Consider the following 288,358-nt stretch of genomic DNA (forward strand, 5'->3'; position numbering starts at 1 on the left):
GTATTTGTTAACTTGGTCCTAGACAGGCTAAAAAAGAAAGACGTAATCCTTAAAAGAAGTTTCAAATATCTGCATCATGTAAAAAGAGAGGAAAAACCAACCAGATAAGTTATAAAATTGATGTTAAGAAATTAGGAATATGTTTACAACTTAAGACTGAACTCAGAGGCTTGGCATTTCTTTTTCTAATGGAAAACATCACTTCTAGTGAGGAGTAAACTCCTGGATGTGTTTGTTTTAATGAGAACCTGATGGAATTGGCATAATCAGACTTCACAGAGAACATTTTAAGCTTTTCGTGAGCACAGAGAGAAAGCAGCTGGAATGCTGGCTATAAAATAACTCGAGTAATAAAGAAAACAGAGATATTCCCTTTCTGTCAGAGGTATATACCTTAACAAGTGCAAGAAGGCTATATACAAACACTAGAAATACATGTAAAAGGCTAAATGAAGCAGAGTTAAGCCTTTTTTGCTTTCCTATTTTTTTGTTTTCTTTCCCCTCCCTTTTGTTTTGATTGCACGTAACAACCACTGTGAAGATTATAAACTACCTCTACATGAGGAGGAACAGTGTATATTGGGGAGTGACATAGTTCATTCCCATGTGACCCTGTGCTAATGAATCTCAAAGTTTCCCTTTTATCAGTCACAAAAATATAATTTAGAAAAACATGTGTTTGATCGTTTTCACAAATTTCCTTTTAATTTTTTCTTTTTTTTAAAAAACTGAGCTATGCTCACTTATGTCTTCCAACAAGCAGAAATCAAGTAGAAGAGAGAGCCTCTCAGATGTTCGCAGGGGGCTTTTCTGTGGCTGTAGTGAAGTGGTGAAAGGTACTTAAGTACCCTTACAGTTCTGAATGGAAGATTCTTAAAGAATAAATTACGATTGAGAGACTAATTAGCCAAATAAAAGACAGGGTGCAGTAAAATGAGAATGATGGAGTTGTGTAAAAGCAAGAAATATATTTCTATCCTCTGAAAAGTATATCTAAAGTATTTTCATGAAGACAGACAAATTAATACCGATGATATGACAAGAAGTGTTGAATCATGAAAAGGAAAACCAGCCCTAGTAAGATACAAATGATATGGGATATCTCTGAGAAGAGCAAGTCTCTGTTAAGCTGCAGTGTGTTAGACCTTTAAGAAATTAAAATCCTAGTTTAAGTAACAAGGCCGCATACACAACCTCTTGCCAAATTCATCCCATTAATACACTCTATAGCTTGTGTACTTTGATACAGATAAATGTGTTTGCCCACAGGTCCATAATAAAAAAGTCTGATCTAAAAACACATGCAGGGAGTCCGTCATTCCAGCAATTGGAAATGGTGAAACACTGAACAGGGATCACTGCTAACGCTGTCCCTAGATATGGTATGGTGGTGTGTTGGATCACCAGCATAAATTTCCCTAATGATCAGCCTGCAAAGAAAGTACAGCTGAACCAAGAACATCCTCTTTGTGAATAAACCTTCTGCTGTCCTGTCGTTCTGTTTACCCTGTCTGAAAAAATACTGTGTATCCAGTCCAATTACATAAATGATTTAATTTGGAAAGATCCAGACACCACTGTTCTTCAGTGAATCACTCATTGGACTGAAAAATCCCTGTAATGCGAAAATTTTGTTTAACAGAACTCTGTAAATTTACATCAGGGGAGAATGTTGGCTTGTGGTTTTGAAGCTGGGATCTTCTGCTTGTACTGTACTTTTCTCAGTACTTAAGTACCCTTACAGTTCTGAATGGAAGATTCTTAAAGAATAAATTATGATTGAGAGACTAATTAGCCAAATAAAAGGCAGGGTGCAGTAAAATGAGAATGATGGAGTTGTGTAAAAGCAAGAAATATATTTCTATCCTCTGAAAAGATATTATAAAATGAACGGAGATGGGAATAGGATTCAGATGACAGATAAAGCGTCATAGTAATATCTCTAAAAGAAATGTAGTTTAGGAAGGTAAGTGGCAGATACAACCCAGAAAGATACCTATCAATAGAGTGATATCTGTGTCAGGGAATTCTGCAAGCTGCTTAATTCTTTGCAGACTTTGCCATTGTCTACTACAAGATATAGGACTTTTCTAGAAACACTGAATCTTGATTTTTTTTGTTTCATAGGCCAAGATATTTTTTTAAAATCAGTATATAAAGCATTTGTACAAGAGAGGGAATCAACACTCTAGCCAGCCACATAAATATAGTGAAAACTGACAACAATCGTGAAGTCTTGCTGTGAAGAAAGTTACATTAAAATTGAGGCAGGATTGTGCCTAGTACAATCTATCTTGGAAGTCTATGAGAGCAGAACCAAGACCAGACAAGTCCAAGATGGTATAGGTCTGGGAAATGCACATGCAAACACTCCCTGGGAGCTTAGAAAGAAATGTGATCTTAAGGGAAACAAATTAAAAGCTGTTCCATAATGAGAGTTTTTCTTAAACTGGGAGCAACTACATTGGAGGTTCCAAAAGGATTGTATGAGGCAGGTTTCACATGAGCAATCAGTTGAGACTAGACCCCAGCAAAATAATGCCACTCTGAAATGTCTCCTACAGAAATGTCTGGAATTGTTTATGATAACAGTAGCTTATACATGCTTGTCACCATCACTCTGCAGGAGGCAACCACCCTAGAGTCAACCAGCAGAATGGATCATGAGAGAGGATTTGTGCAAATGTCACCCACTTCGGTGAAGTAACTCCATTTTAATTATATCATCCCCAGGTTAAGCAAACCTGTGTAATTTCACTTTGGAGGGAATGAGGCATGCTCCTGCAGCCCGTTCCACCCACTCTTCTGTAACATGCAGCTGTGGGACAAACACATTTTGAATAGCTGCACCCATTTCACTAACGAGCGTCTAATGAAGGACTTCACTAACATGTTTGATTTCAGCAGTGAGGTCAGTGGTCCTTCTACCCACCCTAATTGTATTAGCAAATCCAGCCCCTGTACAGCATGAAACCACCCAGCTGCTCATACCCTATTGGTTGATGTAGGGCTTATCCATTTCCATTGCTCCAGTAGTCTCAAAGTGGGAGTCTAACAACCTTGCAGATGGTTTGATCTGCTTCCTCAGTTCCTTGCAATCACAACCTTGCAGGTTTATTTTTCCAGGGCTTTGGTTCTGCATTTTTAAGCTTCCGTGTAGAACCAGGTTTTGTGTAAATCTTATCATGCATACTGAGGGGAGTAAATGCAAGTGATGACTTGCATGCATTTTTGACAGATAGTAGCAGACTAGCACATTATATTTTCTTACTTTTTTATTTTGAATTTTTTACAATATGTTTCCTCTTTTTTCATTGTATTTTTTTTCTGATTAATTCTTTAGGACCCTAGTGTGCAGACCACTAATCAGCTTCCTAAAGGGGACCCTAAGTGTTCAGGGTGATCTACTCTGAGACCACTACTGCAGAGCCATTTCCCATCTTTTTTTAGGGAGTGCTTGAAACAAAGAAGAATACCCCAGTGTGATGGACAGGCACGCAGAATGACAGACCCAGGTGCACTTAGTATCATTTCCAAGAGCACCATAAGTACAGCACATTAGTCCTCACTTCTAAGCAAGATGTAGATTTACATATTTTTAGATTAATTTTGAAACACTGTTTAGTGTTTCAGGGTTTGCACTCTTCGGATTATGGACTGAATATGTGAGTAATAGCAGGCAGTGGGAACATGCAGATTCACTCATAGTGGACAAAGATTGTTAATCATCCTTTTATCTTTATGTCCCATGAATTAGCAGTCTAGTCAACCAGAGTATATTTATGATGCGGCTATTTCCATATATGAGTTCTTCCAATGACACAAGAAAAAATCCCTTTGGATTGACAGCAACCATAAAATCCTGCTAATCAAGGTATGAAGGTCATCTCATCCCATTCATGTCATCCCGAAACAACAGCTTCATAAAGCAGCATAGTCAGCAAACCTAGGTTTGCTTTTGTTGTGCAAATGTGGGGTTGTAAGTGCATAGTTAAAGATCCCATTGCCAAAGATAATATGCCTCCTTCTGTCTTCTGCAGCTCGAGCACCTTGATTACAGTGTTGTCAAAACGAGCAGAACATCTGCTTGTACATCAGAAGATTTTCTTCAGTTTAATTTTTTTTTTTCAACTGTCACACAAACAAGAGTTAGGGGAACAGGGACAAACAGCGTAATCATTCTGGAGATCTAGGTTCATTAAAAAAAATGTAATCTCACCAATATTAAACACCTTCCAATCTGTGCATTAAATATCCCTAAAATTTCCTTCATTCCAGAGCTACTTTATGATGTCAACATGAAGACGAGGCCTAGCTGCCCAGCCAGTAGAAAGCTATTCTACACTGTTCAAACCTGAAAATCCTCCAGAAACATTTAATTAAATATGTAGCTTTTCAAGCCTTATTCTGCAGGTTTTTTGTTAGATTTTGTTAGTACTTCCACATTACTGACCCTCCTGCTGCTTTCTGAATCAGTTACACAAACGCGTGCCTGGAGGCAAGGCCATCGGAGCAACCAGGAGCAACCACACCTTCCTCGCCCTGCAGCCCTGTCCTCTCCATCCAAGGTGTCTCCTCAGATGGTACCTCCTGACCACTGCATTTTGCAAACTGGTTACTGAGCAAAAGATTTCCAGCTTCATCTTGTGGGGTGCAAACCATTGCAATTGGTTTTACAGAAGAGACATGAAGCTTTTCCCTGCTTTTAAGAGGGTAACAACCTTCAAATGGACCCAAAGGCTCTCTGGGCCAAAGCAGCCACAGGACAGCTGTCAGGGCTGCCCAGGTAGGGGCACTCGGGTCAGCCTCCCACCAGTAGGAGAAAGGTAAGAAGTGTATGCAAAAGGCATACAAAAAGGGACTACACTATGCCTGTGCATCACCGTTACCATGAGTAACCACTTATACTTTCTTCCATAAAGCTCAATCTGAGGGAATGCAAGAGATAGGGTCTTGATTCAACCTGCTTTGTGAATTGGGCAGCGATTATTTTAAGAAATGTGCCTTTCAGGAGAGCATGAATACTCTTGGGAGCAGCCAGCTCTGTTGAAAATGAGCCCCCGAGCTCATTAGGGGAGAAACATGCAGTGATAACATGAGACATAATGGGGAGGCATATTTCACTTCTAGCTTGTCCTTGTACTTAGCCCTACCTCCATTTTTTGAGGTCCTTCACTACTGCAGGGTACAAGCCCTTCTTATAAAGCCTCCAGCAACCATCTGGCAAGGATAGTCCGTCCTTATGATCCTCATTTTTTGTTACAAGTTTACAACATCTTTAAAGCAAAGTTGTCTATCAAACCTTCAGTTTTTCCTCCTAGCACTGGAGAAACAAGACTTCTTCCCTCCAGACCCCCTGAGTGCCCTGCTCCACCATGCTGCTCCCACTGATGGATCTCCCTCACTGGGTGGGTGAGCTCACGTGGCTTCCATGCCGATGGAGGCACTTGAACCCATTCCTGGCCTGGCCAGAACCCACCTCCTCACAATGTCTTTGTCTCCTGCTAACCTTTGGGTTTTAAGTTTCTTGAATAAATGCCCTGTTAGGGTATACATTTTGTTGTTACGGAGCTCTCCTTTGTGAGAGAAGGAGTAGCATCACTCCCCTCAAGTGCCATCAGACTGTCTTCACTAGCAATCTTTTTTCTCTTTTTCTCTCTCTTCCTCTTGCCTGTTTTTTTATTCTTCCCTCTAGGCAGATGCAACTGACACATCATCTCTTCAGGTGGGAAGCAGTAGGTGACCATGTTAGTCAGACTATAAGATCAAATGAAAATATAGAGCAAAACTGCATGCTGCCCTAACTGTGCACGTTAAGGTTCTCTGTGCAAGAAACTAATAGGAGCTTTCTATTTATGATGGAGGTGATTGCACTCTCCACCTTTAAATCAAAGGTTTTATTCTCTTGTCTTCAGCCGTCTCAAGGATGCTGTTTTTAAAATGGTAAATTTTAAAACCATAATCCACAGGAAGGTTTAACTGACTTTTAGAACTGACTTTCACCTTACCACAAACCAATTGTAACACATATGAGAGTAAAGAGAACTTTACTTCCCTGTCTTTAAACAGGCAGCAGATTGTGTCTGACAGCCAGAACAATGGCTACCCCATCCACCAGCGATGACAATATCAACCTGAACTGTGTGCCCATAGGCAAAGCATACACACAGAACTTACAGAACCATGTAGTCCACTGCACAGCTGAAATGGAAAATGGGTTTAGCTGTCAGTTGAGGTTGCTGCCTAATGCTTATGCTTTCAGCCCATTAACTGAGGAAGGGATGTACCCCAAAACAGGTGCCACTAGACCTTTCAACTTTGAACGCCTGACCAACTGCCAGTTGGCTATTAACAGTAGAAGATAAAACAAGGTTTCTGACAGACAAATTTCCTTTGCTGTCTCTTCCTCCTTCCATGGTTGAGCAGACTCTGATCTGAAAATGCTCCTATTCTGGTGCCTGACTAGACAGCACTACCCTGGCAACATGCAAACCTGACCCAGTTTGACTTGGCTGCTCAATTTTGGATGGCACACAGCCAACTTGCTACCAGTTAGGTTATTCATGCTGCAATAGGAAGCAATCTTCCTGACATGCAGACTTCCTTCTTATTTTGCCTGAGCAGCAGTGCAGGCAGTCAAAGATGCTGAGCTAGATAAAGAACAATTTGACCCTGTAAAGATATGGGTCTTGACCCAAGGCTGTACTTCAGCTTCATTGTGCTAGCCAGCAGCAAAAATTACCATTACTAACGGCAAATCCTGAAAAGACAGAAAAGAGTTCTTGTAATAGAGAATTGCCGTTACAGCTCCTATAGCAGCACTTACTCCATATTCAGATGCCAATGTGTGCCCTGGAAATCCTAGGTAAATAAAATGGGCTACGGGAGGTAATCTAAACTGGAATTCAAGGTGCCACTGCAGAGTTTGATTACATTCATCTTGCTATCAAGAATGCTAACTTATTAGAAAGGGCTTCATCATCTGCAGGTTAAACTGCTCATAAGAGATCACTTCCTCTCCCTTTTTGTCCTCATGGAAACTCTAAATCGTATTTTTTAAAAAATCTACATGAACCTGCGATGTGTTTCATTAGTCTGGCCACTTGAGCTGATGTATAATATTATTCCTGGAGGACAGCAAGTTAGAATAACTGTCTATCTGACCTAAGAACACCAAAGCACCAATACAAGCTTTGTGTTTATATAAGGCTCTCCTTAGCATGTTATCTGAAGGGGAAGGAGAGGCTTGGAACAGCAAAAGGAAAGCAATGGGGAGCCTATATTTTTTAGTTTCCAACTGAAGCAAAGATGTTCTGTTAGCACTCATACCCTTAAACTCTCAATTTTTACTCATTCTCACTGTTTGTTACACAATTGTATCATGGGTGTAGCTGTGGGACTGGTTTATATTCCAAAACTGAAAGCAAGGTGGTAAGCACTGCAAATCTACCACACTGTTCAGCTGAGTAACTGGAAATTAAAGTCAGTGATAAGAAAGTGTACGGAGATTAAAATCATTGGAAGTTCATCAATAACTAACAGCAACTTAAATTTGGAGAGCTTGAGATTTGGGGGTGTGTGTGGTGTTGCTCTCTATTTACAAAGAAAGTACACAGAATTCTCTCTCTTTGAATACAGTAGGGACAAACAACAGGAGGCAGTTTCTTTGTTCAGAAAATCAAACCTGTTTCAAGCCAGCATTCTGTCCAAAATTAGAACTTTCTCTCCCACTCTGGATTTCTTCCAGGCCCATGCTGCTGGTAGTTCCTTGGCTGCTCCTTGCTCTTTTTTGACTGCATTTTTGTTAGGTTCACTTCACACACATATGCACCTTTATGATCTAGCTTGAACCCATCATCCGTGCTTCCAGAATGTCCCAGAGAAAACTTTTTGATTGGTACAGTCCAGGCTTTCCTTAGCACCTCAGTGGTCTGTGACTTGACAGTTTCTACTGTTTCATTTGTTGCTAAGCAAAAGGGTATATAATTATTTTCTCAGTGACATTATGTGAGAGTCTACTAGCCAGCTATACTGATGTCTAAGATCACCGATATGTCAAAATTATGAACTCCTGACAATTGCCAGCATCTTCCAGCCTAGAAATGTTGTATTCATGGAAAGAAAGTAAGTTAGAATATGCAGGAATGCAACCGGCAGGTTGACAACACGATCAGAATTGAGGAGGTGAATCAGAATTATTTAAAGGTGTGCATTTCAAGTGGAGTATTCTTACAGCTTTAAATTGTTAGGTGCTAAGGTAGTGGAAATTGATTTGATTAAATACCCTTTGAATCTGAATTAAGCTATATAAAAATTTAATTCTTAAAAGTAGTATAAAAAAGAATTAAACACAGTTTACCTAATCTACTTTACAATTAATTTAGTTTCATATTCCTGAGGATCACCTTCTATGTCTAAAATATAAATATTACCTCCCTGATTTATTTCATGACATCCATGAAAATGAAATATGGCTGGTCAGTGTAATATTAATATATACTGACATGCTTGAAGCGATATGTAATAGGCATTCAGCATTGTTCTAAAAAATAACTCCAGTTGATGATATACAAAACAGAAGGGTATAACAATGCAATTCCTCTGCCAAATTTGCTCTTAGCAGCAGCAGTTGTTAGATGTGACTCACAAACACTGTGATTTAGTAAATGCTTTGCTGCTTGGGAGTGTGGCATATACCTAGCTGGTCTAGTTTAGGGATCAAATGGGAGCGTTAACTTAATTCGTCAGTGGGAAAGGGGCAGAGCAAGCTGCTTGGCTGGTCCTAAAGCTGGCTGGAACCCACTTTAATGAGAGTGGCAGTTTGATGCTTTATTGCTGGTGTCACTGAAGAGTAATTTCACACATTGCCTTAGAAAAATACATTCTGAGCTCAAGCTTTTGTAGGACTCCCTTTAAGCAAATGAAGGGCAATAACTGTTTCAGCGTCCAGATCTCGTGAATCACCATCACAGAAAATAAAGACACATCTCTTTCCTTGCTGGCTGTGCAAGGAGGCTGGCTTACTAGTGAACAGCCAACATACTTGGATAAAGGTAGGTAGCATATATACTAACTTCTCCCCAAAACGTTTCATTATAAACCAAATCTAAGTCCTATGTTACACTAGATAAATTAAGATCTAGTGATGGCAAGAAACATAAGCTAGCAGGTGCCCAGAAACATTTACAAGCACAATTACGTAGTATAATCTAATGACATCAAATAACAATAATATTTTCCAAATAGATTCCAAAATGCAATCTGAATCTTTTCTGAAACAAAATCCTTTCTGACTGCAAAAATCTTCACCGAAATCAATACAGCTTTGCAGGAGAGAAATACGTTGATTTGAAACAGTTTTTTCTGACAGAAGTTACTCAGAAAGGGTTTCTCAACTGTAGCCACTCCTGACCTTATAAAAACTTCAACAAGTTCTCTTAAACTTGAAAGCTGTGATGGTTACATGTGCAGTACTGTGTTCCTTTGACTTTTCCCCTTCCTTTAAAATGTAAACCCATGACAGATCCATCTATTTGTTTATCTTTCACAGTACAGAGCCATGCACATTTCTTGTCCTATACAAATGATTAATAATGTCATGACTTTTTAGCCACTGATTATGAAGAAACACTTTACTTCTTACCCTCTGCTTCATAATTTGAAGTCTCCCACCCCCATCCATGACACACAGGCTTGTCATTCTCTTTCACTGTCATTTCCTTCTATTTTATCTAAGTGTTTCAGAGTTTTCCCCAGGAAATTCTTTTCTATTCATTTTTAGTGCTTTTAAAGGAGCAAACAAGATGAAAGCTTAAGGAAAAAAATGTTGTCTTTCTTGACATTGTAAATATAGCTGATGTTTCCCTTTTTGTAGCTATGTGGGACGCAATCTGAAAACTATTAAGGTAAATAGCAGTTAGTGAAGCCTTCATTTTACAGCACAGCAGACACTGCTGAAATTGAGTATCTTTCTAAATCAGTTAGAAAGCAACACAAAGTCAGAATAATGGAATAAAGTACTTCAGTAGATATATAAAGCCTAATTGATCCTCTACACAGCAAGACATGTTAAATATTTAACTATTTGTTGGTTAAACCCAGGAATATAACTTGATTGCCTTCTTATGGTGAACTTGATTGCCTTCTTATGGTGTAAACCAGGAATAACTCATTTGAAGTTGCATTGTTCTCATGTGGGAGGTTGCTAACCAGACTTTGGTAAAGCAGATGAGAGCAGTTTCCTTTTCTCTAGCTATTTTTGTGCAAAAAACAACATGCAGAACATGAAATGTCTCTCCACATTTTTTACTGACACCAACAGCCACTGTGCAGAGAATTTGCTGAATGTTGTCTTCTAAAATCCCTACCTGATAAGTAACCCTGAAGTACAGCACGGTGAGAAAAAAAGATAATCCTATAGTAACAGGAATTCCTCCACCTTCAGTTAGGTCTTCTTAAGATATGGTAGTTAATCTAACAAGTAGGAAAACTGGAGAAAGAGGAATTCCCCTTGTTAGTATGGAAATTATAACTTGTCTGATTGACAAAGGAAAATAGATTTGTTGTATTAGTAACTTCAGCAGCTGAAGAGGACACAATATTTATAGATTTGGAGAATCACAGGACAACTGAGGTTGGAAGGGACCTCTGAATGCCATCTAGTCCAACTTCTTGTTCAAAATGGGTCCAACTAGATCAGATGGCTCAGGACATTAATCAATTGAGTTTTGAGTATCTCCCAAGGATGAAGGCCCTACAGTCATTCAGGGAAACCTGTTCAAGTGCAATGGAAATTTTCCAGTGATAAATGGTTTCTTATTCCCAAGTTCTGATTTGTGCTTGTTGCCTCCACAGTCCTGTCAATGTGCACTTCCAGGAAGAGTCTGTCTCTGTCTTCTCTGTACCTTCTCATGAGGCAGTTGCAGATAGCACTTCAATATTCTCTGCAAAGTTAATTTCCAGCCACTTTCTGTAGTGTTGCAGGAGGTTATTCTCTACCAGGGCTTTGCACTTGTCCTTGTTAAACTTTCCGAGACTCCTGCCACCCTATTTCTCCCCACTGTTCGGAATTTCCGGCTCCTCTCAGCATGCCCTCCAGCATATCTACCATCCCCTGGCTTAGTATTATTGGCAGTGTTGTTGAGGGCGAACTTCCTATCATCCAGGTAATTAACAGAGATGTTAAACAGTATGGGTCTCAGTGTCTGTCCCTGAGGGACATAGTGATTAACCAGCCAAGAGCTGGACTTCATACTCATGGACCCACAAACGTCTGAGCCCAGCAATCCTGCCATTTTCCCACCTGCTCGACTATTTATGTATCTAATCCATAGCTCACCAATTTGGGTACTAGGATACTATGGAAGACCATGTCAAAAGCCTTGCAAAGTGTGGTGCAGTCATCATAGCATCTATTCATAGGAGTCAGTCAGTTTAGTGGAGTGACCTTTGAGCTGCTAAAGATTCGTATAGTTTTATTGATTTTTGCCTGTTTCTTTTCATCAGTAGTTTTGACCCTTCTATTTATACTCAGTTAAAGCTTCTGGTTTCTGTTGTCCAGTTGACTTAGCACTATTTAAAAACTCAAAGATCATGTCAAGTGAGTGAAAGGAGACCATGAAAGAAGACCAGCACTGTCTTATGGCTTCTGCTAGGTGGTGCAACACAGTTACATTAGAAACAGATTTTTCAGTCAGAATGCTGTTTTTCTTTACTGGCCAGGATCCATAGCTGGCTGAAGCCTCTGGGAAGGCACTTCGTGCTCTCCTCCTTGGAAAAGAAGGGAAATAATGTATTATGCTTGCAGAACCAAGATGTACGACAGAAGATGTGTTTTATTCATTGCTGATAGACAACACTTTGCAAGACACCATCAGAAAACGTCTTTAATTTCAGATGAAATATAATAAACTTCAACCTCAAAGCAAACATTTACTGATTTCAAGGAACTCCATTATTTGGCAAAAAAATGTGTTTATCCTTCTACATGGAAGACAAAAAATCTTTGGGGGGAAATTTCATCAAAACATTAGTTTTCTGCTGAAGAGCAGTTTAGCTAGAAAATATTTCTAATCTGTCAGCTAAAGCTAGGTGTGGTGAGTCACTGTAACCTAGATGAAAATTAAGTCCCGTCATTTACAAGTGAAGATAGAACTAATGGCACTTACCTACAGTTTCTAAAATGCCTCAAATCCCTCTAATAAAATGTCTGCTTGCAGGCTGCTATTAAAACTTCAGGCAAAATTGTTCAAATTAACATTTCCAGTATATCTTTGAATAAAGTGTTGTTATTACTACAACACACATGGAACAGTGTGGTTAGTCCATATGTTTCCTTACAAATTCCTGTAATGGAGGAGAGCCACACAAATTTACAAATGTTAGCAATAACTGGGTGATGTTAGGGGGAGCATGTAAAATAATTGCCCCAAATCTCTGATTCATCAGACCTCAGAGCTGTTTGCCCTGTGACCTCATAAATGCCTGATGTGCTCTAACAATTCTCCACTGCATTCTTTCTCAGGATATTGTAGTTACTTCCTTGTACCTTGCAGTAAAAATATTAGAATAGTAGCTCGTGTATTATTACCCTTTCATGACATCAGTTCTTGCAAATACCTTCTTAGCACATATCTAAGTGGTTCCCATTTGAATTTGTGTAAACATTTTGTGCTATTGAACTAGAAGTCACTTAATTTTGCACCTGTCTCTTCCTCAGTTTAAATAATACACACATATTTCTCCTTCCTGCTATTGTTCTCCCATATAGGAAAAGTATGAAGATCCAGAATGTAAAACTTGTAAAGGAAATTACATTAATGTATATTGGAAAAGCACATTAATAATAAATGTGTTAGCAAGTGTCCAAGTTTGCTAGAGAAAAAAATCCAGTCCTCATTATCAAAGGCATTTTTTCATAAATTGCAGGTATCTGTTCTTCTTTGCATGTAGTCTACATCTAGTTACTATTTCACTCAATGGCAATGTGCTTGTTTTCTTTCTACAGCACCGATGAAATCTGTGAAGAAAAAGAGGGCATATGAATTATACATTCTATTTATTTAAAGTCCCCGTGTACGTCATTAATCATGAGGAATTACGTACCACATCGATGAGAGAAGCTTTAAATCAGTAGTGGTGGAGCCGTGGGGGATTCAAACAAGAGGACCTCCACATGCAGAGAAACATCTTGAGCGACATAATTGAAATGTGGCACTAACCAAAGGTAAGTGTCTGACGCAATGAATCGCAGAGTATCAATGAAGGGAGATCTTGATAAATTTAAGGGCTGGGCCAACAGCTGGCTTGTAAGTTTCAATAAAGACAAGTGGAAGACCCCATGCACTGGTATGTCTGGGAATGGACTGGCTAAGAGCACTCTTGTTGCACATTAGGCAAACCTGGTTAATATGCTGGGCTGCTTCAGGAGGGTTATAGGCAGCAGGTCAAGGAGATTTATAATCGCACGGTGTTCTGTGCTGGTGAGGCTGGCTTGGAAATATTGCATCCAGTTTTATTCATCTGCTTTCAAGAAGGATGTGGACAAAATAGAAAGGTTCCAGTGGAGGGTTACCAACAGGACCAGGGGCCTACAGCATATATCTGTGAAAAAAGGCTGAAGGATTTACTTAATCTGGGGAAGAGAAAGCTAAGGGGTGATATAACGGCTACCCGTCACTTCTTAGAGTTGCAAAGATGACAGACCAATTCTTGGTAGTGCTAGATGATACAACAGACAGTGACCAGAAACTGTGGCTTGGGAGGTTCAGGTTGTACATTAGGGGCATTAGAAAGCATGGTTTTGCTAGCAAAAACTAGTACAGCACGGGAACAGGTTGTCCAGAGTTGCTTCTTAGTCCATTGAGGTTTTCAAGATCGGCTAGAAAAAGCTGTGGCTGATGTGACTTAGTCTGAGAAACAGCCTCACTTCAAGCAGCAAATGGGACTGCATGACCACCAGTGGCCCTTCCAGCCTATATTTCTCACCTTCTGTGAACTAAACTGATCTGAAAGCTGTCCACTGTAATGCCAACAATAATCCAAGACCTGGAAAAAATATTACAAATTGTTATTGTAATTGTTGTTATTGGTGAGCTACAAAAAGAACTGAAATAATTCATCATGATCTTCACTAAATGCAATAGATAAACAGCTAACAGCATGCTTGGAAGCTAGAAAAAATGAGAAAAGGCAAAATTTGGGCACATAATCAAGGATACTTAAAGTTTTTTTCATGGTCTAATGACAAATTTCAAGATTTGCTGTTGTGGAGGCAAGTAGAAATAGTCCAAGTGTCTGGGTGTCTATTGCCTCTTAATTGGAAAAGTATGACTATTTTTCATAGCTGCTTATCTTCAGGAAAACCACCTCCACGCCCACCCCCACCCCACTCCGCTCCCCAGTCACATACTCCAGAGGAATAATTTTGAAATTACAAGTTGCAAAAATTTTATTTTCAAAGTATTGGTAGAAAGTGATTGGAACGGTTAAGCTTTCTGATGTGGAGTCTAAAACATCTCTAGTTGTCACTGTAGAAAATGCATGGGAGGACACCAGTACCTGTCTAGACAAGCTGCACACTTCACACAATACCACTTTTCATGGCTGAGCATCTTAAATATATTTGAAAAATGCTTTCATATGATGATGTAAGATCTCAGAAAGAGCATAAGGACTATCATTCCTTCAGTGATGAAACTTTCATAACTACAGTAACATATGAAGATCTATTTTCTGTCCTGCTGCAGCGAAAAGGTGCAAGAACACGTAACTGACTTTCTGATTTTGCATTTAGTGAAGTTCAGTTTCAGTTGTGTTGACTGTAATGTGTTCATGTAGCATGTGGGAATTTTCCCGACATTTCAGGAGTTTTCCTAAATACAGTGTCGTTGAGGTAATACCGGACTTCTGGCTACTGAGAGCTGTGGGTACCAGACTTGGGGTACCAATGCAAAACAGTTTAACATGTATTCAGAATAGAAAAGTCCATCATGTTTAATAAGTATGATGGGATATTTGGTTTTTTATTTAGCAATTTGGTAATGTGCCTACTGTGAGTCAAGAGTAGAAAGTATCTTTAACAACGAATTTTCTTCTAATTATTCTTTTATGTGTAGAGGTGGATGGATGAAGGTCACTATGACCTCCAGGGATTTTTTTAAAACAATACATAAATAACTTCAACATTATCCTGTATTTCCATTACTCTTTGAAGCTATTCCAAAGATGCAATCACTTTGATAGGGTAATAGTTTGCGAAGTTCTTGAGGGTTAGCATCTTATGCTGAAAATGATAGAAGGCATACTTTTATTGTATCAGTGTCACAGTAAGACAAATTTTAATTCTGTGAATATAACCTTTTACACAACAAGGTGTTTCCTCAGTGTTATCTCTTCTGATAGCTGAAAGGTCATAGTCAAATGAAGTAGCAAAACCCGTAGCGGAGTTGAAGCAGAGCATCTTTTAAGTCCATGCAAGTTCAGTGTATCCAGTAGATGCCTGCTGTACACTGGAGTACCAACAAGTGCAGTACAGAATTCAGTAGGTATGCAACATGAATCAAAAGTTGTATTTACTTGCAAAGAATATCCATAAGAGAAATTCTGTCTTACAGATGTTGAACACAGAACAGAACTATGTTGAAAATATCTAAAATATATCAAGTAGTTGGACTTAGGTAAACAGTGCTTATGGGGTCAGTGAAAAACTTGCAGTTGTCCTCCTAATGCATCAGAAATATATAGCTATATACTTCATTACATCCACAGTATGTAAGGAATTTTATTTTTGCATCATACACCATAGACTTGGTAAATTTTGAGTAATTATAGCCTAGGTGAAACTTATTCTCCTATTAATAAATTACTTTTTCTGGAGTATATTAATAGATTTTGTTTTGTAGAATAGCCAGCATAACTAGTGCTTTCTATCTAGACCCTCAGAATTTTCTCCAGTGTACATAGAGTTTGCTTGAACTTGTCGCTCCATATTTAACAAACAGGATTTTGAGATACAGTCCTTTTTGCAAATGCTTGAACAGTTATTACTTTGTCTTGCCTTCTGCTGTTGCTGATTCAGCATGATGATATCTGTATTACCACATTCGATTCCAGCTGTAAATGCTTTGTAATACTGTGAGCTGATCTCATGTGATTTCATCTACCATGCTTCAAAGTGCATGTGCAACTCTCTGCTCCCATGAAACAGCAAAATACTGTTCTGTGTATTTGCCCAGTTCCTGTTCATGCTGCTGAAATTTATAGCCTACAACTACATTATGTAGTTTACACACAAAAAAAAATTGTTCTATGCCAGAAAAGCAGTATCACATTTATCATGAGCTAGAGGAAGTGCAAAAAGCACCAGCTGCCTTTCAGTAGAGTATGCAAGAATATTTTCTCTTCTCAGAAAACCCTTCGGACTTACTAGTTTTCAAATATTGGAGTCCTTCAGTAAAAATACTCACAGCCTTGCTCTAGCTTCAAAAACATGACAGAGATGGACCCAGATTTAGCAAGACACCTTCACCACCAGTTTGCTGTAGAAATGGTGAATTCAGAGTCTCACTTTATTCCATAACTGCAAAGGAATGAAAAACAATCAAAAATGGCTGCAGCTACAGGCAGTAGTAGCAATCATGAGAGGCACAAATAAAGACCACCTCTAACAAAGGTTAAGGTCCCTGCCTCCTGCCTTACCTGGCAGAAGATGAGGTGCGTGGTCAATGGTAATACTGCCGCACCAGCAGAAGAGAAAATTATGTTCATAGAGAAAGACCAATACAAGGAGAATGGCTTCCTTGCTGGTCAGGGCATACCGAAATAACCTTGCCAATGAAAAGGCATGAATGTTACAAAAAATGTGGGGTTTATTCACTTGTACAAAGAAGAAAATAAGTTAAATTAGACAAAGTCTCTATGAGCTTTGTGCAATAAATTGCAAATCTGCTATGGGTTTCTCTGTGCTTCTGGATGGAATTTGTCTCTATTACTCAAAAAGGCACTTTACAAAACATGTCTGACATTCTCAGTTTTATACCTTCATTTTTTCCCTTAGGGTCATTTAGGGAAACAGGAAGCATTCTCATTCATTATGTTTCTGCTTATTGTTTAAACAATGGCATTCCCTGAGCTGCCCTTTTAGCCACACTTACAAAGTCTACAGACTGGGTGCTTGGTGTTGAAACCCAATGGAAAATTCTCTAACAGCAGAAGCAATCAATGCTGAGCTGAAGCAAAGTGACACACAACAATTTATACCAGTGGAGTCTGGCTTCTGTATTTTCTTGAGTTTCTAGAGAAGTCCTGGAGCTTCACATATCTGAATGAAGCCTATTGGGATGTTTTAACACAAAAGTAACTCTGTTCCAAGATGAGGCATGTTTTATGGAAACATTCAAACACCCTGGGTTTTGTGAAGTTTTCAGGTTAATTGTGCTGGAATTAGAAAACTGCCAAGATCTTAGGATTTTTGGATTTGTGAGGCATGTAGGAAAATTACAAGATCACATCGCTTCTCATCATCCTCCTACACTTCTATTTCTGGCATGAGGAACGGCTTTGGAAGTAAAACAGCTTGGTTAAGAACATTTACAGTGGGTATGTGACTTGATTGCCAGGAGCTATTAATTAATTTCACAGCTGGAAGTCACTGAGATACTGTATAGCTACCAACCAAAACTGTCAACAGCACTTTTACAAAAGGCATCCAGTCTGAGATGCCTCATTTCTGGGACACTCTACCTTGTACCTGACTTTCTGTGCTGCCAAACAGCAAGAAAATCCATGTGAAACAGCATCTGAAAATCTGTCCCTAAATTTCCAGAGATAGCCTCTCCAAAACTGAGGCAAATTATCAGAAGTTTGGCTATAAGTACATATTTGTCTATAAAATACATGGAATAGCCCCATCACATAGATTTTATTTCTTAGCCCTTCAGTCTTTCTGGCTAGCAGCTTGGGAATCAAGTTGGCTAAATTACCTTAGGTGTTTCTAAGGAACAGGCTTCAGTTCTCACATGAGCTATTGATTAAGGTCGCTGCAGCATACAGAGGGTGTAACGCTGCTTATGCTCAGAACAGAGATGGCAGTCCCTCATGTCATTCACAGGAAATGTTCTGAGTTATTTCATTACGTAGTGGAACTGATTCAATTATTCAGTACTACGGTAATTTTCTATGTGCTTTCTTTTTAAAGAATATATTAATCAGAAGCATACTGGGCTATTTAATAGGATACCACACGTGTTGAAACAGCTGGGAAAAATTCTTGGAATACCTACGAACCAGCAGATTTGTTACTGCCCTTCCATGTTTCTCCGATTTGCCCTAATTCACTTCAGGAATTGTGACTGCATCCAGGATAAGAAAACCGGTCTGATGAAGTAAACACACACGGATGTCGCTTTCTTCTGATATGGAGAAGCAGTTCTCACTTCTTCTTTCCCACTACTCTGTTCTCATGGTCTCCTTTCTGAATGTGCAAGTTTAAGGAAAGAAATATTAAGAAACCAAACAGAAAACCAGCACAGTATGACTCTAACTTGCAGCTTCCAGGCTGTCTGCATAAATGTCCAGACTGATTAAATGAGCAGTCTTGCTGAAAACACACACTAATGGCCTGACTCACTGTTTATAAGATTGACCTTGAATATTTATAAGACAAAAACCACATGTGTAAATTATTCCGTGCAGTTAACAGGAAGACTGAGCATTTATGCAAGCAAAATATTATAATAACATGCATGATACTCTCATTGGCAAACTGAGCACAGTGTTACACCTCTCACTAAATGACAGGGAAGGAACAGGACAAAGCAGAACACAATGCAGGGGAAAAAATCACACCTGGCTTTTTATGTGAGCACAAGGGATAAGAAACACACCAACATGTCACCTTGGGACCACTGAAAATGTCTGAATGCTCAAGGTCACTTTGCGTAGAAAACCGTTTGCTTTTTGGACATCCAAATCTGAGCAAGGGAGAAGAGACAGCACAGCAAGTCCTACATTGCTTATACGTCTTATACATAGCATACATCTTACACTTCTGAATAATCAGAACCATACTGGGATATTGCTGCTTATTGCTGCTATTTTGGCAGTATGCAAACTCTTTCTGTGATCTGGACATTCCTAGGTATCTCATCAGGATTTGGCAAGAGGTCTTTAGACAAATATCCTTGGGAAAGATATCACTACGACCCCCATCCCTAGGACTTATGAGGAAATCAAAAGTGGATAATCACATAAGTACTCCATTAAATAACTGACATAGGAAGTCCTGACTTGGTTCAGGAAGCTGTACATCCACTCTGACCCTAAAAGAACAGTGTAAATATGAAAAGAATGTTAATGAAATAAATGGGACTTCAAATTGTATGCTAGTTGATAGGAAAGAATCGCCTGAGGGTGACTGGTTATATGACTCTGTAGATAAGAAATAGACTGTGGACAGAATAAAATGATGTTATGGAAGTGAGATACTTAAAATCATCTATCGATGGAAGAACATTTCTTTGCTCCAGTCTTTGGAGGTCAGAGGATATTTTTAGGCACCTCTGCTTAGGAAGAAAACAGTAAAAGCTAGTTACTAGCACAGACCCTGATTCAGAGAGGTTCTTGGCCCATGCTTAAAGCATTCAACATTAAGTCTGGAGCATAGTCATTTTAGGAGTGGGCAGGAACAAGAGCTAACTTATCCAAGTATGAAGTAATACAATTAACTGAAAATATACGACTTAAAATTAATAAAAAGTGAAAGAACAAGCTTGGTTTCAATGGGAGAAAAGGGAGCTACATATGGCTACATTTGCACAGGCAAGGATTTGAATTTCTTTTCTCTGACCTAACATTTCAGTGCTATTCTCTGCTGATATCTAACGGGGGTGCAACAAGGTGACCTCCAGAGATCTCTTCCAATGTAAGCTATTCCACAGTTCTATGGTTGGTTTGCAAGAAAAAAAACAAAACTCAAGACATAGGTGTCGCTAAGATAAGAACAAATATTATGTAAAATAAACAAAAAACCTAAAACTGGCTTTGGTAATACAAGTATGACAAGATATCACATTTTTTCCATTACATTCTTCAAGGCAGCAAACTGCTCCATCTGGATACCCACCACAGAGAAAGATACACAGCAACCCAAGGGAGAAACAACTTGCAGCCTGACCAGTTCTGCCCATGCGTACAAAGGTGCACACTTCGTAAAATTTCAGGCCTGAAATTCTTCATGCTGACATTTTCATCTGTGTGGCTGGCCATAGAGTTGCATTAGGGCAACAGCCAAGACAGGCTTTTCTCTAAAATGAAGGATACACTTTTTCTGGCATTTTGTGTGTCATCTTTCAAAGCTTTCATTTGCCAGTGCTTACAAATCTTAAGCCCTTCCAAAGGGTAGTAAAAGTGCAGCAGAGCAGATTCTGTGGTCTGAATTTCCCCTGAAAGTACTTAACCACTAGGGCAATTTTGTAGATGTATCATCCTTTCTCCATCACAGTTCTCTTTTTCTGTCATTCTGATGTGAGAACTGATAAAGCTTCTAACATAAAGAAGAAGTTCTCAACAATGCCTCTGCCTTTTATTTCTCCTTTCTTTTTTCCTTCTTTCCCTTTACCCCTCCCCAAGTGATAGTATTATAGAGAAGGAGGATGAGAAGTTTCTCAAACTGTTTTCCTACTGTTTAACCATACACTTAGGGCTTTTTTGATTTGGTAAAGCAAATCTGTAAACTAATTCCCTTCCTGTTCTAACAAGTTATGCTGGACTCCCTAGCTCCAGTTCTGCAGCACTTGGTGCCTGAAAGGAGTTCAGGAGTACTCTTTATAATGGTTAAGCCAGCAACAAAAAAAATAGTCATTAAAAACCTGCCAGGCAGAGCAAGGTCCATTTACTGCCATAAAGCTAAAAGAAGTGTTACAGCACTTGTAAGTTGTTATAGATGAAGTGATTGCCAGGGAGCTGTTGCCTTGGAATTCACACTGCATCCTCTCTGCTGTTCCAAACGTTATAAGTTTATTTTTCCATTATTCTTCTCTAAAATTTTCCATCAAGGTTGGGGCTGCTGAGTCTCCTGCTACAAGACATTTCCTTTTCCTAAAGTAAATGTGGTAATTTCTTGCATGGTAGTTAGCACAGATGAGACTGGAGGTAGGTGATTTTCTATTTTATTTTGATGTTGCAGTTTCTGCTGGATGTGGCCAAGGTCCTAATCTCTCTTCAAGCATCTCACAAAGGTCAATGGGACTGAGACCCCACAAACTTCCCCTAACTGCATAGAAACTGAAAGCAAGGACTAGCTCAGGACTTAGGAAAGTGGACATGAAAAACACATCTTACAATCTACTTTGAGTACAAAACCCTGAAAAAAAATAATACTTTAACATGAACCAGAAGGACAATCACTTCTTTGCAATAGGAGTCGGAGTGGATGCCGGGGCAGGTCACTGCAAGCACCCATGCCCTTGGGACTCCAGGAACAAAATGCCCCAGATATTTCAGACAAACAGTCACGTTGCCTCTCCAAGGACACCATCAGTCCAAGCAGCTAAGTCAAAGCTTTGTGTTTGACAGAAGTGAATGCACTTTTTTACTTCTGCCTTGTTCCTGAAGCAGGCAGTGGGTATGGCATAGAGCTGTGGCTATTTGATAAGAAAATGAGAGCAGACTGCTGGAAACATGGTGTTAGTCTACATCATTTTCTGCTTGGTTATTATATGTGAAAAGAAGACATCTTAAATTACTCCAAAGATGGTAAGAAACGTTAAGACTATTGCTCTAATGGCCTGTCCTTACTGATACGGTAAAGCAAAGTTCATTTGAGATGTGTATTTTCTTTTATCTTGGCAAGTTTCAGAAGCCAGATAAAGGCTGATATATGAAATTAAAAGACTACACACATAAGCTCTCTGTGAAAACTTTCTACCAGCATCTCGAGCCGAAATACCAGGAAGTGCATCATATTCAAACAAACCAGAGAAGCAGTAATAATTCTGGGTCTCGATGGAGAATCTACTGATTGAGTATTTGAATTAGAGGCTGAGGACACCAGTTCTGTCCAGAACAATCCAGGCAGCAACACTATGTTGATCTTACCCCTTTCAGTCTTAGATTTTACAGTATGAATCAGAACAGGATTAAAATGTGCTACAGTTCCACCATAGATGAAAGTATCTGACAGTTTTCTTGAACTCATTTTAAATCTCTCCTCAAAGACTTTTTGACATTTGATTTTAGAGGTGTTTGCCACCAAAAAAAGAGTAATGTTTGACCACATAACACAAGTTCTATAAGGAACTGGTGAAACAACTACTCATGCCCATTCAGGATGTCTACCAGATCATTGCTGACTATTGGCTCCCAAGGCCACCTGGTTATTATACCACACCCAGCTAAATCTGTCGATTCCCAGTCTGAAGCGTGGGATTAGCCAGACTAGCTGTCATCTTGCCTATTTGTACAGCTCGAGCCTGTCGTATGATTTGGAAATTTGCACTCCTATGCTCTGGGTAGCAAAGAGAGAGCAGACACGCCAGTTTTGAGTCCAGAACTTTCATTGTAACTCACAATCCTGGCACTCCAAGTGAGTATGGGGACCAGGCAACCTTGCAGCTGGGTGATCACTGTCATCAGTCTGGAAGAGACTAAAAAGAGAGCCTTGTCTACACAAATGTGTAGAAGCCAACTACTAAGGCAGCTACATGGTGGCATGCCAGGAGTTTGAAATCTTCACATGCATTTGTTTCTTATAGGACAGTTGGGGAATGCAAGCCAAGGTGGTTAGTAGCTCACTCAGGTGTATAACAGAACTATTCAGTTTGGAATGAACCTCCAAAGGTCAAATAGTCCAAATCCCAGCTCAGAGGGGGTCTAATCAGGTAAGGTTGCTTAGGGCCATGTCCAGTTGAGTCTTGAAGACCTCCGAGAGTAGAGATTTTGCAACCTCTCTGGGAAACCTGTTGCACAGTTTGCTCACTCTTATGACAACTTTTTAAATCTTAACACCTAATCTGAATGTCCCATGTTGTAATTTGTGCCCATTGCCCCATGTCCTATCATCACACATCTCTGAAAAGGGTCTAGCTTCACCTTCTCTTTGTCTTCTGTTTAGGTTGCTGTGGACAGGAATAAGGTTTTTCCTGAGCCTTCTCTTCTTAAGGTTGAGCAAACTGATTTCTCTCAGCTTGTCTTCCCCGGTCAGCTTGGTGGCAAAAGGGCAGAGGACCTCAGTCTTTTCTCTGTCACTTGTCACTAGTTCCCCTGCCCCACTGACCAGTAGGCCCACATTCTCCTTAACCTTTCTTTTGCTGCCAATATTCCTAGAAAAACCTTTCTTATCATCCTTCACCTCCCTTGCCAGTTCAACTAAAGCTAAGTTTTGGCTTTCCTGACTCCATCTCTAGATGCATGAGCAATGCCTTTGCATTCCTCCCGGGTAGTCTATCCCTGCTTCCACCTTGTGTGCGAATATTTTTTATGTTTGAGCGCAGCCAGGAGCTCTGTGTTTATCCATGCTGGCCTTTTGCCAGCTTGCTTGCCTTTCTGCACGTTGAGACAGATAATTCCTGTGCTCTGAGGAGGCTGTCTTTGAAGATCAACCAGGTTTCCCAGCCCCTTTCCTTCCAGGAAAGTTTCCTACAAGATCCTGCAAGCAGGTCCCTGAACAAGCCAAAACTGATTCTTCTGAAGCTTACTTCTTTCAGGATCTTAAACTCCACAAGTCTCATTGTTGCTGCAGCAAAGTTTGCCCTTGCCCTTTACGTTACCCACCAGTTGTTGCTCACTTGTGAGTCACAGGTCCAACAAAGCACCTTCCCTCACCGGTTCATCAGTCATGTACATCAAGAAATGCACTTCAATATGCTCTAGAAGTCTCCTGGATCAATTGTGTCCAGCCACATTGCCCTTTCAGCAGAGTGGTTAAAGGCACTGATGAGCGGCAGGGTCTGTGACTGAGACTTTCTCCAGCTGTCTAAAGAATGCTTCAACTGCCCTCTCTCGTTTTTCAGATAGGATGTAGCAGATACCCATTGCAGCATCACCTGTGCTGGTCTGTCCTATCCACAAGGTTGCAACTGGCTCATCATCTGTCCCAAGACAAAGTTCCATGCACACAACTTCTTTGTACAGAGCTCAACCTCTCTGCCATCCCCACACATGTCTGTCTTTCCTGCATCCCTCCATTGCAGCATTTCAGTCATGGGAGCTACTCCATCACATCACCACGATCCTAATGCTGTCTTAGCTCTGCTACTGTGCATAGACTGTCCTCCTGCTGGTTTCTCATGCTGCACAGATTTGTGTACAAGCATTTGAGATGGGTCCCAAGTTGTGCTGCTTTTACAGGGGAAGTGGGAGAGCCTTCCCTGTCATGCTGTTTCCCAAATGCATCTGCTACGCCTCTTATGCCCTCAGTTCTCTCCAGGTTATGGTAACCCTCCCCGGCATACCTCATGTAAAGCCAGCCTCATTAAGTTAGGAAGCCTCTTTGCAAAAACACTCCTGCCATGTTTTGTCAAGCATACCCTATCCCAGCTCTGTAGCCCTTGCTGTGATTGCGGTCATAGAATCCGAAGCCCTGCCTGTGACAGCAGCCATGCAGGCAAGCTGTGACACCCTGGATGAGTCCACTTCTACTTAGGGCTTTCCCTCTGTCACTGACAGGACTGAGGAGACACCATGTGCCATTCTTGCCCTTCACCCTCACACCCAGTGCTCTGTAGCCATCCTTAATGCACTCCAGGTTACTCCCAGCAGCATCACCAGTGCCCCCATGGAAGATCAGTAAGGGGTAGTAGCCCAAAGGATGAACAAGCCTGGGCAGCACCTCCACAACTTCCAGATGGCTTGTCAGATTGCTGCCTTCATCTCCACAGGACAGAGTCTTCTATAACCGTCACACCTTTTTTACCCTTCATGTGGACACCATGTTCAGGTTCAGCTGACTCTGATCCCATACATCTGATTTGTCCCTAGTTAGTCCCTAACTCATCTTTCCTCCGTTGTCAGTGCTCCTGCATTTATTTTGAGTTGCTGCTTGGCATAGGGACTTGGGAGCTGACCTTACCTGGCAGTATACAAAAGGGTTTGTAGTTAGAGCATCAGTACTTGGAAAAACCAGTATTTGTGCTTGGGGAGTTAAAGTCAGGTTATCTTTGTTTTCACTGTACATGCTGGAATTATTAGGTTGTCCGGACAACTGCACTGAGCAAAGACAAAACAAAAGCTCCTGAAGGTCTTCAGCCAACTGTCTTCAAAACAACAAGCAAAGATTGATATGAAAACAGCATCATATTTCACATTACAAAACCTGGGGCCAGTACCAGTAGTAGTTTTAAGCCTTTCTAGTCCCTCTCTCTGCTTAAATTTATCAGATGAAAATAAGGTGACTTAAAAAGTAGCCTGGAAGGGGAGCAGATGATCAGACATTCGCTGAGTTCAAAATGCTGTCCATAAGCAGCAGAAGAAAAGAAGCAGAGAAGGAAGAGGGTGTATGAGCAGCATTTACTTTTAATAAACTTGTGAAGGAGTATGTGGCAGCATAAAGGCATGTAAGCAGCCACAACAGACGTAGCTTTAAAACAAACAAGCCTCTGCTTTTTCTTCAGTAAAATTTTTAGAAGGATGTGATCTGAAACAACCCTGAGAAAAAATCCAAACAAACCCAAAGCTGAATAGCTCTTGACCTATACACTATAGGTCAACTACTTCCCATAGTACTATAAAGTTATGCCAAGTCTATGTTTCAAAAGTTATTTAAACTTGTGTAGAAGGTGCGTGAAATATGTCAACATTCTTCTTGAGGACTGCAAGCATTCCTGAGATCCCCTGCAATGACTAAGCCTGTCATCTTTTTTTTTTTTTTTTTTTTAAGCAGAAAATTAACTTGGGAGAAGCACAGAGGAAGTGAGCCTTCTTTACCAAGACTCAAGATGCTTGTGGAAAGAAATATGAAAGAGGTATTAACTCATGGAGAAAAGCAGAAGCAACTACAGCAGAGGAACATCAGTTCCTTGAAGACTGCACACTGTCCAGATCCCATGTGAATGTAAAAATGAATGCTTACACCATTCAAGCTGGAAGAGCTGCCCGACTTTCTCTTAAATGTATAGCAAAGTAAGCCTTTATAATTGCCACTGGTGTCCCAGAACTAACATCCACAGCTTGTCTCCCAGGGCATCCATCAGTATTTCCACAGAATACTGTAAGAACTGCATTGTGATCACCGGCAAGGGCGAGCTGTTGCAATACACGCGCTCGGTTTCAAATCCAACGCCGCAGACCTCCGGGCGTGCGGCCCGTGCCCGCCGCGCCCTGCCCCGCCGGGGGAGGCCGGGCCGCCGGAGGCCGCCCCTGCAAATGGCGTCGGTGGGAAAGCGCGAGCTCGGGCGCCCCCTGCCGCCCGCGGAGCGCTGCTGCGGGCAGCGCCGCGCCAACCTCCTTTTTGCTGCGGGGAGAGTATTTGAGTCGGGTGAACAGCAGCCCCTTCCCCCATCACGGTGCCCGAAAGAGCCCTCAGGTCCTCATCGGAGCCACCTACTACGTAAAGCGTTCAGCAGCTTTTCCTACATGAGTCTACTGCAGCGAAACCTTGGGGGAAAAAAAAATGCAGGGATTCACCCTGAAATGCAAAGGCCTTCTTTTTTTCCCAGATTGTTCAGAAACAAAGACACAAAAAAAAATGGAACAGCGTTGGCTTCACTTTAATTTCCAGGCTCATCCTTGAGCATAAAACTCTGCATAAACAAAGTAAAATTGTTCTACTGACTGCACATCCTATTCTCTGAGGCTGCCTCCAAGAAATGATTACTGGTAACTCAGCTCTTGACATTCCAGTCACTCTGACCCAGCAAAATCCCTAAGTATTTGCTTAATTTTAGACAAGTCTGGTTTCCTGATCTTGGGCACTGGGAAACTAAAAGCCAACCACACCTAAATACAGTAAACTAAGCACATGGCTGAAGACTAAAAGGCTGTGTGATCACAACCTTGACACACCAAAAAGTGGATTTATAAACACACATTCAAATTCAAGTTTTCCCGATTAACAAGCCTCTGTGTGACTTACATGAAACAAATCAGACTTCGTTTGAAATCAGCTGCATAAATATTAGAACTTGCTCTTTTCTCCTACCTTTTTTCCTAAGGAAGGATGATGATACCAGTTTTCTACACCACCTACAGAGCAACCTTCAATATTCTAATGTTTAATTGTCTGAATTTTCTTTCTTTTACTGAAGTATTCCTAGTTAAAGGGCATTCCCTTTTTCTCTCAAGGCCAAGAAATGGTGTTTCTTTAAAACAAATTATCAACTTAGTAAGCTTGAGTAAATCGGCTTCACGAAAATAAGCAATCGAGGAACAAAGAATGGAAAAAAGCAGCTATATTGACAATTGTAACAGAAGTTATTACTTCAGCTGCAGGTGGGTAGAGCTTCAGTCAGGAACCTAACCAATTCAGATAAAAACAAACATGCGCATCTCATCATCACACTTTTACTTGGAGCTATGCAAGCACTCATAACTGTGCATACTGGCACTTCACAAAAATGTGACACACTTCAAAATTATTGTTCACTTAACATGAATTACAGCGTTAACAGCCTCAGAAGGAAACCTCTGACCTGCTCTAGCCACATTTGCTTTGAAGACTAAAGATGTGTATCTGCATGAATGGATTCTTGTTTCTTCACAGTGACCCAGTGGCTTCAACAAAGTTTCACATTGCATGCACAGATTAATTCCAGAAAGAATCCTTTGAGTTCCGACAGTCACTTCATGTGCTGGGGTGTGGGGGTGTGGAGACAATATAAAAAAATAAAAAGAACAGAAGCCAAAGGAAAGATAAGGTGGCCTAACCTGGAGAGTACCAAGCTGGCCTCCACCTTGTCTTGTACTCGCTCACAAGACTGCCAAGTTCTGTGTCAACAAGGTCATATTTCGTATGCAGAAATAAACCAAAAGTACCTGAGTGCCAGCCAAGGTATAGCTGCTTCCAGTTCCTTTTATTCTGGATGGTGAATGAGAAGGATTTTTTGGGTATACAGGACCCATAGTTACATTATACCCATTATTACCAGAACCAAGCGCATTTGGCCTGGAGTCATTAAAGCCTGGTCAATGTGAAGCTTCTTTGTACTGTTTTCATGATCACTTGCTCTACATGTGAGTGAATTATGCAGCTGATACGTAATTCTACTCCAAAAAAGTGATCGTACTTGCTCTAAGAAACTTGTTAGGAATTGGTTGCATTATGTCAAGATCTGCTTGTCCTGGGAGGCCTAATATCAGAAAATTTCAAGGAAGCAATATGTAGGGCCACTCTAAGACTCCGACTGTTGTTCAGGAATCTCCTTCAAGTGCGTAGATCAGCTGGTTACCATGCTACCTCCCATAGCATGTCCATGATCCCATTTGACATGAAAAAACATACTAATATATTGCTTCTAAAGGAAAAGATAGTAAAGGGATTAAAAGATGCTTGCTCTCTAGTTCTCTTGAGATGTACAGAATTTAAATCGACAGCTAAAGCACTTCCATACTCTTTTTATCTGGGCTCAGTGCTGCATCTATCCTTTCAGTCACAACATTACATCTGATGAAGACTGAATTTTCTTTTCATGAACCACAGATGTCAGGTCAGATATGCATACTATTTTGCTCACTTCCATCAGGACATTTAGCATAGGAAAATCCTGCTTTATGTGCCTGAGGAAAAACTTCAAATCGTTCTATCACTCCATTTCTGAACAACACACAAACGCCCACCGTCATGTTTTTTTTATTAGCGTCAAAATTGAAACATGGAAGCTACATGATCTGATTTAAAATGTGGTTTCACACAAACAACTTCAACAATTGCTTATTGTGGAGGAGGTGAGAAGACATTTTATTTGAACCTGGCTTCTAAGAGATGCTAACAGCAGTTCAGTTTGCCATCAAATATTGCACTATTCTAACAATAGATTTGACCGAAGTGGTTTAACAGCCTGATAGCCCTGTTGCTTCTGATTTAAAAATTTTGCAAGGGTCTTCTTTGAACTTGGAATCTGGAAAAGCATGTCCTCCAGCGTGCACATGGTTATCTGTCCTGAAGCTTGTAGTTTCACGTAAGTATCTCCTAATTTGGCAGAAAGGTCAGGGGTTTCTTCCATCTTTTCTCTAACCATAGCCAGCTAAGGAGGAGAAAATGACACTGTTACAGTTAGCAAAGGAAAATTTCATTCGACCACCATACTGAAGACCAGCAATCATTCAAACAACAAAAAAAAGTACACTAAGATACGTGGTTAATGCAATGACTCATAAGAAGAGGATTTGATGCAGCACACATTATATATCACCAGACAATGGTGGAAATACACTTGATACCTATTAGAGTTTATTAGATTTAAAACTTCCTCAAAGTTGCATAGTCCTATTTTCAGTGCTAGTACAGACTAAGACAATTATTTTCTATTTAAATCCAGGAAACTTAATTGCTTCCTGGAATCTACTTTCCAGATCAGCACAATTCTAATTATTATTATGTACCACACTGTATGTACAAGAAGTCAGACTATGTAACACTGAGAAGTTCTGTATGCCATACACAAGAGCACAAGCTCAAGTATAAGTAAATTCCTTAAAAACTTTATTGATCAATAACATTTTGTGGAATGAACGGGTTAGCGCTAATGCTTAGTCTTCTTAGGAACGGTCACAAATTTGCCAAAAAAAATCAAAACACAACACTGACACAAGCAACATTTCTCGCAATAAATTTACAAAATTAAATGCTGATTAAAATTTTTTCTTTTCAACATAGCAGTTAATATACATGGGCTACATTTTGAAAGATACACCCTCCTTCTATGGTGTTTGTTATTTTACATATCAGTTATTCATTTTGTTTAATAGGCAGCAGTGAAAGGCTAAGTATTTAATTATTAACACAGTCTTAAAATATCATGTTCTGTAGACAAGTTCAAGACTAATATACCAGTAAGTTTCAGGAAAAGCCACAGCAATGCTGCCAAGCTGAAACTACATATAGCACGTATGTGCTCTGAAGGAAGCCTTCTTGGTGATCAATACTGTCAAAACTATTTTTTTACAGTAAAATATAGTAAAATAGAAAAGCTATGATTTCCCATATCACACTTCCCTCTATAGCATAACAGGTTTTTGCAAATATTAGCAACCTCACAATACTGCTGTGATCAGAATTTTAATCTCATCTTTACATCAAATGACAATAGCATAGAAGGCAAGGGATTATTTAATGCCACTAGGGAACGCTTCATCTACATTCAGATGAAATTTGAGCTTATAAAAGCAATATCCACAATAAAAAAAAGAAAGTGGACAGCTAAGTGCTTTGTCCAACAGTGCAGAAAGCCAGCCAGCTGCTTTGGCATCTGAATGCATCAGAACCCAAACAACTTTAGTAGGGTGAACTCAGGCACCTGAAGTTCTGTAGCTGAACCACCATCATCACGGCTCAGCCGAGCACTGTGGACCTCCTCTTATTATGGTATACTTACCACCTGCTCAGAAAACTTGATCTTTTTCACAAAGGGAGGAGTATCTTCTTCCACTGCTGCTTCTAATGTCTTTATTACTTCTTCTAGCAAACCAGATCTGAGCTGGACAAGAACCTTAAAAATAAAACAAACCATACCACACAAATAGCACTTCTCAACAGAATGCATTTTTTTTAAAAAAAGAAGTGTTTGAGGAAGACGTGAAGCAAAGCAGGACAAAATACATTTCTAGATGCTGTGCTGATGAAAATCCACTAATCACAAATAAAGGAGAAGGAATGATCAGTTTCCACAGAGGTTTGGGGTTTTGTCACAGATGGGACCTGCAAAGGAAGGGTAAGCCTGGAGGCAGAGCTCCTCTGATGGAGCTGCATTAGCTGTTCTTAAATAAAGTGGGTTTTCCTATAGCTTAGAGAAGTCACTTACAGGGCACATGCAGTGTTTTCTGCAGGTTTCACTTTTTCTCAGGTTGTAGGCCATGCAATTAAAGAAAAAAATTGTTGTATGTACATATGTGGTTAAGGTTCGTAGGGCTGAAGGAGGTCTGAAGTGGGCAGGGCACACCTAAGCAAGGCATTTACTTGGAGCTGTGTTTTTTGAAATCTCTTACAGTGAGAAAGCAAAAAGCTACAATGACATAATCAAAAAATGTTCATAGGCCTATACTCAAAGAGGTAGGACTGGTCTACTGTCCATTCCCATCTATGGTAAGAAGTGATCTTAAATAATGGGGGGAGCATGTTAACAATTCAGAATGTAACTCATGCAACTGACAGAAATTGTGAGTTGGCTCAAAAAACAAGCTCGGGAACAGTACTGATACATGCCTGTGCTACTTAGAAGCTGGCCTTCTCTTACTTTGCACATGGGAGTTTTTTGTCCAGCATAGCATACTTCTTTGCAAGATTCTACTACAAAGTAAGCATACTTACTTTAAGATTACTGTATAGTTTGCTCTCTGTTTTCATTATCTGGGAACAATACAATTTGGCCTGCACTACATCATTCTAGAAAGGAATTATAAATAATAAAAAAATATGGTTACACATGTGACACGCTTCCACAATACAAGTTCAAGAAAAACAATAGTCATTCACGATTTTTCAAGGAATCATAAACTAGCATCTAGAACCCCTTCAACAAGACCCATAAACTCCAAACAGCATCCAGCCTGTCAAAGGAATAGCCCACACTGGAGTTCCCATATCATCCAGCTCCTTAGCACATCAGGCAGTGCTCCCTGCCTCAGATCAGCAGGGAAAGGAAGCATGTAACCAACACCGAACAAGAGAAAAGATGTACACGCATGCTCGGTTTGGCACGTATCAGAGTACTTGAATGAAGTGCAGCATATGCTAATGTGGGTATTTGTCTGCCCAGCACTTTTAACATTTTGGGCATACACATTCACAGTACTGTATCTATGCCATCAACTGATTTGTATACACAGTAAATGTTACAGTGACATTTACTAGACCAAGCACTGTTACTTGGGATCAAGAAACATCTCACCGCAAGATGTACTGTCAAAGAACATGCAGCTTAACGAACAGTAAAGTGTAATGTGGGGCATTATTCTGTTTGCAAAACAAGAATTTTAACTGATTTTTGCATAAAACAACAGCATCAAGGATATTTCAAGTTGTTTCAGACACAGAGATTTTGTTTTTTAACCTCAACGCCAATGAGAAGCCCTGTCATGCCATCATGCACACGAATAAATTAATTTCAACGATGCTATTGTTCAGTGCCTCTGTTCAAAGAGACAGTGCAAAAAAAACCAGAACGCATAAGAAAATTTTAGCAATTCTACTTCATTCATTCAAATACTTGAACAACATCAAAATGTTAGCTCTTACAGTGCCTCTGACCTCTCTTCAGACATGAAACAGAGAAGGTTCAGAATTTCCTCAAGCTGTATACACACAGATTAACAACAGAGGAAATACTAGACTTTAGAACTTCCCAACTTATTCGCCTGCTCAGTCTTTCACCCTGTACTGCCTCAGAGCCTCTTCATATCAGTGCTTAGGTACATGAGGTATATGAACACCTTCCCCTGAAGAAACATGTGGAGAATGACAGGCCATCTCCCAGGCAGTAGGGCAATACCCATCATAGCCTTTGAGTTTGCCTCCCAAGATAAACATTTTAATGAGATGATTGTGCAAATACTTTAAACTGTCATTTTAATTATTTTTGAAGGAAAGCATCACTAAAAAGCAGTATCTGCAGGACTTGGCCCATGGTTACATCTAACCTGCTGGCCCAACTCTTACTTTCTAAAAATATTCTACATGGCATTGTCACTAGCACAAAATGCCTGTGCATTAGACTCAAGACATATGTTTAGATTTAAGAACTTCCACATTCACTTCCACATGTAGGATTTGTCTATAATCCTACTCTTTTGAGGGTCTACAAGTTCTAGTACTTGAAGTTATTACATAGATCAGTTATGCTTCCTCTGTGTTAGCTTCCTTTCATGGAGTACCTTACTACAATAAAACTCTAAGAGATGCAGGCACAAACCAAACAAAAGGTACCGTACCCGCTTCAGAGCAGTTGCCACAGCAAAGCAGAACACTCGTGGTGGTAATGTTTCACCTTTTAGCTGTGCTTCTTCAAGCAGTTTCTCACAGATTTTGCAAGAATCCAGGTTGTCCTGCACAGAAATTTCAAATCTAAGTTGCACTTGTTATTCTTGTTACCTGAAAGGACTGTAGGCAATTGCAATCACATTAAGAAGGCATTAAGAAGTCAACATACCCTAAGATAACCAAAGTAATCCATACCTGAACCCAACCAAGCAGATTCTGTGTAGTACTTCTTGAAAAACACATCAAAATAAGATATTCAAAGCCAGAGAGTTCAAAAGGGAGTAAAAATAACTTACATTATTTTAGCAACGACACCTTACCCTAACTGTTTTGGCTTCTACAAGAGATAAAACAACCCTAGCAGCATGCTAAAACCAGAAGACACTTGCCTTTGCACTTTGCAATGACTCCCAAATCAGGAAGAAAGCTGACTTTTTGTCCTTACTTTATTCTAAAAGCTACATTTGATAGTTAATAAAAATCAATGGTTTCGAAACACTGAATTACTCAGCACCATTACACTACAGAAATCTGTGTATATGCAAATTTGAATGTTCAGCAATTTTTAGCCTCTCTTGCAGATTAAATCTTGCAAGACATTTCCAAATTATATATTCTAATATGATAGCTTAGACATTTGCCAGAAATGCACACAGCTTCCATTATTGCTGGCACTATTTTCAATAGAAGTCTATCATAAAAGCCAATGACCTGCGTGTTTTCTCACATATCACCAACTCTCAAAAGCAATGCTCCTCACACTGGAAATTATGATTTGAGCTGACTGGACCCCAAACAAAAATACGTGTCAAACTTAAAAGCTGGCAGCAAGAAGGTTTTGTAACAACTGGTACCACCAATATGGATAAGAGTCTCCATATTCCTTCCTGCTAATTGGTGTTGATTTCAGTTCCTACTGTTCAAAGTGTCATTCCTGCAAAATACTTGCCATGATTTAAGGGACAGGGTCATCCTTTGGGTGTTCAAGGAATGCTTTTCCATGCCACTGCTGCATGGTCTGCACAGCTTGTAAAAATACCTTTTAAACCACACAAAAAACCTGTGACTTAAAACATGTTCTTTGACAATTCAGAAACATTCTGACCACCAGAAGATTGATTATTACATAAATATTTTGTTGTCAACAAAAGGCCTATATCCTTTTCCTGCACTAAAAGAAGGACCATTTGTTACCTTAGAGGACAGCAGTGCCTTACAAAGATTTAAAACATTCCAGAAGAATTTTAGAGCTGACCTCTAAAACACTTCTGTACAAAGATGAAACATTTAATTCCTTTGTTTCTGCACTAAAAATAATATAAGCTTTAAGCCTTGTGTACATTCTTCTGCACCGGTCTCCAGCACAGCTATTCAAAAGCAACCAAGAATTAACCTAGTAAAAATCCAGCACTGCTCTTAATGATACCAGCACCATTATTTCCAGTATTTAGGTAGTGCACCTTGAAGATATTTCCATTCAAGGTTTTTTTTTTCCTGAAGTTTCTTGTGTTGCATCATGAGTAAATACACCTTTGAGCTTCATGGTTTCTCCTTCTACCACTAACAACTGAATCAACAAAGTAAGCTTTTGAAAGAGCTCCACCTAATCTTCTCCAGTGCTTAAAGAGTTACTACAGCTTATTCCCTGATGGACAGTATTTCATTTTAATAAGAAAAAAAACCCCACAAATTTATTGTGGCTGTTAAAACAACAGGGTGACAGTTTAGAATCATTCCGCCTCTATTTTTATCGATTTGCTAAAAATGTAATGATGGGCCATATTCTCTATTGAAAACACGGGTAGGGTGAGAAGCAGTAGAAAACAGAAGTCTCAAGGACCTCTTCCCATTGCACATGCCATAGATCGAAGACTTCTGACAGTAGGCCATGGAAATAAGCTGAGAGACCGTAACCATCAATCTCTAGCTGTTTTTACTGGCAGACAATTTCCACAGCTTGCTCTCAGCTCTGTCTACTACCCCACTTTCAAACACCAAAGCCACACGGCTGTTTCTATTTCCCCTGACCTAAAGGCAGCCCTGACTCATTAGAACTGAGAATTTCAGAAGCACCACACCAACTACTGCTGAGTTACCATTTTAGGCCAACTCATTCTTATCATGTATGTACTCGATTTCATTGTATGGTCAACTGAGAAGTCTGAGGAAGTTCAGAGGTGTATTTTTTCTCAGGCAGTGTCTGGCTTTCTAAAAACAGGGAAATTGAAGAAGAGTTTCCTTCTAAGGTTTGGAAGGGCCTATGTTAGTATTTCAAATCACAGAATTGATTCACATCTGGAGAGGAAGATCAAAATAAAAAAGTTTGTAGGTCTCACTTCCAAGGAAACACTCGTAGAACACATGTAGCCTAGTTTCTTACTGTGTCTATACTCTTTTTTCACTAAGCTAAAAACACAGTTAAACTTGAGGGGCTGCCTGTTTCTCACTGAAAGCATTAGTTTAGGTTTCTTTTATCTACTCAGCTGCCCATTTTCATTAGGCATGTAGGAACAGCCTACTTCTAAGAATTCTAATCCTTGTCAAATTTTAGTGCAATAACAGAAAGGGCTCAAGGTTATTTGGAGGGCGAGGGGAGAAATGGATGGGAGATGTTTGACAAACAGAATATATATATATGCCTTGCCTCTTAAGGAAGTCAGGCTATAAAACCAATATTGAGGCTGAAGCACAGAGTATAGTCTGAAGAGATGCAAAGATCCCAGAGAAAGAACACTATCAGCTAATCAAAGGCTGTATCAAATTGTCCCTTCGTGCTTATGTCCATGTAATTTTTTTGAGATTTGCTTTGCAACATTAGTTTGTATGGGAGGCTATATTATGTGCACTGTATCATGCAAAATGAAGCAAGTATGTCTAAAATGTTTGCAGTAGGTAAGAAATCATGACTGGGAACATACATAAATTTTAAAATCCAAAAAGAAGGAAGACACAGAGAAGGCATTTCAAGTAGTTTTTCATAATGTAATATGAAAATACTTACCAGCTTGTAGCATATTGCAAATGCAAGTAGGTAGGTTTCTTTGTTGAATGGTATACCTTGTTTTTTCATTTCTACCAGAATTTCCAAGGCACCTATCAAAAATATATTAGTGTTACTCTCTTCACAAATTTAAGGCTGTACATTTAGTAACTGAAAAAAAAAAAAAATTTCAACATAGTATGAGCTCAGTAATTCTATTTTAAAGTAAGAATGTAAACTGAAATCTGTTTATTGTTTAGGAAGTTAATACATTTTTAGAAGTTTAATTTAGGGTCAGTTGGACATAAATATTTCTTCCCAGCCTGGAGATTTTCTATCTACATTTGCGTCTGGCTTGTTCTATAATTTTCATACAAATCTAAAAATCAGATACTTGACAAAGCCACTGCCATTCTTCCTAGCTGCTCAGGAAGCAAGCTTGATCAAAGCTTCCACCATTTTAGGTAAACTAACAGCTCCTCAGTACACACACCGTACCACAACACTGCCTTTAGGCTCTGATCTAATTATTTTTACAGTAGATCAGTCTCAACTTTTAGGACAACTATTGGACTTAAATTTGCCACACGTCAAGAGACAAAGAGCTGCGTGTTCAACAAAATTCAAATTAAGGGATTTGCTTGAAAAGCTTACTCCATACTCAATTTAAGATTCTCTCATGAAAAGTCTTTTGAGTCAGGTTATATAATTCACCCTTACCCTCACAAAGGGCCAAACTGATGTGAAGCATTTGACCTAAATATTGCAGTAGCTACTCTGTGTGGGCACACTAGTAAGACAGATCAAGAACATCTGGTTTTGTTATCAAATGAAAAGGGGTATGCTTCCCTGCTTTGACACAAATGCAGAACTGCCAAGAAACCTGTTGAAGAACTTACTGTTCTAAAGTCCACGTAAACCAAACTTTGAATAAAGAAAATAAAAAGCTATAGGAAATTACAAACCAAAGAGAAGTTAAGCCTTCAGAGAAGACGGTTTAGGAAACAAGCCTCCCTGGACAATCACAACTCTGTGCAACTAAGAATGGTAAGAATAGCATTGGAAGTATAAAACAAATACAGCCCTCTGTTTTTATTACACACTACAGTACAGCTCATTTACATCTACACTGATTTACATGATGTTTGGCCTTCTAAACCCATAAACCCATCAGCAATGTTCATGAAAAATATATATATTTATATACACACAGACTTACAGTGAGAAGCATCCTTCTCAAAATGCATTTGCCTTAGCAAACACAATACTTACTTTCAAAATCGCCCTTTTTAAACAACATAGTCATCAAAATATGGAATGATGTACTTTCTGAGAAAAAACCACGCAAATTCTGGAGAAGAAACATACAAACAGAGGAAGTGTAAAGAAAGCTAGGACAGTGAGCATTTTTCCCATGCACAGCGTCTAGCAGGTCTTCCTGCTGGAATAAGCCCCATCTTCACAAGTTCAACATTTAATTCCATGGGTTCCCTGACTGTCACTCTGTCAAGTGACTTCTCAAATACCAGTGACTCAATATGGTCAAAAGCTTACTAAAATGAAACAGAAATTTCCCAGAGATTCCCACTATGATTTTTTTTTAATGACAGATTGTGACCTCTACGTTAAAGAAAGCAGAAGTCAACTAATGGCAACTCCAAAAGCTCAGCAGAAATACAGCTTGCAGCTGATGAACAGTATCTTTGGGGTAAAATACCACCATCATGAAACTGAAAGCATTTTTTTGCTAATCACAGTATCAAATGATGAACAGATCAACACAAGGAATGGAGTGATGACAAACAGAGTAGGAGAAGAAAGTGCAAGTATATTTTACATTCCATTCCAATCACACTGTGTGTTGGAAACAGCCAAATAAAATGCCAGAGGCATTAAGTGTAGATTTCTACAGTGGAGTCTGAAGAAGCGGTACTGTACTTACTATTCATCAGTTACTAAGTCCTGCAAGTACTGCAGGACCTGTCTTAATGACATAAACATCAATCAAAAAAACCCCCAACAAAATCCAAACCAAAACAAAAACCACACATACTCTTACACGTGCCTAATTTAAGAATAGTAGCCCAAGTACTCCCATTTCTGGCTAAGCATATCTTGTGCCTTAAAGAATTAACATCATAGAGATGACTTTGCACTGTCTGACAGAGATTTTCGAAGACATAACTTTTTGCACAGAATTTTTTTATTATACACTAAGCACGATTAGTGTCTTGTCATAATAGCACACACAACATTTTACAGATGTTCAAAAACCAGTCCTTAAGTTTCTTCAGCACTAAAATGGCCAAGTTCCTGAGCTGATGAATATTATACAGGGTTCAGAGGGAGTTTCAGTACAGAGTAACGTGCTAAATCTGTTGGTGCAAATAACCCAAGGGATTTCTGAGGACTACTACATAAAATCTCAGAAGTATTCATTTCCAAGAATGATCTAATGCAACACAGGATGCAGGAAAACATGCATCACCTGTGTTCATTCAAGGACTTATTTTTTAATCAGTACTTTTTATTCAAATTATGCAAATATACATAAATACAATAATAAAGTTATCAGTCAAACTAGCATTTAATTTTAATTACTTTTTGCTATTTTTAAAACACAAACCATGCAATCTGTATACTAACATTAATGTCATAGACATCCTTACTACTGCAACATGCGTATTTCTAGTCTGCAAGCTCATACAAGGCTCATGTGTAGCATACCAATTAGTCATACTGGACTAATAATAATGACAATAGTATCTTCAAAATACATTGGGGAATTACCTGATCTTTAATAAGTTCTACTGCAGGCCTTTCAAGGTCCAGCTCATAACATAGCCTCATAAAGAGGGGCCCAAATTTAAAATTATGTAAGGCTGTGATTCCATTCTGTTCGTGGTACCTATTGGAAAGATTAGAAAAAGTTAATCACACAAGGGCATGAAATCTGTCAAGAGAAAAAAGCTTTAAACAGACAGAAAGATCTGTATGGGCAATGACAGTTCTCCATCTCCACCAGCCAATGACATTTAGATAACAAAAGGTTAATTTTATTGAAAAAATATTGTTTTGATTAAAAGAATAAATTAACTAGCAATATGCAATATCGTCTATTTCCAATGAAGTAACCTGCATTGGATTAGTAATAGAATGGGATCTCTGCCATGAAAATTCCCAGCTACTTTACCTTCTGTACACACAGTAATAGCACAAGAAGTTGCAACAGTCTATATTAGCAGCAGTACCTGCTAAAATACCTCGCTTTTTCTCTCCTACACTAAAAAATAAATAAAAAGATAAAAATATGGATAAAAATTTCATTTCTTTCTCTGTAGCTCCTACACTGTAATTGCTAGGAAGGCTTTCATTCACAAAAACCTCCTGACCTGCCACTGCTGGGTCCAGACCAGTTTATAACCAGGCGTGTCTCAGCTGGAAAATGCCACTGAAGACACTACTCTCTCAGCTGCGAGATGACATTTCTATGTGGCTCCCCATTCATCTGCATACAATAGGACACCACTTTGCTCCTGCAGCTTGACTCTCCTTTGATCTGAGTCTTTGAAGGTATGGAAGATCCCAAGTAAATGAAAATACAGCCATAATTTAAGGGATTAACTATGTATATAGCAACTGAATTAGGGCAAGCTCTCAACTGCAGACATCACCTGATAATCTACCAAAAGCAAAAAAATAAAGACAGAAAAGAGTTTTACCTGGATTGTTAAAAATACCTGTAAATAACTTTTCTGGCTAGTTCCACATCAGATGAAGTCTGACATAAATGCAGTAAATTTTTTAATTCATTTTTGAGAATCATTCCATTTTGCTTTAGTTTTTCTTTAATACTTTTAAAATATGGATCTGAAAATAAAAAACATTATAGCAGCAGTCTATAGACAATTCCATTACCCGTGTTGCATACCTGGTACCTGAAACATGGAGATTCAATGAAGCAGAAAGCTTGGTTTTCTCACCAAGAAAAGTGCATAAAGCTTCTCACAGACAAGCATGCCTAGGTGTCCCCATGAAGTCATCTCAGACTTGGAAAACCAAGCAGTTGCTTACTGTGACTTATTTAATTGTGTATGTTATGGAACACATCAGGTAATTAAAAAATTTTAAAGAGGAAGGAAGTTTTGTTAAGTGACATTTTCTGCCTTAGGTTCTTACTGTAAAAAGCAAGCAAGCAAGCAGAACTCACTCAGCATTCAAATTACCGTAAGAACTTCTACTCAACACTAGTCTTACAGAAGATTTAAGATCACAACTGATGCAAACACAAAGAGTCTCCTACATAACCTTTTATTTCTACACGTAGCCATAAACTTAAGAGTTGCTTCCCTTCCCATGCAAAAAAGAGGTTTCTCTCTCCAGCAGATTTTCCTAAGACAAAACAAGCACAAAGATAAGTCCTTCATTTGGCGATCTCAAGCCTCTGATTCAGACATACACAAGATTAAAATCACGTCTATCATGTCTTGGCCTGGGAAGTGAACTTTTTTGTAGCAGTTGCTGAGTCACCACTGTTTGCAAGCTAGTAACCTACACAACAGGTGCCACGTAAGCACCCCAGCGAACAATATATTCAGCTACTGGATGCGTATCTGTTGCTACATGCAAATACAGGTCCTTACTTAAGACTTGAGATGCAGTGCTGACTCCTGTGAAGTCAGAAGCATGGACATACATAAGTATACCTATGTAATAGTTGGGATGTGTTCAAAGGTGTGCAGAAATTTAAAAAACATCTAGGATCTGAACTGTATTTGTATTACTGTAGGTAACTAACTGCTGTAGTTAACAGTATAACTGTTACAGTTAATAGTTGCATTATAACTATAACAAATAGTAGCCATTACATATTCTGGGTAAGTTACTGCTTTTTCCACTTCTAAACGATGTTTATTACTAGCCCTAATTACTTATTTTCATCTTTCAACTGTAGGTAACTGTTTCACTGCTGTAGTTATAACTATTACAGTTAATAGTTGCATTGTAACTATACTAAATAATAGCTATTATATATTCTGTGTAAGTTATTATTGCTTTTTCAATTTCTAAACCAAGTTTATTATTAACCCTAATTACTTACTCTCATTTTTCAATTATTAGACTAAACACTGAGTACAGAAACCATGCACACATACACACAAATAGGTGCTTAGCACATTTTCATCAGTTCTCAGAGGCTACCATTTGTACAAAACAAAACCTGTGATCTGTAAAGCCAAGTTATTTGGCTTTTACACACCCGTTTTAGCAAGAGTGATTGACTCATAGCAATAAATTCAATGCATCTCAAGTACAGGATGAATAAGCCCCAATATAAGTACCACATCATCACAGCAAAATGTAATAATTTTATCACTTTACCACTGCCCAAATTAAATTCTACTTTTACTTAATATCAAAGAACTGTCACGTTGACTTTATCTCCCTCTCTGTTTCAGAAGACTGGTTTATATGAAACTAAATTTGATTATTTGTCTCTCCCTTGCAACACACAAAAAATTAAAATTAACTACAGCCTTTGGAATGATTGCCAATTTGTATCACTAGAATGGCTGCACATAATTAAACAGGTGCAGGAAATGGAGTTTTACCTAACCTTTCTTATTACATATTAAGGGCAGATTTATGTTTATATTTATATATTATTTTCCTTAAATAAAAGAATATGTATATATTTAAAACAGCATGACAAAGCCTCCATAAGAAAAAAAAATCCATGGATCTTGCTCATTCATTAGTTTGGAAAACCTGATTTTTTTTGTTTTTCATATTCTGAATAAGCATATGTCATCTGGAATTGAATGTACAACTGAAAATTTAGGTTAGGTAAAAGGAAAAAAATCCAAAAAAATAAACTAAGTAATTTTACAGAGCAGATTAAGAGAGTTACTGGCATAGGACTTCCCTGGATAGTTATGTAGCTACTAAGCTTTGTATTATCTTTCTCTGCTGATGATGTATTTGAAGCAACATTTATAGACTGAAACAGTATTTTCTATTAGACTATCTGACAAAATTGGAAAAGCAAGGACACAAAGATTTCAGGTCTTATGTAAACACCCTGCGTACTTGAAAGTTTTTTTCCAACACAGCATAACCAATATTGTTTCATTCCACAAAGTCTTAGATCTTCCAATTTTAACAACAAAAAATTTGCAAGAATAGGGCAAAAGCTCTTGCTTTAAATGGGGTCAATTGGTGTCATGTTATAATGACTCTGTCTTGCTTCCAAGGACTCTTGCTAAAATTGAGAGTGCTGATTATGAAGTAAGTACTAATACCTTTATTGCCGTGAACTTCATTTCTAATTGCCACTTTCATCTGCTGAAATTCTTGTAACTTTATATCATCTGCTGTTAGCAGGTATCGCTTCCCTACCATAAGAAAGAAAAAGGAAGGTTGAGTTTTATGTCACACTGTTTTAATACAACTGAACTTTGCATTTACGAATTACGCTGTTAATCACTGTGTGATGCTGGACCACGGGCAGCATCACACTAAAAAAAAAAAGACTGCCAATATTGCAGTTGTTCATGTAGTTGACAAAAGAACCCAAGCACTATGTCACAGCTTTCCAGAGTTAAAAAGATGAAGTATATGTTTATTGGATGTGCATAAGAAAAAAAATAGAAACACCATTCCTCTCCACCTAGCCCAGGTACAAAAGGATTCTGTACAAGAATAAGGTCTTTCTCCAGGTCTTTCTCCCCTTTCGTGCTTTTATAGTGATTTATCTTGTCATCTCTTTATTCACCACATTCATTAGTTGCACAGTTTCCTTTCCTCACATGTGATGTCCTCATTATTGCAGAATGCATCATTCTGGAAGCTCCAAACACAGCAGGAAGACAAAAGGAAAAAACCACAAAGCTTATTATTTCAAATGTAGCAACAGTCAAGAGACCTAGTAAAGTTCTGATGCAGTACAGGTATCAGAGGTGAGACAGTCATTGAATCTAGAATCTAAAAATTAACTTTGGGTGCTGACCTCAACTGTACTGTGTTGTAAGCTCCTTTAACAAAAGTGTCACGCAAATGCTATTTGTGAAGTTTCTACTGTTGTAAACCCAGTTCTCCAGCAGATTTTTATTTGCAACCAGTGCTTTTCTAACAGTGTCACAGTAATAGTTTACATTGTCACTATCTAATCTTCTAATTTTTTGGCTTCTTAAGACTGATTCTAATCATGACAGGAAAAGAGCAAGTACTGACCTGAGTTAGGTTATTTATTGTCCTTCTGCACCTCCCTAGCAAAACGTAACAGGCCGTGCAAACAAAAACACTTGCTTTCTATGCAAGTGAAGCATGCTAATGACACACTTCATAAAATCTGAAGAAAAAAATCCATTAAATAGTACCTTTAGCCATTAAATCTTACAGAAACAGTTCCAATGGTGAAACAAATACACTCCATCCAGCATAAAACTGGCCTGGATTACTCTGTCATTTACTTCCATGAAAATTCTCAGCTGATCTAAGACCGCAAGACCATCCCTGTCCCAAGCCTCTCCAGAGCTGATGTGGGAATTGTGCTGGTGCCTGGGGTTGGACAGGTACACCACGCCGCATGGACGTGCAACAGTCACTGGCAGCATCAGCAGAGAGCCTGGGGCAGCAGAATTTCATCCATTGTGAATTCAATTTGCTGAAATCTATTGCTGCCTTAAATTCATACCTTAGTGTGTTACAGAAACAAATGAGTGTAAAACCAAGTAAGAGAGCCCCCAAGGAAGAAGAAGGGAGATGGATATGATGGCTGGAGTGTGCAAGCGGTGCAGGTCATCCTGGAGAACTTAGCCCATCCAACCTGCTTTACCTCAGATGGGGTGCAGCCCTCTGAAAGGAAGGTCAGTGAAGAGTGCTGGGCAGAGCACCATGCAGGGGGCACCTTCATGTGTCCAAGTGGTCTAACAGCATGTAGCCCAGCCAAACTTCACTGGCGTTGGCACAGAAGGCCATGAGCCTAGACGAGACTACAGTGGGGACCCCTCTACCATGCACCTTTCCATGCACCCCTGGGCAAGGCGGCGCCTTCGAAAGGCCCCTGAAGCCCCGGCTCGGTGCTGGTGACAACCAGCAGGTGCAGCCCAGGGTCTGGATAACGTTGTCGTCCTCTCAAGAGTAAATATGCATTCACAAAGCGGTGTCTGTGCGGTTCTTTTAACGCCTGGTATCCAGCCAGCTGCAAGTCACGGGATACACCGCATACCGCTGCTGCCAGCCCTCCCCGCGGGTCAATCCTGCCGCACCAGCTCGGCCTGCACCCCGCAGCACACACGGGCCCGCTCCGCACCCGCCGGCAGCCCCCGCCGCACCCCGCGCCCAGAGGGGCGCCCCCGCAGGCACTGTAGCTCCCGTCAAGCACAAGGCCGGCGGCGCTTGCCAGGCCTGCCGGGAGTTGTAGTGCTCCGGTCGGGCGCCCAGCCGGAGGCGGCCCGGGCCCCACCGCGCCGCCCGCTCCCGCCGCGCAGCCCGCGGTACCTCCAGACGCGCAGCCCCAGCAGCCCGCGGCGGGCGGGAGAACGGCCGAGCGCCACACCGCCCCCCGCACCATGCGCGGGCCGCGGCCGCCAAGCACCGCCGCCATCTTGTGCTCGGGCCCGCCGGAGGCGGCGGAGGGCGGAGCGCTCGCAGGCCTGACTCGGCCCGCCGCTCGCGTCGTCTCTCGGCGCCATGGCCGCCCCCGTGCTGCGGCGAGGCGTGCTCTGGAGCCGGAGGGCCCTAGGCGCTGCGGCAGGTCGGTGGTCCTTGACGGGCGGCAGCCGGGCTCGCTGCGGCGGCGAGGCGGGGGTGGCGGGGCGCGCTGAGGGACGGCTCGGGGCGGCGGGGGACAGCCCTGGCGGGACGCGCCCACGAGGGGCCCTGGCTTCGGTGGCCGGCGCCGTGGGGAGCGTGAGCAGGGACGGGGTGCTGCGGGGGGACTTTTCCTTCGCCTTTGTACGGAGATAGAAAACCGGAGACGGCTCGGAGCGGGAGACTTTTCCTAGTTAAATTCTACCGTGTCGATTTCATAGCTTGGTACCTTCCCTTTTGGGCCATGGGACGGCACGCGGAGCTGTGTGGAGGCCGCCAAACCCGCGGCACTAAGCGTTCAGCAGAAACCTGGTAACGCAGGTGACACAAGTGCCACAAGACTGATGGTTTTCAAAAGCCGCCTTTCCAAAAAACCCGACCTTTGGGAGGAACTGAACGCCGTAATGTTTACTTGAAGTGTGGTGGTGATGGGTAACTTCATTGTGCATTTTCAGCATCCCCATGCAGAAATTTACCTCAGCGCTGCTTCCTGGTGGCTAAATGCCCGTGTCTCGGAACCGCCGCCCTGTCCTCTGGCACTGGAGCCGCTCGGCACTGACCCGGTGTGAAGAGCTCAGACTGACCTCAGTTGTCTGTGCTATAGAAAATAGTTCTTTAAAGCCTCGTGCTTGCTAGTGGTATCCTTAGCTGTCAACAAGCTTCCAGAAGTTTATCCAAAAAAAACCCCAGCCCAGATCTTTAGGGTGCCTCTTTTGTCGACATAGTGAAAAATAGCTTTGAACAACCAAACAAAAATATCTCTTTTTCTTATTTTCCAACTCTTTGGTGAAGCATTGTATGTATTTTCATATTCTGACTGTGAAATTCTTTTTGACAAATATGTGCAAAGATGTATAGAGCTGGACATGTGTGTCTAATGCCATGTCAGAAGGATGATAAGGAGAAAAACTGTTCCACCCCCATGAAAAACTTTAAGTGGTCGCAGATTTTCAGATAAAGGCTTTAAGGTAGCTGCTAAGAATTCCAAGTAGCATAGTAATGTCTGTTTTTAAAATATTTCATATTTCTTAACATTGATTTCTACAACCTTCTGCATGTATTTCTGTATGCTCTTTCAACAAATTTTATGCAGATGTTCCTCATGCTTCTTCAAGGCTTCATCGTCTGAGAGTGATGCGCAACATGGCCTGTTCTTCCAGCTGAAACATCTTCCATTTTGTTTCAAAAGATAGAACAGTGTCTTGAGCAGAATTCAAAGGTGGTACAAAGAGTATTTAGAAAAAACTTTCAAAAACACTGGAGTGCGGTTCACAGCGTATGCAGAAAAAGGAGATGGTCAAAAATGGGGTATTTCCGGATAAGCATCTACGTTTCATTTCCAGTGAGACGGATCTGTACAGGTGCAAAGAATAACCATACAACAACAACCAAAAAGCCTGTTTGTGTGTATTCATATTTTTTGCTTACGCTTTTATGCCCACATTTACTTAATTGCTAGCATTTATGAAAAACGTCTGTGTGCACAAAGAAGCTCTCCTTTATTGTTTGGGGGTTTTCCTACCTTTACAAATTTATTATTTGCTTAAATACAGTATTCAGGTTTGGGAAGATTTGTTTCATGCTGAAAAAAAACTTAGGGAAAAGATACTCTTTTTTAAAAATGACAAGGTAATGGCTCATCCACATACAAGGAATCTGAACTGTTAAGTAGCTGCTGGTGACAGCTGTGTCATAAAGACAGTGTAATGCATCATTTCAGTAAACATGACAGGAAACGGTGAGATCTAATTAAATGTTAATTTATTTAAAAATACATAGGCAACCTGACTTATGTAGTGATTTCTTTCTGCATTAGGTAGAAGATCTCTTCTTTCTGCAGCCTATGTGGACAGCTCAAAATGGGAAGAGAGACAAAAAGAGGAGCATAGCCTGGGTGAGAAAAGTTCTGGTTTTCTCTGCTTTGACTATTTGCAACCTGAACTCATTTTAGACTAGCTTATCATCTGTAAATACTGCAAAATAAAAAGATACTTGTGGCAATATGCTTCCGAGGTTCTATGTCAAAATCTGCTCAACATGTGAAAAATGTCATATATATTCAAAGCTGTGATGCAGAAAAAAGTTAAATTTGCCAGTTTAATTAATGTTTGGTTTCTACAAGCTGATTTTTTTCTTTCAGAAAATCCAAAACTTTTATGAATGTCATAGTTTTGTGTCTGACAGTTAAGACTCTCCAAGGGTTCTCTTCATTGACATTATTTAAATTGTAATGCAGTGTGAAAGAAGACTTATTCTGTAAGTATTACAGGGCATTCCTGTTTAAAAACATTTTTTAGAAGAACATTTTCCTTAAGAGTTTTGCAAGAGGGGAAGCTGCATTTCTTTTTGAAATTGTAGATATTTTCTTTTGAGGAAAAATTAAACTGAATATTTTATTTCCAAGAAGTTGTACGTTAAACTGTATCTGCATATGGTACTGAGTTCTCTTGTGCAAATTTCATAGTTAAATTCTTCGACTAGAATACATTTGAAATTATATACAACCATCTTTTTGGTGGCTTATGTTAAATGGAAAGCATCAAGCAAAACATTTTTCCGTCCTAAAGGTACATAAGCATTGTTTTATACCACAAGTGTTTTGGAGATGCCTTAATGCATAGTCTTTGTCTTACATTTTGCATTCCTGGGCCCCTGAACTGTGCTTGTTAATTGTAACACGGATTATCAGGCTGAAAGAATTGTGTGAAATTCAAGGGCTTTTGTCAGGCAGGAAGAGAGACCAAATGATCACATAAGTGATGGGTTTTTTTATGCACTAATTTGTTTCTGTTGCTTGTGTCTACACAGCTAAGTTTGTCAATGTGTTTTACTGCAGATGGGCCAGAAGCAGCCAGTGGGTGCTCATTACTATAGCTTGAGTCCTGCAAAGACTGTTAATACCTTGTAACCCTTTACTACCAATAGGACTCCTCATACAGTGCAGTGGTTTTTTGGGCTGGAGCCATAGGCTAGTGCCCTAGGATGCATTTGAACCAGTCATCTCCAGATGAAAAAAGGTTCTTACTTTAACAAACATAGACAGCAGAAATTCACCATAGAAGAAAACATTTTTGTACAAGTGCTGGTACAGTCCATGTTTGGTTTTCCCCAGCCTGTCAAGACCTGTTGTGATGGTTTGGCAGGCACAGTTCTTGCTGCTGCTCTGGTGATGATCTTGATCCAAAGCAGATGTCTGTTCTATGCTTTTCAAAGAACTGCTTTGCATGTTCATTTTGTGTTCACAGAAAAAAAAAGAGTTAACATGGTGTCAGCTGTATTAGCATTTTCAAAGAGACAGCCCTGCAGACTTCCTCCCTGTATGTCAGTTATATGGTTGCACATATTATCTTGTGCGTAGTAACTGGTGGTTGTAGCTAGAGTGAATTCCTTGTGTTGAGGAGATGCTTTTTTATTTATTTCAAACACTGTTTCAGAACTGTTACTCTGCAAAACTACGTTGTGAGAATGCATTTAAAGGGAAAAGAAGTATTTTTTATTTAAAGTCAGTTCTATTTCTGTGCTGCAGTGATGTGGTGCCATTCCAGACTCAAACTCATTTACTGTGTCTGTATAAGATAGGCTTTATTCTCCTCTCTGTAGTCTCACTTTAGCATTCCAACTGTGAATGAGTTTAGCAAAATTCAGTACTGAAAAAAGTGTGGGAAAGAATGAAACTGTATTTAGCATACAGAAGCACATTTTTTCAAATAGGTAGGAATTGAAAATGTGTTAATTTGGAATTTACAAACCGCTTGCTGGTAGGAAGATACCTGAGTAGCAGTAATTTGTACTCCACTTACTGAAGAAATGGAAGGCATGCCTGGATTTAGATTCTCCAGTGTTTCAGTTGGCTCATTCAATAGCAAGGGTAAAACTAAGTGACAGTAAGCATCTTGATGGAAGAACAGCAATTGCCAGAATCCCAGGAATGACAGAATCCAAGTGAGATAGGGAGTATCTTTTTGTTAGAAAAACTCACGGTACCCAAAATGGCTCATCCACAACACCAGGTGGCAGTGCTGCCCTTGCGGACGGGAATAATTTCCATTCAAATCCTTCTTGGGTATATATAGCTGTGGTTCTTCCCAGAAGCTGCTTGGGATGTGGAAATACTGAGAAATGTGAAACATAAAAAGAAAAGAAGTACTTTCCTCAGCTTTCCTTTATAATTTAATTGAGCCTTTAAAATAAATTAAGGCTTTCTTTATATGGAAAGTGGAATGTTGGCCTGTAAGTTAAGGCATTAGTGCTGCTTTCCAGGACAGGTAAGCTTCGCGTCACAGTTGTATCCACTTTCCTGTTGCTGCCTGGATTTCAACCCTGTCCTGGATGGACCACTTCTAAGAATAAGAGGGTAGTGACCTTACATGGTTACCACATGTGCCACTTGATGTGGCTGCTCGCTGTGGATAGATACACTGTGAATCAAATTGAAACTGTGTGGATTTCTTAGGCCACCAAACTGCTATTATATGTCATAACCACTGACTTAGCAGGTCAATATTTTACCAGTCATTGTCCTGAATCACCCTGCTGCGGGCAGCAAGACATTGAGTTTCTATGAACAAATGACAATAAAAGTGAATGTGAAATCTTAGATACCAGTATTGTAGAGACAACTTTGAAGTGCTGTCTAGAAGTTAAATGACCTCAGCTCAGACTTACGGTTTGTTTTGTTAATTTGTTATAATCCATGAGATTCTGCAATATGCAGAAATATATTTTTAGATAAATGGAAGTTTTGTAAAAGTTCATCTTGTAGAAATATGTATGAGAGATTACACCCACTAGTGTCATCTTTGGTAATGACTATTAGATGAAAGCACTAATAACATGTGTCTGTTAGAATGTACATCTAATTTTGCTTTGGCCATTAAAACACTTGGTTTATAAACCAGTGTTAGTGCTCAGATTTTACTATCAACAGTGCTAGGAGACTTGGGCATTCATGTTCCTGCATTCTAGTACTTCTATCAGGATGTTTTTAACTAAGAAGAAGCTTTAGTCTTGATTATTGAATAGCAACTTACAGAGCGAAAATTTGGTTTACAAAAGGTAGCTGAATTATTTTAAATCATAAACATGAGAAATATAGTCTGGTTTTAGGTGCTCTTCAGAGAAAAAAAAATAGGGAGGAATTACTGCAAATGATTCCTATCTAGAAACAGCAACAGACATGGCAATTTGTCTGGAAACAAAGCTAGATTTCCTATTAATTTGATTTGTCTTCTATTCTTTAAGGTTTGATCAGCCTTCATTTTGTTGTGACTCCTGAACTGGAGCTGATGGCTAAGTGCTTCATGTTGCTTTCCATGCTGAAGTTCTGATGGAAAGTTCCAGCTTTGTAGACAGCATAAAATGTCAGTCATTAAAATTGTATGTGTGAACTCTCCCAAAGGAGGCTTGTGTGTAAATGTGTAAATAGCTACGAGTCTTGGGATCTTCCACTCATAGTGTTGTATTCATTTGATTTATATTCTACTTAAAGTACTCAGTGTTTCCTGAAATGGATGTTTCATTTTCATGAGCACCTAAAGTGCCAAGCACAGGCATTGAGTACAGCCCAAAATGGTATCACCTTAGTTTTCAGAGGATAATGCATAACAAACCCAGTTCTGGAATAGATAGAAAAGTGAATTCCCAGCCCATGCAGTCAGTTGTCTGTTTCAGGTCGATGTTACTATGTCCTCAAACATAGCAGATGTCATAATGAATACTTTTTTCCAGCTGTCTCAAAATGCAGATGGAGAATGTCAGATGACAGTTAGCCTAGTATGTTTAGGCAAGGATCTAGCCAGTTGTTGATTCCTGACAAGTGGACTTTGCCAAAGCATCCATTCTGTCTAACTTCTAGTGCTACTGGGAGTACCCCAAAGTCTTTACCTACATGCTCCATCATGACCTCTGTGAGTGCTGGAGAGACAGGGAATATACATTCAAATACATACACTTGTAAGGATATTCCTGCAGAGATTTCTTTACCATTAAAAAAAGGTTATTTGCTGTTTTAGTGGTTATCTGGTATAGCACAGCCTTGGTGGCCTGCATCAGCTCAGCATTCTGGAGCTGGTCATAGGAGCTGGTAATTGCCTCAGTAACTTCATCCCAGATTTCCCTTTGCTTTCATGGTGATGAAACGCTTGCCTTCCCTCAGCCAGAGATAAATGCTCTTTTTGTGTTTTGAAGAACACCTTGAAGTGCCTGAAGAAGGAAGATATTACGTAAACATGAAATGCTGCTGTGTGGCTGACAGCAGCATTGTACAGACTAAGAGTCAACCATTTTATTCCAAATCAAGACTCTGTCATTTTACTGTAAAGATCTTTGCATATGTGTTGAAATTCGACAGTATTAAGATCAGAGTAGCTCTGAATGCCATTCATACTGTTAGAAATGTATACTACCTGTAGACTTCCACTGGCTATGCAGATGTGCTTTTAAAATGAAGAATAGTGATGTCATGTGTTTTGCGGACAGACCATACATGAACTGCATCCCTCAGAGATGCAGCATGTTGCTAGTGCTGCATCTTGCCCCTGACAGCTTGGCAGGAGTAGAAGTTTAGTCAATTCTGATGTGCTGCTGCAAGCTGTACACACCTCACATCTCATTGACAGGTATGGAGGCCAGGTGACCTTTTTGGAAAATGAGTTGGAGAGGCCAGTTGACTTGTAGTCTTGGGGTGCAAAGGATGAAGTAAGGTGTTAATGATGCAGAGAGAATATTTTGAAGCCCTGGTCCTGCAAGGTGCAGGAGAATAGAAAAAGAAAATGCTTGAAGTCTGAATTTTATAGATTGAATATCATCAGTTCATGTCTCAGCTAAGAATCAAACAGCTGACAGTAAGCATACAATAAACAGCTTACTTTTCCTGAGTCATCATTATTTTCCAGGAAAAGTACAAAACTAAAATTCAAAACTAAATTAATTTAACTTCCAATTAAATTCATTAAATGCAGTGGTTGGCTACCTGTTCAACAGTCAGAAGCTTAAAGTTCCTGTATGGTCAAATTTACATTGTTACACGGCTGCTGGAGCAGGATGCTATAAAATTAGGTACTGGCACAGTGTCCAGTCTGAGTAACAGGATTTCTTTGGACTGCTGTTTGTGAATGTGTCTTGCTTCTGTGTCTCATTGTTTTACCATAAAATAAAGGACAAACCCATGCCAAAAGAACAGTCCAGCATGTGCTAAGATTGAAAGCAAGTGTGAATTTTAAAGACATCTGCTCAGTCTTTTTTGGATGAGTTATATTTGTTACACTAATTTCATCCAACGCATTATAGGGTAGTTTGCTTTTCCTCCCATTCTTTCTAATAAGTTAAAATCATTGTGTTAAGAACCTTTCCATGTTAAAGTATTTTAACAATAATTGGAAGTACTGTTTTCATACACCTTCAAAATAAGATGTTAATAAGGAGCCAGTATTTTATTTCATGGGCAGAGGTTCTATTCTAGGTTATACGATAGCTCTGCAGATTTTCATGTAATGCCAGTTGATTAAACACACTCTTTTTTCTTTTTTCTCCAGCTGACTTAGCCCACTTAATGGACAGAACCTATGAAAGAAAGCTGCCTGTCAGCTCTTTGACAGTAGCCCGGGTAAGGAAATAAATCCCAATCATGAAGTAATGGAAATGACAGTGAAATGTTTATGAAATCAAGTGAGTTAAGAGAGGATGAATGGTATCACCTCTGCTGGGAGCTCTGGGATCATGTATGTCTTGTTATGCTGTTAAATTGCTGTGTAAAGCTGTTTTATTGTTACTTTGTACTCATTAGTTAGTACCTGGACTGTGGGGTCTTCAAAACAGAATTTATTTATTTTTCTCTCAGTAAAATCAGGCCTCTCTGTTACTGAGCAATGTATTTCCCTAATATATGTTCCCTGCCTTCGTGTGGTTTCTGTCTTGGTGAGAGCTTAATGCCTCCTCAGGCATTTCATAAGAACCCAGGCTGCTAAGGGAACACAGTGAGTTATTACACTGCCCGTCTGTGTGCATCTTCCTCCACTTCCAGGCTCCTTCCAGAGTGAGGCAGAGGTGGATAGGGATACATTTTGCCTTTACAGTGGTTTTTTTCCTTGGCTTAGCAGACCAAGGCAGGACAAATGCTGGCCATGGGATAAGCAAACCCATTATTTTTACTGGATTTAGTGACCGGTTCTGTCCTCTGGATGTGTTAATGTAGGGAATGGGAATGAAGGCAGGGATGTGAGATGTGGTTTGAAGTTCCCTGTGTGTTTGTACTGAAGAAAGAGAATAAATGTCACTTGTTTTTTTTAAAACAAACCCACAAGTTAATTTCAATCTCCAAGATTATCCAAAAAAGTTAAGTCACCACCCTGATTCCTCAGTAACACCACTAATCAGGATCATTGATACCGTTAACTGGGGAGTCACAGAAATTTTGGACAGTTACAAGATAAAGCATTTATACAGATCAGGGATTCTTGATCATTGCTTCTGAGACAGTGTCTGTGGGGGAAATGGGTTCCTCTGCCTTTTATTGCTTAACCAGCTTTATTCCCTTTGTTCATGTTCCTGCTTTGGGCTGACCTTTTCCCTGGAGAAGTGGCATTTCTAGACTGTCAAAAAGTCCCACTTTCAGATACCTGGAGGGCACATCAGAGTCTTGTTTTCTAAAACGTAAATTAAGTGCACAGGCATGCTAATGCCACACTCAGATGATGAGACCTACATGTATACAGTGTGCAAGGAGAATTAAGAAACTGGAGAGCAAGTACTAGTCAGCTGAAACTTATTTTTAGCTTATGCTTAGGATAAAGATAAAGAAGTACTGACCTTGAGAACACGTTTATGTATTCTGAGCTAAAGGTGTTATGTTAGGAAGACTTGAGTGTTCCAGCATCTTTATGTTAATAAAACCTACAGGAAAACAGGATTTAGTATTACCATAAGACGAAGTCTGATTGAAAACTTGGCCTTTATTTAAGTAATTGATAGCACTGTGAATTTGGAAGATTGCCTGGAGTAGACAAGGTTTTAAATGAGAGCTTTTTAAACTTTACAGCATGGGACGTGATTTTATTTTCTTACCGTTAGTTGTATGTGTGGTGAAATAAAAAATGCTGTTGCCCCTGTCCTCGAGAATTTTTAGTATGAATAGGCATAACAGGCAAACTTTAGGGAAAAGAATACTTTTTAGAAAAAGAAGTTAAGGCATGTCTAAAGTCATTCAGAATTGGGGGGAAAAAGTAAGGAACTGAATGTATTCTCAAAGGTTGTGATTAAAGAGCAAAAGAATTCAGAGAGCAGTAGCAAAAATATGGGGTACTGAGCTATATGGATATAATTATATTATAGTCTCCATGTTTTCAAGGTTTGTAACATTTCTTAGAGGTGAGGAGTGGAGTTGTCTCAGTTTAAAAATATTGGACTTGTAGAAGTCTAGACCAAACCTGAGTAGGAGCAAGCAAAGACTTGAAGACTTCCAGTACTGTCAGGCACCTAAATATGCCAAACAAATGTATTTTGTTTACTGAGGTGGCATTTTCTTATAATATATTTTGCAAATGCTCCCTTTGAAGCTTTTATTTCTTATTTTTTAAACAGTTTGTTGACAACATTTCTTCACGAGAAGAAGTGGATCAAGCCGAATACTACCTTTACAAGTAAGCATCTTTTCCCCACAACAGGAACTTGGGAGACATACAAGTAAATACCACAAAGTATTGCCCTTCTAAGACTGATGCTTTCAAGCTTACTGCCTTTGATTTCTCTTTTGCAAAATATGTTCAGCTGTTTGTGTTATTACTTGCAGCTAAGGGCCTTCTTGTTAACTTCTCCTTTGTTATGGCTACCTTCCTGGATGTTTGGCATTGGACTCCTGTCCAGAATGTTAGTCTGAGCCACTGAGTGGCTAATAAAATCTCCAGCTATGATTTACATTAGAGATGCTGAAATTATATGGAATTATGTTTGTTTACAGTTTTTTCCCTTCTGATACTTTGTTGTTCTCTTAAGTCATAATTTAACTAAGTTGGCTGTATGCATATTTGCATGTGTAAGTGTAGGACTCAGGGAAGCTTGTTCCCTTAGAAAGAACAGAAATGAGAACAGGCATGCTGTGGTAATGATGAAGTCAGCAAGGCTAAACAGAATCATAGAATTGTTTAGGTTGGAAAAAGTCTTTAAGATCATCGAGTGCCTTTAAGATCATCAAGTACTGCCATTAACCAAGCACTGCCAAGTGCACAACTAAACCATGCCCTGAAATGCTACATCTACAAGTCTTTAGATACCTGCAGGGATGATGGCTCAACCACTTCTCTGCACAGCCAGTTACAGTGAAGAAACTTTGTGTAGTTTTGGGTTTTATCGCCTTAATACTTTATATTCCCAGGTAAGCTATGTAGTTCACTTTATGCATGGGTTGTTAGGGTTTGCTGCAACTCTTTTTATGTTAGTGTATTGGGAACCTTTTCTGCTAGTGTCAGGGTGAGTGTTTGCTTGCTTCAAGTCAATACATCTCAATATTGACTTTAAGAGGGCAGTAATTCTTGCTGATCACTAAAATAAATTAGTTCTTTTACAGATGGTTGCACACACATTTTGAGACCCAGGTTTTGTGGTGGAGAAGGTAACAGCCTGTCAAAAGTGCATGAGAGAGCACCTTTAAAAATAATGTCAGGTTGTTTTTTGTAAATAATAATGGTTGTTATTGTAATGAAGATGTTTACTGCATAGCTTTTTTAAGTATATGCATAGTTGTAAGTGCATGACTGCATTAGGCTTCAGATCTCTGTGATTGTCTGGTACTGCTGGGACAGTATCTGAACCTCAGAGCTTCAAGATGGAAATACGAGAAAAACAATTTGCTAATACTAGCAATATGCTGCAATGAAAAAAATAAAAGGAGGAAGAAGAATCTCTTACACAGAGGAGATTAGTGGAGCTTTCATTCCTCTGATCAAGATTTCATTAGTCCGGTAAGAATCTGGGGTCAGAAATCAGTCTTGCAACATGTGAGATGAAAACAAGAGAAAGTAAAGGCAGTTTAAGGCAAGCCTTTTTTTTTTTTTTTCTTTTTTTCAGATGTGCTATTAGTACATTTTGCTATTAATTGTGAAGATTGTAATGTACATTGTGCCACACAGACTTTAAGTTCTCTTTGACAGAGTTGGGCCCTGTACAGTAAGGGATGTGACAAGACCTTTGAATGCCCTGACACCAAGAGGAAAGTTTGGTAGTTTAATTGCAGAGTCTCAAAATGGTACAGAAAAAAACCGAGATAGTCAGATTGAGGTGTTCATGTGTACTGTGTCTTACAGGTTGGTTCTTCTTGAAAAAAGAGGTTCAGAGAGAATGACAAAAAATTAGAGGCATAAAGTATGTTCTGTAGTAAGAGTGAGAGAATAGAATAGGAATCTCTAACACGTAAATATCCTCCCTACTCTTCATTTGTGCCTGAATGGTACATCAGTTTAAAATACAGGGGGTTATCCTTAAAAACACATTCTAAAGGAGAAATTTGCAGTTCAAGAGTAATTACAGTCATTTGCTTGTTTCTCTAAGAAATAATTCTCCTGCAGCTGGTGAGAGTATAGTTATGTGCACATCAAGTATGACCATTTGTAAGTGATACAGATTTTAGTAGTCTGTGGAGAGAATAGGGAGGTACTGATGGGTTGCATGGCTTGTCAGACATGCTTTGATAGGAATTTTTTTGTGTGTGTCCCTGTAATTCTGCTTTGTTTTGGTGCTGCAAAATGCGTAGTCTTTTAGTGATGTTAGCATCAGTTTTCCAGAAGACTGCATTTCAGTGTGACCCATGAAACTGTTTTCAAAATGCATTTATATGCAGGTAGTGAAACAGTATACAAAGGTCTGTAATTCATGTGAAAATGAAAAAATCCCAATTATAACATCGGTTTCCCTTTTCAAATGAAAATAAGTGTGCTGGCTTCCGGAAATAGGAGATGTGGTTGGTACCAGCGAGGCCCCTTTTATTGTTCTTTACATTTTGTACTTAGGCTGGAATTCAAATGGAGGACATGCTTATAAAAATACCTCTTTGCAGCTAGGAGGATGTTTAACACAGAGAAAGTCCTACAAAAGTGGCCACACCATGAGACATAAAGGAGGTGTAGAGAGGGAGAATTAAAAAAGAGAAACTTTGACAAGAAATATCTTTTTCTGGCTTAATGAAAAACAATGTAAAGCACAATTTGTATACTTATTTAAGGTGAGTAAGCTTTGGAAAAAAGAGAAACTATCAGCAAAAAGCTTTTTTATATCTTCCAGGGTATCCATTGCATGTACATGGCCTGGTAAGTTGGCTGTATGTGGATTTGTCGGAACGTAAATAAGCAGAATGCTCCCAGAGTCCAGTGTTTTTCCCCTTAACTGCTTGTAGAGTATAGGGGGGAGATTTTGATGTCTCTCCCCACTGGTGGGTGCCTCTGGCAATCTGAGGTGAAGGGTGGTCAGTTCCAAGGCCGCTTACAAGGTTGGAAGGTGTTCCTGGTACAAAAGGGTAAACTGTGCCTGTGGGAAGAATCGGGGGAAGTAAATGGCCTGTCCATGCTTGCTGTGTGGGGTTTTCTTGAAAATGAGAGTGTAATGTAGGCTTTGTAGACTGGAGACTTTCTTTATGTGTCAGGTAGAACATAGTGTCAAAAAGTAGTATCCTGGAGCATTCCCATAATGCACTTAGGGTCCTTAAATGCAAAATGCAAAACTTAGACCTGTTTCAACTTTTCATCCTTTTAAAGCAGTGGATCTCCAGCCATATGGTCTCCACAGAGGATCTTGAGCTCTCAAGAATAGCTGTGTGGAAACTTCTGTGCTACATTGTGGAACATGTCAGTAAGATGGTAAAGGCCGTTTTGAGGCATGACATCATCTGCTTTCAGTGCTCCTCTTTTTGTTCTCTTCTGAATACCTCCCCCCCTCCATTAACTGTCATACTTTAAAAAATCCTTTCATCTCCTAGGATCCCAGCAGAAATGCTAATCAGAATGCAGAGCACTTTCAGCCAGATCAAAGACCTGCAGTTCTCCTTACTTTGTCCTGTCTCACCGAGATGTCACTATTTCTCAAGTCAGGGTGGTTTTTGTATCATAGAAAAGTTAGCATAATGGAGAGAGGTTTTGTGGTGAGGTAACTACTGTTTCTGTATGTAGGTTTTATGTTAACAAAGATCTTCAATGTGTTTGAAAGTAATTGGGGAAGTTTATGTTGAGATTCCTCAGGAGGATTTTTAATTGCATTAAACTCATGACCCCCTATGTAGAAAAAAGTATACATACTGTCTGTAAAATGTTAATGTTTGTGCATGCATGTGCTCTGCAAATTTCTTGCACAATCTACCTAGATTTTTTCATTGCCTTTCCTTGATTGATAATTGCTTTTTTGGAAATGGAGGTTTTTTTCCAGATTTCAGGATTTGTTACCTGGGCTCAGTACTTTATTATAACCGCAAAATGGGGTAATAGCAGACTTTTAGAAGTTACTCTTGGATATGCTGTTATATCTTTCATGGTAGCAAGTTACAGTTGTTAGGCCAAATTTCATCCATTGAATCATTTTGGGACTGTAGTGTTCTCCATATATATCTGAAATTGTGCTTATTCCTTATCATGCCAGTGTATTAGTAGTTAGTCCAACATCATGTATAGGTTTCACCTGCACTATCAGTATCTGCATGTCTGTTCTGTGGGTGCAGGGGTTGCAGTTTTTGATACTTTCATGCCTATCATGCAGTTTAGCATCTGAAAATGTTCAGTTACTCTGAAGTATTGCTTGTAATAAATGATCACAATGGAAAAAAAATACTAACTCCTGAAATATACTTTGCATGGCATTCATTCCCACTAATATGGTATTTTCTTCTTGTATGTAAATCTACAGAATGTAATGAATACCATTAACCTGTTCCAGCAGAAACAGAAAAAGGAGAAGAGATGTAGAGACAATACTACAACGTATTGTTTCTGATGTTTTCATTGTGCTAAGGCTGTAGCTGATATAGACTTCATGAGTCCATCAGGTCTTGGCTTTTGCTACCTCCAGAGATATACATAGGTGAAAAAACCCTGTAAGATATATTAAAAAAATTAGTCATAATTTTCTGCCTGTTATTCAAGTTATATAGCAATTGTGTTGTGAAATGATACTGAGAAGTGGTGGAAGCGTGTGAGAGAAAAATACACTTTGTAGCCAGAATGGCATGTTTCACCAGTTTGGACACCTGCCTCAGCTGAGCAATCCAAAATAACTTCATTTGCAATGTTATATATAACCTCATTATAATGTTCCAGTAATTTGCATGTGAATGACAGAAATACCTGTGTTTAATGTTGTTCCATAATGGTGGCCAGTGTGTGATGCTGCTGCATGGGAAGAACTGTTGGTCACTGTCCAAGCTAGTGCTGTCAGATTTAAGTGTTCTGGTCTTACTGACTCCACTGTCTTCTGGCTACAGCATTCACTCGTTTCTGCACAGAAGGGCGCATGTGCTTACTCTCCCTGTCATCTTTCACGGTTTCTTTGTTGTCATTGTCTGTCCACGGTTTCTCAGAGTTTGAGCTGTAGGAATCTTTGGAGAAAATAACTAGCAACTACATTTCAGAACCCAGAGCCAAGTTTCAGCCAGCCTAATCCTGTAACCACAACTCATTCAGGTAGGTGTGCTCAGTCAGTGTAACTGTGCTGTAAAGGGGGAGAACCTTCGGTAAAGTTGCAACACTGAAAAGCATTCAGAAAGGTTTCTTCCTTTAACACAGGCCTGTTCAGCCATCTGCTTTTCATAGTTTCTCTCTCCTTTTGTCTGCGCTTTCCTTTAAGCTTGGTAGAAAGTGGACAAGAATTTTCTAGTCACTGCATATTAAAGCAGAAAATGTTGGAAGACTTCCCTTCAACACTGATCTTTTAGTTTTTTCATGTTACAATGCTAAAGGGATAAGCATTTGGCTTTTATATTTAAAACAAGAGGAAAAGAAGGAGCCTTCTACAAACAGACTGTATGTTTGCACATGTATGGGCAAACACACCCACCTCCCCTCCCCCCAATATTTCTGGAGTAGATACAAAGCTAAAACCAGTCAGATTCAGAAATGGAAAGAACTGACTCAGTCCACATCCCATGTAGACAGACTTTTCGTTTAGTATTGGGAGAAGGGCTTTCATTACTATTCTTGCAAGAAAAGAATATTAGCAGAATTTTTGTATATAATATTAGCAGAATTTTCGTATCTTTCAACCAGCATCTTTCTTGCCAACAGCTCAGAGCATTCCATCTAGTAGATAGTATTGGAAATAGACTGAAGTACAATGTAAGCAGTAAGTATTTAGGAACAGATCTTTAATGTTATGCTTAGTATATTTTGAAGGAGGAAAGGCAATTTTGTCTCAGAGTTTGACTCATGCTCACCTTAAAGGTCAATTTCACTATATCCAATGGCATTGTAAAGGTGGTTTTGTAAATTGCTGCACCAACAAAAAGCCTATCTGGAGGCAGATCTTGCATTATGTTTTAGAAATACTGAAAGTCTAGACAGAGGTTGAATTGCAGAAAAAATGTAGAGTGAGCCGTTCATATGAATACAAATGACCAAGACAGAATAAAGCCTTTTATAAGCTTCAGAATTTAAAACACAAGCACAAACAGGCATTTATTCCTTTTCTAGCTTTGATGACTAATAATTGTAAAGATACACTTGAGAATTATCACCATCCGGCTTCCCCTGAAAGGAACTTCAGGTTCCATTACAGCCTCTGAGCAATAATAGCAGCCAGAGCCAGCAGCAGCTCCAAATCCACGTAAATAGAAGAAAAAAGCATATAAAGCTATTGTTTCTGTTGAGTTCCCTTTCTTACAGCTTCCCCAAGTTGTGTGAAGCAGTACAGTAATCTTTTCCCTTTAAGTGATGTTAAAGATAACAACTACTAGGATAAAAAACTGACTTTATTAGGCTTACAACCCTACCCAGAGCTGCCACGATCCTTTCTTTGGGAACTACTAACTTTGTGGTTATTCTAGCAGTCAACCTAATTAATTCTTTTACGGTGCAAGTATTTATTCCTTTTTAAATCAAAATAAATAAGCAGGAAAAATAATAATGAACTACAATGTTGGAATAATCTTGACATGCTGTAGACCAGAGCTGATTTTTAACAGATAAATTGATTAGAATTAGAATTATCTTAGCTCTGTTTAAATCAGCAAGCAAGAAACTTTAATTCAAATAAAAGACTTTAAAGATGTTTCATGATTATAATTTTATTTATCTTTCTAAACAAAGCCTTATTGTTGCTTTTTGGTAACCCTTTAAACTATTCTGATTTTCTTTGGAACGATTGTACCAAATTTGGAACTGTGTTTTTACTGGGCGAAGAGACAATCTTGTATAAGTACTTACTAGGTTAACGGGTGCTTATATACACATTTCATTTGTATATTTGATTATCTTTTAAAAGAAAAGCATTTAGCAGACTGCTCTTTTTCATTGATGTGAGCAACTCTTGAGAAAGAAACTTGAATGAAAATACTACTTTTTTGCAAATGTAGACATTTTAGTGATTATGTAAACATTAATTATATTAGATGTGGAAAGCATTTATCAGAACATGTTTTGCATTTAAAAGTTATCAACTGCAGGAAATCTTGGTTTTATTTGGTGAAATTAAACAGATTCTGAAGATGTCAGGATTTTAGTATTTGTGGGTGCCAGTTTTCATTCCTTTTTTATTTAGAAGAGGCAAGCACACATGCATTCCTGCAGTTTTCAGTCACAAATTACTCATTATTGAGCTGAACTAAACATAACATAGGAGAATAAAGAATATATTACAATTGCAGCTGTAGAAGGCACAACAGTCATTAAAAATTCTGGTTTCAGTTGCTTAGCTAGTAACTTTGTCTAGTCTGTGGTAGCCTGCTGGTAAAATTAGCTGTAAAATACATGTTTCTTGAGGAAAAAAGATACTTAATGCAAATTTTTGAATTACGGTAGGTGGGTGGTGGTTTGGGGTTTTTTTTTTGTCAGCAGTTTCTTTCAAATAGAAATTCTGTTAAGTGTTTCTTAGCTTTAACTTAACTGAGTCACACTGCTGAGTAGTACTAGATTGTGGTGTGAGCAAAAGTGGGGGTAGCCATTCATATGAAAATGTTAGGCAATTTTAACTTCATCTATCTTTACACATCATATATAAAATAACAAAATAGGCTAAAGATGGGAGAGCATTTATCCTGTACTTTGGGAACTACGGGTTTTTGTGCTACTGGAACCAGCATGTACTCAAAATGCTGAACAGTTTAAATGTCACAAGACAGAGCAGTAAGTACAGCATTGAAAGGCTTCCAGATGAGGCAGGAAAATTCTTAGGAATGCCAGTGGTTGTGATTATTTTACAATTATCTTAATTTACATATGATCTCAATTTTAAACATAATTATGTATAAGCTTGGTGTGTTCCACAGGACATGTAAGATGAACACAGGCCGATCAAGTACGTAAAAAAGGTTTACACCATCTTATTGGACTTCCTAGTAGTCAAGAAAAGTGTTCTGTGTTTTGTTGGTAACAGAGAGGATGTTCAACTTAGTAATCCAGTGATCCAGTAAAGTATCTGTTTTGTGGTGCACTGAGAGTATCTGTGGTTTTGATGCATGTTGCTGCATGGTATGTAGTAACAGGTGGCAGATTTGATGCAGGTTCCAGAAAGTGAAAACCTTTGGAAATGGAAAAAACACTTAAGATGACCATGACAAGGGCTGAAATAATGCATCACAGGTACAGATCTGCTCTTCCTTGGTTCTGTTACATGCAGTTACAGACAGAATGGTTGTAGCAAACTCAAAGTTGCTGTGAAAGGGAGGGAGACCTATTTCAGCATAGATCTTTCTTGGGCTTAAAAATTATTTGGAATGTTAATTTTCAAATAGCTGGCTGTTTTTATTTATGGGAATGGATTTTTATGCTTTTGTAGGACTGAAAATGTTTGGTCAACAATCAGTTACTGAACATTCAGAAAATTACCTGATTATATGCATCAGGCCGTAGATGTCTTTTTGGGCCCAGTCTGTCAGCTTATGTTGCTTGATTCCAGTAGTTCATTTTTTCTAAATAACTTGCATCTTCTTCAGAAATCTCCAAAAGTGTTAAAGTGCAGAACAAAAATGAAAATGTGTAGGTACATTTGCTCAACTTTTATGGCTGCTTATGCATAGATATATTTCATGCCTGTGAAAAAGTGTTCTAGTCCCTAAGGGGAGAAACAGCTTGTATTGCAAACAGACCCACAAAACAATGCTTTGCTGTAATTGAATAGAGGTACTGATAAGCAAAGCTCATAAAGTTTAACATTTTCCCCGGGTGATATTGAAGGTTATTACACCCTCTGGTTTCCAGAAATGGGAAATCAAGGTGCAGATTTTTGAATGTAAGATGCTCAGTAACTAAGTGAAAAATAAAATGGTTATTCAGAGGGCCTATTTTGGGGGGGTGGGGTGGGGTCGGTGGGGCTTTTTTGGTTGTTTAAATGCTGTTTTAATAGTGAGCTATTTTTAAAGCTGCGTGCTCCAGATACGTATCTATACTGACTGCTGAAATGAGGCCAGTTGCATTTTCAGTGCTTCTCTGTACCAAACGCTCCAGTCGCTCTGCTCAGCTACATGTGACTGTTCCTTTTGGCAGAGTCCCTGTTACCTCTTTTCTGTTTCTGTCCTTTACTTGCTAAATCTTTGGTTCCTAGGCAGAATAATGCATTCCTTAGTCTTATTTTGGCGGGGGGGTGGGGTGGGGGGTGGGGAGTAGGACAGGAAGGAATGGGGAAAGCTTAGACAGAAGCCTAAGCCCATCCTATGAGATGATGATATCCTCTTTACCTATTTCCTAAAATCCTGGTGTGTCCCTTGTCCCTGAAGGAGAGTGTCCTAGAGGCTTTTCAGCTACCTCCCAGTCTCCCCTTTGCTACCTCAGTTTGAAAGCCTGAGGGGAGCTGTTAAATGTGGAGTTGGTGATTTCAGCAGTAATGCTGCGGCAGCTCACAGCATTTGGTTTCCATCTTCTCTGCCCTGACAGTTTTTGTGGGACACTGAGCTGCACATCCTTGAAAGGTGCTAGAGTTGTCCTTGCCTCCTAGTTTTATTGTATAGTTTTTTTGTATTTATTGTATAGTTTATTTTATAGTTTATTGATCCATGTGCACGTGGGGTGCATGGCCACCTGCATGTGTGCCAGGTCCTCAGCAGATTGAGGCAGGTTCCTGGTAGCTGAGGGAACCATGTACTGTCTCTTTGGACCCACAGGTGAGGATTTGATCCAGGACGTAGTTCGGGGAGCATTTGAACAGCCAACAAAGAATGCTTTCCTGGGTGTGGTGTTAAGATTGGAAGGTGTGTACAGGAGAGCAGCTGGTAGAAACCCATTTTCTCAGCTGTAAATGTAGACACAGTATGTTGGAAGAAGGGTTCGCCGGAGTCAAGAAGACGCTCAATATGAGTTATGCATCTTGCTCAACTTTATTAGTTTCTAACACTGCTTACATAGAACCGATACACATGCATATTCGTAAAGCAGAGATATAATTGGTTAGTAGTCTCTAAACGCGCGCAGTTCTCACACCCCTAATTATCATGACTAAAATGAGCATTCTATCCATGTAGCTAATTGTGTTGCTGTGCTTCAGCCTTGTAGTTTGTTACTCCCTATATTGCCAGACAGGTCCCCATCTTTCTTGGCCCTGCACCTGCTTTGCCAGCAGCTGTAGCTTGTTACAGCCACGGCCTGTTGGCACAACACAATTACTTGGTCTCAGGACTCAAGAACAGCTCAAGGCCACCTTTCTTGTTATCTTCAGCACAGCAACTTCAGCACAATTCTGATTACAGGCCTATCCTAATACCAGGCCTGGATTGTGCAGATCTTCAGAGATTCTAAGGCCACGCTTCTGCAGTCATTCTTCTACAACAGTAAGCATTCTTTCTTTTGTTGAAAAATGAATGGGGATTTTTGTTTTATTTTGTTTGCACCCTTCACTGTAGAGCATGTCAAGACAAAAGTGTGCAGATGTGGATAACTGGCTTTGCAAGCAGCTTTGCACTTCTATGAGTAATATCTTTTCCCAAGAATTGGTGCGATATAAAGCTGGGTTTAATCTCTGAAGTCAACTTTATGATTATCCTCTTCAGATTGTCTCTTATTTAATCCTGATCTCTCCTCTTTCACTACTGTTTCCATGTAACAAAGGGAAAAAATACTCCTTTCTTCAGTCTAATCAGCCACTCTCTAACTTTGCTTTATTGGAGAGTGAGCAGAGCAGCTCTAAATCCAGCCAGAAGCAAAGTAGGTGGCCTCTGGCAGCAGACAGCTGGAAGTAAAATGGACACCCCTCCCCGTTCCCTTGCCTACACTGCCTGTGCCAGAGCTCTGACAAACCAGACTGGCTGCTGGAGCATGTAACTGGGAGTGGACAAGGTATAGCGGCTACGGTGAGAGCATGACAGGAGCATTTGCAGCAGAAGTGGTACACTGCTTTCTCTGCAAAGAGGTTTCTATTTTTGTCTTCCATTGAAGTTACTATCCTGCAGTGATCACTCCTTTTCACGGTTTTCCTTGTCGAGGTTAAATCAAAGCAGCAATTTCATCTCATGTGAGATAACTGTTGTGTTTCGGAAATCATGATTCTTTGGAGGGATATCATAAAAAAAAGCCAGACTGAAACACATCTAGTACATAACTGCCCATAGTTGCAGTCTTTTCCTCCCCTTGTCTTCTCTGTTACCTTGCGCAGCGGGTGACACGACATGTATAAGCCTCCTGCATTCTGTGTGCCTTAGAGAACTGAATGCTTGTAGGTGTCAGTTCAGACCCTGAATACAGGGTCTGAGTAGGCCACTGCAACAAGGCGGAGTGGCGGAGCATCCTGGCCTTGAATCATGTGCTGGTTCTCAGCAGAAGCAAAACCAGTTGTGGTTTATATTTATAACTAACAGTCTCGGCTGCATTCCTATCTCAAAAGGGGACAAACCAAAAAAATACCCCCTTGCATTTTGAAACGCTCTGCCTTTTTTGAACAGCACAACCTCATTTTCTTGTGCAGTTTGTATCTACCTACAGAAGGGAGCATTTGTACTGCAGGACATGCAGTATGTAAAGTGAGGTACCTACTGTCTCTCTCTTCAAATAACAGATCTGATGGTACAATATTTCTCTGAAAAGAAAAAGAATGAAACAGTCAGCTGGTAAGAGCCCACAAACTTCAGACTGCCTGACAGAATGCTTGAGCCAGTTTTGCCATGTTTATCCTTGATTTGCTTACTGGTCCATGTGCTTGATGTCATACACAGTGGAATAAAGGACACTTCTGTCCCACCAGCCTTGGAAGAAGTTAGATACACTAAGAGATATGCTCATTATAAGTTAGCCTCTGAATTACTGAGGAGATTGGGTAACTTACTGTGGTTAGGGAACGGTTAAAAGTGTATCAGGAAGGACTGGGGATTTTTTGTTTTCATTGTTAAAAATATTTTTCTCAGGAAGATGCATGGTTGGAAGAACAAAAAAATACCAATAAGCTGTTGATCTTTCAGACATGACATTAAATAAAAACCCATTCATGGTGGGCTACCCAGTAGCCAGGATCTGGCTATGTACTCATGGTTTACTTTTTGGAAGTGGTTGCCTTTTTGACAGTGGCTGTGGCTGTAACTAGAATTGAGCATCAGGTGTTTTGTCCCCTCTGTTGCAGGTGTTTATGCTTAATATTAATTGTTTACTTGAACAGCTTATCATGTAGCTCTGTCTCCCCTTTGGGCATGGGGTTGTAGAAAGACAGCAATGCGCAAGGAGATCAGACTCCTCCAGTGAAGAACGAAAACGGCACAGGTAGCAGGTTAAAATTAGGTTAACTTGAACTATGGGACTGTGGCAGCAAATCTGAAAAGATGAAACCTGGACTGTGCAAATCCAGTTTTTAGTGTTTAGCAGAAAATGTAAGGTTTGGCTCTTCCCTTCCTTAAGGTGGCTACTAAGATCCATTCAGTATTTGTGTTCCTGCAGCACTTTTGCCTGCACTGCCTTTTTGCTTATGTTACATGTGGTATGAAACTGAACAACTTTGCAGAAGAAACGGTTTGGCTCATATGCTTCTGTATTGCAGCCTTTGATACTCAAGCCAGGAGAATACATTGCTTGTAATCGGTGCAAGGTGAACTGTGATCAAGCAGAAAAGTGTCAAGGGTTGTGTTAGTGGGTGTAACGTTAGAGTAGTTGGAAGCTAGTGTGTGATATATTTCTGGGAGATATTTTGTGAAGCATAAAGAATTTGTGTAGGATAAATGAAAAATACAACACCGTTACAATGTGGACTCCAGCTATCAGTGAAGTAGATCTCTGACAAAATTACGTTAATTTTGTCTCAGGTTAAATTTAGGCTGCATATTAGGCACCATTAAAAAGTTGCTGTTTGCAAATACAGTAATAGCAGTGTCTAGTTACAGGTTGGATGTTTTTCCTGCTCTTAAAATAAGTCATTATTGGCTTTCGTTGACAGCAGTTTTTATCCATACCCATAAAGTATTCCTTTTTAATATAATGTGAAAGTTCTATTGAAGCTTACTGTTAGAAGGCAGAAACTCCTGAACAGTGGTGCTAACTGATTCAGTTCCCTCTGACACTGAATTAACTATTAAAAAACTTGGAGTTGCTGTCTTGTCAGCTTGAAAAGCCTTTGGTGCTACATCTCTGGCTGGCTTGGTTAATGGTTACTGGAATGCAGGCTTCACTATGACATCCCTGCAATAGTTGATGGCTAAGAGATGGAGATTTTTCTAAACATCTGCAGTCATTTATTTATTCTTAAAAATCAAACATCTAACAAGCTTTGAAGCAGTTTATTCCCTGAAGTAACATAATCTTACAGATATCTCTAGTTGAAGAAAGCCCCGGAAGGTTTTAAACTTACTTCCAACACACAGATCTAGCTTTCTGCTGGGAACAGACTTTCTGGCAGGCTTTAGCAGGGGACCTTGTACTGCAAAGTGAACGAGGTGCAAAGGTGATTTCAGCAATTACGAATTACAAATGGGCTTTTGCAAACATTTTTCATTTTGAAAAATGAATCTAGTCAGTAACTTGTGTACTAGCTTTCAGGCAAGTGGAGAATTAATTGAAGTGATGATGGGCATTGCTGGGCTAGTAAAGTGGCAACACTCAAATCAGTTCTTTACTTACATATGCCATTTTTAACAGCCTTTGTGTTAATTGGGTTTTGGAGACATGAGAGAAGATTTCCAGCAGAATTAACCCTTTGTTGAGCTTTAATACAGCAAGTTTTAACCTGATACACTTAGAAATTGCTGAGATGCAAGAATCTCCCCAGAGCAAGAAATGTAGTGTGTTGTACAGTTCTTAATTTCTCTATGTATGTTTTTGTATGCCAGGATACCAGGAAAAGATAAAATTCAAGGAAGAACCGGGTTTAAATCAGACACTTGTGGTTGCATGGGACAAGGAAAGGCACTAGAGAGTATCCTACCAGACTCACTATAGCAACAGCTCATCTCATCATTCCCTGTGTTTTCATCAACCTATGATAGTCGCTGTTCAATTAAAAAAAAACAACTGAATTATTAATGGCATTTATATTCAAACCCAGTAATTTCAACTGTAAGCCCAGAAGTATTTTTAACAGATAAGTCCTAGGTGCTGTGTTCTTTACAGGCAGTAATTTGGGGAAATTTTGGGCTTTTTGTTATTGTTACTATTAGGGCAAGATAATAAGAACAATTTTTCTTGTTAACTCTTGCTCTTTGAGTGGATTTCGGCTTTATGGTGAAATTAGTGTGGCTTCTTTTGTGTGTGTGAGAAGAAAATTTGATTTTCCTGCCTGTCTTTTCCAAAAGGAGTAGGAGAGGTGAAGGGTGTTGAGTAACAAGATACTCTGCTATCCAAGGAGGAGGACAAAAATAGAAATATGATTTTAAAGTGTCTGTTTATTGGGTTTCTTTCACTGGGCATCTATCTATAAGCAACAAGAAGTGAAGTAAATCTCCCATGCTCTTCACCTTATCTTTCTGTCTTGACCATAAAGGAGTAAATCTTCATAGAGAAAAGTTTCATAGTTCACTTTTGAAGTAAAACTTCTGAATGTTGTTAAAATTACCTGGTTTTATTTTCTGCATGAATCTAAACTGGGCATCACCACCTATTCTTGGAAGCAATATTTGAACCATGAAAATGGTCTTTTCTCTACCAGTCATTCTGGGGATCACCAGAAGGCCAGTTTTAGCTTTAGTGAGTTAGCTAGTGGCCTTCCCTTTTACCTGTCTTGTTTGAATATTATGCTTAGACCAAAGAACCATGTTGATACTGGGTTTCTAAGTGTTAAGACCTTTAGTTTCTAGCTAGACAAGGCTTGTGACTGATGTTTTATTATGTCAGGTTGAGGCATGCCAAACAGAAGATCCTGACTTGTGTTCTTCTGAGAAGTGAACTTTTCTTGGTGTCCTGCCAGGATGTGCATAGTTATGGAGTATTTTGAAGCTACGTGGCTGGAGGAGCTTTTCATGAAACACATTTAACAGCCTGGAGGAGTTTTCCCAGGGACAAGGACTGTACTGAGAAGCAGTATGTTGTTTGAGCCTGGGCTTCACTTTGTCACTCTGGTTATGAACTAATGAGTATAAAGGTTACAGACATTCAAGGCAAGCCTATGGGATACTTGTGGATTGAGTTGGCTGAAGGATTCTTCCTCGCTGTGTTTTGCTAATGATTCTAGAGAGATTCAAGGCTGCCTGGTGTAACCTGATGGCAGAGGGTTGGAAAAGCTGCTCCGCTCCAGTTCTGTTCACTGTTCACTGCCTGTGGATGGAAGGACAGATAAGTAATTTAGGTACTTTTCAGAGCCAGGAGTCCTGATAAATTGCTTCTAACTTTGTTGTTCTAGCTTTCTGTGCAGCAATGCAATAGCTACTCTGAAGTGAATTCTGTCCTTTCAGTTGTTAGGAGAGGGTGGTTGCCAGGGTGATATCCTGAGACTTTTCCTAAATGACTGCGTAGTATGTAGTTCTACTCAAAATACCTCCTCTCCCAGATCTGGTCCTTTTAGCAAGCATAAGGGTTAAGGAACACAAGCAAGCATAAGGGTTAAGGAACAGGTAAACCTGTAACATCAGTGTTGACAGAAATAAAAGCTGAATTTGCTATAACTGGAAAACAAGACCTGATACTAAAAGTATTCCTTAAGTCTCCTGTTCAGCCTTGATGTTTGCCTGTGCTTCTGTACTGTAGTTTCTCTGTATCTAAAACCTGATCATTTAGGCCTGTTTGGAGGCTGCATTTGTCAGTGGTGTTAGAGCTCTGTGTAACTTCTGAACAAAAGAAACTGCAAGGAATACACATTCATGTGGAGGTGGAGCTAGCCTAGTTTAGCAGACTTAATTTATGGTCAAAGTGATCAAGAACTAAACTAGTTCAAAATCAAAGATGGGGGAAGGTCAGCAAAGATTAAAACAGAGTAAGGGCCAAATGTGTGCTTTCTCCATCATGTCTGCAGACCATTTCTCTTCTTGTGTAGGAGCACAATTCTGCCTCAGCTTTACACTGTCCTCTGTTACAGTTGACTCATCTAATATTTTAAACCTGTTCTGTTTCTGCTTTTGATATTTCATTTCTTATACTATGTATGCGAGTTGGGTTTTTTATTTCAACATAAAAGGAGAGTGTTCTCTCTGGTTTTGCTCGAGTATAGGCAGTTAATGCATGACACATTTTGTATAGGCCTGATACGTTTTTATGTGAAATATTTGAAAGGATATATACAAAGAAAGGTGTAGGCTAAGATGCAGGCAAAGAAGAGAGAAAAATGAAAGTTTTGTTCCTATTTAAAAGGAAATTTCAATCAACACAGATTTTTTTCAGGGTTGTTGCCTCTGATGCTGACACGTGAGCAATGCCTCTGGGTCAATTTAAAATGCAGATGATTTTTCCCAGGGCCTGTGACTTGAAATGACAGAGGGAGAGTTTTGGGTGATGTTTCCTTAGCCTCCCAGTTTCCAAGCTAAGCCTACCTGGAATCAATGTAGCTTAAAAAGTGTGCCTGGGAAGAAAAATACATGGCGTGCCAAGGAACTTCACAGCCCTGTATGACTTGTGTAAAATGTGGAGTGGCTTTGGATTCATTCCATTGAGAGAGCTTCTTCCTGGCTTCCCACAATATTTGTTCATATTGTCTCCTTACATTTGCTTCAGGACTCTAGAATTTTAAGTGGATGAGAAGAAACCTGGCACTCTCACCTCCTGATTAAAGCAAATGAACACAAACCCATATTTCTCTCTAGTTCTAGAAGAAGGAAGATCTGAAGTATAGGTGGAATAAATTTGTTACAGCAACTACCATTAAATAACTGCCTTCCTTTCCTGAACCAGTTCCTACAAGGGGACTAGCAACGTACGAAACAAACTTTTCTGGTTTTAACATTGAGGAAAGCACAGTAACACATCTAAATTATGTATGTTAAAAATAATGAAAGAATGGAGATTGCTCAGTGTCCTGTTGTTAATCAGTGCATTTAATGTAGCAGAAGATTGTACAGGAATCTCTAAAGCATAAGAACATTACAGTACAAAAGGTTTTATTTAGGGAGTTGGTTTTATGTATCATGAAGCAAAATGCAGGTGAAATTTAGAAAGTCTAGAAGAAATCTGAAGGCCTAAGAGACACAGTTCTGCGCAATGGATGTTTAGATCATTGCAAAATACTTTCTCATTAGGTCAAAGTTGGAGAAAGGAAGGGGACTACTTGTTGTGTCTCATGGATGGGGGAAAAAGAAAAAACAATGTATTGCATGTGGATGGGTAGCCTCTGGCAGTACCAGGAATTGGATCGACCCTTAAGAAGGCCACAGAGTACAAAATGGCAGCTTCTGATCAGCTTACTAAAGAATTAGAACAGATCTGCTGAGCTGGCTTTCCCTCTGTACAACAGAGCTGTTCTGGTAGTGTATTACTTCTGCAGCACTTGTTCTTCTGTAATCCAGCGAATTTGCCTTTACTGTCTTCCTTATTTGTGACTGTCCTCAAAGCAGTCAACTGCCCTGTACCAAACCTAGGCAAAAGAATACAGTCCACCTTGGTGCTTCTGTTTGCTCTCAGGGTTGCTATATGACTTCCCTTGGGAGTACAAGGTATGTGACAGCAACACTAGACTGCATCACCGCTTGATGGCACCAAACAAATTTGAAAGACCACTTAAAAGGGAAGCAACTCGGCTTTTCTGTGGTGTGGGAGTGCACCTATAGGAGGAAGGCATGCCTGATGTATTAGTAGAGGACTCCATAAAGCACCCTTAGTATCTGATAAACTTGTCCATTGTTAGTTTCTTCAGCACAGCATGAGTACTTGGGCACTGCTGTAAATAATGAGCCATAGGGCCTTGTACAGGAAATTACTAAACTAAAAATGTGTTCTTAGCCCAGTGTGCTGGTCAGTTTGCTGGGGACGTTCAGTTCTTAGCCCAGTGTGCTGGTCAGTGAGCAAGGGAAAGTGTGCACTTGCTTGGCTAAAAATGCTCTGGTTGCCTTGTGTGGAGGCTGTGTGTACACTGTATCTCTTCCAAGTTATAATGATTTTGCAAATACAGAGCAGTGGTTTAATGAAAATAATGTTTATGGACTGCATAATTTGAAAAATTTTCCAAAATAAAGGGAATTCTAGTACCATTGCACCGTGTACTGTTAGTGTCACAGTGACCTTCCTATTGCAGGAACTACTTGTCTTACAGATTTTCCTGTTCTTGTTCCCTGTGGGGACAGATGTTCTCAGTTCAGTGACTGGAAGGATGACCATATTGATCCTTCAGCCATTAAGATTAAAGTGTACCAACAGGGAGTTCCCCTAATAGTATTATGGATGCTTTTCCTTGTCTTTTCAGAACACATTAGAAGAGCCTTGTGCTTCTCAGGTTTTTATTAGTTCTGAGTTTCAGCAGCAGGTATCAGCAAGGTAACTTCCAGGTCTTTCCATTAAACAAACAGCAATTGCTAGAGGCCTCCTTTATTTAATTTACTCTGAATCCTCTGCTTTATGTAGTTGTAGCTTCCTTCTGTTTTTTCATCTGTCCCTGAACACATTGCCTTGCTTAATTATATCCTGTTTTGTGTCTTGTGGAGAAGGAGGAGGGGGAAGATGCTGACGCTTGTCAGAATGGCCAGCAATCTCCTCTTCTCCCCAGTTCCTTTTCAAATAAAAATGTCTGCCACAACATTTGATTAGTTTGTCTAGGCTAGCTGTAAAAACGGATACTCTGTTGGCTTCTCTTCTCAGCTAGTAGAATAGAGACAGAGTTCATCCCAGAATTATATAGATCAGAAACAATTAAAAGATTGCAGCGTAGCTGTTTCCCTTTCACTTGCCCATTCTCCTACCATATCGTGGATTAATGGAAGTGTGTAGTGTCGAGGGGTTGTGTACATGGATATGTATTGCATTCTTGTTGACATGGAAACAGAAGAATTTTGGCACCAGTCCCCTCTCTTCACTCCCAGGCAACTGTTTTGTAATTAATTATTAGAATAAACTAGCAAATTCTCTGGCTGAGAAGTTTTTTGCTCTTTATTTGCATAGTACCTAGCATAGTGGAGACCTAGTCCAAGCATTAAGGTCTTAATAGTAACGAACAGTGATTATACTGATAGATCCTGTGGTTGTCCACTTACACACACTCTCTAATCAGTCCCAGCAATACAAAGCTCATGCAAAGTTGGTTTTTTTTATAAAAGAGTTTTTTATAACATGCCTCTGAATTATTGATTCCAGAAACTTACGTTGACTGAGGATCAGTTTCATCCTGTTTCTAGACTGCAGTACATCCCTGTTAGACTTTTTACTGTCCAAGTGCAATTTGACTTTGAAACTGAGAAACATTTCACCGTTACAGTAGACTGTAGCATTCCCAAGGTGCAGGAGGTATTGGAGCACTCTCAGGCACTGTCATGTACTCAAGTGAATAAATACAGCTCTGCAAAAAGATGACTATTCAAACCCATTAAAACCTATGGGTTGGTGGGTTTTGCCTTTTTTTTGTTTTGTTTTGTTAGTATTTGCTTCCCTGCTGTGTAACAGATTAGTAGGAAGAATGCCAAAGATTGTATCAAAACAAGGCCTAAGTCTTTGAGACCATTAGTATTATGTTTTTTTTAAGAAAGTCTGTTGTTGTCCACTTGTAAAACAAAACTAACCATTTAATGAAGCAACTTTAAAAAATGCTGGCATCTTTAATGCTGGATGCTGGTGTTGCACTCTGACCTGTCTTAAATGGCTGGTGAAACAGTCTGTAGCAATTAGATAATTGTTTCATCAAGTTATGATTAAGTCCAAATGCCTGTAATTGATGCTTCCTGTAAGCATTATTGAAACAGGACTTTAATGAAAGCAAATAGACATTCTTGCTGTTCCCAATATTTGAACTCCAGAGGGAAGAAAATGGAAAGCAATTAGAGCAGCAAAATGTATGTTTGTAATTTAATTTTCAGAGCATGCTTTTCTTTTTGTGTTAAATTCTAATTTAATGGGGAGATTTCATGTGCCACTTAGAAAACTGCGTATTTAGACTTTGTGTAGTTGTTTAGCTCTACTTTTGGCACGGATGTCTTCTGCATTCTGAAGGCTCTCTAGGCTGCTGTACTTTTCCAGGCTTGGTCATGTGTGTAGCCCTCTGCTGTGGGATGCAATACGTGGAGATTCAGTGAGCGGGCAGGAGAGTTGGTGGCCATGTTAATCTGTTAAATGTTCTGGAAAGTATGCTCACTCAGATGGAAGAGCCAGCCCTGCCACTACATTCTGCTGCAGCTTGGCTTGAGGCTGCAGGCATCTGCACGAGGTCCCAGCTCGGTCATCAGCATTTTCTGCAGGAGGTGGCAGTCACTTCTGTGCTGGGGACTGGACCCATTTTTCATGTGTACAATTTGAATTGAGAAAGGTTGTGTGCATCTCTTCACACTGGGGTGTGAAACTCAGCCCAGGACCGAGCCGGCAGCTCCTAACACAGGACTCTTTAATTGGTTTTTGGGTCTTTGCCAAAGGTAAAGCTCCATAAGCTTTTTGTCACCACTTCTCCAAATACAGAGAAAAGTGTGTATGTCTGAATGAGGATGACATAAAAGAGGCTGAACTTAAAACTGTTTAATTTTACAAATTGGTTGAGCACTGGAGTGGGTTGGCTGAGAAGACTGCTGAAGCTGTGACATGAGAACAGGTTAAAGAAACATGCTCTGGGAAGGAAGCAAGCCGGTGCAGGGGGGCAGGGGAGGGCTCTCCAGCAGTTTCCGCTTGCTTGAGGCTGCCTCTCTTGTGAAGCATTTCTAAAGCAAATGGAGCATGCCTGTCCTGCAGCACAATGAATTCTTCAGCAGCTGAAGTGAGGAGTGAGTTAGACAGGGTGGGAGACACCAGATTACACAAGTTCCAAAGGTTCAGACCCAGCTGTATTTTTATGTCATTCTGATACTTGTTGATGTCATCAGTCATGGAGCAGCATGGCTCTTTGGCAAGACCAGCAAGAACGCAGTGTTACATCATCAGAAGGACAAGGTTAAGAAGTACTGCAGTGTTTGTAGCAATCTCAGTTGGCCTTCCTAAATACGACATGCTGTTATTTTACAGTATTGATCTTTTCAAGGGAAAAAAACTAGGCTTTCTGGGAAGTGAGAATTCTAAAATAAGTGTTTGTGAGCATATTGTGCATCAGATTCCCCTTTCATATACACACTATTAAAGTGTATCACACTTTTGTTTCCTTCACTTGAAAGAACTAGCTGGAGCTCTTTGGAGAACAGTGGTTGACTGCAAAGTCAAATACAGACAGATTTACATTTGAGATCATGAAAGGCAGGTTTTCTGAAGTTTGTGGATTACAGAATTTGTTTCCGTGATAACAGAGAGTCATATTGTCACATGAACTGTTTATCATCCTTTAGGTTTCGGCATAGTCCAAATTGCTGGTACTTGAGAGACTGGACCATCCACAGCTGGATCAGACAATGCTTAAAATATGGTGCACAAGACAAAGCCTTATACACATTAAAAAACAAGGTAAGTTTTTAGAAGGAAAAGCCATGAATATATTCAATCAGCTTTTTGAGACAGGTGTGGCTTACCTGGAATTCCTATTGCAGCCAGGCCTTGTAGACTGTGGTTTTAAGTTCAGATATTTCTTTGTTAAAATAACAATTAATGTTGCAGTTGAATTCTAGCTAAAGCTTTTTACAGCTTTTATTTCCTCTTCTTTCCCAAGAACCTTTTTGGTTTTAAACAGTGTTGGTGTCCAAAACCAGCTAGATGCAGGAGAGGCATGAAAACCTGATAGGCAATGCCTAATCAGTTAAAATGCCTGAAACAAATCCAGTACATTGAAACTTTAGAAGGTCTACATAAAGGAGCAGTGCTTATCTCCTTGTGTTGCTTGACTAGCTGTCACATGGCAGCAGTGTATAATGCCATGGTTCTGATTTTTTGATACCTGCAGTCCTATGCTTGAGAGATTTGAACAGCAGATTTTCACACTGATTTTTTCCCCCCCTACTTCTCTTCAGGTGCAGTATGGAGTTTTCCCAGATAATTTTACATTCAATATTTTGTTGGATTGTTTCATAAAGCAGAAGAAATACGAAGGTAAGAAAATATGTACCAATTCTGCATTCTTAGTTCTGTGCTCTTATATCAGCAGAGCCGTTTTTGAATTAAAAACTTTCAGCCATATTTTCTCTGAATTCACCTTAAAAACACACCTTCTCCTTCCTTGCAACTACTCTTCTGCATGTTTATATCTCACTTCTGTTGATTTAATTCATTATATAATTTCAAACCACATCTAATTCATGGTTTCTGCTGTGATCTATCCCATTCCAAATGTAAACCAATTTCTCCAGTATTTACAAGTCTCACATACTAACACCATCATAGGAGTTATTAGTGACAATTAGAGTGTTATAAAAATTTAAATGCATGTTGGTAGAGTTCATCTTAATTGCATGTAGCTACTCAGAAAGCTACATGTCTGAACTGTTTAGAGACTCTTGTCTGTCACTGCGGAGAGCCAGCTGTGCTGAATTACCATGTTGAGGTGCCTGGGTGCCTGTCTTTCACTACTGACTGTTTAAGTGTTTGTCATGTTTGATGACAGGTATTTATGATTTTCATTTCACTGCAGGTTTTCACTGCAGGTTTTCTGGTACTGTAGGCTTGCAGTGAGCTATTCTTTGCATAAGCCCCTTGTAAAAAAAGTAACTGAAGGGTCAATAGAATTGCAGTACTTTTCTGTCGCTTTTATCATGAATGTTTTGCTAAATGGTGATGTAATACATACGTTTTATTTTTAGAGCCCACTTAATCTGTGAATTCCCCCTTATTCCATCTGTATTTCTTTTCTGTGACAAGCTGAAGGCCTTTTGTTTAACAAACTCTGCTTCCTGACAGGGAGTGTCACTGGAACTCCTTGTAGAGCTCCTCCAGAGCACTGTTTGCTGAACACAGTGAGTGCTGTGGGTGATCTATGGCAATATTTCTGCCTCATTAAACTCTCCTGATACCTTAAGAGCAGTCATCTCTTGTTTCTAATCTAAACAGAAGATCAGAGAAGTAGTTTTTAGATATTTTTTAAAAAATGTTAATGTTTGAAAGGCTGAGCGAAGAAGAGCCAATTGAAGAGTGTGGCACTAAGATGAGTTTGGAAAGCTTCTTTGCTGTGGTCTCATGCTAGTCAACCCATTCTTCCTTCTTGCAGTGTGTTTGAGTGACCCAAGCAAGTAAGACTAATTCTGTGTACTACCAGTCGTAAAAATATTTTAACTTTTTCCCTAACTACTTCAAAACGTACTACAGCAATAAATTATCAGTGAACGTGAATGAATGCAAAAGGGAGCTGTGTAAATTTGTACTTGCTGATTATGTTTTTGTTTTCCTCCATAGATGCTATGTCAGTGGTAACGGAGATCATGTTGCAAGAAAGTTTTGATGAATTATCAACACAGCTTCTCTCTCTCTATGTTTTATACCAGTACCTGGCAATGAAGTCTGAACATACGGTAAGCTGACCAACTCAATGATACACAAAGCCTCCATTTCTAAGTGTTGTGGTGCAGTCAGTTGGGCATTCAGTCTTGAATGTATTTTATTTCCCCTAAGTTTACTTGGAAAAAATAAATACTCAATTTTAAAATTTTTTTTCACAACTGCAGAAGAAAGAAAAAAAAGAAACAACAAAATATGAAAGCCATCGAATAACTTGATACCCCTTTTGCTCCTTTCTCTGGAAGGGAAGGTATGTTGGGGTTTTCAGATGTAGTGTGGTCCATTGGAAAGTAATGAAATGACATTTCAGTTCAGTTCAAAGAAGGCTTTTAGCACAAAAGACCTGTCTCACCTATTTTACAGGATCCTGCTGAGTATTGCTTACCATTAGAGTTTGGTAATGGTGAAGTTGCAGAATTACAAAGCATTTTCACTAAGATTTTTACTATCCCCTTTGGCTTTAGGTGTGTTGTTTCTAGTAGGTATTTGTTTTAAAACTGAATTCGTTACATACTTCCTGTATCCAAGGCTTAGGGGTTTCTTATTCACATCTTGCTTGCTTAGGCCAATATGACAGTTCAGGCTCTTGGAAGTGGCTTTATTCTACCTTTGCAGGAGGAGCTCAGTTAGGTATCAGCAAAGGGTTCTGCCATGCCCATCACTTTAGGCAGCTACTTTTCATGTAGTTTGCCACAAGCCTTCAGTAGCAAAAGTACTTCATGTGTCCATTTGTCTTACATGAAGCATCTTCCAAAATGTGTAATACAAATGCCTTAAGGTTTTGCTCAATTGGGTGATAATTTCAGTTTTCGCTATAGAAAGCAGATGTGCATTTGCCCTCTTCAGTATTAGCTTTCATTCCCCAGAATTCAAGTATGCTCAATCACTACTTATCTATGAAAAGCAGAGGGACCAAAATCTCATTTTCCCATTGTGTTTGTCCATTTTTGTGTATCCTCACTACAAAGACAAGCACTTGTTAATAGTGTGTAGCATTTCATGAAAGCTGAATGTGGACATCATGAAAGGGTTGTGTGGACATATGACACATTTGAGGCAAGCATATTTATATCGCTGTGACTTACTTAATACGCATTTTGAAATAACCCCATCCAACAGCAATCAGTCATGTTTTTATACGTATACACCATCCTGAGTACTATTCAGCACCCCATAATGATCAGTACCAATTTTCTGTGTTTGATTTAAGAAGTGGATTTAAGAGTTATGAGATATGCTCAACTACTCCTGAAAATCCCATTCCCTTTTCCAAAGGTGTGAGACAGGTCAGCCAGTGTCCCGTTGCAGAGAGGCCTTTGGCCATAGCTTAGGGTTCAGCAGCCTGATGAAATGTTTTTTACTTTTAAGAGCTGAGTCTTGGGCAATGTTACTGTGTTAGTCCTTTGTGTGTATAGCAGTGGTGGTAGAGAGCTTCCGTTTTTCTGCTGTTGTAAACACCACTGAAAGCCTGACTGGTCTTGGCTCTCCCCAGAAAGTTTCCTCCTTGACTGCTGCAAACAAGCAGGATGATTGCTACCTTCCACTGCAAAGGTGTTAAACATTAAATTCTTGCAGTTCTTCCAGCTCTTGGAGCCAAATGGGCTAGCTCCCAAATGAACCTAAACCGCTAAAAGCACTTTTTCCAGTTGCATCTGGTTTTTCTGTAACATTCAGCTAGAGTGCTGAATTCAGCACAAAACAGCCCTATCTCCTTGTATCCTTTTTCTGGCTCAAGGAAATACCTTGCCTGGCTGTCAGGTGATGGTATTTTGTGTCAGATGATAACATGCAAATTTTTGTAGCACCCGAATGGAGACACAAAAAAAATGCCATACCTTGAAAAGACATCTCTGAATAATGCATTAAACCAGAAGGTCGAACCTTTGTGCTTTTTAAGACTCAGTGTACCTCAGGGAATTTTTCAGAAAGCTTCTTCCTTTCTCCACGGGTATTTGTTTCAGGTTATAAGGTAATAAACAAGACACTGAAGTACCCTGCCACAAAACCCATGTGTTAGAGAATCAGGCTTCCTCCAATCTATTTCCTTTTATAGCTTCTTTTTCCTCATTTTCTTAGCAATGGGAATTGTTCAGCTCCTTTTATGTGCTGTAGAGACATTTATCCTTGATGTTTGTGCTTTTCTGGTGTTGAAAGAGGTGCTGTACTATCCTATAGCAAAACAAAATTTACATTACTCTTGTGGTTTTAATGTACATTCTGATTGGGTGCCCTTCTTTAGCTATCACTGGTCATCTGGCTCAGATGGCTGGTACCCCCCTGTAGCTGGAAAGACAGCTGTATTTTTAATCCTGGGGTGTGCAGTGGTCTTGGTGAATTGCGTATGTTCTTTTCACAGTGCGCATTTTGGACTCAAGAGCAGCAGCCATTGGCAGCATATTCTTCTCTCAGCATTCTCCTGTTCTGTTCCTGTCAGGGATAGGGAATATATCTTCCCACATACTTAAAAGAAAAGGCTGCTCTAGTACAGAAGCCGTGTAATTTTTTTCTTCAGTGTTGTTAGCCTGAAGCAAGTGGTAGGACATACAGGACAGAGAGAGCTTGGCCAATGTTAAATGAACGTAACCCTCTGTCCTGAAGGAGATGCATGATTGACTTCCATGCAAAACGTCAACTGCTCACATTTACTGTCTTTTGGAAAGAGAGGTGTTCCTCACTATAATGTGTACTATTCCTCAGGATACATATACTGTAACTGAACACTAGATGTGTTTAATGATTCTTTACTTTATTGCAAAGACATCTGATTAAAGCTACCTGTGTTGTCTTTGGCTGCTGCCATTTTGTGTTTGTGATTGTCAAGGAACACTTACTTAGTTTACATTGTTTGCAGTGGGAAGAGGAGAGAAATCTTGGAGCATCGCTAATGCTTACGGGTCTAAAGCAAACAAACACTGTGGGTTTTAGCTCCCAGCTGTATGGCTATGCATTCCTTGGTAAGTTTTATGTCCCTCAGAGTCGTCTTTTCCCTCTTGTCTTCAGTGGCTGAATTAAACTGGCATCTTTGCTTTATTGAAATTAATCAATGAGAAAGCTGAGGGAAAAAAAGGCAGAAATAGTGCAAGGAACAATTTCAGAGTTAATACTGAATCTGTTTTGTAAGCCTTGAGGGTAGTACTGGTTTGAATGGTATGCCCTTTGTCAGACAGCTTCAAAACCTCCTTTAGGGCTCCCTGCAGGTTTGGATTGGCAGTTGAAAGAAAGAAGACCTTCTTAAAGAAATCTAGGATTGGTTGGTTTGTGGACCGACAAATTTTCAAAACAACCAAAAGTGCAGAGTTCCCTAACACAAACGTAAGTTTATGAACAATAGACTCTTTTCTTAGCGGGTTTCTCAAAATAATCTTTAAACCTCAAGAACTTCAGAGAGCACAGCCTGAAAAGCACTATGTTTAGAACATTTGCTGGTCACTGTAAAGTTAATGTTTCTGTTGTGAACAGCAGATAGCAGTGCTAAATGTTAGGGACTGTGTCTTCTAGGGAGTCTTCACTCCTAATGATATACTTTGTTATTCAAGAGCAATTAGAGTATATCCAGAATTGGAGGGAAGGGGAATGGGGTAAATAATCCTTGAATATCCTCTAACCTTTAGTGAAATACAGTGCATACAGGTTTTGTCCTTCTCTACAAGATAATTATTTACTTGAAATTAATTAATTTGAAACTTATTTACTTCATTGTATTTTATGCTTTAATTTATTGAGGGTAGTAAAAAGTGGACTTATTTTTAAAATGTGGCCTCAAAATACAGTGTGTTATGGCAGAGTTAGGATGCTGATAAAGATTTATCATGACTGTAGGACAACAAGGTCATTTTCAGTCAAAAAGGGGGGAAGATGAGAAAATCAGTTTGAAAGCAGGATGTTCCATAGAACTGTAGTTTCTTATCCAGTGGAGATACTGATACAAACAGGGTCTTTGCTGTACAGTTGGCATGCATTTTGGAGTGGTTTTTATGTCATATAGATCGGTTGAGTATTTTAAAAATGCACTTTACTGTTGTCTGTGAGCAGTAGTACTTGTTCCATGACATTGACATTCAGTAGATCAAAAGCTATTTACTGTTATGTCACATATTCCACAGTCTTGCCAACGCTGATGGAACCGACCTCTGAGAGAGTGAAAGATGTTTATGAGTACAGAGTGGCCTCAAGCACCTCAGCTATTTTAATTTAGCCACAGCCCATAAGCCTTGTGCACTTACTCCTTTTCCTAAAGCATTCTCTTCCATGTAAAGAAGAGTAAGGGGTGTTCCATGCTTTTCTGTCATTATAGCCAGAGTGCAAATTAGATTAAGAGCTTGGATACAATTCATGTAAGCTACACTGAAGTGGTATTATTCGTAACATTGACAATGACAAAATCAAAACCTTAGAGTAGCAATCATTGTAAATTAGTACTCACCAACTGCAACATGGTGTCCATTTCCTCTGTTATGTAGGAGTTTCATGTTCTCTAGTAATTACCATCAGAGGAAAAAACATATTATTGGCGCTGAGTGACACAGGTCCTGCTAAAGTCAGTAAAGACCTTGTTGCACAGAATGTCCTAAATCAAGAACAAAAATTTCATTTTGGCAGGTCTCCCGTATTTCCTCTTAGGAAGCTCTAGCAGAAATAGGTATACTAAGCCCTATAGTTAGCCAGAGCGTGTATTGTAAATACTGTACAGTCTGTCCACGATACATGTGTGAGTAGGCCCTAAAAGCCACAGAGATGAATCCAGAGTCTCACATTTAGTGTACACTTTCTACACAATCAGTCCCTGAAGGCAAAGGAGACAGTTGTCTAAGGTCTTCAGGTGTCTTGCTCAGAGCTGCTGTTACAACTTCCAGACAACCAGAAAACCTGACCACCTTTCCTCTTTTCTATCTGGACAAGATTTGTAGGTAAAGGTGTAGGGGAAATGGGGAGGAATCAGAAACAAACATGTAATAGCTGTGAAGTTTGGGAAAAAGAAGGCACCTTAATAAAATAAGGTAATAGCTGTTCTGTCACAGCAGCTTTGTAGAAGAGCATGTTGTTTTTACCACAGAAGTGAAGACACTTCTGAAAAACAGGGCCAACCCATATGCATTTCATTAAGTCTCAAGTGTTGAAGTACTACTGCTAAAGTGTTGTGGTTGTTTTTTTTTATCACAGGGAAAGTGGAGTTGAATAAAGGGCTGAGAGCTGTGTACAATCTAATGCCCCTGATGTGGACACCTGGATACTTGAATAGAGCCTTGCAAGTGATGGAGAATGTTGCTTCATTGTCAGGGGACAGCAAAATCTGCAAGGAAGCTGTAAGTATGAAAGTTATAACCCACTGAACAGAGGAAATTTCATACAAGCGAAACTCTGTTAAAACCTGTGAGTTCTGCGCCTTGCTATTGAGAAAAGGCCCAGCCATATTTCAGAGGTCTTTGGAAGACAGGGGAAGTAATGTTTAGAATAGAACCACTGCTTCAGTTGATGAACCAGAGATGATGTCTACTGGCATGTCCTTGGGAATGAGTGTTTGTTATTGCCACAGAGGATTTAAGTATGTTTTCTAAGTCTTCCCCTCCCTATAGAGACACATCGTTCTGTGTCATACGAAGCATGTCTGCGGGGATGGGAAGACACCTTTGTTTCCCAAGCATTTGAAGTCACTTGGAGGCACACTTCTTAGCAGTGAGGATGAAATACCACATCTTGTTCCTCTCCCAACTAATTTCATGTACTCTGTGCCCTCTGAGATCACGTCCTGAGTCACGCTGGTCCAAAACCAGATTGATTTCTGGACGGGTTGTAGTGCCCTCAGCTGGGGAGGATGGATAGATTGGTCCATTTGTGAGGTCAGCACTAATTAAGGGAGTTGGGGTTTGGGAGTGCTATGGGGCGTCAGGCTGATCCGGGAATCGGACAGCTTAGGACGATTAACTTAGGAAACCAGCACCACATGAGCTGGAACATAGAAACAGCACTGAGGTCTCACCTTTGCTTCTTGGTACTCTTTCATGAAGGTGTCTGTGGTCATGGAAGTCTCCCTTTTGCTAGCATCACTACTAGGCTTGCATTCTCTGCATTTCCCTTGACAAAGGCCAGGGCGCTGCTCAGCAGATTCTCCTATTCATTGCTCCATGCACAGAAGCAGCTCTGTGTAATACTGGTCAGTGCAGGGAAGGAAGCATCACATCTGCAGCTTCCACTATTTTGAGTTACCTCTTCAGGTGTGTGATTTTGCAGTTTCTTTCTTACTCCAAGTGTGAAGAACTCAGCTTAATAACCATGTGATTTTTTTTTTCTGCTTACAAACCCTAGACAAAAAACTTCTCAGCTTGCTCTGGGTTGTAAATGAACATTTCTAGTGTTGAAACAAGGCTCCATCTGTCTGTGGTACAACAGGTCCATAGAAGATCCCATCCTTCTGTGAACTAATACTGTAAAAATAGTAAACACCAGTAATCTCTAGCAATGCTTTCTTCACAGACACTCTTTACTTTGTTTAGTGAAAAACTAAGAACTTATAAACTGAGGTTATTACTGATTGCTCGATAATGATGCAGGTACCTCTGTACAAATCCAGTAGTAGATCCCCAAAACCAATGAGAACAATGACAGAGAGCGCCACACTGAAACTTCCCTGAAGAGATACTTGGCCTCATTTGGATTTTAGGTAGCAGTAAATAAACAGTAGTGCAAGTCATAGGTTTTACCAAGCTAAGTACCAAGAGCAGGCCTGGATGGTCTGTTACTATCAGAGTAATTTTTCTCTAATGTTTTTTTGTGACCCTGATGCAGAAACAAGCAAAATATGTTGGTCCATATCCTTATCTGGTGTGAAGTAATTACAGTGTATTGATTTCCACGATCTGGCCTTTTCTACCTAAATACTCATTATGATTTTACTGCTACAATCCACAGAAGATATTTTTAATTACTATTTCCCACTAAAATGCAGTATTCCTAAGGGTGAAGTACTAAGAGCACTGACAAGGTCAATACTGAGGTCAGTTAACTTCTACTGAATTCAGCAGCATATATGATGGAGACAACCTCAAGTGCCATAAACCTTTTTCTCCTGCAGTATCCTGAGCCTCTTTTGGGCAGGACTGGGTTGACCCCTTTATGCCATGCTCGTAAATCTATATCACTGATAAATATGGGCCGTGTTGTAAGTCATTGTTGCATGCGTGCACCATCACACAGTTACTTGAGAGAGACACAGCCCTCGTTTTGTGAACTTGGTTCTTTTCCAAAATGTAGTACTATTTTATGGCTGAATAAATTTCCTTATCGAAAAGGGAAGCTTTCAAATTAACTTATTTAATGTGCAGGTTTGGTGTAAACATTTTCAAGAGATTTGCCCAATCCTTTTAAGTCATTTTTCTTTCAGGCTTTAAGCTTCCATTCATTTCTGACTAGGAAGGTGTCTTTTTTTCTCTCTGCTGCTACTATATTAACAACACAGTAGAAATTCTGTTTAGTATTGTGCTGTATTGTTTAACTGTGAACAAGGAAGACAACTTCTGTTTTTTTTTCACTTGTCTGAGAAAGTCTCTAAATAAACATATGCATTTCCAAGCACATAGTTATTATTTCATTCCTTATTTCATCTTGTTTCTGTACTGCTAGTTTAAAGATTGTATTTCAGTGTCAAGAATGTTGTTTCAAATAAGCCTAATTTTTATTCCTTTAGCATTATATACTTATGCTAGGAAAGTGAAATCCTAAGTATCAAGATCCCTTTTTCTTGGAGAAAGTATTATAGATTTAAAGGTTATACAGATACAGAGTTATTTCATCCTACTGATAAACATGCAGAATTAGGATTCATGGAAGGATAACAGCTCTTTGCATTTGCATTTAAAATGCAGGCAACCTGCGTCCAGTAATTCCAGTTATTGAGATTATGTTATTCCCAAAACAGCAGCATCATCGATATAGCATTTCAATTTTCTTTATCAATAATACATACAGAAATAATTTACCAAGTCCCTTAGTGAAACTAATGCATCTTTTGATAGAACTGTAATTAGATGAGAGGATTGTTCTCTTACTACCTTGAAAGACAAAAGCATGAAGAGAGCAGTGGTGTCACATTAAAAATACATGTATACCAATGTATCATATGCCTACATTTCCATTTTTCCTGTTAAATTACAGAACTAATGATAGGAATGAATGTTTTTGTTGCTGAACAGGCTATTTCTCAGCTTCTTTGAACTTGTCTTGACATGATCTGTGGCATTGTTCAAACATTCCATAGTAATATCTTAGATGTATCTGTGACTGTATGTCATGCTAATACTGTTACCAATGTGACTACCATTTAGCATTAGTATTTATGGCCAGATATCAGACCAAGAGGACACATGAGCCTAATGCCTGATGTATCTGCAAATATGAGTCAGCATCTGAGTCATGGAGAGTTTTACTGTTGAGAGGTGGTGGTGGAGTTGTTCTCTTGCAGGCATATGATGTCCAGCCTCAAAGTTCCCCAGTACAGTACAAAATTCTTCCAAGAGTAAGTCCTATTTCGTTTTAGAATTTGGTTTCCTTTTTATCATACACAGAAGTCATCTCAAAATACATGGTAAGTCATGAAATTGTTTGTAAACATGACAGTTTGTAACAGTAACAGCTGTTACTCAGATTGTGTGTCCAAATGGTTTATGCCAATAGTGACAAATGTCATTGTTCAGATTGATGCTCTGGAGACCATTTTGCAATCTGTTCTTGAAGCAAAACCTGGTCCAGAATCAGCTGAAGAAGTCAAGGAATTAGAGCAGAAGTCACTGAGTGCAGAATCAGAAGAAACAGAGCCGTCTAAAGCACCCGAGTACTACAGCCGATTCAAGGTAAGAGGGTTTCATTTATCTAAATATTCCAAGATCTGGTAGATCTCCATAATGTGTACTGGAAAATATATATGCTGGCTTATTACGGGTAGTAGACTGATACGGCTTCAGTGTATTAAGAGTCCTACCTGGCCTGTTTGAAACTGGTGTCACCTTACATTTTCACTTCTTCAAACAAGAAGCTGCAGTCTACAAAAGACATAAATGCTCAAGGCCACTTGTCTTTTGTTTGTCTGCTGGGATTTTATCTTCACTTTTCATACATCAAAATGATAAATGCAGTCCTGTTCACAAAAGTGGTATGTCATTAGAGATCCATTATCTGACCTTGTGTGGGTTCTTGTTCATTAAAATGAATTATAATAGGCATGAGACCATCATGAATTTATTGTCCATTTGTGTATGTTATGTTTAAGTAGGAACGTTGTATCCTATACTTTCAGTCTGGGGAATTAAGTAAAGGCTGTATCACCTGCCTTTTTATCTTAAGGTCATTATGCTGATGGTAACAATGTGAAACACAGAAACAGTTGTTCGTTAGGGCATAGCTATATAATGAGTGCATTTTATTTGATCATCTCACAGCTATATAATAAGCTTATGTTATTTTATCATCTGTGGTAAAAATCAAATATCCCATGTTGAAACTGATCTGGCTTATAGTTCCAGTAGTAGTACACTTTCCATAGCCCATCAGTTTCCATTGTTGCTGTCACAACCTTGGACAGTTGTTCTGGATACAGACCATTGTTCTTCCAAAGAAATTTCAGAAGTTAAAAAACTAGTAATCTATGGTTTCACCTCACATACACACGCTTTTCCTTTCTTTCATTTTTATTTACATGAATTGTTTGCCATTACTCTTTAGATATTAAACTTGCTTTGTAGGCACTTAGAACTGTTTAATTAAAGTGTTTGGGAATTGGTGGGTGCTCAGCATGTGGTAATTAATGCTTGAATGAATTACAGTGAATTAGGTAAACATAAGTGCCCTTTGAAGGAGGGAGTGAGACATTTTTATGAGTCTGTCATTGTCTATCCATTGTCTAGTCTTGAAGAAAATAATGCAGAGTGCTCAAAACAAGGCCTAAATGTCAAACTGGGGACAGACTAGTGCCAAGAGGGTCGTTTTCTTCTCACCTCAACCTTTCCACAAGTTCTATAATTATCTCCAGTTCAGGCATTCCTTGGTGTGCAGGGACTTTGAGCCAACAAATTATAGTCCCAATGCTTAGCTCTAAGCTCTCACCAGAACAGTCTGAATATAAGAAAGAGATAGCACTCATGTGAGGTGCCTCATGCCATGTGAAGTCTGGGCATCCAGCAGTAATGTGTATGTAAATAAGCCACGATTTCTGGTTGTCTGCATGAGAAAAGTAGCTCTCAATTCAAAATACCATTTCAGCTATGCCAGAAGGAGTTATCAGACCCCTCTCAAATCCCTTAGGCCAGCACCAGCCAGTCTTCCCAGTTGAACCCCTGGACACCTATGGGTGTAGTTCACAGGGCAGAGAAGTTCACAAGAAATCTATACAAGTCTGAGGGAAGGTGGCAGTTCTGGAGCACTCTGGTGATGTTGACATTCACAACTGCTGTCCCAAGCACAGATCACGTGCCCCTCATGTGCTGTAACCCCAACACAAGATTTGTACTTCTGCTGATGGAAACACTTTGGTTGCACTTATGTCCAGCCCTGTATTAGCCAACATGTCCCAGTCTCTCTCACAGAGCTCAAAACCAGTTGCTTCTGTCTCCTGTTTCCCAATTCTTTCAAAAGTCATACACCTGGGTATGTGAGGGAAAGCATGTGCATTTGCTGTAGGCATACAGTTCCTGTCTGGAACTGTAGCCTGTTGTGCATGGCTTTTATACACATACTTGGACTCCATGTCTTATACCAGCCTTCAGAACAGCAGTTGGAGGAAGTCCCTGAAAAAGCCATGGTGGCCTAACAGATGCCATGTGCGAGAGGCAGCCTGTCCTTCACTTCTGCTAAACAGGACTTGAGGGCATTTGGCTCCAGATAAAGCCTTTAGAGCTGTAATCTAGGCCCTCTGTTTTACATTGTCATTCAAGTTGTAATTACCTGTTTTCAGATTCCTTACTCTGAGGCTTACAACTCAGTACAGTGTTCCTCAGGCAATTCCTTCCATCACTTAAATGCTGGGAACACCTTCCCTAAAAGCAGTGCTCCTTTAACTGTCTGCATGCAGAGCCCTGGAGATTGCTTATAAAAATCAATCGTTCAGCCACTTAAGAATGTGCCCTTTTGGTACCTGCAGGACATAAATCCTGGTGCTTTCCTAAATTAATTTCACTAATGTATCAACCAAGGAAGAATCCAGGAGTTCAGTGGTACTAGTGATGGCTTAGAAGTCCTGCTAGTTTCCAGTTTGTTCCCTTTCTGTAGTTCAGTTTCACACTGCTTAGGTTCAGTGCATAAACCTTTTCAGCACATCCTTGGTGGTAGTTTGTAGGGAGAGTCTGAAGGATCTAAACCAGTTCTGTTTAAACTGAATATCTAATCTGTAAACATGAGTATAGTTGTCAGGTTACTTCCTCAGATGCAAGCTGTACGGTCTCTTCATATTTCTCACTGATGCATTGTATACTTTCTGACATCTTAAACAAAATAGAGACTAATACACCTACATATTGCCGAGTTTGGTTTTAGCCTGTTAGCTTCAAAGCCATTGCTTTTGTTTTCATTCTTTATCATAAAACCAAAAAACAGACAGAGCCAACTACCCAAGCCCTTCAGACCTGCATGCCTAGCTTAAAGAGTCTTTTAATCTGCTGTCTGTCCAGCACAAACCTTCAAGGGTCTGGCAAAACACAACAAAGCCTGCAGTTGTGTTGCCTAAGACACAAGTGGAGAGGCCTCAGAAGGGGACATCGTAGTTTCCTGCTTAAGAACAAAGCGGAGCCTCAGGACAGCAGCTGAAGAACAGTGCCTTTGCAGAATATTGCCAACATGGACTAGGGTAAGAGGGTCAGCAGCACAGCACATAAGCTTCCGCTGATAACTGGAAGTCTGGATATCTGCATGGCTCCAGAGTTTTTGTTTGGACGTGAATGATCCCCACATCTTCTTTCTATCATCCTGCAGTCCAAAACAATAGGCTTTGTTCAAAGGGTCCAGTAAAGGAGCATGTACTTACTTCAAATATTTTGGCAAGTGCTGGGCTAGGTAAACGTTTTATTTAAAAGAACAATCAGGAAAACGCATTGCTATCTAATGGGTGAGCAAGGGGTAAAGAATTTCCCAGTGCCTTGTCATCTTTCTCCCCCAGGAGACTCCTCCTTGGTTGTGTATCTGCACTTTCAAGGCAATCAATCAGACTGTCAGTGAGCCATCAGGCTAAAGGTTCCAGAAAGCCAGAAACAGTGTCACTGGATGATTCATCTTCTTAAGTGAATTAACATTTTTATGCTGCGTGAAATCTAGATAAGTAAAGCCTGAGAAAGAAACACTGTACAGTTTCTTAGTGAAGCTCTGCTCTTAGTTTCAGTAGAATATCCCTGAAAAAACATCCCTTGCTTTAGCAGTATTGTATAGTCTGTGTAAGCATAGTCAAGCCTCAGGTCACAGTAACTGCTGGGAAGGAAAATCATGGGAATTACTTGGTATGCCATTAGCAAGAGAGCATTTAAAGTGATGCACATCTGTTGAGACAGATGCTGATACAGGCAGCATGAAGCAAATAATTCAGTCAGTTTTGAGGTGAGACACAAACCCGAGGTGTCCAGCTTATATTTATTGTAGTTGACTGGTCAGTTGATCTTTGTTAATAACAGATAATTGAACTTGGAAAAATACATAGACTTTCAATGGTTAATGAAAATTAAACTTAATTGGTTTAGTTTCACAGCTCAAAAAAATTGTTGTAGATGTTAGCATTCCAAAAAATAGTACCAGCTACCAAAGTTGAAACACTTTGCTGGGGTGAAATAGTTACCTGGCCTGCTTAGCTCAGCTAATAGATTGAAACAGTGATGTGTTGGTTGTTAACAGGGAATTATTTTGTGGCTGATTATTTTGTGACCGACTGGTTCTCTCCTTCTCACTCTCTGCCAAATCCCTTTTTATGACAGGAGCTGTACTCTAAGCTGCATTCACTTGGCAAGGTTGAATCTGAAAGCCTGTTAACCCTGACCACCCAGCTTGTCAACGAAAAACTGCCAGCATGTGAAGTGGAAGACATTGCAAAATATGAGCAGAAGCTAAAGGAATGGGAGCAAGAACAAGCACTTCTCATTCAGAGAGAGAGAGAGTTCAGAGAAAAGGCAAAGCAGGAAATGGAAGCTAGGAAGCTAGCTAAAGCGTCTGCTTAGTCCTGGAACTCAGAGACTACCGCAGTGGGATGCATTCCTCTGTCACTGAAGTGCTTACCATTATTAATATTTCACTTCAATCCTGCTGCAAGTATGAATGTGACTGCTGTATGCAAATTAAACTTTTCCCATTTTCCTGTTTCCTGAAGTAAAGCACGTGTGATTTATAGAAATCCTCATCCTGTATGTGAGCCATTTTCCTCCTACCATCAGCCAGGCAGGGGGTGGGATGGAGACAACACAAAGAAACAAAGGCCTAAGAAGTAGCTTGCCTGTGATGAAAGGTGTAGAGGGTGGAAGGAACAAAAGAAGAGGGAAGCATTTCAAACATAAGTTGTTTCAGTAGGGGTTTCTCACAGGAAAGAATGCCTTAGCTACTGTGAACTTCAGACACTAAGAGGATTAACATATATTGATTGCCGGGGTTTTTTTTCCCCAACCCATTTTGGAAAATTTGGACTACTACTATACATGGGAGCCTAACTATACTATACTTGGAAGCCTAACTTCTGACTGTTTCTAAAACTGCTTCTAAGAAGTTTTAGCCCAGTGAGTTAGCACTTGCACAGGCATTCAGATGTAAGGAAGGTAGAAATTTCTGACTTTACTAATGCTGTTCTGCTCCATTTTTAAGATCAGTAGAGAGACACTCACAATCACCTCGGCACACACTGAGAAGCTTCATACTGCAGTGCAGTTTTCTTTTTTAGTCTCGGTGCTGTTTCATGGGGGTGGTTGACCTAAATCCCTTCCTGTCTCAGCTGTGTACCTGGTCCCATGCCCCATTCTTCAGAGTGGTAAAACAATGTAGCTATTCATGCAGCACAAGGAAAGGGCAAGGGAGGAAAGGATCATGGTGCATTGGTTGTGGGATGCATCAGCATCCATTCCTGCTTATGTTCCCTGTCACCACTCTCATCAGCTGCAGCCAGTGACTATGGAGTTCATGGTAGGGCAGGTTCCTTGAAAACAGGGAGACAGTAGCAACAGCCCTGCTGTATTGCAGCTTATGGCAACAACAGTGTTGTCCCACTGAGCTTCGCCACACGGTCTGATAAGCATTTCCAGTTTTATCACGTACCTGTCTAGTCTTACAGATAGACTGATGAAACTCAGATCACAAACTCACTGTAAATCCGGTGAGAACATGTTGCAGATCTGTGAACTTGTTATAAATGTAGGAAAGCATCTTATCCACATACACTAAATACTTTTAATCCCAGCAAATGCACTCAAGAGTCTGATGGCTCTTCCACATCCAAGCACTTGGCAGTAAGGTCTTTTCCTGCATCTTGCCAGCAAGTCCCACAGTTTCTGCCATACTGCAGTAAGAGAATGCTGTTTCCAGGTAAGCGGATGATTTTGTTCCTTGGCCTAACTAAAAGAGCAGTGGACTTTCCTGGGCAACTTTTCCCAAGATTCCTGAAGTTTTTTCTTTTTCGTGGTCTTAATGCTTTCTCATTACTAGGAGAAGTTAGGGAGTCTTAAGGGGGGTAGTAGGTCAAATACACTCCTAAGAACAATTTCCTTAAAGCTGGTGGCTTTAAAGAGGTCATCAGTCCTAGTCCAGCCACAGGAGAATGAAGTGTCCCTTCCCTCACAACATATTTCAATTCTTCAGTATCAGAACATGGGTTGTGCCTCCAAGGGTTTACAGTCACTCCTGCATGCTGATTCCTTTCTCAGCTTCCCTCTACAGATGCCAACTCTCCATCCTGGGATCTTCTGTGCACCACCACAGTTTTAAGCCCCTCCTTGCTGACACGTGGCCTCTAACTACTGCAGCTCCTGATCCTGTTGCTTATGAAGCACCATTTGGCTAGGCCACAATGGGCACTGCTAAATTTCTCCTTGTTTCTTGCTGGCATCTGTGTCTTGGCAGCACAAGGACCCTGTTTGTGGCCCCACCTCCACCCTCCCTCACCCTGCTATGCTGGGCTGCTAGTGCTAGTTGAGCTCCAGCAAGCTGCCAGCTGTTGTGCCCCCTGCTCTTTCACAGAGCACACTTAACTTCCCCCACAACTAATCCCCCTTTCCATTTATTTAGACCTGATAATTACAGCAACAAAATCCTCCTGGAAGCTCTGAGCAGCCTGTTAATGAGTGTTATAGGTTGCCTCATTGCTTTATTCCAGGCACTGTGGGTTTGAATGCTCTGAGCCCTGTCCAAAGCCTAAATTTAAAACAGCGTAGATACAGCCTTTCACCGCCTTTGCTGCTTGCAGGCAGCAAAGCACATTCCTGGGACCAGATGAAGGACACCAAACACATTGCAGCAGAGGGCCCATACCATTTGTGGCTTAAGGAGCCAGAAGTTTTGCCAAGGCCTCGTTGATCTGTCTGCTGGGTATCTCCCTAGCAGGAAGCCACTTCTGACACTTCCACTAGCTGGGCTGGCTGCACAGCAGGGCCCTTTTCCCTTCCCATGCCCCAGCCAAGTATTTTTCTGTGGTTCAGTAGCCTCCATCTTGCTTCTCCCGACCTCAGGTCTTACCACCATCTCAGTATCAGCCAGCTTCTGCCAAACCAGTGTTTTCTCACCTTGCAAATACATTTCCCACAAGCCTACCTGCACAACCTCGAATTCTCCAGCAATCTTAATTGCTGCTTCCCCTCTGACCTCACCCTTGATCCTCTTCAAGTTCCTCCCATATATCATCTCATTTATTTGTTCCCCTTCCTCAAGGAGGCTGGACATGTCTCCCTGCCCTACACTCCCATCTGAAACAGCAATGTGCCCCCAGCTCTGCAGACAGCAAGCAGCTTGGGGTACTAAGCGGTCAGCACCCTGAGCTTTGAGGACCTTGGACACTGCTCAGCCTCCAGAGGTTGGAAACATGACTTAGCAGCTGAAGCTTGAGGGAGGGGAGGGGAGGAAAGTACTCTGCTCTTTAGCTCTCTCCTACCTGTTTGCTTTGAGCGAGGTCAGCAGTGAAACGAATTGTGAGCCAGGGTAATTCACAGACCAGGGTGGTTTCAGGCATGGGTTTGGCTTCCTAAGGGAGATGTGGACGGTAGCTGTGCACCACAAACGCAGCAGCATGAAAAAGCAACATAATAACAACTAACTCAGCTTAACTTCCCTGTTTTTCCGTTTCCCACTCCAGGGAAAGTAAGATGGACCTGTTTGCCCTATTACATAAATTATGTTGCACCCACAACCTGTTTTTCAGCTGCTTGCTGGATTACTTTGAAAAAGAAGTTTGAGAAGAAGTTTGAGGGACACTTGTAGCAACACCTAGGAGTGAAACTGAGCCCCAGGTAGTCAAAAGCCCTTCTGTATGGATGCCGGTGGCTTTGTGTGCACTCCTTGATAGCCATCCATCACCTGCTGTGATGCAGCTGGCCGCATTTATAAGGGGGGGGGGGGGGGGGGGGGGGGAGGTGGGAAGCAAAGTCATACAGCAGCTTTTACTTTGTAGCTTGAATATCAGCTCTGATGCTAAGGGAAGAATGTGGATATGTGTATATATGCATATAAAATAACCAACTTTTGTGATCTACAAATACAAAAAGCTTCCGAGTTTGTCCAGCCCTGTGTCCTGGTACTGGCTCGATGCAAGCTCACAACCCAGTGAGCACTCCCTCACGAGGACACTCAAGCTTTTTGAAAGGCTGCTCCTTGCTGCATTGTTTCAGACAGCTGCCTAGGCCTTTCTGTATGTGGATGGGACTGACAAAATATTTGCTGGAGAGGACAGACCGAAATCTTTCTTGGTAGTAACACTAACGCCTTTTTTTGGATCACCTCTTCTAGAAATGTTGCTTCACATCCCGTTTTCATTTGTGACTACGGCTGTGATTTAGATTAAAGCTATTGCAATGTCTCCCTTGTCCGTATATTTCTTTGTGACAGATTTTGAATAATTTCCCTACTCATTATCCTGGTGGCTGTACAGCTAAAGGCAGGGTAAGATCTCCCAGTGCTAGAAGCTATACACTTGCATGCACAGTCACTGAGTTGTGCGAGCAAACAAGGTGATGAGCAGCCTGTGATAACCACCTGTGATAATACCTGCCTGTGATAACGCTTCTGGTACAGCACTGCCAGACTTGCACATGCTAGGCAGTGTTAACAGCTCTGCAGTTCCCCAGGTATGGGAGAGACCCTTTTCTCAACAACACTAGCCAAAAGAAACAGAAACCAGTAGACATGCAAAGCCTGTTTGGTGTGTTGGCATGAATTCAGCTGCTCTTAGGAGAAAAAACCAGCACTTTGGAGTCTTTTAACTGAAAGCTCTTAATTTCAGTTAAAAAAGAAGCTTCCCAATTGAAATCCATGGCAGATACCAAATGTGCTGCTGATTAGGTAAGCAAATAGGCAGTTCTTCCTCCCACAAGTGTCACTGGCAGAACACTTCCAGCGAGGCAGTGAAGGCCCTTATCCATTATTCACAAGAAGAAAATTACATGTTTATTCCCCTGCAGCTCAAAGAAATGTTGCCTGAAGCGTTGCACAGGTGGGCCCTATTTATGGTAACACCTGACCTTGCCAAGGTAAGGTTACGGGATGCTCTCAGATACTGTGTCCAACACACAGCGCTGGTATTGAGCCCCTTCTCACAGCTTCAAGCACCTGGTCCCTCCTTTAGTGGCCTGTCCAAGCTGCTGGCTGGTCTGTCCCAGGGCACTGTGGTCACCCTAAAACTGTGGGACCAGAAGGATGACCTACCCCAGCTGCAAATGAATTGGCTGGTGCAAGGGGCTTTCTGACCTAAGCAGCTGTTGCTGCCACTGAGACAGGCAGAAGACAGCCTGCGGCACAGGCTGGCAAGTGTGCTGTCTTCCCCCACCTCCTCAGGAAGCTGGAGTCATAGTTACAGAAGGGAACTGCACCCTTGACTTTGCAAGATGCAGGATGTGGCCCACCTAACAGCATCTGATTCTGCAAGCACTGCTGCTGGTTTTGCTGGGAGTGCTTATGTGGAAACTGCAATGGAACCTTGCAAAATTTATTTCTAGTGAGTATTTGAACACATTTGTGGAAAGTAAAGTTAAATTTACATTCCCATAAATTTAGTGATAGGAAATGTTGAGATAAGAACAAAGCTGTTTGATTGTAGAAGAGAAACTGCTGCTGACATAAATGACAAACAACTTGAACTTGGGATATTGACTCTTTCAAAATAAAACTGGAGAATGAAGTGTAGGTCAAGAATTAGTGACAAAACTATTCAAGAGTAACTGGAGATACTAAAAGTGATAGAAAATGGGGCCATCTACTCTGGGTCAATCTCCCCATGGAAATATATATATATATATATGTGTGTGTGTGTGTGTGTGTGTCTTTTAGTAATCACAGAGTTGTCACCAAACTCAGCTAGCAGTTGCATAGTACTAACGCTGTTGCTGCTCTTAACCTTTTCTGATAAACTGAAGTCCACTCAACCCGTTCTAAATTGCAGATGCCCCAGGCACAGAAATAGCATTAGAGCCCCATTGACAAGCACATTAGATTACCAGGAAAAAATTCAGCCTTCAATATATCTTGTTTATTGCAAATCCTGACAGTTCCTTCCTTAAATGAATTGGGAAAGAAACGTTCAAGCCTGTTCTGGTCCTTACACATGGTAACTGCTGCTATAATTACATCTTTGGATACCATAAACTGTTCCTGGAAACACTGACTTGCACTCCAGGGGGTTCATATGAAGTATTTAAGTGACTCTGTGGCTCAGTTTACCTTTAACTCTTTAAGCTAAGAAAGTAACACAGCTGGGCTGAGGTAACATAAAGTTTGTAAAAGCTCAGTCAGAATTAATTTCTGGACTGTAAGACATGTACAGGGTAAAACCTCAGTGTATCTAGATATTGATATGTATATTTAGCTTTGTTTGTATTAGGACATAATTTCCATCCATTTCATTTATCTCCTTTGTATAATTCACAAGCACAGGTGATGGCCCGAGCTGCAATATGATGGGTAAGTCACGGCATGTAATTATTTTGGCAGTGAAGCTAGCAGCAGATGCACAGTCAGCCTCCACCACTGCCTCGCTAGCTATTCACACTGGGGCCAGCAGTGCTGGAGTTGTTGAACTGCAGAGAAGCAGCGACATTGAGTGGTAAGGATCTGTGAGAACCCGCGTACAGAGCTTGTGCAGACTGCAGTGCCTGCTGATTTAGTTCTTTAGTTCTCCTCAGTATTTCATTTCTGGTGGAAATGATGCCGAGCATGCAGTTGAAAACCAGCAAATACCTTGGTAAACAGAGGGCGCTCAGCATCTGGTGGTTTGGGGCTGAATCTGAAGAAAGCACACAGAACACAACAGAGGACAATGTCCTGGGGGCTTCATGGTAGTGTAGACTGGTCATATCTTGGGAGATGAAAGTAGGGACCACAAGTAGCCAAAAAACGTTAGCTCAGTGAAGGACATGGGCAGTGCTCATGTAGCAGAAGTACTGCATGTCCAGAGACACCCTCTAGGAAGCCAAGGAGCTTTGCTGCAGTGCTTGGGAATGAGTCAGCTGTGTGAGAGGTTACCATAGCTATTACTCAAGGGACCTCTGGACACATCTTTTCACCCCATCCTAGGAACCACAAAAAGCTACAATTTCCTCCCAACCACAGGACACTGGAAATCAGTATCAAACAGTCTCCGGGTCTAGGACACCACAAGAAAGATCCCTTGTAGATAGACCAAAAAGGTCTGAGGGACTATCATTTTCTCATGCCATCTGAAGTACTTCACAAGCCGATTGAATTTGTTCATTAACAACACTAGTGTAAATAAAATTTCTCCTCCTCAGCAGCTGTGTTGAAGAAAGGAGCTTCCATTTGGCATCTGGGAGCAGCAAGCCAAACACTGCAGACCAGGCTGCCCTGCCCCTACCCACAGGCAGCGTGGGTGGTCCCACCAGTGCAAATCCAGAACTTCACCTTGCGACTGCAGGTGAACGATTGGGGTTGAAGCCTGACCTGGGCAATCATTGTAATATATTTTAAGTAGCATCAGGCTACTCTACCACAAGAGCTCAAAACCCCTTGACACACACATACGCAGGATTATAATAAGATTTGCAGCAGCTGACTGTCCTCATCTGGTCTTCATTTGCCTCTATTTTGCCACGCTTAGCCCAATTCAAGCCAAGCATGGTATTTCTTATTGTCATTAGAAATTACAAATGAAAACTTAGATGTTGGAGATGGGTAATGGCCCACAAAAAAAGACTGCTGCCTGAGAGTGAAGGAAATCCTGCAGGGCCACTGCTTCTGGGAACAAGCACCCCTCGCTCCCTGCTGTCCCAGCCTCTACCTGCTTTCATGTCTTTACCGTCTCCCGATAAAAACTAAAGCTAAAAAACATCAGTATTGGCTGCTGCACCTCACCACAGCAGGCGTCACAGTGGCAAGCAAAACTACACAGCCAGAAAGCCTGATCTTACAACATCCCTTTAACGGCACTGGGATTACTGGGCGGCGGCAGTCAGGAAGGGTCCATGTCCACTGGAGACAAGCTGTGCACTCTTGTAAAACTGCAACAGCTTTGGAAATGACCTCTTTTCCAAGCCAGGGTGGGCTCAGTTTGATGTAACTTCATTGGGTATCATCTCTGACACAGCCTGTTGAACATGTACTTGCTGAAAATGAAGTGTTTTCTCATGGGGCTGAGGGATACAGAAATGAGAACAACAAAAAGAAGCCACGTCATGGTACATCATGGTAATGTTTTACACCACAGGGTATAAAAGTAATCTTTCGCATTTACTTTCCAGTTTCTAAGCAGAGATTGATTCTTGTCTAGCATTAAATAGTCATTGTGTTTTTGAGAAAAAAACCATGTAGTAGGTAACTATGACTGAAGGGAAAACTTAAAAATACATACATACACAAAGACAAGAAACATATCAACACCACTTTACCACTTTTGTATTTTATTGTGGAACTGAGTTTGTTTCCTTTACATCAAATATCCTCAATGGAAGAGGGGATATTGCACACAAATATCATAAAAGCACTACATATTACTTTCACTGGAAACTAATTTTCTACATTAGATATGACTGGATAGAATAGAAGTGATGCAGGATTATAAGACATAATACCATACACAGCTGCAGACTGACACAAACACCATTCAGAACAAGAGAGAGGAGGTGTGTGAGGTGCTTCTCAGCCAGCAACAAGACTTTCTTTCCATAGTTTGGAAGATAATGGCTGCATGCAAATGCGTGAAAGCATATTTCAGATTTCCTTTTTTTACAGTCGTGATCACAGCCCAGTCTTGAAGAGGTAGCTCCTGCCATCTGAGGAGCTCCTTGCTAGTCTAGTGCGGAGAAGCTGCTTTTGAAATTTTTTTTCTATATTTTTATGTCATTTTTTTATTTAGTTACTTAATTTTTTTAGATTTTTTGTAGAGTCACAACAAACAGACTTTTTTTCTTTTAAATACCAAACATTTTTAAATCAGGTGAATAATATAATTGCATCCTAAGAAATGCTTACCCCTAGTTGCTTCTAGTGTTTTGTTCAATTAGTAAGTGAAAAGATGAAAGCTTACAGTTTCTTTCAAGTGTAAACATTTTTCCTTTTCTAGTAAATCCAGTCCAACAAAATTACTATTTCTCTCAAAACATCATTACTGAGCAAAAACCTCTGGCGACAGATGAACAAAGAGAAGCATATGATAGAAATGTCCCAAATGCACAGTAAGTGCTCTTTGGAGCTGACTTGCTAGTGGTGGGAGGGATTGAAAATTCAATTAGCAAATTGATTAAATCTTAGTAAATGAGTACCAGAATTCCTAAAATGCATAAGCTATCATAGACAATTAAAAAACCCCAATGTTCATATACACAGTTATCTCCATTCACCACAGTATGTAAAGTAAGTAAAAAAAAAAAAAAGTAAAAAAAAAAATCAGAAGTGATTTCTCTGAAAGATGGGGTGAAAATAGAGGTCAATGAAGTCAGGCCCACCACAGGACTTTGAAAAGGCATGCAAGAGAGGCCCTGCCCGAGTTCAGGAGTGTGGTGGGATCTCCAAAGTTAATTCTTCATTGAATTATATGAAGCAGTATAGTAATATCATAAAGATCATGACTGGGGATGCTGTTATGAATAATACCATCATGTAAATGGAGTGTCCTTTACACTCAGATATTGAGTCTTTGTAATTAATCAATAACAAACCATGCTCCTAGAAATCTATGCTGATCAACAGCACTCATCATTAATGTACACGGTACATTTTGATGACTGTTACACTAAACTAATTGTGTAGCACTGGGACTAGCACAGTTAGATTAGTTCCACAGGCAGGAAAGACATTAAGGGCAAGAGGAGCTAATGGAGGAGTTCATCGCTGCGTTGCACCCAGGCACCATTGCCATTTGAAAGGGAATGGATGGAACAGGCATTACAATACCTCAGAAATAGCCAGACTGGGGTTTTAATATTCTTGTAGCAGCAAAAAACTGAACGTACATTTTAAGATCAGCTGTAGCTATCTAATTATTAATATTATTTTAGTAATTATAATTATTATTATTATTAAAATTAAAATAAATGCTTGAGCCATCACAGACTTGCTTGGGGAGACATAAGGCTTGATTCCAATTTCACGTACAATAGGATCAAATGACTGTAACTTCCCTGACTGTAGTAAAATTCCTCTGATTCACAGGAGGAAGAGGTGTAAGTGAGATTAGTCGCAGGACCAATGCACAACAGATTTTCTACCGAAGCACAGATACAAACCATTTCAGATATTGTCAGAAAATCTGTACCCCTCCACTCAAAAAAGTTTGAAATCTGACCGATATAAGAAAGTAGACAAAGCGGAAGAATTGTAAAAATAGTACAACTATTCTGCCAGACATTTTGCCTGTAACTTTGGAGACCATGTATTACAAAAGCAATTTTAAGTAAATGCTTATAAGCCCAGAAAACATGCTTGTTTTCACAATACATTTCCACATGCCTTTTATGCCATAGTCATTCTGAGTTATTCTTACCAACTTAAAAGGCATAGCAATAAATAAAACAGCATTGCTAGAAACACCTAAAAAGAGGAGACATTAAAAATAAATCAAAACTCACAACAACTGACAATCATTCACAGCATTAAATGGGCCTCAGGAGCCCACATTTAAAGGACCCTAAGGCAGTATTAAAAAAAAACCCTCATAAAAATTAGGAGTGCAACATATACCTATTAAACAAAAATATCCTAACAATGTAAAACTGAAATAAATTATAAGTAAAGAAAGTAAAATGAGGTCACTGAGTCATTGTGAAACTTCACACCAGCCATAGTGGTGAATCATACAGACCAGCACATATCCCCATTCTGGAGGCCTTTACGCCTTCTTTAAATACAGATTTGCAAACCTTCTACAATATCAGAAGATGTTTTTAATAGGGGTAAAACTTCTAAGGCTAAAAAACCCAAACCAACTTAAATCACAGAACAGTGATGCTGTTCCTCTGCAAGCAGTCTAAAGAAAGAAACTGAGGGGGAGAGGAAGTAGGAAAGGAAAGGAAGAGCAAAAGAAGAGTCAAGGAAAGGAAAAGGGAAGGAAAAGAAAAAGACAAAGAAACAAGAGGGGAAAGGGAAAGGGAAGGAAAGGAAAGGGAAAGGGAGAGAGAAAGGGAGAGAGAAAGGGAAAGAGAAAGAAAGGGAAAGGGAAAGGAAAAGGAAGGGACTTATTTTAGCTTATTGCTTATTCTATGTTTTTTCAGGATCTTCTCAGGGTTGAGAACGTAGGTTACACTCTTGTAAGTATCAGGCTATCAACTTTTCAAATCCCATTTCCTGTCATCATCAATAGATTCATTTTAGTACCAGGGTTCCCTTTCACCCTCCCACCCCCCCACCCCCCACCCCCCCCCAAGGTATTGGCAGTTGACTATTTTCAATAAATTTTACCACAATATCCATTCTCACTAGAATCTTAAACAACATTATTCATTTATCTTACAAAACTACTAAAAAAATTGCCTTCACCTGAAAATTTTTGTTCGCATTTTCCTGTAAATGAAAACATTTGTTAAAAATTTGTCTATTAAAAGTTCACGCAGCACTAAAAAAAAGGTTTCTGTACATTTGTTCCCATATTTGTTCTTAAATTAAACAAATAAAACAAGACAAACAAAGGCTGAATACTGTACAGGCTCACAGGTGACCTTTTTCATCATTCTGAACGTTTCGCTAAGTTTTGTAACTCTGATACTGGACACCACATCAATCTTGTTTCCACAGTACAAAATAAGCTTTCAGAAAAATGCTCATCTTGCCTAGTTGAGTTATCCAAGTACATCAATGAAGAGTTCACATAACTAACATACATAATTCATAGCACCAAGCTGTTTGACCAGTCAGGTAGGTTTCTCATACCACACATGCACACTCACACTTCTTTACTGGTGTAACTATGATCCTACACAGATGTTTTATAAATTTGCTGTCTCAACATTAAAAAATAAGTGCATCAAGTTTCTTTGTACATTCAAGTCACTTTCTAAGGCAAATTGTCTACTGTATGTACTCCTGACTGCTTTGGTATTTTGCTTCAGTTAATCGACAGTGGACATGGGTGTTCAAGCATGTGGACTGGTCAGTTCTGGCTGGAGTGAGTGGACTTTCACTGGGAGCATGTCTTAGACCAACAATTCTACATGTTGAAAGAAAGATTTTAGACTTCTGGATGGGGTGCAGACTGTGTGCATATTTGGTCTATGATTGTTATGGTATGTCAGTGTGTGGAGTTCAAATTAAAGTGGAAAACTGCTGATGAGTGTTTAGGTTGTACATCCCTTCCTAGCCACGTTCCGTTTCTTTTTATTTTCCAGCTAACTTAATTCCGTAAAAAAAGAATCCCCCTTGCAATAGCTCAGATTGATACAAATGTAGATCTTTATTTTCATGTAAAAGCATAAGCAGACTGCAGTAAGCGATACATCTATTGCCGTAAGACTAATGCAGATCTAATTATTTATTACTTTCTCCTCCTACCCCTCTCTCTCTTTCTCTCTCTTTGTGTTTCTTTAGAGGGCAAATGCCTCTACCTGGCAGAAGTCAGTTGGGGTTGCTAGTGCATGGTTTCCAAATGTTCAGCGGAGAGGAAACTGGATCTGTATTTTTGCAGTAATTTGAACCCTACTACAGGAATACTGTTATTTCCCTCAGCAATCAGCAAAGACTGAAAAATATTAGTGACTTGCATCACTGTGACACAGTATAGCATTTGGCAGGTATATAGTTCAGCAGTTGAAATACATGGGTTGAATTTTTAGAAAAGGTGTTTTCAAACCAAAGAATTTCCGGAAACAAAGTTTAATCTTGTGGTGTGTGGTCTCGTTCTTACAGTTCAATCTTGCATGCGGGAAAAGATTCGTCTTGCATAACAACAGTGCTGCTGCTTGCCAAAACCATGATGTTGAGATCCTGCTGTTTCTCGTGGGTCTCTTGGTACCATTCCCTCATCACTTCTGAGTCATGGGTTGGGATTAAGGTCACCTGCAACACAAAACAGGAGAAGTCCTAAGGAATGGACAACAGAAAGAGCTAATAAGAAAAATACCTTTGTGAGAAGCCCCAGCCAACAAGTATGTTTCTCTTTTGGAGAGAGTGGGTCTTTATGCAATAAATACTTGAATAAATGGATAGATAAAAGGAAATAAATAAATATGCAGGTAAGGTAAAATGACTGCGAAGAATCAGTGTAATAAAATAAAACCTTGGTTTTGTCAGGTGCTGAGATGCAGCTTTCCAGAGAAGTAGCAGGCTGTAGTTTGCACTGGTAGCTCTTCAGATTATGCCCAAATACTTTGTTTACTTATTGATCATGATGGAAAAGCACATGACGTTTCCAAGCATATGCGATTACCATATAAACCACGAAACATTCACTTTTCTTTCCAACTTACAAACTGCAGTCTTTCCAAACTTGGATCGCGTATGGTATAGTAACGAAGATGAAACAGCTAAATGGCTCTATAAACCAGCTCTCAGTTTTATTCACCAGGAACAGGTCAGAAGGGCCAGAAATGGGGGAGTGGCTGAATCTGGTGCATTTTTGTGCTTTTCTCAAGTGCCCTCTCACATCACCAATGAAACAAGGTGCCCAGCCTGGGGACCCCATTCCCTGGCAGCTGCTACCCACTCCAGAGGCACTCTGACTTCTCCTAGTTGGCTTCCCAGAGTAGGTTAAATTTGCAGGTAGAGATACTAGTGAAGAGCCTACCTGCATGTTAGTCTCCCACTGTGCCTTGCCCTCCAGCAGGGAGTCCAGAACAGCCCTGCTTGGCTCCTCAGCTGCAGAATCGTTCCCGCTCACCACGTAGTAGGATGACCGCACCCTCTTGAAAAACTCAACGTCAACGTTCTTGCTATTGCTGTGGTTGGGAATGTACACCAGATCCAAATACACCGGGGGTCCTGGAGGCACTGCTGTGGATTTTGCCACCTTAGTATTCCCAGGTCCTTCGGAAATCAAACAACAAAAGACTGTTATCACAGGCTGATTAAAAACATGCATTTATTAATTACTGTTATAACCGCTGAGATGAGGTGTGTCCTATTATGGCATTACACTCCCACATCTAATGACATGCTTTGTTGTCTAATGACATCTAATTGTTGTGTCTCAATTATGATTGTTAATGTTGTGTCTCAATTATTCCTCCTCAATTATGGGAGGAAAAACCTGAACAACTGTAACTACATAATACAAAAAACCCTCACTACCACATAACAAAAGACTGACTGAACCTTTCCCAGTAATCTACTATTACACAACAATTACTATGCAGGTCTGTGATTACAGAATTGCCATTCAGTAAATGGTGGTATTATTTTCCAGTTTTATTTTAAGAAGTACAGCTTTTTGAAAGTCTTGGGTACACAAATTATAAAACCTGGGGTTTGCACAGGGAGCCATGGAGATTTGAAGCAGTCCTGAGATTTGGGGTATCAGCACATAGCATGACACGGTAGCTCAGACTGTCTTATAGGTGCATCAGGAAGCTACTACACGTAAAACACAAAGAGAGTCAAAGAGGAACCTGGGAGGACAGAGAAACCTGTAAAGCAATTGCTTGAGGGAACTGAGAACAAGTGTTTGTTTGCCTGCTGGATCCTTATTTGCATATGCAAATCAGCCACTTATCACAAAAAGTAGGGGGGAGTGTGTTTTTGCCGCTGTACATAGTGTAGTACTTGTTCTAAGAAGAGCTTCAGTCAAAAGAAAGTTCAAAGTTTAAACACTCACATGAAATACACTATCCCCCCCCAAAAGCAGCCTTTGCTATGCACTGAATCACAGTGTGAACTGAAAATCAGGATTTGACCAGTTATTTTATCCAGATGATGATCATTTATGTTCTATTAGCCTTCTCATGTTGTTACAGAGGAAAAAGCTTAGTAAACAGTTATCAGAGCAATGCACTCCATTTAGGGTCACATACTGTAAGGCCAGCAAAGTCCATTACAGTTGTCTAGCATGTCCTGCTGTTCATCATAGGGTAATATGCCAAATAAGCATTGTGATACGATACGATTTCCTGAATTACAGAGTTTTTACTATTGGTTGTGTTACAAAATCTTTTATCATCTATCATCATAAAATCTCTGTGACATGCCTTTCTGAATCGTGGATACCAACACTGGATAAAATATCACACATTGCCTTTTGTACTTTGATGTCATTATCAAATAGATCCTTGTCTTCTGCCCTGCCTGAGAGTTATGCTTTAAGGACAAAGAATCTTATCTAGAGCTAAAGTGCTGGAGAAATGTACAGCATGAGGAACTATACTGCTGCTTTGAAAGGCAGCCACTAACAGATATATGTAAATGACGGTGTAGGAAAGGAACAGTGGACCACTTAAAATGGGGAAGCTAGAGACAGTTGAATGCTGCTTTGTTTGTACTGAATCCTAGACCTTGCAAAAAGCTCTCAACAGAACATCAGTCCTGACAACAGCAAAATCAAAGTATCACCCAGACACTCTCTATACAAGATCTGCTAGAAACAAGAGATTAACACAATGGCTCCTTCGGTAATCTAATTCATATTTTATTACTACTTAGAATACACAACAGTCATTCAAAATGGCATTAACTTTCTGTACGTTTAGTCATTGCTGACGGTTTTAAGACTTTAACTGGATTATGTGATGTACATACTTAGTTCACTTGAAGCGGTCTTATTACTGCTATACTTTATTAAAATACTCCTTTTAAAATGAATCCAGCAAATAGGAGCACCCAGTGGCTGACAATACCTTTACATCCCACATGATGTTAAGGGCATTGTGCCTACTTGTTTCTTAGAGAGAATAAAGCAGTATACTTTGCTACTGATTTCACTTCACCTGCAAAAGTGGTACTTTTAATTCTATTTTTTAATTAACAGCCTAGATAGCTAGTATTAAGTTATTTATATTTTATGTACTATCTGAGCAAACTGACACATCAAGTTTCTCAGATTAAAAAAGTTAAATTTGTGGGTTTCATGCATTTAAATTGGCCTTTACATGCTGGATTTATATTTAAAACCTGGACTTTGGGGTTTTGCTACAAACCACATTCTCAGCTGATAAAAAGGCAAACTAACTTCACTGCAACAACTAAGAAAATCTCAACACTAGGGAAGTGCTATCTGTTTTTACCTGTAGTTGCTGTCTTTGCTGACTTGGATGTTGTGTTTGCCGCATTCTTGGTGTCCTTATCTTTCTCTTCTGCTCGAGACTTTACTTCTGGACTAGAGATATTTTTGGTTGCCTTCTCCACAGACTCCTTCTTTTTTGGAGAAGCTGTTTTGGAAATTTTGTCTAAAGATTCTTTTATAGCTGGCTTTGGTGAAGCCACTTGTTTTGATTTACCATCACTCTTTTTAACAGGTGAAGATGACTTGGTCTTGGTACCCTGCTTCTTTGTCTTTGTCTTTTCTTTGAGGTCCTTCTTCAAAGCTTTACCTAAATTCTGATCAACCGGCAGAGCCTCTGGATCAACCATGGAAACATCAGGGTGCCTAGGGGAAGGGCTGCGATCTTGTATTGGGACAGGTGGTGGGTCAATGTGTTTGTAGGTAATTGTCTTGTCTGTCGGAATGGTTTCTGACTCATCTTCCGAGTCAATGTTAGCATCTGCAGTGATGGAAGGACATTCCTCGGTCTCCGGGGGAACATCCGAATCTGTCTGAGATGGGGCAGACTCGCTCACAGACGTGGGAGGGGTTTCATCACACTGCCGCCCTTGCTGCTTTCCCCCCGAGGGTGGCTGAGCTCCCCCGGACTGAGTTAATGGTTTCTCTGGATCTTGAGACTGTTCTTCAGTTGCAAACCACTCGAGGGGGTTTGGGTTGATAAATGAGGGTGAAAGTTCAGTTTTGGGATGTTTATATTCACAAGAGGACACAAGGCATAAGTCAACATCTTGATGGGATTCTGCTAACGATTTTCCTGGAGTGAAATGTGTGCTTGCTTCATAGGAATATCTAGCAGCTTCAGGTGACCTGGTGGCTCTCCCAGTTGTCTCAAATGAGTAATCTGTGGCTTCAGGCGAGCTGGAGGCCTTCCCAGTTGTCTCACAGGAATAAACCATGGCCTCTGGTGACATGGTGGCTCTCCCATTTGTCTCATAGCAGTAGCTAATGGCTTCTGGTGACTTAGTCGTTTTCCCTGTGGTCTCATAGGAGTAATCCATGGTATCGGGTGACCTGGTAGCTTTCCCAATTCTCTCATAGGAATAACCTGTGGCCTCGGGTGATTTGGTGGTTTTCCCTGTTGTCTCGCAGGAGTAATCTGTGGCCTCAGGTGATTTGGTGGTTTTCCCTGTTGTCTCATAGGAATAATCTGTGGCCCCTGGTGACCTGGTGGTTTTCCCAGTCATCTCATAAGAATAATCCATGGCCCCTGGTGACCTGGCGGTTTTTCCTGTCACCTCATAAGAATAATCTGTGGCCTCAGATGACCTCATATTTTTTGCAATTATGTCATAGGAATAATCAGTGGCCTCAGGTGACCTAGTAGTTTTCCTGGTTGTCTCATAGGAGTAAGCCATAGCCTGAGGTGACCTAGTAGATTTTCCAGCTGCCTCATAGGAGTAGCTAATATCCTCTGGTGACCTAGTGGTTTTCTCTGTAGCCTCATAAGAATAACTAAGTTCTTCTGGTGACCTGCTGCTTTTCTCTGAATCTTCTTTTTCTGGGCTGAGTAAAGCTTCTGGACTGTACTTTGTTACGGGTTCCTGGTAACCAAACGCTTTGACAGAGGACACTTGTAGTGACCACAAAGGTGTTTGACTAGCTGATACCACTTCTGAGATTGCAGGAGATGAATCCGGAAAACTAGGATAGTTCAGAGGAGTAGATTCCCTTGGAGTAAATGGAGATTGGTCAGACTTTGGTGACAGCTTTTCTCCTAGGCTCTGCACCTTTTCTGAGGTAAAAGAAGAATGTAACGACATATCTCTGGGTGGAACAGCACCTGAAAACGTTTCCTCTGGCAGTGGTGAACTCACCTGGGAAGGTGTATGAGCTGATGAAGTTGAGGATGAAGCTTCAATTTGAGATACTGAAATAATTTCTGAAATATCTTTCTCCTGAGAGTAAGAAGACTGCTCCACAGGGGAAATCTTCTGCACAAAAGTAGGCTCCTGTATATCTGAAGGGCTATAATCTACTTCTGTTGGGCCATTTTCAGATATATGGTGCATACTAGTGCCTACAGTAGGATATTCTGGAGATTGCCTACTAAAGTCCATTGCTAAAGACTGCTCAGGGGACTCCTGACCAAATTCTCCGGACATAGTTGACTGCTCAGGAGATCTGTGATCATGCACCGGTGTTCTTGATTTTGCGGTTTTAGGTGAGAAATCTGGTGGAGAAATTGACATGGGCCTTGGGCATTCTTCCTTAGATGGAGACATTTCTGTTTCCTGAAAAGTTGTTGGTGTCTGTACAACGGACACAGAAAGGGAATCATCAACTTCAGTAGAGTGGGGAGATCCAACCTCAGCATGCAAAGAAGGAGATACATCATCAGTAGTTGGTTCTGGAAATGAACTAGTAGCAACAGATGCTGTAGAGACAGAAGCTACTCCTTCTATATGGGAATAGGTGTCCTCCGCTACAACCTCATCAACAGGAGTTGCAGACTTATCAGAAACAGTGCCTTCAGAAATTGACATTTTGGCATCCTCTTTTAAAGAGCCAAATTGACTGATATCTATTTGAGTAGGTGAGAGATCACCTGCTAACTTCCGCTCATCCAAGACCAGTGAAGACTGGGAGCTGCTGGGTTCTGTATCTTCCATTTTCCTCTCTAGGCTGCAGCTATCCTTAATTACCATAAACTCCACGCTTTTTTCATCTTGTTTTTCTTGGAAAATGCCCCCAGAGCTAGCTTCAGAAGCTGGGCTCATCTGAACAGGTGATTTTTCTTTTTCGGGTTTCCCTTGAGAAGAACTTCCATAATCTCTGGTGGGAGACTTCAAATCAGCAGTCAAAAATGTATCATAAGCGGTGTCTGAACCTATCAGTGGTGGACTCCGTAGAGGTGAGAGAACCTTTTCAATAGGAGATTCTGAATCTGGCACAGGCTCATCCATAGGGCTTATTCTGGGTTTTGCAGACTTATCTTTGACTTCACTGAATTCAAAGCTAACAGGAGCGTCTGTTGACTTTTCACTGGTTTCAGAGGGAAGCTGGCTGGACTTTTCATCAGTGGGAGACTGATAATAAGGTGTGTGGCCAGCACTTCCAGCAGCAGACTGTGAGGGAGATGCTACTTCTAACGTTTTATCTTCAGGGCTTGCACAGTGCTCTTCAGCAACTTCTTGATGTACAACAGGCAACGCAGCAACAGGGACAGGCTCAGGCAAGACCTTGATCTCATTGGGAGTGAGTGAAAAGTTCACACTGCGTTCACTCAGTGGTGTTCTGGCAACAGGTGATGGAGGAGACAAACTGTCAGCTGGACTCTTGGTTGGACTACGTTTTCCAGCAACATCTTCTTGATAGGATTCTTTGATTTCTAATTTGGCAGTGCCTTGGACTTCACTTTCTTTTTGCCGGTATACATCGTGGAATACAGATTTGCAGAATTTGTCTTCCTCTAGTGAAGAGGGTGGTGAGATGGTGGAAGCTGAGGCATTGTAGTCTTTACCTTCTGTGGCCTCTGTTTTGGATCCTTCAGATAATCCATTAAAAGCATCTGGAAGTGGAGAAAGTTTAGGCCTGCCAAACTCTTGAGAGTACAGTGATGTCTCGTACTTGGTAACGTTCACATACTCTTGAGAGGGTGACTCACTTTCCTCATTGTTAGTTTCATCACTCATGACATCCCGGGGTGTTGACATTTCATCCATTGGAGTTGGTTCACTGGATATTTCAATGGTAGACTGTGTGTAACCTGAAGTAGCAGTGAATTCCTCAGGCTGATCCTCTCTATTTTCTTCATCAGAAACAGTGGCTTCACTTTCTGAACCACCAGGTAGTGTCTCATCATGGATAGAAGAGGCTGGTTCAATTGCTGGAGACTGAGGCTCTGAGCATTTTGTTGGTGTAATTATAAGTAGGCCATATTTATCTTCAACTTCACCAGCTTCACCAGCTTTGTCTACCACAGCCATCACATAATCTTCTTCAGCTTCTATTTTTTCAGTTTCCTCTTCATCTCTGATGTCTTCTGCTTTGTCTTCCTCATCTTCTTCAGTCTCTTCCATTTCTGCCTTTTCTATTGCTTCTTCCCTGTCTTCCTCAGCCCGTTCATCTGATGCCTCATAATCTGCCTTTTCACCATACTTTTCACCTTTGATGTTAACATCTGCTTCAGCCATTATTTCTTCTGAGCTCTCTTCAGTTTTTCTTGGTTCCTCCATGTAAGGTTTTGTGATGTCCAGTGGTGTCTTTTCTTCATTTTCACCTCGTTCTTCAGCTTCTTCCGTCTCTGCCTTTTCCTCATAATCTCCTGCTTCAGACGATTCTTCCAAGCCAGTTCCCTCATCTTCAAATTTTTCATTGTCATCAACCCTGTGCTTTTCCACAGGTTCCAATTCTTCAGGTGACTGTTCACATTCACCCTCAGCCTCTGTGGTAGTTATGCCTTCATCAGAGGACTCAGCAGGTCCTTCATCTAATTTTTCTCTTTGTACTTCAAGGGCCTCTTTTTGCACCGTGCCAGTGAGTTTCAGTTCATCCTCTATAAGTGCAACCTGAGGTTTTGTTTCTTCTGTTGTTTCTACTTCTTCAGCTTTTAATTCCTCAAAATCCTTTGTTAAATCCTCTGGTGAAGACATAAGGGATCTCTCTGCTTCAAGTTCGCTCCCATGGGCTGCAATTTCTGCAGCTGCTACAGCTGCTACAGTTGTGGCAGCAACTCCAACTGCTGCAAGGGCAGCTTGTGCTCCACTGACTTTGATCTCCTTCTTCACAGTCTTAACTTTTCCTTTTTCCTTTGGCTTTCCAGCAGGTACTGCTTCTTTTTTAGCAGATTCCTCTTTCTTTTGTGGTTTAGGCTTTGCTGCTGGCTTTTTGGCTTCAGTGGAAAGAGCAGGTGTCTTCTTTGTTTCTTTAGGAACCTTTTTGATGTCCTTTTTGGCTTCTTTTTCTTCCTTCTTAATTTCCTTTGTCTCTTCTTTTTTAGCTTCCTTTTTAGCTTCCTTTGGTGGAGTTTCTTTCTTTACTTCCTTCTTAGTCTCCTTCTTCTCTTCCTTTTTCACCTCTTTTTTAACTTCTTTCTTGATCTCTTCTTTTTTGGGTTTTTCCTCTTTTTTGATGGCTGTTTTTTCCTCTTTTTTAGAAATATCTTTCTTTGGTTTTTCTCTTTCCTCCTTCTTTTCTTCATGTTTTGCTTTGCTTTCCTTTTTCACTGACTTATCTTTTGATCCTTTTGGTTTTACATCTGTAGCTTGTTTTTCAGGAATTTCATATTTTAATAATTGTTCTTCTTTACTTGTTATATCTTTTTCCACCACTGTAGGTTTAGTCTCCACTTTTGCTGGTTTCTCTTTTTTAACTGTAACTTTTTCTTTGCTTTCCAGCTTCTGAGGCTTTTCTGGCGCCGGACTGGGCTTTGCAGGCTCTGGTGTTTCTTCTTTAGATTCTTTTCTGACAGGCTTGCTTGGTGGTGTCTTTGCAGCAGGCTTGAGACTCTCCTTGCTATCTGCTCGCTGTTTCAGCTTCGCTTGTTTCACAGCTGGACTAGCGATGTTGCCGGTTAGGTCTTTTTGTGTAACCATCGGCTGTTTAAGGAAGTCTAAGTGTTTGAGTTTTTCTAGTCCTTCTAGAATATTATACTGGGTGCTGTTTCCAGGAAACAGAACTCGGATTATTTTTTCTGCAGGATTAGCTGGATGCCACACAATCAGGCATGAGACAGAGGTGAAGTAGGATAATGGAATGTCTAGTTCTTGGCCATTTGGCAGCAGGAATTCAGCTTTATCTTTGTTAGTACCACTCCACTGCTGCATAAAATATTGCATCTCTTTGCTGCTTTTGACAGGATTAAGCACATACATCTCAAGTTTGCCAACACCCATTTTCTCAAATAAAACAATGGGGTCAATGGTATTTCCCACATTTCTGAAAAGAGGTTCTGGTTTCATAGACAATTTATTTAAATACTGGAGAGTTAAACAAGCTTCTTCTACACTCCTTTTCACTCTAAAGTTAGGATCCAGGTTCTTCAGGTTCTCAGGTACATTAAGGAATACAACTCCCAAATCAGGTGAGATCAGATTCTTCATCCAGTCACTGTTGGTGGTAGACCCTTGAGACTGTTCCTCTTCTAGTTCAGCTATCTTTCGCTGAAGCATGCTATTGACTCCTGGCAGGTTGTCATCTCCAATGTGAGTGAGCAGAATGGAATCTACCCTGTCCAAGTGCCGGATAAGCTTCCAAAAGCAGGATTTTCTTTCCGATCCTCCATTAATAAGCATGTTGAATCCATTCACGGCAAACAATGCAGAGTCCCCTCTTCCCCCTGGGAAAATGTAACAGCAGGGTTTGGAGAGCTTCAAGAAGCCTCCTGAGATTGGAGGTTCCAAAATGTCAAAAGGTGATGGCACTTCCACTGATTCTGACAGATACTCTGTGAATTCAGAGAGTCCTTCCATTTCAGGCAATATGGAAGCTGAGTTAAGTTTAATGTTAATAAAGTCTTGAAGGTTGTGTCTGTCAAGGTTGGAATTTTTCCAGTCCCCTTCCTCCGGACAGAAGAGGGTTAGGCTGGCTTTGTTGGCAGGGTGTGTGGTGCTCAATAATTCACCAATCTAGGGTTGTAAAACAAAAACACAAGAAGATGCATGTAAATTCATTTTTTAATGATGATTTAGGTCAGACCATAATATTTACTGATTACAGATAAAACATTTTCATTTGCTTCTGCACTGGTGACTGCCTGTCCTAGAAGCTACAGGAATCTGTTACCACAATCAGTTTACTACTGTACTTTTTTAAAAGAAGGACATTTTCCCAGTTCTATTGCGACAGTACCCAGAGGTTCCCCCTTCTCTCCTCCACCCTTTCTAGATGGATGGTACAAGCTTTTATAATTAGAGGGTATGAGGACTATGAAGCTAATGCTGCCACTATCTCTACCATTGGCTCATGAGTCTCCCTGCTGCCACAGTCCATCCAGAAGAGCCAGTCAAATATCTAAGGGACAAAGCACATCCTCCTAACAGGCAGAGAGTAACTGCAACTCAAAGGAGGCCAGCACGCTCTCACGGGCAGCCACCTTCCTCACCCCTTCTCTCACGGGATGTATTCCACCACACCATTATTACTGCAGTCCTTCCTGAAGGCTGGCTCCTGAAAAGCCAGCAGTGCTCCCTCATCAGCACGACTGACTGCAGGAGAGTTTTCCAGAACACTAAGAAACGAGTTATTGTTTTAGAAATGCAAACAGCGACAAGTTTTGTATTTCTGAGATTATGGGCTGAAGAAAGAAAGTGTTAGGGTTAAAAATGATCTTGTCATTATTTTGACTTTAAACTCATGGACCACAGAAGTTGAAATCTAGAACAACTCCATTAATTTTAACAGTATTTTATAACATGCTTGTACCAAAACCAACTGCTAAAATAAAGGCCCAGAAAATAAGTTCTATGCCATCATATGAAGAGCTGTTGCTCTGTTCCAGTCTGAACTGAAAAACAGTATTTGATGGTCCCAGATCAGTAGAAAAACAAACATGAAAAGTTATGACATATTTTAAAACTTGGGCAGTTCCATAGATACTTTGACATTTTGTTTTACTGACAATTAGGTTAAATGTACTCCCTTCCTGCTCTATTTGTTCTTAACAACAAGACCACGAAATTATGTAAACTACTTCCTTGAAGAAGTAATTAAGACATAAAACACCAGTGCAAAATATGCCAGCTCATCATCATGCAAAATACCACAACTTTCCTTGCAAAGACTCAATTGTCAGTTCAAGATGTAAGAATAGTTTCCATAAAGATGATACAGATTATGCTACAGCTGAATAATTGGGAAGTCTTGGACTACAAGCTGAATCAGCAGAAGAAATTAGTATATAAAAAAATTAATGATGTTTGATCACATTAGATCTCTTTGGGCCTCCATGTGTGTATGTCTAACTTCCTTTCTTGGTGTTAATTTATTTTCAGCATTTACCAAAAATAAAACTCAACAAAGATGCAGTGGCTGTTATCCAAAGAAAAATAATCCAAGCAATACCTAAATAAAGCAGAAAATAAATACTTTCTATCTTCCTTTGTCAGCCTTACTTCGAATCCAAACCATTTGACAGGACTATAAATAAATCTCACCCATTTGTCAGACACGGCTTTGTTTGAAAAGGAGCAAAGGGAAAAACAAGGCAAGACAAAACAAAAGGAGAAAAGGATGAAAAGAATGAAAGATGAGAACAGGAGACATGTTCCTGCTGTTTATTGCAGAAATAAGAGAAGAGGGCAGCAGAGACCACAGCTCTGAAATGAATTTAGGACTCCTTACGCTATGTCTCTGATCAGGGTTGAAAACACATTATTAGGGAGAGACAAAAATTGTAAAAGATTACTTCCTCTGGATGAATAAATCCAAGTCTGTTGCACACGTAAGGAGATAACTTGAGTACAGACTGTTTCTAATATAGGCCCAATTTTCTGGCTAGATAAAAAACATCATATGGTAATACACTGGGCTAGTGAATATACCGGGTCAAGGTTTGGGGTTGGTCCTCTCCAGTTTATATTGCAACTATTTGGATTTCTGCTTCGTATTCCTAAGTTCTAACATTCTTTTCCCCTAAAAGTGGGCACACACAATGCAGACAGTTTAAGCCACTGGTAATGCAGGCCAATGAAAAGTTGGAGAAAAATTATACCAGACACAGATCATATCTATTAGGAGTAGCAAGTTCAGGAATGCCCCAGAAAAGGTCTCAACAGATTTGCTTTTCAAATGATGACACCAAGGGTATCAACGGGTCTGCTGCTTATGCTCTTTGATAAGGCAAGAGATGTAACCACTCCTTCTTTTCCCTGGATTCAAAGTCAGTCTGGGAGCAAAGACATGTATCTGTGAGCCTGATCGTCTTTTCAAGCACAGAGAGACATCTGTTGAGGAATCCTCGTTTTAAAGGTGTCGCAGCTCATGAAGGTCAACAGCAAATTGGCTGCTCAGAGAAAACACAAGACTGTTTCCTACCCTGGACCACAAAAGTAAAAAGAAAGGTTTTTCTATGCTAGCTGCTGTTGCAGAGGCAGTGGAATGGGACATCTTCATTCTTCTGACATGGGAGGAGTAGAGAACACCACTTCTAGGCATTGCCTGCAGGAGGTTCTGCATGCCAGAGATGGATTTCTGAATCAGACTTCATAAGACCATCCCCCAAAGGGTATTTACTTATTTGTAAGCATAATCCTTGACCTCATTTGAGGTTTGGTCCAGTGAAGTATAAATGGGCAGAGGCCAGAAACACCAACTCTACACAGCGCTCATCAAACCTTACATGCTTATAGAATCGTAGATTCATTTAGGTTGGAAAAGACCCTTAAGATCATGGAGTCCAACTGTAAAACTTACACTGCCAAGACCACCAGGGTCAGGACAGCACAGAAATTCTTCTGATCTCTACTTAGAAAATGACTAACCACATTTTTCTAGCCCTTTCTTCTAACATTTTGTAGACCACCTAAAAATTTCCTGGTAATGGGACCCTTTAAAAAATGATGTTGCATATGCAGACTGCAGTGTGGCAGGCAAATGCAATCGTTCCTTGTTTCTGTGAAATCTTGTAGAAGCCATGAGAGTCCATGGCTTCAGAAATAATAAGCTGGAAGCCAACACCTTCTATGAGCCATGCCGGCTGGCCGGTAAGCCTGCTGCCAGCTGCAAAGGTGAGCCAAGTGAGCCTTACTCAGCCCACGGCAGTATGCCCTGCACCCTCCACTGCGGCAAACCCTCCACAGCTGTAACCTACGGCCAACCAACAGCCCTCTGCTTTCCAGCCAACAATTTCACTTCCTAACACTAATGGCAGGATTTGCCCTTAGTTTTGCATGTAGTCATAAAGTAATTATGTGTCACTAATTAGCCACAGACGCAAGGAGCTTGGGTTTGCAATTTCATAGAAAAGTAACTCTGCAAACTGCCAGTGAGTTTTAGGTGTTGTGCGTGTTTCAGAGAGCAGGAATCCAGCTCTTTCCCCATCCTACAACCATATGCTGAACAAAAAGGCTTTGAGAATAGGATCAAATGGATACAATAAGATAGCACTGGAGCTCTGGCAAACTTTGCTTTTTCAGCACTGAACTTTCAAATCTCACTCCACTGACATGCTCCTAATTAATTTTGGAAACTAAATTCCTAGGGATGCAGCCATACATTTATTTATTTTTTATTTAAATATTTATTTAAATATATACTTTACACAGCAGCCAAATTAATTATGACAGCTTGTTTACTATGGGTTCCTGCCCTATGGGAACTTTCAGACACAGTACATTAAGCAAGAAAGCAAAATAACAAGTCATGAAACAAAATGGCATTAAATACTGGTATACTTCATACTTATCTTACTGGTATGTAAAAATCACAAGATTTACAGATTTCACTGGCCAAATTTTAAACATTACTACAAAGAAGCCAAGCAGGCAAGTGGTGCAAAAAACTACAGTTATTCCAACAGACAGCCTCTGTTTTATTTAATGTCACCTATTACTTTGGTGCCACCGACCAAGAATCTGGTGTCAAGTTCAATTTGACTGCTTTGTATGTGCACCTTAGATAAACATGTATCTTTTAAACACAGCACTATCTCCTTCCATTGTCAAAAGGTTCCTTGATTTTCCGTTTCTGGAAATTACAATTTAATTCCCCACATTTAAAATTAATTCTGTTATTAAGCAATTTACATCAAATCTGAAGTATATTAGAGAAACGTTTTGAAAGAAAGACTATAACGAAGAGTAAAGAGCATCAGCATTAGGCTGTCGATGCTAACTCTGACAACACATTGGGCCACTCTTGGTCTTCTAGAAACCTCTGCCATCACATGACAATATATGGAAGACGCTTTTCTGAACATACCTCTTGATCTGTGAAGATCTCAATGAAATTCTGGAAGGAGAAGGACCCTGACTGAAGAATGAGTTCTCCTGTGTTTTCAAAGCACTGTCCAGTTAGTACAAGGAGCTTGTGTCTTGCAGCATCTGTGATCATTAAGCGCACCTAGAGTGAAGGAGAGAAATACATCAATAATGGGAGTTACCATGTGTTTCTATATTCCTCTGAGAATGTGCAATTTATGTCTCCTAATTTAAAACATATTTTGCACCAGAGTCTCCCAGGACTGTTGAAAAATTACCAAATTACAGTGCTGTTTACAAAAGACAATGAGAAAGGTGCAAAAGAGAAAAAAGAAGGGACAAGAAGCAATTAGTGAGAACGTCTGATGAATAAACTAAGCTAATAACAAGTCATAATAAGAGCAAGGAGCAGAACAGAACAAAATCTGAATGAAAAAATAGTATTTTCAATGAACAAATATATTCCCTGTGTAACTCTTGGTGAATTTTAATAGCATTGGTAGCCTTGGTAGACTGTGTCCCACATAAATGAAGGACAACTGCATGTGTTAGACTCAGGTTTTGGGAGGCTGCTTTTCTTTTCCCAGGGTACAGTTGAGAAAAGTCATTGAAAAGTAACAGCCACAAATCACACATAAAAGTGTCATATTTAGTCTGTCATTCTGCTGTAACCTGAATCATCTAGAAAGTCAAGGGAAAATTCTGCTTCACCATAATGATAAACTTGAGCTTCAAGCACTCAGGTACAGTCACACACACTATTGATATCTCATTATGTCACTATGGACATTAAGTTTTTAAAATGTGCCAATGCAAGACCTATTTCAATATACAGTAGTAAATTAAGTAGATGCCTGATGGCAGAAATGAGCTTGCTACGGAAAAATAACCTTCTGCATTTTTAAATAACTCTTAACTATTTTCAAGTAGATGCTCCTTACTTTACTTGATCCTTACTACATTACTAATAATTCCTGTTTCCCCGCCTAGGGGAAGATTTATTTGCATACTAAGAAAAATCCACGTATTCAGTATAATCCTGTTGGCTGAATTAAACTTAAGAACAAAACTAAACAAAACCTGTGTAAGATTCTGTACAGTTGAGTAAATTTTTCACAAATACTTCAAAAGTCTTGTCCAACACTGAAAACTCAATTCATCAGCCTATGGTAAGGTATGAATTTCAAGTGCACTAATTCCTCTGTTTAAGGAGGAATTCAGTTAAATCAGAATAGTGATTCCAGAACAAGGCTATCCACGTATCAAACTAACTGAGCAGAGTCCATCTGGAACAACTCCACATGATACTGCATCCAAGCTCCATCTCCATGGAGATGACATAATCAGCTCTCCTAGCAAGCTATTCTTTCAAATTTTTATATTGATTGTTAAGCAATCAGTCACTCTAAGTAATTCCCACACACATCAGGGAGGCTGAGCAGGAGGACTTGACCTGAATCTCTAGTGAATAACTCGCATTTTCAGTACAAGTAGAAAAGAGGCATTGAAAAGTATGTACCTGAAAGAAGATCCCAACTCTACATTTTCATTGTTATTTTATTAAATAAGTGACCCTGATACTAAGCAGCCGAAAGTTCCTTTAATTAAACACAGGAGTAATGCTCGCTGGTCACTAATTGTACTAAATAATTCTAAATTCAGCAATGTCCTTGCTGGATGAAGTGTATCTATTTCTGCTTCAGACAAAAATACAGATAAATGCAGCCGACTGTCCTGATGTGTGGTGTTCAAATCTTGTCTGTTCTAGCTGTACTAAAACCATAAAAGAACTGGCTTCCTCATGTATATTTTTTTCTTGTTGCTGGCAGCAGTACTGGGCAGTCTGCCAAATTATGTGTAAACTCACCAGGTTTTCCAACAGCAGAATTATTCCCTGACTTGTGAATCACTGATACGTGACTATTAATTGATGATGAAATATGTTCTGCAGAGCTAGCAAACTATGGCAAGCAAAGAAGTAAACAAACGCTTGCAGACTACAGCATGTAATTTATGCTATACACAGAAGACCAAGAGACACATAAATTCTGTGTCTGGGTATAACAAAGGCTTCCTGAAGGACGACCAGAAATTTGTCTCCTGACTTCAAGACCACACCACTTCAGAACAAATACTGCAAGGTGGTGATTGTGTTCCAGTTTACCCTTGTCTGATGTTCCAAACTGTCTGAAGGAAGTGAACAGCAAAATGCAGCCTCAGTCAAAACAGAGCGTGAATGGAGACAGAAGCATCAGCAGATCAGCAGTTTCTCAGACTTAAAGTACAGCTGCAGGAGATGGGAGCAACGGAGTGGGGTCTTCTTAAGAAGGCAGTAACTGTTCATGGGGGTTTCAGAAACTTGTTTTCTTTGGGAAACTACAGTCTCACTCCCTTTAGGCCTCTCTCTTTTGGGAGGTGTTTTGGCATTTGACAGAACAAGACAGGAGCTTTGGGCAGAACCATGCTGCTCTGTGGCTACTACCAGCCGCATTACCAGGAATTTCTTAAAGCATCATTTTTCTTTGTTTTTCCTGAACAGAGAGATTCAAGTTCCTCTACTGGTGAAGTCAGAGCTCCATGGTATATATATCATGGTCTCCCCAGATGCAACGTGAAGATCTCCTGATACATGAAGAGAAGTATTCTATTTGCCATAATGGGTAAATCACATATATTCCAACATCCAGTTTAATTCTCCAGCCTCATTCTTACTGTCTTTTTCTGGCTTCTGTTCAGTCAGTCTTGCTTAGCCAGCCAAGGTAAATCTCAGCTTGTAACCTCTGGCTGTGACCAGCTTGGCAAGACGAAAGCGAAGAAAAGATTGCGTCCCACATCCAGCAAGAAGAAATTAACAATAACCTAGTCAAACATCTTCCGGAGCCAAAGGAGTAAAGCCAGGGTTCAGAAGTCATCGATGGGCCCCAGACCGTGTTCTTCCATGTGGTCATCCACCAAAGGTATGGCAAGCAACAGCGACAGAAACGGCATTTCCACACTCTTGGCAGTTCCTTCAGCTCTTCCTCCCCTCCACACTCACACACATTACAGCTTTTTGCTCTGAATGCCTGAGCCTATTAAGAGCTGTTACCCAGCTGTCCCTTTTCCTTACCAAGTAACTCCAAGGCCTTGCGAGAGATTTTCACACATTTTTTTTAGTGAATGAGCTGTTGTTAACTAAAGTGACTGACTTATTTAAACTGCTACAACTTCAGAAATGTCACTTGTTTCAGAGTCCTTCCTCCTGTTTGTGTTTAATGTCACTCAAGGCTGGCAACAAAACAGATGTTTCACTATGTACTGCAAGCACAGCCACTTCACTTCCCAGTACCAGAATATTTATTCTGAATATATTATTCAGACTATATATTCAGAAAATATATTCAGAATATAATAAAATACACTTCACTTCCCATAGTACCAGAAATGGTACTATGTCAGTGCTTCTCAGCACAGGCTAGTAATGCAATTATCCCTATTTTTTAAACCTTCAGTCTTACTAGCTAAATTTGGCAATTTTGTGTTTGAGCTACTTGCTCAGTTCTATGATGCTGCTCCAGCAAGTCCATGAGGAATTGGTAGTCCTCTGCTGGGACACTCTCCAGAGCCCATTGATCATGTCACATGCCTTTTGAAGGCCAGATAGATCAACCTAGAGTCACCACCACAAGCTGACAATTCCTCTCAAAGAGATAAATTTGTCTCAGGGCACCTTCAGGCACTTTCTTCATGTGTAAAATAGGCATCCAGAGCTACCAAACAATGGTGGAGCAGAAGAAAAGCAGATGCAGTTTAAGCACAATTGCCTCGATTTCATCAAGAAGGAACCTGGAGCATTACGAGGAAAGGAGTGATGGCATCAGAGGTGTGTTTCTGTCCCATGCCTCTGATGTTTTACCAGGGTTCTGGGAAACCGGGGAGAAAATCAAGGTATGCCTGATGTTTTTAACAATATTTGCTCCTAACATGTCTTTTCACCCTTAGTTAGGACCTGCTTTTAGTCTGCCGAGACTGTGAAAGATAGTGTTGGCGTTTGTCAATCACTAAGCTCAAAGGCAGTAACTGACGTTCAGCTATCACCTCAACTACATCTGCTTCACTGCTCTCATCCTCTCCGCTTAATGAAGCTTTTATGACACATTCATTGCTGATTTACCTCAGTACTAACTGCTTCATCTGAGGGATTGATCAGGACTACAGTCTCCAAGACATCACTTCTGTGGTGGAGAATCTTCTGACCTGCAAGCACAGAGAGAAAAAGAAAAAAAAAAAGAAAGAAATTAAATTAGATCAGTATGGTTTAAACCCACAGTTTCCATGAGCTTGTTGCACGTCCTACCGTGCAACAGCTCTGTGGTCACCCAGCGCAGTGCACATCTGCCACAGCAACTGCTACGCTGCTCATCTCTTCAGAAGCACCCATAGCATGCGGTCCTGTGGGCCAGAAACACTGCTCTGGAAAATTCAAGGTAATGAAACAAACGGGTAACAGCACCAGGTCCTGTTCCTTCCCCTTTGCCAGAGGAGTCCGTGTAACTCCCCTTGGTCTCACAGAGCTGGTGTGAATCAGGGACTGGATTAACGATCACCAGCTGAACATCTGGGCCTGTATTTTCATGGATGTATCTACACCAGATACAGCTGAGATTACACACTTCTATAACATGCCCAGGTAGTTTTAAATTAATAGTTCCTCTTCCAAGAACTATTAGCAGCTTAGCTGCAGCAGCAGGAAAGTCAACACAGGCTGCAAACTTTCCCTGCAAGAAAAAAGTGAATACTTGTACTGTATGCTGGTGGCTAGCAAACATGATTAGTGAGACAAGCAAAGGAGCTCAGGGGTGTCCCTCTTGCCTACCACCACCAGCACTGTCCCACCATGTATGGCACGTCATGTACCATGGGAGTGCTCCACGATGGGCTGCACGCCATGCACACACTGGGTCCCTGGCAGCACCAGACAAACCAGCCAGGTCTCCGGCCCCACCAGATGAATCGAGTGAAAGCTGGGACCCACCCTGCCAAAACTCCCCTTTCAGCCTTCTGCTAATATTGATTAATGTCACACATGACACTGTGAGAAACTCCCTGTGGGGATGGTCGGACACACGCGCACGTGCACTGCCCTGCTTCATCTTCCTCCTGCTTACAAAAGCCGTGGCTAGCAACTTTGGGCAACCAGAGTGAATGGGCATACAAATACCAGCCAGATCCTGAAAGAACGTCTGGGCAAGTCTGGAGCAGCCTCGCAGACCACTGGCCTTCACGCTTAGTGAGCCAGTACCTGTATTCAATAGTGATTTTCATCTGACTGGGAGTGGATGCCAGGGAAACACAACAGGACTCTTGACGTATTTTTTTTGTTATGTTAATTAGCAAGTTCTTATCAAGGTCTCTTTCTGTAAGAACTTGCAGTGAGCTTAATTTGCAGCCGTACTGTCATTCAGAAATCCAGTCTGGTAATTAGTTCCAAAAAAACCACCAACCAAACCAGAAGACCAGTCCCTTCCAAGCAAACCCCTCCGTGTAATATTAATCCATTAAAATAATTAATTGCGCTTAAAAGGGTGTACGAGGGACTCAGGACAAGTCACCTGTTTGCCTGCTCAGGAAAACTACCCTGTAAAGAGAAGCAAAAAACCGAGCTGGGACACGCCGAAGGGAGCCCGGCTGCGGCGGGCAGCCTGGGAGGGCGGCCAGCCTTGGGGGGTGGGCAGCGTGGGGGGGGGGGTGGGCAGCGTGGGGGGAGGGTGGGCAGCCTGGGGGGGCGATGGGCAGCCTGGGGGAGGGGCGGGCAGCTTCCCCCTCCGCCCCCCCTGCGCCAGCGGTGCCGCCCTCCTCCTGCTCCTGCTCCTGCTCGCCCTGCCTGCCCGCCTCTGCCCGCCCACCGAGCTTCCAACGTGCTGTCCTCCGCTGTTGCTCGGGGGAAGCTCTGCATTTATAAGCCTGAGAGCTTACAATCAAATGACATAGTGAAGAAGGAAAAAACTTCAGTGTTCTCATGTAAAATGTGAGACGGGGGTGTAGTTTACTCTCTGTGCATGACAGTGCCTAGAGACTTGTGGATACTGATCTGGTTTGTTTGAAGAAACCTAGTTTTCTTAACATACGTCTTTTTTTGCTATGTTTCCTTGAAAGGAGGAGACAGACTGTGTATTACGAAAAGAGAGGAGGGCAAGTCTCTCTGCAGCATCGTTCTGGTAATACGCTTTGTAGTTCAATTTATTTTTATAGCTCTACTTGCCTAACAGGAATGCATATATAAAGCTATATTCAATTCAACGTCCAGATGGCTGCGTTACTACAGACACCTTCAGAAGGTGCTCAGTGATCTGATACTTAAGTTATTCTGCAGAGTTCCTTCAAATTAAAGATTAGGCACAGTTTATTGAATCTTGTCTTTACTGTTGTTAAGTAAACAAACTGCCACCCTTTAGTTGCCACAGAAATTTGTCACTTAATAGTTGGTGATACAGAGCACACACTTTGTTCAGGCCAGAATTTTAAGTATTTATAAGCCTTACAAATGATTAGGCATTAACATATTTAAACACAGGTAGAAAAGAAATACATTTAGCCACATGCAAAGTTAGACAATGATGCATAGTGTCCACCTGAGTCAAAGCACCCGCTTTGGACTTCACTGAAGCTACTCCGAGTCAAGCATCTGTGTAGCTGGGAGGGATTTGGCATGAGGAGTCACAGCTCCTATGACCAGCAGTGACAACGGTGGTTACTTACATCCTGCGCTCCCATGGGCCAGACACCACAGGTCCCAGTGGTTGCATGGTGTCATGCAGCTTTTTGAGACTGATTTCCAGAGGCAAGCGTAGAGGTCTGCACCATGTACACCATGGTGCCTGTTCAGAGCTGCATGCGTGACTGCCTCATCCTTCCAACTCCTCAGCATCAACATGTGTTACTGCTTATCATACAGGGTGGGGACCCAGCACTGGCAGGGTGTGAGTCACCACGAGGGCTCCCATCCCACTGTAAAATGTGGGAAGGTTGTGTCTGCTTGCTGATATCAGTAAGAAGGACCTGTGACGCTGCTTGAAAAATAAAAAATTATGTCCTCTAAAAAACTATTTACAGTTTTGTAAGAGAAACACAGGCTTACTGGCCAGATTGATACCTTGAGATGCTCAGCTAGAGTGAAGGCAAGTCTCCCACAGGAACAGTTTTATCAAACAGAAATGAATTAACACAGTGTGGGAACAGAAAAGCAGCAACAGCGTTTCACAAACTAGCAAGAGACTGCCACTTACTAAGCTGCTGATGAAGTGGGAGAACCTGAGACTCACTGAATCGGAGAAGATCTCAGATTGCTTTAAATTAACTCTACTGGATTTTTGCAGTCCTACTCTACACATTTGACAGAACATTTCTGTGATGTGTCAGAGGAAGAAAGGAAGAAACTTCCAGGTTGCACAGAAGTGGTTGAGTGGATAGATTTTACCTGCTTATAGTTTCTGGAAAGCAAGTGGAAGTCCTATCTAAAGGCTTTAAAAAATAAATATTCATTGTGTTTGGAATAAATATATATTTTTTTTAATTTATTGACTCATCCTTGATTTCATTAAGTAAAGCTTCAAATTAAAACCAGACACGAATAGAGTCTTGGCAGCTGTTTGATTCAGAACCAGAACAGAAAGGAGAAGTCAACAGCATGCGACATTTGCTTAAAGGGCAATTTCCACACACAGCATCCCAGTTCCTATTGCCATAGGATCCCATTGCTCCCTTACACAGCCAAATACCAATGACATTTATAGTACGATTAATGAGATGGAGATGGTGTCAATAACATTTCCTAGAAGTGACTGAACAGATTTCCTAATTTACACAGTTCACCTCTTCAGACCAATCAAGCAGCTCGATCATAAGGCCCACTTTTAACAGTCATTACATTAAATTTGTGCAAACACAAAATGTATATGAAGGGCATGGGAAAGGAAGGAAGCCAGGAAGCCCTTCTTCAAGTGTTGTTTAACCAGGGATCACTACCGATACACTTCTCACTTGGCATGCCTGTGCAGCACCACCCCCATGAGTGTGCACGCTGTAGGCAACATGGTACTCAAAAGAGGGGTTCCCATCAGCCCTCCCCACCACCCCAGATGGACACCATTGCTCACTTGCTCCCCGTCAATGCCATTCCTGCAGAAAATAAACACAGCAGAAGCAGGCAAATCTTTTCCTGTGATGATTCTTGGCAGAAAGGGTAAAGGGAGAAAATGGTTTCCCTGAAGATGATGTTTGACACCTGAGCTGGCATTCAAACACAGCTCTTTGGCTACTTAGAACATGTGGGTTTTTTCATTGTACAGAACTTTAAATTATCATTTCACTGTCAGAAGACATGACTGCTGTGTTACGCTAGTCACTGTGCTGGGTGGCATTAGCGATGGCACAGGTTTCAAGGCTTGCTAACAAAATTTCCCACAAGCTATGACTAGACAGTGAACTCTCTGCAGCTGGAAACATTCACTGCTCTGCACTTGCCAGCCAATGCCCATGACCCCCCAGTTGCCCCTGTCTTCCGGAGGAAATGGACAGTGAGGGGAGAAAAATCCTCCAAAATGAACCATAAAATGTCCATTCCTAGATTTCATTCTTCAGCTCTAAGAAAATGTCTTTAACAGACAAATACAATCACTGAAGAAAAGGCATTTTCCCAACAGGACAACACTGTGTTTGAGGAGCAGCAACATGCAACCTTTTTTCTTTGACATTTCTGGGACTAGGTGGCAGGAAAGGCTTGGTGTATTTTAGCTTTTACTCAGGACAATGCCCCGTTTATTGATATCCACACAGGGTAACATCTTAATAGCTTTAAGTCCTTGTTGCCTTTACACCCATATAAGCAAGAGCTAGTTGACTGAAAAATATTGCTAGCAAGTATTTCATATATGTGAGTATATGGGGGCGTGAAGGCCAGGTGGGGGAGGAGAGGAGGGGGTTTACACTCCTTTGCTATGCATCCAAGCACTAAAGGTCAATGCATGGGCACATCAGACACTCTTTTACATTTAAGTAATTTGGTATAAGAAAATATGTCTTTAGCAAAACCAGAAGTAATAAATAACCTGAGGAACATAACGAAGGTGTTCACCACTGAACAAGAGGTCCGACAAAGCATGGTCTTTGAGCTGCTAAGACTCTGAAAGACAGTACTGGGGCTTGTCGGTTACTATGCTGGACAGCAGTTACTCATGTTCAAGAATCATCCCAATTACATCTTTTTCAGATTTGCCATGTCTGATGAAGGTTATTGGAAGGTTATCATATCCTTTGCACATGACATATTTAAAGCAATAAATTCCTTTGGAAAAAAAAGAACTTTTTGCCTAGACAGCAGTAACCCATACTTTTAAAATAACTTCAAATGGCTCATTGTTTCATCTTCTTTTTCTAGTGGGGACCTTCAAATTTGTCCTCCAAAAATGATATGTTAACTTTGTGTTCAGCGTGGTTGTTCTATGTTATCAACAGAGTATTCAGAGTTCTCATCATCTGACAGTTGCTATTCCTTACACTAATTGAATAAATCTGGGTTTTTTTCTTGTTTTCAGCACAGCAATCAATGGGTATAAAGTGTCAAATAATGCTATAATTGTGGCCAGCCCCCAAACCTCCCTGCTGTCAACCTGGAGGCACTACATTGCAACCAGTATCTGATTCCAGACCAAGGAGAAAGGATCAAGATCTCCTTTTACAGCAGATTATCAATTATCTGAAGAAATCTTGCATAATGGTATGGAGCACTTCATCCCTTTTACTTTGTCTGTTGAGACTGGGCCACCAGAGCACATTAAGTTTTCTGCTGACCTAAACTGCAAGCTGAGAAATAGGTAAGTCTACAGCATTAAGTTGCCAAAGCAAACTCTGATGTTGTAAAAATCTGGAGTTCTGGTATCTGTAAGTAAGAAGAAAATGATTTGCAGACTTGATGGAGAAATGTCTGTGTAATGTCTAAGTATCAGACTGTGAGAGCTGACTTCAGAAAGCCCCTTCCAGGCACGCTCTGAAAGCCCTACAGGTGATGCCAGGGGATGCAGAGGCTTATCAGTCACTCTTGTAACTAGCTGACCCAATGGGGAGTGCATAACATAGGCACAACTCCATTTACGTCACAGAAGATAAATTCACCAACTCCGCTGACTTCTTAAGTTTAAGCTGGGTACGAGGAATCTATAGAAACTTTTTCTAGCAAGAACTCTTTCGTATGTATGAATATTGGAGTACTTTACACATTTCTAGGTGAAAATGAATTCCATATACCTGCTAGGATGCTGAGTTGGTGCGACAACTGTGAACAAAAAGTCAGCTCTACTAACACTGCTGAGCCCTCTGATGATGACAAAATTTTGGAAGAGTGACAGTGATGACAAATTGTGACTGTTTTCCTTGTAATTATTTAAACCTGCCCGCTCTGACGGCAATGGATAGTTCATATTCATATCCATATCTAACGTTACATGCTTTTTAAAGCAGATTATGTGTTGTCTCCACAGTTAGGTTAATCTTTCTTGCATCTGATCTGCTGGAATACAAAACTGTTGTGACTCCAAAGGAAGCACAAATCTCATTTTATCCTCTCTCTCCCTGCATAAATGGAATTCATATGCAAGTTTCATATGGTTCAGCTGCAGCCTGGTGATAGTTAAACATTTTTCCTACTTGTACCTGACTTGCAACAATTCATTAATTACAAGTCCTGAGAAGCAATGTTGTGCAGTGTATTGTATTTTAGGATTTTTTAGCTCACGTTTATTTAATGAATAAAGCTAGTTGCATATAATTTCACTTTAGTTCTTGGGTAAGTCCTTATCTGTCAGATCTCATTTGGGTTTATACTTCCAGGTAATAATAGAGCCTTGAAAGTGGAAGGCTAGACGAAGATGATGATGCAGCCTGAACAGTAACTGCAAGATTTAGCCTCCAGTTACTGTATACAAAACCAGTCCACCAATCCTTGCTCAGGAATCTTGAACAGCAGTGAGGGAAAGAAAGCCAACCTCTTTGTGCTAATATTTGTAGCTGGATTCATACTTTCTGCCTCAAACTTGAATCTCTAATACTTGCAGACTTGTAAACTGAGCTGTGCTAGGAGCTGCTGCAAGAACTACCAGAGGTTGCAGGGGACTTCACTGCTGTGTGACCCATTCCCACTGAAATCTCCTAAAGTAAATTCAAGACATTAAATCATGTTTCCACACACCCTGTTGATCAACAGGCTAATTGCATCAACTTCTCACACTAAATACTGATTTCTTACACTGTTTGCCAACTTCATGTAACATCTGATTTGCTCTCAAAATACAGCCCTTTCTCAAGTGGAACCAAACTGCTGGCCTTGTGTTCCCATCTGTTACTGTCAGGGGGAAATTATTATCCTAAAGTGTCATTCTTCACCTTCAGAAACAGTATTTTTCATATAAGTTTTGATGTTTTGCAATTTCAGGGCTCTATGAAGGACTGCTAAAGCATTAAAAATCTCTTCTGAACAAAGTAGTACTACAAAAAGTAGTCTGAAGAAAAAGTTGAAGCAAATTGGTCTAAAGAATAATAACAATAAAAGTTTATATCTTGCATTTTTAATGCCTATTAAAATAGGTTTATCTCCCCAAAAGGGGATATGCCACAAAAAATGAACCAAATACCCCAGGGATTTCATTATCGATTTCACCAAGACTCTGGACAGGAGTGAAATTTAAGATTGCTGAAGACCTCAATAAAATCAGAGTCAAGGACAAGAATACACCTGCTGCTTATATACTGAAGTTGCAACAGTAGTGGAATACAATGCTCCTGATAAATGGGTTCACCCCTGACTTTGCTTAAGAAAAAATAAATCCAGCAGTCAGTCAGCAGCACCAATCTGTTCAGTATGTTCAGTTGCAAGTTATTGCTATCGAGCATAAAAATTCGCTAGCGACAGGAAAAAGCTAAGCCTCTTGAAGTGTGTTACTGTCTTTAATGATTGGTATACTTCTTTGACTAGGAATCCAAACATTCCTTAACCATCCTGTGATAACGAATCATTCCCAATACCTAAGATTTCCTATTTGTGGGAGAACTACCCAATATCTTGAACCAGCTGCAAAGATAATGGGCCCCTGACAGCAGTCTTTACTATCTCATTTGATGCCTAATTGTTGCTGTGGTCAGGCACTGACTGTCTCTGAACTCTGCCATTTCTGTTCTTTTGTTGACCTGTGTCATTGACAAGCCACATGGTGAATAAAGCTCAAATCCCAGAAGCCTTGTCCACAACTATTTGGCAGCACTGCAATTTCACTGAGAGGATGGCAAGTGAATGACAGAAATCTGAACTGGCACAGCTGGAATTATGCTTTGCAGACAGGTGAGTGCAGCTTGATGACCCTACTCCAAGAAAAGATCTGTAATTATGGAAAGAAAAAAAAGAAAAGTGTTTAGAAAGCAGAGCAGTTTAACATCTCGGCAGAAAGATGGAAGAGTGAGGGCTTTTTACCAGGGGGGCATGCAATGTCCCTAGTCATAAGAACTGCCTTGTTCAATGTCATGGCTGTAGTCAGTGTGGCTTTGAGAAGCTCATCCCATCCCAGGTGTCTGACACAGGTTTTTACCAACAATTTGTTCACCTGAAGTCACCACCTCCATCAGGAATCACCCCTCCAACCTTGAAAGGAGAGGTTTCAGCTAGAAGACTACTGCACCCATCAACACGGACATCTTCTTATGCACCTTTTTCTTATTCTTTGTTTTGCCCTTAAAGACTTTTAAGATAATTTTTTTAGTCTTTTCCATTATTTAAGGCAATGTGCAGCACTTATTAATGCTCCATATAAACAAAACTTAGGCTCTATCCTCCAAAATATTCACAGTTCAAGTGGCTTCCTGCAATGCCTATTTTAATATTCTTTAGGAATATTTCCACATAGTGGTTTTGTAGATTAAAACTCTAGAGACACTGTGATCTCTGAACTATTTTCACAATGAATTTTATCTTTAGAACACATCTGAGAGGATTTTAACCCCATAAAGTAGAGATAAGGAAACAATTTCCAAGGTCATACAGAAACAAAAACCTGAAGTCAACCAGAATGCTGCAGCTACAAAATCCTTTTGGTTCTCCAAGGTACATCACTGTGTTGTGCATCAGAAAATACTGAACACCTAAAAAGCTATGCATAATCAACTGGCTTTTTAGATGGACCCCTAAGTCACTTCTAACTACTTCCCAGAGCTGAAACTCTTCCATAAACCACTTGCCTGATTATTAAGAGATCTATATTATTTAAAAAAATAATGTTATCACTGTAGACCTTGAAACTAGCTACAAATGGCAACAGAAAACACCCACTGCAATTCATGAAAAAATTGTGCAGGACTATCTAGGCAAAAGCAAAACAGTTTCATCTTTTCCTCTCTCAATTTCTGTATTTTATAAACTTGAGGCAAGCAGGTAGGCAAATGTGAGCTTTTCTGTCTGCAGTTGTCTTGAGTTACACATCTTCATTACAAGTAATAATCTTAAAAAGCTGTTAACAGCAAGTTATTAAATTAATGGCATGTATAGTATGGTCAGTCCCATATATTTTTAGGCTGTAATCACTTCATTGTCTCACATTAATGTCTCCTACACTTAAATCTTAAATGTATAGATAATGGCAAGGACAGCTCTACGATACACTGCAGAACTGATCCATGGATCTGGAGCTTTAGTTTTCAGCTGCATAGCACATTGCCCCCATTCTGTGTAGAAACTGGCAGCCAGCATGCACCACGACTGGGAGACTGCAGTGATGATGCAGAGCTGACTCATCAGTCCTGAAGGTCAATGAAAGTCCTCATCTGAGCCTGCATCTTGGAGTATTACTAACCAGGGAAGAGAACGAGAACTGCAGAACATCAGACCACTTCCAGAAACAACATTCTCTGTCTACAATGAAGGAAATTTCTTCTATTAGCACTGGAAAACATTTTGAACCCAGAAACTAAAATAATCCTGAGCAGAGCAGACCACTTCCCACTATAATTTATTTGCAGTAGTCCCCACAATGTGATACTTTTACAATGTGATACTTTCACAATGTTAAACTTTTAACTTTGCTCAGTTATTCAGAAAAGGAGTCTCTCCTTCACATCCCAGCTTGGTGTTAACCGTCAAATAGCCAAACAAAATCTTATTTGGAAAAAATACTACTTCTTTCTTAATACCTCTGTGGCTCACTACCTCACACTCCACTGTTTATTGAACAGCACATGTATCATAATTCACAGGACTGGTCAGAGGCTTAAGTGTTCTTTTGTTATATGAACTGCCCAGTATATTCACATTGCAAACAAAACTATTTACTAGGCTGTTAAACATGCTAAGCAAATGTGTGTATCAAAGGAAAAGTACTTGGGACTTTTTCCATGGGCTGCTTTTTATGGAAAACAAACATCAGATTATACAAAATATGATTGTGCCGATCTGCATTAAATAACACAGTGTCTAACTCAAAGCCAAGTGCACACCACAGGAAAATTGCTACAGAGCCAATGAGGAATAGTAGAGGTTCTCTGATTATAAATGTCTGCTGTTGAAAATAAGATAGGGAACATCAGCACTGTGTTTCTCCTTCATAGATTTTAAGCCAGTAGCCAAGATCCTTCCTGTATTTGAAAAACCCAAAAAAACTCTGTAAATGTACTTTACTTCCTTTCAGATGTTGCTGTTGCTATAACCTCCTTTTTACATCCTTCTGTGTTACCTTCCTGTGCTGCAGTGCCTGGCTGTACCATTTTGCCCTCACCATCCTTACTGGTCGGTAAGGGAAGTTTGCTCAGTTTTTTCCTTTTCTCTGCAGTACACCGTGCAGACGCTTTCTTTTACTTCACTGTAACTCCCACCTTGATACGGAAAATGGAGCGCAGCAGCATCAGGGAAAAGCTGATGACAATGCAAAATGTGCAGCAAAGGGATAAACACTGAAATGAATATTTCAGAAAAAAATAATTTCAGAAGTCTGCCATTCCTCTTTGTAGACATCTCTACGTGAATACAGTTTTAGTCTTTTATTCCCTCTCTTCAGGGAGAAGTCCCTGAATTTTGATCATTTCAGAAGGTCTCTGTTAATGTTTCCAAATTGCCACAGCCTACTTACTAGTGGGTTTTCATCACTATGGCAGCTGAAGTCAAACCCAAAGCTCCAGTCAAAATCCTCTGAGTGATATTTCTGGTCTTGGGGTCATTACTGCATATGCAACTTAGTTTTAAGTTCGTCTGCCGTATCTGTCAGACAAGTCAATACAACCTATAGGGATTTCACACATGGGGAATCCATTCTTTCCCTCAAGCACATTTTCTTTGACATGTGTTTATTAAAGTTTCTCAGCTTAAATATAATTTCTGTCCTTCCTCTTAGTTCAAATCAAAGAAGGATTTCATTGCCTTGGCAGCCCATGAATAATGAATGACAGATCTGTTTGCAAGCGTTAAGGGCTGTTGCAGGGAGCCTTGCACTCCAGATTAGACACTTAACTTTGTTAACAGTAGCAGTATAGAAAATTATTTACGGTTGAGTCTTGCTACAGTCTGGCAATCGTAAGTTTTCTTAGGAAGAAACCCACAGTTTATAACCTGCCCTTGATACTTGTACTGCAATGTTTATTATGTACAAGAAAAATCTGAGGTTGTTTGCCAAAATACCTCCTTAGACATAATTCACCTAGTGATGCTCTTTAAAGAACTGTGAAGTTCTTCTTTCACAGTTAACACCACAGCTTTATTGCTGTTTCCTGAATGAATCACACAATCATAATAACTGTATTACAGTGGAAAAGTTATATTTTTTAATACTTGGGTTTACTTTTGTGTACTTTAGAAACTTGTCCTTCTGTTAAATGATTTTAAATGACAAATAAAAAAAGTTACTATCAACTAATCTACCAGCTGTGGAATATCCTCAAGCCTTTGCAACTACTAACAAGATGCTCTGTTTGTGAGACCTTAATGAGAACCAGGTTTAAGCTTTTTCCCGGGCAACCATCTGGCTTCCCAGCTCCACAGGACTATTTGCCCAAAGCTTTTATTTTGCTTTATGTATAGTCAGTGAAAAAAGCCATGATGATAAGCAGTGTTGCTGATCAACTTCTGGATGTGAATTCACTGCTTTATTCTAGCAGCAACGGCTTTCCTGGTCTGAAAAAGCAGGGCAACTGTTCTACCCAAAGGCAGAGGTCTTGCTCTGCCAAGAGAGAGAGAGTCACTTGAAAGCCTCAAAACAGTTCCATCCTCCAGTTCTCTACTGGATGGGTCCAATTCTCCACCGTGAATAGCAATAGGTTTTATACAAATAGCAAACGTAATATGAAATTTATTGTCTCTGTGTACCATACAGGCAAGTGCTATTAACTAATCTCAGGTATACAGGCAAGTACTATTAACTAATTCCAGGTTTTACAAAGAAGAAAATGAGAAGGCATGCCTGCCAACTAGTATTTCAGCACAAAGGGAACGTTCTTCTAGCTTTCATTTCTGGAATTAAAACAAGCCATAAGGTAGTCCCTCCAGTGTTTGGTCTTAACTTTTCTGATGGTGTGCTTAAGTACAACCAATTGGACTACATTCTAAGAATGAAAAAATCAATGCTATCCTGTAATTAGAACATCAAAAACAGGGAGCGAGGAAAAAACCAACAAGTATCTTCAGGAAACAGAAAACCTTATTCCACATATTATCTTGAAAAGTCAAGGTCTTCTAACACCTAAACTCTAAAATTTAACAAAGCTATTACCCTAACCAGTGGTGGAAACAGAAATATCAAAAAGCAATGTATGAACAACAAATAGTGATAGATCATATCCATCAACAGATACAAGTGAAAAATACCCACTAAAAGAAGGCAAAGGTCTTAGAAATCGGAAATCAGTGACCCAGCAAGTGTGAAACCAAAAGCTGGCCCTCTAAAGGATGAAGTGGGCAGGCTCCAGAGGCCAGTCAAGAGTCTAGCTGGGATTATTGGTTTTTTCCTTACTGGTCCTGTACACGGTCCCTGCAGCAACTTCTGTACGGAAAAATAAGTGAGGAACAGATCTAGTTCTGAAAACACCTGTTTTAATCTTCAAGTCTTTGAGTTACCATTTCTGATACCCTTTTGTACTCCCAGTCTTCTTCATAGGAAGAAGCAGGTGCCCCTAGAAATAGTTCAGGTGGCCTCTAAGCTGAGGCAACAGAGGACTTCTGTTCCTGACCATAATGGGAGGATCCTTTCTGCTTACACAGCTACAGCAAGCTTTTACAGGAGGGCACAGAGTCTGCGCCTAGCGAAACAGCTTCCTCCTGCATACGCGAGAACTGCCGCGGAGAACTGTGCCATCTCTAGATAAACATCCACCAGACTCCCAGGAGGTCTACTGCAACATCAGTACAACAACATCAGTACTGCAACATCAGTAGTGTGCAAACATCACAGCTAGTTACTTTAAAATGAAAGAAAGCAAAAGCTCCCTCTGTCATAGAAAGGAAAGCGATTAAGTAAGACTTCTGTATCAGGTTTTATATCTTGCATCTAAGTCTTCTTACCTTTTCCTAAATCTCCATGGTTGTTTTGGAACCTCTAATCAGGCTTTAGGCCTCAACAATACAAGTCTCTGAAAATACTTAACGTCACCCAGTGGGAAGTCATACAATTTTGGCCTGGTCCTTTGTGAAATAGTTGGAAACCTTTAGCATACCACAATTACTTAAACTTTTAGGTCTATTTCTCCCTTTAGGTGCATACTTAATCACTATTAATGCCGATATGAGTTGTGTGCATACAACAAGGAAAGATTAAACTCTTCATTGTTTAAGAGGTGGTGATCAGCCCTGTGCTGCTTTAGGGAAAAACCTTAAGGATACTGCAAGTACTACGGGGAGTTGATCTCATTACACGCTACTAATAGCATTTATGGCAGTGTTTGCTTCTTCAGTTAACCATAGGTGACCACCTGGTGCCCTGTAACTAGAAAGCTGTTTCCACAACACATGCACAGACCAGTCTCTTCTTAGGAGATTAATCTGTAAGCTGTTACAAATCTATTCTCCTGACACTTTCTCCCCCACTGAGAACAACATGTGTTTTTATTTTCAGTTTGATTATTTGTAACTAAACAATAGAGCATTTTTCATTAATTTTTAACTACACAAATCCTTAAATATTTTTTTTTAAGATTCACAGATTCAGATACAAAGGTGTTTAGTTAGGAATTAATATACTGTGATGCTTTTCAGTGCAAACTTCACACAGGCTTGTCTTCTTGAGCTAGCATACAATCGACCACCTAGTACTTGCCAAAACTAAAATCTCTGCAGGGCTGTTTTTAAGTACTCCACAAGACAGCAATCAGAGAAAATAAAGACATCTGTCAAAGAGAAATTAGTACACTGAAAACCCTATGAAATGTCTCTTTTAATGGTCAGCAGTCTTGAATATAGAAGCTATCCATACTATTCTTAAATATACAGAGGTATTTTTATCTGGATTGACTTAGTGCATACCAATTAAATCAGCAGAGTCATGCTGACTTAAAACAGCCAGTGACCTAGCCCACAAATTAGTTTTACTGCAGATTTGAACAGAAAGGCCACCAATCACTAAGCAACTGTTTGCAGGCACACTAAGCAACTGTTTGCAGGCACCAACCGAATAATTAAAGCTGGTTTCATCATGCTGTTAAAAAAAAAAATTACCATTGGCAACCCCTGTTTCTGTATCTGAAATCTAGAAATTTACAAAAATCAAACTAAAAAAAAAGACTCATTCACACTAGCCTTGGCATTAGGATTAATTCCTCTGGCTTGCATCCAGTTGTGATGCTTTAGGGTACAAGCAGGAAGAATGGTAATCATCAACTTTTTAAACAAATTTCATCTTTCTAATTACTTCTGGCAATTGACACCAAGTAGCTCCAGCAATGGATTGCCAAGATGACACTTTTCTCAATTAGAGAAGATGCACTTACAAATGTGTCAAAACTGAAATCTAGAGGTGTGCTGGCAGAATATTATTAATAGAGCTGATGTGTTGATATGGACATAGAGAAATGAGGGCTGCAATTAAAATGGAAACACTGAGGAAAGAAATGTACATTGATTTATTTCATGTATTTTAAAAGATGTGTTGTATCCATATACCATTTGTGGATTTCATAATGATTGATAATTTATTGAAGTGGTAGCTCTTGAGAAATACTGGGTGGATCCTAGAGATGTAAAGGTTCTGTTTAAATCAGGGGTTCTAAAACAGTTCAGATATTTAAAGAGTCATCCCACTTTCTCATTTATAAAGATGGGCTCCAAGTCTCGGGCTCCAAGTCTCTGGCCCCTCTTCCCAGCAGGCTCCAGGCTTTGCTTTTATCTCTGTGCACTGATTGCCCTGGAAACATGTTCCAGGAGTCCTCAAGCCTGGAAGCTCTTCCCTGTAGCCCCAAGGATCACAGGGTTGAAATTGTCTTCATGCTGTGTTTACCCAGATAAAACAGCTGGGGAGCACAAAAGCCAGAAATAAGACAGGTCTTGGTAGTGACTTAAAAGAAGATGATACACCGAAAATCCAGCTAACAGGGGAAAAATTTCTCAGCTCTCACGTAGATGAGAATGAGGGAGTGTGGTAAACGCGGTAGATAGAGGATGGCATTGTTGGCATTTTATACGTATAAGTTATTTATCAATAACTAACACCTTCATTTTGATCTAGCTTGTCTCAAAAATTCCTGTCGGGTTTTCCCCCCAAAATTCTGCAGAATCTAGAGCAGCTAAAGTGGGAATTTTATAGCATTAGTCAAGCCTCCCTGAGGATATTCATAAGTTTTAATACCGTGCCCTTGGACAGGCATGCACAAGAGGAGGCCCATTCCAAGGTATTTTGAAGACCTCTGAAAAATCAAGAGAAAAACATTTTCCTGATTTGGGTATGATGGTGTTATGTTGTATGTTGTCTAAGAACAGATGTGTACAGTGTAAATGAAGAGAGTCCAGTCCAAAAGTAGCTTTAGGACAGTCAAGTGCTTTAAAAATTCAGACTGAATGTGCCTCAAGCCACATCTGTCTTACGGTGAACAGTTTGCACTAGGTCTGCGCATATGACAGAAAGCAAGGCAGCATCACCTTTGCACAATGGGCAAGATTTCCCTGTGTTCTCCTAAGAAAAAGAATATTCTATATTGCCTGCATTGCTTAACTTAAAAGTAGTTTCTGGAGACCTCCTCTTCGAAGAACAGTCAGTGCATAGGGTTTTTTTTTTGGTTTTTTTTTTTTTTAAGTTTTTAGCTGATACATAAAATGGCTCTCTTATTCAACTTGTAGCCCACATGGTGCTGCAGGATGTTCTCCGTATCCCACACCCCCCATTACTACACAGTCCTACCTAGACCAAGGAACACCTCACCCAGTCCTGACAAGCGTGTACCTTCCTCATTTGAAACAGAACTGACATAACACAACACTGAAATAGCTGGTTTTTAAGCACCTGGGGAAAAAAACCAAAACCCAGTGAATATAAAAGGGCTGCTAGTTACAGTGGCTTTCTCCACATAAGTTTAGCAGTGTGGGTGAAATCCCATTTGCTGCTACTCAATTTTTAATACCTCATTGGACAAAATTTTGTTCATTTTCTGTGAATGCTTAAGGAAAAACTGCCTGTGACTGCTAGTAGTCATAGGGAAAGTGATGTGATTGTATCTTTATACAGAGGTTATTTATTCTTTGCATATAGCTAAGAAAGATAAAAAGAAAAACCCTTACATGGAGACTGCACTGCTGGGAACATTCAGCAGTTATCCTAAAGCTGCTTGTATACACCCAGTTAAAGGAGAGAACCAGAAGACCCATTTACTGATCTGCAAGGTGTGGGGATTTTAGAAACAAACCAAGGTCACCCTCAAGGAGAGCATGTAGCACCCAGATGTTAGAGAGCCCTGTCACAGCCTCAGGACAGTTCACACCAGGAATCCATGGGAGATTGCATCCCAGTTTCAGGACCCATCCTCTGTGATGATAGGCACTGGGCTTGGCTGTGATGAGAAAGATCTCCTGAGGTAGGTAAATTTGCTTCCCTGTCGGGTCAGAGCCACACTTTCCAGTGCTTTAAGTAATCACCAACAGGGTGGGAATAAGTTAGGTTTACATTTCTAAACAATGCTTCTGGCCTCCTCCCTAGCACCCCCTACTTCCAAGCCTGAAGGTCTCAGCAAATTCCCAGATTTCTAACAGGTCTTCCTTGCCCTGTTTTCCCCAAATATTGTGAGACAGTACATATGCTTTTGTTTTTTAATTCAGAAGACAAAGAAGCATGGGCTAGAGTACAATCAAATTCTAAGCACAGATATTGTCTACTATGAATATTAGGCCCTGACACTAATATTTCATATGTTCATCAATAAAACCCTCATAATGATCGTTACAACCAAGGGAAATATTTTCTCTGTCATGTGCCAAAATACAACAACAACAACAACAAAATTAAAGAATCCCAATAAAACTGGCACATTTATTTACAGACTGTCCTTGGCTTGGTTCCTATTAAACAAAACCACAAGTTCTTTGGCACAGATTTCATTGTGTATAGATTTAATCTACTTGCTGTTATTGAATATTAGATCTTGATATGCAACTATAAGCACATATCTGCTTTTAACCACAGGTCAAAACATGTGGACTTATACTTTATAGATATATCATCAAGCTACAGCATGTTGCTGTTATTTCCACCTATGTATAAAATGTCCCATGCCACTGTTCTTTGAATGCTGTAAATCACCTTCATGATCAGCTTTGGGATGCTGAGAATTCAGCTGGCATTGTAATATTTCATTTAATGCATGAAACTCTCAGAAATGCTTTTTAACATTCAAATAGGGCAGGCCAGACAGTTCTTAAAAGTGTTAAGGGCTCATTTATATCTTCAGAGTACGTGACAGTTTTCAAGCCACATGAGTTTTGTATGCAGACGATGTCTGGGGGAAGGATATGTTCATGATCACAAAAACAATTAGTAGGTCTGACGTGAAGTTTTAATTACATTGATACAGTTTGGTCCATCCTATATCAGAAGTTGTTTTCCTCCATTTGACTTTTATGTATTAACATTCCTATATATTAACATACCTATGAGATGGTGCTTCATTCTCATTTGTCTGAAAGTTGATCTGTGCCTACATTTTCCCCATCCACTCCAAATATGTAAGCACTTATCACCCCACCACTGGCAGACTTACTATATATCCTATTCTGCATCCATGTACATATTCACAGTTCCTGTAGCACCATCCCTTCTGTCATTGTAATCTCCAAGAAAAATATTCACTGCCCATCTTGGCATCAGATGATATAGGTTCATTTCAATTATGGATTGCAGTACATCTTCACACTTTGTATGGCAGTAAATACTAGACCTTTCTGAATCATGAAAGATCTTCTGGCTCTAAAAAAATTAATTCCAGCATTTGCCTCTTTCCTGTTTGCAAACCCAAGGTCTGAACCTCCCTAGTCAGAGGAATTGCCACCATTCAGATACAGCCTGGTGGTTTGCAAGGATCACTGCCCCAAACGCAGTGCTGGGCACCTGCAGCTCCTGGTGACTTGGAAGCAAACAGGGAAGTGGTAAGAAACCAGATCCCCTGGGAAGGTATGGCTCTCTTATCTTACAATGAGGCTGAGGTGCCCACCCCACACCCCCACCCCCACCCCTCAGAATTTCCTTTCCTTTGCACCACCAGCAGTGCAGAACATTGAACACATTTGTGCTAGTAAATTACAAAACTTTCAACCTTTCTCCACTTGTCCTTTATCTCCTTTCTGTCTTAATTGTAATTTCCAGGGGCAAAAACCCTTGTGAGAAGTATGTGAACTGACACAAATGTGCAATATAAACAAGTAACACCAGAGCAGCACATGCTGGCCATAAGCCTAGCATGTATTAGGTGCGTTGAGGCCATGTAGATGTCCAGGACATCCTCTGGCTGCAGGTCCCCCAGGGGAGTAGGCGTGGGCAGTATTAGCAGATCAGGCCACAGTTGTTGCTACTACTTTATGACCTGAGTAAATGCCCATGCCTCAGCTGTGCAGACCTTCTTCCTTCATCCCACTCCCTGAACAGACTGGGAGAAAGAAAGCCTTGGTACAAATGTCCCTGATAATGACAGTCTTACACTGTATAGAAAACAATACTTTTCTGGTAATATTTTTGAAATGGAACTGAATTTTTACACCATGTTCAATAGGGGCAGCAAAAGGAAAATAAGATTTGACACATTTTGCTTATATCTGAAAAATCATTCATCTAAGGAAAAATAAAGAAATTTTAGCAGAATGTGGATTTTATTTAAAGGGTATCTTCAATTAAGATACACTTAGCTAAAAACTTTGACCAGCTTTGCAATCTTAATTTTTAGTGACAGAGGTCAAAACTCTACTTTTGGGTTGCCTTCCAGCGCTCCTCCCAGCTTACTCCTCTAGTTCCTGGGAGCACTTGCTTGCTTTATTCTTGACAAAACCCCTCCAGGCCACGGGGACGGGGCAGGGTGGGGGTGTTAGGCCCTGTGTGCCGCATTTATATTTGGAAGGAGTGCCACATTTCACAGCTGCAGTGTTAGCCGACCATTTCTGCCATTATTTGCATTTCAAACAGAATCAATGGAAGCAATGAACTACAAAATGAATTGAAGCTCTGCATAGAGAACAAATTACTTTTATTAATCTGACTCAGCTGCTGAAGTACTGAAACATGGAAAACTTGGCAAAATTGCACAGTCCCTAATGCCAAGTACCACTTCAGGTGAGATCAACAGTATTTATGTGTCAAAAACTGTAATTTAAAAAGGAAACTTTTTGTACAGACCGTCATAACCTGGTTTTCAATAGGTAATCACTTTTGTTGCCCAGCTTAAACACATTAAATATGATTCTAAAACCAGTGCAACAGAAAAGAAATTGAAGCTTAATATCTCTTCCTCTTTTCTTCCCCCAATGTTTCATATGCTATAAAGTCTGCATTTCCTAGTTGGAAGTTTGATTTGTAATTCACAGATTCATACCTAGCTCAGCCCTATACCCATGTCCTTTAGACTATTTCTCACATACACTGATCCATAATTGGAAACTTACTTTGGAACTTTGAATGCTAGTGTCAGATACAACAGAGCAACTGCAGGCAGTGTTATAAATCAAGATTCTTGAAGGGAATAAAAAAGGCAGCAGAGTCAGAGAGAAGCTGTGACATCCCTGTGCAAACTTCATGAATGTTGACTGTAACGATGATTAAACTCAGCCCCAGTTTATATGCTTCATTGTGGCATGGCAGCACTTCTGCAAGGTGTTCCTACTGTGCTAGCATGTCTACAAGTGGGCACAACTTCTGCAGGGAGCAGAATGAAGATACTCTCCCATCCTTACCAAAACTAACCACTCCAGCCACTCTTGCTGTAAAGGCAGCATTTGGTCCTACTCCTCATAACAGTCTTGAGTGTCACTTAACCCCTTTTGTTCCCCACTGCTTTCGAACAGCACTGTCATCCATGCCCTGCTGTACCTCCAAATGATATACATCATTGCCTCCAAATACCAAAGAACATTTCTGGCAAAAAAAACCCTATTCCCTGGGGAGTGGGACAGTGGGGGAGCACCAGGATTTGAAATTACCATACTGAGCTTGTGGCTATGACACCCAACCTCTTAAGCTGATGGCTGGGACACTAATAGCAAGAGTGCTTTTTTCCTTAATGGACCTCTGGGTTTCTCAGTGTGAACAGTTACGCATTAGTCCTTCCCTAGACTCTCTTTCCCTTTTTTTTTAACTCTTCAAGAGTTGAGGTAGGCCTAGACAAATCATCTTTGCAAAACAGTCGCAGAATCAAGGTTACTAGACTGCCTTCCAGTCCGTGATGGGAAATGTTCAAAGGATAGCTAGATCCTTCAGGGACTCATCTCTTCACTGATATCAGGATCCACTATGGCTGTGGTGACTCAGCTAGATACAAAACCAAAGCCCTGTCCACAAAGCACCTCTTGGCATCTGGCATGATAGTTTGTGTCTCACAAATGAATTTGTACCCAGTAGTTTGTTTTCTACCTGCTTAGTATCTCCCTGGACAACATATTTGCTAGTTTTTGTGATTAATTTTCTGGGTACTGTTAATGAAGTCATCACCCATTTTGCTTCACAGCTTCATTTCAAATAAGGCAACATCTGTTTACTGTTTGCATTTCTGTTTGTAAAGTTGTTTAATGATCGTTTTGGAAGTACTTGTATTTTATAACCTGCTGTGCACAATGGCTTTGTTCCAGCTATGGCTATTGTGCATGATTTGTAAAAAAAACCATAATAGAAGTATTACCAAATATGAGATACTGTTCTTCTGTACAGAGATTATTCAGCCGTGTATATTTCTCATGCACCATCTATCAGATGCTGCAAACAGAAGAAACATCCTAAAGTTATGCAGAGCAAGGGCTGATCCTTCTGGTCTTCAGGCAACATAACTTTTTCCACTGACTTCAGTAGGAGCTGGACAAACTCACTAGAGTAATTAAAAAAAACAGTCTAGAAAATACGTATTACAAGATAAAAATACAATATTTTTCACACTGCCAAAACCATTTAAACTTGCTAATTAGCAATACCGAGGAAACGAACGCTGACAGATTTTCAGAGATTTAATACATTCACCGTGCACCACAATGTGAATTTTCCCACGGCTTCAAGAATAAGTTAATTCTGGTTCTTGGTCTAATACTGTGAACACAGGCATAAATTATTCATCCTCTTTCTTACAGTTCTATATCCCATCTGCAAGTTACATGGAAATTACCCCCGGCTCAGATTCCACCTAATGTAAATTGGCATAGCAACAGTGAATTCACAGTTATCCTGTGTTTAGCATGCACTTAGCAATAGGCCTAAGAAATTCCACTCAAGAATGTCTTTAATAACTAAACAGCTTCTGTGGACAGAATTTTGTAACATACACATGCAGCAGTGGTCGCAGCATAAATGCTCTTGTTCATCTACCAGATGAATTAAGAGCTGTAAGTAAACAGTATAAAGAAAAGTCAGTATTTCAGTATATTGCTTAAAAACAACTTAAATTAAAGGCATTGGTCTAATTTTACTACTTTAGGTCCAAGCATCTGCAGATATGTGTGTCCTTTTTTATCTCATTCAAGCTTTTCTCAACAAGATCAGACTAAGGAGACAAATCAGAAGACAAAGGGAAAGTTTAAAAAACTACACACTTCAAAGTGCTATTTTTTAAAATCTCTGTAAAATTATTATGCTAAAAATATAAGCAAATGCTTCAGTCTTTGAAGGACAGGAGCCAGCCAATCTGTAAGTCCACTGAATGAGTCACTAGAGCAAGAAGTTCAGAAGTAGATCCAACCATGCATTAGTATAGCTGTTGGGATGCTAAAGATGTTCTAAAAATTTCAGAAAACAATCTCTTGCTTTGATATCTATTCATGCCATGTATTAGCTTTTTATTGTGTCTTAAAGTTTAAAACATAACTTTAAGAAATATACTTGGGAAGGTGCTAACTATTTTAAATCACTGCCTTTTAACTCTCACAGGTGCTTATTTCTCTGAGTATATGTGCAAATCGCCATCCAGATTGCCACCCTTCTTCAGTCCACAAAGAAACAGTACCTTGTAGTTTATCATATCAGATATTTATCCAGTGACAACTTCAGGACAAGTGAAAGATGAAAAGTTATTTCACTTTCCTCTCCTACCCTCCTTAGCATGTCTGATTTTATTCATGTCTGTCTTTTGTTGTACAGCATACAGCTTATCAAATGACACACAACCCCCCCCTGCATAATAAATATTTTACAAGAGCAGAGAAAGGGTTTTGCTAAATATAAACAAACTGTCTGGTCAGTCTTCCACCCTCATCCCCACGGGCAAATACTGCTGTCTTCTGACATCTCTCAACTTCTTGCAGCACTGCCTCAAGCACTACTAGCAAATAGTAGTTAGTCCAGTTCTCAGATGTCTTGAGTGTCAATAGATAAAAAAGGCAACAGTTCCTACACAGAGCTACTTTGAAATGAACTTGCACAACCAGAGTGCTGCAAGGGATGGCTACAAACTCCTCAGAAGGGACAGGCAAGGAAGGAGAAGGGGTAGCTCTCTATGTCAGGGAGGGTTTTGAGTGCCTAAAGCTGAACGATGGGGACAGTAGGATTGCCTGTTTGTGGGTAAGGATCAGCAGAAGGGCCAACAGGGTGGACATCATGGTGAGAGTCTGTTATAGACCACCCAGCCAGGACAGAGGCAGCTCAAACATTCTGCAAGCAGCTGGGAGAAGTCTCCCGATCACTAGCCCTTGTTCTTGTGTGGGACTTCAACCTACCGATGTCTGCTGGAAATAGACCACAGCGGATAGGACACAGACCAGGAGGTTCCTGGAGTGTGCGGCAGATGCCTGACACAGCTGTCAGTGAGCCAGCCAGGGGAGATGTCCCACTGGGCCTGCTGTTTGCACACAGGGAAGTGCTGGTGGGGGATGTGGTGGTTGGAGGACGTCTTGGGAACAGCAATCATAAAAAGATAATAATTTTGGTTTCTTGGGGAAGTAAAAAGGATGTCAGCAGAAGAGCTACCATGGACTTCTGCAGGGCAGACTTTGGTCTCTTTCGGAGCCAGATCAACAGAGACCCTGTTCTGAAGCAGTTTGGAAGGGCCAAGGGGTCCAGGAAGGCTGGACATTCAAGTTGGAGAACTTAAAGGCACAGGAGTGGGTGGTCCCCATGTGCTGGAAGACAAGTTGGTGGCGAAGAAGACCCATCTGGCTGAACAGTGAGCTTTGGATGGAACTCAGGCAAAAAGCAGAAGGTTTTTGACCTTGGAAGCTCCTTGGAAGAAGGAGCAGGCAACTCAGGAATACTACAGCAATGTTGCAAGGTTATGCATGGAGAAAATCAGACGGGCTGAAACCCAGCTAGAACTTAACCTGGCTACTGCAGTTAAAGACAATAAAAAATGTTTCTACAAATACATTACAAACAAAAGGAGGGTTAAAGAGAATCTCTATCCTTTATTTGATGTGGGGGAAAATATAGTAACAAAGGATGGGGAAAAGACTGAAGTACTTAATGCTGACTTTGCCTCAGTCTTTAGTAGTAAGACAATTGTTGTCTGGGTGCCCAGCCCCCTGAGCTGGAAGACATGCACAGTGAGCAGAATGAAACCCCCTAATCCAAGGGGAAATGGTCACTGACCTGCTGCAACACTTAGACACACACAATTCTTTGGGGCTGGGTGGGATCCACCTGAGAGTACTGAGGGAGCTGGCAGAAGAGGTCACCAAGCCACTCTCCATCATTTATCAACTGTCCTGGCTAACGAGGTAGGTCCTAGAAGACTGGAGGTTAGCCAACATGATGCCCATCTACAAGAACGGAAGGAAGGAGGATCTGGGGAACTAAAGGCCTGTCAGCCTGACCTTGGTGATGGGGAAGATTACAGAGCAGATCATCCCAAGTGTCATCACACAGCGTGTGTGGGACAACCTGGGGATCAGGCCCAGATAGCATGGGTTTATGAAAGGCAGGTCCTACTTGATGAACCGATCTCTTTTTATGACAAGATGACCTGCCTAGTGGACAAGGGAAAGGCTGTGGATGTTGTCTGCCTGGACTTTAGTAAAGCCTTTGACACCATCTCCCACAGCATTCTCCTGGAGAAACTGGCTGCTTGGGGCTTAGATGGGCACACTCTACACTGGGTTAAAAGCTGGCTGGATGGCTGAGCCCAAATAAAAATAAAAAATGGAGTTACATCCAGCTGGTGGCTGGTCACAAGTGGTGTTCCCCAGGGTTCAGGACTGGGCCCAGTTCAGTTTAATATCTTTATCAACGATCTGGATGAAGGCATTGAGAGCACCCTCAGCAACTTTGCAGACGACACCAAGCTGGGCAGGAGCGTTGATCTGCAGGAGGGCAGGAGGCTCTGCAGAGGGTCTGGACATGCCGGACCGATGGGCCGAGGCCAGCTGGATGAGGTTCAAGAAGGCTCCGTGCTGGGTCCTGCAGCTGGGTCACACCAGCCCCACACAGCGCTACAGGCTGGAAAGGGCCTGGTGGGAAAGGGCCTGGGGGTGCTGGTCGGCAGCCGGCTGGGCATGAGCCAGCAGGGTGCCCAGGTGGCCAAGGAGGCCAGCAGCACCCTGGCTGGTGTCAGAAGCAGTGTGGCCAGCAGGGCAAGGGAAGGGACTGTCCCCCTGCACTGGGCACTGGTGAGGCTGCACCTCAAACCCTGTGTTCAGGTTTGGGCCCCTCACTGCAGGAGGGACGTAGAGGGGCTGCAGCGTGTCCAGGGAAGGGCAAGGGGCTGGGGAAGGGTCTGGAGCACAAGGCTTGTGAGGAGCAGCTGAGGGAACTGGGGTTGTTTTGTCTGGAGAAAAGGAGGCTCAGGGAAGACCTTGTCTCTCTCCACAACTACCTGAAAGCGGGCTGTAGGCAGGTGGGCGTTGGTGTCTTCTCCCAAGTAAGAAGTGATAGGACAAGAGTAAATGCCCTCAAGTTGTGCCAGGGGAGGTTTAGTTTGGATATGAGGAAAACTTTCTTCACCAAAAGGGTTATCAAGCATTGGAACAGGCTGCCTAGGCAGGTAGTAGAATCACCATCCCTGGCGGTATTTAAAAGACATGTAGATGTGTGGAAAATAGATCTTCTTGCATACCTCTGTGGGTTTGAACATTACAGCTTAAGGCTTTAAACTAAGGCTTATGCTTCAGCACTTCCCTAGTCAAGGAAAGATAACAGGAATTTATTGTGTTCTCTTGGAACAAGGCTTGATTTTCTTGCAGTGTTATCTTGTGTTCAATGTATATCATATTACTGCATGATTCTTCTAAAAAATCCTTGCTACCTTTTTACTGGAGTCTGCAGCAGGTTTGCAGACAAGTTAGTTGACTTCAAAGACTTAGTTGTGTACCTTTAAGACAGCCACAAATTGTCAGGTATCTAAACAAGATGTGAAGAACCGGAACTTAGCACCACAGCATACAGGCACCTACAGCAACAGCAAATAGCAAGCAAGAAGAAGAACACAAAAACCTATCAGGGTCTGACATATGTACTGTCTAAGATATATAAATACTTGTATAAACAATAAACGCCATTTTGTCCAAACCCAGCCATGCAGACATACTGTTTTTTCAGTCCGCCTCGACCTGCATCAATACACCTTTTACAATAATAGATCAAATAATTTTAGTAAGACTTGCATGTAGACCTATCATGAGCTGCCATCTCTACTTTCTTGTGAAGTAGGAAGAAGTGTAAGACAATACCTGGTCTATGGCAATACATGTGAAGTGGTCTAGCAAAGGAAATTGACAAAATGAGATACAACCATAACGTAATTTCCTGAGAAAAAACTGTTTTCACGCATTTCCTTCTGGGACTGAATATATTTCTACTCAGAATTCATCTAACAGTATAAGACCCTTTGTAGTATACCTGTTAAAGCAAGGTTGTAACCTCATCAGAGGTATGGTCGAGGAGTATAGATACAAATAAAGAAATGTTCAGTGTTTCTTTCATAAGCTACTGGTTTTGAGTGGTTTACAATTTTAACTAATGCAATTTGCTTCACTTAGAAAAAAGCCTGGGAAGATAAAAGTCTGTTGTACTGGTTTTAAATGAGTAATGAAAGGTCACAAAAACATTGGTGTTTAGTTACATTTCTAGTGCCCAAATTGGTTTTGTTTCTTCTACAAATAAAGAAAAAAAAAACCCCACCTGTCATTTAAAATTATCTCCCTCAGCTTAAAATTTTCCTGTGAATCATCTAGTTCTGGCCTTTATAATAATCCAATCATCTTTTCTTCTATGAAAATTATGTATTTCCTATGCTGACAGGCTTAGAATCTAACTAGATGGGAAACCCGCAAAGTGTGGATAACTGGCTAGCTGAAAAAATTCATAGACATAGTCCAGCTGGCTGGACAAAAATGCACATCGCTCTCAGCTTATCTGAAGTAAAGCAAAATACACTGTCTTTGGCTGTCCTTGTTACACAATAACAGGAAGATTTTGGTGGGAAAAGAATGTTGCAGGTGGGAACAGATAACTACAGAAGAGAAACTAGGGGCGGGCTTGGTATTTAGGCAACTAACCAATAATGAGCTTAACTTTTGTAATATGTATGAGCTAATTATAACAAGGTATAAAAGGTGACTGTAAGAGACAATAAACGAAGTCTGCTGGTCACTCATATTGAGTGACTGTGTCTTCCCTCCGTCGGGACAGCAAAGGAAGTGGAGAGTCCAAGGAAATGTTGAGGAAGGGTAACACAGGCAGAGGGCACTGCAGACTGGAGATCCTTCTCCACAGAAGAGGAACTGGGTTGGCAGCTGCCAGAAGGATCGATCACACAGTCTGGGAGTACCAAGAGTTTCCAACAGGACGAGCACACACCATAGGCCCTTGGGGTCCCTGACTCCTTCATCCAGAACAAGGGCACACCTGGATGCTCCACAGGGGGGATGAGCTCCCCTGTATGCCTTCATTTCTGTTAACATGGCACTACACTGTGGTCCACACAACCATAAGGGCCATATGACTGATGTGACATCAGCAGTTACCTGTAGATAAAACCATTCGTAGCAGCACTGGCCAGTCATATTTGATCATATGTAGACTATACTGAGTTACTCTGATACGAATGACAATTTCCTCAGCTTGCTTTCTACAGAAATTCAGAACAGAAATCTGTTTAAATGAGGCACAAAGGGAAGACTTGGCTTCCCATCTCTAATGTTCCATTAAAGTGGAAGGGAAAGAAAAACTAATAATAAAAACATTTTTCAGAGTGTCTTGTGTCAACTTTGGCTTTTACAAAGTTTATGCAAATCATACTTACACATATAAACTGCTAGTTATTTATGCAGAGTAAGCATCCCTGTGCAAGATTAGTAGTAGCATGTATGGTCTCCCACTTGGGGACTTACTCCCTATTTCTGCATTTTGTTACTTTGTTAACAAATACAGGTCTTCTTCATTTGCAAAGGAATGGGATAACAAAAAAAGTGCCCAACTGTAAAGAAACACAGCAGTGAATTACCTCTGCCTTCAAATATTATTACACTGATGACTGGTCTGAACAGGTTGTCTGACAGGTGAAGAGCTACTCACCTAGTAAAATCTTAAAGGTTTAAGCTTTATAAGAATTCTCCTTTAGTGCTGATTAACCTGAAAATGACATTTGAAGAGCACATGTAACATAAAGTATGTACTGCACTGATTTTTTTTTTCATAGAAACACAAAACCAATTTCTAGGTTTGAATTTCAGTATAGGCTGTTAATAAGTATTGCGTCTAAGGAAAAAAATATATTACTTTGGAAATCGCAGTATTTCCCTTGGGCTGATAAAAGGGAAATAACAGTTTTTTGAAAGGTCTAGATTCAGCATATTTTTTTTAAATACCTTTTTCAAATAATGGTAAAATGAAGAAAACACTAGTTATGTTCAGTTTCAGATAACCAACACAATAGTTTGCCTGGTAAGGAATAAAGCCCACTCATTTAATACTCAGGAAAGAAATTTACCTCTGGTTTCTGTCATCACCTGCTTCTCCTCTTCTTGGTCACCATTAGCCCAATTCTCTTCTAGGGATGGCTGCAGGGTGGATGGACATACCAAACCTAGCACTTTGGGGTGGTCTTGTTTTAAAACCTATCTCAAAACAAAGCTGACAAGAAACAAATCCAAAACCTTTTCTATGATACCCAGAGTAATTCTGGATCTCTTTTCTTGCAGCCTTACCTGAACAACGTTCAACCAGAAAAATGCAGAAAATTAGTGGGCAAACCTGGCTCTTATTGTAATACCTGCATCAGCTTGGGCTTCTGTGATCTGTACTTATCACTAAGAGAAAAAGAAAGCAGCTGGTAGCTGTGAAAACTGACAGAGGTCTTTGGCCAACCCCATCTTAGGTAGGTGGCCATTCTCATTAAATGCTTGAGCCTGTCAGAAGACATGTGAAGAGCTAAGAACAAGAGGTCTGGGCAGACCACAGCCCCTGCCCCACAGGGAGGTGACTGGGGGCATTTTGCTGAAAAGAGCATGCAAAAAGGCAGAAAAGGAAGAAAAAATGCCTCTCTCTCTCTCTCTCTTCACGACTTCTGGTAGCAGCTGCCACAAAAAAAAAATAAATCTTCATGGAGTTTTGACATGAAAATACGGGAAAACTGGACATAAGTCAATCTAAAGGAATTGAAAGACATTATTTCAGCCCATGTATTAGTGAATGATACAACGACAGTAAATATCTGCCATTTTATTCTTTTATAGCCATGGGGGACACCCAGAGATTTCATAGAAGGTGAATACAAGCCATCCTGTCTGTCTGTTTACCACTGATCTTCCCCTTGATATATTCCTCAGGCCCTATCATTCCTCCCCCGAGAGCTGCTGTCACTAACACATCACTTCTCCTCTCTGCCTTAGAGGATGGTATCTGCAGCCTGTGAGAGGCTGTGCTAGCACTGATCTATTCATCATCTGGCAGACAACACTCTCACAGGCAATTCCATTAGCAACATCCATCTCAATAACAAAGTAGGTCTTTTACATGTCTGGTTTCCAACCACACAGATGTAAGTGTTGTGCTGGGCCCCTCTTCTTGACAATGGAAATCACTGAAGTAGTGCAAGCTGTGTTTATTACCGTTTTCTTTCAATCAGCTGGGTTGACAGAAGTTTTGCCTTTAAAAATGGCCTGTATCCTTCAGTGACAAGCACACTGCTTTGGCTGAACTAAGAGAACCAGTAACAAATATTCAGCCTTCTACATAAAGAAAAAAAAATACAAAAATTGAACTTTGAAATCTGAGACTGTATTTTAAAAGAGTAACCTTTCAAAATCAGGTTGAGAATATTGGGAAAGGACCCTTGCAGGCTATTGGAGCTCCACGCTTAACTTTACATTGTTATTGTTGTTTAAATGAGAAAAGTAATCCAGTGAAAATTAAATGAGCCATTTTCATGTGAATGCCTCTGGGCAATATAAAGATTCACAGTACAAAGTGTCATGCTGCTTCATAATACACTGATCTGAACAAAGCAGTAAATACTTACTGCCTTTATAATGAAGAAAACATTTTGCATTCCCAACATTTCTGAAACAGGGTGGCCGAACGGATTTTTTCCCTAAATACATAGCTACAGGTTAAATGCTCCAGCATCTTCCAGTGGCAGCATTCATCCTCCTATACTTTGGCAGCAGGCAAAACAACCCTGATTAAATTAATCCATGCCTTCAGCCACTGTTGTGCTCATTAGCAACCCTCTAACATTGTATGTTCTGAAGATGTGTTCTTAAGTGCAATCATTGTAGGCATTGGTTCATTAGCAAGTATGAACAACATGGGTTATCAAAAGCATTTTTCATGTATAACAAATAGAGAAAATTACTAAAACAGTAAAAGAAGTGTCTCAGATCTACAGCAGGTAAAGCTAAATGATGTAGTATTTCATTAACATAATTAGAAGCAGGTTTATACTAACTTAAAATTTCCACCTTCTTTTGTCTAAAGGAGACCAGAGATAATGCTTCCTGCAGAAAGTCTGTGCCCTGGCTTGCAAAATATCAGGTGAAATTAGACTATTCAATGAAGAAAATGTCAATTTAGATGTGATGCACTCCAGTTAGAAATCTTGCTGAGTGCACACAGGCTGTGTAATTACAGACACTCATGAATTGTAGTTCATTAGAATGACGAAGTGTTGTCATTGGTGAGACTTTTAACACACCCAGTATTAAATGAACACAACTCAAGTACACTTTTAGGATTCATCATCACTTGAAAAGAACAATGCAGGGAGACGCTTAAGGAACATGATACCAATATAGTTGCATTTTTCCCCCCAAAGATTAAAACAACTCAGTGTTTGATTTATTTTCTCTTTATTTGGAAGAGAAATCCTATGAGTTTTAATCTTTTGAAAAAGAAATGTAAAAATTGCCATTAAATTTCCATTGGAAGCTTCCATTGTCTTACATGATAGGAAGAGTTGCATTATTTTCCTTTTTTCCTTATAAAGCATGATATATTTTACATCTGGTACACTTAATTTTCCAAGGGAGTTACACTAAAAGGAGAACTCTTACTAGATGTTAATCAACTGACGTATGCCTGATGATACCTGTAAGTTGTGCAAATGCACAAATATTTTTTTCTTAGGAAAAAAGTACTTACCTATGGAGAACAGGAATAATAAATAACGTTGGGGTTGATCCTGTCTACAGTGGGATCAAGAGCAAAATTCTGAATAACTTCCAAAAGGGGGAAGACCTTTCTTGGTGCAAATTCCGTTTATATTTGAAGACTCCAGCAAAGAAAAAGGAAGTTCATTTATGCTGAACTAGTCAAATCAGCTGTATTTGCCAGTTTAAACATAATTTTTAACTTGGTGATTGTGGTCCTTACTGCATTTTTTTGAGATGGTTACACTTCTACAAAGTTACATTACTGTGTAGTTCATAAGACACTAAGCTGAAAATGCAAATTTTAAAATAGCAGTATTTATAATATATAGTATTATAAGCATACATTAAATAAAGTCATATATAAGCACAATAACATGAGTAGCAAACTCAACCATGTAAATAAATCAAAATGCACAAAACTTAGAAAGGGAAATGATTAGGTTTTGAACAAAATATATAGTTTCTTCTTACTAGCTGATATCACAAAGTCTTTCACCTTGACTTTTTCTGTTGAAAAGTTTTGATTTATGGCTTGTTTCAGGTCCTTTGTGAATGCTCACAAGTGAGCAGATTTTGCATATTGTTCCAACATGCTCCCTGAAGGCAAAACTGCTTTCCTTGCACAGAATACTAAGATTAACTAGAAAACAAAAAGAAAATCCAGGAAATAAAGATCAACAATGACTTGATCACGCCAGGTCTCCTCATGTGGCGTTTACTGGATGGTCACTGTAAAACTGACTACTCAGAAGAGTGTTTAGAGACTGGACCACTTCATAGTTGCCTTTCACATCAAATTCGGATAACCATAATAATTTTTTATGGAATTAAGCTATCAAAAGTTCTTCCCAGCATTTTTAGAGGTTTTATATTCCTCTACAGTGACATATTTTTGTTTGGGCTTGATCATTTTTAGCCAATGCCTTGACCCATTTTACATCCTCCCTTATGCTCTACACTGCTGCTAAGGATGGGCAACAGTCCCTGAACCCAACTCCCTCTATCAAACCTATTTATCAGATGAGAATAGCAAGGCATAGGAATGCAGCCGAAACTAGAGATAATACACCGTCTGTCAGTGTTAATCCTTTTTAATATTCTGCTTCACACCAGAGAGGATTTAATTGTTTCTTAAATGGCTCTAGGGCCTCTGAATGAGCAAACCTGTCTACAGAGCATATATTTGTAAGAATCTTTGCAATAAATATTGATCAATCATATCTGTAGATCATTCTGGAGACACAGCAATCTCTTCTTGCCTAATTAAACTGTGCTAATATGAAAATGCAGGCCAAGCCCATAAGGCACAACAGATCTGCCAGAGTGTGGAAATGCCTGGAAATTGCAAGCTCTGGGAAAAGAAGCAGAGAGGCCCACCAACTCTGCCTGCATACTAATGAACTCCACCAGACTGTAATCCATACAGATGCAATTTAAATTCCCTTCCACAACTTCAGCCTCAAAGTCTTCTAATTAACCCTCAGCCATGAGATAAGCAGCCCTGCAGAGGTGGGGATGGTACAGCAGAGGTGACAAAAGGCAATAGACTACTCCTTGCCAGTTCTCTTCCCCGGGGGATTTGGAGGTTGTGTCAGTCACTAAGCCAAACTCCGAGGGGGCAATCAAAATGTCATTTACTTCATCTCCCCATGGTATTTTAACTTTTACCCTGTAATCATTCCTAGATTTAGGAATGGCAAAAATGTTTTAGTGATCACAAAGCACACATTTCACAGACACACAGCAGTGCTTAAAAGCATTTCACTCCCACTTGACATGGAGCTCTGTTAGAGATGGCATACTATTTCACCTGCTCTAATGGAAGTCAGTCGATTCATTGCCAACTCCAGCACCGCCCAGACTCACACAGAAACCGTAGAAGAGAATTGCTGGGATTTAGTTCAAGAGGTGCCACAGGAACCCAGCAGTGCTGTATTTCATTTTGTGTGGAACCCTGTTAGAAAGTATACAACAGTTCCTCACAACCATTTCCCTCAAACTGTCTATAGACAGGATCTACAAATTTCAATTCTTCAACAGCACTCCAGTGCTGCCCTAACATGTAATGAGGTAGATCTGGAGGGAACTTTCTGTTTTCAGTAAAATCACTCATAGTTTACACTTGTTAAAAGCAGACTTTGTCAAAGTGATGCAGTAACAATTTAAGATAAACCACTGGCTGTGTTTTTGGGTGGGTTTGGATTTTTGTTTGTTGTTTGGGTTGGTTTATTTTAGTAAGTGGTAACAGACAGCTGCTCTCAGCGAGCATCCAGAGCCCTGCTACTTTGCCTGCAATTAAATCCACTGAAAAGTATATGAATGTCCATTTAGCTGTATTTGCATACATCAAAAGGTTTTGCCCATGCTGATGTATGCATGATGTCCCTAGTTTCATAAAATGGTCCTCACATGTTTTCTTTTAATACAACTCAGAAATCTTAAAAGAGCTACACAAATCGGCAAATGGCTAATCTCAGCTTTTCATCTTTAGGGCTATTTTCAAATCAAGTTGAGTGGTCCTTTTAGACATTACTTTCTAACATCTGTCTGGTATCTTATTTGAAGAGAGTTGGTGTCCTCATTTTGAATTCTAATGAAGATCACTGCGTAAATTACTGATGTTAGATTCCCTACTGGCACACTTGGCAGAGCAATCCTCGATGGGAAGATGAAGGAAGACAAAAAGAATTAAATGTCATTACGTCCCTGCAACTAAATAATCCAGATGAAGGATTGTCCACAGCATCTGAGTGTGACAGCCATAGTCAGTCTGTATGGAGTTGAGGGGCAATGTTAAGGACTATACTTCAACTCTCTTGATTTAGGATATATCGTGTGTTCTCCGGTTACTTAGAAAGCCATGATTTTCTGTCCCTAAGAAACACAAAAGGCCACACTGGGATTTAACTTGTATGAACAAGTAGTTTTAGACAGAAAATACTGAAATGCTTTGTCAAACTGCATGGTACTGTATTCCTATATTCCTAACAGACAGTCATTGCACAGGCTGAGACAGGGGAAAAAACCTGAGATATACTAAACTTGACAAGTGAGTCAGTCTACTTGCTTATGTCTCAGGTCTTTCATTTCATGCTGTGCTCTAAATTCAGCATGAGAGAGGCAGCACTACTTGCTATATACTGCAGCTTTGAAACAGGGGAAGCTCAGGTCTGTTAAAGGCATCCTGAAAATACAGAGAATACATGATCTGTAAGGCTAATTCAATCAGCTATATCTATAGCATGTGTTCATTTTTACACAAATATGTAAAACATTCTTGCTTTTCTACCTACTGGCTCTGCAGAGTTAATGCAAAGTTAAGCATTTTCACAGATTATGATTATCAGTGGTCTTCAAACTGAGAGAGCTCTCAGCCCACATGAGCTATACTCAGCTCTTCCTCTGTTGACTATGAGATACTCGAAGTTTGCTGAGCTCATTTCACATTGAGGGATTAGTCCTTCACAGCCAACAGAGCCAAACTGTCTGAAATTTAAACTCCAAGCAAGATCTCTGAGCAAAACAGAAATATATATCTCACATTAAGTACTACAACCTAAAACCAGTATATAAATATTCATACTGACTTCAGTATGTGCTCATTTACTGCACGGCAATGAGTATGGCCATTGAGAATGCCATCTACTGGCAAAAAAGCACGAGGGAGTGTAATTCCATGGCAGGCAATTTCCAAAAAAGGGAAAGGTTAAGAAAACATGATGTAGGTCATTAAGTTTGTTTGGCTTTTGTTTTTTTCAGCTGCTCATTTCAATTTTTTTTTAAATCCAGTGGTTGCAACTGCATGATATGATGCTGAATTTTACATAGAAACTTTGGTGGAGTAAGTGTTGAACCTTTTAACTTAATTCTGTACAGGAAAAGGGTAATGTTTGAAAAGAGTAACAATTTAAAAGACATCAGAGATAATAAGAAAATACTAATAAAGCTGCAAGGCTGAGATTGCTCATACTTTCCTATGCTTTTTCTTACTTCACAGGATCTCAAAAATTACTCTCAAGAGTTCTTTAGATATTTGGTAAGAATATTCAGAGTCTAAACCTTTGACACTAAAATCTGAAAAAAGATCAAACTCAGCAGTGATACTGTTTCTTGTAATGCTGTTAGCTACAGCAACTGTCATTCCAAGCTTTAGGTGGCTGATTTGTGATTTAATTGCAAACAGTCAACTTGGGGGAGAATACCTGTCCTGTGAACTCCACTTACAAAGCAATAACTGTTGTTGTAGTACTATGGCAAGTACCACGTAAGTGACATCTCTGTTGGTTTGAAAACATCTTCTCTTTTTCTTTTCCCTAATGATTATTGTTAAGATTATTTTCTTGTGTCCAGTTCATATCAAGCCAACAAACAGGTTATATAGACTATCGAATGAAAAACAGTTGGTCTAGTACTGACCTAATATTCTCTGACAGTGTCCCATCTTTGCAAGTAAGTCACAGACATGGAATAGTACAGGGAGTATATTTGGTGTGCTTCAACCAAGGACTTTGGTCTAAAGCAAATTTGACCTTTGTGTAGACTAAGGTAATAATCCCTGACAAAGAGACAGCAATCTGCTCAAAAGGGAGACCAAGAAAAAAGTTGGAAGTGTCACAAGTGGCCTCCAACATATTTAATAGCAAAGGGAAGCCAGAAGGAAAATTTACAAAACACAATTTGTGAGCAGAGATGTCCCTGATGACAGATTTTTCTAAACTCATCTCTTCAAAAATTAAACATTCTTTGGCTGATAGCTGTAGTGAGGCTCAAGGAAAGTCAGCAAGCATGGAAGTGCCAGTACTGACACAATGCCATTCACATTTTACCACTAATGTGACTTACTGTGACATACAGGAAGACTGCAGGAGAAACAACATTATGGGGAAGGGAAGAAAAAGTGCCATCTAGGATGAATCACAGGATCATAGAATAACTTAGGCTGGAAAAGACCTTTAAGATCATCGTCCAACCATTAACCCAGAACTGCCAAGTCCACCACTAAACCGTGACCCTAAGCACCACATCTACACATTTTTTTAAGTATCGCCAGGGATGGTGATTCTACTGCCTGCCTAGGCATCCTGTTCCAATGCTTGATAACCTTTTCAGTGAAGAAAGTTTTCCTCATATCCAAACTAAACCTCCCCTGGCACAACTTGAGGGCATTTACTCTTGTCCTATCACTTCTTACTTGGGAGAAGACACCAACGCCCACCTGCCTACAGCCCGCTTTCAGGTAGTTGTGGAGAGAGACAAGGTCTTCCCTGAGCCTCCTTTTCTCCAGACAAAACAGCCCCAGTTCCCTCAGCTGCTCCTCACAAGCCTTGTGCTCCAGACCCTTCCCCAGCCCCTTGCCCTTCCCTGGACACGCTGCAGCCCCTCTACGTCCCTCCTGCAGTGAGGGGCCCAAACCTGAACACAGGGTTCGAGGTGCAGCCTCACCAGTGCCCAGTGCAGGGGGACAGTCCCTTCCCTTGCCCTGCTGGCCACACTGCTTCTGACACCAGCCAGGGTGCTGCTGGCCTCCTTGGCCACCTGGGCACCCTGCTGGCTCATGCCCAGCCGGCTGCCGACCAGCACCCCCAGGCCCTTTCCCACCAGGCCCTTTCCAGCCGCTCTGCCCCAGCCTGTAGCGCTGTGTGGGGCTGGTGTGACCCAGCTGCAGGACCCGGCACGGAGCCTTCTTGAACCTCATCCAGCTGGCCTCGGCCCATCGGTCCGGCATGTCCAGACCCTCTGCAGAGCCTCCTGCCCTCCCGCAGATCAGCGCTGCTGCCCAGCTTGGTGTCGTCTGCAAAGTTGCTGAGGGTGCTCTCAATGCCTTCATCCAGATCGTTGATAAAGATATTAAACTGAACTGGGCCCAGTCCTGAACCCTGGGGAACACCACTTGTGACCAGCCACCAGCTGGATGTAACTCCATTTTTTATTTTTATTTGGGCTCAGCCATCCAGCCAGCTTTTAACCCAGTGTAGAGTGTGCCCATCTAAGCCCCAAGCAGCCAGTTTCCCCAGGAGAATGCTGTGGGAGATGGTGTCAAAGGCTTTACTAAAGTCCAGGCAGACAACATCCACAGCCTTTCCCTTGTCCACTAGGCAGGTCATCTTGTCATAAAAAGAGATCGGTTCATCAAGTAGGACCTGCCTTTCATAAACCCATGCTGGCTGGGCCTGATCCCCAGGTTGTCCCACACACGCTGTGTGATGGCACTTGGGATGATCTGCTCTGTAACCTTCCCCATCACCAAGGTCAGGCTGACAGGCCTTTAGTTCCCCAGATCCTCCTTCCTTCCGTTCTTGTAGATGGGCATCATGTTGGCTAACCTCCAGTCTTCTAGGACCTACCTCGTTAGTCAGGACAGTTGATAAATGATGGAGAGTGGCTTGGTGACCTCTTCTGCCAGCTCCCTCAGTACCCTTGGGTAGGTCCCATCTGTCCTCATAGACTTGTGCATGCCCAAGTGGAGCAGCAGGTCGGTAACTGTTTCCTCCTGGGCTGTGGGCACTTCATTCTGTTCCTCCTCATCCCTGTACTCCAGAGCAGGGGCCTGAGCACCCTGAGGGTAACTGGTTTCACTAGTAAAGACTGAGGCAAAGGCAGCATTAAGCATCTCAGCCTTTACCTCATTCTTTGTGGCAGTGTTCCTTGTCACATCCAATAAAGGATGAAGATTACTCTTGTCCCTCCTTTTGATTCTAATGTATTTCTAAAAACATTTTTTTTCTATCTTTTATGGCAGTGGCCATCCTGAGCTGTAGCTGGGATTTCACCTTCCTAATCTTCTTCCTGCATAACCTCACAACATCATTGTAGTTCTCCTGAGTTGCCCGCCTCATCTTCCAAGGGTGGCAAACTCTCCTTTTCCCCCTGAGTGCCAGCCAAAGCTCTCTTCCCACCAGCTTCTTCCCCACCTGCTTGTCTTCCAGCACATGAGGACAGCCTGCTCCTGCACCTTTCAGATTTCTGTCTTGAAGAATGTCCAGCCTTCCTGGACCTCTTGGCCCTTCAGGACTGCCTTGTAAAATGAAGACAAGCTTCTCCCTAGTCTTGAAAACCTCTGCTAATAATAAAACTCAGCATTTCACTCATTTTAGGAAAGCAGAAGAGAATAGGATACAATGTTTAAAATAAGCTGAAGAAATAAAAAAATAAATCAGGTAAACGGGGAAAAATAGCTTCGGATATCAGTGTCACAGAATAAAGCTTTTAATCTATGCTTTGTCCATGCAATAGCTGCCTTTCCAGAGAGACCAAAGCTGTTACAGTGACAGAGCCCTGCCAACTGTGGCAAAGCTAAATACTCATGTGACGAGACCCTCACAATGGTCTTCTGAGAGGCCCATCACTGCTGAGATCATTCTGCTCCTAGGGACTGAAGTCTGCGGCTGCACCTGCATGGGGCTGCACTGTTCCAGGTAGAGGTGCCAGCTCATCTGGAGCTGGTAGAGTAGCTCTACACAGGGCTGTCTTGCAGTACCACTTTCACTTCCAATAGCAAAAGAAATCTTTTAGAGTGGCCCATTCTTTTTAAAAGCATCCCTGCTTTTTTGTGACTACAAGTCAAGACAAGAAGGGAGAAAGCCTTACCATGCAAGGACCAGAATATTGTCCTGTGCTGAACTCACCACACTAACTACTACCCCCACCAGAAAACAGCAGGCACTGTGTTAAAAACTCATTTGACTCTCATAGCACTCTAAGAAGGCCTGAAAAGCATGGGAGAACACAGGTCATTTCATAGGTGCCCAGGTGTTTACATCAGCAGGGAAAAAGGCTCAGGTTAGGAATGGACTGAAAGTTAGGGGAGCATCAACACTACAAATACATAACATGGTGTGTGAAACAAAAAAAAGCAGAGACCTGTAAAATAAAGTAAATCTCTAATTTCTTCCAGATTCTCTGCAAGAAACTGATCCTTGGCCTGGATTTTGCTTTCAGTTTAAACCAATTTAATTACAAAGGGAGCATGCGGGCCATGAAACAATTCGGAAGTTAAAACTGTACCCTTTTAGGTAGGTACAGCTCTAACACAATTGTATTACGCTATTTGATGGACTGAATAGTAAGTTTGTATGTTTAAAGAAATCTGAATGCTTTGCATCTCCTCTTTCCTGTGATTACTGTCTACAAATGGTTGTGGAGGACCCACACACATTAGCAGAGCCCAGTAAATGGGTTTCACCCACTCAGCAGCTCCTCCCAACAGATTAATACTATGAGGTCCTCCTGTTCAACACAAAATGAGAATGTCAGGAAGGTCTTCTTCCACTTAATAATCCCCTACTTGACATACAACAACAACATCCCACCAAAGCTGAAGACAAATTGTAATTATTCTTCTAATTACAGGCTTTAATAGGTATAGAGGGTTGTTAGGTGCAAAGCAACTAATCCCACTAGGGACTCTTCAGGAATACAGTTGCTGCAGCCAAACTATTTATGCAGTTGAGACAGTGCTATGATCAAAGGAACCCATCCTTACTTTTAAAGAGCCACTTAAATATTACGCCATCTCCATCTGGATTTTTTTTTTAGTGACATCCGTGTCTTCCATGTGTTATGTTGAAAGGTGGTATGTTTTTAATTTGATCCAGCATGTTGCAGGACACAACAAAAAAGAAACAAAAGACCATTTCAAACTTTTTTATATATAGTTGATTGAAATCTAAAAAGGAAGGCATTTGTAATGCAATTATTGAAAAAGTGGACAGAAAGATTAAAATTGATGAAGTTGCCAGAAAATGTTAAATCTACAAAAAACAATTAGTATTGAAAAATATTTAAACCTTCCAAGTCTTCTTGTAGATGGGTGTTGCACTGGCTAACCTCCAGTCAAGGGGGACCTCCCTGGTTTGCCAGGACTATTGATAAATGATGGAAAGTGGCTTGGCGAGCTCTTCTGCCAGCTCCCTCAGTACACTCAGGCTGCCTGTGTGAGACGGTGAGCAATTTCCTTCACTTTGCCTGTTGTTTTTTTCTTCTTTCCTTCATCTAGTAAATCATCTTTACCTTGCCTTAGGAGTTTTTTTTGCATTTGCTCTTTCTAGTCTCTTAGGGACAGGGTGGGAACTTAATCCACTGTAAAGTGCTTAGAGGACCTAGAAAAGCTGATTTGTGTCTCAGGACATGGCAGCTGAAGCTGGGATCAGTCTTTTCTCCAGAAGAGCTACAGAACTGCCAAAAAACTGGGACAACTTCCAAAGGCTGCCTTTTGGCAGGGGGGAAGTTAACTTCCAGGTAAAAGTTTCAATAGCTCGTTAGAATCACTCAGAGATTACAAAGCCAAAAACATGGTTTATCATGGAAGAGGGGTTTGTTGTGGTTTTCCCAACCCCGGGTTTTTGTTTGTTTGTTTTAAATAATCCCTAAGCTTCCCAGAGTTCTGATGGGCAGAATCTCCCCATACAGCTATGCAGAAGATGGGGAAATAAGGACACAGGACAGTGACTCATCTTCCACTATAGACAAGCTCTCAAGTACCAAAACACATAAAGTTGCAACACCAAAGTAATACTGAAATTCGCACAAATTTGTTTCTGAATTAGTTATTATTTTAATACAAAATTTTAAAAACTTTTTTTTATATCAGCAACTAGTTTGAATCATAAACAGACTAACTCCAACGTATAGAAAAGTCAGGAACCAGAAGAATCATGTCCTTACGTTTGTGAGTCTATGCTGCACACACAGACAGCATGCAAACCCAGGCCATCAGGAGCACTGGGTTTTCTTCTCAACTTTAGGAACAGATTACCATCAGTGACTACAAGCCAAAAGTAACCATCATGCCTTTTTGGTGGGGTTGTCTGGGGATTTGATGCAAAAGCATGGGCCTCTGTTACAGAACTATCTGGCTTTCTATTTGTCACTATTGCTGACTAAAGTGTGTATCTTCCCTACCTGCTCACAGGGACTGTGAGGTACTATGGGATACTCCCGGCAGTCTACAGACAGGAGCACCTGGATCTGTGGTCAGCACTAGTGCATTGTTTGCATTTGTCTCTACAAGGTAGAGGACAGCTGGAACTCCTCCTACTGTTGCAAGGCTGACAGCAGCAGCCACAGTGGCAACTGTGATTTTACAGTTAGCAACAGGGATGAGCACATGCTGCCTGTGCCACTCTGTTTAGACAAGGACTGTGTGTCTCACCTCTTCTCTGAGTCTAGTCCTGTTACTGAGTACAGTGGTAGGCAGATCACTGCAAATAAAACACCATTTTTATCTGGCAAGAAAGAATTTAAAATCTTCGCTTTCTCCCTCATTATGGGAAAATTTGGTTCTTGTTCAACCTTAATAATACTAGATAATAATTCCTCTAATCCAAAATCCAATCCAATTATTTCAGTGGCCTTTGGATCAAGTCTTTTCTCCTTCAGATTACAATTACAAACATTTAATACCTCTCTCAAGTGACCACTACACTGTACCAGAAAGTAATAGAAAATCTAGTCAATTAAAAACAAATGTCTTCACAAAATTAAGAAAAATAGGCATCCGACAAAAATGTTGCTAGTGACAACCAGTAACTAGATGAAAAGTGGCAGTGATGTTCTAGTTACACATTTATTAAAAATCCATGCTGGAAGAGATGAGAGACAGGTCATCTGTAAATGATACTGAGCAAGGGTCAAAAATAAAATATTACCTTCAGTTTCAGATATCCCATGTAGACAAAATGTTAGGAAAGAAAGATTAAGGAGTCTCATAAGGGACAAATGAAGATGCATAATTTTGTAAGCTTTTATTAAATAACTTTTAAGAAAACAAGCTTTGTGAAAATACCATTAGGTATGCTGGATAATAATTCTAATAAAGAGAAACAGGGATCCAAATTTCATCATGGAGTTAAAATTCTGTCATTATTCACAACTAATTTAATTCCATTACTCTGTTAGCTGCCTCAAACAGGTGATAAACCTGTTCCCATAAAATATGGGCTACTCTGAACTCATTGTATGTACTTGTGATACAAGGCATTTAAAAATAACCTCTTTGTCATTTTGCTGATTCATGCTAACAGCTTAGCATCAGCAGGTACTGGTGTTTTGGCAGCAATTTAAGTTTATGCTAATTTTCCTTGAGATCATTCCTAAAAAAGCAGAAATGGAAGTTAGTGCCAGAATGATTGACACAATTGCAACAATTTATTCACTGGAAAAAAAAAAAGTTACTTATTAGCCCATCTCTGGAATTTTGATCAGTACTAACAAAGGAATTCATGTACCTAAACACATAGGCTGTTACACTGTAATCCTCTCCTGAGCCACCAAAATCCTAGCAACCTCCCCCAAAGAAAAGCTCATGAGCAGACAAGAGGCCCACCGCTGATCTGCTTGCACTGCTGGGCAGCCCCATGACTGCAGCCCTGGACCACTGGCAGCAATGCCCTGCAGGGACACACTTCACAGCTGCAGCCGTGCTAGTCAGCTCAATTCCCTATTCAAGCCCTATTTTGCCTCCATTTTCTTTCTTCCGAGGCACAAATACTTTGAGACACAAAACAAGTCTGGTAGCCAACTAAAATTAACCTCACCAAACATGTAATAAGCTAAAATGACTCCACGCAATAGCTGTTCCAGCTACTACGGTCTCTAATAGCTGAAGAATCATATTTATAGGAAGTCCCTAAATGTGCATACCAGGGTACTCAAGATTTTAAGCAAAATTAATTCTTCAGCACTTAGTGATGCTGCTCTGATACTAGTTGAGAAATCTGGTCTTGACTTCTTGGATCTTTTTCTTTCATTTTAATTGATAGGTTTTGCTCAAGGTTATGTCCTCTTACTTGACAAATTGTGATGAACTGCAGTTTTCAGTAAAACAGCACTAAACCCATGCTCTTCAGGATTTTATCAGCAACTCCATGAGTTCATACTGCAAGCTACTAGGTGTGATATTAACTGGGTTTAGATCTGCTTTAACAAAGGCAATGGGACTATAGACCACTTTGGTGAAGCATAGAGCTGTGGGCACTGATGACTAAAATTTCCAGATTAAAAATTCTCCACAGGATACTAACAGTCCTAAACAGTAACTTTTGAAATGGTAACTTTCAGATGGAATCTCTTAAGGCTTTTTGGGGTAATGACAGTTTTGGAGAACAATGACCTTTAGTAAGCCTGAAGGAGGCAAGCAAACTGCTGATGCAGGTGGCTGCCAAGGGGACACTGAACATGTCTTGCACTTAGCTGAGGTGGCCACAGGCAGGCTTGCAAAAATAGTCTGGGACACAGGTAAGGAAGTGTCTGCTGACTTAGGAGCAACAGGAGACCTCCCGGCACTCCTCAGATAGGGAACATGTCTTCCACAGGTACACATTCTTCTTAACAGGACAAAGTAGCCACAGTGTGTTGCTTGAGCAGCGTTTCTTGGAAGGTTAGGAGTGACTAGCTGCTGAAGAGCTATTTCAATAAAACAGACTTCATTTAGGCAAGGGTTTAAATACACACCAATGCAACAGTCAAATGAACGCAGTGAAACACTTGCAGAAGGGCCTTCAATGGCTTCACTCTCCCACACCCCAAATCCCATTAATTGGCCTTTTGTGAAGCTGCAACTTTTTTTTTTATACTTAAGTGAAGATTGGTAGGTACAGCAATTTCCACAGAGCACTTTCCAAGACTTTCCACTTGCTCTGCCTCACTACCAGATACACAGTTCCTTTTTCAGCATGTACATGTTAACAATTTATTATTTGAATTTTTTGTCCTTGTGATGTTAACTTACAATGGAAGTTGTCAGTATATGACAGAGAAAACAGAGGCAACCACTGGAGCACCTATTTTAAGTCATGTTGCCTGTTGTCTTGGCAACCACTCAATAAGCTCTGTTACTCATTTTTCACCAGCACCTGACAACATCTCTGCAAGATTGGTATTATTAGGGAGTCTGCTAACTCAGATGCTTTACAAGGCATCAGAAAAGATCTGCTGGCATTTCCAATCTGAATTCTATTTTTCAGGAATCATAAATCATCCATAAATTGCCCAGCAGCTGAACATACCACGCACGAATACCACTGTGACAATCCATTCCCTTGAAAAGAGCACAAAAAGAGTGTTGGATCTGGTCATGCTCCCTGCAGTATCAATATGTACATTGCTATTCACTACACAGGGAGAAGGATTAGACGTCAAATTCCTCAAGTGAAAACACATGAATGCTTTGACAGGCATATTCTCTCGCATGTCTCTCCTTTGAGATTGCAGGCATATGGCGTGGGGACAGAGCTGGCCCCATTTCCTCCAAGCTTCCTTTTGAGAAAGAGTCCTACCTTTCACATTGCTGCTGTGCATATCCTCAAGCTGCTTTGAGAAGCATACAAGCATGTACTGAGCTGGCATTGCAATTACCATAATTAAACATTATAATCAAACAGGCTTCAGTCAGGAGTCAGACCTGGCTACACTAGGAGCTGTGCAGATGACTCTACCCTTCGTCAAGAGTAAACTGTCCCTACGTGCGAGTCACACAGAGAGCTCAGTCTCAAAGGACTGAAAACCAGGCTGTTTAATTACAGCCCACAGACTACCCCATCACCCTGGATGAATACCTTCCTTGGACAAAAGGTCACCTAGTTACCCACATTCCACAAAATTTCTGAGTTTGTGATCATAAGGGACTATGTACTTACAATCATCTCTTCAGTATGAACGTTGACCATTTCACTGGTTAAACACTCAAAATTCAGCATTTGGGTGTTGTAACAGAAATCAAACATTCTAAAATTTTATCAACAAATGGCAACAAAAACCCCTTCTCCCTACCAAACAGTAGAGTATACTAAGAAGCCTCATGCAGATTCAGCATCAGAGAACCAGAGAGAAACTAAAATTAATGATCCTCTGATTCGTGCAGTGGGATTCTGGAGGTGCCAATGGGCTTCCCCACAAAATTTTAGACAAGAAACTGGTCAAGAGGACTCACTTTATTCCTGGATGTTCCCTTTATTCAAATTTCAAGCTCCCTTAATGCTCTTTCAACATAGATTTTCGCAGTTTATTGTTTAAAGTTTGAGCAGTGGTGAAAAACTCATTCATTACTGCTTGTCATAGAGATGCTGATGAATTCCAGTCACATGCAATTAAGCTGTAATTCAACAAAATGACAGACTAAATAGGCAAGTCTAGACAAGAAAAAAAAATCAACTAAAAATACAATTCCTAGAGAAAAATTCTTGGAGGATTCTATAATCCTTCTGTTGATAAAAGGGGTGCATAACCTTATTTTATTTATCATATGAGACAGCAAAAAATATTAGACATGCTGGAACATTTTTGTTAAAGAAGTGCAGGATCTTTTTTCTCACTGAAGTTTTAAAGTAAACACATCCATGTTATAAGTGGGATGCACTGCATCTTGCATTCCCTTAAAGATAAATTCTGCTGATTTCACTTATGAGAACACCCTCTCTGTAAACCAAAGCAACTAGTATCATTGAGAAAATGAATTGGTGTCATGCATTTTAAACTGAAATGAAAGAGATGTATTCTAGGTCTGAGTTTGTATTTCCATGCAAATTTGGAACTATATGCCTTGACTCTAAATCTTCACTCTGAGTATCGTTGTACTGGTTTGGCTGGTTTTCAAACCAGTGAAAGAATCATAGATTTTTTTTTTTCTTCTTTAATTCTGGCAATGTTTTAGTCTCTATAGATACAGGGAAGTATAGTAAGAACTGCTATAACGTACACTACAAAAATAATTAGTTACACAAGACATTTTGATACATCATTTGAAACCATCAGGTCAATGCTGTCATGCTAACAAGACATCAGGTGGTCTTTGTCAACAGTGCATAGCAACTGACCCCAGGAATGTGATCTAGTAGCATGACACAAATTTCATAGCCCTTTTTCACCACACTTAAGAGATGCTCCTGAAGCTGGAATTTATAACCCTTGTCAGTCCTAGGTTGTACTAGTCAACATGCACATGGCCACGATGATCTCACCAATGAAAGCAACCTCTACTCCTTTCAGAATGTTACATATTTTCACATGGAAATGGTGATTAATTGCACCCATGCTTACTCAGCATTTGGCACAGTAATAAGGTGTTAGAAAACTTACCACACTTGATTCCCATGCAACCAGAACAAAATGAAATTTTACACTTCACAAAATAGGACTTTTTGTTTGGTTTTGCTTTATTGTACGAATCCTCCAAAGGAAGGACAGGCTTGAAGAGAAGGCAGCCCAAGAGATTTAGTCTTACAAGACCTGTAAACTTTTAATTTACTCATACAAGCCAAAGACAGTTCCTGTGAGTCAAGGTAGACCCTCCAACCCTCAACTTTTCATACCAAGAAAGAATAAAGTCCAAGCCCTCTGGGAAGAAGTATAGGGATTAAGCCACGCTTGCACAACAGCCGTGACACCATTCCTGGCTCTATTGAACTGCAGAGTTAACCATTCAGGTTATTTGTTTTGTATGTGCTCTCCCTACCACAATAAGCTTTAGTCTCTGGGACTACCGCATAGGTGCTACGTAACGTGAACTGTTCAGTCAAAAAGTGAGCTTTACTTAACTTTAATGTGGCTCTAAAACTAGCACCTTCTACAAAAGTAATCATGGTGATATATATGAAGCTAACTTAAAAGGCTGATTATTTTAAAGTTGTGAGAAAGTTAAAACAAATTGTAATTTTTCAAGTCATATTTTAAATAAAGGAAAAAAATATTCATTGTCAAGAATCACAAATGAAAGCAGGCCATATAGTCCCCGACTATGTTTATTAATTCTGCTCTTAAACAAAAGAAAAAAATAACCTCAAACTTTGTCAAACACTTCCAGAAAACTCACCTCGAACTTCAGGAGAGAATCTAGCTGAATGGCGAGAGACAAAAAGTTTCAGTTCTTGATCCAAGTTGCATTCAATCAGGTTTGTGTCCCATGATCGGATTCCTAAAATTCAAAATATGAAACACATCTAGCTTGATACATGAGCACTGAAAGTTTTAACTATTTCTCCATTTGCATACAAGCTATTTGCATACATTTCTAAATTCCAAATCCAGCCTCTCTTCCCTTCAAGGCACATAGCCATTAAGTGCTGAGTGTTCAAAAGGAGCACTCTAGACAGGAATCAGTTACAAGCAAGAGGAAATTTGCCTTTCCAAAAAGTGATCAACCTTTAGGGCCCCAGCTTTAGGACTGCTGGTCCCATGTCCCAGTAGCCACATTAGAAGAAGCTACTGATATCCCTGAATTGACTTTAGAATAGCAATTCACTGGTTTACAAAACCTAAAGAGTGAGTCATGTCAAGGACACTCTAATCACATTGCCGGACCCTACTTGTCCTTCTGAGAAAAAAAAGACAGCATCACCTAGCATGTTGCAAATTAATATTTAAATTCAAAGTATTAAATGGCTGACTTCTTCATTCAAAAGCTTTGAAGCATCACATATTTAAAATTAAAATTTAAGTGATCTTTTATTTATGAAGTATCAAAATTATAGTTTTGAGATTTAAAAATGCTATGCTTGATCTTTTCTCTAAACGGCACATCTCTACTCCCTACTGTTTTTCCCCAGCTACTTAGAAAGTGAGAGACTTGACACATACGATAAAAAAGTAGTATTATTCCAAAATACATTCTTAAGGATTGAAATTTGACCAGGAAAAAAATGTCATTGCAGCCAAAAGACAAATGTATAGTTTCTTTCCATAAGATTTTGATGGCTAAAGAAAAAAATAAATAATGGGAGAACATGCTTAACATTTTTCTATGATTTTCTTATTTTGAGATTGTTCTGAAAAATCTTCTAATTTTGGAAAATAAGGAGCAGGCAGTTGCACTACAGGTAAGTCCAGGTACTGCTGCAATTTTGAACACCAACATCACAGAGATTTTTCTTCCTAAAGGGGCATCATTAAACAAGTTAGCTGGCAAACACAGAAGGGACTACAGGTGAAGAAGTGTCTGGTGGCCCTCCCCATGGGCCTGACCATCCCTCTGCATGAAATTGTTCAGTTAAATCACTTTGGGGTTTGGTGAGGAGATGCCTGAAGAGGCGTGTGGCCAACCTCTCACCGTGAGACTAGCATCAACACTCCTGTTGGTAACTCCATGAGAGTTTCAGGCTGTGAACATTAGTGTCAATGCTACCTCCCATGCCACATTCTCTTTCAAGGCAAAAGAAATGTCAGGACTTGTGCTGGCAGAAGCCATATTGTAGGGGTGAAGGATGAGGAGAAAAAAGAGCAGGAAGAGCAAAGAAGCCAGATCCACAGTGCCACTCCCCATTGTAGCTCTGGGTAGGTTCTCCATGCAAATATGAACATAAGCATTTCAAAAGCTTGAAGCCTCTTCAGTCACAATTCAGGGCTTTGCCTTGTCAGCATCTCAATCCAGGTAGGAGCATGCTTAATATTGGGATATGCTACCAGCTATTAAGTAGTTGCCACTTGAAATTCTAAATAAATTTGGAAACACAGTATTCTCTGTGTGTTTCATAACCACTCCAGAGAAAGATAACTGAGCTATAACCCACCACCTCCACTTCCTGACTGATGCATCGTTGTTCAGAGGCATCAGCAGAGAGGCTCTTCCACAAGACTCATTCTCATTTCCCAAAAATCTCTTGGCCATATGGTGCATTTTTGGGGCGTAGTTTTGGCAGACAAATACAGCTCAGCAGGCTTTAATGTTTTCCAGGTGTTGGAATATTTGAGAGCAAGAAAGTAAAGATGATAAAATAAGACATATGTACAGAACATATGAAAACTATGACTAGTAAACTGACATTGATCACAAAGATGAAGTACATTGAATGAATGAGCACTGAACTTCAAGAAGCTGGAAGATAAACAGTTTGCTGGCCTCTGCCAGAAAACTTGTGTGGGGAGACTCCAAAGCTTTCTGGAGGTCAGTTAAGCAATAGGGACGATGATTCAGCAATGCTGGTGATCAGGTCTGTCCATTATCCCTAGCTGGTTTTGTCATTAATCCAAATTTGTTGTGGGGTTAGGATTCTGACTATGTGTAGTCAAGACTCCTGAGCCTGGCAATGTCCGAAAAAAAAAAAAAAAAAAAGCCCAGACATCCCATACACACAGCTGCCCCAGAAGCTGCTAAAGCTGTGAAGCTGGAATTTGGATAGAATATTGCAAATCTGCAGCTGCATGATTCAGCAGTCTGGATGCAAAAATTATGCATGTACATTATGAAGTAGCGTAACGTATTAAATACATTAAATAGCCAAATCAGGTTTGGGTAGAACACAGGTAAATCTGGAACTAAAATCCAAGGTCAATCCAATGACGTAGATCATTAACAGCATGGATGTAACTCCTGGCAGCATTGCTGAACTGGAGCTATTCCTTCTTTATGCAGTCTTAAGAGTGAAATGCCAGTAACACAGAACTAATCAGACAGCAGGCAGGGCACACCCAGTAGCATCTGCTGAATCAGTGGAAAAATCTTGAAGCTTTTTCTTCATCCCCTCTTCTTTCTTGGTGGATAGTGGGTTGCAGGATTGCCTCTGTAGCAAAGTCACATCCCAAATGTAATTAATGAAAATGCATCTCTCCATGCCATTCCCTCTTCATGATATAATAAGAAATGACTCTGCATTCCACCAGGTTGCGTAGCATCACGCCACTGATGTGTTATCAGCAGATGTTTTCTTTGACACGTTGCTCTGCAGTTTGGCGCATGAATCCACACTTTTCAGTGACGTTACTCAGGAGATGTACCAGATGTACCAGAAAGACACTGAGGCAGTTATCAAGAACCCAAAATGCATTTAAGGCTCTGTTGAGAATAAATGTTGAAAGCAGCAGGTTTTTCCAGACTACAGCACACTTTGCAAAAGAAAGAGATTGGTGAAGCCCCTATTAGCCTCATGCAAATAGAGCTTCAGACTCCCAGTGTACTCATCCAGAACTGTGTACTTCAAAAATTTGATCAAGTTTTTTTTTCCTAGCAGGCAAAATCTCAAGCAGATCATCTGACACCAGGAGCAGCAAGGTGACTTCTAATCCAAAACAAACAGAAAGGCCAAAGCGTTCCCTCTGAATATGTAAAACTGTAAGTGGGTGTTGTACTTAGTGGCAGGAGGTAGCAGCAACTGAGCTATGCAGCAGCAACTGTACAATAGAAGCTTCAAGAAGAGACTGAGGAGCATTTCTTCAGATGAAGGATGACATCAGCTGTCTTGAAGGCAGAAGTTTTATCCATTTGCTTTATAATTTTTAATAAGATAATTAAAATGCAGCCAATTCACTTCTGACACAACCAAAAACTAGATAGAATTAGGGAGGTGCAATGCTGAAGAGGCTCTGAATGACAAAGCATCTGCCTCAGTAGTTCTCCCTAGGAGACAATGGTAGCAATAAAGATGAACAGGTCATGGCAAAGCTGGTTAGCTGTGATAAGGCTGCCCTTTGCCACAAACAGGCAAGAAAAAGAACCAAGAGAAACAGCCAGCTAGAGCAACAATGCCTAAGAAAGCAACAATAGAGACAAACGAAGTCCTAGCTGGACCGCTGAACCACACCTACATGACAAGGCTGCTGCCGATTCCCCATTCCAGGGTCTCTTCTCCTCTAACAATGGCAGGTTTCTGAAATCTCTGCTTTCACCAGCCCAGATCAAAAATATATGTTACAAAATCAGGTATCAATTGAGTTTAACAAACTATACGGCCCGGCAACAATTTTCTTTGTGCTTCATACCACTATTACTGCAACGGGGCTTTTTCTCCCTTCTGCATGTACACTGCGGTCTATTGTACCAGAAAACACATCGAGAACTTACAACGCTGTCATTTCACTTGTGATACCTGCCCGTATCGCCGCTTTAAGAAAAGGACAAATAAACAGCGAACCAAAGCAGCCCGCAGCGGGACAATGATGAGGGCGAGCGAGCACGCAGGTACGAGCCGTGCTACCCATGCGGTTTTTCTTTATTGAAATACACGTATATGCGCGCAAAAGGGTTGGGTCCCGCACCGCTCTGCAGCCGAGAGAGAAGTCTCACCGCCCGAAGTTGGACACAAAGGCGGGCTGCGCTCCGCGCCGCGGAGGAACACGCCCCGAGCCCCGCCGGTTCGGCCTGGCGGGGGGGGCGGGGGTTGCGGGAGCAGCCGCCCCGCAGCCCCAGCCCATCCCCATCCCCGCCTGCCGCCGGCGCCGCGGCCGCCCTTTGTCCGCTCCGGGCTGCCATAGAGACCGCAGTGCGGACTGCGCCACGCCCACCCGCCGGTGTCTCCGGGCGGACGGCGCGGCGGGGCGGCACGGCGGGCTCCCACCGCGGCCCCCGCCCCGGCGATGGCGGGCGTGGGTCTCGCAGCCGGGCGGATCCGCGGGTGACCAGCACGCTGCGGCTCCCTGCGCCGGCGGCAGCGCGGCCCGGCCCCGCGGCCGTCGCTCCGCAGCGCCCGCGCCCTCCCGGGGAAGGATGGGGCGGGGGGCTGCGGCGGGACCCTGGCGGGTAACGAGCCGGAGACCGCGACCTGGCGACTCGTGTGCCCGTGCCCTGTGCGGGGCGTGTGTCCGCGGGGAGGGGGCGTGGGGGGCCGAGCGCCGCCGCGTCCGAGGAGGGGGAAGGCGCCGGCGGGGGTGCCCGCGGCGTGCCCGCTCCCCGCCGCCTCACCTCGCTCGATGTTGGCGATGGCCCGCCGCAGGTGCTCCTCGGTCACCAGCTCGCCGATGACCACCAGGAGGTAAAACTTGCTGTCCAGGAAGCGGTGCGAGAGGCTGGGCGAGGGGGAGGTGGGGTTGGGGATGCTGCAGGAGGGCTCCGAGTCCACTTCCACCACGACGGTGGCCATCGCCTCCGCCCCGCGGCTCCGGGGCGCTGGCAGGAGAAAGGGCCACTCGGCACTGTCTCTGCAGGCGGCGGGCAGGGAGTGACGGCGGGCGGGCGGCGGCGGCGCTTTTATACGGAGACGGTGCAGGGCAGGGTCCTGGCAAGGAGGAGGAGGAAGGGGGGGAGCCGGCGCATCCCCGCGCCGCCGCCGCCGCGTTTCCAGCATCCACAGCTGATGTCATCTGCGGCAAATCCTCCCCGCGGCGGCCCCCGGAAGCAGGAAGGACGCGGGGGGGCGAACAACGCCCCGAGGGGACGCCCAGGGGTGCGCCCCGGGCCCGGCTCGAACCCCCGGGCCGCCCTGCCCCCCGGCCCGCGCCCCCGGTGCATCCCGCGCACCCCGGGCATCCCGCGCCCCGTGCGCCTTCCGGGGCGCCACCCCGCCGGGGCTGCGCGGCTCTGGCCCTGGCCCTGCTGCCTCGGCTCCCCAGGGCCCCCCGGGGGTCCCAGCCTTGAAGCACGGCAGTGAGGAGCCGCAAGTGATGCCCCGCCGCCCCCCGGCAGACCTGGGGAGCTCACCTGGGGAAGCTGGCGTCGGGGCTCCAGCTGCACCCCTGACACTACCAGATGAAAAAGCAGTTCTAGGTCCAAGGCATGGGTCCCATCTCCTGCATCTTGCTGTAGCACTGCAGCAAAATTTGAGTCATACTTCCCACATGCACACAACGAGCAATCTAAGTAGTCTTGCTACCTTTTTTCGTTTGAAAGCAGTTTACTCCATAAAATAGCCTTTCTGCGTGCATTCAAGGCCCATGGTTATATGACTTAACATACAAAAAGCACTGGGTTTGGACAAGCTGCTGAAATCTGTACTCTTAAGGCTCCAGAAGTTCAAAGGGCTTTGAGTAACTAATTTTTGCCAGGCTTAAGCAATCCCAGGGAACAGTGGTGTCAGAAAACACCTACAGATACAAAAGCAAAGGTTTCATTCCTCTCCACCTAAAAGTTAGACATCTGCTTCCTGATATTCACTGACACCTACTCAAGAGACAAACTCAGTCACCTTCTAAGTGTCTTACCCTCTCCTAAAGTAGGATAAAGCAATCAGATAAATCAGCCTCTCTGAGATGTTCTTCTCACTTTACTGATAGAAGCAAAGCACTGGTTTACACTAAGCTTGTGTATGGCTATAGTGTAAATGTTTATATGGCTCAAGTGATGTAAGAGAAATCTCACTGTGACCTAGGAGATAATATGAACTTTTATAGCCTGGTTTTTAAGATAACCTCTGGACCCTGACTGAGAAGACCCTTCTTTGTGTGCAGGTCCTTCCAGTACTGACTGCTCAAATGCACTGCCTGCTGCTCAGAAACACAGCGTACTTGCCTGGACGAACGATACATCAGTCCTGTTTTCTCAGAATATGTACTTTGTTCAAGGGCACACTGGACTCAGTCTAGTTAACATGCATTTCAGGTGGTCACTGAGTTGTCTTACTTGCCGAGACAAATCCACAAAGATGGAAACACTGTTGTTGTAGGTGCTGGTCCCATAGGGTTATATCTGCGTGTAGCACCTAGTGGTTTTAGTGTGACTAGTTCCTCTGCATAAATTCAGCACTGAGAGCCTTGGCTGATATGGTGGGATACATTTGGGTGTTGCATTCAAAGTAGACTATTTTCCTGAGCTGCCATTAGCCTGAAGGTTGTAGAGTACAGACAAGCATTTTTGCAGCCATGTCAGACGGCTGAGATGACGCAGTGGTGAAGAGCAACAGTGCTCATACTTCACTAGATCTCACACTGCTGATAGACCAAATGCAATGGCATAGGCGCAGAAGAACTAGCAGCAGTTCTTCTAAAGTTTGTGAGGTATTCATAGGTACAGAGTGTTGCTGCTTGGGTAGCCCGATTCATCTAAGCCCAGCTGTGGCTTTGACATTTCCTTGCTGATCCTGGCAGTTTGCATGGGGTAAGATAGATGCCTGCCTAGAAATAACATCCACTCCCCTGTGGCCGTGTCCTATATGACCCCCACCCTAATAATCTATTCTAATTATAGATACCCTCAAGTCTTGCCACATGGTGCTTACTGGAGAAAGCCGGCTTCTAGCTTCTACCACTGCAGTCCATAGCTTTGGGGTGTGCCTTTATGTCAATCACCAAAAAGAGCAGCTGGTTTCTGGAACATGGAAAGGGCTAACTGGTTGCAGAACAGACTGGTAGTGGTCCCTGGACATCAAACAATTACTTGCCTCACAAGCGCAGCAGGTTAAATGCACTAGTCTGAGAAATGCACACCAGTACACAAAATGCATTGTATGTGCCTTTTAGCACTTCCTTATTTTGAGAAAAAATGAAGACGTACATAGCTGGAAGAATGCCTGTGAATTTGAAAAGTAAGAAGTTAAAAGAATGTATTGTATCAGAGAAGAAAATGCTTAAAACCAGATAGGTAGTACAGATACATTTGAAATAGCCTGCTGAGGTAGTCCTCTATTTTATATTGTGCTGTAGAATAATATGCAACTACAACACAGTATGATAAGAGGTGAACTGTTACAGTCAAACTATCTTGTGATGGGAGATGGGTCACACATTAAAACCCTAAGGACAAGAGGGTGCCTTTGGGAGAAAATGGTCTTGTGCTAAACTCTTCAAGGGGTGCAGACCTCTGCCCTCATCTATTCACAAGCATGTGCCACTTCATCTGAGATGAAAGTTAGACAAGAAAAGATGCTTTAACCTCCTGGATGTGTCTCTGAGGAAACTGCATGTTCCCCGTTGCGTGGTAGGGGTTCACACTGTGACTTGCTCTGTTGGTATCTGACTCAGGTAGTTTTGTTTGTCATCATCTTTCCCTACCTGGAAACCCATTTATATTCTGCAATATGGAGCATATCAACATATCTGCTGCTGGGTGAAATGTGGAGATGTGCTGTGTAGAGCTGACTCAGTGTCATATGACCGTCGCTGTTTGAAAGCAATACCAGCTTCCTAGCTGCAGCTAAATCACATAGATATGACACTTCAGCAGAAGAAACTGCAAACCTCATGTGGACTATGGAGTATGTCTTGCTATTTTAAAAAGACAGTGATTGATACCTGCTGCTGTCTGGCTTTTGTTTGTTGTGGTTTGTTTTTTTCCTTCAGTGTGTTCAGTACCAGACTGGTGTCCCCCAATTGAGTATAGTCAAACATTACATGTAAAGCTGTGTTTTTCTTGCAGATCTGGTATTTTTTAAAGTAACCAGCCAGTTTTAAATAAAGTGCTTGAAGTCTAAAACTAGAACATACTTCTTGTAGTGTGTGTCATTTGTTACTCACTAATATTTAGGTTTCGTTCAAGTCCTATCTTCAAGTTTTAAATGAGGTTTCAGTGATGCACAAACCCTTAGGCTGTCTCTTTGTCCAAGGCAAACGTCACCCCTAGCATAAAAGAAATACATACCCTTGTGTATTACTTCAGACCAATTTAAGAACTTTACTGAAAGTGAAGTGGTTCAGAAGGCTGCCTTCACTGAGAGAAATGTCAGTCTGAGGACTGCACAATGTGTTATGAAGCAGGTTCCTGAAGTGGGTGGGTTTTCATAAAGAGAGGTAGTAGGGCCTAATGTATTTTAGAGATGAAACTTTGCCAGCCTATGCCAGAGGTGGCAGAATCACAAACGGCTGAAGTTGGAAAGGACCTCTGGAGGTCACCTTGTCTAATCTCCCTGCTCAAGCAGGGCCACCTACAGTAGGTTGCTGAGAGCTGCGTTGTCGGGTTTGTGTCGCGACGGAGGGAAGACACAATCACTCAATATGAGTGACCAGCAGACTTCGTTTATTGTCCCTTACAGTCACCTTTTATACCTTGTTATAATTAGCTCATACATATTACAAAAGTTAAGCTCATTATTGGTTAGTTGCCTAAATACCAAGCCCGCCCCTAGTTTCTCTTCTGTAGTTATCTGTTCCCACCTGCAACATTCTTTTCCCACCAAAATCTTCCTGTTACTGTGTAACAAGGACAGCCAAAGACAGTGTATTTTGCTTTACTTCAGATAAGCTGAGAGCGATGTGCATTTTTGTCCAGCCAGCTGGACTATGTCTATGTGACCCTTTTCAGCTAGCCAGTTATCCACAGGTTTGAGCATCTCCATGGATCTCCACCACCTCTCTAGCCAAGCTGTGCCAGTGCTCTGTCACCCTCACAGTGAAAAAGTGTCTCCTGATGCATGATGAAGTCAAGAATATGGCACCAATATTACAGCAGATAATACCCATAACATCTTGTACCTTACCTGATGCCTTCCTGATGTGACCTACTGTCACTCTGAGTACACCCACTCCCCACTGTGTGATCCCAGACTCCCGATTTTCTCATAGTTGGCAGCTCCACCATCCCCACATGGTCCAGCCTTTACCTCCCAGCATCTCCTCCATGCCTTGCTGCTTTAGGGCAGCTCAGCAGAGCACACAGCTGCAGCACAGGCACAGAGGGACAGTTAGCACATCGCCTTGACCCCAGATGAGCAGATGGACCATCCTGCAGCCACTGGCCATGATTAGTCAGAAACCCTGCACGTCCCTACAAGAACCTAGCCATGTGGACCATAAGGACAACTCCTCTTGCCTTCCTCCATTTTTTTAGGCAGGGTGGCATTCCTACCTCTTACGAGCTTCTCCTGCAGCAATGCTATGGCAAAGGTCGGGGCACCAGGGAGAGCTGTACCTGAGTGAACACTCAGGGCTTGAACCCCAGGAGAGACTGTTTAAGAGGGGAAGTACTTTACTTTTTTAGATGGCAAGCTTTATGCTTAACTACATGCAAAATAAAAATTACTAGTCTGATGTTAATATCAAGTATTCTAAATTCAGTTACTTCAGCTTTAATGATTACTTTTTAAACAGCAAAAGAAAGACAGTTTTTATTTGCTTGTGGTGAAGTATCCATTTTGGTCAGTATTTCAGCTGTTTTCTACTCCTCCCACTTTCTCTACAGAAAAGGGGGAGTTAAATACTAAAAAAAAAAAAGTCAGGAAAACAACACTATTGCTTTTAAAAATAACATTTTCTCTCACTTTCAACTTTCTCTCTTGAAGTGAGAGAAAAATAACACCAAGTAACATTTTGCTTTAGTTCCCAATGGAAAAAGTTAATTTTTAATTTTTTTTTTTTAATCAGAGTAATTTCCCTCCTTTTGTTCAGTGGAAAAAGAACTAAAGTAAAAAAAGAAAAATACTTTATTTAACTTGATGTAAAATATTTCCTCTTCACTATTAAAAATAAACAAATTAGAAATTAATGATTTTTAATAAACTTACCCCAATATTTGCAATGAAAAAAACACATAGTTTTGCATGAAAATAAAAATATTGCTTCTCCACTGTTGGAGACCAAATAGAGCAGTTTTAAGTAATTAGATCCTGTTTACTAAATAGGATGACACTTAAAATTCAGCAATAAATGATAATAAAAACGTTGAAAGCAATGATACCTATTGTACTGCAAAGCTGGATATATAATTAAAACAGCAGCAGCAGCACAGACAACGGTAAGACGATGCAAATGGGCATCAGGCAGTAGCTTTGAGCTTCTTTGGAGCTATTTTGAACCCTTTTGAACAAGACAGAGAAGAACAGTCTGTTGATCAGGGATGTAATTTGGGTTTCAGGAGGCAGGTTCTGCATGTTTTTAATTCTTGTGGAAGGACTTCAAGTTACAGAATTATATTTGGCTTTTAGGGGCAAGATAAAATTAACTTCTATCACACTAACCTGATGAATGCTGCAGTCCAGAGGCTCAACATATGCTTCCTTTCAAGCCAGTTTTAGAGCTCCCTGTTGACCTAGGAGTGGAGTGAATAAAGCCATGGGTTTGGAATGACTATGTGTGCACTATCATCTGCTTAATTTGGGGGCAGGCTGGAAGCTGAGAGTTTCTGCAAGGTGATGGTGGCTGCTGTGGCACCTATGTCCAGCCTGGTTGCAGGCTGCCTGAAGCACGTCTGCCCTGGCAGCACACCCTGTCCACAGCCCCACTGGAAGACCATCAGCTGTCTTGTATGCCAGGTGTTAGTCTCATAACTCACTGCAAGCACAGAGGAGAAAAATATCAGCAGGCTCTCAGTCACACGCTGCTCCATCCTAGCTACCTGGTGGCAAAATCACATGGAGATGCTCTAGAGCAAAGGGTGGTTTGGTTTTCCCTGCGGGCTGAATCATCTAAAGCTGCCTCTGGAAACCCAACAACAAGTAGGCATTTTATGTGATATTCTCATCTAGCTTTAGGACGGGCCTTAAAATACTTTGCAGAGGTTGCCTAGCTCTGCTAGTTCTGTAGGATTTAAAACCAATTACTATTATTTTCCAAGGGTCCATTCTCATGTTCTCTTGAGCATATTACAACAGAAATGGCTTATTGCTACTGTACAAAGAATAGGAAGCAAGAAATCCAGGCAAGCATTGTTTTGTAGAGTGCACTGACAGGCTTCTGAACGTCAAAACTGGGAAACTGCTGGAACTGCCTACTGCACTGCGAACACCCCAGATCTTCAAGGCCACAGCATTTTCACATATTTCATAGCTGCAGCTAGGCTAGTGCATCATTTTGCACCCTTGCCCAGGATTTTTTATGCATGCAAACTACATTCCTGCAAGGGTCTTGATGGGGCCTTTCATTCTAGTTATCTTTCAGAGATTCTGGATTTCACCTAAGTATGTGTAGTAAGGTACAGTGAAACGTGGCCTATTTCTATGAGAATAATATATAACTCTGATATTGCCTAAAGAGGTTTTAGTCATTCATACCCTTTAGTCTTACTGCCACAGTAATCCAGTTCTTTTAACCATTTCATCTACAACAAAACCTCATACTTTTTGCATAGAACTTGATACTCTTACAGAATAAACCATTCCTACTGTTTATTCTGTAGAAGTGTCAAGTTCTATGCAAAAAGTATGAGGTTTAGTTGTATGTCATTTTACATCTCTCAAAACAAATTCCAGAGTTGTTCATTCAGACCACCTACAAGACTGACCATCTGCTTCATTTCCACCTTCTTGCACTTTCTATTGTATCTTAATAGCAACATTACTATTGCTGCAATTTTGCAACCTCATTTTGGCTTTTATTTTTTGGCTTCCTTTTCATTCCTGTCTACTGTTTATCAGTCTCCTCCATGCACTCCAATAGGCTGACACAAAGATGATTTAAGGATGTTTTCGTCTGATCTTTTCTTTCTTTCTACTTTATCTGCTCTTTAATTTAATAAATCATTCCTAGTCATCAGTATTTTGCAGTAGGTTGATGGGATGTGCTGAGTAAGGGTCACACTGTAGAATTCAGTGAATGGCCTGAGTGGAGAGTGTGTAGCAGGGCTGCCCTGAGAGGGCATCAAGGTGCACATTTTGCTAAAGGGCTTCTGTTCTGGGAGTGGGCAGAGACCATCACTGCTGTGCATTCTGATATACAGGGGATCTGGGTCAGCGTGTGCCTTGTGCTCATGGCAGTCTCTACTCATCCCACCATAGCAGTGCCCAAGAGTCCTTGTGGAGCTGGAACCATGCCATGGGACAGACAAGGGTCTACCCTGATTTCTCTCTAGGAGTTGTCCTGATTTTTGCCAGGTATCCTGTTTGCCACATGTTGCGTGATAACTTCTTTGGGTAGTGCTGGAGTGCCATGATCCTGTTTCTGACATATGAAGAAGTTTTGTTCTTCATTGCTTGCAAAGGCAGTAGAGCAACAATGCTGAGCTGTTACTGGAAAGTATAATTTCCAATGCAAAAATATAGATCCATGAGCAAGCAAACTTCAAAATACAGGAACAGAGTATTATTTTTAATGTTCTTTTCCAAATATTCCATGCAGTTTCACCCAAGATAGCTTGAACTTCCTTGGTTGTATTTTTTTCCCAACTTCTTTTTTTGCTAGTTCCAACAACTTTTCAAATTCCAAATGTTAAAGGTCATGGTTTTGTCTTCAAAACTCAAGGAAGGCAAGATCTGTATTAGCCAGATCTGACATATTTTACTGTGGCCACCCTGCATACACATTTTTGAGATAGCAGCTATCACATTGTCAATATGTGACAAAATAATATGTATTTGTATATATCAAATACATAATATGTAAAGCCTCTTTTTCCCCCCAGTAATTCTGCAACTACAATTTTTTACATACAGGAGTTTTTTTTTTCCAGCACTGAAATGCTGCTGTTTCTGGGATAACACACGGTATGCTGAAGTAGCACTCAGTTTTGTGAAAAGACATGTACAAATATATCCTTTCCAAGCAAAGCCATGGGATTGCATTACACAGATGGAATATAATCTCCATTTTGGCATTATGCAAAGGCTCTGGAGTTTAGCAACATGTGTTCAGAGCTGTTTTTCACATTTCACTGAGAAAATCCGAGTTCTGCAAACCATAATGTGTCAACTCTGTAGTAGGAAATAGGTTTACTAATAGATTGAGGTAACAGTGTTATTTACCTGGACATCCTTACCACAAGCACTGTATGTTTTCTTTGGAGGATTTGTGCTGGGTAAATTCAGTCATAGTTGGCCGTCACTGAGAAAAAGCACCCAAACAATTCCTTATGATCTATGGGTCATAAAAATGTTCATTGATATTCCTGCATTCACACACTGTATTTTTAACATCATTAAAATAATTGTAGATGATTCATTCAATGAAATGCTTATCTACAGAGGAGTCTCTGATTACCTTTTCATTTTTCAACATCTCAAAGCTGTAGGCTCAGGCTTCCAGTTTGACCACAGCATTTTCCTTGGGTTCAATTAGTGTCTCAATCTCATTTGATATTAACAAACTCAGTGGGGAGTATGAAGCAGCTGTCCATGGCCACTTTGATATAAAACTAAATAAAGACCATGGTAGAAGGATAAGTAAGACTATATCTAGAAGAAAACTGCTAAAACCACCTTACAAAGCAAAGTACTGAGATGAGTCATGAATAGAAGAAAAGCTTGGGAGACAAAGTACAAAGGGCATTAGTGAAGTTATAACAAAATGGACACAGAGCTATTTTCTCTCTCAGAAGTATTCTCTGAAGTGTAGATTTTGCTTTTATACCCTAAGCATGATCAGGATTGGTGATAAGATTTTTTGCCATTGTCTGTTCAGGAAGCCGAGTTGGATGGCTAGCATGCCAGTCTGACTCTGAAGGACATTGCTGATTGGCAAAGCCCATGTTCTCTAATCATCCAGGACAGAAAAAGGGCAAACATCAAGGACCATGAAATATTTTTAAAAGGAAAAATTTCTGGCTAAGAACAACGTGAAATCAAGAAAGAGTCTTGTTTATTTTGGCTGAAAAAGATGCCCCAGACACTGTAAAACTTTCTGTGATAATACCTATTAGTACTGCTTTCAGGCTGTGGCCGGTGGGGTGGAGGTAGAAGAGGGAAGAGGTGACTAGCAAGAGGGCTGTGGCATTGTCAGTTGAATTTGGAAAGTAATTACATAAGTAAAGGATGGGCAGCTGTAGGAAGAAGTTTAGACACATGCAGTAGGAATTGAAACAAACATTAAACATGATCCCTTCTCTTCCCATGCACTCTCATTGGCAGAATCGGTGTGCCAGATGTGGGATGGGAATTCATCATTTGGGGAAAAAAAGGGTAGAGGGTTGATTCTGACACAATTCCCCTTCAGCCTCAACCCTGCAAAATCCAAGGCATTGCACAAAGGGTAAGTCAAGGTGAGCGCTGGCCAAAAGAGTCACTTCAGCCCCTCAGACAAACAATGATTTCTTGTGGCAACGGTCATCTGCATTCCCCACCGAGCAGAGCACTGGCCCTGCAGTCAATACCTCTGGCATCTCCTGACTCTCAGGATCCCTGCAACAGCTCTCATTTTCTCCTCTGGACACTTATGAAAGGTGACCAATACTGACTGCACTCACCAACCACGTCCAGGAGTTTAAGACTGGTGAAACAAGTCTTTATGATTTTAATCCTGTTTCAGCCTTTATCAAATGTATGGACTGTCCCATGGATTACCACATGCAGATTACCATAATGTGAAATTAAACCCATTGACAGCATACTAGATTTTCTGAGCTGCCTTCTACAGTTCCTGGGAAGGCACCTGAAGATTCCTATGCATCTACAGACCACACCAAAACCCCTGCTGTAATCAACAAGTCTTTTTGTCCAAAGCAGGGGCACAGCATCACGTTGCAGGATTGCTATACAGCATGCTCCTCTTCAAATTCTTTTCAAGCTGTGCCAACATACTGTGGCTCCAAGTCCAAAAGCTAATGGGATGCTCTCATGAGTAAGCATTTTCCATTCTGAGTGCACTGTGATCTCTCTGGACTCCACATCACCAGGGAGAAATTTCTCAAGGTTGCTTGCAGACCCCTGCCCCTCTCTGTCTCTGCATTGTGCCACTGGTGGCTTGGCCTGTCCATCCACTATTGCACCAGCAGCAAGTGCACAAGGATTAATCAGGCGCTTCTAAACTATCTCCAACTTGTTGCCTTGCTGTCTAACCAGGGGTAGCCACTAAAATTTTCATTCCATGAGAGTTGTTTTCCAGTGGCTTCTGAAAAAAATGCCATTTAAAAGGGTGTTTTTTTTAGGGTTTTGTTTTGCTATTCTTTTTCTGAGCATGAGAAGGAGAACATACACCAGAATCTAATAAACACTGAAAGCCAAGTTGGGTTATTTTGGGTTGATGCATCTACAGTGATGTTTTGCACTGAGAATTTAATTATCAGTTCTTTTGATGATAAGTAAATCACAACAAAAATCAGCTCATCTTCCAAGAGCTGAATTTGTTCTCTGCTGCTGATGGCAGTAAAAATTAATAAAATCTTCTTTTAGCGAGGATGGTAAGTTACGGTAATTCTGAAAGACTGAGAGGACCCCACCTGCCAAGGGAAACAATGTATTTTATGTTTGTCATATAGATGTATTTATATTAAATCCTGTATTTGCCTTTCACCATTATGCTGTTTTCTCATTTACAAACCTCAAATTTGCTTGGTTTTGAAAAGATGTTTGAAATACACAGTTGAAATGGTAGATGTATGTTCTTAGAGAACAGCAAAACCAGAGGCATTTCTTCTCTGGATTTTTTTTTTACATTCCTTTTCTTCTGCTCAATTTCTTACATGTATATTTTGCTTTTAAGGGATGTTCTGCTAGTGTTACTGGGTTGGGGGGTTTGGGGGGGGGGGGTTGTTTTTTTTTTGTTACCTTAAGCGTTTAATGTTCTTGATGTCATTGATTCAAAAAGCAGGGAGATGTCACTATGCAAATGAGCAAAGGTGAGATTTGGTAACATGAAGGGATGATCATTCTCATTTGCTTTCCCGTTTGCTGTCTCCTAACCTAAGAGGTCTCTGAATGTACTTTTCAGATACATTTTAAGCATGCTGTGATAATCTTAACAAAGGGAGTTTATTGTATCAGAGAGTTTATCATTCTCAGAAAATTTCAGATCTAGATACACTGAAGAAAAGTCTGCTGTAAACTGTTGGGGTTTTTTCCTCTAGAAAAAAATATGCAAGGGAAAAGTTTACTGTGTTGGGGTAATAATATACCCAGTACAATACAGTAGTGTAGCTCTTTGTACTTGTGATACAGCGCTCCTGGCTTAGTATCACCTCATTATGCAGTACGCCCAGTTTACTGAAATTCTGGAAGCTGATAACAATAATTAAGCAATAATACATGACAAGTAGTATTTTATTATGCAATCCCAGAATGCCTAGGTGAGTTTTTAGGCTCACAGCCAACTGCTTTGAATCACCTGGGAGAATTATTTTTATACATATCATGGATAGTGGCAGGGAATGATCTGATTTGCAGTTATGCAGTTATCACATCCTAATCACCCTGGTAAAAGCTCATACGCTTAGTAACTAGACCGATGTTGACTTAAGTGGTAATGATCAGGGGTGAATATAGCTGCTGTTTTAAAGGCTGGTGGGGATAAACACATGGCTGAAGGCATAACAATAGGCCCTTAGTCCCCAGGCAGAGCCCCAAAACACAGCTGTGGGTGTTATTATAAGATGAGACTGACTGCAAGTGTTTCAGGAGGAAGGGACAGAAAAAAGTACCATCTTCAGGTAAGCAAAAGGTATGCGTAAAGAACAAGGTTTGCAGAAGCCACAATTTTTAAATGTATGCCTGACATTTCATAGGGGCTGTAACAACATGTAAATTGACCTAAATAGCTTCTAGTCTTCTTTTTTGAAATACTAAAGATTTTTGCATTCAACTGTCTTAACCAGTCCTAAAAGGTTACTTTTCCAGAAAATGGGACATCCTCAATATGGACACTTCATCCTCTGATGTCCAGTTTAATCAATTATTGCCTGATTTTCAAGTTTGTTTGTGCACCTTTCCAAGCCTTAGCTCACACTGGATCTAATCTGGGGCATGATGAATTTGCTGCAAAAATCTCAGTTGTTACAATGGGATGAGAATTGAGGCCCGGTTATTTTACAGCTTCAGGATAAAAGCAGGTTAATATTTGTAGCATTTCTCTAGTTCAGACCACAATAACTAGATCTCATGTCTTCACTGCAGCTTTAATAACATAATGCTCTGTCCTTGTATATTACTACCTGTTCTGCACACATATGCATTGAGTAATGATCACATCAAGATTTTGCAACAACAGCCATGACAAGTTAAGTTTGAAAACTGCACCGTGAATATTGGGAACAATTGTGCTATGTGAGAAAGATACCAAACTTGGGTTTCTAGGTTAGGAAGGAAATCTCTGCTCCCAGTATCGTCAGGGGAGGACAAGATGGAGTGCAGAGCAGGAGCCTGACGGGTGCTGTGAGCAGCATTCAGCAGGAGCACCCCTTTTCCTCTGCTCCTTGTAGTGCAACCTGACGATGCTGAACCTTTCCATTCAGAACACTAGATTAAATACCTAAAAATTAACTGCGGTAATTTAAGCTTGTAATGTTAAAAATTTTGTATTGTATATAGAAAGTGACTAAGTTACTAATTTTGAATGAAGACTAAAGTAGCTTCCGGTGAGCTGATGACAACTCATTGGTTCTTAGAAGGTACTGAATATCCACCATTGCTGTGTTAAGGAAGCCCAGCTGAAGCGAATGAACACTGTCACTTGGTCAGTGGTCTCATTGCTGAATTTCATCTGAACAAAACCATCTAAATAAAATGATAATTAAATGACTGGTGATGAACCTCTGATTTTGCTTCTTGAAATATTCATTGGCTGCCAGGATGTCCTGAGGGAACAAACGCTGATGTATACTTCACATGAAAGAAAGCTTATTTATTTTGCCTTTTTTCAACTGCATGCCATGTCATATTGGTAGATGCTGACCTGTAAACTCATCCTATAATATTGATTTGGGTTTTTTCTCACCAAATATCACCTGGTTCTCTAGCAGCACACACAGGTCGCAGCTATTTTGTGATACAGCTAATTCTATAAAAGGTTTGTTTTCTATCAAATAAGTTTCGCTGGTATTGAAACTGAGATTTAATGAAATAATGGAAGGTAACTCAAATGTGCAAACAATGACTGAATTATTACTCACTGCATTTATATCTTAAATAAAAAAATCTTTTCCTCAGGAGTACCTGAGTATGCTGCAGTTTAGTTCTTCCTGCTTTCAAGGTGGGATCTGCATCACCCCTCTGTCATCATTACGGTGCACAGGACAACCAGAGTAGCAAGACAGATTACTTAAGTCTTATTTGTACTTGGGGAGGTCAGGGAGTTGAAAAGAACTGTGCAAGAGCTCTCCTGCCCTCCACTACGTTGACTATACTAGAAAGTGAGAAAGACAAGCCTTCTAACTGTGGTCTCTGATATAAATGCCTACAGTGAATGTCTGAGCAGCATGCAAATTATGCTGGGTTTCTAAAAATCCTTGTCTCGGAGCATGAAAAGCAAAGTTAGCCCATTTCCAGAACAGAAGGAGATTGTGCCATGCATTTTTACTTTCTCAATGAAAAAAAAAAAGCATGATAGGACCTTACTAAGCTTTCAGATCTCTCCAGATCTGTACAATGAACCAATGAGTCACAGCACAAAATCCTAATAATGCCATTATCTGGATACTTACAGGTACTGTCCAATCAGGTGTTAGAGGGGAAACTGATTTTCTGTGCTTAATAAGTCAGGAGTCTTTAAGCAATTTTGCCTTGAATGGTGCTGCTGGAACATCATTTTGTACTACTTTTTCTACACTTCAGAATGCAAATTCAGTAAACGCATTAAAACAAAATTCTATGCACCAGTTACAAATGAGGTTTATTTTCCTTAAAAATATTTGTAACTAGAATTGGAATGGAGGTGTTTTATAAATTAACAGTGTTCATGGTTAGGCAAATGGCTGCAACTCAGCTTCTTCTCCTCCCTACAATGTTATCCCTTCATAAGACCCATCATGTTCTTTTCCCATTTTTATGCTAAGTGCTAAATGAAAGCAGTGATCATCCTTACCCAGGAGGCCTGACTGGGTCCAGTGTTGAATTTTAGCTTCCTTAAAGCAATGTATCGATCAACCTGACGATAGGAACAGAGCAAGATATAAAAGAAGAGGAAAGCCTCTAAACAACCTGCCTAATTCTTGAATGAGCTTCCAAAAAACTCTTGCAAATTAATCCCTCTTTACATAGCAAAGTTTTGTCTTGGCAGTTTTCTGCCCCTTACCCTGCAGTTCACTACCCATTTCCTGAACTTTGCAGGAGGTCAAGCCAAGCCCATTGGATCAGCTGTTCACCAACTCTTCTGTGAACAAATTCCCAAGAGTTTGCAGGAAAGTCTTTCATCCTTATTGCATCAGTTTTCTTCATTATTTCCATTCTAGGAGTCCTGCTGCCCAGCCCTAATATAGTTACATATTCCAAGATCACAATACAACATTAATAAATTTCAGACTGTATGTACAAAGTTTAATTCCTATCCAGCCTCAGGCTAATAAGGCTGTATTCAGACATAGTCACAAACACCCAAGCAGTGCAAATATATTTTCCAGGAATATGTCACCTGCTTTATGTAAGGTTTTGGGTTCCAGGCACAGTGTCCCCAGCTCTCTACAGCCCTGGCACCCCTGTGACAGATGGGTCCAACCTCGCTGATCATCCTGTTATCCTGTGGGGCTGTGCACACACTCCTCGGTGAGGCAGGAGCTGGCAGCTTTGTGAAGAGATGCCACTTGGCTACAGCCTCAGCTTGACACCTGCTCCCATGCTCTGAGCCTCGGGGACAGAGAGGGGAAAATGGTGAACCGTCTGCACATGCAAGTGTGTCTGTGGACACCTATAGACATGTGTATGCCAAGAAGATTTTCTCTGCTTTCATGTGTAAAAAGGACCATGTTTTCTGAAAATATTACTATAAACTGATGCAAGTCAGCCCTGTGTCTAAGTCTGGGAGCATGAGAATAGAGATTTTGAAAGATGTGCTCCTGAAGCTAGAGACTCATATCTGTATTTAAAGCATAAACTAATTTTTAAGTGGAGTTCCCCCACTGGCTTACAATAGGCAAAGAAATCTCAGTGGAGACACCTATTAAAAAAAAAAAAATAATCCTTGCTGCTCATATGCCAACATGTATTTCAGTTACAGACACTGAAAGCAGGGAAGACCACGCATCTAACATAACCCACTGCCGACACTGTTGTCTCCCTGCTTTATACTCTAATCTTCTTTGTCTTTGGAGTCTTGTAAATCTGTTATTCAGGTTTAAAGAACACAGACTAAGTAATCGATCAGTGATGGGTATGCCATAGATCCATGAAAGAATGTATATCAAATCACTTGAATACATTCCCAACAGCATTCTCCTGGAGAAATTGGCAGCTCATGGCTTGAATGTGGGTACCCTTTGCTGTGCGAAAAAACTGCCTGGATGGCTGGGACCAAAGAGTGGCAGTGAATGGAGATCAATCTACTTGTCAGCTGGTCACAAGTGGTGTTCCCCAGGGCTCAATATCTGGACCCGCAGAAGAGACTGCCCAGTGAAGTGGCTGAGTCACCATCCCTGGAGGTATTCAAAAGACATGCAGATGTGGTGCGTAGGGACATGGTTTAGTGGTCCTTGGCAGTGTTAGGTTAACAGTTGGACTTGATGATCTTAAATAGCTTTTCCAACCTAAAAAATCTATGATTCTATCACTCTGTCATTCTATATATTTTCCAATTTCAGGTGCCTCCAGTGAGAGGTGGACTAGTGAATCACTATTCTGGCTATCATTTGTCCTGATTACCAAATACTGTGCTTGGGCAAGTGATTATAAAGGTATATATTGGGTGTCACACTGGAAAATAGAAGTGAAGCAACATGCATTTGAAACAATACAGAAACCATTCCACTCATTCATCTGATAAAAATTTTCGGTTAATATGCCTTTGCAATGTCCCTGCCAAACTATTTTCATCTGAAGCAAAGTAATTCCATTGATCACCATGGCATTGCCCTTATTTTCACTAGCAAACCTGGCGATAACTCTAATCCTTGTCTATCGTTGTACTTACCCAAACCTGCAAGAACTGTTTCAGAAACTCAAAGCTGTTATTTGTCTGAAGTTGATTCTTAGCCAAAAGCTGATACATCAAAGGGGTTGCTGTGCTTTGATTAGGAAAAAATAAGACCTTGTAACTGAAACAATCCAGGATGAGAGATCAGAGTTAAAGATACCACCCATTCTTTTGGGGGGATGAAATTGTCCAGGACAGTACAAAGAAAAAGGCTGTATGTTTCTTACTTTATGTCTGTTCTCACTCCCCTGTTCATTTTGACAGAATTTGGCCCTTGGTTATCTATAAAATTCAAGAGGCTACAGGAGCATTACCGGAGATTACCAGGCTCCAAACAGATCAGATATTCCTAAGTGAAGGGGTTCAGCATTTTAGATACTTATTTATTTTGGGGGTGTATAGAGTTGAGACTTCTTAGCCACTTCGGGGGGTGCAGGTAATCCATGACTTCAGCTGGAATATTCTTTATTGTTGTTTAGCAGCATATGAAGCCATGCAATGTCAAAGCTGTTCGGTGCCTCTTTAGGTATAGAGTGAGGTTCACATCCCACCTTGGGGATGTTCCACGTGAGGTAGTCCAAGAGTGATGATATTGTCATGTGCATTGTACTAGCTGAGTGCTTCATCAAGGAGATGTTATAATGATTCTTTCTGTGCTTGCTGCAATAATCTAAAGAAAGCCGTTCAGACTATGTGCGAGCTGTGAAGGTACTTAATAATGGGTTTCATGGAATAACAACAATGTTGGGCTGGGATTTCTAATGCAACTGGGGATTGTTGAAAATCAGAGGGTAAACTGTTTTCAGTGAAGTCATGCAATAAACCACGAGAATTATTCTAGCTATAGAGAAAACAAGGAACACATTTTACTACCAGGCTCTGTGAAAGTTCTTTGTCAAAACCCACATAGTTTGAATTACCAGATGAACCTCTTTATGGTGACCCTGATGTCAGGATTGCTTTGATTTTTCTGATGTGTTGAAATAAACAGGCAATATTCCTGTCTGCTAGTGACTATGAGGGAGGTATAAGCTCCTTGAATAAGCCTTCTTGAAAAGCCCTTTAGCCAAGTTCTGCTTTAGAAAACTACACTGAGTTAAAAAAACTGGAAGGAAAAAGAATGTTAAAGGTGGTGGTGGTGGGGGTGTTCTAATTTGATAATCTTTAGTCTTTCCTCAGAATTTCAGCTAATTAATTTGCTTTCAAGATTTCTGCATTGCTCTGATTGTGATATTTCTGTTCTCACATTTACTGGTGGCCTTACCCTTGAAGTTACATTTACCTTTATTTTGTCAGCTTGACACTCTACTATGTTCAGGAGTAACTGGGGGCTACTTGTCCAATCTCAGATCCCCTCAACACTCTGGTGGAGGTGATAAAATTTACCCCTGTTGTAGCACTTCTCGGGGTTTTTTACCAATGATGAATTAACCTAACAGCACTGAAAATGATTACTTTTGAAAAATCCAAGAGAAAGGGCTGAAGAAATTGGCTCTTGCAGGAGAAAAATCTGTAAGTAACAGCAGGGTTTTTTTTCATTACAAGTACAGGATATTGGGAATTCGATTATAATCTAGGGTTTACCTAAATGCACCTTTACAGCTCATTTCACAAGAGTATGTGTGTGATCTTTGTATGGAGATGGATTTTAGCTTGGTCCTCATGTGATAAGTATAGTGTAGGAAAAGGGAATAGAAGACAACGGTAACCTGTAGTTCATCAATGATTTCTATTTTTCAAGACTACAGAAACAGTGGTTCACTCTATTGCACCTCAGAAAAAGGGTGAAGTTTGACTTTTTTCACCTTTGAGGCCATAAAGGGATGCTGACAGTAATCAGCAGATGGTGGGTGGCCTCTGAGCATGCCTAGTGAGGAGGCTTGTTCTTTCCAAAGCACAGTTTCTATCTTGAGGAGAGAAGGAGGGAGGTGAGTTGTGCTGCATCACTCTCTTTGCAATCTGTTCTGGCACGAGTCCCTGTGCTGTGCGAGGGAGTTCAGCCATCCTCCGGCATTGCCTTCAGATAGGAATTAGGACTAATAAAGGGTGAGGACTGAAAACACTACAGAAGAAAGATGTGAAAATATTGACGTGTTTTAGGAGTCAAAGGATGGAAAAATTGTAATATATAGCCCCTTGTTTTGTACAAGACTGATGCTGCAATGCAATACTAACCTTTTTTCATAGCAAGGTACGCATGAGAAGCCTCAAGATCCCACATTTCGATGGCCCAGATAAAATGCAATAAAAATGAACAATACAAAGGAAATCTGAAGTGTTAATGTTTGAGACAAGCAACCTTCATTGCCTACATCAGAGAGACTACTCTCAGTCTAGCTTAGCTGATGGTGAGCTTTGCTTTATCATCACTGCTGACCTTCCAGTTGGATGTGGTCCTAGAGCTAAAAGCCTGAAACTTCCAGAGAAGGAGCACATTTGGCAGCAGTTGTTGATGGTATAGCACCTTTCAGGGCAACTTTCTTCTGAGCAATCAAACTGGAAATTTCTTCAGAGCCTGGTTGTAAAGACTGTGCTTGTCTTCTGCAGCCACTTGCAGAACTCCAGTTTTAAACCAGCTTTTGAGCCCATCACACCCCCAAGGAAAGTACCACAGTGGGGAAATCTTCCCTTGTCTTTTTTTTCCCCTCCATTCCCCATGTATGCTTTATGAAAGACTTCATGGATAGCACTTTCCCTTGGGCTTACAATAGCAAACTAAAACTTAGAGCAGTGGCTTTGCTGTGTTTGTCTGTGCTCTCCAGTGTTACACACTGTGCCAAACATTTTGATAACAAGAAGGAAAAGCCACATTGGGCTGGCAGCATAGTCACAGGCTACGTTTCTTCTAAGCTGCCAGCGAAGCAAGAGGCAGCGTAGCTATTCAGGGCAGAGCCAAAGCTGGTAAAAGGAGAGCTGTGATTTCTCCACTTATGTTGTGCAGCTTTGCTCTTGGAAACACAGTTTGCAAGCCTCTGGTGATGTTGTTACTATAGAGACGATGCCCTGTGCCACTCGCCCTTTCACTGCAGTCAGCAACTTGCATGAATGAAGTCTGCCAAAAGATTTCTCTAAGATGGAGGGTTTATATGACATGTAAATATACATTCAGATGCTCTCCTTATTAATAATTACACAGAAATTTTGCAGGTTCCTTATTTCCCAAAGCTGAATGTCAGGTCTTCTTGGATTTTTTTTCTTTCAAAAGATTGGTTTAAATGGCAGGTCAACACTGTACTCCCCCAGCCTCTGTATGGGCTCACAACTCTCTGCCTGCGGCCCTCACCTGTTCTTACTGCAGCCTAATTATTGATCACAGTTACACTGATTTCTTTCTTCTTTTTTTGCCCCTAGGTTATTATTTTACTAAGTGCTACACCAAGTACAATACAAGCAAAGCAACAGACTACATGGTCACAGGTAAGGAATCAAATGCTATCTTCTGCCCCCAGCTAGTGCCTCTGCTATAATCCACCTGACCAAGGCAAGTGAAAGACCCTAAATGGGTCTGTTGCTCGGCCAGGCGACTGAAATTACCATTGCAGCTTATGAATTCCCTTCTGCATTACAGTGAATTGCAGAGAACTGTGGAATTTGAGCTGTGTTTCCAGCTAGGTTTCAAAGCGTATGTGACTGGCATGATCACTGTCTGTCTGTTGGCTTCCCTCCTTCCTCCTCCCTGTGACTTCTAGGCTTCTGGACAGGTTTTAACCAAGTTTGAAAGCATGGATGATGTCACAAATACAATTAAGTTAGTGCAATATTATGAGCATTAGTGGCAGGGTAGAAAGAAAAAAATTAATGCCCCTGTTTTAGAGAAAGACAGTAAAATGTGATTATTATGGTTTGGCAGTAATAAGTGGTTAGCCCATGGCTGTATCCTGTTCAGCTGTATGTGTAACACTTGGCTAGAGTCAGTAGGCGTACTCAGGTGGCACAGAAAACATAGTGAGGGAAAGCCAGGCTCATTTTAGCAGGATTGAAATAAAGGAGGGAAAACATGCCAGCAGGGGTTGGAATGATCCTTCTTAGAATATTTAGCATCTTGTAAAGGGAAGTGCCTGCTCCTACAGTCCTGTGAACCTAAGACTCTGCTTTCATTTAACAATCATTTCTAGCTTACATGCTTTTTGAGAAAAGCTTAGGAACAAGACCTATGAGTATTCAAAAGGTAAATTAAAAAAAGAAAAACCATAAAACTAACAAAGCCAATGAATTTAGAAGTTTCTCTTTTAAAATCTCATTTTGAAAAATCTCTTGATCTAGCATGAGAGGACAGAATGTATTTCTAGTGCAGTAAATATGTTCATTTTAACTTCAGACACAAGATCTTTACCTAATGCTCTGAGCATGGCAACACATCCACAATCTATTTGCCCATTTACTTCCTTGAGCTGAAACCTGCTACCCCATGGGCTGCGATACAAGTAGAACAGTCCACATTCAAGAGGCTGATCATATGAGGAGGAAATTTTACAGCAAGTAGTGACCTTGTTTCTCAGACAATGTGTTTCTTTTTTGAAAAAAAGAATGTTTAGTGAGTTGGTGGGAAAACAAGTCAGTAAATGTTATACATAAAACACTAGCATAATGCTTATGGTTACCAAATACTGTATATAGATGTAATAATGAACAAAAATGTTGGCAATTTTGGCACTAAAGATAGAAACAATATTTTATAAATTGAAGTTTGATTTAATTTCATATTTGGAAACAATATTTTTCTTGGATGTGGGCTGTTTTTAAGTTACAAATTTTAAAAATTTTCCAGCTTTCGTAGAGTGTTCTCTGAAGACTGAGGGTGATGAAGTGTGTCTTTTTCATACATTTTACATATGCTTAGAAATAGAAAACTGTAAAAGAAAAGTATATGAAAGTTTAGAATCAGTGGGAAAAAGTTTACTTTTAACATTTTTATTGGAGTGTGAAGTTCTTATTCATATCTTGAACATGGTTGAGTCAGATTCACAAAACACTGCAGGTGCACAAACCCCACTGACATGAACCTATTCCCTTCTTGTTCACTGATGGTCCCTTCATGGGCATAAGTTGTGCAGAAGTGTGTCAGTGACTGCCTATACTGCATGTTAGGTTTTCCTTCTTGAGCTTCACTGACCATGCAGGCAGTTAAGGACACAGAGAATATGTTAGAAGACCAGGGTTTTTTCAGCAACTAAGTACTTTCATATATTTTTATATTATGGATTAAGCATCAGAGAGTTTGTATACCAAATGGAGGACAACTGCAAAGATGCTCCAGTGCTTGGGTTGAATGTGTGACTAACAAAGTGTTGGACTTGGGAAGATTCAAAATTTGCTCCACTTCAGTTGCATCGAATTTTATAAGGAGTTGGAAATTTATAATTCTCTGCATTTTATTTGGGAATCATCTTAGGATCATAGAATTGTTTAGATTGGAAAAGCCCTTTAAGATCATAAAGTCCAACTGTTAACCTGACACTGCCAAGTCCATCGTTAAACCATGTCCCTAAGCACCCCATCTACATGTCTTTTAAATATCGCCAGGGATGGTGAACCAACCAATGCTTGATCATCCTTTTAGTGAAGGAATTTTTCCTAATATCCAAATTAAAACCTCCCCTGGCACAACCTGAGGCTGTCCCCTCTTGTCCTATCACTTCTTACTTGGGAGAAGACACCAACGCCCCCCTGCCTACAGCCCCCTTTCAGGTAGTTGTGGAGAGACAAGGTCTTCCCTGAGCCTCCTTTTCTCCAGACAAAACAGCCCCAGTTCCCTCAGCTGCTCCTCACAAGCCTTGTGCTCCAGACCCTTCCCCAGCCCCTTGCCCTTCCCTGGACACGCTGCAGCCCCTCTACGTCCCTCCTGCAGTGAGGGGCCCAAACCTGAACACAGGGTTCGAGGTGCAGCCTCACCAGTGCCCAGTGCAGGGGGACAGTCCCTTCCCTTGCCCTGCTGGCCACACTGCTTCTGACACCAGCCAGGGTGCTGCTGGCCTCCTTGGCCACCTGGGCACCCTGCTGGCTCATGCCCAGCCGGCTGCCGACCAGCACCCCCAGGCCCTTTCCCACCAGGCCCTTTCCAGCCGCTCTGCCCCAGCCTGTAGCGCTGTGTGGGGCTGGTGTGACCCAGCTGCAGGACCCAGCACGGAGCCTTCTTGAACCTCATCCAGCTGGCCTCGGCCCATCGGTCCGGCATGTCCAGACCCCTCTGCAGAGCCTCCTGCCCTCCCGCAGATCAGCGCTGCTGCCCAGCTTGGTGTCGTCTGCAAAGTTGCTGAGGGTGCTCTCAATGCCTTCATCCAGATCGTTGATAAAGATATTAAACTGAACTGGGCCCAGTCCTGAACCCTGGGGAACACCACTTGTGACCAGCCACCAGCTGGATGTAACTCCATTTTTTATTTTTATTTGGGTTCATCCAGCCAGCCATCTTTTAACCCAGCAAAGAATGTGCCCATCTAAGCCCCAAGCAGCCAGTTTCCCCAGGAGAATGCTGTGGGAGAAGGTGTCAAAGGCTTTACTAAAGTCCAGGCAGACAACATCCACAGCCTTTCTCTCATGCGCTAGGCAGGTCATCTTGTTATAGAAGGAGGTCATGTTCATCAAACAGGACATGCCTTTCCTAAACCCATGCTGGCTGGGCCTGATCCCCGGGTTGTCCCACACATGGCACTTGGGATGGTCTGCTCCATAACCTTCCCCATCACCAAGGTCAGGCTGACAGGCCTTTAGTTCCCCAGATCCTCCTTCCTGCCCTTCTTTTAGATGGGTGTCACACTGGCTAACCTCCAGTCTTCTAGGACCACCCTGGTTAGTCAGGACTGTTGATAAATGATGGAGAGTGACTTGGTGAGCTTTTCTGCCAGCTCCCTCAGTACCCTTGGGTGGATCCCACTGGCCCCATAGAATTCTGTGTGTTTAAGTGTTGTAGCAGGTCAGTGACCATTCCACCTTGGATTATGGGGGCTTCATTCTGCTCCGTGTCCCTGCCTTCTGGCTCAGGAGGCTGAGTACCCCAAAGGACAATCAACTGGTCTTACTATTAAAGGCTGAGGCAAAGGCAGCATTAAGTACCTCAGCCTTTGCCTCCTCCTTTGTCACTATGTTTCCCCCCATATCCAATAAAGGATGGAGATTCTCATTGGCCCTCCTTTTGTTGCTAATGTATTTACAGAATAGAATATAGAATTTGTATTACATTAGCAATATAAATATAGAAGAAATATTCCATTCCTTATTTTGCCAAGACTGCATTTAGCAAACAAGAGGCATATGCCATGGATATCATTTTGCCTTCACTTAAACCCATCATATTCATTATTTCCTCTCTTCTACTGAAATGAAGAAATAAATGTGATATGCTGGTGATGGCTGAGCTAAACTATGCTTTAAGGCTGTCTGTATGCTTGATATGTGTGTACAACAGCATTCAAGATTTGAAAAAAATAAAGTGACATAAAATTTATTTGTATAAGCATAGGCTTTTAACCAAAAAAAAAATAAAACAACAGTCCAAGATTTCATGAGATTTTTTCCAGCAATTCCCTTTTAATTTGCAACCTGGGTGATGGTGGATCTGTTGGATGGATGTCATCAGAATAACTTTGAAGATGACTATCCAGATCATCTTGATCTTGTCCTCAACGGGTTTAATAGTATCCCAAGAGTCTAATGATGGAATTTCTTATGGTTGTGGTATGTGTCCTGGTTTCAGCTGGGATAGAGTTAATTTTCATCTTAGTAGCTGGCGCGGTGTAGTGTTTTGGTTATGACATGAGAACTATGTTGACAGCACACTGATGGTTTCAGTTGTTGCTGGGTGATGTTTATACTCAGTCAAGGACTTTTTGGTTTCTTGGGCCCTGCCAGCCAGAGGGCTGGAGGGGCACGGGAAACTGGGAGGGGACACAGCCAGGACAGGCAACCTGAACTAGCCCAGGAGCTATTCCATACCATATGACTTCATGCTGAGTATATAAACTGGGGGAAGAAGAAGGAAGGTGGGGACATTTGGCATTGTGGCGTTTGTCTTCCCAAGTAACCGTTACGTGTGATGGAGCCCGGCTTTCCTGGGGATGGCTGAGCACCCGCCTGCCCATGGGAAGTGGTGACTGAATTCCTTGATTTGCTTTGCTTGCGTGCGCGGCTTTTGCTTTACCTACTGTTCTTATCTCAACCTTTGAGTTTTACATTCTTTTCAATTCTCTTCCCCATCCCTCTGGGTGAGGGGGACTGAGCGAGCAGCAACATGGTGCTTGGTCGCCGACTGGGGTTAAACTATGACAGGTTGTCACTCCTTGCAATTTTCATATTTGTACCCTGCAGTCATGAGCTTATTATCTAAGGTTCTGGAAAGGAACACTTCTGTACTCCTTCCCTTGTAGGTCCCTTTTTTTCTTTCCTTTTAAGACAGAATCACAACCTTTGCATTGTCATTTTACTTGCATTTTTGCATGCCATTTATTACTTTCTTGCATATATGTACTGGAATCGGTGTACGTAGTGCTTGTCAGTTCACAAAACAAATAGCTCACAGACATGTGAAGACTCACTATTTGTTAATTTTTGATGATAAATTTGAACCACAATGAGATCTTATTATTTGTGCTTTTTTCCTTATTTCTTTAACCATTATTTTATGGACTTCACTTTACTTCACTCAAAAGTAGCCTATTAACACAGACTCTTCAACGGTATGATTCCTTATTCAGTACCAGTGTAGCAAAGTCTTTCACCTGATTTGCCAAAACCCAGACATCTTCATTTCACTGGGGTTCCATTCCTGCCTCAGCTGGCAATGCTGGGAATGCAATAATGAAAAAATTATATGTATACAGAGTTCTTCCTATAAATAAGAGATATCCTTTGGCATTCAAAAAGGAAAATCATACTGTGTTATACCAATAAATGGTGTTTACTTTTCATATTTAAAGCATGGGGCATAAAAAAACTAAGGTTTTTTTAATGCCACAACTGGCAAAAGAAAAAAAAAAACCTACAAAGAGTGGCACTTTCTTTCAAAGCACAGACAAATATTCTTCACATCACAGAAGTGACTCAGTGATTCACAGCAGCTACAGCTTCTGTGCCATGCAGAACTAACAGAAGATAAATGAAATGTTTGGGTTCCAAAATATTGCCCAGATCTTTTATTTATTCATTTATTTTAAAAAATCCTTGCTTTTCAGCAGATGCAGGAGGAGGCTGGCAGGCATTCATATGCACCAGAATGAAAGGCCAGGAGCAGAATTTGAAACACCAGGAGCAGAATTACAGAGCAGTCTTTCTTCTGTCAGAGAAAACATTGTCACTGTCTTATTGTCCAGAGCCCATCACATCAGTGTGAGACTGGGCACTGCTTTCAAAAGACATCGCACTGATCTATACTAATTTATTAATCCCATCCTTTAAGCAGGCATTATTTAATTGCACACACAGTCAAAGTTTAGTAGCAGTTGTGTCAGTAAATTCATGAAGGAATCATGATGGGGCTGGAGTTTATCCTAATATTTATATCACTTGTCAAATTCTTATTCACGAAATAAGAAACAGTGCAGAGTTTCCACTTTGTGATGCTATGCTGAGGCTACAGTGAGCTGCCAGAAGTGGTTCAGCAAAGTTTAGGATCAGGGCAGAGAAAACCTGTCTGCCAAGATTTTTAAAAGGGGGGTCTCAAGGGCTCTGGAGTGACTTGGAGATTTCTGAAGAGCTGACTGATCCCTGCTTTTCAAAATTTAAGATCTTCAGACAAGAATGGCCTTTTCAACCATCAGGCCAGATAACTTGCATTTAGCTGTCTGCTGTGCTGTAATCTATTCTTCTTTGCTAAGGAGGCTTTTCTATGCCATGCCATCTCATCTTCATTCACACCCACTCAAAAAAACCCACCAACCCTACAGTTTGAGGGTTACCCTACAGCAAGTGCCTAACTTTTGCTCTGATGTTAGTTGCATTGCCCGAAGCAAGCAGGGCCAATAAGCCTGGTGTGTGTAGAGCAGCTCAGCCTGACATGCTACCCAGAACCAGCTCTCTCTGAGAAGCTCACAGGGTTGTTGTGATGGTTGACCTTGGCTGGACACCAGGTGACAACCAAGATGCTCTGTCACTCCCCTCCTCAGCAGAACAGGGTGGGGAGAAAATAAGAAGAGAAAAAAACTTTTCAGTCAAGATAAAGGCAGTTTAATGAAAGTAATAGCAAAATTTGCATGCATGAAAGCAAAGGCAAATGAAAGGTGTTCTTCTCTACTTCCCACCAGCAGGCAATGTTTGACCGCTTCCCAGGAAGCAGGGCTTCGGTATGCATATGGAGTTGCCATGGAAGACAAACATCATAAAAAATGGATGTCCCTCTTCCTCCTCCTTTCTCTTAGCTTTTGTATCTGAGAAGATGCTGTACGGTATGGAATATCCCTTTGGTCAATTTGGGTCAGCTGTTCTGGGGCTATGTCCCCTCCCAAGATCTTGCCCACTTCCAGCCTCCTAGTGAGGAAGGTTGGAGATACAGTCTTGATGCTGTGTGAGCACTGCTCAACAGCAGCCAAAACACTGGTGTGTTATCACCACTTTTCTAGCTACCAATACGAAGCACAGCACTGCTGTGGGGCTCAACCAGACCCAATACAGTGGCTCTGCATAGACACAGGTGTCCCATCAGAGGTACTGCTGTATGTACACAACATCACACATGTGCAAAACTTGGGCCCAAAGCTGTAAGACTGACTAGGATGGCCCTGCTGCTCTTAAGGTTAAGCAATATTTTAGGAACATGCAACCAACAATCAATAGGTGACGGCTAGGAAATAAATGAGTGCACTGCACTGTTAGATTCGGTTGTGGTTGAACCCTGGCCATCAACCAAATCGCACGTAGCCACTCACTCTCTCCACAGTGGGATGGGGGAGAGGATTAGAAGAGTAAAAGTGAGAAAACTCGTGGGTTGAGATAAGACAGTTTAATAGTTAAACTTATTTTATTTAAAAGGTAATAAGTAAACACGTATTTTTTAATATAGGTAGAATATGTAAAGCAAAAGCCACACACAAGCAAATCAAAACAAGAAATTCACTCACCACTTCCCATGGGCAGGCAGGTGCTCAGCCATCCCCAGGAAAGCCGGGCTCCATCACACATAACGATTACTTGGGAAGACAAACGCCACAATGCCAAATTTCCCCACCTTCCTTCTTCCCCCAGTTTATATACTCAGCATGGTGTCATCTGGTATGGAATAGCTTCTGGGCTAGCTCAGGTCACCTGTCCTGGCTGTGCCCCTTCCAAATTCCCCATGCCCCTCCCGCCCTCTGGCTGGCAGGGCCCATGAAACTGAAAAGTTTTGATTTAGTATAAACATCACCCAGCAACAACTGAAACCATCAGTGTGCTGTCAGCATTGTCCTCACACCAAATCCAAAACACAGCGCTGCACCAGCTACTAAGAAGAAAATTAACTCTCTCCCAGCTGAAGCCGGGACAGATTCTCATTGCCATGTGTTGACATCACAGACAGGAACTTATCCTGGGTTTGTCCTGGTAGAAATGAGATCAGCATCTTGCCTGCTGTATATGAAGCTACTGTAAATATAGAAATGGATAATATATTAAAATGAAATGCGTGTCAGCTTTGTATATACAGTTTAACTTCAAAGTGGCTTCTCTAGCACAGAAACCATCTCATTTACAAAAAAGGTACATAAATAAAAATCAGAATTGAGCTCATTTGCCTGGTTCTTGTATGTAATATACTGACTTGTAATAGTTGCAGTGTAGTTCTAAAGAAAAATAGCGGTCCTATATGCATTTTTTGATCTCCTGTATTACATATTGATCTCCTGTATTACATTTTATTCCACAGCCTTCCAAGGATATCCCTTTTCCCCTACCCTGAGTGGCTATGTGCCTGAAGTCAGCTTCATCCTTTGTTCTACAGGATGAGGAGGGAGAGGTATAGAAACATGCTCTGTGTTACCACACACCCATGCGCACTGGCCCCAAACTTGTCCAGGAGCATGGGATACCCCAGTGGCTGTGCAGACCCCTGCCCATCCCTCTTGCATTAATCCCGCAGCTGCAGCAAGGCTGGACAATAGCCTTTCCTCTTCCACATGATCCCTGCTGAAGCTCCACCAGTGGCAACAATAGAGTATCAGGCCTGGGTATCAAGTGATGCCTGATGCATGGTGTATTGTGGGCTCCCTGGAAGTGCACCTGGGGAGCCAGCATGAGTTTTGAAGTCTGAGTAATGGATCTAGGCAGTGCTTTCCTGTTTTTTTTTGTGGGCACAAGGCTGGGCCCTGCCCAGCCTCCAGCCTAGTGTGTATGTCTCTGGGGATGCTGCCTACCCAATGTCCTGGGAATGCTCAGATGCAGCAAAGAATCCATTCCCCAGAACACTGCAAAGGAGCTGGCAATAACAATTCCTAGTGAAGTTCACCCCACTTTCATAGCCACACTGAAGTCATAAACATCTTAATTTCTCAGTCTTCAAGGAAGTCTGCCAGGATAAAGAAGATACAGTTTCTTCATGTAAGAAACACGCACATTGTGCTATGTAGAGCAAAGACAGACTCATACAGAGGTCCTAAGCCCTTATTCTCCACCTGGCTAATTTTCCTTGGAAAATCTTTTTTGGTTTTGTGCGGTCTTTTTTGGGTTTTGTTTTTTTCCCTGAATCATTCAGTTTTGCATGATCTATACTCAGGAATACTTTATCGTTACTATCATTATTCATTTCTGTTACACCATTACCTGCTAGTCCAAATCCAGGGTGATCAGTTTGATGCTGGGTGCTGCAGAAACCTGACAGAAAACAAGTGACTACTTCAGACTGACAAAAATGTCCTTCTCTGGCTCAGTCCTATATAAAAATATATCACTCCTCCTATAAAAGCATCAACGATGCAGTATTCAAGGCCAATATTTTTCCACCAGTAACAGAATTAAGCAATTAGATGACCCAAAGAAAAAGATGCATGAGGAGGAGGATAAAGCAGGGATAACCTCAGCATGTGTTCATGTAGGTTAGCTGTGCAGTTTAACTCACGACCTGCCTCCTCCTAACCTGCATTTTCAAGATAGCATTGGATTTCACAAAGGAGTGAGAATTTGCCTGATGCGTTTGGCTGAAACGGCTGTTTCCTGTACAGTGCTTTTTGTTAACGGCCCTCCTTCCTCCCCACCTTGATGGCTGCATTTCAGCCATGCTAAAAATACACACTGTACACTTGCAGTGTGGTTTTTTAAATACATGTGTAACTGTATGCTATGTACAGAAACTAGTATGTGTATCTACATGCATGTGCTATCTCTGCACACATGCACAAATACACACACTCACACAAACACATTTATCTATATACATGCATGTACACATTAGAGTTCTGCAGGCTGAACAGTCTTTCAAAGTTATATTCAAAGTGTATACCTGGACATTCATGGGAGAAAAGCAGCAACAGAAATCCAAATTCAGGTTTCGGCACATTAGTTATTATAATTAAACATCTTGTCTGTAGGGAAAATTCCCTTTTCATGTAATTTTTCATGTATGGAAAGTTAACAAGTCTTGATGTATTTCATGTATGAGTTGCTTATTCAGCTTTGTATCAGAAGGAAACAAACATATTGACTAATCCCTCTTAAAATTACATTTACAAGTAACTCCTTAAAATAAGACAGTGGCTAAAAATGTAATGGATGATGTAATTTTCACTCTTACTGATACAGTTTCTGTTTGTGACCTTTGGACCTGGACTCAAAGTGCTCTCCCTGGAGGAGCTGAACCCATGGCTTCTTCCAGAGGAAAGGGCTTTTTCTACCCTGAAGAGCCAGCTCCCCCGCTCCCACCCACACGTCTCAATCACCCCTGCAGAGCTGTTATAAAGGTTGTTCTTTTCCAAGCACAGAGAAGCATCCTCTAAGTTCTGAAACATGGATGAGCAGGAAGGCTCATAGGCATATTAGGGTCTCCTAGCCCTGCAGATACCCAACTTGGCAGGCCAAGTGTGCTTCCAATTGCATGGACCGATCAGCAATGAAAGTGGATTGACTTCAAGAGTACATGATATCCCAGCTTTCCATTCACACTCTCGTAGCTTTAAGATTTTTGTGAGCAAACATGATGCTTTTCTATGAGTTTTGAAGGAAAAACATAAAGCTGAGTAATTCAGGCCCCATATGTTTATTATTACAATTCAGAAATGGCCCTGTTATATTTTTGACTGTTCCACAGAACCCTTTTGGTTTCATAGGGGTCCCACAAAGCATAAGGACGCAGTCATACTGTTTGCAGTTTCTCTCAGCTACAAACAATCAAGGATGTCCTGCCCCTGACACTATTCCTTCCCCAAGGCAATCCTCCATGCCCCAAAAAACTCCTTTAAAAGTGAGGGTGGATAAAAATACCAAGATCCAGGAAAGACTATGTGGGATGCAATACCTGCATGGGCCTGTGTGGATACGGGGGAGTGTTTGGAGCTGGTCCCCTTGCCCATCACTTAAGGGAGGACCAGAGTCCATTGCTTCCGTATAAATACTTAGATCAGCTCTGGGACAGAGTACAGGGTTGCCCTCCTGTGCTGTAGCAGCTTCCTAAATGGCCTCTGCCTGTGGAAAAAGCCTTGGATTTGGGTTTTGTAAATGCCACCTTCTCCATTTCTGCTGCTTTCATCTGTCTTGCTGTGCTTGGTTTTTACTTTTCAATACGTCTTTCATATCCTCTCAATGTCACTTTCCTCTCTTCCCCTTTTTCTCTTTCTTAACTAAACACTTAAAGATGCATTTTTTTAACAGCCTTAGATACTGTCTACACTGTCATTTCTAACCACTGTCTATTTCTTTGCATGCTTATTATAGGGAGAATGTGAGCACAAAAACATTTGTGATGAATCAGGGACTTTCAAAATTGATCAAACCTCTTCTCATTTCTTAATGATTGTTTTAATATTCCTATTAAAAAAGCTAAATGAGCTTTTTGACTTACTGTTTGCTGTCTATGCTTTCTAATGACTTTCTAATTGCTAAAATTTTTAGAGGAAAGTTTGTTTAATAAAGCTGATGTCTGCTTGCTCAACATGAGAGGATGTTTGCTAATAAGAGGGCATGTAAATAATCAGCAACACAGCCCTCAGGAGCAATGCAAAATAACAGGAAACTGCAAGTCATGGTGGATCTGTAATGAAATGATACCTTCCACCCTAGTGTGCCACATTGAGAAGAGCACATGAGCTCTACAAATCAGCTAATCAGGTCAATGGAGGGCCTACTTGCAGGAAACAAAATTAACAGATAAACAGCATCACAGAAAGCTGCAAAAACAAATTAATGAAAAGAGAGGATCTTCAGACTGTAACTGCAGCCTTTTCCAAGGTAAAGGCATTCATACCATAGGGCTTCAGAGAGGACATTGCCCAGGCAGATCTCACGCGCTGCCTGGATGCAGTGACAAGAAGCTGAGTCCTATTGCCTGCCCTGCCCTCTGAAGTTTTCTCAGATACTCTCCCCATCATTTCAAAAGCATTGTACTTAACTTTTGATGTTCTGGGCTCTTTTTCTATCCATATATCTAGTGTCATCTACCAGAATCTTTGAGATCTCTCAGGTTTGCTCACTTTCCATATCTGGGGAGTCTTAAAGAAGATTAAGTACTTCCTAGACTAGACTATCCCTCACAAAGACCCATTAACAGATAGCAGCAGAATATGAATCTGAACATGCCTAAAGTTTCTTGATAACAATATTTTCTTATTTTTTGGGAGCACCACCACCAGCCTCAGAGCCCTTGGCCATTTGCCATCACCCTGAAAGGGCAACTGCCACAAAAGTCAATGGGGGATTAGAATAACACTCGGTGACAGATTTGGCACTTTACATCTCTACTACTGAATTTGGTTAAAGGGACATAAGTTTTAATCACTATTCATATCAACCCCCTTTGGCCATGTAATAGTGTATTCCATAACTGACACAGCACTAAAAACTTGAAATTCATTACCCATTGAACCACCCATAGTAATTTTGCTATTGCTCACCCTTAGGCAAATCAACTTTGGTACCATAGAGGTTTTTTCATGACAGCTCTGCAGGTCTTTATAGTCATCACATCAAGTTGTCTCCAGCCTCTTGTCACTTCTGGCTACTTAAAGGTTCTATTTTCAGTACTAGTTTTTAAACTCCTGCTTCTAAAACTGTATGCAAAACATATAGGCATGTATTTTTGTGTGCAAGCAGGTATTTATTTATTTGAATTCATATGTTCATTGTTAGATACTTCCTAGCTGGCCTTTGCACACATACAGAAATGCTCAGATACCAGTTTGAATCTTGATGGCATTTTGACCTTTACCATGTACTAGCTCCCGTTCAGAGGCATGAATGTACAAAAATAGGAAGAGTGAGAGGCTCTGTTTTCATCCAGAATATAAGCAATAAGTTACACTACTGAAATTGGGCAGTTATTTAAGCACCAAGAGAGTAAAGCTATTTCAGATTTATTTTGGCTGAAAGCACAAAGTGTTACTAATCCCAACTGAACCACAGCAGACATAATGACCATTCATTAGAAGAGATAAAATTTACCAACATTTTTTTATAAACCAAGGACAATTAATAGTTCTAGACTAAATTTTTGCACCTGAGTCTAAATAGTCACAACATAATGTCTAACCTTTAGGGAAGAGCAAATAAGCTCTAGATCAAACATTAAATAAATTCTAAATGTTGGCTTGAAAGCTGATTTCCAGCTCAATACCTATTATCGCATCTCATTCCACTCTCACTTTCATAAAGGTCCTTGCTACATGTTCCTTTCTGATTTGCCTCACTGTTCTAAGTGGCCATGGAAAAATAAGAGTGTGACGCCTTTCACTGTCTGTGGCAGCACAGAGATGAAAGATGTCCTTTCTAAACAAGAATGCCTGCTGCTGCAATTTCAAACCATTGGGGCAAAACTGACAAGCTTAAAACTCTTTCTCATAATTCCAGTTCTTCTTCCAGGGTTTTGCTAGCTGAAATGCTGCTTTTCTAGCTTTGCTACTGGGCTCGCATCCAATGTTTACATTGCATTACCAATATCTGCTCTATATTGTTTCTGTCACAGTGCTTCAGATAGCATAAGTTTTCATTTTATAGCTCTCCTGCTTCCCTTTAACTTCTGACCTTTACTGAAAACAAATGCATTTGTCTGCAGACTGTCAGGAGAAAGGGTCAAATCACAGGGGCTGGGTGTCTGTGAAATGCTTTGCAATCCACTGCAGCTGTATCAGGAAAGCAGTGATGGAAAACCATAAAATGCCCAAGATTAGAAGTTTATTCTGGAGGACCCTCACTTTCCTTTGGAAAGCCAAGCACAGTTCAAATACTCACAGAAATAAAAACAGGCCTGTTGGGAATGGACATCTTGATGCTTCCCTAACACCTTTCTTTGTTGACTTTTCAGTATTTTGAAAGAATTTCTCTTCTTTTCTTCGTATCTTTACTGCTCATGGAACTCACAGCCCTCCTCAGTGTGTCCTAGGTGCTTCCATGAAGCGTTTCAGAAGCTGAACGGGGACGAAGTGAGTTCCAGAATTAAGCAGTGTTTGGCAGCAGGGACCAGACCATGGCACCAGGACATCGCATGTTACAAAAGAGAGGCAAAAAGCCATTTTGCTTTTATTTCATCAGTTCATTAAACCCCAGCCACTCAGGATATTACATCTGTATTTTTTCCCAGCAACCTGAAGGATGCTCTCAGTTTAAGAAATGAATGTGTCTTGTGTTCAGAGTGGAGCAGGGTGAGCTCTGCACCAGTGCCCCGGACACAGGGAAGGGCTTAGCTTGTTTGCCAGGAAGAGGATGGGATGGGTATGAGACTGCTTGTGTCGGTATGCTGTTGCTGCAGATATGTCCTTAACAAAAATCTCTTTACACTCAGACTTGACGCTAAGGAAGTTCTACCTGAGAGCGCTATTTAGGGGACTGCACAGTTTCCCAGGGTTAGGTAGAAGCCAACATGAGATTAAGTAAATGGTGGAGGGCAACAACAGGCTAAGCCAGTCTTCTGCTTGCTGTCCCCCACTCCACTGGTAATGTTTTGGAAGTGTGTACCAGCCAGGCCATCTGCAGTTGCCCCCAGTCACAGCCCACAGATGGATATCTTCATTTCTCTGGGTGCAGCATAACAGAAACCTCACCATGGCTTCCCCTAAATGGGTGCAGCCTTCAGAGTGGCAAAGGGCTAAAACATGAAAAAAAGGGGAATGAGGATAGTGGTACATGGGTTCTCATATTTACCTGGCTACTGAGCTGGTGCTTAGGCTCTCCTGCTAGATATACGCCAAATATGGACAACTCATACAAATTCTAATGACCTTGGCAACGGTCAGAACAACATCATCCTTACTGAACCCGAAGGTTTGGAGTTGGAGGGCTTTGAGATTTTGTGCTAGGTATGTTTGGGATATGTTTCTGGAGAAAAAAAACAAAACACCTAAGAACCAAAGTGAAGAAGTTGACAGTGGCACATATGTGTGCAACTGACAGTTAAATTTGCATCCCAGTAATATGTGCAATTTATGCTTACCGGAGGTTATTGGAGGCTCAGAGCAACACCAATTCACCAAGGTTAAGCTGGGTTGGGGAGAGGGAAGAGTGGGGAAAGGGTGTCACATGATTCTACACCCTTGATAAGAGATACTCAAAATTTGGATGTCCATCATTATGGCTATGAAAGGAAGAAGATGAAAAAACAAAATTAAGAGACAACACTGCTCAACCATTCGCTGATCACAAACCATTGTTGAGGTAACTCCATCTGGTAGGAGATACCATGTATGTAGTCACTGTTCCTATACTGCAATATTTCCCATTGCAGTGCATTTATTTTTATAGCTGAAATATGGCAACCTGTTGAAACAAAATTACTGAACTAAAAAAATGTATGGAGAACTCAGGACTCTTCTTGCTGTTCATGTGAGTTCTCATTTGTCTCAGCAGGCTATCTGTGGCAACGGTCTGATCTAAACCACACCCACCCACCCAAAACACTACAGCACAAAACCCAAGCAATCCACCCCAAAGTATAATAGACAATTATGATGTAACTTGCATTAAAGGGACATGTAGTCTTCTTACATCTCAGATCCTGAGATGCAGCCTCAAGGATGAAGGGAAGTGTGGTAGAGATATAGACAAGTCACTTAGACTGGTCCATTGGCAAAGAAGGATTGAGATCTGAGTAGCAGACAGTATTTCTAAAATGTGTAAACTGCATGTTTATGTGGAAAATTCATCCTCAGAACTCAGCTGTGCTCTTAGGGCTAATGCTTGTCTTCTCTTAGAAAACTGTGCAGGTTGTTCCTGGCACTGCATGAAAAGAGATGCAATACTTGCTGTTTTGGTTTGGTTGTTTTATTTGAAGGGTGTTATTTCAATGCTGTCCTCACTCAAAAATTTTATTTGCAATTAAGCAAGGTTACTTGTAGCTTGTGGCGTATTTTGTGATCTCTTCCTGGAGTCTCAAACAGCTGGATTACCTCATAGTAAAATTAGGCTTCATCTCCAAAGCATATTTATTGTTCCTTGCTCTGCAGCTGAAATACCTGACCTTGTCTTCTCTCCTTTTTTTGGTCACTGCATAAACAATGTGCTTCTGGGCAGGCTTGTATTGATCTAGAAAGCCATCATAAATTTTCCAGGTTCAGATTCAAGTTGCATTAACTGAAAAAGGCAGATCACTGTAAAATGCAATATTCTCAAGAATCAATAAACCTTGCTATTGGAATGGAAGAAGGGTCCTGTCTTGTCCCATCCACCCCCACCCCCACCCCTTTACTTCACTGGATAGCAGGACACCTTGCCGTGCAGGAGGAATGGTCACGAACCAGGTCCCCACAGCACGCACGAGTGTTGCTTCTTCCCATGGCAGCAGCATCCACACTGGCTGCTGGACTTGGCACAGCTGCAGGAGCAAGAGAAGGGCTGGAGTTGGCAAGTTAATTCAAATAGCATTGACAGAGCATTTCAGGCTTACCAGTCATCTCACTGTCTTAACAGAACTGAGGTGTGTCAGGCCTACATCAATCACTTGCCCAATCTCCTTTAGCATTCCCTTTTTTATTAGGATTGAGTGTTAAAATGTAATGATGCATGTCAGTGTTTTCTAATTTAATTTCCACAAAGGATATTTTTTCATGCAAGCATCCTTCAGACATCAAGAACAACAGAGTGCCATTTTGATTTTTTTTGCATATTTTTCATTATAGCATCAATACTATGGACATCTGGTCACAATAAAATCTCATTGCAAGACACTTTGCTGCATTAGACTTGTTGCTGCCTGTTTTTCCAAGGACAGCCGGTCACAGATATTTCATCCCTAACAGTGTTTATTCCAGGGCATGGACCTATTTCCAACAAGGGGAGATGAAGTTTCACTTCAGTTACTGCAGCTACTATAGTTCAGCAGCTTTTCACTATGCAGAGGATTCATACAAAGACATTTCTCACATGGCAAAGTATCCTGGATAACTGAGAAATTATAAAAGAACTGGTGGCCTTACAGAGAGATTGGCCAGGGTGAATTTAGCAATTCAAGTGTCTGAACCCTACTTTTTTGCTTCAGGGTAGGATTTTAACCAAAACTGTCAAAGCTGCTTGTCTTTTAGTCTTAACCCAAGGAAAATGACCGATCTCATATTCTACCAGTGCCATTGACAAGAAGAGTTACATATTTAACTCCTGTTCTTTTGGTCCCACTGACTTCAGAAGTGGCTCTGTGAGCGTTCACCTCTCTAAAAATCAGGATAATTGCTTAGAAATCTTACTTCATTTATTCCTTTGTAAGACCTGTAATCAGCACCTACCCACAAAGAATAGAACATTTATTTCGACAACTGAAAACGCTGAATTAGCAGCAATGTCTGATTTCACTTTTGCTTGCCTTTTTTACCTGGGATAAGGTCTGGCATAGTGCAGTCCCAACAAGTGCTAAGCGAGCATTAGCAGCAGCTGAGCAGTGACACAATTAACTAATGATAACTGATGGCCTGGTGAGACTCCTCTTCTCTTTCCCCAGCCATCCCACTGGCACCTTTACTGGCGGAAGGACCTCTGCATCCAATAGCCAGTAAAGTCAACCTGGCTTGGACCTCCAGCCTGGACCTGCCGGCAGGGTTTTCCCTCATATGTGCCTGGCAAGCTGATGAAAAGGAACAAACTGGACATTTGGATCGCTATCTTAAAGCTCGGGATGGAGACAAACAAAAAAGATAGCTTGCAGCAACCCACTGGGGCTCAGTGGGACACCCTCTCTCTACACAGGAGCATTGCCTTTTTTTAAATAGAAGTTCTGACCTCAGTTTACCAACCTGGGCCCATTGTGGGCTGCCTCAGTTTCCCTCGACTTAGAGTGCTCTGATATGTTTCTCAAGGAATGGATAATCTCATTTCAGGTCTTTTTGCTTTAGCCTACTGTCTTCAGCCTTGGTTTTCATTCTAGCGTCTATATTTTTACGTTTAAAATCCTATTTATCCCTCTTTACATTTTCTGTTTAATTGATAATTGCTCACTAAACCCAAATGACTGATGCACCTATCAAATTTATCTGTTTCAGGGGGGAGGGTGGGTGGAATCAACAACAGCTTTGGCATTAGGGAAAAAAGAATTACAAAATTGTGGGGACTGGCTGGCACTTCTGGAGATCCTCTAGTCCCACCCTCAGCCCCAGCAGGCTCAGGGGCAGCAGCTCACCCTGGAGCATGTCCAATCTGACATTTCAGCTTAAAATGTTACTTAAAGTCCAGGTCTGAGATGTAACTTTCATATTTTTAAAGTTATTTAAATTATATTTTTATTATAATAATTAACAGAATATATAATAAACAGAAAAATATTGTTTCATTCTTAAGAAAGAAAAAGTATCTACAGAAAGCCAAAGTTAGCTATAGAACTTCCTTACTAATTCAGTGTGTAAACAATTTTTGAAAGCGTTATCGGCTGAGACAAATGATGTCTCATTAACAATTTGAGAACTCCCTCTTTTGACACCAGGGTATTTCCAGCTACTGCATCTTTTTATCTAATCCCAGACAAATAATTCTGCTTTCTTTTTTTGGAACAGAACAGTTCTGACACTAAAAATTAACTGGTTTTGTGGACAGGGCTTTTTATCCACTTCCATGATGCAAATGCCATTGCAAACAGTGTTTCTTATAATACTGTGTATTTCTTTAATACCGGAAATATCAGAGTTTCTTGTAATACTTCAGGAAAGAAAGCTTTGGGGCATGACATCTTGGGCCATCTGTACCTGCAGGCTGGTCCTGTATGTTGCTTCCTACACTACCACTGATGGGCTAGTTGCAACCTTTGGTTCCATATTTTCTCTGCACTCATAACTACTCGCATCTCAGATTTTGGTTCAGGCTGTTCTCTGTAACAAGTCGGATTTCACTGAGGTTGGAGATTTCACAGCAGTGAGTGTGCCTCCTGCCTCTTATTTCATCATTTGGTGACCCTCTGGCTCCATGCTCCTGCTCCTGATGTACAGCATGGCAGAGCAATTACTTCAGAGGGGCCCCACCTCTCACCTGCGGCTCAGGAAAGTGCTCTTTTAATGAGCCCTCCTCCCTCCCACCCCCATCAGATATACATCAGTCAAGATTATATATACAACCTTCTCCTGCCCTTGCCTGAAGCAAGCGCTGCCTGTTTTGCATCCCACCTGACCTGCCTGTAAGGTCACTGCAACCTTATTACTCCTTGTGAAAGGATGTGTTTGCACAGGGCAACCTGCAAAGGTACATTTAGTAATGTGAAAAATCTTGTTACCATTTTTATCTTTCCAATTTCAGTTGATTGACTCTTCTAGCAAAAATTAAGATAAAAGTGTTAATAACATCTAGAAAATACCAAGACAAAACCTTGCTAGCAATTCAAAACTCAGTTTGACAACATGGAAACAAGTGAGCTTTCACTGAAAGTGAGCAGTTGTGCTTGCAAACTGAAGCATGAAGGATGTGAAAACATAATGGGTGAGGCATTACCTGTGGTGGAATGCAGCAGACCCTAGGCCTAGGTACATGCTTGGGTTTAAAATTACCGACACTTCTCTTCTAGTGTCAGAAATGTGTAGATGAATTTGTCATCAGCACAGCCAGGCTCAAACAGCAAGAGGAAAACTGGCTTGGTCCACCGCTTGCTCAGGCACCAGTGGGTGAAGAACACTATGCTGTGTGAGCGGGACTTGGGCTAAGACCAGAGAAGAAACAAGCCAGGAACCCAGCTCCTTACAGGCACAGAAAATGATGAAGCAACAGCTTGCTCCTGTGTAACAGGGAGTATGGTGTTACAGAGCAGCCAAACGAGTCACAGCAGCAAGGTCCGTTGCTGCTCTTGTCTCCTGAGAAGCCTGGATGTGTATCAGGAAGGTGATTTCTGAAACGAATATGCTGTTTCACACAAAGCCCTGCCTGTGCATCTTGGAAAAAAAAGAAGTCTCTCCAAGCTCCTCTCCAGCCTGTGTGTAAATCTCACAAAAACATATGCGTTCAAGTAAAATCAGCTGAGGTGATAAATGTTTCAATAAATCACATGGCTGACTTCTTTTTCAATGTATCTATTTACAATCTGTAAATAAACCCTGGCAGGTAGTAAACCAACAAACTTTGGTATGACATTACTTATTTATATTCTTCAAACACATTTACAATGACGATACAGAAGTCATGGAAATTATGTGGATGGCATTTTCTGTTGCTATTGCAAACACACCAGTTGAAGCTAGCAGTAATGTTAAAATGGCATTGTAGAGCTACATTTTCAAAGCCAGCTTGCATTACCTGGATTCTGGTCTCACAGGAGAAAATGAGGTCAACTCTAATACCGAGAATCCCAGCCATGAACACGACTGTTCACACCCATGAAGTATATTCCCCTCTGAGAAGGCAGTAAGCCATTCCAGTATTAAGCACCTTATATGCCAGACTAACTTTGGGCCCTACCCTATGGACTGCTACATCAGTGAGAGTTTTGCAGCTCAGATCATGCACCACAGATTGCTTCCTGTTAACCAGACTTCAAGGGTCTGTTCAAGGTCTCAGAGAAAGTCTTTCTCATTCTATTATATATCATATATGATATCAAAATCAGCTTTTCTAATTTCTGGAGCACTGCTGCAACCACCATTTTTACAGCTTGTCACCTTTTCTTCAGTATTTATGTGTGGACACCATGTTAATTTATAGTGCTTCTTTATGAAATGTGTCTAGAACAGCCAGATTTGTCACAGATGCAGGAGTAAAACAGTGTATCAGACTGAGATGAGTTACTGAGATCAAAACCTCACCCACAACTCAATCTCTTCAACTGAAAGGCAGTTAAGATCTACTTTGATAGCACACTACTATTTTACATTAAATCTTTATATAAGTGCATTGTATGTTAAGAGCAGCAACAATTTTGATGATGCTTCTCTTGCCAAAAACCCACCCTGCATCATCCTTTTTTCCTTTTCAAAGCTTTAGGCTTACTCTATATTAGAATATTAATACATCAAACCCAGTATTGTCCTTCTAAAGGCACAGCATAATTGTAGTCAGCTTTAGCACCGGCCGTCATTCAGCAACAGTACAACTAATTACCACAAGAACAGTTCATGGTCAGTGTGCCGACTTATCTTTTAAAGTACTGCTAGCAAAGGTATGCGTGTGTCTTTCTCTGACTGTTCCTTGAAATGCACTCTTTCCTTTTGTACTCATTTCCCAATATTATTGGTGCAATTTCAATTTATTCCTATGTTACCTGGAGAAAGCAAATTTTAAATTCAGACATTTGATACCCCAAAAACCCCTCTCCAAACAGAAGTATGTCCCAAGCTTTTGATCAAAGCTATATCCATCCAGAAAAGCCACGAAACCCAAAACACAATGGAGCAACACCATGTGATTAATGCTCTAGTCAACGTGCCTCCAGTCTTAAGCACTGAATTCCCATAGCAAAATCTTTGCCATAAATACAGAGTTCAGGAAGAAGGGGGAAATTTTACTGAGAAACTCAAGGATAGGAAATCAGGATTGTCTTACCACACTTCTGTAAGCAGGAGAGCTGGTACAAATCAAATAAATCATGCATCACTGAATTATTTACTCAGAACTAGCCAGGACATATCTGGAGCAGTATTACTTCAGAGGTGAGGTTAAACTCAATGTTACTGCAAGTCAGGTGAGTTATGTTTTTTTGGACACTGAGTGGTTTTTGTCTTTTTCCGCATAACAAAATTCTTTATGTCCACTTCTTGTCAGTCAGCTGGGGGGGATTGTCTGGCAGCTCGTGCAGTGATGAGTGTCAACATCAAGGGGGACGTTACTAATATAGTAGGAGCAGCCATGTGGTAAAAAAACCAACTTAAACTTCTGCTGAGCCTGTCTCTGATTCTCTGTTCTCTAGGAATTAGTGCTCGACAAGGCATTCATATAGATCAGCTGAAACCTTAGAGGAGGAATTAAGCACATGATTTCACTCAGTGCTCTACCATAAAGTGCTCATACCACAAAGCAAAAAAAAGTGTTGCTGTTAAACCCCTATCAAATAAAAGTAGGGCAAAGATGCTGGAAGAGAACAAAGGGCTTCAAGGAAGAAGAAAAAAGAAAGGGGAAAAAAAAAAAAAAAGAGCAGCTTTTCTTTTCTTTTTCCTTGAAACTAGCAGCATGTATCTCTCTCCAAAGGTCTGTAACTGCTCTGTGTCACCTCACAGCCCAGCCAGAGATTTCTCGGGAAGCCCAAGTGTAATGCTGTGCTTCTGTTAATGTCCTTTACATTCTTCTGCTTGGTTATTTGCTTCCAATGTCAGAAAGGCCGAGACAGCCAAGATACCTCAGTGACAGGGACAGCATGCCTGGTCCCACCGAGGGTCTTGCTGCAGTCAGCCAAATGCCAGATCAGAAGCCAGAAACCAGTTTAGCTAGTCAACTAATTTTCAGCTCTCCATATCACTGCTGAGCTGTTTCTGAAGCCTCCCCCTCCTTTCTATCATGCAACAAAGGCTCTTTCACAGGGAGGGACATTTCCAATTCAAGGGTGGAAAATCTCTGTATTTAGTATTTTTTTGAGGAGGCAGGGGGAAATAATAACCAACACCTCAGCCAGTCACTCTGGTTTTGTCTGACTGCTTAGCAAGCTTCCAAAGGAAAGCAAATAGTCACTATAGAAACTGCCGTATCAAATGGTTCTTTATGCTGCCTCTGAAATATGGAGTATCTTTTTAGTGAGACATTTGTACTTTTTTGCTGCCTTTAGGAAACACTCCACAGTAAATAGCTGGGCTTTGTTGTGTGGGGTTTTGTGTAGTTTTTGGGGTTTTAAAAATTATTCTTATTTCTTAATTTTTGCTTTTTCACCATTAAATGGAGGACAATATACAAGGCTTTATTTGGAAATTCATTTCCACATGTGATAAATGAACAATCATATTGGACTGTTTGATTCATTTAGCGGCAACATGAGTTCTTAGCACTGTGGAAGAACTCAGATTGCAGAATAGGTGTTAAAAAAGAAAAAAAGAAGACAGAAATAGCTGTATTTAAACAGTCAATCCACAGCTCATTGAGAAGAAGGAGGGGTGAAGAGACCACATGCACAAAGTTTAGCAGGTCCCAATCTGATAACCAGTAATTCAAAATTAAATATCTACAGAGGAAAAAGCCTTGGCTGTTTGCATTGACTTTATAGATAATTGACCTTTCAAATAAAAGGCAAGAACTCACAAAAAGCACTGATATGTGCAAAACTAACCTAATTAGTCAAGTTCTCAGTAAATACATTAAGAAAAACACTGCACATGTAATATTCCAGCAGACATTCACTTTCAAACCATAGTGACCTATTTCTATTTTATTACCTTCACCACAACAAAGCGGAGAAGGTATAAATCATTCGATAGCATAGACCCATTGAACTTCCCCTTTCTTCAAATGCTTAACTCTCAGTAACTAGGTCTAGGGTATTTTTTATTTCTCCTCACTGAAAGGATGGAGGACTTTTGGCTGAAGTATGTGCTGCCTAGTCTCCCTCTTTTCCTGCAGTGAATGTCTTTTTCTATCAAGTGTTTCTTGGGAATTTGCATGAATACAAGCATTACATATTCAGAGGTGTGGTATTATTTTATGTGATGCTCTGGATGTTTTCCACTCCTTCAGCACAGCCTCCAGCTCAAAAGAACCTCTTCCTCCACCCCAGCCTGCTCTCTCAGCCCCATGCCCTCCTGTTCCATCACACAGGCTCAAGCATCCTTGCCCATCCTTAGATGGTACTCTCACCATCTTTCCCAGCCCTTCTCTATCTTGAAACTTTCCAGTGAGCCAGCTGCCCCTCTCGCCTCAAGGCAGGCCTTGACTGCTTTGCCAGCACTACCAAGCCTTTACTTCCAACAAAAGTTGCAGGCAGCCCTCTGCACCCTCTGCGCCCGGTGCAGAAAGCAGCAAGCAAAGGGAGAAGCCTGGGGCCAGGCTGAGCACTTCACGCCCACGTTGTGGGGCTGGAGGACAGAGGGGGCAAAACCAACTGCCCCTCCTGGCCCCAGCTAGATGGGTGGCAGCAGTCCCAGGAGCTGGGCAAGGAGTTCAGACCAGTAGGTATAAAACCAGACCAACCAACCCTCCCCACGCAGCTGGCAACAGCTGGGCTGCACAGAGAACGCAAGCCTAGCAAGCCTGTATTCCTACGTTCATCTCCTCCTTAGAGGAGCTCTCACTCTGCTGCTACCAAACCTGGCAGGGCTCTTTTGAGGGGTGGGTATTTCTCTGGTTTTGGTTTCTTTAAAAAAAAAAAAACCACAACACTTTTGTTTATTTGTTTGTTTTTCTTTTAAGTATGCCCTCATAACATTCTTCATAGTTTAACTCCTGGGAAATTACTGTTAATCAGCCACAGGGGACTGGCCTTAGTCTGAGGACTGGAATGACCTATGAAGTACAGAGATCCTGGATCTCTACCAAGCAGTACTTCAGCAGAGTTTCCAGTCCAGTTTTTAGTCAGACACTGGATAAACCCTACCCACCAGTAGAAACTTGGCCAGAAGATACCTTTGTGTATCAGCTTGGCAGCCCCATATTCCGATGTCTGCCTGTTGCTAGATCTCAAAGTTACAAGGACAGAAGATAAATGGAGGCATTTCTGGTGGGCTAAAGGAGTCTGTTCACAGTCCAGTGCTATTCAATGTATTTTCCTCTAGATGATGACAAACATACAGCTGGAAAAGTTGGAAGATGAGGCAGAACTGATGGACTGGTGAATAGATCAGGTCATGACTACTGTCAGATCTGTATCCCAATGGTTAGACAACTTCATATTAACGTCTTGCATTATGTCTATAGATATGCATGTAGGGATAAAGGCTATGGGACAATCCAGAAAGGTTCAGAGTCAAGCAGGTTAACCCACTGACCCTGCCCTGCCAGCATGCCTAATTAAGTAATTGGCACAGGGCTATGACCAGAAGAAGTAGAGAGGTGTTACCCTGTAGCTATGCATGGCATTTGTACAGCCACTATGGAATCCCACACCTCTACTGGGAGCCTCCCTGATGGACACATGGCAGATCCGAGAAGAGCTCAGAGGAAAACAAGGAGAACAATGGGAGGTCCAGCAAAATCTGTTTACCAAAGTAGCACAGCCTAGGCAATTCTGCCAAAGAAAGGTTAATGGTTACTTGCTCACTGTCCCGGAGTAGCTGCATGTGGAGGCGATTCTCAGCTAGCAGAACTCTTTGGCAGGCAGAGGCTTAACAAGATCAAATGGCTGGAAGCAGGAGCGAGCTGAATTCATAGTAAAAAAAGGCTCTTTTTCAAAACCCAGTAAATGTAATTAACCAATAGAGCAATTTTCTAGGCCAATGCTCTCACCTCAATGTTTTAAATCAAACTCCCTGTCTTTCTTTAAAGATGTGCCAGGAGTTAAACTCCTGAGGTAGGAATAACTTGGTTAACTCCTACAGCCGAGTTTCAAAACCATGTCAGCAGCCGCTGCAGGTCTGACTTAAATGTCCATGCAATACATATCTCTCCAAGACAGGCCAGTGCAGGTACCCAGCACTGTTTCCACAGGACAGGCTTCCCAGTCCCCATGGTTGGCAGTGCCAGGAACCAGCCTGAAAAGGGTTGCACAACCTTGGAGCAAGCTGCTAGCCACCACAAGAAACACATCGTGACCAACCCGCTGGAAACCACAGTGAACAGAAATGCCACCAGGAGAAACACCAAACCAGCAAGTCTAGGAAAGGCATCCAAAGGCAGTAAGATCTAGTGTGGGAAAGAGTACCTCCACACTGGGGCCTCGGGCCAAGGGCATTGCACAGCTCAGCCTCTTCCCCGCTTCCCCTGAGGGGCCACCTGTCCACCATGGTCAACAGCTGCTGCTGTGGTCCCTTGAGTCCTGTTTGCCCGCTGGCAGCACTAGCATCACTCCAGACACCCAGCTGCTGCAAAGGTATCACACCACCTCCAGACGCTCCTTCATTTCTTACCGCTTCCCTCATTCATGCCCATCAGCATGCTTTCATCAGGCCTCCACCTGCTCCTTATCACTGTCCTTCTTCATCTTTCTGGTTTTCCTCCTTTTCCCCACACCTCTTAGCTATGTGCAGTGTGATGAAGGCTCCAGTCTGCAAATCCTTAAGCATAACTTCTCCCAATTGTGTGGCCACCAGGAGTAGCTGCTGGATGCCTGTTGGACAAAGCCATGTTCCTTCAAGGAGCTGGAGTGTTTCCAACAGGACTCTTCCCAGCAGGGACTTCTGGCAAGATGAGAGCTTTGCACAGAACTTCTGAAAAACCCAATGCAACAAATGCCATGAAAATACATCAAAAGGAATGTACAGTCAATGCTTGGGATAAGAAACTAGCAATTATCTGGAGTTGTAAAAAAAACATAAAAGCACAGGGAAAAAAAAATGTTTCAAAGCAAGAACTATATGAGAAAAAAGATAAGGTTTAACAAGCAAACAAAGGGGGAAACGAGGACTTACAATAAAAGGAAAAATGGGTGTTGCAGATAACCAGAAGTCTGTAGCAGTTACCACAACTATTGACCTGGTCACACAATGTACCTGGGAAACGTTACAGCTGAGTGTCCTACTTCACTAGGGAAGCTGAAAGTTTGTACTGTCCATATATAAATCCATTAGCTCTTCAGAGCAAAGGCTGCTTGCATGTAAATATGAAGCACTGTGGGGACTCAGTAATTAATTAGAGTAATAAAATGTGCTGCGCAGCTCCTGAAAGAGCATGTAACTGCACTAGAGCATTATCTACAAAACCTCTGTTAGTGCATCATTATTTCTTGCAAAATGTTATCAGAAGAAAATTCCACTTCCATTAGGAAGGGGGGCATTTCACCTTCCTTTTCCAATTGACAGATATCTGTCTTTTGTTCAGAAGTGCATCACGTAAGGCCATAAACCTTAGTGACCAGACCATAGCTTTTTGCTTCTCTAGACAGATGGCTACCAGTCCTTGCAGTAGCAGTGAATTCTGTCATCTGCCACCAAAATTTTTGTCACTGATGTGAAAGTTCAAACCTGGAGGGCATCTGCAGAAGACTTTTCTGCAGACAACTTCCCTGTGGTAAATCCCTGGGAGTTTGTTAGTTGGGCTCCAAGGTCAGGGCTCCAAGGTCACCTCCATGCCTGCTCAAGTGACCTTTCCCATAGTCGGCATTGGATGGACTCCCACCACAGCCTATCCTGCATGGGTGAGAAACAACAGCTTTAGCTGTTCACATTCTTGCAGTTAAAAGCCATGCAGTATTGTTCAGCTATTAAGACAGGTGGCCCTGTTTCTTGTGATTTGTGAAAGCAGGATGTTCTCTATAGATCGATGACAGAGACAGTTTATAATGCAATTTCTGTTCCCCTTCACCAGTCACAGAGGCTTTTAATTGCAGGTTGTAGTCCACAGGGATCGTCTTGTCCATTCTTTTGGTGAGGCAGGTGCTGTTTCACCATGCTCACCCTCCCTCAGGATTTTTCCTAAAGGAAATTAATTCTGTAGCACAAGGCCAGTAGGCAACATGTGGATGAGGATATGAGCATGTGATCCTGCCTCTGTCTCCTCTCTTATCAGTTTGAGAGGTGCTTTAGCTGAATCTAGCAAGTTACAGTTTATAGGTATCCACAGCTGCTTCCAACAAGCCTCCCTAACTGCGCACCATGTCAGATCCTGAGCTGTGCCCATTGCCACAAGGGTAGCCTGATGTGCGTTTATGAGGCTACACCCTTGATAGCTTCATTAATGTTCTTTATAGTAAACTTTCTTCACTCCAGTGTAATAGCACTTAGAGCTTTAGGTCCTCTGTGCATGCTGGGTTTGAGAAAAAGTTTTATTTCTATGGGGAATACAGGATTTCCCATTTTGGCATATTTGTATCTTTTCCCTTTTACAATCAATCAGTGCAAAATTTTTGACTGGGTATCCTGTAAGTTCAACTTTTTGAGAAGAATATAAACCTTGTATTCTCCAGTTTACACAATTGTTGCATTAATATTGGCATGTTTTATATGTGTATGTCTGAGGGGCAGTTCAGGTAGTAGCAGTTCCTGATACTGTGCTTGCAGAAAAAGGTACATGCACTGCAAAAGCAGAGCTATTTAAAGGGAAAATTGCTTATTTCCATTTCTCATTGGAGCAAATTACAGTCCTTTGTGCAGAAACCTTCCTTACTAAGAAGCATTCAAACAGTTTTTAGCTGACTTTTAAAATATAAGTGTTTAGGAATTGAGAAACCTCCAACATGCCTGATTGTGCATCTCACACAGCCCTGGTCAGCTGGGTTACAAAGCATCTCCCTGACACTGAGGAAAAGCATGCAAAGAATATTTTCTAAACATTTCATTCAGATATCGGCTATTATTTATTTTTGTCCTTTGAAACTGCCTTGTTCTTTGAAACAAAAACGTTCTCTCCAGAAAAATTACGCTTTCTGCTGAGGAAGCATCAAAACAAAGCAGTCAAGCAATTTTGAGATGTTATTGCATAGGAAGTGCTGAACCAGGTTAAAGCAAATCTTCATCTCACCTTGTGTCCCATCACTGGCAGCTGCCACAAGCTGGCGCTCAGGGCAGGGCAGAGCAGGTTTGTCTTGAAGCTGCCCCTGAACACTGCCACGGCAGCAGCTGACAGTACAGGACTTCTTCATCCAGGGCCTCTGGATTTGTAATTAGCAGCTCCCAGTGACTTTTGCTTTGAGAAGCTCAGTGCGTTTTACATCACTGTGGGATTTTAGCACCTACCGTATCCTGCACCTGGAAGTTCCCCAGTTCAGCTGCAGGCTGGGTGAAGACCCCTGTCCCTGTTGGAAAAGGCATTGAACTGTTGCTCCTTGCCTCATGGGCCCGTGGCCCTCAGCTGTCTACAGGGCACTCTCACCTCCGTCCTGTCAGCCGCTATCCAAGGTAAAACCCTCTCATTCCTTGGGCAGAGGCTGTGTCTTGCCTCTGGTCATCCCCTGCCCATGGCTGGACTTTTCTGACTCCTGCCATATCCCCTTTAAGGCATAGAAACAGAGTTGCACAGACCATCCAGCAGGTGAGCACACCAGGGATTTACAGAGCATCACAAATATATTCTTTCTATACTTTTTCCTAGTAATTAAACTTGTTTTCTGCACTTCTCCTGGTTTGTTTGTCTGGGGTTTTTTTTCAGGTTTTCACAGATCTAGGACAATGGCATGATCTCATTTCCAAATGGTCGTAGCAGTAGTGTCTTCAATCCAGAAACTAAGGGAAACTCCCCTTTCCCCATGAAGAGTTTTAGTTTTGACAATCCATCAGATGTTCATAAAACGGGGGAGGCTTTGCCAAATAAAATTTGCAGCCTGCTCAGGGAAGAAATCTCTCGTTTCGACAGGCATCAGGCTAAACTGTGAGGCTCACTATCATCTGATCTTTCACAACACTAAGTTTCTACTCTAGGGAAAGCTGTGTGAAAGAGTTGTGCTCCTCCCAGTATTGCTGAGCAAAAGGGCTCCCTAGCAGGGGCACAGTTCCTGTCTCCCCCATCATGCCCTTGCAAGCATTCTGCTGTCAGGATGCTAATTAGCCCACAGCATGATTAGCCAGGTCAGACAGATCAGCATACTGTAAATTGAGTTCTAGAGGCTGTTCAAGCCTGATATTTGAGTTAACCTTTAATTAAAATCTTCATAAGCACAAAACATCTTCTCCCAACAAGCTGCACCAGACAGGGCATGGAAAACTATTTTGCCTAGCAAAAGTTAAGGATTAAGAAACAGCAGTAAACAGAAGCAAGGACAGAAGCTGTTTTTATGGTAGCCTACCCTTAGTTTAGTCAGAAGACATCAAGAGGAATGCTGCAGCATCTCCACATGTCAGTGTGTTTGCTGAAAAAAGTGAAAACAGTAACTAGAGTTCAGCCAGTAGGTCAAGAGAAAACAAATATATTTGAATAAGTAAGTGAAAAGAGTAACACAGTTCATTTCTAAAAATACTGCTGATGTTAATAGAAAGGCATGAGCTAGCAGTTTAGGAACAGACAGGGCAGTCACCGGCTCCTGATTTCCAGCCCCAGCATCCTTTGTGGGCTTTGGCAAGCCAAGCTCAGTATTGATCTGAGGCATTTATAAGACTGCCATTTCAGTGCTTTCCACATAAATCAACAAGTTTTAGCAAAGTTTATAAAGCACTTTCAGGAGTTTCTGGCACATCTTCATTTTGTTTAAAAGTAGCAGACCACTTCAATGGGCATTTTTGGAACCTTGGTTATTTCATGGTTTAACCCTCTCTGGCAACCCAGCACCACGCAGCCACTCGCTCACTCCCCCACACACCCAGAGCGATGGGAAGCAGAATCAAAAAGGAAGGTAAAACTCGAGGGTTAAAATAAGAGCAATTTAATAGGTAAAGCAAAAGCCGCGCACGCAAGCAAAGCAAAACAAGGAATTCACTCACCACTTCCCACGGGCAGGCGGGTGCTCAGCCATCCCCAGGAAAGCCGGGCTCCATCACACGTAACGGTTACTTGGGAAGACAAACACCATAATGCCAGATGTCCCCCCTTCCTTCTTCTTCCCTCAGTTTATACACTCAGCATGAAGTCATATGGTATGGAATAGCTCCTGGGCTAGTTCAGGTCGCCTGTCCTGGCTGTGTCCCCTCCCAGTTTCCCGTGCCCCTCCAGCCCTCTGGCTGGCAGGGCCCAAGAAACCAAAAAGTCCTTGACTGAGTATAAACATCACCCAGCAACAACTGAAACCATCAGTGTGCTGTCAGCATTGTTCTCACACCAAATCCAAAACACGGCACTGCACCAGCTAAGAAGAAAATCAGCTCTGTCCCAGCTGAAACCAGGGCAGGTAATGAGGAGCATTATTAGTTCCTTGGCAATTTTGTTGTTGTTGTTAGAGAAATAAAAAGGAAATTAATAAATACTAAGCTGTCATTATCTGGAGACTGTGTTGCCCTCCAGAGGTAACACTGCTCATTCCTTGCCAGATATATGCTTATTAATATTTGTGCATGTTTTTAAACCACAATAGAGGTGACAAATGCAGGTTGTGTTGTGCCTGGCTGATTTATTTGACCTCTGCTGTGAAAGAGATGTCACAGGGCAGGGGACAAGCACTGCCCTTGTGCATCCCTCAGACCTTCCTGTACTTTTTGCAAGGACCGTGGGACTGAACCCACTTGGCCTGGTGAAGTTAACTCTCACCAGCTCACCAGCTGGGCTGACGTGATGGATCTCAGCTTGATCCCACCTTCATTCTGTCTTTCACTGGAAGCTTATAGCTGTATTTTATTCAAAAGACTCAGGCCAGATACCCAGACAAACAATATCGAGCAAAGGGTTGAACACGCAGCTCATCAATGGTTACCCACCACTCAGCTGCACATTCTTACCTCTTGCTCTAAGTGCAAGGTGGCTTACATGTACCACGTGGCAAGACATTACATGCATCTGCAACCGCTAAAATATCTCTGAGGTTTGTATTCATTTCTCAAAGCATCTATTTATAGCTGAAAAATAATCTCCATATTTTTAGACACACATTTGCTGGACCCTTTCAGTGACAGCAGTCAGAGTTAAAATAGCCGTACACTTAAAAAGACAGGGAGTTTTTTCCATACCCCTCAACTGAGACAGTATTTTTTGCACATATTGAAATTCCATCTTAAGAGCACACACTATGCAGAAACTGCTGGTGTCTCATTTCAATCACATCCCCACAAAAAGAGTGTGTCAACTCTGGTTCTGAAGGTAGCTGTGGACAAGAACTGTCATCAAAAGCTGGAGAGAAAATTGTCTGATGTGTAAGGAATACTTTAGGGTAAAAACAAAATTAAAGCTGAGTTTTCCTTACAGTCACATCTGGGATACTTTATATTTTGCAATGGAGTATTGCAGTAAATTTTGTAGCAGAAGACTGATGCTGTGAATCCATGTTAGCTTGCAAAAGGTGATGGTACAATTTTTCTGAGAAAAATGAGTGAGTTCTAAGCAGCAGTCTATTATTTTCTAGCACTTTCTGTCAGAGCTAATAACAAGGATGAAAAAGGCAAGAGAAATGACTGATTATTTTAGCAGAGATAAAGTCTGGGAAAAGGATTCTTTTTTCTTTCTTCTGGAGTTTCCTGCAGAGTTGTCTAAAGTTTACAATGATAGTTATGTGCTTAATGCAGGTGGAGTTGCAAAAGTCCACATGTTTTAAGCATGAAATATTGTATAGGTTTTAACCATGATAGGTTATTGTTGCCTTCTATTATAAGATACTGGTAGGTTTTAAGGTTAAGTACTACAGAAAAAAGCACTGGATATGAGTTTACTCCTGCTGTGAAGGATGGAAGTCAATAGGTTACTTGGATATAATTTGAAACAATTACCTTTATTAACAATTATCAAGAAAAAAATTATGATGATGAGAAAATAGACTGGAAACACTGGCAAACAAGAAGGGCAGAAAACAACCACGTTGCTTTAGGAAGTTACTGAAAAGCAGCACCAAAAATAGAAGCTAAGTAAGATGGGGCATTCTTAAGTGATCATAAATTACTTTAGAAGGTTACACAGCAGCAGTCTTAAAGGTAGGTCAGTCCCAAATAGTTGTCTGAAGGGGCACTTTTTACTTCCTATGTCTTTGCTATAGGTTTTCCTTCTCTTCCTCACCACTGCTATGCTAATAAGAGACTAGCTCCTGCCACTGACCCTGACCCCTGTTCTTGTATGCCATTTATGTAATGTAATTGAATTAATACCTTTTTACTGTGGGAGCTGAAATATTGCCCATTGGGGATTACTTTTGCTTATTCTCTCTTGTTGTAGGTTTAGCTAACATGTCATCTCACAGAAGACTTTCCTATGACAAAAAAGCCATAAAAATTATGAAAGTAAATGAACAAACGGCTGGATAGAGAGAGTCACATATGGATAACCACCATGGCTTGTCTTCCTTGAGTGGTTTGTGCAAGTGACAGTTGCAAAAGCTGATTGATTGAAGTAAGAATGATTTTTAGCAGTCAAGGTGCAGTCATTAGGCGGACTGATTTCAGATGTAATTCTGATGTCACTACGAAGTATCATTGTTAGATGATTGATAGATAAACAGGCAGATACGAATAAACGTATAGATGCATACTTTTTCTGTGCTTGCATTTGAGTTATTTCTGTCTGTGGGTTGATCTGATCTTGGTTCATCTCTTTCACTGTAGATTAATTTCTGCATCTCAGAAAACTTAAGCAAACATGTTTTTGCAAAGTCAGAGACAGAAAGCCTCCTACAAGCTTCTCCACTTTTTACAGTCTCCTCTTCCATTGCTCTCTTGGGGAAGGAAACGGACTCTTCTTCCCTGGTACACACAAGATTCTATCCTGCCTGAGAAACTCAGGCCATTGTTCTAGTCTCACAGCTGCATGAACTCTCAGATTGAAAAAGTAAAAGTAAAATCTTGAATCCTGCTCCTGAGACATCTAGCTGTTGTGGAGTTGCTCTGAAGCAAAAATTGCACCTATGCTGCATCTGTGATTTGTCTTCAGCTGCATTTGAGATGTTAAAATCCAGTTCCGTAGCTACCAGCTGGCAGATCAGAGAGTGTGTGAGCCTTGCACAAACAGCAAACCTTAGCCTCAGGAAGCTGCCCTGCCAGGGACACCTAATTGTAAGCACCCAGTCCTGGGAAGGGGCAGAAGGGGCAGTTTGCTGTACATCTGCCGCACTGAGGACTGTAGAGAAATGAGCAGAAAACATATGTGTATTTAACTTTTAAATAAGGAAGTGAAATATTCAGTGCATTTAAGATCTGAAGCCCAGAGGCATGGCTTACAGGTTCAAATACCAGAGAATCACAGAAGTGTCGTCTGGGATGGCACCCCTGACATCTTTCCTCTAACCTCCCACTTGAGGAGGACTTTCTCCAGCTCTCTGACAGGTTGCTGGGGCTTTGCCTTAACCAAGTCTTTAAAGCCTCCAAGGATGATGACCCCTTTGTGGGCCACCTGTGGCAGTGCTGCACGACCTTCTAGAGCAGGGTGCCTGGTCTGAGCTCAGAAGCTGCAACACTGTGGCCTCACCTCACTGGCTACTGCCGCCCAGATGCTCTCAGCCCCACCATCTTGGCAGTCACCCCCTGCACAACTGCAGGAAACTCTTAGACTGTACTTTGACTCCTCCTTGCAGATCAAGCAAGCCCAGCTCTCTCAGCCTATCCATGTGCCTTAGGACCTGAAGTCTCAGAAGGTCTCTGATGGACCCTCATTGGATTCCTCACATGCTTCTTGAAAAGGAGGCTAACCCTCCTGCACAGCACCCCAGGTGTAGCCTCACCCGGGGCTATGGAGAGGGAGGTCATAAGTCCCTGTGGTGCACCGGCCATGCTACCCAGTATGTGGTGTGCCTTTGCCATTTGGTGCCCACTGGAAAGCACAGTAGGAAAAATCTGAGAGAAACTAGGATACTTGGCAGGATTAAGAGTTATTTTCATGCAAGGAGTATTTGCTGATGAGCATATTTTCTGCTCTTGTTACCTACTTTCTTCCCAAAGATCATCAGATGCAGAACAAAACCAACAAACTGCTTTTACCTAAGTGACTAGGGGTGTGGGAATGTACGCAGTCCTCTAACACTCCTGAGAATCACAGATAGAACCAATCACAGCTATTTTTCTGTTGTATTGTTAAATCGCGGAGCATACCTTGTTCTGACTTCTAAAAACCAAAATCCTTCAGCCAGGCAGTGCTCAGGGGAGTCCATATTACAAGGGCATGGAAATTACAATACACAGCTGAAGCAAAGCTACCACCTATAACTGTTTTTTAAAATTTGGTATAGAAAAGGTATTTATGTATTTCTCTGGTGAATGATCCCTAACTGGTGAATGACTTCAATCACAGAGACTGGGAGCTTTGGAGAAGACTAGAGGGATCCTGGAAAGCACTGTTTGAAATGCTTGGTGACAGGGTTGCTGAAGGCGCAGGAGGCTGCCATTCTCAAAGGCAGAGCTGGGCTACCTCATGCATGCATTGGCAGTGGACATGCTTACAACTTTACAAAATCTCAGCATCTCTCCAAACAACATGGTACACATGACAGGATAATATGGTATTCCATTATCATCATCAAGAGCTCATGAGGATTACTATGATAATTGCACAATTCCTGTGCTTTGCTGTTCTACCTTTATGATTGCCTGGCAGAAAAAGCAGTCCTTACATATGTATAGGTGCTATTCAAATGAGATGAAATCACAGTACTTGTCTTTATGGAAGACCTGAGCACCAGCAGCCAGGTGTGAAACATTTGATAGTATTTTTCAGGCATGCACTCATGCGAGGCGTTACAGTCTGTGCGCATGCCCGCGCTGAAGAAAAGCTTCACCATCAAAAAGCGATTCATCAAGACAGAGAAAAATCACTTCATTCCTCATTCTAGCACAGTATAGTTGTGATGCCAGCTGCCTGCACCCACATGCCAGATGTGAATATGTCACAATTTCTCTGTATCCAGTCTGATATCACCTGTCAGAAACAAAAGGCTGTCAGGTAATTCTTTGGGGGAGGGGGGGTGGGGAGGTGCACACATATGCAAACATTCACTAGATACATGCACACATTATCAGTCCAACAGAAATGTTTTCAGGCAAGAAAGAAAAGTGTTTTCACTTTAAACTCTCAAGTTCATGTGTTTGTAATTTTCTGAATTGTCCTGGTTTCAGCTGGGACAGAATTAAGTTTCTTAGTAGCTGGTGCAGTGCCCTGTTTTGAAAACAATGTTGACAGCACACTGATGGTTTCAGTTGTTGCTGGGTGATGTTTATACCCAATCAAGGACTTTCTGGTTCCTTGGGCCCTGCCAGCCAGAGGGCTGGAGGGGCACGGGAAACTGGGTGGGGACACAGCCAGGACAGGTGACCCGAGCTAGCCAAAGATGTATTCCATACCATATGATGTTGTGCTGAGTATATAAACTGGGAGAAGAGGGAGCAAGGGGGGGACCTCTGGCATTATGGCATTTGTCTTCCTGCGTAACTTTTACATGTGATGGAGCCCGGCTTTCCTGGGGATGGCTGAACACCTGCCTGCCCATGGGAAGTGGTGAGTGAATTCCTTGTTTTGCTTTGCTTGTGTGCGCGGCTTTTGCTTTACCTATTAAATTGTTCTTATTTTAACCCTCGAGTTTTACCTTCCTTTTTGATTCTGCTTCCCATCGCTCTGGGTGTGTGTGGGAGTGAGCGAGCGGCTGTGTGGTGCTGGGTTGTCGGCTGGGGTTAAACCACGACATGAGTGAAATGTTCATCCCAAATATAACATTTCATCTTCAAAGTCTCATCTTGGTGGTTTCCTATCCCCTAGACATGTCAGTAAGATTTCACACAATTTAGAAAATGAGTTTGCACCATTTAAACAGGTTCTTCAGATGTTTTTTCCTGTTTACTTCAGCCAAATTTAGATTGTAACCTCCTTTCCAGAAGGACAATGTACCTTGGTCATTGAGGAGGAATTAAGGCTTATCAATGCTTCTGTAAGTCAGAGCTCCACCCCATTTGAGAAGACTAACAGATTCCCTAAAATCAGTGCTTATTAAAGGAATCCATTTGTTCCTAAGGAAAGGACACTGAAAAATACAAAAGAGAAGAGGACTGGGGCAGCAATGAGGAAGGGATACCCACAAGTCATGGCCAGCACTCAGGGGCTTCCACTGCTACAGGAAATTGGGAAACACCTGACACAACATGGGCTTGCCTCGCTGCAGGCACACCAAGAGCTGGTTGCAAAAGGTGGTGAACCCAGCGGGCTGAATCCCTGTTCTCTCCTGCATGGAAGAAAGAGATCATATGCTTAAATGAAGTGCCCATTTAGTACAGAATGAAATAACTTGGGGCTTTTAAAAATTATTTTAGGCTGGGGGTTTTATGACTCAAGGGAAATACTTAAGTGCATTTCAAATTTTGTGATTTTGGTTTGGTAAGAAAACATTGTACTGCTTGCCGCTTCCTCTAAAAGAGTGTTCCACGTGGGCACTCAGTATTTTTGTAAAACCTTATCCTGAATGCACAATATTTTCAAGTTGGAAGATGCAGTGTCCTAGTGCAAAGAAAGTTATTTACTTAGTCTGTCATCAGCGTCATTTATCAGCTGTGGTTATCATCCTTAGATGTGGCTATCAACCATGCTGGTTACCTCTCAGAGACCTTGGCTTTACCTATCTACATGGATAATCGCAGCCTTTGAGCTCCCATGACAGGCATCATGCTGTCAGGCCAGGGAGCAACTTGCTGATGGACTCATAAAGAGCAACGGTGCATAGTGTCTCATACAGCCATAACGCCCAGCCCTGCCATGCATTGCCAAACATTGATTAATAGACTGTTAAACACATTTTAAATTTGAGCTAGAATGGTGATTTACATTTTATTTCACTAGTACTCTTTCGTTGCTAGACTTTCAACTAGAAGCTTCAATTTTTGTTTTATTAAAGAAAGAACCAGCTACTCCCATCTGGGGTTCCTGGAGACAGGTGTACGGAGGTGCAAGGGGCACACTTAGGGTACACTGCCTCCATAAGGACAGTGAAGCCACACAATCCCCAAAACACTTTCAGCAGATAGAAGGGTTGGCCTGAAACTTGGTAAGGAGCAAAGGACTGGAGTGGGAATACCAACATGTGCATGACATATAGATCCACCCTGCTAGAAGCAAATAATCAACAGACACACCATGACTCCAGGCAAGAACTGAAACATCGCACCTGGGCTCCGATTTCTCTATAATGAATGAAATATTGTCTCTCATGTACTCTAAACATATGTATAAATGTATCAGTAACATAGAGATTAATAAGGTCGGTGTAATCTCCTAAACACAAATGAGATATGCCCTTCTCTGTGCAAAGCCAAACATCACAGGCATGTTGCAGTTATGTAGAGTTTATTTCAAATTGTGAGGAGCAGAGAGAGAGGGAAAGAGAGCATGTATGATAACTATCAGTGGAAAAAAAATCAGACCTTTTGTCAGGGTCCAAGAACTTATAGCCCAGTTCAACAGAATGAAGTATACCTACCAAGCTAACAGAATATGATTTAAGAATAAAAAGCCAGGTAAACAGTACCATGTTTCACAATGGCAAAGATTGCATAAACCTTGTTTTCTGTTCATAATAAAGAATATTTCTGAATAACACCCTTTTATCTACCTGCCTATGCACACTCAGACCAGTGATGATGAAGCTATTTTCCCAGCAGGTGATTTTCCAGTAAGTCATTCCTGTGTGAAATCTCACTTGTAAATGAGGAAGTGGATCTATATGACCATAAATTTGACAGAAGACAAATTGCTGGTGGTGTTATTCTGGTGGTTGCTCTCTCCATGCAGCCCTGGTGTGAGATAAAGCATGACACATCGCTTATAGATTCAGTGCAATAAAGTGTAAATAACTGAAACCTTTTTGATATTATCCTGTCTTCTTTTAGCATGTGTCTTCAATAATTAATTCATTTGTATCTTAAAAGTGTCTTGCTCCATATCTTTCCTCTCTCGTACTCATCATTTTCCACATCACATGTGAATCACCACATCTACTGCCTCCAGTAACCATTGTTAGCAATAGTAAATAACATAGTTATAGTGTTCAGTATTTTATTTAGCGTTAAGATTCAGGACCTGCAGTTTCTTCCTTCCTGTTACTGAGTGTGTGTTTGCTGTCCCTGGAGAATTCAACATGGCCCTCCGTGTGCTGCAGAGCATCACAGCCCTGATGCCCAGGTGACCTCTGACATAGGCAACATCCTTCATGAGGCCAGACTGGCCCCTGGTTCATTAACCTCAATTTATACTCTATGTCCTATTGAAAAAAAAAAACATTTTAAAAGGTTTATTAGTTTGCTTGCAAAATGTTATCACATTTAGGTTGTATAGGAGAGCTTTTCTGGGCTAGAAAGTTAATTTCAGGCTAAAAATGTACAGGCTACAGTCTATAGGTGTAGATACTTACTTCATTCACCATCACAGTTTGATTTACTGGGCCTGTTCCTCCTCCTATTTCAGCCACCAAAATTTGCTGCCTAACTGAATAGGGGTGGGCTCAATCTCTGAAAGTTTCTTTTAAAGCTTTTTTATATTTTAGGCTATTTTTACTGTGCTTTTCACACACACACACCCCCACACACACACACCCCACACCCACACCCCCCCCACACACCACCACCACCACCACCGCCCTTGATTGATTCAGTTGTGTGTTTCTTTGAACAGAAATGTTACACTTTTAATATTTCAGAAATACCCTTTCTCTGCATGGGTTTCTCTTGCCTAAGCATTTCAAGTTCTTAAAAGACTGTTTCCAAAAAAACATGAAGGAACAGTACTGAAGAAGGGAAATTGTGGAGACAGTGGATAGGAGACTTAGGCTAAAAATGGTTTCAAAATAAGTTCTGTTATGAAATTGATCGCTACGCACACTTTGAAATTACCACTTTGCTGACATTTGGAAAAAACAGACACAGAGCAAGGGCACATTCAGCTTCCATAGGCAGAAACAGAAAGTATTTGTGATTTTCCTAATATGATTCATTTACATTTTTACTTTGTTTCATGTTGTGCATTGGATATTTTTGTGATAGTTTGCCACTGTGGTCATTCTGCTGTGTGATCTTGCTAGCTTTGTATGTGTATTTATGTAGATGTGCATGAGTGTGAACCAGCATACATAGGTACTTTCACATGTCTAAACACATTTCTTAAATATGCCATATCAGACAGATACAAAATACACACTTTATTAAGTAAGTACGTATTACACAGACTGAATGTAAAAATTCTATCCACTTTTATGAATATATGTAATGTATGCATTTCTGACATGTATTTTCTCTGATCTGACATCTTTGCCCAAGCCAATCTACAGGAGCAGACAGCAACATCTTTCTCTCGTGATCTTTGTGGGGCCAAAATGATTTTTTATTTATTATTAATATTTATGCCATAAAAATGAATGTTTAATATATAATTGATGGAAATACACACATTTTTATGAGTAGAACAGGAAGTCTACTCACCATTACTAAATTTCTCCCAGACTGGTGCTTTGTTTACTAATTCCAGATGGAAATGCAGGATTAATTTGCAGTAACATTTCTCTGACTGAATTTGAAGACTCTTTGAAATGCACATTTTTGTAGTGTTAGCTGCTGTGCCTGTGCCAATGAGTATGTGTTGTTCAGCCTACACAGGTATTTCTATATGGCTGAAAACATTCAGGAAATGTGCCAGCTCAAACACTACATATACAATCTGCCGAGTGAGGGTATCATTTGCCTGGTGTCATAGAGCTTTCTTCCCTTAACCTGTCAGCTTTTCTAGATCAAAGGTGGTTCCTGTTAGATGTCTGGAAATGCCTACTGTTTCTAGAATACAGTTATAAAGTAATAATTTAATAATAATTTAAAGTAAGAAATAAAAAAATATAAACTAATACCACTAAGTAAAATACCTCCTGACATACATCGGTGCAAAAAATCAGGTATTCCAAAGAAGGAATAGTGAAGCAATGAGGGTGCAGGAAATCAGTACACATCAATATTGAAATAAGACCTGAGCCACAGACGCTTTTGTAAAAGATAGCCTCATCCTGAACCCAACGGAACTTGCTCACATGTCATACAATCCTCTACAGAGCCAAGACAAACTGTAAGAAAGGGCTTTGAAGTGATCCATTTATTTCCACTTACCACCTAAAAGATTTGTCTTGGTCTTACAGGCATGGTGATCCTGCATCAAAAATGGAAGCAATGTCCACACCAGATAGAGACAGGTAATTTATCCCCTTTCTTTAAGCAAGGCATAGTGGAGGGGAGAGAAGTTACTGATTCTATTAGTTTTGTAAACAATTGCATTGACTGGTAGCATAATATGAACAAGAAAGATTGTGAACAGCCTCACCTATTGAACATTCAGAATAAAGCAGTTAATTTTGAAGAGAACTCGTCAGAAAGAGCGAGAGGAAAAGCAACTGTGCTAACAAGCCACCCCACTACCCAGAAGACCAAGGTCCTTAGGGGCTATGAGGTAGCGTTGGCTTTGAGTTTATGCTGATTTGGAAAAGATTACCAAGCTGTGCCATCATCGGTCCAAGCTTCACTGCACTGTTGCTACACAGACCCGTTTGTGGCAGCAAGTCTGCAGAATTGGTGTGGAGGGAGAGGGATATTAGTCTCACAGGTAGAGTGTGCAGTCAGGGTGCTTTGTAAATGTGTTGTCGTTTAATCCTGGCTGGTAATTAAGTACCACACAGCCACTCTCTCACTCCCCCCTCACCCAGAGGGATAGGGGGGAGAATCGGAAAAGAATGTAAAACTCGAGGGTTGAGATAAGAACAATTTAGTAATTGAAAAGGAATAAAAATGAAAGAGGAATAACAATGATGACAACGGTTATGATGAAAGGGGGAAGGGAAAGAATGAAGTCCAGAAGGAAAGGAAGAAAGGAACAGGCTGTGCACAATGCACCACCCGCTGACCGATGCCCAGCCAGTCCCTAAGCAATGATCCACCCACCCTGGCCAGCCCCCCAGGTATATATACCAGGCATGGCATCCCATGGTATATATGCCTTTGGCCAGTTCGGGGCAGCTGTCCTGGTTGTGTCCCCGCCTTATTCCCTGTGCCCCTCCAGCCTCTTCGCTAGCGAGGCCTGAGGAACTGAAAAGTCTCACATCGAAGCCAAAGCACAGCACCCTACCAGCTCCTAAGAAGATAATTAAATCCATCTCAGCTGTAATCAGGACAAGATGCTTCAGAAATAGTCTTCCACGCTGAAATGTTTCCACAAGTTTGTTACCATGTATAACCAGTGTGCTGGGACCGAGCCTCAGAAGAAGACTCTCCATAAGATGAGCACCATACATGCAGCAGCTGCCCAAACTCACCATTAGTTATCTCACATTACATCTTTATGTGAAATTTATATAAGAATTAAACCTGCAGGGTTTAGAAAATAAATTTGTAAATGTACAAATGGTGTCTCTCTCATGAGATGATAGTGGTAGGAGAGGCCAGGGAGAAATAAGAGCCATAAGCAAAGCAATAGATGTGCTTACTAAGCAAACCCAAAGACATGAAGCAGAAATGCCTGTCCCAGCATCCAGACAGCACAGCCAGTGGGAAAGAAAACAGGAATGAGAAATGCCACTGTGAGCAAAGGGAGCTGGTCTGGAAGCAACACATCATGAACTATGTAGTGCTACCCCTGCTTGTGTGCCCCCCGGGTACGCCAGCCCCTCCGGATTTCCTTGGGCAGGGACCCCCCTGTAGATGGGGCACTGAGGACCCTAAGTACAGTCCTAATGAAGAACTCTGTTTTCAAAGCTGTTTCACTGATTACCAGGGCAAGTTTTCACCCTTTCTAAAAGAAAGCAACATACTGAGCTTTTTCTCTCTTTCATTCATCCCCAGGAAAGTGATCACAGACTGCTCCGCATTCAGAAGGTGGCAAACGTGTCAGCAAGGGGTGGATGGCTGGTGAAGTGCCACACACACTTTGCAGGTTTGGAAGACCAACAGCTCTACAGGGCAGTCCTCTATTAACCTGCAAGGCCCTGGTGGTGGGCTGGTGTCGTGTGAAAGGAGAGGGGAGATTTTCTTGACCCCTAGTATTTGATCTGTCTATCAGCACCCCAGGAAAGCCGAGACCCTTGTGCCTGACCAGTCCGTCAGCGTCCTGTTATAGGGACACTTCACTCAACAGTCCTGCTGGATTGGAAGGTGATTCAAATGACTTGTTCAGGGAAACATGCCAACAGCATGAGGGGGACCCTTCAGCGGGTCTTCACTTTATTTGAATAGGCTACCTGCAGCTGGCAACTGCTAGTGCCCATGAAGGACTAACACAGAATAACTACAGAATAACGCTTTATTAGTGTGGAACGGGGACAAATTAGGATTAATGATTGCCAGTGATAGGGACTGTCTGCAAAAACAAGATTGAAGTAATACACAACCAAACTATAATCACTAATAACAGCTAGTGTGAGTTAGTTATTTAGCGTGCATGAGATAAAGTTCTTACCCAATAGGTGTCCCTATGGGGGAGAAGACAGATTCAGCCTGTAGACTGATCCCAGAAGTTATGATGGAGTCTTCCCTACTTCTCCCCTAATTTGTACACTTTTCATACTTTTCTTTACTCTCAGGTGGAGCTTGAGTGACTCTCGTCATACATTCTTCTATTATTGGTTGTGTAAAATTCTTTCACTTCTCATTTAAAAATATAGCCGATAAAAAATATAATGTGTGTACTCAGTGAGGGGTGGTCATACCTTGAGGTGGGTAACTTTGGGGTGGAGGTGTGCATTAATATTATAATGAGGTTATAATGAGCAAGATTCACCTGAGAAAAATTATTTCACCACAGTTTTTGGCTCAGCAATGGGCATCTCTTATATTCCCCATTTGACAGCTGCTATGCAGCTGATCAGCTGTATGGTACCATCACATTCCCAGTCCTGCAGGGAGTACAGCAGAGCCTGGCCACAGTGTCTTCACTCCACTTCACCCTCCACTGCTCCTCTAGGCTAGCAGGTTGTGCTGCCTAGGGAACCATGGTAGAGTAGATTCCATGCATGCCAACCATCCTGAAAGTGGCAACAGTATTTTACCCTTAAAAGGTTTCTGTAATACTACAACTTCTGTTGGACTCCAGTCTTCCCAAGTTTCCCCCAAGTAATTTTCCCACAGCTGGTAACATTGAACACCAAGTCTGTAAGGAGATCTTGAGATTCAGCAGTAACTCCAGACTCATCACGGTTACCTACAGAAGTAAAAGCTGACTTTACATTGCTAATGGTCTCTGGGCTTTAAAAGCAAAACCATGAGTTTTGCTTGCACACAATACTGTTCAGAATGCAAATGCAAGAAAAAAACCCCACACCACAGAACCAAACCACAAGCCACAACCAACCAACCCTATACTGTTCCCAGTAATTATAAAATGATGTGTCGGATGAACAGTTCCCACACATACAATCACAAAACACAGTAGGGACTCCAGGTGTGGAAAAACCAGCCAGTTGCCCTCTCTGAGTGCTCCCCAAAGGAGCTGTAGCAAGTCCTCGCCTTCCAGTTGACTTCTGATGTCAAGTGGCCTTGGGCAAGTAACTTAAATCCTCTGCATCTCAGATGACTGACCATAAAATTACGCTCTTATTCTAAATCCTTTACTGATCTTGTTTATTTAGACTGTAAATTTATCAGAACAGGTGGTGTTACTTACTGTGTGTTTGTACATCAGGTAGCAGACAGAGCACCTGACCTTGGCTGGAGGTCACAGATGACAGACCATGCTGTGAGGAACAAGGAACTGCAGAGTGTATCTTATCAACAGGGGAAAAAAGGTAGTGTTTATCTCTCTCTGATCTCACGTTTCTACATTCATGAATTCAAAATCATACAAAACAGTTCAACAGGACATTAGATATGCATGGTCAGCATGTTTTTCTCTGTGAATTTCTGCATTTGCCTCTAACACGGAGAATGGAAGACAGTGGCTTTGAATTCATCAGTATATGGGGATATTTATTACACTTAATTCTTCTCTTTCAAAGCAGTTTCAGTTTGGCATGAATCCTCTATCACATGACTTATGTCTCGGTTCGAAGAGCTGTAATGCACTAGTACTCCAGGTCCTTGTACTAAATTTAGAGAAGATATTCAACACTGTAGTTCTCTTGTCTTGCCACAGGCAGGAAAGAAAATAATCCTCTTATAACACAGAATGCTATCAAGCCTGTGCCTATTTGTTCAACTGAGGATGGAGGCAGCGAGTGGCATTTGGAAGAGGACAGCAGTGGGACAACTGGTGGCAGAGTGGTTTACAGCACCAGAAATGCAAGTCCCAGCATGGCATAGTGAGTGCTCCTGTACAGACACACACAAATGACCATACTACCAGAGTGGTCACTGCACTGTGCTGCTTAGTGCAGATAGAAAAAACTTTTCTCAGCTGCAGGTCTCCAGAGTCTTGCAGACAGTGTGTCCTGAGCTATGGGCTGCTCCTCCTTTGCTGCTATAGATGCCCAATCTCACCAGGCCAGAGTAGGCTTTGGTCCCTAAATTCATGTTGCTGTCATATCTCTGATAGCTCTATGCACAAACCTAGAAATGCATCCACAATAATTTTAGCAATTATTTTCCCTAATGGCATTTTTAAAATTACTTATAAATGCCATACATAAAGAGTTCTGCCTTCAGAGTATCCTTAGGTTGATCTCAAACTCACAGCAGGCAGTGCTAGACTCACCAGGGAGGGCAAAGCCTTTAATTTACCTCTACAGCAAAATAGCAGCACCCTGCTGTGACCCAGGACTGCGCAGCAGAACCAGGGAGAGACACAGGTGTTCAGAGACCAGCTTTGCATTAGGTAAAATAAGTATTAGTCTACCCCTGGTACTACGGAGGCAAGGAAATGCTGGAGAGGCTGGAAAGCAAAGAAATACAGGAGGCAGACAAGATGTCTCCAGCATAAAAAATAACTGAAAAAATGTTGGAAGCATTATAATTGGGCTCACTGGATTCAGCTGTTGAAGTTTCCATGGCATAGGTTTTGAGGCATGCAATCTGAGACATGCAAAACAAGTCAATCTGAGCATTTTCACTGCAGCTAGCAGTATTTACCATCCACTTTCCACAAGGACTGATTCTTCTCCCTCCTTTCATTAGCAGAGAGTTGAGCAAATTCCTCTCCTTTCTGGAATAATGAAAACAAAACAAAACAAAACAAAACATCCAAATTCAGGGTACACACCCTTCCTTCCCAAGCAGACCAGCTGTGCAGAAAAGAAGCACTTGCTGTTTGGCTGTCCTTTACGATGTGCTCCCCAGAGAGGGGGGCTGTACTTTCTGCTGACTCTTACCCCAGCTGGTGGGGGAAAGAAAGTGAAATACAGCTGGGTGGACAGGCAGCATCATGATGATGATTTGATGTTTCATCGTCCTGTCAGTGGCCCCATGCCAAAGCTGAGTACTGCATGGTGGTGCTTGAGTCAGAAGTGACACTAGTGGTGAATGAAACCAGGCAGAGGCAGGGGAAGATGGATTTAAACCCCTTCCTCTCTTCTCACATGGTGCCTCCCCTCCTTTGCTCTGCAGTCACTAAGGCTGACAGGAGCACCAGGCTGGAGCTCCTGCTCCACCACAGGTCTTCTGTCTTGCTTCAGAGAAATCACGACACTCTCTGACAAGGCACCCTGCTTTATAACATGGCCATCAGTTGATGGGAACCAGTCGGTGCACAGCCAGCTTTGTCCTCATGACTGTACACCTCCACCCAGATGCTCAGCATCACCTAGCTTTTCCTTCACTGAGCTTTGAATATCGCAATACCAGGGGTCCCAGGTCGCTATGGATGTGCGGTGTTTGTAAGCTGTCTGCCACCAGCTGCACGTTGTGGAGTATGGTGCTGTGAGAGGAGATTTTAAAGTCACCGAGGTCTGGCCCAGATGGCAAACATGTTTATCAGTGGCCACTTAGAGAGCAGGGCCCCATGTCATAGAAGGGTCAAAGCAGGTATTTTGGGGAAATTTAGGGAAACCAGAATACAAGGAAAATGTAAAAAATAACAGAGCAGGTCACTGTGGGTCCAATTCCTGCAGACACAAGACATAACAGTGATCAGGAGGAAAGTCAGGGAGAGGCAGCACAGGCAGTGGGGCTGCACACAGCCTTGGCAGGGGCCAGAGACTTCCCCCATCCCTGCCACTTGTCCCCGCAGGGAGCTGGCTCCTTCGGCAGTGCTGGTTGGAGGCAACCCTGGACCCAGGCAGGCAGCCAGGGAGCCCTGCCTGTTTGCAGCCAGAGGCAAGGGCTCATGAAATCAAACTGTGTAACTGGAAGGAACTTACTCTGTCTTTAGTTTTTCTTAAGACATGGAAAGCGTCAGTCTACAAGCCAAAGACTGCTGTGCCATGCTGGCAGCATTTCTTGTAGATGACCTCAGCATTTGCTTATTCTGACATCACTGTCAGGAGCAATATAGTTCAGGCTGGTGTCCTGTGAAATGCCCTCTGGGCAAATTTACAAAAGAAATACGGGCATGTGCTGTTCTGAACAGCAAGCCACTATGTATTTGTCTTTCCAAACTGTCTGTGAATAGTAATGAGGTGGGGTTAAAAAAATCCCTTTTATCCACTGGAAGATTCACTGCTGATCATTTCCAGTGCATTAAGAAATGAAGGGCCAAACCCTGAGGCCTTCATATAATTTTCAATAGTCTCTTTTTTTGAGCAAACTGTGGAGCAGAGGTCTTCAAACAATCTCAGAGCAATTTTAATATTGTGCAGAATTAAAAGTTTCTTTTTTTTTTAAAGTTTAACAGTTGCTGTGCAGCTTCATAAAAGTCAACATTTGCTTTTTCTGAAATGAAAGTGCATGACCTGAGCTCTAGATCTCCCTTTAAATCCCAGAATAGCCTTGCCCCCCTTTGATAAACCTCATCACCTCAGCAAAATTTTCAGCCTTGTCCAAGTATTGTTTATATGATAAAATAAATGAAGACATCAGAAGCTGGACCAAACTAATTCGTACAGTCCATCAAACATACTGCATGAACATGTGATAGTTAGCAGAAGATGAGCATTTCTGATATTAATAGGAACTGTCATGCATCTTTTGATATTGAGCACTGAATGCAGCACAGCACTGTACCTGTGCTTCAGACGACATGAAATCACTAATTCAAGTTGTAGTTCAATCACATTCAACTGAAAAATCAGGCTGTCTGGGTCCCAAGGACTGCATCCTCCCAGAATCTCTGCAAGAGCCAAAGGAGCCATGGCAATATATGCTGGTGCAGATTGCAGTCGTATTTCCCTCACAGTGAGCAAAATGCAGATGCCATTTAGGTACATGCAAAGTGAATGAGGAGAGGAGTTTAAGGTCTGTCACAGCATCTCTGTTGCAATTACTTTATAACCAGCTGCAACTGGAAAGGGCCAACAATTGAGGCAAAGACCTCTCCAGTCAACATCCTTTATGCTACACCCCAAGGCACGGCTTGCTTAGGAGAAGTCTCAGTTCCTATTTTGGGAAGAGACTCCTCCTGTTTATTGATCCAGCTTCAGGATGCCTATTCTCCAGTTTCCTCCAGATTCCAGTAAAAATATATGGTAAACTAAAGCATACCAGACAATGTCTTTGGTGACTCTCTCAAAGGCATAGCAAACGTGACTGTCGTTAAACTAGATGACTAGATATGATAGTAAGGGTAAGACATGCATGGAGATCTAAAACTTCATTAGTCTTTCAAGCTATTTTCAAGCTTCCAAAGACTTACAGTACTGCTTTAAGTTACTTTCAGTCCTGCTTTAAGTGTGCAAACTTCATGCAGTTACGCAAAGTACGCAACAGAGACATACAGTGATTTATTTAAACAAGAGCCCAGTTCCATATATCGACTTATTCTATAATGCTATTGCTATCATAACATGAAATCAGATAATCTGCATTCAGATTATGGAGCTGCAGAACTGTGCAATTGCTATCACTTCCATAGCTCAGTGGAGGAATTTTATTAGGGGAGCTCTATCCACATATGTACTCTGCTTTGATGTTTGTGATTCAAAAGGAAATCACATTTCTACTTCTCTACAGCATGTATTCAGAAGTTATTTGCTATTGAGTATAACTGTGAAAAAGCCCATGTAAAAATTTGAAGGTGAAACTTCTTGAAAATTATAAACTAAAGCAGCCCATGTATTGTGCTGGTGCCTCATTTGTTACTGTGCTTGTAATAGCCCTGCAGTGCTCCAGCACTATTAACAAGCAAGAGGTAGAGGTTTCCCACGTTTGTTTTCTGTTGAAGTGCGAGTGACGTTTGAAGTGAGGCCTTAGGTAAATAAGAGTAGTGCAGAATTTCACCATGGGATTTGAGGACACATAACACACTTGCTTTGCATGGGCCACAGGGAGCCTAGTGTGAACCTAGGGAATAAACGCCCACTTTCCCCCCTGCCTGCTCACTCATTCCTTAGCTGAGCACAGACAAGGATGCAGTTATCTGAAGTTGACCTCAGTCACAAGATAAGTTGTGAGAGATATTTTTGGGCAGGGAAACAGACATGGTTTTAGTCTTGTTAAACAAACAGCCTGTTGTTTTGCCAGTGTTGAACTGGGTGCAATCAAAATCTACTTCCCTCATGAAGTTGATCTACCAAACAAAGGAGCAGCTCCAGTTTGCATCATTCCCACGAAACACAAATCTTGCCACCTGTGGTAAACCAGAAAGAAAAAGGCTGAATTTCAATTCATTTCTCTTCTGTCTTGTGAAAACTAGTTCTAGGCCTCCTTCACATCAAATACAGTTTTATATGTACCAAAATGCAAGGAGGCTTCATATTACTTAGATTCTGCTCTGAGGTGCTGTGGAAACAGGTCAGGGCAGCACATCCTTTCTTCCCTGGCTGCAAGCTCCCGTTGTTACCGAACAGATCACAGCAGAAATGAGGGGAATGCTGGCAGGGCAAGCTGCCCTGCTTCTCCCTCCTGATTGCTGGAGAAGGAGGGTCTGGACATATGTCCTGGTTTCAGCTGGGCTCGAGTTAATTTCTTCTTAGTAGCTGGTGCAGTGCTGTGTTTTGGATTTGGTGTGAGAACAGTGCTGATAACACATCAATGGTTTTAGTTGTTAGTGTATACTAAGTCCAGGACTTTTTGGTTTCTCAGGCCTTCCAAGGAGAGGGCTGGAGGGGCACGAGACATTGGGAGGGGACACAGCCAGCACAGCTGCGCTTACTGTAATCGTACACCAGGCAGTCGAGCTGAATTGTTGCTCTTAGCTGCCAAAAGACTTTGGGGACACCTTTTTCCATTATTTGAGTATTTGTAGTCACGGCTCAGACTGATGAAGGACAGCTTTCATTTTCTTTATCTCATCTGTCACCTATGGATTCAAGTTTGAATTACATTTTATTGCTTAAACATCTGAAGGGAAAGAGTGGGCAGCCAGCAGCATTTAAAGCTGAGAGGTCTGTGACTATAGCCCAGGCACAGTATCAGTGCCCTCCACAGAAATCAGGCATCCCGACTTGGTTCATTCCTACATCACCCCAGATGGAGGTGTTTGAATATAACACTTGCTTCTGAGCTGGGGTGGAAAGGTTAAAACTTGCTGAAGTTCAGAGGTGACAGAGGCAAAAGCACACCTGCTGTCTCCATGTGCTGCCCAGCCCTGCCACCACCATGTGTCAGTGCAGATGTGGTCACAATCAAGATCTCCCCAATGCTTTATCCAAGCATCAGATACTGGCAGCCTGTTGCTCCTAGTTGCTCCTGGGAACTCTCACAGCCAACACACTTCCCTGGCCTTTGCCATTTGCCTGCCAGTGAGACACAGGGGTGCAGGGGCATCTCCTGTGGGGCGCCCAGTAACCTTCAGGGTTGTGTGAGAGAGCTACTGGTCTGAACACAAATTAAGAGCCTATTTGCAACACCATACAGATATTGAATGGCTTGCTGGAAACTTCCATGCAAATTTTGAATCTGTACACTTTTAGGACTATTGCTCTGCTTGTGGTCCAGTGAAGACAGTTTCAAAGGTGCTGCTGTAGCTCTTTGCAAAAGTCCTGCTGCTGCTGCTGCTGCTGCTGCTGCTGCTGTCTGTGGTTTCATTCATTCCTCATCTATGATGACTGCCTCATTCACCTGTTTTGTACCAGTCCTTTCATGAAATCGTCACATTTCAGTATCTTTTAAAACAGCTAGCGTTTGCTTTGCAGTTATGCATATGTGCAGTTCTTAATCCAAACAAAGCCACTGTAGTCTTCATGGGATCAGATTTCTGCACACTGCTTTCTGTTAGTGTGTGATCTGGGTGCTGCTCATCCAGTCACACTTCTACAAGACACAGGCAGAGTTTGCAGAGTCCACTGACCATCTGTGTGCACGAGTCAGGTATCAGCCTGATTAATACACATTGGCCTGCTGCACTCTGGGGTGCAAGGGGTCACGAGCAAATCTTTCATTAATAAGGAGTTTTCACATGCAGAATTCAATCCACCATAAAGGAAACTGCTTTGGAATGTCAGCCCTTATACTATTGTTATCCCAAATCTGAGTCCTTCGCCTGGTGCGCAGGAACCAACCCACACATGTGGCCAAGAAACTTGTTCACGGCACATCTGCACAGAGTGGGGTGCAGGGCAGTGGGTCCACACAGCTATACAAGGTAAAACATTTCACACACTTTGAACAGTTGTTTATAATTAGGTTTAGTTACACTCGGTTCTCATTGGTTCTTACGAGCCTTGTCTTCATTTAAAGGTATAGTGTTCTTTTTTTGCAAGTGCATACACTTCTCTGTGGAGAAGGGGCTTTGTTAATAGGGGGCTTTCTTTTAGTGGATCTTTTAATTAGGATAGTCCACACATAATTCAAGTAATTTTCTGTTTGGGCTCATCAACCATTTGGTTCTCCATGAGCTTATCTTGTTATGCCCCAGCTTGACATATTTATGGTGTCTATTCCTTCTCCGAAGGCCTTGTCTTGTTAACTGTTTGTAAGGATTAACTAACATCCTCTGTTTTTCAAATTCTTTCTTGCTTTTTATTACAGATCTTCATTTATTCTTTTTAAAGTAAATAATTATTATATTGCTATGATACTTAGGGTAGCAGAGAGACACTCCCTTTAAACCCATGGAGGCTGGGGTGTATAAACAGTCTTAGACCTAAGAACAGTCAGAGACTAAACACTGCTGACAAAACTACCTGTTAAATGCTTAGAAACTGTTCTTACATAGACCAAAAAGAAAAAAGCAACAAGACCTGGTCAGACCTGAAAACCAGGAAAATCAGAGGTTTCAAGCACACTTGGGAGACCCACAGCAAATTCTTCAATCTTTTCTGCTTCCTTGCATACCTCTTTTTGGACAGCACAGAGTTTATTCTGTCAGTTCCTTTCAGAGAGGTTTTAGTCACCACCCCTCATCCCCTCTTGTTGCAGCTATGGCTGCTTGTGACAAGCATGCCACCACACTTACTACAAAATGGATCACATCACAGAAACAATGTCCATAGGAGAAACAACTCTCAAGCACACTCATATCCTTCAACTCTAGAAAAAATTTTGCTCAGGTGTGGGTCTAGCTAGGACTGGCTCCATGGTGACTCCAAGTCACCAGCCCACTAGTAAAAGCTTAAACCTCTGTGAAATGTCTTTAGACATTGTTATAATGCCTTTTCTATGAATCCATAGATAACTTTTAACCTCTTGCCATAACATAAAATACCACATTTGCAAATGAGTATCCTTGATTTTAAAACAGGAGTAGCAAGACTTTCTCTCCAGACTTCTAACGAGTTAGATACTACAGAAATATACCTTCACTTGTTGCATTTTAAATGCAGCTTTCCATTGCCAGGAACAAGGTGATCATAAGTAAGCATGGCAAGGGCAGCAGTGCTCTGTGAGCAGTTTCAAGCAACCCTGTAATTACAGCAAGGACATGCTGATCTCATTTGGTGATGTCACCACAAGCAACAGAAACACCTGTAGCAGCAAAGAGGAGTCAAAACCCCACAGATATGAGTTCTTTGCAAAGCAGAATAAAAGCAGCTGTTCCAAATAAGTATATGTTTAAACCATGCCAAACATAAAATGATGGGATTACACAAGGAAACCCCTCTTGGACTGCAGTGAACTCCTGGTGTCATCTGGAGTGTGGAGTCAGCAAAACTCCACAGCAGCTGGACTAACGCCAACACATTGTGCAAGCTCACTTTTGAGTTCAGGTGGTTTTCCTCAGCTGAATTAATGAATGTGAGAAGAACAAGCAACTGCAAATCTTGCAGAATTCTCATACTATTGTCTGAAAAATTTGCTTTCATGTTTCCTTTCATTTGCTTGGATTAAAAGAGGGAGGAAGAGAGGTGACCTGGTGATTCTTGGCCTACTTGCTAGCCGAGAACTGGGAGCACAGATGCAGTCTTTTTCAAATTTCAGATCTGCTCCACCTACAGTGTGCTGAGTTTGATGGACATCCACGTTTTTGTGGCAGTGGTGTGTAAAGCAGTTTCCCCACTCTGAATCCCCAGAGGCAGTGGGGAAGGATGAGATCACATGACAAACAGAATTACCTGACTGGGGAGACCAGTGACTGCAAGAAAAACAGTTTGATTAGGAGAGGAGATGTTTTCAGGAATGAACATGTCAGCAAGTAGAGAGAAAAGAGATTCTAGGAGAAGCATCCCAGACACTTCAGATATCTCTGACCTATAACCAAGGGATGTTCTGGAGCTTTAAGAAATCTGTGTTTCCTGTGCTGGCTAAAACACTGGATGAGCAGGTTAGAAAGTCTTGCAAAGACTTTCCACTATATGATTCAGTATAAGCTGCTGAAAAAAAATGAAAAATTAAACTGGGGTGTCCACAGTACTGGGTGAAGTAGAAAGACAAACAAAATGAAAGCCTGAAAATGAAGGTGTTAACTAGGATTTCCTAGCTGGGTTTTGATCATGGAGCACTCACCAACCATCTCTGTTCCTCCCTGTGAGATACAAGACAAACCAAGTGGCATGCCCATGGGAAACCCCGCCCTGTGCTTCCTACTTTCCCAGGCATCTTCAACAGAGGCTTATATGCCATTGCAGAAATACCTTCTGAGCAACACCAAGAAGACCAGATAGCTGCTGTGCTTCCTAGAAGATGCCTGGGGCCACCCACAGAAGGGGTAGAGAGGATTTATCTGCTGCTTAACCTCAACCCCACTCTAGTTGCCAGAGGCTGGTTTGGCTGCAAGGTCCTTGCTTTTTGGTGTCTGGATCTGTGGTGCACAGGTCCCACTGCAGCACAACCTTTCCCTGTGAGCAGCCTGCGTTCCAGGCAGGCTGCCAGCACAGCCCCATGCTGCAGACGGGGCTCAGGCAGCCCTGCCACCCTTAGCTGGCTTCTCAAGGGTGCTGGTAAACTTGCAGATAAAGGGAATCCAGCAGACACCTTCTATGTGGGTTTTCATAAAGCCTTTGACAGGATTTCACACAAAAGTTTATTAAAGAAGCTGTGTGACCAGGCGTTGGAGGAAATGCCCTTCTGAGGATTAAAAGCTGGTTAAAGGATAAGATGCAACAAGCAGGGCCAAATGTCACACCTCAGGATGGAGAAGAGTCATTGACGGTAACCCATGGAGGAAGGTGCTGGAATTATTTTTATTCAACACTTTCATTGGTGACCTACAGAATGCATTAAACAAGTGAAATACTCAGGTTTGCAGATGGCAGGTGAGCTCCTTTGGTCAGTCACTGGCTGTGCCACTGGTGAGATCCTCCAGAATGACTTTAGACAAATTAATGTGTGGGCAGAGGGGCATCCATGTAGATAAATGTAAGATCTGAACCGTGTCTACGTGAAATTGAACCTGGGACTGGCAGTTACTACTTAGGCAAGAGGTCTTCCTCTTAGAGGGTTGTGAAGTGTCTAGAGAACAAGTCTGATGAGGAGCGACTGAGGGAACTGGGGTTGTTTAATCTGGAGAGGAGGAGGCTCAGGGGGGACCTTAGTGCTCTCTACAACTGCCTGAGGTGGTTGTAGGCAGGTGAGCGTAGGTCGTTCCTCCAGATAATGAGCAAAAGGACAAGGGGAAACAGTTTCAAGTTGTGCCAGGGGTGATTTAGATCAGCTGTTAGGAAAAAAATTCACTAAAAGGGTGGTCAAGCATTGGAACAGGCTGCCCAGACAGGTGATGGAATCACAGTCCCTGGAGGTATTTAAAAGGAATGTAGATGTGGTGCTTAAGGACGTGGTTTAGTGATAGACTTGGTAGTCCTGGGTTAGTGGTTGGACTTGATGATTCCAACCTAAATGATTCTATGAGTCTTGGAGTCACCATGGGCAGCCCTCTGGAAGCTGTGGCTCAGTTCAAGGAGAGCTAAAACAGCTAATAAAAACATCATAGGGAAGTGTGACGACACCAAGAGAGAAGGTGCCGGTTTGCTATATGAAATCCTTGTGCACCTACTTCTTGACACCTCTGCACAGCTCTGGTTTCAGTGTCTCAGGAAGGAAGTTGAGCAGTTGGGGGAAGTACAGAGAAAGATTAATACATCAAGTAAGGGGATGGTGCAGCTGTCTGTAAGGGGAATCCAGAAAGGCTGCAACCCTTCAGGGAGAAGGCTAAGTGAAATATGTTCTATATTTCCAAAACAGTGAAGGGGTAAGCTGAATGGGGAACAGCTGTTCACTAAGTCCTGCAGTCAGACAATTAAGGGGCATGCAATTAAAACAGTAGGAGGTAAGCCTAAACCATTTAAAATACAGTCCTTCCTTACCCAGCAAGTAGTAACTTCTGTAATTTGCTGCCACACAGGTCTGGGACAGATACACCACAGTTTCTACAAATGGTTCTGGACAGGACTGCTCAGAGTTATATTCACCAAATATCTAATGCAGAAGGTCATAGGAGGAAAAGAACTCCCAGGGAGGGCTGGGGCTTGCATTTGTACCCCAAAATCCTCTCCCACTGTCATGGTGAGAGACAGACTTCAGGGGAGGGGACTGCCAGCCTGCTCCCACCGGGAACTCCTTGCACACTTAATACAGCCCCATGTCTCTGTGCAACAAGCCTCATTACATCTGGGTCTCAGGTGGGCTGCTGGAAGATTTCTTTATCTCGTTCCCAAGGCAATAGCTTCAAAGTGCCTCACATGCATCCTCATAAACCTCTTGGGGCACAGAAACATATTAGGCATCACTTTGCAAACAAAGAATTGAAGCAAATAAGAGTGAGTCTCTCACCCAAGGACATGCAAGCTCTTTGCGGTTTCTCTTGCAATTGGGCTTCTGTACCTTAAGTGCACCATTTTTCAGACCGTTAACGCTAGAAGGCTGTTCTCTGGCTAGGCTGTATGTGGGTAAATACAACAGTCAGCACCGGGAGTAAGGTGCATGAAGAATGATGGGGGATATGTTATAAACACCAACACCACACAATCTTATTACATGCACTGAAAACCATGTACTCTGACACACAGGCTGATCAGTCGTGTGTACTAGCAGTCAACAACTTGCTGTGCTAGAGGGAATTCCCACCAACTTGAGATGCTACAACAGCACATTTTCTTTAATGGAGAACTTTTCCACCTGAGCGTCTGAACAGTGAGAGGAAAATCTGCTGCAGGTAGTAATCTTCAAAATTACTTTCAAGATATTTGCATGTATGTATAGAGCTTGGGGAAAAAAATACAAGGCTGTGACATGGCAATGATACACCATTGGCCACCTCAAGAGAAGTAGCATCTCCGCTGTGCACATCACAGACTCATTGGCTGGGCACAACCAGACATGACTCAGGACTGTCAGACACAGCAGCTGTCAAGGCAGCAGGTCCTCTGCCAGTGCCATAGGCCTATCACTCTGTATCTCACATGGCAATACAGAGGAAATGTATGTGATCTATGTGATAGTTGTAACACCCAGCTATTAATCACATGGGTACACAGAGCTCCCAGGAGGAGACTGCAAATACACACATTGCAGTTCAACAGGAGAACCGTGTCTTTTTTTTTCAGCTGTCATATAATTTCTGGTCTTCTGAAATCTGCCTTCCATCATTCACCTTTCCCTGCAACCTGGTGCTACAGAAGATTGATGCTGCCTGACAAGGTGGCAGGAACCCACTCACCCAGCTATGTGAACCTCTGTGGCACTGACATCGGGTGGATCTTGTCTCGTGAGGATGGTCAAGTCCACGTCTGACCTCACTGAGCAAATAGAGAATGCTCATCTTGGTCACCTAGAACGAGGCGTTGTTTTGCACATCTTAAGCAAAAAGATCTGTCTTTTGGACATCATGCACCTGCCCTATGCAAAATCAGACCTCTGCAACACGTGGGGTTGGACAGCTTGAGGTACCCTAACTCATGAGCTGTTTGTCAGAGTTTATACCAGTGCTGACTCATTTTCTCCCAGAATATCTGCATCAAGACAGAAACAAGCCCTGTGGGCAGCAGCTCAGCCGCTCCCAGACAATGTTTCCTATGGTAACCTTTGCAGAAGGCAGTTTTCAGCAGCTTTTACAGTTCCAGCAGGATGGCTTTTACACATTGGTACCACTGGTATCTTAACACCTTCATCTCCTAACAACTTTCCTTGGTATTTCTTCATTTATTTGTTCAAATATTAATCATTAATTTATTCAAATATTAATCCATGTAACAACTGCATTGCTGAATCTCTGTAGTCTTTTATTTGCCCTACTTAGACTTCCTTCATGCAGAAGATTGGCACAAGTCCAAAAAGATACAAAGTTAATGAAGGACTGATTTGCACTGTGACAATAGAAGTTGTACATTGAAGTTACAAAAGCAAGACAGCCTGGCGCGTGTATGACATTAGATGAGATTGTTTACAGTTACTCCAGTATGGAGATTTAATAGGAGATAAATAGGCCATCGTGTGAATTCAAACCCGTGACAAACACAAAAGGAATTTATTTTTTGTAACTGTGGGGCTTCAATTGCAATATTCTTGCTAGATTTGGCTATTCCATCAGCAGTGCAACAACTACACAGCCTCTATGGACCTAAAAGATGACTGGAGTATTTTACCACCCTTAGCTCAACTCCTTCTGCAAATACTATGTCCTTCTTCCTCCCTTTCCCTACTTTGCACTTATTTCCACAGACAACCATATCTTTGCTTGCCTGTAGGCTTTAAGTACCTATTAGTAACTCAAACACAAAAGATCACGGTGATGCTGTTAGGAAAAGTCAACTACCTTTACAGACCAAATAACAAGGATGTTGTAGTGTTCAATATTAATACTGTATCACAGAACCTGTAATAACCAGATCAAAAAATAGCTGATTGGTAAGCTGGCAAATACAGAATTATTGTCCATTAGGGCATAAACTTCTGTTACTACAGTAATGACAATAACATTTACAGGGATTTTTGAATACATAATGTCATTCAATCATTACAAGCCTTGCAAAAAAATGGCTGGTAGTTGGCTCTGGAAGCAAACTTGTTAGCGGAAATACCAAAATAAAAGATCCCAAAGCCAAAACCAAGGCTCTGCTGGGATTTACTGATGCTACCAAAGGTGATGGTATCCCATAGTGCAGTGGACACAAGGGAAAGGATGTGGGCATGCATCCACCACATGTCGTGCTCCTGGTTCGCTGGTGCATCCCAGTCTTGAAGGGACAGTTGAGGTCTGGGTGACAGCATCATTCTTCATTTGCTTTTTGAAGATCAGAAGAGTTTCCTCTGCCAGTTCTTCCAAGTGGCTGCGTGCTGGCAGATCTGCCATGCCATGGGCGAAGGCGCCCAGATGCTCAGCGGGGATGTCAGGTGGGGAGCAGCCCCAGCCCCACTGTGCACTGGGATGTTGGCTGCTTGGCAGGAGCGAGGCCTGGGGGGGTGAAGACAAAGGAGCAGCAGCTGATCCTGACAGGAGGCTCCTGCCATTAAAATGTCTACAGCACAATGTGAGGTCCTAATAATAAGGCAGTTATTATCTATCTCTGTGTGATTATCTTGTTATTTCAAAGGAAAAGCAGACTATGCATTTTTCTGCTTTAAAAGAAAGAATATAGTCTTTTATTCATAAGCCATTCATCACATTTTTCCCTTTCTTCTGACTGCCAACTGTAAGGGACTACATGAATCCAGGATTCACACCAAGAAAGAGGATAGCAGCCCCACACTGGACTGTCTTTGGGTTTTGTTTGTCATCTGAAAGAAAACACTGACATATGTAATGGGCAGGTGTCGTGGTTTAACCCCGGCTGACAACCCAGCACCACGCAGCTGCTTGCTCAGTGCCCCCCCCCCTAAAGCGATGGGAAGCAGAATCAAAAAGGAATGTAAAACTCTAGGGTTGAGATAAGAACCATTTAAACAGGTAAAGCAAAAGCCGCGCACGCAAGCAAAGTAAAACACGGAATTCACTCACCACTTCCCATGGGCAGGCGGGTGCTCAGCCATCCCCGGGAAAGCCGGGCTCCATCACACGTAACGGTTACTTGGGAAGACAGGCACCATAATGCCAAATGTCCCCACCTTCCTTCTTCCCCCAGTTTATACACTCAGCATGAAGTCATATGGTATGGAATAGCTCTTGGGCTAGTACAGGTCACCTGTCCTGGTCGTGTCCTCTCCCAGTTTCCCGTGCCTCTCCAGCCCTCTGGCTGGCAGGGCCCAGGAAACTGAAAAGTCTTTGATTTAATATAAACATCACCCAGCAACAACTAAAACCATCAGTGTGCTGTCAGCATAGTTCTCACATCAGAGCCAAAACACAGCGCTGCACCAGCTACTAAGAAGAAAATTAACTCTGTCCCAGCTGAAACCAGGACAGGGGAAAGCTCACCACTGACATCAGTGTACAGTGTACACATATTTCAAATACTGCAGCATTATCAGAAATAGAAATTAATTCCAGTTATGTAGCTCTCACCTGAATCTCAAAACTTCCCAAACATTGTTATGTTGGAGCCTTTTGAACATGGTTTCTCTTCGCCCTGTCGTGAAACAACAGTTTCTGTTTCAGATCTCTGTCTCTGCGCTTTGGATAACTACATGGGCATGGGCATTCATTCTGGCTCCAGATTCTGCCTTGTGATTCACCTCCAACTGGATATGGGTGAAACATGTGATATTTGGTCTGGATTTCAGCAGAAACATAAGTTTTTGCACAACTCAAAGAGTTGTGTAGTTTGTAGTCTCCTTCTGGTGCAGTAGCAAATGTAATCAGCAATTCCTTTTTTAAACGTACTCATCCAGCCAATAAACTTCACTGCACAAAATACCCCAAGATCAACAAAAACTCGGGAAGTTTTAGGAAGTAAAATCTCATCAAGGAGGCTAGCTCCCTGATGGTGCTTGGGACTATGGACATAAAAGACACCAGTGATAGATGGCCTCAGTGCAGAAAGCACCTGTGCCTAAGGTCTCTAAGGAGACTCCCCAAAGGCTGCTTGACTGCCCCCTGGAACACAGCCTTTCCCCAAAACCCAGCATCTCACCACTGTCTCCACCTGGACAGTGGGGAAGATGTTTGACATAATGTGGTGGGTTGACCCTGGCTGGATGCCAGGTGCCCACTGGAGCCGCTCTCGCTCCCCTCCTCAGCTGGACAGGGGAAAGAAAATGTAATGAAGGGGTCGTGGGGCAAGAGAAGTACAGGGAGAGATCACTCACAGATTTCTCTACCTCCTTCACGTCAGCAACGCAGGGGGACAGGGACTGGGGCTTGCAGTCAGCTCACATGTTGTCTCTGACGCTCCTTCCTCCTCATGCTCTTCCCCTGCTTCAGCGTGGGTTTCCTCCCACAGGAGACAGTCCTCCATGATCTTCTCCAGCATGGGTCCTTACAACAGGCTGCAGTACTTCATGAACTGCTCCGTTGTGGGTCCTTTCCACATGTCCTTTCCATGGGGTGCAGTCCTTCAGGCACAGACTGCTCCAGTGTGGGCATCCCATGAGGTCATAGTCTCCTTTGGGCATCCATCTGCTCCAGTAGGGCATCCTCCACAGGCTGCAGGTGGTTATCTGATCTACCGTGGACGTCCATGGGCTGCAGGGGCACAGCCTGCCTCACCATGCTGCTGGAGAATCTCTGCTCTGGCACCTGGAGCCCCTCCTCCTCCTCCTCTTTACTGTCCTTGGGGTCTGCAGAGCTGTTGCTTTCACATAGTCTCAGCTAGTGTTGCTGTTGCCCAGGAACTTTTCCTCACTTCTTAAATATGTTTTCCCAGAGGCACTACCACTATTGCTGATGGTCTTAGCCTTGGCCAGCAGCTGGTCCATCTTGGAGCTGTCTGGCATTGGATTTGTTGGATATGGGGGGAGCTTCTAGCAGCTTCTCATAGAAGCCACCCCTGTAGCCCCCCTACTACCAAAACCTTGCCAGACAAACCCAACACACATAAAGAGTGATCATTTCTCAAAGATGCATCCAAGAGCACCATGCAGGTGGCTTAAATGCTCTGCAAGAGGTGATCAAGGCAGGACTGTGCTACGATCTCTATTTCTTCCTGCAATTGTGGCTATTAAAATTTTATCTGAGAAATCAAAGGGGTGGTACTTGAAAGTTTGTTTCTTAATGCCAGGGAGGCAAGATAAGTCAATGTACCATATAATTTTCTGCAAACATGAGCTGAAAGGGATAAAGAAAAAACAACTGTTTGAATTTGTAAAAGGAAACAAAACCAACGGAGCAAGGAAGAACTACAGGTAGTATTTGAAATATGGCAGCATTCTTAACATCTGACAGCATTTAATATCAATTAATGACCAGGCAACTAATACAAACTATAGTACCTTGGGAATAAAATGTTGAAGATAACAGTAAGTTCTGCTGAACAGAGATTTTGTAATAAATATGTTCACATATCTGTAACTTGTACTCCTGCCATTCTTCTACTGCTATAAAAAGGCAGTCACTCCATCAGCTTTGAAATTTCAGGTCTTTGACATATCTGATTATATCTAATCCCACATAATTCCTCAACTGCTAAGATCTTAAAAGAGTAGTTCAAGATCAGGCTGAAGACAGATGTCAGCAACTGCAAAAAATGAAGAAATAGTTCAAAATACAGAGATTTTGTTAGCAATAACCATCATTTTAATGAGAAAAATACTGCAAGGTGATAGTCACGTGGCCAATTAATTTAGAATAATTCATCAATATGGTGTTGTCAGATTACCAAAGTAGTGAATTATCAAAGTATCGTTTACCTTGTGCCTATATGTGAACACAAAAATATCTGTGTTACAAGTGCAGACAGTGTTTCTGTGCAAACTAAGCAGGTGGCAGAGTAACAGTCTCATGGGTGCAAGTACAGGTATCAATTTGCAGAACAGACTACTGAGGTAGATTGCTAAAATGCTAGCTTCTTTCATTTGATGCTCATGATTTAAAATAACATATTTAACAAAACCTGACATCACCATTATTTGATTTATTATGGATGTAATCCAGGGAATGAAAAGAACAGCATGATATGGATCCAAGCCTGGGCTCCCTCATTACAACCCGCTTAGAAACTAGCCACAGGAAAATAATGAATTTGCATTAATAAAATGGCACTTTGATATGTTCTAATAAATGCATGTCTTAGGAACTTTGGATGGTCAGTTTTGATGCTTATGTAAACCTTCTTCTGTCTGCTACTGCTCAAAAAGTTCACTTTTCTTTTAATCAAATATCTAATTTTCTTATTTTCTGGAAATAGAGAAATAAAGGAGCTTTATTTCATTGGTACATTCTAGCATCTTTGCATTCTAACAAGATGAGATGAGAACAAATTCTTGGAGTAGGCCTTTGCAAAAAAGCACAACGTGTTTCAAACTTTTATATGTAGTTCAAATGGTAGAAATAAAGAAGTACTTTAGAACATTTTATATCCCCCACTGAAAATATTGTTTTAGTAAGAAAAAATGTCACAGTTTCAGATTATAAAAGATTTTTTTCTCCTTAATAATATTTTTTGTCTAATAATAATAATTTTGTCTTTAATAATAAACAATTATTTAGATTTTTTTGCCTCAGTTCAATATGATAGCTTGGCACAAGACTAATTTTAAATAGGTAAGTAGTCCTCTAAATTGAATTATTCAAATTTCTGAATTAGATATGCACACAAATAACGAGTCCACATTAAGAATACCAAAGAAATGAAATCAGTCACTGGTAACCAGGCTAGTCCCCTTACAACTTAGATGCAGAGTCTGCAACTTATTTCTACATTTCTTGTAATTTAAAAACTTGTTAATTTATGATTAAAATCTAATACCAATATGTTAAGCAGATGCAAAAATGGTAAAGGAAGACAGATCATCAGGTGTTACCCATTTCCATTTTCTTTTATTGCCTGAAAATAATATCTTTCCTTAAAAAAAATTATTCAAACCAAAACCATTTTATCACAGCTCTACTAAGCAGAAATGAAAATCCTAGGGTGAAAATTTCTAACTACCCCTGGTCTTGGTCCCTGGTCATGCTTTGCCATGATAGATGATCTGTACTCCATGGAGGGTGTTCTTTATGAACATGAGTGTCCTGTTACATTTTTATTAACTTAGGTATCACCGTCCTTCTAAACTCATCTGTTTCTGAAAGGGGATTAGTTATATGAGGAGCTGCATTAGAAATCTCACATTATAGATCTTTTATTTTAAGCATTTCAAAAAGACTTCAGGCAGAGATATACATCTTTCTCATATTATTTCCATGTTTCATGCTATGCATAAGCAACACAACCACATGTAAAAACTAATTGTGACATCAAAATTCTGCATTTAACAGAAAGAACAAGTATTAAAAGGTTAGCCAGCTACAATCTATACTGAAATGGATTCAAAACAGCGTCACTGGCTGGAAAAAGAAATAGAAGATTGATGTCCCTACTGTTAGCATATCAGGGAGGTACAGAAAGTGATAAATGATCATCATCTGTCAGATGCTTACATTTTAAGGATATCTGGGGCCCTGTAAGCAAATGCAGAATCTTCCTTCTAGGCTTTTTCCTTTGTTGCTTAATGTTGATAAAACACTAGCTCTTGGATCAAGCCCCAGGACTGGAGGGAATACATCAATATACAGAAAACAGCCAAAGAATTTTCAGTCCTAAGGCTAATTTTAGGGTACCTCTGATCGAAAAATTTTTGATCTCCATGCATTTGCTTGTGGATTTTCTGTCCTACACCTTGCTATAAAATGGGAGGGGAAAATCTAAGATCCCTTTCTGACTCTTATTTATAACTGTCTTCATCATCACAGGTCGGCCAAGTTTTTTAAGTGGTTGTAGGTGAGCATTTTCCTGTTTGGCTGCTAAACAGGCTACCTGATTTTATGAAGCCCATCATGCTCTGCCAGCATCACTTTTTGCAGACCAGCCACCTGCCATGCTGTTTCCCGTGGCATGATCCTACGACCCGGCAAACGGAGGCAGGTCCTGCCCCTAGCCATTGCTGCTGGCGGTCAGTGTCGGCCACAGCATGACCCTTTCTGCTCAATAATCCGTAACTTGCTTCCTCCAGCAGGTTGCAAGGCAGATGGGCACCTGTTAGTGACAAGGGGAGTGCAACAGAGTGGGAAATCAGGCAAAAGCCTGTGAAAAGCTGGGAGTAAAAAATTAGCTTGAAGGTCAATGTTTATTTTTGTTGCTGCTCTTGCCAATGAGCCTAATGCACAGAATTAGGTTAGAATAAATGAACGAAATACAAATGAAAAAACTAAAGCAATGAGAGAAAACCACAGACAGGAATGTACACTCTGTGAGCACTGATCATTCTCATTTACTCATGAAAATATTCGTCCTCCAGAAGACACACACCTACGCATCAAATGCTGCCATCAGTTAATGCACCCCAAGACTACTCCTTCAGATAAACTTGCAGTGCTTTTAAGGAACTAAGCATCCCACAGCATATTCCAACCATGACATGGTGAAGGCTGCACACAAGTAGGGTGAGGTGATAAAACAAGACATAGCCCCCAGCAGAACCATAAAAGCAATAAAAAAGATATACATCAGATAAGGGCAAGTATGCCAGCCTGCACAAGGTCAGCAAAGGAAAGGTGATTATAGACTCAGCAAGAGGCTGAAAATAAGATAGTGCTGCCTAAAGGCAGGGAGAAGGACCCAGTTTGGGCAGGTGGGAAAGAGAAGGGTCAGGAAAGCACAAGAGGGAAGGAGAGTGAAGTAGGAGAGGGATTTCATGGCACTGTAGTGTCTTGCTACAGTCCCAGCTGCATGGCAGAAATTTCCCTCATTCGTCTGTTTTCAGCCTTTGAGACAAGTGGGAGTCTTAAAAGCTCAGGCTTTTCAAAAGATTAAGCTTTAAGTTGCTAAATGCCCAGCACTAAGCCCACATGTGTGGTGGTAGGGTGACCTCCAGGGCCTTTTCTCTACCTGCTGAAGTGCTGAGATGGCGTACAGCACTGAACAGTACACCAGTGCTTTTTGGTGCCAGTTTGTTCATCACTGCAGTCACTGTGATGTATCTTTCCTCTACACCCAATATTTATTAGCAAATACTCATGTAAAAATTGGAAAAGGGTAGGTAATGTACAATGGATTTAATATTGGTCTCACCATACCTAGAGATTGCAGATCACTTGCTAGTGTATGAAAAGACTAACAGGTAGAGCCTGAGGTAAAAGCAAATTAGAGCAAATAGTTTTAGAAACAAATGTCAAATCATAAAATCTGTTTGGTTTCCTGAACTGCAAAAAACTGGAATGTGATGTAAATGCTGCTTTGCTCTAACACATCTTGGCAAATGGAAGATTATTATGTTGCTAATGCAAGAAAAGAGAAATATGTCAAATCCAGTGCTTTGAGCAAATTTACTGATACATTTCTGAAATAGTGAGGAAACCTTCCCCAAGTCCATGAAATGTATTGTCTTGCACTTATTTGTTTGAATAAACCAAACATCAAAAAATACCATTCCGTATTTTCCATTTTAAACATAGTGAGAAAAATTCCCAAGTGAAATCAAAAAGTCATATGCAAAAAAATACAAAACAGGTACATGGCTAATTTTTGTTCAGCTGCCTTGACAGCGTCTACATAGCAGGTCATTTCCCTTCCAGAAGGGCAATCATGTATCACACAGATGCAGAAATGCAGCTCATTTTACAGACTGTAGCTCCTAGGGATTTGATGTCTTTCTGATAACTAGAAACAGAAGGTACAATAAAAACCTGTCTCCCTACTCCTTCTTTAGGATTAAATCCATACATGACTTTACAATTCTGAATTTCTTCTGAAATTAGCTTTGGCTCTGGCAGTTCCACTAGACATTTGATTGGAATAAGAATGTAATCCAATAACTTTAGTTTCTTAGAAACTCTACTGAAATTATGCCAGGTTGATCACTCTCACCTATACACCTCTATGCAGAACCTTCTTTTTTTATCTTTGAAAGAGTTTGCGCAGTTTTGTTTGATACCCATTGATCAGAATGGTATCGGGCCTTACAGAACACCTGTAAACAGTGCTGCATGTTGCTGTACAACGTCTTCTGGCACAATGACTCATTAGCCCTACAGCTGCTGCTGCAGGTGCAGCGCGCATACTCGCACACCGGGCCAGGCTTCTTAAAAAGTTGTAAGGGCACATGTGGATGGCATGGCTCCTGCTCCCCACCTGGGGCAGGCAGAGAGGCTCCAAGCCCTAGATACCCTCTATGGCCTCCTGGCTTCTCCTGAGGCTGCCGACGTCTCCACCCTCACCCTCTCTCAGCCTCGTCTTGTAGGGAGTATTGGGAATCACCTCCTTCTGAGATATAGCACCTCTCAAGTCACATTAGAAGCCATCAGAAGAGATTTGTTTCTGCCTTTACTGTTCTCTGTTTGGCTCAGAACCCCTGGGCAAGGCTGCAGAGCCAGCCCCCCACATTGTGGGTCCTTCCTGCACCATTTCCAGCCCTCCAGAACAAGGGAAACAGAGCCTCTCCAGGCACTGAGTGCTATTGGTGTTATCAAAAACCAGCAAAAAGAAAACCCTCTAGACTTCATTTTGTAAGTTTAGGAGGGAGGCATTCCGTATTGCAGTGCTGGGGCCACAGAGACTAGCATCTCAAATCATGTGCACTTTTCTGACTAGTGTTCCTCAATTTGTTACAACAAAACATACATATTCATCATATTTTCCCAAAATCTAATACACACTGCTATTTCCCTGGAATGATTTACATATGCATAAGGCACTTGCGTATGCGCACTTTGCCTCTGGGGGTCTTTCTTGGGGTCTTTCGAGTCCCTTGGTGGTCAACAAGTTGGTGAACTTTAGCTGAAATTTCTTGGGGGACATGTGCACTGCTTGTTCTTATATAGCCTCATTTGTTCTCTGTGTGATATGGTTTTGACTGCAATGCTCCGTTCCCCACTTGTCTTTCTATTGTTATATCCCAGGTGTCTCAGAAAGCTTGCTACATCTTAGTGAGCTTATTCAGTAGGTCGAGTTAATAATTGGTTTAGTTTCAGCCTCTGTTAGAGATTCTTTGTATCTTAATCATATCATTGGCACAGCCTAGATAGAGAATCCTCTTGTCAAACATAATTTCTGGGTTTTGGACAAGTTGAATTGGCCCATTTTCTCATGGTAAAGCATCACCCCATGCATTTTCCATACGGCAAGTGTTTACCAACACCGTACGAGTGGGTCAGTAAGTCAGTTATCCTTTTTCCTCCCAAGCAGCTCATTTGCAATTCATCATTTACAATGCAAAGGCCAAGATGAGGCAAATGGTCTCACAGCTCCTCTACCTTGCCATGGAGCCCCTGCATGCCTGTCCTTCATGGGGAGGAGGTCAATGGCAGTGACCCCATTCCCAGGTGAAGGCAGGCACTGGAGGGCCAGGGACATGCTGCAGAAGCAGAAACAGAGCCTAGCCCAGGAGGGGGTTCAATTTTTGCCCTGCTGGGCAATAAGCACTCAGCTCTGGTTATAGGAAAACTTTTTGAAGAATTTCCAGAAATAAAATCCATAAATAATGTTCAGCAGGAGATTATCAGAGCAGGTGGCAGACACATAATAAAGATCTGACAAAATCCACTTTTACACTGGGATTTCTGGGCTTCACTGAAAGTACTCCTTCTTCCTCCAGTATTTCAAAATGCTTTACATTATGATCGTTGCTTCACAGAGTTGCCACTGTCCCCTGATATTGAGAGGGGAGAAAATAATATACATTTTTTAAATTTATTTTTACTTTGTCATCTAAGGGGTATCAAGAGGGCTGAGACTTCTCATGGGCAGAGAAGTGCAGGGAAGATGAAACTAAAGAATTGGTACTGGTGTGGATACAGTCTGTAAAATATGCTGAAAGTCAGTGGCAATATTACAAAATAGATCAATTCTACATTTATGCTGATTGCATAAATCTTTTCCTGTGGTTTTCAGCCACTGAACCCTGGCTGTGGGAAAATGCAATGCCCTGTCGCTTGCTGCTGCTGCAGCAACTCATCTGGAGCACCCAGGTACGTGGCACCCAAGAGACAAAGCAGAGGGCTGAGAGCAGGGAGCTGATTTCTTCTCCCAGGTTAAAAAAAAAAACCAATATAAGGAATACTTCACTCGGGTGAAAGGCAGAGATGGGAGCTGGTGCCTGGCAGCATTGCTCTGAAAACCAGACAGAAGGTTTAAATAGTCACTTCTGTGTGGTTTTATGGCCTTTGATTTTCCTTTTTCTGCACTATCAGGTTTTTTACAGCACCAGGGTTTTGCCAACAGTGTATGATACCGAAGCAGGAAGTCCTGCCAGAGGATTTGCTTGAATGGAAATGGAAGGAGGAGGTCAGTGTTCTGCAATTTTGTGTCCAAGAATGAGCAGTTTATAAGGTCTGCATATTTAATGTACCTCGCGTTGTTCCTGCATAATTCCAGCCTTGCTTTGGAATCAAACACATGACTGATTATCTCAGTTGTGTTCAAAAGGTTTCCATTTCTTGACACCAGCTGACATTTTGTGAATTATTTACAGTGAGACACTGCAGTGTGCATTTCATCCCTCCTAAAAGCTCAGCTCTTCAAGGTGATTGTCTGGCTTTCCTGACATTGGAACAACTCATCCAAAGACAGGATGGAGGAGCCGTATTTACCCCATGGCCCCTGAAACCAATTGCTGCCATTTTATCAATTTTCAGAGACTCAAACAATGTAATAAAGGTCATTGAGCCTTTGAAAATGAGTGAAATCTAAAGACTACATTTTTTCTTAAGTATCTGAGCAGGAAACTGCCAAGCTTATAGTGAGAACCTCTGAAAGACAAACAGGTACAGGCTCTGCTGTGAACATCTTCCTCACCAGCTGCAAACCTTCAAAATTACCATACCAGAGAAGGCACACCCCAGTTTAGCAGATCCCCACAAGCGTGCTGCTAAATAACTTCCAGGGAAAGGTGGTGAACTCCTCTGGGAGACATGTATAGCACTGCCACGTGAAGCACCGAAACAAATAACAACAGAAACTCAAAGGTTGCATGCTGAGACACAGCACAGAGTAAGGACATCTATCCAACGGAGTAGATACGAGTTGGGGGCTAGGACTCCCATTCCTTGCAGCTCTGTCCAGCAGGCTCTGGGCCAAGCCGGGGGCAGCTGAGCTCCCCATTTTCATTCACAGCAACTCCCCTATGGGCTCAATGTGAACATTACCTTGGTAAAGGTGGCTGCACAGCTCCTTGTGTATCCCAGCAGTGCGGATCGTAAGCATGGACGCTATTATCTTTGTACTGCTTTTCTGCAAGGGTGAGGGAAGATTTGCATAGGACGTGATTCAGTGTTAACATTTTCTGTTGGAAGAGAGAACATGTATGAAGTTAATGCCCAAGCTAGCCTGACTTCAAGCACACACCAGTGCACTTAAGCACAGATTTCCCTGTTTAGTGTGAAACTCAAGTTCACAGAAGATTGCTGAGCATACCTGACTTTCCCCAGATCACCCAGAAAATCCATGGGACAGCTGGGAGCTGGACAGTGAGCTCTTGGGTCTTTGTGGACGTACAGGCCTCTCCCATTCTAAATACATGTGAAATCCTAGACTGGAAGCCCATTTCATGCACCTGCTTTAGGAATACAATTTTTTATTAATCACTTTGCATTACATGTAGTTCATTCAAAATTTCTGTGTCCTGAAGAAGACACACTGTGCAATGCAGCAGCAGCAAAGGACGATAAGGTCACATTGATTTTTTGGGTGGTTCAGAAAGAGCTGAGGTTCAACATAGAAAAACATCACTTGCTTTCCCTGGTCTTGCTGTGCTACTAGACCAGTAGAGCAGACCAAGGCATAGGCAGATTGCAAGCCTTATCCCTTTGAGGTGATGAAGGCCAAAACAGGGGTTTCTTCAGTAACTGTTGCCTGCCATATACAGAAACATGGGAAATCAAGCCACATATTTGCCACAGTTAGCACATTCGAGAGCATTCTTCCTTTGAATAAGACCAGTACTTTGACAAATGTTTAGCTTTTTGGCTAGTATGTGAGAAAATACTGTGCTCCAACTGTACCAACTCACCTTGCACCATCTGTAAGTCAACAGTACAGAAGTTCTCATGAAGAGGGTGCATCACAGTCAATATAGTAAGAAGAGTGTCAGCTACCTGTCTCCTGAAGATCACACAATGTTCTCTTCCCTGCCTAAGATACATGCACAGGCACTGTCACCATGGCATCTGATGACACTTGCGATACTGTGCTATCACTGAGTCCTCTTCCACAACCTCTTCTATGCCACAGAAGGCAAAGAAAATCTTCAGTTACAAGGGAATATCATGTGCCAAACTTCAACTTTAGATAGCAAATTTAAATCTGAAGTGTTACACCCTTTTTAAACAGGCCTTTGTCCTATTGGAAGCTAGCTCTTGGGAAAATGGAAATGCAGGTGCTTTTTTTAAATGTTGTCATCGGTCCCTTGGGCCATTATTTCAGCCATGAAACAGCAGTTTGAACTTGCAGGTGTCTGAAGGTGCAGGATACCACTTTACTCCAGGCCTCTCCTTCCTTTCTTTTAAAAATGCCTCTGTTTTCCAGCTGATAGCATTTTCTTAAGCCCCAGTTTAAGGTGACTAAGAAGTTTAATGGCTGAAATAATGGCCTAAGGGTCAGAAATCTCCGGTTCAGTTCAGCCCTGGGTCACTGCATTGATCGGAGACTGCAGACCAGCGTCTGACCTGTCTGAGCTGTTTTATGCCCTGTAGCAGAAGGCAAGTATTGTAATTGATGCATGGTTTATAAATGTAATCGATTTTACAGAGCTCAGAGCATCTTGGATGAAACCATTAATAGCAAGCAAAGCTGTTATTGCGATTCTAAAAATTGCTGAAACAAAAGTAATGCTACAAAGAGCAAAGCCCTACCTAGCAGTCTAACTAGGGTTTCTTTTAGTATGCTCCTGTTCAGAAAACATACATGAAAAATTATGAAATTTAGACCCCACTCTGATGAATCAGGCAACACATTGAAGCTATATGGCAGCATAAAGTTAACATCGCCCTATATCCACACAGAAAGTATATGTGTGTAGTGTACATGTGTGTTATCTATGTACTTGAGCATAAAAACACATGGATGAAAAAAGGTAAATGCATATACAGCATTCAGCACAGGTTAGATATCATACTTTACATGTGTAGGTATGCAAAAAAAAGTCTTGTCTTCATCAGTTTCACAGGCTTAGCTGCATATATCCTTCTGGAGAAAGAGCTGGAAAATGTCTTATCTATAACTATGCCACAATATGCAGGCATATAATGGAAAAGGGAAATAGCATTAAAGAACCCCAAGCAATTTGGCCAGTAAAACATGCTGTGGTCTTCCTGGCAGCCTTTCACAGAGCAACAGAACTGGTTTAACTGGTCAGCCATCAACACAAAACTTCAAAAGCATTTTCTGTTATTTAACTACAGTATCTAGCATGTCATCTGTAGATCGTTCCTTTCTGAGGGAGTACAAGCTGTGACAGTCCCATATTTTATGCATAGGAAACCTCCTGTCTTCCTGTAAATCTATCCATCTGGTATAAATTAGAGTCTCTGTGAAGAGAAGTTTTGGCTTTTGGTTTTTTGTTCATCAGAGAAGAAATATATATAAATATATATTTATATATATAAATATACTCTCTGTCTTTGGAAATTGGACATGGACAGAATGTAGCAGTGCACAGCAAGGAAAAGAAAAGCACCAAGGAAAAGAAAAGCACGGCATTAAAACCAAGCGTGAGTGAGGGAAGAAAAAAATACTTTTTTTCCTACCGTCTCACACAGCATACAAGAGGCCATTTCACACCTTTACATTCTGTCAACAACACATATATACTTCACATACAAAACCCTGGGGGGAAATTACTAGAAAGAAACTCCACAGACTTATACACACCAGCTTACCACATGGCTTTTTGAGCTGCAAAAGTGGCTTTTCCAAACATCACCCACCACGAGCCATTAGATGCAGGTTTAGTGGCCCAAGCCCCAGCTGCTGCCACTCGTAAGAACAGGATTCAGGCTCTGCATATGTTATGGCACAGGCTGCAGGCCATGGCAGCTCACTCACATACAACCGAGCTATATAAAGGAGCCCTATATTTCGGGCAACTCAGTAGAAAAGCAAGCTTTTGCTGACAAATACAGTCATGCTCTTTTCTTTTTTTGTTGCAGAATAGATGTTGGTAAAGTGCTAAATGATGTTTTGACAACACTGTTAGAAGGCCTGTAAACCAACTGTTTATTCCACAGGCTTGCTAGACCTGGGAGCAGAGAAATACACCTGCAGTGTTATTGTTCTGGTAGCTTATGGCCTCAGCCCAGCAGCCCCTGAGGAGCACCGTGCCAACACTGCTGAGCTAAGCCTTAGCACTTGAGACGTACCTGGATGCTTTACTGACAAGACAAGCAAGCAGCCCACAATAATATTGACTTCTAATGCCAAAGACAACATCGCTACTTACTAACATGAGTGCCAGCACCAGAAAGTTGCGAGCATCTCAGAAATAATTCATGCTGACAACTATTTGCTAGCTTTGCCACAGTCTTCCAGAGGAAATATCTGCCTGGAGCTGGCACCAGGGATAGGGACAGCACTTCCCCGCACTAGCTGCACCAAGACCTGCCAAGACTGCTGCAGTGTTTTCCTGAGGAATTAATGCCTTTTTCCCTTTCAGGTAATGCAACCGTCAGCTCTCAGGGTCTGTCACCCAGACAGGGAAAATGAATACTGGTCCTTGCAGTACAGACCTTGGAAAGACCGGCCTTGGACCCACATGCTCCCTTGGGGAAGCAGGGCTTGCTGAGCACCCTGTGGAGCTGCGGTAAAGCAAGGGGGATGGGCTCCGGCATCTCACAGCCCTTCACAATAGACACAGTGGGGGAAAAACACCTCATGAACACACAGGTTTTTCCAGATTGTAAAAGGCCACCTACGCAATTCTTTTTCTGCAAATTATAAAATCAACTATGGTCACTGAGAAGTACAACAGAGGTAAAAAGGTGCATTGAAGAGTGGCATTCTATGTATGAAAACACTTATTTCTGTCCATATGCATCTTGCAGTTTTGATTTCTTCCCCCATTGCTATCAGTAATTACACATACATAACAAGTGCCAGAGCTGAGGAAAGCTGCATTCATTCACATTGCTGTTTGCTGAGTATGGTTTGTTTGTTTTGCAGTTTTTTGTTCCAGTGTTTGACAAACAGCATTGTAATTGCCAAGGATTCTGGTGACAGCAGCAACAATCCTTCCACAATGTCACCTAGTGTGGCCGGTAATGGTTTTAATCTCATAGACAAGCATTTAACTGCTGCAGTGCCCTTTAAATCAACGTGCTTGGTACTTGAATTAATATTTAATATTGAAAAACAATATATAAATGTGGCAATGCTGCACATAAATAAACACATTTAATTCAACACAGTTAAACCAAAGCTGAATTTGGCCCACTGTATTGACTTTTGCAATTAAAAACAGAAGCAGAAATAACCCAGCTGCTGAAAGAAAGAAAAAAAAGAAATACGTTGCTGTGGGAAAAATATACCCAAGACTGAAAGAGTAACTTTATGAGAGGATAGGTTAAAACCTGAAATACAAAATACCTGGGTTTTGTGTAGGCTAAGCATTTGGAAAGTGTTTGTGTGATGCATTTCCCTTACAGAAGACATATGTTGAAGGAAGGCAAAAGCCAGCTTGTGGTGAGGTGAATGAATCTCAGCAATAATCAGGCTCACTGCAGTGAGGTACACCCAGCAGTTTGGGGGCTTTGGGAGGGGCTTTTCTTTTAATAAACCCGCTGCCCTTGTAGTTTTCACAAAATTGTAGATTAGCTTGTAAATTAGATCCAAATTATCTTTGTTATATGTGAATGAGGGCAGACTGTGTGTGCATCTATTACCTGCATAATGAATGTCAGAAAAGCAGAATTCAAATTCACACTGCAGCCAATTAAAACAGGACTGGAAGATGTGCCAGGGGACTGCGGAGCTGCCACAGCTCCCTGCTAGTTACTGGTGAAAGTTTTCACCCATGGCCTGTGCTTTCAGTTGTGGACCCATGTGCAGGCCCCTACAAGTTTCCAAAGCAAACACACCATATGCTGAACATTTTCCCTGCCAGGCTTCACCAAGGGCTTCGTTTGCCAAGTGCTGTGCTTGGAGGGAGTGCAGACCACAGCGCAGCTGAAGCGTGAGATCGTTTCTGGGCAAGATGGTCTCAGCTCATGAGAGCTTCCTGTTTGCTCAGATGTCCAGTCCCAGGAGAGAAATCTTGTAAAAATTAGTTTGCACTGAGACAAATACAACTTAAACAACTCAAACCTTCTAAAAAACCTTACAGTCACTGTGTCTGAAAACAAACCTGAGGGTGTCTCTAGCTTCTTGTACCCATTGTAACCCCTTGTCACTCTCCTGCATCACCACTCACCTTCACTTGCATGCTTAATACTTATGAGCAGATTCCAGTTTTGAAACAGTGAATAACTGGGTGACAGAACACCTTTCCCTAGTCAAGAAATCAAATATTCATATCCCAGAGATATATTACAGTTTGTTTCCCACAAAGTTAGTAACTACTTAATGTAAGTTGCACATGCAAGCTTCCAATATTGCCTTTCCTTGCCCCATCCGCAGGCACCATGCAACATCTGCAACCCCAAACAGGTTAAATATTCCAGCCGCTCCAACATGTTTGACAGTTGAGTCACAAGAGGCACTAGGGTCTTCGTACTTTGTACTAGAGATTTTCCCTCAGACACTAAAAGGTTCAGGGACTGATGAGAGCAGAACCGAACAGGAGCAAACATCAGCTAATCAGTGAAGACAATACAGTAAACAGCAAAATCTTTTAAGACTGTTTTCATAAAAATGAAATCTTCCTTGCCGTAGACATAACACCTGATTAAGATGGCATTGTGCATTTGGATCACATTACAGTGAAGGAGGGAACTGCTGGGGGGTAATGCCCCTTCCTCAATGGACATTTCATATTGGCATCTCTTCTTTTACAGCTATAATTTGCAATGGTCCAGCCTGTGTTGCACAAGTTGCTTTTCTGAGGAAGGAAATAGCAGTGGACAAAAACAGTACAGAAGCATCCAGGGAAAGCAAGGTACTTACAATCAGAGCTTTTGTGCTCCTTGTGTTATGATTCAATATTTCCCAGGAGACAGGCTAGTGATGCCTTACCCTGTGGCACAGGAGCAGTGATGTCTCATGCTCAGTGACAGCTGCGAAAGTAAAATTTGCATCTCTTTCATTAACGGCAGCCAAGAGGAATTACGTACAAATGGATAAAGGCACCCTCAGCCTGGTGTTGGAGGTTAGTATGTCATTGCTGTTTGTCTGTATAATCTCCTGCCTCTGTAAGAGACCATCATGGGCTCCCATCTATATCCAACTTCAGCAAAAGTTTATCCACATTTGTAATGCTGGGCATTGCTCCTCAGCAGGTGATAATAGGAAGTGAAATAAAGGAGGACTGGTATGTGGGCAACGTAAAGAGGGTGGCCAGAAACAGCGCTTGAAGACTGCTGAGAAAAAATAGTCAGCAGAGGATGAGAGCTGCCTTTCTGCAGGCTAGTGCTGGGAGGAAGAGGGTGTTACTCATTGCCTCAGAGACATCTCAACACAAGTGTTGTTTTCTCTATCCCCCATGAAATTTTAAAATCTCCCTTACTCAGGAATGAGCACCGGGTTTTGGGTGGACCATGGCAGTGCCAAGAGTGGTGCCCCAGCACAGGATTTCCCTGTCCTAACAGAGATGGAGGACCAGTGTTCACCATAAGATGAAAGCAAAACCAGAAGAGACCTCATGTCCACCCATGCACACCTGTGAGGCCAAGGATCCCGTTTGCCTAGGACTCTAGGTAGATGCTCCTGGGTAAAGGAGTGCTCTTTCTTTATCATCTGCAAAAATAATGTTTTCACCCCAGACTCCTGCTCTATTCCCACAACTTCTCTGCCAGTTTAAGGACCCTGATGTGTGGCTTCTGATGCAGTCTGCTGCTGGAGCCACCAGCAGCGGCAGCAGGCGTGGGACAAGGATGGTCTGCACAGTCTCACCAGATCCACCATCATGGCATGCTGCTGGGGCTGGCAGGAGGGAGGAGGAGAATGACACAAGAGGCTCTTTTCTAAAGAATGTTCAAAGAGCAGCTGGGGAATGGAGGCATTGCTGCAGAACCATAGGACCCATTTATGCACTGACTATATGAAAACAGTATCACTGTTTTCCCAGACGAATGCTTGTTTCCATAACTGTTGCATTTCCACATTGCCACATGCAAACAACATCTTCATCCTGGGCCAAAAAGGAGGCCAGATACCTAGCCTCTTCCGTGAGCCTACTCCCAGGAGGAGCCACAGTGCCATACCTAGGACCATCAGCCCCTCATGCACTCCACTGTGTTTTGGAAAAACTTCCCAGAGCAGCAACACACAGGCTTTCTCTGCAGGTAGGGACAGAGGATTTCACTGCCAAGTCTGCTGTGCTCAGTTATTGTTTCCATTGATGCTTTCACAGATCCAAAGTTACTGTATTTTTGTCCTGTCAAGTGCAGTGACCCATACTAACCTCCTTCATGCAAATCAATCGTCTGCTTATTTCCTTCCACATGTGCTGCCTTCAACAGCAGATTGATAACGAGAGTAGTTAGACAGAAAACATATGATGAGGCCTTCACCTCAGAGGGTGCTGTAGTATCTGGCCCAGTTCTCTTTCCTTTATCTCTGTTCTTAGGCTTTGCCTTTCTCAAGGAAAAAGGAACGGAAAAGCAGGGGAAAAGACGGTCTTCCTGAAATCTGGCCCATTGCAGAGGTTTTATGCTTAGGCTTAGCTGTATAAGTAATATATATATTCTTTATATATTATATTGTTATATATTCTTTATATATATATACACACATAAATATATATTTTATATATATATAAAAGAATAAAGAAAATATCACACTACAAGGCGACAGTCCCTGATAATTGCTTAATTTAGGCTTGGCTACTATACCTTAACAATCTCCCAGGCTATGGTTGTGCCATGGGGCCACAGTGCGTCACATCTGTTGGCTGGACATGCTTGAGCACACACACTTTGGGAGTGTCATAATTGAAATACTCCTTTGCCTCCAGAAAAGGAAAAAAAAAAATTGCCTGACGTGGCAATGAAACCTCAGAAAGAAGTACTTTGGAGGTAGAAATGTCAGAGTGTAGGGGGAAGGTTAATGAAATGTGTGAAGCAACAGAAAGAATTTTCTATTTTTCCCCAGTGATAGCTGGTCGTTTGCACTGAAGTGAGTGAAAATAATTCAAAATCTAAAAGCATTAGATACCAGACATTAAGTCAGAATTACAGTGCTGGAGCAGAGTTGTCTGGAGAATGAAATGCAAGTTAACCATCTGATTGCTATCAGGGCAGAGCACTGACTCCTCACAAGATTTCTCTGGATTTTGCCTAATTTGGCATGCTTTTCAATGGGAAAACAATATCATACTCTCATTATTTTTATTGTAATGCACAGATTTGCATTCCTTTGGCAAGGAGGTGAGGGGCAAAGAAAGCACACCTACTGCTGCATAATCAGGCACCATGTCTTCACGCCAGCATGGGTGATGCACTGCCCCAGTAGCCCTCCTTGCTGCTTATGGCTTGTGTCTGCAGTAGTATCTATCAACCCCAAGGGCAGGTAGTGGCCAAGGAATGACACCTGCACTGAATGTTTGGGGATACACCAGGCTGTGCCAGGGTACAGGAGCTGCTGCCTTCCAAACAAGCAATGCAAGAAAACTCTCCTGCCACTTACTGCTGGAGCCCTGCCAGGGTTTTGTGCACCTACTGACCAGCAGCAGCAGCCACAGCCCAGACCCCACAGACTGGCACAGCCAGAAACGTCCAGTAGGTTCAAAATGGGGCATACATTTAAGCACTTCACTGAACTGAGGCACACACACACACAATAAATGTGGTCCCTTTACAGCCTGTGTCTCATCACAGCAGTGAACCTGATCCCACATACTGCAAACCATTTCACTTACAGATTTAGTTTAAAATATAATGTGAGAGCTTATACTTTCCCTGAGGGCAAGGAAGGTACTGAAAAACTAAATACACAGTTCAGTAACACAGAATTGAGAAATAAGAAGCTATGTTTGATGGGCATATATAATTGTTTGACATGTGTCACCAAGGTTTTATCATACCACAAAAATGAGGAAGAAGAATGTATCAGGGAACACCTTCAGGCTTGAAATACCTAAATCATACAACTAAGTGGTTCACAAATGTCACCTTTCTTTAATGCTGTCAACAAGAAGTCCAGGACTCATCTAAAACGCACGTTAATCAGAAATAAATCACTAAATAATTTCAGTAAATGGTCTTTGTTGTCACAAAGAGTTTGTAACAACTGTTTGGCATTTGAAATTATTCTGCTCTGTTTCATCTGGCTTAAAAAGCCCAAATCATGGCTTTGGTCATGGCAAAGTTTAGACTCAGATTGCTGGAGCAAATTCATTCATCTAACAATTTCAAAACCAGTCTCCCAACACTGTTGCAATATGTTGGCACTTTCAGAGCTGAAATTTCAGTGTTTAGGACCACCAGGAAGAAGCCACAGTGGCCCATCTCAAAGCCCCACAGCCTGGCTGTCACTGCCCCACCTTGGGGGACCTCAGGTAGATGTACCAGTGGGACTCCTGGAGCCAGGCAGAGGGAGGATGGTGTTGCCAATGCAACACTCAAGAGGCTGTAAGCTGCCCAGTTGATCTCCTGAGCAAAGACCCCAAAGCTCATCAGATGGTGACAGAATAGGTGGGATATCAGATACTCCTGCTCCATGTCCACCTATCACCAAGTAACAGGAAAGCCCAAAGCACAGACGCTCAGCTCAGGGGACGTGTGCCAGACCCACAGTTGGTGACTGTAGGGTGTCTCAGGGCTAGGCTGAGAAAGAGTGGGACACTGCTTAGATCCATCTGGTCTCAGATGATCAGAGGGCCAAATAAAGAGCAGGATCATCCACTACATGTGAACAGGCTGGTAACACACAGGCTGCTACGTGATATGTCTGCAGGTGCCTTCGGCAGTAATTTCATTCTCTATGTTTTGTATAAGATCATGATGAAAAGCTCAGGAAAAACAACAGAAAACAAGTAATGGGTCATAAGAAAGAACAAAAGGAAGGCAAAAGAGAAATCAACATAAGATTTTCTGCTTATTCCCCCGTATACCTATATGAAGACTGGTATACTTTAAATTCTGAAACCAATTCTTAAACATAAGGGGTCCTCAAACTTTTTAAACAGGGGGCCAGCATGTGGATGAAGTGGCAGGTACTCATCTGCGGCTGCTTGGTTTCCCCTCCCAACCCCCGGAGGGGGGGGTGCACGGGGGGGTCTGTAAATACTGGGGGCCGGATTGAGGACTCTGGGGGGCCATAGTTTGAGGACCCCTGATCTAGCTCATGAAACTCATTATACAGCTTAAGTCTAAAAAGGAGAATATTTTTATTAGAGTGACCTTCTCTAGAACTGCTTTGAAAATTACTGGAAAAAGCCATTATCCAGGAGCTACAGCTACATGTGCCTCCACCATTAAAGGAAAATGCTTTGCAGGATCCAAAACAACAACTGAACCACATTGTGAACAAAGATTAATACTGCAGTTACAGTAAAACATTTAATTCAAAAAGCCAAGAGTTTTGGCAATGTTATAAGCTTTCATTTTTCAGGGCACATGCCAACTTCCCATCAAATGGGATTATAAAGAAACTTCTTTCGTGGCCTGGTTAATTTATGATTGCTCATTTCAGGACCTTTTCCTCTGTGTCTTAAAGCTCCTTCAATCATTGCTGAATACCGGATTAGACCAACAACTCATCCACTATGGCAATTCCCAAGGTCCTATTCCAAGTAAGTATTTTTAAAAAAGAATGCAAAACCTATTTAGATTCTGCTTAAAGAAAGTGATTTTTTTGAGGTATTTAACCCATCCATATTAGTAACTATATACTCAGACAATAGGTTATCCTTCCTTTGTGCTGAAAATTTGTCTGTCCTAGCATGTGGCTCCCTAACAAGGAGGTTATTTTCAAGATATTAGTCAACACAGAAACGTCCATTTCAACTGAAGCTACTTCAGTAGTTTAACTAGGTTGTAATGCATGGAACAACTATTGATGTAGTTACAAGACATTTCCCTTGGCCATTGGAATGACAGGGAATGTGTGAGGGCATTACTTGTGCAGGAATTTGAAAAAGGTACAATAACAAAAATTGTAGGGCTTTTGATACTTGAGAATTTAACACTGAACGCATGAAGTCTTACTGGCAAAAATGCATAATCATCAGTTCACCCAGAACAGAATGCTTTTGTTAATATATCTAATCACACAGAAATGCTCAGGCAGAAGATACAGGCCTCTGTATAAAGCCTTCATAAACAATTCCAAGTGCTTCATTGAATACTTCTGCCATACAAAGTATTAATGAGTATTCTTGCATATGTCACATATTTTGAAGACCTTTTAACTGTTGCAGAATGCTATTTTTGTACAGGCGTAATTATCACTGAAAACACTGCTTACTTATTTTACTATATGTTTAGCATATCTGGTTTTAAATTTCATAAAGTAAAACACCTCAAAAGTCCATTCGAAGACATTGATGTTACATTTAAAATTTAAAACTTCTCTCAGTTCACATTCTTCTTCACCTATTGTATTTATAAAAAATTAACCTTTACTTTCAGTTTCCATTCTTGAACTGGTAATATATGGATTTTACACATTTCAGGCTATCCAGCTCCTCTTTATTCATGAAGGCTACTCCTCCATAGGTGTCATTTTTCCCCCCCATTAGCGCTGTGGTGCAGAAGTTGTGCTGGTTTGGACAGGCCATGTACAGTTGTGATACCGAGCACTACCCAACTGCAGTGAGGGTCCTCCTGGTGCTGAGATCCATGACAGCTTTGCTGTTTGCCTCAGGGAGTTGGCAAATTCTGTCATGTTTCCATAGTGGGGAAATCACAGCAACAGGGATTGCTGGGAAGAAAACCCCAAAACCATTAATGAGTGTTGAAGGAGGAGGGGGAGAAGGGAAATTCTTTGAGGAAATCAGTGATGTATCTGCACTGCATTTTATTATTTGTTGTGTGTCTTTTTTAACTGTCTTTACAACTTGGTCATCAAGAGTTTAAACTTGTGCTCTGCTTGCAAAAGGTTGTACCTTCACTGGAAGTCCATTTTGTGTGATGTCCACATAGAGGAGCCTGAAGGGCAGATGGTTTTGTACAGCAGCACTGACAACAGTTAAGGTTGGAAACAGGGATGTATTTACCACCAGCTGACAAAGGGACAGTTTGAAGTGTGCTGGTGGCAAGCCCTAAGCCTCAATCCACAAATGAGTCATTCCTTGTCTTGAATGATTGTCTCCTATTTCTTTGATTTATTTCTTAGAAAGGAAAATCGTCAGTGCTATGACTAATTCTCAGTGCAGAGCTAAATTGTGCATCTGAACTTTAAACTTCATATCTGAGATTTTGGCTACCAAAACTTCGTTCCTCTGTTTTCACACCTGTAAGGCTCATAATGAAAAGGCATGCAGACCTCTGGGATGGCTGTCTGGTGGCATTATGAGTACCAGGGGCTTGTGGATGTGGGCACTCGGTTGAAATGACTCAGAGAGAAGGGTACCAGGCAGGACTTTGAACACTGCTGCAGCCAGCTGCTTCCAGCAGGCTCACAAGCTTTCAGGGAGACACCTTCCCTGAGGTCAGTGCAAACATGTGCCCAGGTGCAGCAGCCAGAGAGCAGGGGAGAGCTGGAGCCACAGGGGCTCACTGCATTACACTCCTGTCTTGTTACACTGCTGCGGTACTGCTGGACTGCAAAGAGAAACTGGGGGCAGAAGGGGAGGGCTTACAGCTTGTGTGGAGGTGTCTGGTGAGGTTCACTCAAGGGTGGTGCTGGGGTCACAAGTAACTGAGGGCATACTTTGTACAGAAATAATTTCAATCTCCAAAAAAAACCCCAACATCTGAAAAGAATTTTCCAAAATGTTCCTGCCTGCCTGAAATAAATCCTGAGGACTAATGTATATAATTCCACCTTTTGTCATCTCAGGCTAGTTATATCCCATACATTCATCCTGAAATAAATACTGCTTGCATTAAGCCACAAAGTCCAGTATGCTGGATGCAAAGCACAGAGTGAGAGTGACCTAAGGTTAAGCATAAGTTCTATTTATATATTTCCAAGTGATGAAGTTAATCTGTATGTACAACTTGAGTGTGACAGCCACTAACATGCCATAGCAGTCCAAACCAACCCCTTTAAAGGAGATACTACATTTCCTAGAGAGAGCAGAGAAGTGATTCTGCACAGATCTACAAAGATAACAATAACCGCTGTAAGGCTTTACTGTAACTTCTCAACTGATAAGGCACCATGCAAATGGAGCAGATCATAAAAGACATTCCAGCCTAGCTTCTAGCAAAGCTTTTGAATAGGTTCTTGCTAAGAAATGTGAAAATGCAGAAGATAGCAAAGTGACTAAAGCAGAAAGAGTGGGTTATAATGCTATTCATACTCATTCCCTTGATGATAAAGGAAGTGATTTTTTTTCTAGATTTGCTCATGGCTGTATGATATATTTTGAAAGTACAAAAATTTCACATATTGCATGTAATAGAGTACTCCTTTTTTTAGCTGAGGGTAAAACTGGAGACCTGGCTCAGGTAAACATAGTTGTCTGTATGGACACAGTTGTCTGAAACCCTGTAAGTAACCAAGTTTTTCTCCTAGCTGTTTCTTACTACAGAATAAAAAAAATAAAAATGTTGTTTAGGTTTGTTGGTTTGGGGGTTGGGTTTTTTTCTCAGGTAGGAGAACTGCATTATGAACTTTCCTATCTGCAGAAAGTGTGTTACAGCCAAACAGTTTGAACCTTAACAACATAACTTCTGCAGATGATTTTGGAACACAACATGAAGAAAAATTTTCCATTTACAGATTAATAGCAAAGTGGGGTGAAATTTGCTTCTGGACAATTTTTCAGTTCAGATATTAAATTAAGTAGTAAAGTACACCACAATGATAATTTGATCCTAAAGACTATAACAAATTCTGAATCACTTTTCTTCATCTGCCAAAAGATTTTCAGAATTTTAAAAAACAAATTTTGTCAGATGTGAACATGCACAAATACCAAAGCATTCTCTCACAAGACAATTATGCCTACATCTGCTGCTGAAAAGCTAAATATACTTACTTATCAGCTATTATAATTTACTTCTGAATATCAGGACAATTAGAAAAAACTGATCTTACATGTACTGATATACACAAACATACATTCAGAGCCCAGAATTTGCTTCAGCAAACTATACAGTTTGTTCCATAGTCAAGAAAGGATTTGTCTGGAAACACTTTATAACCAAGCAAGGAACTGGAAAGTTATTTCATTCCATGATATATTCAATCTCAGGCCTGATTTCAGATTACAAAACTGAATTAGCAATTGAAACAGGCTAATCTTGCTTTATGCTCTCCTATTTTTTATTTTGCAGAAAATTATACTGGCAATTCAAGGTCTCAAGCTTGCCAGAAGGCTAGAAAACAGTTGTTTACATCAATAGTATTGTAGGCTGAGAAACACAGTAGTGTTTGTGCATGCATCTTTTAGGATCTTTGTACCATTTGTACTCCATTGAAGTATCATTTTAAACAATAATCTGAAAATTTCAAGGACTGAACTTTCATTTTGGACTGCAGAGAGTGTACTTCAGTAAGATGTACTTTGGAACAAACAGCAAGGAAGAATTAAGAATTCATCCTAGAACCAATAACATATAAAATATATGCATTCATCCCATCACACTCAATGTGGGAGGGGTATCACACAGACCATCCTCTTCTCTCAGTCCTGTATCACCTGCCTTATTCAGCACCCAGGGCAGATGTAGCCTGAATTTGATCAGTCCACAGCAGGAACCTGAAATCCCCTTTCCTAAGTGAAGGCCATGACCCCTTTCTTTCCACCAGAAGCATCAAGTACCCCTTTTCTGTGGCTGGGGGACATGGCCTTTCCTCCCCAAGGCAGACTGCAACCCCACAGGCTTCACCAACAGCATGCTTCCTCAGCCATGAATGCTTCCCATCTCTCTTTTCCCATTAACACGTTGCTGGGAGGACTGGGATAGCTAGGATACCTGCAAACGGTTGTCTTGAAGTATCTCCATGTCCATAAAGACCTTTACAGCATCAGTTGTGCTCCAATGGCATGTTTCCACTTCCCTCCTAAACCCCGTGAGTAAACGCCTCACCTTGAAATGGAAGGTGCTGCACTAGCTGCACAGTGACAGCAGCTGAAGACACTGTGTGGGCAATGACTGGGTCCTGAGAACTAAAACTGGTAGAAAATACTGCCGTGTGTTTGCTTCAAAGATAATTCAACAGACTAAATTACAACTGTGCATCTGGCACGTGGGCTTTGAGCTGGTCAGCCAGCACCTCAGTTTTTCTCCCAGTACCTCAGTCTTTCTCCCAGATAGGAGAATGAGCAGTTTTACCTTGTGCAAATGTTACTTCTTGAACGTTTCTATGAATTTTGCATTACTTGTTACTTTTCCAAATGAAAAACTGTGTACTCGTGGTCAAAATCAAGCAGAAGCTTGCGAGAGGAGAACATTGCACTCCACATCTGCTGTGCAGGACACAAAGCATTCTGCTCTTTCTGATACAACACTGCTTGTCGCCGGTAGACATCGTTCATTCATTTACGAATTTTACAGACATACGGACATTTTCCTATGCAAACCTTACTATGACAGGCTTTTTTCCTCCACCCTCCATAAAATTGCTTCCAGTGGGCCAGCAGCGACGCTCACTACTGCCACAGCAATCACAGCCATAGTCACTCATCTCTTTCCCAGACAGAATTTTCAAAATACGTCCCTGAAGGGGATGCCTTCAAATAGCTTAGTCAGAATGTATTTTAGCAACTCACTTTGACACTGGAACATGAGGGACTTGAGTCAGCAAGTCTGCAATGACCATCTTCCTACAGACTTCTTCATTTAGAAGTTGTGGACAGTATGATGTTTGAGAGAATTACTTAATCATGGCATTAGAACATCTCCCCTCATTTATCAGCAAACAGCTTGGCAAAGACCACAGCTGTTGTAGCAGTTGCCTTATTTTCTTTCTTTAAAGTTAAAGCAGAAATTTAGATCTTCCTTTTCTGCTTTAGATGTAATGGCATTTTAGAAAAGTTGTTCCTTCACTGGCAGAGGCACGGTATGTCAATAAATCAAATTGTGTCAATAGGTATTTTTTTTTCCTCAGAGGTTTCTGTTACACCTAATTGAAAACTGATTTTTTTTACAGACGAAGTATCTTTCTGGAGCAAGGGGAGGAAGGCCTTTGATACTGGGGGCTTTTCTCCTCTGTTGTTATTCCCTACAAGCCAGTAATGAGAAGCTCAGTGTAGCCAAATCCAAACACTACAGCCAAGCACAAGCTGTTCTTTTGTTGCTGCTGTGCCCCTTGTATTTTGAGCTACACTACTGCCTGGCACTGCACTGCATATGTCCACAGAAGTGCTGCCAGCTCCTGAGTCACTAGGAAATTGAAACAAAGCTGTGACTCAGCAAAAAGCCAATCAAACTGGAAAAGAATATAATATGCAACACAAGGAGTAAACTTAAGTAACTTAAAGCCCAAAGGACAATGAACATGGAAGAAAACCACCACTTTTCTGTGGAAGGGTAGTCTATTACAATGGTATCATTCGTCACCAGCTGTCACAGCAGTTAAAATAAAAACAGCTACAAATACATCAGTGTCCCAGATGATAGTTTCTTTCTTTCTTCCTACATGCACAACAAGCTTAAAACAGATAAAACTGTATCAGTATTTGATTTTTACAGTGTATTGTTCCTGCCAGTCTGAGATTTCTCCTGTTAAAAGCTTAATGTGCAGGCTTCAGTTGAGCCTGGCTTTGGTCGGCCTGTCAGCTACCCTGTGAAATTCCCGACTTGGAGAATTCAGCTCTTTCCTGGTGGCTGCTGGGTGGCAGGAACCTTCCCCTTCTCTAGCCACCTTAGCAAAGCAAGAGAGACCGAGGAAAGAAGGGACTCATACACTGCTTGTGGTTTATCCTTCCTCTCACAGGCTTGCTAGGAAACCCCTGGGGCCACAGCAAGCCTTGGAGGGAGCAAAGTGGAAACATTAATGATTGCACTACTTGGGGAGCTTCATTTCCACGGACCCTGCAGAAGCCAAAAGGGTTTCCACACACGCCAGGAGGGTGTCTGGCCAGACCAGCCTTGTGTTCCCAGCCATCAGCTTCTTCCCCAGCTTCCTCTCACTGAAAGAAGCACAGATCTCACCCCACACAGCAAAACATGCAAACTTACTCCCATGCACTACCTAATTAGTCTCAGTGGAGAGCAAATCTCAAAATGTCAGCTCCTGCAAGCCATGCTAACCTATACCAGCTAAGGATCTGCCTTCTAAAAGGCTCTCAAAGGGACATTAATTACATCCAAGTGTGATAGTCTCCACCACAGCTGCCTGTTCAAGGAGAGCTGTAGTGTATGGGGTGGAGAAGTCAACACAAGGTTGAAAATGCTATGTGCTTCAGTGTCTAAACATTATGTTTTAGGATATTTTCATTTCAGCAGTACCCAGGTCAGGAACTGGAAGCCTGCTCTGAGACACAGTTGTCTCACTAAAGTACAGAGCAGCCTGCAACACTGGACACACAACTCTTACTTTTGCTCACTGTCTTTTGAGCTATTTTTTTTTTTGCTTAGAGTTTTGATTGATGAACTCTGAGAGAAACCTCCTACTCTATCCAGAAAGAGCAAAAGAAAGCAAATGCATGAGGGAATAATTTACAGGATTGTTCCTTTATTTTTTGGAGTGTCTCATGAGAGTCTCATCTCTGACTTGCTCCATGACACATTTTGGCGACATATAGCTTCCATTGACCTCTGTTTTGCATTACTAGTGGCCATAGCCAGACACCCAAGCCAACAGCCATCACTGAAAGCCACAGCTAGGCTTCAGTCCCTACCATCTAGCTGAGCTTCTGGGTAACAGCTTTTCAGTTTGACAGTCTACTGCACTTTATGACTGCCCATACATCCACCCTGTCCTTCTGGATCATTCTCAAAGGCATTAAAAAAGAACTTCGCTGCTGTGGTCCTCTTATAAAGCATACTCTTTGCTGGGAGCTGGTGCAGGCAACGATATACTTACTGTGGCATCTCGCACATTTCCAGCTACCAACCAGTGCCAAGAGTTTCTCTACAGCTTCTCTGGAACACAGGCAGCACTGCAGAGCTTTCCCTGCATCTCTCTCTGTTCATCATCTACCGTGAGCAATAGGATGGGGAGAGACAAACCTGCTCAACCTCCCACCTCTGCACTAGGTCTCTGCCTGCCTCAGGCTCAGTAACAGCCAGGTGGCACTTAGCTGCTTCTTGATGTGCCTGCAGCACAACTGTTGTTTTACAATGGGAGACAAGACCTGAATCATAGAGGCCAAACCCAAAGCTGAATCCCCCGGAGACCACAGAGCGCACTGGTCTGGGGGCTTTTTCCCACCATGCCGGCAAGGCTGAAGGTGCTTTGCTGTAAGCTGAAGGTACAAAGGTTGGCAAGGCCCATCCTGCTGGTGAAATCAGCTAGCCTCTGCTTGACTGGAGACATGAAGGAGATGATGCAGTAGTTTTTGTGTTTTGTTTTTGTTTTTTTGCGGGGGGTGGGGGTGGGGCCAGAGTTCTGAGGGAGAGAAAGAGAGAGAGAGAGGGAACTTCAGTGCCCCAGGCAGCAGAGCTAAAGCAGATGGTGAGATCTGCTGGGGGTGGGGCGAGAAGATAACTAGAGCAAACCACGGCCCCTGACCACTATCAAATAATTACTGAAGCAGAGGGATCAGCCTAAAATCAAGCAACATACTGACTAAGGCTGCAGTTTATAGAAGCAATGCTTTGTTAGTGCTTCCATAAGGAGCTCCTGTAAGTTCCAACGGCAACCTTCAGGAAAGAAAAGAGGTGGCTGAGTAGTTTCGATGGGCTACATTTAAAGGGATTTTTGGTGTCAGGTTCCAACAACCAGTTTAAAAAAAACAGAAACCTGTTGCCTCCACCAGCTTAGGGGAAATTTGCCTGGATAATGCCCATTTATGCTAATACATGCACAAAGCCCCTTACGAAATACAGAATGCCCACCCAAAACAACCTGGCACCCGAGCGGGGGGAGCAGCAGCAGCAGCTGCTTTTCTCTGTAGGACTTGAAGGCTGAGAGCATTAGCAGCCAAGATTCGCCCGGGCCGCATTTAAATAAAGTCAGGGTGATTTTTATGGGAATCGTGCCCTCTGTTGATGCAGGTGAAACACTTCACCGAGATGGTGCTGTTAGCTGAAGCGCGGCTGCTTTAGTAAGACGTGTTCTTATTTAGGAAAGGGTTGTTTCTGTTTGTTTGGTTTGGCGTTTATTGATACTTTTCAAGTAAGCCCGTAACAGGCATCTCCTGACAAGGAATGCACTCACCTGAAAAAAGTTTTCCTGGTCACTACTTATGAATTTCCTCCTGGGATGAGAGTGAGAAGAGCAGGGCCATGTGTCCACCTCCCTCTGGGGTCCATGCACCTCAGATAAGACAAGCAGTGTCTTGAGCAAGCAGGAGTGGACAAGCCATGCTCTGCTCTGTGTGTGAGTGGCTATGTTTGCAGTGTTTCAGTGTCTGTACTGAAAAACAGAGCGGGGATGAGAAGAATAACAACAAATTAAATTAAATTTATACAATAAATTAGAATTTCACAAAGTATCTGGATTTCCTCATTGTTCCTTCAGACATTTGTCTTTCCCAAATCATGCTTCTAACAAATATTGTCTCCCAAAAGAAATCAAAGACAATTAAACTGTACTTGTCTTAGCAAATGAAATGTGCCCTATTTGGCATACAGAATATGCCAATATGGCAATACAGAATACTTGTGACTTTTCCCTTAAGTAGTGTTCATTAAGTAAGGTTCTCTAAGCAGATGTGTTATCTCCCTGGTAGTTTTCATTCTTCTAACCAGGAATGCAAGATCTGGCTTGCCTGGCATCAGACATACCATCAAACAAACCATGGGACAGCCCCTCCAAACAGTCTTTTTTGGGCTGCGTTCATTAGGGAGATTTCTAATGACATTCACCTCAAGCCTTTCTAAAGTCTTACTGCTTAGTGACAATCTCCTTTTTACTGATTTTTTAAAATCCTTTTATTCTACTTACCTTCACACCACCATTTTCTTTTTCATGTTTGTCACACTTGCTGTAGCTCACAGCCACCCTTCCCAGCAATCAGCCACAGGTGTGTTATTTAATATCCTCTGCTAAGGATATTTTTTAGTCTTATTTTAAAAAAAAACATTACAAGCACTGATTTCAAATCTTGATTCAAATCTTGGATTTGAGTTTTAAGTAGATTGGCTGCAGGGTATGTGCACAGACACACTTGCGTAGATAATATCTGACGAGTTCTGTAAAGACTTGCTATTTTCATCTCAGAAGTGAATAGGACATTTGTTATCAGAGATCAAGACATAAAACTTGGGAAAAAGCTAATGTGGTTCAGGCTTACAAACTTTAAAGCCAAGGACTCTGGCATCTACCCAATAACAACACTGGCTGATGCTCAACAGAAAGGAAGAAGTCTTGTAAGGATCCAAGAAACTTTGGAAATTTAATTAAATGTTGAGGTTAAGATTTTAAGTTGATGCACTTAGCTTGACCCTTTGTTTGCATTGCTGCCTGTGCCTAGCAAATGACACGGCCATCTGTCACACAGCAACACTGGCTTTCCCAAGCCTGACCATTTCTCCATAGGGAGATAATATTCATCACCTAATGCCCACACCGGTTATCCCTGGAAGGAGGCTAGCAGGAGAGGCTAACACCTTCGCTTCTTTCACTTCTTACCTGCCCTGTCCTGAGGTGGCTGGGGCTGCTCCTACATAGCCTGGGGACAAGCCTGCTCATCCTGCTTAGACAAGAAACACGAGACATGACTAACATGGAGTCACCAGGCTCAGGTCATATTCCTGCAGATTTACCATAGCCCAAAGAAGAAATTAATACTTATTCCCAACCCTTAGACACCACACCACGTACACAGTTATGCCAGATGGCCGTGTTGCAGGCAGAAGCATGCACTGCAATGACAGCTTCATTTGGCACATACAATGAAATCCAAACGAAAAAAGGATCCTAGCAAGTCACCACTGCAATGAGACACTGCAGTGCTGCTGACAGCCCCGTTGGGAAGGGACTACCTCTCTCAAAGTAACTCTAATAATCACAAGTGCTTTCAGAAGTGGCACAGGAGCACAGTAGCAAGGGGGTTTCTCATAGGAGACAATATTGGATGCACAATTTCTTGATTTTTTGCTGAGTTTATCAAGGATGTGTATGCTTACATAAAAATGGATATAATCAAACAACATATTCACCATGACTTGTTATTGCAGAGCTTGCTTATAATTGTTTAGGATAGATAATTACAATATATCATGCTATGTTGTGCACCATTAAACATATCAACAGTCATCGTAGTCACTTCACAAATACAGATACTGCTTTATTTACAATAACTTGACATGAGAAGAGGATTTAGGGAGTGGGTGTGCAGGAGATAAAACAGGCTTCTCTTAAGCCCTTGCCTGAGAGAAGTCTGATCAAACATGCTTTCCCGTATTCTGTAAAACCTGGCTGATTTCTTTTCAAGCCTGAAAAGTAAGATCATCTCTGGGAGTCTAAAAATGTTATATAATACTTCATCATAACTTATCAATTTACCTCACAGATAGATTTATTAGTTTCATAGATTAGAAGGAGAGCCTGGAGGTCTCTAATCCAGCCCCATGCTCAAAACAGTTGGTACCGAAATTAGATGAGGGTGTTCATGGCCTCATCCAGTCAGGTTTTATGTACCTCCAAGGACAGAGACCCCACAGCATCCCCTAACAGCCTATGTCAGTGTAACAACTGTCATGGTGAGGAACTCTTTCCTAATATCTGCTCAGAACAGTATTTCCCTTGGTGCACACTGAGTCCTTTTACCATTTTATCTTGGAAAGGACTTTGATTCCATCCCCTCTGGACCCACCCTATTTAGGTGCCTGGAAACAGCAACTAGATTCCCCTTTAGGCTTTTTACCTCCCAGATGAACTTGGTTCTCTCAGTCTCACCACCCAGGAGAGGCAAATTCGGATGCATTATCCCACCCCTGGCTCCTTGCAGGGGGCTCACTCAGGTGAAGTGCTTGCTGAGGTGAGAAGCAGCACATTTTCATTCACCTAAACCCCAACTTCTAATTACTGCTGACTTTTCATGAAGTTTGATTTTAAACTTCAACTGTTTCCCTCTATAGGCATGATTCCCATTCTGGCCCTACATCAGGAGCATGAAAACAAGCAGAGCACAAAACACAGTGATTTGTGCTGCTTCCAGCTCAGCCAAGCCCAGGAAACAGTGAGTTTCTCTGGGGACAAGGCCACCCCATGAGGCTGCCAGACCAAGAAGATGTGGCTGTGGATGGAAAAACAGGACTTTCCCATGTTTTTCATGGACAGCTTGCATTTTGCCTACACCAGTAATGACCTGCTTTTGCATGCCACATTGGGAAAACAAACTGAGAAAAAAACTGGGCACTTTATTTATAAGCCTCTTGGAGAAAGGACTGTCTATCTTGTAGTTTCCGTATAGTACCAAGCAGGCTGTGAGATCTTCAACAAGGGACTCATAGAGAGGTAGTTGTATTATCAGACACATATGAAAAAAAAACATACGAAGAAACCCTCCTTCTCTTGAAATCAGAGCCATCAATAGCTCAGCACCCTCAGAAGAAACCCTGCTAATTTTAACACTGGATTATGAACATGGGCCTCTTCCCATGTTTAACTCAGAACAGATATGGCTTCTCTGTATCAGCTGTGCCTGCTGCTGCCTGTATTGTAAATGCTGTGGGGATCAGATTCCTCTCACTTCTTCAGATGTCTCCACTGTGATTCCTTAAAAGACAAAAAAACAAGTAAAAAAGAAAAGCACCTGGCATCATTTCCAGTGGTCATCATTTTCAAGAGGAGAAAAAAGGCTGAATGAAACACTTCGGGCACAGTTCTAATCCAAAAACTTTCTGTTTGCATTCTCTGTGCCCTTCACAGATTGGGCAAGTGGGTGAGTGCACTGAAAATCACTAGGTGCAGGGACCGTCACCTCCTGCCCTTTGTGTGCATGGGGCCAGGCTGGCTTCATGGGCCAGCACACTCCTGGAAGGTATGAGGAGCAGCCACGTTCTGCTGTTGCACCTACACTGGAGGCTTCCCACCCTCACACCCCTGAATAATTAGTTATATTTTTCTTTATGAAGGAAATAGTCTCTTGGAACAACAGTAATACACATCCATGCCCTCTTTGGCACTTGATAGGCAAAATTAAATACCAGCAGTCTTTTCAAAATGGGCATCATTTCGCTCTCGTCTCCTTTGTAGCTCTTTCTTTTACTTAAGCTTTATTAAAAACACAGATGAGTGTCAATGGTGCCTACTACACAACATGCAGCACAGACAACATGGTAGGTAACCTTTCAAAAATGTTTGCTTTCCATTTCACCATCTACTCAAGATTTGCAGGGCAAGTGGCCAGTTAAATAACACAAAGACATGCCAGTGGGTCACTATTTTTTCTTAAGGCATGCAGAGATCTTTAGAAAGGTCAAACCAAGAACTAGGCTAAATTCAAAATGCTGGTCTCAGAAAGCTGCAGAGTTAGGTCACTTTGGGATTTGGCCTGAGTTTGCACTTGAGACTGGTCTTTAACCTAAGCTTTGCAGCAGCTGAAATTTCTGCTTCTCCTCTGGCTGGTCCTTATTACAGCAATTTGGTTGAACACCGGGACAAATTGCCTGCAGAGGCTGTGAAATGTCCATCTTAGGAGAGGCCTGGAGCAACCTACATAGGTGGGTTAGGCAGGGATTTGATCACAGATCCCTGGTGTTCGCCAGCTTGAAGATTACTGTGGCTCCAACACCTCCTTCTGGTTCCCCACTTTGCCTCAGGGCATTTTTCTGACTTGATTCCCGAGCCATCTTAGTCTCCCCTAACTAGCATTGCAATGAGCATCACTTGTGCTTTGGTATGATGTCCCATCAACACCCCAATTTCTTCATGACAAAGGCACTTCAGCAGCACCTGGAGATGGCAGGGCTCAGTCTTTCTATCGCCAGCTCTTCTGTCAACAGCCACAAGATGAACTGATGGGCTGATGGGCAGGGGCAAGACAACATGTAGATCTTTGTTTTTTGTTTTGTTTTTTTTTTAAGTTTGGGAGGGATGGATTGTTTTTAAGAAAAAAAATTTAAGAAAAAAAATTAAGAAAAAATGCTGCCTCACTGACTGGATTTGGCAGTTGCCAGGTTCTAAGAAAAATACCATCTTCAACCTGTAACAATGCAGGAGCTAAACTTGCTTCTTGCTTTTATTGTGATCAGAGCTAGTCAGCCTGGGTCTCAGGCAGGGAGCTCCCCCATCACAGCTGTCTGGCTGCACTCCTTTCATCTCCTTCATTCAGCTTCAGGTGCCTTGCATACACATTGCTGAAACTGTTGAAGTTGCCAAAACACCCCCCTCCTGCCCAGCCAGTTCTGCCTTTTCCTTTTTCAAGCCCTCCCTCAATAACCTCCTCCTCCTCCATGACTCCCCACTTGCACCCTTCTCCATAACCCTACCACAGTCCCCATCACCTGACGTACTGCTACGTGCTGCGTTTTACTCTGCAGAGTTCAAAGCGCTTTTCTTTTTAGCCTGATGTGCTGGTATCTCTGGTTATTCCTATCGGTCTTTATTTTCCACAGCCTCCACTCCCTTTACAAAGTCACCACAACAAGAAGCACAGATACTGCTTGACCTGAACTTGTGCCACTCAGTCCTCTTACAGAAATAATGTCTGCTCATTTTGAGATCTTCAGGGGAAGAAGTCACCTTACTATCTACACCCTTTGGATGACTAAAACTTGTAGAGCCAATGTTTCGGTGAGCTACCCACAATGATGCTTAGGTCAGAGAACAGTAATTGCATTCCAGCTGTATGAAACATGCATAGCAATAAACTATGACAGCTCTGTGTGGATTTAAGTAATTGGGGCTTATTATGATGTTTGCTTAGTTTTCCTAACCATCAGTCTGGTTCTGGATAAGAGTAAAAATCAACTTTCTTTAAAATACCCAGTTCCTTTTCCGGGCAGGCTTTATTGAGCAATCAGTGTTAGAACTGCTTTCCTTAAATTTGCTAAAATTTAAAAGCACAAAAGAAGAATGGATTCCCAAATTCAGAATCTGCAAAGCAGATTCAGTAGCTCTAGAAATCTGTGTCATTACTTAATTTAGTGGCAGCAGAAATAGCTGCAATTCTGTTTTGTCCTAATGTGTATCAACTGCATATCAGTGATGCTTCTATGTATTATATGCTTCCAGCAATTATTCAGTTTGCAATTACTATTTGAGAAAACATATTTAGATAGCCGTAAAATCAAGGAGGCATTTTAAAGTGGCTTAAAAGGGCCAATTATTAAGATACTTTTAAAAATGAAATGTTGGATTCAACAGGCCTGTGAGCCACTGGTAGCAATCACTTCAGCAACAACCACCTCCAACATGCAAGCGAGCTGCTCATAAAACTGCAGCGCTGCTTCTTGGGGGGTGTCCCAGCAGCAATGAGCTGCAGCAGCAGTGTGATTCCACACAAACTAGACTTATG

At 41.4% G+C, this 288,358-nt stretch overlaps 3 protein-coding genes across 4 annotated transcripts; 1 reads left to right on the forward strand and 2 right to left on the reverse strand.

The window, feature by feature from the left end:
• Window positions 1-28,861: 28,861 nt before the first annotated feature.
• On the reverse strand, window positions 28,862-44,733 carry PTCD2 (pentatricopeptide repeat domain 2). The gene is made up of 10 exons (XM_080372244.1): window positions 44,607-44,733; window positions 42,407-42,499; window positions 39,845-39,974; window positions 38,895-39,012; window positions 37,377-37,455; window positions 36,126-36,217; window positions 33,076-33,189; window positions 31,457-31,531; window positions 30,525-30,638; window positions 28,862-29,174 (listed from the first exon to the last, which is right to left on the reverse strand). Exons 1-10 carry the CDS (start codon window positions 44,710-44,712, stop codon window positions 28,950-28,952), a joined length of 1,146 nt encoding a protein of 381 aa, XP_080228370.1. The 5' UTR covers window positions 44,713-44,733; the 3' UTR covers window positions 28,862-28,949.
• MRPS27 (mitochondrial ribosomal protein S27) lies at window positions 44,726-91,272 on the forward strand. Its single transcript, XM_080372243.1, has 11 exons — window positions 44,726-44,862; window positions 46,735-46,812; window positions 52,451-52,521; window positions 54,495-54,553; window positions 75,862-75,976; window positions 76,477-76,555; window positions 77,852-77,967; window positions 80,805-80,907; window positions 83,114-83,256; window positions 86,641-86,796; window positions 90,892-91,272. Exons 1-11 carry the CDS (start codon window positions 44,799-44,801, stop codon window positions 91,129-91,131), a joined length of 1,224 nt encoding a protein of 407 aa, XP_080228369.1. The 5' UTR covers window positions 44,726-44,798; the 3' UTR covers window positions 91,132-91,272.
• Window positions 91,273-96,405: 5,133 nt separating this feature from the next.
• MAP1B (microtubule associated protein 1B) lies at window positions 96,406-173,987 on the reverse strand. 2 transcript variants are annotated; one of them, XM_080372213.1, is made up of 8 exons: window positions 173,473-173,987; window positions 168,676-168,777; window positions 121,794-121,876; window positions 117,642-117,782; window positions 107,745-113,350; window positions 106,747-107,642; window positions 104,319-104,557; window positions 96,406-103,591 (listed from the first exon to the last, which is right to left on the reverse strand). In XM_080372213.1, exons 1-8 carry the CDS (start codon window positions 173,852-173,854, stop codon window positions 103,436-103,438), a joined length of 7,605 nt encoding a protein of 2,534 aa, XP_080228339.1. In that variant the 5' UTR covers window positions 173,855-173,987; the 3' UTR covers window positions 96,406-103,435. The 2 variants fall into 2 exon arrangements, with proteins under 2 accessions (XP_080228339.1, XP_080228338.1); XM_080372212.1 differs by having other exon boundaries at window positions 106,747-113,350; window positions 173,473-173,986.
• Window positions 173,988-288,358: the final 114,371 nt, after the last annotated feature.

This window comes from Falco punctatus, assembly GCF_963210335.1.
Source record: "Falco punctatus genome assembly, chromosome: Z".
NCBI classification, from domain to species: domain Eukaryota; kingdom Metazoa; phylum Chordata; class Aves; order Falconiformes; family Falconidae; genus Falco; species Falco punctatus.

Excerpts from the sequence above, each read along its gene's own strand:
- PTCD2 (XM_080372244.1), bottom strand. The coding sequence starts at position 44,712 with ATGGCGGCGGTGCTTGGCGGCCGCGGCCCGCGCATGGTGCGGGGGGCG. Across the intron at positions 36,218-37,376 it reads TAAAAAGGGCGATTTTGAAA|GTGCCTTGGAAATTCTGGTA; the intron begins GTAAGTATTGTG and ends TATTTTTGATAG. Across the intron at positions 30,639-31,456 it reads AACTATACAGTAATCTTAAA|GTTCTTGTCCAGCTCAGATC; the intron begins GTAAGTATGCTT and ends TTTATTTTTAAG.
- MRPS27 (XM_080372243.1), top strand. The coding sequence starts at position 44,799 with ATGGCCGCCCCCGTGCTGCGGCGAGGCGTGCTCTGGAGCCGGAGGGCC. Across the intron at positions 44,863-46,734 it reads GGCCCTAGGCGCTGCGGCAG|GTAGAAGATCTCTTCTTTCT; the intron begins GTCGGTGGTCCT and ends TTTCTGCATTAG. Across the intron at positions 46,813-52,450 it reads AAAAGAGGAGCATAGCCTGG|CTGACTTAGCCCACTTAATG; the intron begins GTGAGAAAAGTT and ends TTTTTTCTCCAG.
- MAP1B (XM_080372212.1), bottom strand. The coding sequence starts at position 173,854 with ATGCTGGAAACGCGGCGGCGGCGGCGCGGGGATGCGCCGGCTCCCCCC. Across the intron at positions 168,778-173,472 it reads CATCGCCAACATCGAGCGAG|GAATCCGATCATGGGACACA; the intron begins GTGAGGCGGCGG and ends TTTGAATTTTAG. Across the intron at positions 113,351-117,641 it reads AGATCTTCACAGATCAAGAG|ATTGGTGAATTATTGAGCAC; the intron begins GTATGTTCAGAA and ends TTACAACCCTAG.